The 243793-nt window shown below is 43.2% G+C and overlaps 1 protein-coding gene, 1 non-coding gene and 1 pseudogene across 4 annotated transcripts; 1 reads left to right on the top strand and 2 right to left on the bottom strand.

Moving 5' to 3' along the window:
* Positions 1-746: 746 nt before the first annotated feature.
* Positions 747-185030, bottom strand: TSPAN5 (tetraspanin 5). Of its 3 annotated transcripts, none has more exons than XR_003511474.1 (8): positions 61969-62219; positions 39360-39410; positions 19497-19643; positions 14466-14636; positions 12079-12140; positions 9523-9570; positions 9311-9427; positions 747-6826 (listed from the first exon to the last, which is right to left on the bottom strand). XR_003511474.1 is itself a non-coding variant. In XM_027544011.1 (8 exons), the coding sequence occupies exons 1-8, from the start codon at positions 184608-184610 to the stop codon at positions 6761-6763; spliced, it is 807 nt and encodes a 268-aa protein (XP_027399812.1). In that variant the 5' UTR covers positions 184611-185030; the 3' UTR covers positions 761-6760. The 3 variants fall into 3 exon arrangements, 2 of the variants coding, with proteins under 2 accessions (XP_027399812.1, XP_027399811.1); XM_027544011.1 differs by lacking the exon at positions 61969-62219 and adding an exon at positions 184530-185030 and having other exon boundaries at positions 761-6826; positions 12079-12204; XM_027544010.1 differs by having other exon boundaries at positions 761-6826; positions 12079-12204.
* On the bottom strand, positions 181619-181729 carry LOC113894857. Its single transcript, XR_003511695.1, has one exon. It is a non-coding gene; the product is annotated as a U6 spliceosomal RNA (small nuclear RNA).
* A 3622-nt stretch (positions 185031-188652) lies between the features above and the next one.
* Positions 188653-190048, top strand: LOC113894111 (annotated as a pseudogene).
* The last annotated feature ends 53745 nt before the right edge of the window (positions 190049-243793 follow it).

Here is a 243793-nt window from a genome sequence, read left to right as displayed (position 1 = left end):
CTTGCCAGTTTGCAAAGTTATGGTCACTTCTTTAGAAGGCCTGGGGTATTACCAAAAAACTCACTATTGCCTTCTACAAAATGCTTTGATAGACAAGTCTGAGTTTTTAAACAGATTTTTAAATTTTGAATCAGATGGCAGGGGGGTTGTAACTGCAGACACTGTCCAGCTTTACCCAAAATTCTACTTTGCATCAGTTACCTCCTCATTCAAACCCATCTCCACAATTACCTACCCAAGTCATTCAGCAAGTTTTTGAGTGCCCAGCATGGGCCAGAGACTGGCCACAATTCCTGGATTCTCCGTACCTGAACTTCTCGGGGCTTACCCACGCTTCTCCCTCTTCTCGAAGCGCCAGGACCTCCCCATATCCCTAGCAGCACTCACCTCCTCATTCCTGCCCTGGAGTCTCTTCCTTCGCTCTCCCTCAGGGGCCTGGGTCAGGCCTCTCTTCTTCCGCTGGGCCTGCTTGTGTTCCTCCCGTCTCAGCAGCACCACCTAGGGAAGCTCTTGGTGAAGTCTGCATTTTCCACAAGTGGGGTTTTATTCTTTCAGTTTACATTTCCTCAAAAATGCATGCAGAGTGCTCACAGCAAAGTGCCTGGAACACAGTAAACTCTCAGTGAAAGTCACCTTTTACTTCAAGGCTTGGAACAGCACACACACCTGGGAGCTGGCTTGCAGCGGGGGTTGGTGGATTAGTGGGCTGATTCGGTCACAAAGTAACAAGACTAAAGAAAGCACCATCGTGGACAACAGCTGTTTTATTTATAAGACTTTAATCCATCTCACAAGGTGCATTCAAGATGGTTTACTTCAAAGAAATACATACAGCAGTATGACCACTTTTAATCATCATGTAATAAAACATTGCTTATGTCTTAAATGTCCCACAAAACACATCAAAGCAATTTTCAAAGAGCTTAAAGCAGATACAGAGAGCAAGTCCCAAGTCAGGTATGTCCATTCAAATAATAAGAGCCACATACATATTCTATACATTTCCATCCTGAAAGCCAGCAATAGGTGTTTAGACTCTACTAGTTTCCTAGAAACTACGAAGCAAAATGCCACAAAGTAGATGGCTTAAACCATGGAGATTTATTGTCTCGTAACGCTGGAGGCTAAAAGTCCAAAGTTAAGGTGTTGGCATGACTGGTTCCTTCTGCAAGCTCTGGGGAAGAATCAATTCCACGCCTCTCTCCTGGTTTCTGGTGACTTGTCACCCGTCTTTGGCATTTCTTGCCTTATAGATGCATCGCCCAATCTCTGCCTTCATGTTCACATGGCATTCTCCTGTGTGCATCTGTGTCCACATTCCCCATTTATATAAAGATAATAACCTACCGGAGTAGGAACCCACCCAGTATGACCTTATCTTCATTACATCTCCCGCACGCTATTTCCAAATGAAGGCCACACTCTGAGGTCCTGAAGGTTTAGGGCTTCACATGAATTTTTGGAAGACATGGTTCAATCTGTAACAAACTCCTAAAACACAAGGTACAGTCGGGAACACTCCACCAGACTTCACAGCCCTTAAAAACAGGGTTGCAGAGTCTCAGATCAAAGTGAACTCCACGTGGTGATCCACAGGGGTGCCTTCAGAGGAAACAGTCATACAAGGAATGTCTAATCCTTGTTTCAGGAGTTTTGTTTGTTGTTTGTTTTGAAGAGGAACTGAGATGCAGATCAGGACCCTGGGGCCCACAGAACCCCCCTGAGTGCCAGTGGAGGGTAGGGGAAAGTATAAAGGTTCAGCACACCTCTCCTCCTTGGTGGGCATTTGGACAGAGGCAGTGCCTCCTGCCTGCAGATTAGCATTTTCAGACCATCGCCACCCCGTCTATAAACTCCAAGTCTAGGCAACAGGGCAGGGCCCAGCTTCAACCTGTACACATTGCTGCAGTGCACTGGAAAGTTTCAGCAGCAGTATCAGGACTTAGATGGTGAAGGGAGCTTAACACCTGCTCCCTGACTTTCCAAAATAAGCTCTGTCATTTTCACGAATGTCAAAGGAATAAAACACCTTCCCACTCTCAGCAAGCAACATATGGCTGTACACCCTCAAGTTCTTCCAAAGAGCTAGTGCCTCTGAGCTAGTGCGGTCACTCTTCCAACTTGTCAGGAGTGCTTTTACATGATCGCCACTAGAGGGCAGGCTATTAAAACGTTCCTTTCGAACTAGAGGTTCTGCAAAAGCAAAAGCTAGCATGAGCTGACGAGCTGCACATTTAAAAGGCAGCTTTCTAGCTGGCCCTCTTGCACATGAACTGCAGCTACAGTCAGTGAAGAGCAACAGCATGCAAACGGCTACCTTGTATGCTACAGTTTTCTTTTTGGAGTAGCTTCACAGAGCAAAGCCCAGGAACTAAGCTGCTCTTCCTTCAGCTTTTCTACTGTTGGGAGTTCCTGGAAGTGAAGGGGTAAATTGCATGGTCAGGACAGGTCCTGAGGAGTTTGGTTTGGGTTAAAGGAAATCAGGATGGACTCACTCGGGCATCCCTCCCCTTGGAGGCCAAACTTACACAAGAACTACTCAGCATGAAAATCCCCCAAACGAAGCTGTATTCAATTAACTATTCAATTAACTGTATAAGCTGTATCCCTTAACTAAGTCTTGAAAACTATAATGTTATAAACTCTTTTGTTGCAAACTCTTCCAAAAAGAAAGGCTCAAGTCTACAGATGGCTTTGGTCCCTAAGCAGTCTGGCTTCCCTTCTCTGAGCCCTACCCCTAACCAGATACACCTGCCTCATCTGTTGTCACGCCTAGACTTTATCATGTCACCACAATAAGGCCAAGATAGAGTATTTCCAAACACTGCATTTTCCTTCTCATTCAAAGCTTAGGCTTCCTCCTCCTGAGAAGGCATCACAAAGAAACAGCCCCCTGGCCTCCCTGGAGAGAGCTGGCCACCAACCCTGTTGGCCAGTGTTTATGGAGGGGTTCCCAGTCCTTCCTTGGAGGTCTCCGCAGGATCTCCCTAGAGGAGGAGGGCTTTGTGGAATAAATGACAAAAGAGCTGGGGAAGTCCCTGGGCCCGGGGTTCTCATTGTTTAGCCCACCAGCTTCCCAGGGCGACGGTCCAAGCCCGCCAGAAACAGGAAACTGTAGAATTAGTGCATCCCTGCCTGCTCTCCCCCTACCCCAACCCCCGCCAACCAACACGCACAGGGCCCAGAGGAGGAAGCGGGCTGCATAAGAAGAAAAAGCCAAGCAACACTTTTCAGCATCCCCTTGAGAAAAGGGTGGCAGGGACCTGGAGCAGGAAGAAAGCTGAAAGAGAAGGAGAGGTTTATTCTTTGTGAGGAAAAAAAAAAGGAGAAAGAACAAGGAAAGGCACTTTTTTTTCAAGTGCTTCATGACATGAAAGTCTACTTTTGAATTCCTGCATTCATTAAAAAAAACTGTATATTTGTAAATCACAGAAGGGAATGCTATTTGTGGGCAACTGGTTAAACGAGAGAGATAAAGACAAATCCAATAATCATCCTCCAACGTCTATCTGCCAAACTTGGAAGAAACTTCCTGTAAGTTCTAAGCTTTGTAGACAAAGCATCTTTTTTTACTTCTGAGCTGTGACATTTCTCCTTTGTTGGCCCAGAGTTTGTTCTGAACAAAGAGGTCCAATTACCTCACATGTACACATAATCTCTACAGCACAGCTAAGAAAACTCAACAAATGTGAATTGGTTATCTCCAGTTACCCCTGATAAATTTCCTTATAGCCATAATAACAAAATAACATTGTCTCAAATATCCAGACAAGTGAGCTACACTGTTTCTCAAACAAGTACGGGAACACAATGTCATGGTCTGAGAATACTGTATGAACCTTCAATTTTTATTGTCTTTGAAAAAAGTCTTTAGTAGTTTGCAAGACAGAAGCCTTCTGCAGAGATAGTTCACAATGAAAGGACATTTATCAATACACTGGTATTTTAATCTTAAAAACTCAGGTGGGTTTTTAAGAATCCTGCTCTAAGGGACTGCTAGAAATTATTTTCCCATAAAAAGCTTGTGAATGTTATTAAGATTTACCTAAGTCTATGGGTTCTAAATCTTATTGTGTGTTAAAATTGCATGGGAGTTTCTTAAAAAAAATATAAGCTCCGACTCCCACTCCAGGATTGCTAGGGGCAAAGCCTGATCTGTATTCTGCATGGTCCCCAGGTGATGGTGATCACAGACAGTGATTTCGGAGACAGATTTCCTACATCCTCAGTTCTGCCCCATCTCTCATTAGTCTGCGTCCAGCAGCACAAAGGACCTTTCCTTCCCCAGACACAAAATGTTCCCTCTCTCTCTTTTCCCTCTGAGAGAACCTGGTCAGAGGGGTGCCTTGACAAGTATCTTTCCCAGACACGGAGCAACAGTTCACCTGGAAACTTGTCAAAAATGCACATTCTCAAGCTCCACCCAAGACCCACTAAATGAGAAATTCTGGGGATGTGGCAAACCCACTAATCTGTGTGCTAACAAGCTTTCCAGGAGATTCCAATGCATGCTAACGTCTGATCACCACCGGATTAGAGAATTTCACAACCACAAGAAAGAATGAAGACAGATAGAACTTGATGTAAGGTAGAACCAAGTTTATTAATGACAGCCTTTATTACAACCACTCTCAAGTGTAAAAAAAAAAAAAAAAAAAAAAGGGAGTGATTAATTAAAATTTAGAACTCAGACTTGCTGTTTGGCCTTTTACTGGATGTGCCAAAGGGTGGGAAGCGTGCCTGATTCTGAATCAGCTGGTCAGGTGGAATTCACTGGAGAATGAATGAGGTAACAAACAAGAGTGCCAACCAGAGGGCTCAAGTCTTCTCCAGGTTGGAATGACAATCAATATGGAATGACAACAGTGGTGGGGACAGAAATGAAATAAAATCATCTCACAGCCAGAATACGGAATGAACATCTCTTAACTACACTGAGACACAAAAACACACATGCAGAGTCATACACACCTTAACTCTGGAGACTAGATTTTCAAAGAATTTTTGTCCTTTCTCTGAGCAGACGGACACGTTCATCAGCCACAGCAATGCAACGTGGAGCCACAAATGGAAAAGCTTGCTAAGTTTCCACATGCTATGCTAGCTGGCTGCCCAATTCTGTGTGGGCAAATGTGTCATCACTGTGAAACATGCCTGCGGTTTTCCCACAGACTAAGATCTGCTCCCCGGGGTAGGTGACATTCTGGTAGACACCAGTTAGGATTAAACTCTGGGGGCAAAACTTGTCTCCCCCATCCCCCGCCACCTGGAGTGGGGACAGGGCAAGAGGCAGTTTCTACAAGTGTTTCCCGCCTTATCGCAGAACTCTCGGCCAATCAGCACTCCCCCTTGATCGGCCAATCAGCACTCCCCCTTGATCGGCCAATCAGCACTCCCCCTTGAGACGTCTGTTTGTGCTTTGTTACCATCCTGTTGGTGAGTCGGTACTGAAGACAGAAGCAGCTCTGGTCTTGCACTCTGGTTTCGTTTTTGTTGTTTCATAAAAACAAACGAAAACCAGAAGGAAAAAACCATCAGAAGCTTTTGACTCTGTCAACACCATTTCAGAACTGGGTTTAATTCCATTCCAAGAGAAAGGGGAAGCCTGCAGAAGAGGCCATGACGATCGATCGACATGGTTCACAGACTGAGTCCACAGATGCCCCTGTGACGCCCACCTGGTCCCTTCCCAGACGGGGGTTGGCGTTGGGGGGGGAAGGGGGGACACACCACTTAAGGCTGCGGACCCACAAAATAAATGCTGACAGAAGAACGTTTATAAAGGCTTGTAGGAAAGCAGCATGAAAAGGAGCTGGTGGATTCAGATTCACAGGTCATGCAGAGAGATTATATAAAAAATTAATATTTGAGCTGAGTAAAAAAAAAAAATCTAAACTTTAAGAGAAACTGTATCATAGCTTTTGCTTCTGGAAGACGAAAAAAGAGGGGGGTGGCCCACCACAAAACAAAACCCTGAAGTATTCCAGAGTTTCCAAAAAACCCAAAAACTAATTTGGTGGACTGCAGTATTCACTACCTCTTCATTAACCTCATTTTCTCCTTGGATTTCATTGATAAATAAAGCTCAGGCCTACTTACAGAAAAGATTTGTCCTGCTAGAATTCAGCATCATGAAATGTTCCAAAGCCCCTGCTCAGCACGCAAGGAATACACAACTTCTATGAGGACACACTCCAGGAGAGACCAGATGAGGCCACCCAAGCTCCTTGTCGAATGCGGTCACAAAATGGGAACCCAAAGGCAAGCTGTTTTCTTCCTGGGATGATGGTTGTTAACAGTTCCTTGAAATGTAGGGATGCTAAAAACACACCCCTCCCAGGTAAGGGGCTGAGTTTCAGAAACGACACACTTCCTCAGGCTGTAGCCCAGAAGACAGCCTTCCCATCACTGAAGCAGGGACAAGACTCTTCCACAAACTTAGTACATCTGGCTCCCCCACCCTCCCTTCTTTTTTTTTTTTTTTTCATTTGGTAAGTATCCAACCTTCCAGAAATTCATGGCTACAGTAGAGATTCATGGCGCAAAGACTTTCATACTGGTTATTTTTTAATTCTGTCAGTGAGCAGCATTTCCCAGTTTTACCTCCCCCACCAAAACTAAGTTCTTGGCAGCTCCATCAGTTGGGATTGCGGGATGCCTCTGAGATCAGAGTCCGTGCAGCATGGGTATCAGGTGGGCGCACTGGAGGGTCAGGAAGGCTGGGTCTGTCCAGTGTCTGGAAGTGGCTGTGGCAGGCGCTCTACCAGCTAGCCCTGACAGCCTCTATATCACTCACCAGGTTCTGGGCCAGGCAGATCCCGAAGATCTGAGAAAGGGAGGAAAGGCATCAAGTGGAGGAAGGTTTAGGCTTTTTCTTTTGGCTACTGAATCCCACCTTTTAAAAAATCTTTGATTTTCAAAATTGAGATAGAATTCACATCCCATAGAATTCATCCTTTTAAAGTGTATAATGTAGTGATTCTCAGTACATTCATGAGAATGTGCGACCATCACCACACTATCTGAATGCAGAATATTTTCATTACCCCCAGAGAAATTCTGTACCCCAGGACAGTCACCCCACCATCCCCCTCATCCTGGCAGTCCTAGAAATCACTAAGCTATTTTCTGTCTCTGTGGATTTGCTTATTTTGGATATATAAATAGAATCATATAATATATGGCCTTTGTGTTGGTCTGCTCTCATGGAGTGAGATGTCTTCAAAATTCATCCACGTTGCAACAGTAGTTTGATTCTTTTCATGGCTGAATAATATTCCATTATATGGATAAACTTCGTTTTGTTTATGAATGATGGACATGTGGATGGTTTCCACTTTGGGGCTATTGCAAATAATGCTGATATGAACATCGATGTACAAGTTTTTGGGTAAACATGCTTTCAGTACTTTGGGGCACATACCTAGGAGCAGAATTGCTGAGTCATACGGTTACTCTAATTTTCTCATGAACTAGCAAATTGTTTTCCAAAGAGACGGTGTCCATTTCATTCCCTTTAGTGATGTTTGAGGGTTGCAATTTCTCTATATCCTAACCAGTTCTTATTAATGTCTGTCTGTAGAAGGCAATGGCACCCAACTCCAGTACTCTTGCCTGGAGAGTCCCATGGACGGAGGAGCCTGGTGGGCTGCAGTCCATGGGGTCGCAAAGAGTCGGACAGGACTGTGCAACTTCACTTTCACTTTTCACTTTCATGCATCGGAGAAGGAAATGGCAACCCACTCCAGTGTTCTTGCCTGGAGAATCCCAGGGATGGTGGAGCCTGGTGGGCTGCTGTCTATGGGGTCGCACAGAGTTGGACACGACTGAAGCGACTTAGCAGCGGCAGTATGTGTGAAGTGGTATCTCACTGTGGTTCTGAATTTCTCTAATAATTAATGATGTCATTACAAAGAGCTAATGTGTATCTTCTTCAGACTAATGTCTATTCAAACCCTTTGCCCACCTTTAAATTGGGTTTGTCTTTTTTTTATAGTTGAGTTGTTCTTTATATATTCTATACACAGGACCCTGATCAGATGTACTGATATGCAAATTTTTTCTCCCATTTTGTGGGCTTTCTTTTCACTTTCTTAATTGTGTCATTTTCAGCACAAAAGTTTTTAATTTTGATGAAGTCCAATTTATCCACTCTTTTTGGTTGCTTGTGCTTTTAGCATCATATCTAAGAAAATACTTGTCTAATTCAAGATCACAAAGATTTACACCTATACTTTCATCTAAAACTTTTATAGCTTTACCTTTTACATTTAGGTATTTGATCAGTTCTGAATTAATTTTTATATGTGATTAGGGATCCAAATGCAGTCTTTTGTATAAATAGTTAGCCCAGCACCATTTGCTGAAAAGACCATTCTTTCCCCATTTTGAATGGTCTTGGTTCCCTGGTCAAAAAAAGTCAGCTGACCATAGACTAGAGGTTTTTTTTGAACTTTCAGTTCCATTCCACTAAACTATATGTCCAACCATACACCAGTATACACTATCTTGATTACCGTAGCTCTGTTGTAACTTTTGAATTGGGAAGTATGAATTCTCCAATCTTGTGCTTTTTAAAGTGTGTTTTGTTATTCTGGGGCCCTTGAATTTCCATATGAATTGTAGGATCAGCTTGTCCCTTTCTGCAAATAGGTCAGTTGTCATTTTGGTAGGCTGCACTGAATCTTGTAGATCAATTTGGAGAGTATTGCCACCTTAACAATATTAAATATTCCAATCTGTGACAATGGATGACTCTCCATTTATTCAGGTCTTCTTTAATTTCTTTCGATCATTGTACCTTATTTGTGGCCCTCTCTGTTGAAAGTATCTTATCTCCACAAAAAGAAAAGCCCAGTTCTTGGGGCTTCCCAGGAGGAAAAGTGGGTGCTCCCTTCCCTTCCCAGCACTTTGGAAAGATGATCCAGAGAGAGAAAGGAGCACCGAGTGTCTGAGAAACTCCAAAAAGCCTTAGCCTGGCCACTTGGGCAAGGCTCTCCATCTGACCATTCCTGTCTGATCAGCTGTCACAATGCCACATCACTAACCCCATGGAAACGCTGGAAAGCCAGTAGGCAACTAGTGACCCCAGCAATGTTTCCATCTTGAAAAGGAAGAAAGGTTCCCTAAAGTCTTCCAGGATAGTAGCATCTAAAATCAGAGCCTTAACAAAATACAAACCAAATAGAGTTGAGGTCTGCTCCCCAGCCCTCCAAGGTGTCTTAACAACTGTGACGTGCAGGGACTAAGCAAAGCATCTGTCCTGGTGAGGGCTCTCCCAGGGCACCATCTCCCATGACAGCCATCTTACCTGTAGCAAGGCAATGCCTATGAAAATACCAGCCACAATGGTTAAGTTGTCCTGCAACCACTTCTCAAACTGGGGCACACAGCCTTTCGTGTAGATTACAATCTGCTGATCGACTTCCTTCACAGGGAAAAGGAGAGCACAGCGTCACTATGCAAATTCAAAAGCTCCTCCAACACCCTTCGTGCTAAGCGACAAGATGGGATTCCACTTACTGGTTTTTGCCTGGCATCATAGCCACACTGAGTGTTGATGACATCTTCCTGGTGGAGAAAAGAAACAGAAAACTGAAACTCACTCTTGTCAGACAGAAAGTCCATCCACGGTCAGCAGAAGATCCCTGCTAAATGTTGGTCATAAAATGTTTATTTGGGCACACAGATGTCCCAGGCACTGTGTAAACACTTTCACACAAAATTCCATAGAATTATTATAACAATCCTCAGGAGGTATTAAATATTCCTTCCTTTCCAAATGAGGAAAACTGAGACTCAGGAACTATCAGAGAGACTAGCAATTCCATTATGTGCGAGTCTCTGAATTCAAAGTTGATAACCTCAAGAAGCTAATGGGTTTAAGGAACTGGAGACAGACAAAAACCACAGTTAAGTTTCTTCTAATGACTTTCATAATGATTATCTCCATTTATGCTCTTCAGTGGGGAATTCTATCTTTGAATCTATATACTACTAAACTGGGCTTCTCTGGTGGCTCAGACAGTAAAGAATCTACCTGCAATGCAGAAGACCGAGGGTTGATCCATGGGTCAGGAAGATTCCCTGGAGAAGGGAATGTCAACTCACTCCATTTTTCCAGGCTATTCTTGCCTGGAAAATTCCATGGACAGCTTAGTGGCCTACAGTCCATGGGGTCACAAGTGTCGGACATGACCAAGTGTCTAAGATACAATACACAGTGTATTGTTTAAATGGTCTTTCCACAAGAACAAGTAATTTTGATAATTAAAAGCAACACCCTGACCACACGTGTGTGGATAGGCACCCTGACATCTCACAGGCCTGAGAAGAGACGTGGGTTCTGCTGTTTCAGGTTTGTTTATGTTTCTCGCCTGCAGGGCATGCGGTGGATTTTACTAGCTTAGCATTTATGGAATGAGACATCTCGTCCCAAAGGATCTGCAATTGAAAGGGGAGGGGGGCATCTTCCGAGAATCTTCAGAATCCTGCTGGAATATTCACTCAGGGCAGAGGCAGGAGACAGACAGAACACAGCTGTGTCTGCTGCCTGGGCGGGCGGGCACCCTGGGCTCTGTGCTGGGCGCTCTCTTGCCTCCCAGCCCACCCAGGGGAAAGGAGAAGTGAGCTGGTGAGGAAGGCTGGCTTTCCAGGGGAGGGTCCAGAGCACAGTCCTCACAGATTCTCAGTCTCCTTCAGACAAAGAGAACAGCCCAGGCTGAGCCTGGGTAAGTTCTCCTTTGCTACCTGAGACCATTGTCCCCTTCTCTCTTTTTTCATTTTTTAAATTGAAGGATAGTTTATTTTACAATATTATATTAGCTTCAGGGGCATAGCGTAATGATTCAGTGTTTTTACAGATGAACAATGGCCCCTTTTAAAGAGCCCTGCACCACCCACCTTGCAGGGGAGAAGCAGCCACTGAACTAACTCATCAGCACCCACATGGCCCTGTCCCTTGTAGGGAAGGGCGGGTCTGGGGGAAGACATGGGGTGGCTGACCAGTCAGAGAGAGGCTGAGGAGCAAGGAAAGGCCAAGGGCACCTTCCCTCTCACATGTACTGTTCTAACCCTCAATTCCAGCTTTTATATACAGATGGGGAGCTGCACTTGAAGCCATACTGTGTATCAGATTTCTCTGATGGCTCAGACAAAAGAATCTGCCTGCAATGAGGGAGGTCTGGGCTCGAGCCCTGGGTCAGGAAGATCTCCTGGAGAAGGGAATGGCAACCCACTCCAGTATTCTTGCCTGGAGAATTTCATGGACCGAGGAGCCTGGTGGGCTACAGTCCATGGGGTCGCAGAGTCTGACTAGACTGAGACACATTCAGTATACCAGACAAATAATTTGACTCAAAATACAATCAAACCCACAGTAAAGAGGGTGGCTTGTGGACAGGTTTTATAATTTTTCCTAACATACAAGCTGCAGTGACTGTCACCATTCTGGCCAAGAGTGTGGTCAGCCACAGTCTTCCTGCAGTGGTCTCATCCTAGCTTGTCTCAGACTCTTCTTCTATTCCTAGGACTGCTTCAGAGCTGAGTCAGCAAGAAAAGGGTTACTAACCCCAAGCAACACAGTGCTTCCATACAAGCCCGTCCTTCTCACGAGGAAGGAATACAGGCGATATGGGCAGCTGCCAGAGTTTAGGCTCAGCCCCATCACTCGCCAGCAGTGCGAGCCTGGGAAAGCTACTTAAACTCCATGGGCCTTGATTTCACCTGAAAAGGGAAGACAATGGTAGTATCTGCCAGCGGGAAGGTCCCAAAGTGAAATGAGCCAATATGCACACAGGCTTAGAACAGGAACCAGCATGAACCACTAAATTAATGTTGACTCGAATACAACTGAGCAACTAACATACATACATACATACATACATACATACATATATATATATATATATGATTACTCCTATTGAGATGATCTGAGCTCTAACCCCCCACCCCCTGCAAGAGGAGCTACAATTAGGAATAGGTGGGTAAGAAGAGGTTTCCAGAAAAAAAAAGAACCTGCTCATCCCACACACACTGTCAGTGTGATGCACAGCCAGCGGGTTTCTGGCAGTCACTTACCGCGGGGTCTTTAGTACAGCAGGAGAAGGGCACGCCGCATCGCTCTCGACTTGCATTGGAATCTGTGCAATTGAAGTAAATATTTAGGTTCCAATCATCAGCTCCAAAAGCCCCACAGCACTGCCACTAGAGCAAACAGGAGAGAATTAGAACATCTCAACTTGGAGGCGACCAGGTGCCCAGGCTCCACCTGCCAGAATGACCCACACCCAGCTTCTGCCAGCTCTAACCTTCTCTCTGGCCCAGAATTTTACTTTTAAACCAAGATGAACCTAAAGGGCCACTGTAAAAGCTTCTGAGTTAAGGCTGAAGGTGTGTAGTAAGCCTGTGCTGGTGATGGACAAAAAAGCCATAAGACCCGTGGTGGGAGGTGGAGGACGGGCAGGGGAGGATTGTACCAGCAGGGCCCAGTCAGAGCAAAGTCTGTTTGGTTCAAGTACATGAAGGAACACTTTAGAAGGACAGCAAGACAGCAAGCAGCAGCAGTGTCTGAAGGAGGCAACTGGGGTCATGGTAGGAGATCCATGGGTTTACTTCTTTTTTAAATTTCCATCTCTACACAGTTTTTATCTATTTTACTGAGATAGAATTGACATACAATAAAATGCACATATTTAAGGTGTATAACCTGGTACGTTTTCACATACTTATACATCATAAAAGCATCATTGCAAGCAAGATAGTGAACATATCTGTTACCACCCCCCAAGTTTGAAAGGCATACTTTTTATTCTGCATCTGTTTCTATTCTGAATTTTTAAAAACAAGAGCATGGATTTAGATTTTCAACCTAAAAACTGCAATCAGTTAAAATATAATAAAACAAGCTGTTAAATTCAGTGAGTCTTCAGGCTAGATTCCAGGGTGGCTTCATCATAAGTCCCTTTGACACTCCCCCATGCTGGCCCAGTCCAACTTCTCTGAGTTAAATAAACATCAAGCCTTGACCATTGTAAGGGTTTCAAGATCAATAGCTACTTCAAAGTATTAAAATCCAAGAGAGAAAAGTGAAATCACATGAAATAACAGAATTCCAATATAAAGCAGACAGCATCTCAAGAGAACGTGTATCCGCATGTTCTTCCAGCTCATCAGATCCTCCAAAGGCTTGGCTTGTACATCTCCAGTTGGCCTACAAAGCTCCATCAGATCTGTCATGCAAACTAGTCAGCAATAATACTTGGCAAGGTGTGAGCTTGCATCCATTATGACCCAACAAAACAGTCAAGTCTGCTGAGGAAATGAATCAGGGCTTAATTTCACACCTGAGGGACAGCAGGCTCCAGGACAGTCATTGCATCTTAGAACAAAACCAGCACAATTCAGCTCACTTCTGAGTGCCTATCAGGGCAGGGGGCCTCCCCTATGGCAAGCGCTGACGCAGCCCTCTCCTGCTCACTCTGGAAAACCAGCCAACCAAGAGAAAGCCACTGGTCCACTGAGTTTCTGTCTGGCCTCCAGTTCTGCCACATACATGACACATTCATGAATGTCATGGATTCAGCTGTTCAGTTCTGCTCCCCCTATCTATCTTCTCCGTGCATGCAGATAAAGGCTGTCAGTTTGTAGGGCCATAACACCTGAAGCCTAATATACACCCATGTACCTCTTATTAGTGTCAGAATGTCCCCATGAGTTAAATAGCAGCTACTATTATTTCCATTTTACTCTTAGGGAAACAGCCCAAGGGTGCTTTGCTGATGAGATTTTGGCACTTGCTGTGTGTCTTCTGGTCCCCAGTTGATACCATGTTGCATTTTGAGTGGAACAGGGCATCTGCTACCTCATTTGCATCGCAGAGGCCACTGTCTCACAGACATGTTGAGAAACTGGAATGGGAGGTAGCTCTACTCTATAGATTATTTACTTGTGAGAAGTCACCGAGGCTCAGAAGTTTCTCAGTTTTCAGTTTCAGGTATTCGGATAGGCATAATTTTAGGAACTTGGTGGATAAATATTCTATTGCTAAGTACATTATTATGAGCTATGAAGCATGGAGAATGACCAGGAAGGGGACCAAGAATAGAAAAAAATCCACATTTAACCTACCCCCTCCAGTGCAAAAAAAGAGGGTAAACCTATAGCAAAACAAGAGACTTCAAATGTTGACAGGAGTGAGCACCCTTGATGATAACCTCTTTGCCTAAGAATTTTCTTCTTTGTTCTTAGTAGAAACTGAGATAAGTGAAAAATCAGACATTTCCCATTAGAATACAAATCATGTAAGTTATACAACAAGTTAGAAAACAAGCGAACAAATGAAAAAAACATGCAGAAGAGTCAGAGGTAGGTTGCAACTGGCAGATGCAGAAGCCAGGAGGAACATTCATTGGGTTCATCCTTCCAAGAAGGCTTTCAACCTGAAAATAAGCCAAATTTAAACTTACATATTCCTGGGTGAAGTCTATGAGGTTCTGCAAATCTATGTCATCCCTGTATGCTCTGATGTTGTTGTTTATAAAGAAATACAGCTGGTCTTTGATCCAGTCTTTGAAAACAAATGCCAGAACCCCAGCAGTGAGCTCCAGGAAGAAAATAATTCCCAGGAACACAGAAAACTAAAACAAAAGACACACAGAAAACAGTTATAAGTGCTATTTTTGGTCATATATACTTAAATGGTTTCTTCTAAAAAGGTTTGTAATTATATTGGGTTATTACCCATGCCCAAAGCAGATAACCTTCAATTTCTTAAGATTCATTAATAGAGTATTACACTCCAAAAAAGAATTTTTAAAAATCATTTCATAATCACATTGTAGGGGCTCTGGTGTTCCATTTTGGTAATTAACCAACAAAGCCCATAAGCAAACATGGATAACAGGAACTTCTCATTAGACCCACATTAACGCCTAATGAGTTTCTCCAGATTAATGCACTTGTCAGACGCTTGAACAATGACCTGCCCCTACCTCTGGTAAGCTTTTGTATGTTGAAAGATAAATTATCCCAATTTTTTATGACTGTCTGTCATTTGCTACTGTGGCCTTGATTCTGGATGCAATCTATTCCTTTTCTGGATTCAGGACACCATGTTTTAATTCCCCTTTGCACCTGCCACACAGAGTAAGAGAGCAGATGTGTGCACCTTAGACAAAGAGGTCAAAGAGGAAGTTGGTGGGGAGCGGGGGGGTGGGGAGGAGGTAAGCTGTGACACGAACAAAATTTCCCATCATGAAAATAAAATGAAACCACTGGTTTGAGCACTGTCTTGGGAACGCGAGCCGTGCCAGCCTTCCCTGGTGAAGCACCAGGCTCGTGATATTTTAAACAACATCAACACGCAGCCGGAGGAAGACTTCCGGCTGACGTAGACAATGAGAGTTTAAGAGGAAGGCTGGAGACCACAGGATACACGGTCATTGCCCATAAATCTGGAGAAATTTCCCTTTCATCTAAAACGCCCAGAAGTGCCTCATCTTAGTCATATCTACATCCCGCTCACGCCCATGCTTCTTTCCGCCTCCTCCCACCCCCACATTCTCACCCTTTACGAACTATTTCATTCAAACGGATTATGAGAAATGAAGCTGTAAAGGACCAGAGGGTAAACTTCTGGTGACAAGGAAAGAGAGAGTGACACTGGGGCCACCCGTCCTGCTGGGCTCCTGCCACTGAGTGGCTGAGGGGCAAGGGCGCGAAAGCTGCTGCTGGGTCTACATTCAGCGAGCAGACAGCAAGGCGCTCAGGAGAGGAAAACACGCTGGCGAGGGGTGCAAAGGAAGTGTCGTAATTTGCTTACAAAAATTAAAAAAAAAAAAAAAGCTTTTTTTAATTCAACAAACATGTACTGAATGGCCCGGGAGAGCGCAGGCCCTGGCCTGGGTGGGCCTTGCAGAGTCAAGGGCAGGTAGGAGCACAGCCCTGCCCCCACAGAGCCCACAGTCTTCTGTGACTGGGGTTGGGGGTCGCAGAGGACCATGGGGCCAGGTCTTTCCACATTAGACAGTGTTTATCCAAAATGCTGGGAGGAGGGGAACGAGGGAGGGGAAGGAGGGGAAGGAGGGGAAGGAGGGGAGGGAGGGGAGGGAGGGGAGGGAAGGGAGGAAGGGAGGGAGGGGAGGGAGGGGAGGGAGGGGAGGGAGGGGAGGGAGGGGAGGGAAGGGTTGGAAGGAAGAAGGGCCTGCCAAAGTCCAGGACCCCATGGTTTAGGCCACAATTCTAGACCTTCTAGCTCAGCCCCTCAGGTTCCACAGAGCTCCTGGCTATCGGTCCTTGGTGAGTTCACCACAAAAGGAATCTAAACAGCTCTTAACAGTCACCAGTACTACCAAGAATTTCAAAGTAAGCTTTCCTCAATCTAGAAAAAAGAGAGGGAAAAAATCCTACCACTTTTTCACATACTGCCTACCCCACCACATAAAACGACTCCCTCCTTCATCAGGGAGCACTCTACACACGTCAGTATAACAGATAACACACTATAGGAGTGAGAAAAACCATAGCCGGTTCCCAGGTGTGTACACGCAAACCAGAGGCCGTGCAAAGGTATTAGTTAGATGTCCGTCCTTGCCTCCATCATAGAGGCAAGTTCACGTTCCAGTCACTCTGATATGTTTTCTCATAATGAATCATAACGTACATAATCAGAAATTGAGTCCAAATAAAATTCTTCTCAAGTATTTGGCAGAAATCTGCCTCCCTCGGATGCCGTGAGCTAATTTCCCCCATTTCCTATGGGACAGAGATTGACACACAGGCTTCACCTCAGGGCCTCAGTCAACCAGGAAGCTCATTCCCAGCCCCTGGGTTTCCCTCAGCAGCTCTCTTAGCCTTCTGGCATCCGACCTTTGAGGCTGTTTGGAGCCGTGTTGACATTTACTTCCTACTTCTGTCACAGCTCCTGCTCAAAGCATATTCTAGGCCAGTTTTGATTGTACTAAGTGGAGAGAGAGGGCATTTAAAATATTCTCCAAGTCTCAAAAAAAAAAAGAAACAACACTATTCTCTTCATTTTCAATGTGGGACTTCGTAAATTAAGATGCTAATCTAGAGAAATGTATGTATTTCTGTCTGTTCAGTTAACTCTGGTATCTTCAACTACAAAAATCATCAGATCTACTAAAGATACTACCCTTATAAACCAAACCACATGCCAGTAAATCACATTAAAGGGGAAAAGGAGACTAACACTGATAAAATAGTGGCCAGTAGTATGATCTGAGACCACTGAGGCTATAGAGAAGCTGAGTGAGGTGAGCTCAAACATTTAGAAATATCTCATGTCAAGAAGACTGCTGGGTTGGTAGGTCACAATCAGGGACAAAGCTCTCCTTAGGACTCCAGAGGTCAAGACTAGGTGAGGAATAAAGTGTGTGTGTGTGTAAAACTATTTACAACATGTGGTTGTGCTGTGATTAGTTGCTCAGTTCATGTCCGACTCTCTGTGACCCCATGGATTGTAGCCCGCCAGGTCCTTCTGTCCACAGGGATTCTCCAGGCAAGAATACTAGAGTGTGTTGCCATTTTCTTCTCCAGGGGATCTTCCCAACCCAGGGATTGAACCCAGCTCTCTCGCATTCCTGGAACAGTCTTTACTTGCAACACAGACGTACATATAAAGAAAAGGGAACCAAGCACTCATTAAATTGTACACAGGACCAAGCAATCCTTGGTTTTCCCTGTTAGCATGAGTTATATGAACTTTCAAGTTAAACAGCCTCCAGAACCTTGTCTGAGGCAGAGGTGCTCAAATTCAAAAAGAGTTAGTATCGGGTGGTGGTGGAGAAGACTCTTGAGAGTCCCTTGGACTGCAAGGAGATCCAACCAGTCCATTCTGAAGGAGATCAGCCCTGGGATTTCTTTGGAAGGAATGATGCTGAAGCTGAAACTCCAGTACTTTGGCCACCTCATGTGAAGAGTTGACTCATTGGAAAAGACTCTGATGCTGGGAGGGATTGGGGGCAGGAGGAGAAGGGGACAACAGAGGATGAGATGGCTGGATGGCATCACTGACTCGATGGACGTGAGTCTGAGTGAACTCCGGGAGTTGGTGATGGACAGGGAGGCCTGGCGTGCTGCGATTCATGGGGTCGCAACGAGTCGGACACGACTAAGTGACTGAACTGACTGACTGACTGACTGATGGATGGTGAAACTGAGTCTGCTTTTCTTAGGGAAATTCAAGAAAAGATGCCAGAGGAGACATGGTGAAAGTGCTAAGATGGGAATCCCATGCAGCATGGCTGTCGGGACCAGCTCTAGTCGATGCTCTTGTTTGAGGTGCACATGTCCCTAGACAACGCTGCATCAGCAGAGGGAGAGGAGCCGCCCAGGGACAGCGGCTGTAACACTAATGCAGATCTCTCCAAGTCACGGTCTTCCCTCACCATGGAAAGGTGGGTTTGTCTTTTTTCTTTAATTCATTTTTCTGTTCTTGGAGAGGGAAGTGGATGCTGTTGTGCCATAAGACAGACACCTACCAGAATGCCAAGCTCCGGACAGGCAGGCACACTCCTGACCACTGACTACACCTACCAAACTGACTTCAGAGACACACAGGGAAGCACATGCCGTTTTGATCTCCTGCGGAAGAAATCTCCAAAGGAAGAGGCTTTTCCTTTTCATTCTTGACTTTTAATACTTACCCACCCCTGAGTCAAACTCCTCCAAAAATATTCATGCTAACAGATCACACCAGATATCCTGCAAGCGATCTAAAAATTACGCTGGTCACACAAAGGTGACCTTTGCACCAGCAGAGAACATAGGAAATGCATGTTTACTGTTTCTCTATAGTCACCAGGGCCTTCTGTTTAACAGACTTAATCTGGACAAGTCACAGCCACTGTGCTTATGTCTGGCTTCTCTGAACCAACTACCTGAAAGCCAGTCAGCTTTCTACTGACTATGTACTTAAAAGAGGGGGCAAAAATCACCCAAAAGAAGAAAACTAGATACATATACAGACCTACTTTAGTTCTAAAGCTATTTTCAGGGCTGGACTGCAAACTTGTGATATCCATGTACAAAACCCCCATGGGTGGTGCTGATGTTATTGAGGAGGCATGGGTAGAGGGGCTTTCCAGGTGGGGCTAGTGATAAAGAACCCACCTGCCAATGCAAGAGACGTAAGAGACATGGGTTCAACCCCTGGGTCTAGAAAATCCCCTGCAGAAGGGCATGGCAACCCACTCACAGTATTCTTGCCTGGAGAATCCGATGGACAGAGGAGCCTGGTGGGCTACAGTCCATAGGGTTGCAAGGAGTCAGATATAGCTTAGTAACTTAGCACGCAGGCACATGGGTAGAGGAGGGTGGTGGTGGGCATCTAAAGTGCTCTCCTAAAAGAGAAACATTACTCAGGCCACAGTCTGGCCAGTGCCTTTGGTTGCGGCTCACTCCTGCCTCGAAAGGGTGTCCTCCTGATGTGAGATGAGGCTCTGGCTCTCGGTGTGTAAGTGGAGTATGGTACTTACAAACTTGAGAAGGAAAGTGTTTTCCCGCAGAGCTCCAATGCACCCAGCAAATCCCAGGATGAACATCACTCCTCCCACCACGAGGAAGAGCCAAACGGGGTCAAAGCCGCCGAGATCGGTGATGGAAGAGATGTTGGACAGAACTCCCTGTTGGACAGAGCAGACAACAGGGCATTGGGAGGCAGGGTCAGTTTTCCAGCATGAACAGATGATCACTGGGGTCTCTTCCTGCCCCACCCCAGGAAAACCTTCACAGGTGATCTGATCACGTCACATCACGTCAAGAAACACTATAAAATAGAGAAAAGAAAAGAAAAAGAGAAGAAAACCTACTTTCTTTCCAAGGGCTAGATGGGTTCATATTTTTAGTAAAACTATATAAAACGAAGACATGATCCCAAGAAACTGTCACTAGACCCTGTACGGAAAAGATATGGTTGTTACCTTGGCTTTCCGTATCTCCAAATACAAGTGGTCTTGAGTGAAAAACAGATGTGTAGGAAAAACACCTTTCAACACCCAAAAGGAGTCATCCTTACAGCCCCGGGGCATGCAGATGCCAGACCAGGGCCAGCTCCGAGCCCTTGGCATTTCTCAGGAAATAAGGGTAGAGCTGCAATCTTAAAGCCAACATGGCAGACAGCCCCAGCCCCAAGACCCTAAAAGTTTTCCAGAGAAAAACTCACCTCAGGCCTACCCTTGAACTGTCAGGAGACCCCATCAAGCTCATATCCCCAAAGCCCACTTGGGTGAATTGTACCGATGGGCTGCCCATGTTGAGTTACTAGGGTATTTTTTTACTCCCCTTTTTTTAAGGACTGGGATTTAAATGACTTACAAATCAGAGGTTATTCCCCGGCTTGCAACCTGTTTATTCTCCTGCCAAAAGAACCCAGAGTAATTTCATCTCTCCACAAATAATACCACTTCTTTACTGAAATCTTTTTTTAAGTGTGATAGCACATCAAATACCACCCAGAATCTATGTTAGAAATTATATGAGAATTTTTTCTCTATAATGGAAGGTATATATTTAATATTCATTCTTACACAGGCCAGCTACTGTTATTTTGAAACCGTGGAAATCTGTGAGTCTTAAATATCCAATATCATCAATATTTTTTTTTATCTTATTAAGTTTGTTTTGAGCTCTCAAAATACCCCCAGAGTACCATGGTATAGTTTGCTATAAAACCTTTAAAATTAAACAATTTGTTTTCAAAGCATTCCCAACAACCTGGAAGAATAGGAAGCAATCATCTCCTTTTATACTTGAGGAAAATGGAAACAGCGAGGTCTGGTGGCTTGCTGAAGGTCTCACAGCTATTGATTTTTTAGAACCAGAACAGAATACCTACTTCAATAATCCTTGTCTACCAAATGGAGGCTATGTATTTGCTTCCCAGCACTTCTCAGTCAGCACTAATCAACACTGGAGTTTAGGGTTTTTATGTTTTAACCCATTTTAAAGTTGCAGCAATGTTGAACAAGAGACTTTGTTTGTAAGGTTTTTGTTTCTTGTGGGGGGCGGGGGTAGGCAGGGATAACCTTAAGGACAATAATAGAATGTTAATAATAGTACACATGAGGCATAAAGGATCCTTACAATGTTCAATTAAACCTTATGAAAAAGGCCAGAGTTTAAATAAAGTCACAAATGAAGGGCTGAGAGAGTATTAAACACTTAGGAATGTAGGGTGTATTCACTAATGTCTGGGGTGACATCATACAAGGCAGCCACACCCTTCATGAAACTGCATAGACCAATGGCTGGATCCAATCTTGTGTTTCTTAGAGTTCCAAGTTCTGAACTATGAATACTGTACAGGGAAAAAGGAAAACACAGAAATACCATAACCAATTCTCCACCTACACAAACGATGCTGAGGGGGGAAAAAAAAAATTGCAAGAGGAGTCAGACAAAATCTAAGTGACAGTAAGTGGTGAGGGTCGCGCAATGGGGAGAAATCAACCTCTCCCCTCAGAATGCCTATGAACGTAAGTGTTAATACTTCAGGTCCTGATGTTTCAGACCCACTCAGCCAGGAGAGGAGAGGGCTTTTGGGCTATGTGATAACATTCTTATACTTTATAAAGTCAACTTTAATTATGGGAGACATCGATTCAATTTATCTGGCACCAAGGCTGGAACAGACAGGAAGAGATGTCAGTTCCAGCATAAAGTGACCTTTCTAATGCCAGCAGGTCTCTAGTGATGGGTTGGAGAAGGCTGCTTGAGAAACCAGGGCTTCCCTTCATGGGGCTGCTTCCCCTCACGTGGGAATCAAAGCTGTGAACCTCCATCAGCAGGGCTCCAGGAGGGATTCTCAAGTGAAGGGGAAATAGGGACTTACTGACCTTTAGGTTCCTTCCAACTTTAAGACCATTCTATGATTTCATCCATGTTTAATGGGCTTGTTGTTTGTGATTCACACCAGAGTCTGAGCAAAGATCAGATTGTTCCCAAACACTCTTCGGTGATCCATGGCTGTACACAAAGAGCTCCATGGATAACAAGGACAGTTATCTGGGGAATTCAGCAAAACAAGGAACCCAACACACACATATATACACACACACACCTGGGCCTGAAATACCAAGACATTCCCTCCCTTAAAGGCAAAAAAAAGTGCGATTCCAGCTGTCAGTGGATTCCTGGGGCACTGTCCTCTCTGGGTTTAACTTGGAATATGAGAATTTGGCTTCTCAGACAAACTCATTTTCATACTTTTAGATTCCCCAGCCTGCAGGGGCAGTTTTAATTGAGAGGCCTTCAACTGTTTCCATGGAAACAACAATCATTTGGGGCCCGAGCTGGACTGCAGATCCTACTCATTTAATCCTACATTGTGGCAAAAGACAGGGCTGGAGCCAGATACTGAGAGCTCGGAGGAAATAAAATTCTGCAAAGGACAGAAAAGACGACCAAGAACTTTATTTTTAATGAATTCCAGGTAGTTATCTGTTGGAAACCAACTCAAATCTTAAAACACAAAGTGTGGCAGTCAATGCCTGGTCTTCTTTTTCTTAGGATTAGGATGGCTTACCTGATTGGAGATAGAAAAAAAGACTTTTTCACCTGTGCAATGCCTCCAAATAGTCACTAAAGAGCAGTCTTACTGCTTCTAACTACACAGAGCAACCAAAGAGGAGCTGAACATAATCGAGGCAACAAGACTGTGGATTACAAAAATGATGGGCAGCTGACAGTTCAGCCTTCTGCTGTCTCAAAGATGGGGTCTTTCCCTGGACTTTTTGATTGTGTTAAGCTCAATTTGACAAATGAGTAAGAAGTGCTAGAACATGCCAGCTGAAGAGTAATTATAATTAAAGCTTGTATAGTTAACAAGATGCCGGAAGGAAAAAAAAAAAAAATCTAAGATTACAGTTAAGTCAGCCAAGGGATTTAAAATAGACACTCAGATTCGTGGTAAATCCTCAGGAATGTGCAAGCCCGCCGGCAGCAGACACCTAGGCTTCTAGGAACCTAGAAGAGGGCACCGCCCTGTTCTTCTGGGAACAGGGCCCCCTCCTCCTTGTAAAGGTCCACTCTCCCCAAACCCACTCCATGAGCTACTCAGAGTTCTCACATAACCCCACCCACCTGGGTGAGAGTCAGAAAGCCTGAAATTCCCCTTCCTCAACCCCAGGATTTAGAATAAATATCTGTCTCTAGAGTCTGAAGCTATAAAAGGTTCAACTCTGGAGCCCCATGCTGTGTGTTTCACTTTGTAGAGAAAGTCAGTCTGCAGCGAGCAGCGAGTAACGAGAGTAGGGAGAGAAATCCTGCTGATATTAGATCCTGGCCTGACCATGAGTTCTGCAAGTCACTCAGGAGCCTTAGACTCCATGACTGCGTAAACGGGTTCTATGTGGAGCCGATTTGCACCTGAAGAGTTCCACACAACAAAACAAAGCGCTGGATACACTGGGCTTTATCGCTGCACGTATGGGTACATACACAGACACACACACACACAAGCACAACCAAAACTAAAGCCCTCTGGAGACAGCAGCATGGAAACATATACACTAACACGTGTAAAATAGATAGCCAGTGGGAATTTGCTGTATGACGCAGGGAACTCAAACTGGGGCTTTGTGACCACCCAGAGGGGTGGCATGGGGTAGGAGGTGGGAGGTTCAAGAGGGAGGGGACATAGGTACACTTATGGCTGGCTAGTTCAAGTTGACATTTGGCAGAAACCAACACAGTATTGTAATTATCCTTCAATTTAAAAAAAAAAAAGGAAAAAAAGAAATAAAATGTATCCATTTGAGTTTTTATTTAAAACAACAAAAACTAAAGCTCCCAATTTACACTGGGAAAAAAGTGTTGGGGGTGGGCTGGGAAACAGACGGGAAGTGGGATGGGAAGGTGAAGAGACAAGTGTTAGATTTAACGATACCTTTCCTCAGCTAGTTGATATTTCCAGTCCACACAGCGACTGAGTCAGTGTAAATAGTCTCATTCATGTTGACTCACTATCAACTCAGCATCATTTATGAAACAAGCAGTTATGGAAGGAACTTTTAGGTTTTGTCTATGTCACTGACAATCCGGACATGATTTTAGCTCTAGTTCTCCATATTGACTTGAATGTTCCGTCCTTGGGTTTAAATTAACAACTTTTTAAAACTCAAACTTATTGAAAAAAATAAACATACAAAATGTCAACTGGCTGCCCTCCTTTGCACCCCAAACTACTGCTGATGTGAGAACACACACAGCCTGTATGTACCCCACTAGGAAGTCCTCCTCTTCCTCCTGCGTGTATCCTGCAGCAAAGCCCTGGGAGTCAAAGACGTCAAGGGCACTAGATTTTGCGTGTAAGCTCAGAAAATATCCTCTGAAGTAGAATCTAATTGGAATAAGGATAAATGGATGAGAAGCAGAGTAGTTGTCCGCATGTACTTATTCCTTTAGTCAATTGTGATGGTTGATGTGAAGGTGAAAATCTGAATAGCAACAGCAAAGACAGAAAAGGAAAGAGGCAGAATGAGAGAGAAAGCCAGAGACCAAGACTGCAAGTCACAAGAAGAATATATTCAAATACCACAGTCTCAAGACTATAGGCGGATCTCCTATACACATATTCTTTGTTAATACATTGCATGCATGCTAAGTCACTTCAGTCATGTCAGACTCTTTGCAAACCCATGGATTCTCTGTCCATGGGATTCTCCAGGCAAGAATACTGGAGTGTGGTGCAAACTCCTCCTCCAGGCAATCTTGCCAACCCAGGGATTGAACCCCTCTCTCTTACGCCTCCTGCATTGGTAGGTGGGTTCTATACCACTGGCACCACCTGGGAAACCTGTTCATATATTAAGATTATATTAAGAAAAATTAGTATAAATAAGCATTCATAAGAATTCTTCATATTCATAATATCTGCGTGAAAGTGAAAGTGAACATCACTCTGTTGTGTCTGACTCTTTGCAGCCCCGTGGACTATACAGTCCATGGAATTCTCCAGACCAGAATACTGGAGTGGGTAGCCTTTCCCTTCTCCAGGGGATCTTCCCAACCCAGGAATCAAACAAACCCAGGTCTCCCACATTGTAGGCGGATTCTTTACCAGCTGAGCCACAAGGGAAGCCCAAGAATACTGGAGTGGGTAGCCTATCCCTTCTCCAGCGGATCTTCCCTATCCAGGAATCGAACCAGGGTTTCCTGCATTGCTGGCAGATTCTTTACCAACTGAGCTATCAGGGAAGCCCGTACTATCTATACCTGTATCTGTATTCTTGTGACTCTCAGTCATCTCCAAGTCTATAGCTGTTGCTGCAGCGGGCAGCAGAAGCAAAAACAAATTGACCATAGCAAAGTGCTGCTATAAAGACAAAATGAACAGCAGTCAATTTAAAAAGTTGAAACAAATACTTTCAGCAAATTAGCCAGTCCACAAATTGGCTATAAGACAACTAGGTCTTGGCATATGAATCTGGAGTTTTTAAGTGATGATTCACCAGTGAAAATAGGAGATTTCCACTATCCCCGAAGTACTAGATGGTATCTCGCAGAACTAAGCAAGGAGACCAATAGGTGTCTAAGAAATAAGATACATTAATGGAACACAGCTGAGGCAATATCATTATAACAGAAGTTTAGAGAGTCAACAAACAAGAAAGGTACTGATGTGCATCTGTCACCATACAAGGGAGACTGAAATTCCAGCCACTCAGACAAACCTGCTCTAGGGTGTGGCAGAGAGCATTCCAGTCTCCTTCTGCACGAACCATCCTGTCCTCAAGCTCCCTGGCTCACCTGCAATTTCCCTTGGAATCCAGAAAAGGGGTAGTATATAGACAAGAGCTGGGTTCGATCCCTGGGTTGGGAAGATCCCCTGGAGAAGGAAATGGCAACCCACTCCAGAATTCTGGCCTGGAAAATTCCATGGACTGTATAGTCCATGGGATCACAGAGTCAGACACGACTGAGCTACTTTCACTTCAGACAAGAGCTACGACAAACCTAGACAGTGTGTTAAAAAGCAAAGACGTCACTTTGCCAACAAAGGTCTGTAGAGTCAAGGCTATGTCCTTTCCAGTAGTCATGTATGGATGTGAGAGTTCGACCATAAAGAAGGCTGAGCACCAAAGAATTGATGCTTTTGAACTGTGGTGCTGGAGAATACTCTTGAGAGTCCCTTGGACAACAAGGAGATCAAACCAGTCAATCCTAAAGGAAATCAGTCCTGCATATTCATTGGAAGGACCGATGCTGAAGCTAAAGCTCTAACACTTTGGCCACCTGATGTGAAGAACTGACTCCTTGGAAAAGACCCTGATGCTGGGAAAGACTGAAGAAGAAGAGGGCCTCAGAGGATGAGATGGCTGGATGGCATCACTGATGCAATGGACATGAACTTGGGCAAACTCCAGGAGATGGTGAGGGACAGGGAATCCTGACGTGCTGCAGCCCATGGGGTCACAAACAGTTGGACACGACTTGGCAACTGAACAACAGACAAGGGTTAACTGTAAGACAGACAGACAGAGAGGATGCTGCAGTATAGACTACGTTGTCTTGACTTTCAGTTGCACTACTTACACCAGAGTGATCTTGGTTAAGGTACCAAACCTGCCTAAACCTCAATTTCCACATCTGTGAAATGGTACCTTACATCATAAGGTTACTATGAGGATGTAGAAAATAATCCAAGTAAATTGAAATATTAGGCTACGTCTTTGGCAAATAACAAGAATTCAATCAAAGTTGATCAGCATCATCATTTCATCATTACTAGACCAAGAGGACGACAGCGGATGCTATAGAACAGAGTCCCTGGCTCACGGCCTGTTAGGAACCGGGGCCACACAGCAAGAAGCAAGCAAGCCAAGCCTGCTGTGCCACTCCCCCGTCACTGCACTACCGCCTAAACCATACCGTCCCCCCGGCCCCAGCCCATCCCGTGGAAAAACTGTCTTCCCCGAAACCGGTCCCTGGTGCCCAAAATGTCGGGGACCGCTGCTATAGCAGCACGCTGGAGGGGCCTCTAACCAACAGCTTTGGAGAGAAATCTATTTTGCTCTGGCACTTGGCCTGCGGGACCCTCTTCCAAGAAAGCCACGCCCACGTAGGATGATGTCTTACGGAGGTGGGAGGAACTGACCTGCCAATCAACCTTCTTTCTCCAGAAATGGGAAGTCACCTGAAAGGCACTCAGAGTAAAGGCAGAAGGGAGAGAGAGGTCAGGAGTAAGCAGAAGCCACGAGCGGGTGGGAGCCAAGAGTACAAAGAAGTGGTGAAGCAGAGGAGAGAGCAGAGAGAAGCAGCCAGGCGCAGGTCGGCCGCCACGTGGCCGAGATTACACACCTCAACCAGGCCAGGGGCCCGGCTGCTGCTTAGAAACCCGACCAGGCACTCTGGTCACCAGGGAGTCACGGGTCCTGGATTACTTTCCACTTACTAAACCACGTCCCGTTCTCGGTGAGGTCTCATCCTTCAGTGGTCTGAGAGGCCTGGTAAGTCTCAGTGTGCGTGTGCTCAGCCACTGCAGCACAGCTGTCTGACTCTGTGCAACTCCATGGACTGTAGCCCATCAGGCTCCTCCGTCCAGGGGATTCTTCAGGCAAGGATACTGGAGTGAGTTGCCGTGTCCTCCTCCAAGGGAACTTCCCTGCCCAGGGATCGAACTCCTCTCTCTCACATCTCCTGCCTTGGCAGGCGGGTTCTTTACCATTAGCACCACCTGAGAAGACCCTGGTATGTCTCAGTCAGGATGTGAAAAACCAGCCCATCTTCCCTCCAGCTTCCATCTACTCATCAGCACCTCCTGCATTCAATAATCTCTGGAATTTAAGTCATTTCTTTCCAGGGTTCTGCCATCAAGGACTATGTTCTGAGTTACTGTTTCTTCCTGTAAGAGGTTTCTACACACGTGCAGATATGAACATGCAAGCGAAGCTCCAGGAGGGTTTCAAACCCATAAACCTCAGGAGTATCTGTGGTTTTCCCCAGCAGCACAGAGCGACCTCTGTGTGCCACCTGGCAAGCTTCACTTTCTTTTCTCTCAACTCACATGGCAAAAAAAAAAAAAAGCAAAAATAGCATCAATAAGCCCCCAAGGTCTGGGACTCTTCTGCTTTGGCATATACGAGCACATTCCTTCCAGCGGCTGGATGAGAAACAGAGACAAGCCTATGGAATGTGCAGGCACAGCCAGGCCAGATGGGCCCCTTTGAGATTTATGATCCTGCGTCCCACCTCACCCACCCTCTCTACACTACACTGGGTGAAACGGGCACCAGTTTTCCTAGAGTAAGAGGGGGAGCAGCATTTCCCTACTTGAGAAAGAATGCCAAGACAGGACAGTTTCAAGAAAATGAGCTACTTGGAGGGGGTGGCCCTGGAAAGCTGGTGACAATGACCACAGGAAGTCCAAGCTGGGCCACAGGGCCACCTGCCCCCAACAAGTCATCAGAGATCCTCTACAGATGTTACAGGACAAAGTTGCTCTGCACACCCCAGAACCCCCATCTGTCTAAGGAACTGCTGCAGAATCCAGGGAGAGGATGTAGAGAGACAGGAGCTTGCTGGGACCTGAGCAGTTCAGAGAGATGTAAGGGCGCAGGGCAGCATAACTCACAGCCTGGCAAAGAGACACGAGGTTAAAGGAAGACCAGACGCTTTCAAGACATGTGGTTTCCCGTATTTTTCTTGTCAGAAAAGGTCATGGTGAGATTCAAGTAATCCTTTCTTGAAGATAAAAAATGGCCATGACCTGCTTTTGTGGTGAGGAAGAAGAAGAGAGACAGCTGTCTCTCAGGGCTCCAGAAAATCCTGCAACCGAGCCTCTGATGGGGAGGCCAGCCATGTGGTGCCCTCGCTGGTACCGCGCTCAGGCCAGGAAACCACCACCACCACCACCTGGGTGGAGCAACTGCCTCTTCGAACAAGGAAACACAGCCACCTGCGAAAGTGTCATTTTTCAAAAACCCAGCATGTTCCGAGCCACTCTCCGGGTATTTTGTGTCCATGTGCAGAAGATGAGAAACATATCCAGAATATTCCTAAGTAAAAAGTTTAAACTGAAATATGTAATAGAGACTCTGATCACAGTGTCCCTGCAACTAAAGCCAAAAAAAAAAAAAAAACCCAAACAAAGTCTAATGTAGTGGTAGGTGATCACTGTATCCTAGAGCTTCAGAGATGCACAACTCATTCAGTTCCTGAGCAAACAGTTTCCTGGGAATCACCTGAGAGGTGCCAGATACTGTGCAAGTCATGGATATTCAGAGTGAACGTATGGGGACACCCTCAGGAGCTAGTCTAGAGGGGGGACAGGTTAGTAGGAGGGTTCTGGGAAGAGGTATTAGTGTGTGTTACATGAGTGTACACAGGAGGGGCAGAAGGTCATGTCAGCAAGGGCAGAGACAAGGTGGACCTGGCCCACCGCGGGGTGCACATGTGACTGTCACAAGTGGTGAGAGGAGACAGAGGCTGGCGGAGCATGGCTGGGTTTGAAGGCATTCTGAGCAGAGGAGGCTCACGTGTGAATTCAGAAAGCTCACGCTATGGGCTAAGGAAGCTGTTGGGGGTCCTGTGGTGATGCTGAATTGTGGGATGAAGGCCATGTTAAGAGCTACACGACTGAGCACTGACTGCCAGGCTCAGAGCTACCTGGATAATTTCCCCCTCACAGTTAACTTTCCAGGTATGACTATTTTCCATGGCAGGACACAGACCCAGAGATGGAGTAACTTGCCAGGCAACCCAGGTGAGAAAGTGGCAGAGCGGGGGTTTGAGCCCAGAGCAGTGTTCCAACCACAATGCCCTACTGTCTAAAGAGAAAAAGCAGCAGTGGGCAAGACTGTTCTTGTTTCCAGTGTAACATCATATGTGCGTGCATGCGTGTTAAGTCATTCAGTCGCGTCCAACTCCTTGCAACACTATGGACTATACAGCCCATCAGGCTCCTCTGTCCATGGGTTCTCCGGGCATGAATACTGGAGTGGGTTGCCATGCCCTTCTCCAGGGGATCTTCCTGACCAGGGATCAAACCCAAGTCTCTTATGTCTCCTGCATTGGCAGGCAGGTTCTTTACCACTAGCACCACCTGGGAAACATATACCTGTCTCTAAAATGTTAAGAAAAATATGATAGTCTTACCTCAGACTTTACTGATCACAATCTGAAAACCCAAGTGAATAGGAGATGACCTCCTACTGTGTGCGCATGCACACATACACACACACACACACACCACGAAGCAAAGAACTTCCTTCTCTTGCACACCTCAGTGAAATCAAGGGGGTGAGGGGCTGGGTTATGGTATGAGACTTCTCAGCAGTTGCTGTGTTGTGTGACTCCACTTCCTAGATAAGGGAGCAGATTTCTTTTCATCCAAAAGAAAGGAACTACCTAGTAAGGAAGTTTCAAGAGGATCCCTGAGGAAGCTCGGAGACACCAGGTCTGGGCAGGGGTACTGGGTGGCCACCTAGAACAGGGATGCCCACCCAGAGGAAGGGAACTGCAAGGCAGAGGGACCTTGGGAAAACTTCAAAAGGGCCAAGGCACCATCCCCTTTACCACCTGCCAGGCTCAGAGAGCAAAGCTGCACCCACATTTCTGCCCTGGCAGGAAGTGGGAGAGAAACCTCTGGGGGATTGGGGAGGGGGGACAGGAGGAAGCAGGGGGCAAAGGCCCTTCCTCTCTCCAGGGGCCCAAGGTTGACTGTGCCAGGCAAGGCAAACATTTTAAAGCAAAGTGAGGTTTGGGGTTTCAATTTTTATCCAGCCCTGTCTAATAACTGGGCTTCCCTGGTGGCTCACATGGTAAAGAATCTGCCTATAGTGCAGAAGACCTGGGTTCAATCCCTGGGTCAGGAAGATTCCCTGGAGAAGGAAATGGCAACCCGCTCCAGTATTCTTACCTGGAGAATTCCATGAACAGAGGTGGGCACCAGTCCATGGGGTTGCAAAGAGTCAGACATGACTGACTACTATTTTCATTTCTAATAACTGGGCCTGGACTGGTGCCTAAAATGAGAATGCATGTATGCTAAGTCACTTCAGTTATGTCCAACTCTGTGCAACCCTGTGGACTGTAGTCACCAGGCTCCTCTGTCCATGGGATTTCTCCAGGCAAGAATATTGGAGTGGGATGTCATTTCTTCCTCCAGGGCATCTTCCTGGCCCAGGGTAGGACTGCGGTATCTGAGGGTGGACAACAAAGACACTCAATTTTTGATCCACCTGAATTTTCATTCCTGATAAATTTCTCTGCAAAAAAGTTTACCGGGACATACAAAAAGAGAAAAATTAAGTTTTTTTTCCCCTAACATACATCATGCCTTTGCTGAGCATACTGTTTACAACACCTCAGAGCATAGGCTGACTTTCTAGATACTCAACAAAAGCTGTTCAGTTTGCAGATTTTCAACTGCAACAGAGAACCTGTGGGGATCACATGGACAATTGAGAAAGAGATGCAAACTTACATTTCAGTCCACGAAATGAAGCCTTCAAAAGTATTCTCGGCATCTCAGAAATGTCTCCTTCAAGTACTTTTTCAGGGGAGGCAAGCATTTTTCTCTTTAAGTTACCTGGGTAACCGCATCCACCTACCACTTCCCTCTGGCTACCTTGACCACCACCGTTATGAATTGCTTGAATCACTGAATCTCCTTGTCTAGCTTTTCCTTCCTGGGAAAAATCGGGAAAGTTCTTCCAGGTTGAGCCTATTGTACAATCGTGACAGGCAGCAACCGGAGGGTTCTGAAGTGAAGACTGGCATTACAGACAGTGGTCAGGGGGAAGGCCTCCAGCAAAAAGACTCACCCTTATCCCCAGGACAGCCAGGGAGAAAAGTGATAAAGACTAGAGAGCTCCTCTCATGGCCATCCCACCTGCCAGGGCCAGCACTGTGCCCCAGCTCATGGGGTCTGCCACAATGTATACAGTTCTCCCGCACATTCTCATTCACGTGGTCACGAGCACCCGGATCCGACCATGCTAGACCTGAGCATAATAAACTGAAGAAGACAGGCTCCTGCCCTCAAAGAGCTTCCAGGTCAGACAAGCCAGGCCAGGTTTGCCCTCCACGAAGAGGGCTGGTGCTGTGTGAGCGGTGGCAGGAGGCACAGGAGAAACCAAGAGTTCACACTGAGGACCAGGGAAGCGCACTTTTCCCACTTGGAAAAGCCGAGTCTCCCCCTTGCCCCCAACAGTGTAGCCCCACTTACGACTGTCAGTGATCTATCACCCAGCCTCGTGCCCCTACCTAAGAATTAAGTCAAAAGCATTACCATGGGAATTCCCTGGCAGTCCAGTGGTTAGGACTCCTCGCTCCCATTGCCGAGGGCCCAGGGTTCAATCTAGGTTGGGGAACTCAAATTGCATAAAATCCCACACAAAGCAGGGAAAGGGTATAAACACTGGGCAAAACGGAAAAGGGAAGATATCCCCAATTCTTCCCTAAGTCAAGACAGACATACACAGATTACCGCTTATACACCAGAAATAATTTTTTTTCCCCCTGGATGTTAGAAATCTGCTGTTTCTACACTGAATGAACCCCTTACCATATCAGATACCAGAAACCACATATCACTTTACTTCCTTTTAGGCTATAAGAACTGATAATATGCTTACTAGAGGTCTGAATGATAGAGCCAGGGTTGAAAAGAACGCTTTCATCTTCCCTTTGCACATTCATTCTCCCACAAGCAATGTTTCTTGAATGGTATTACATGTCAGTTAATATTCTAAGCGCTAGAGTGTAGTAGTAAACAGAAGTCCCTGTTTAGGGGGAAAAAAAAAATCCGTTTGAGTGGTAAGTCCTTTGACAACACAGAATGAGGGGAAAGCACACGGAAGGGACTGGGACTAACGTGAGAAGTGGCTGCTTCAAACAGGCCAGGGAGGCCCACAGACGAAGGGGCCCTGGAGCAGAGACCAGAAAGCAGAGGAAAGCAGCTGTGTGGGACCTCTACAGAAGAACACACCTCTCAGGGGCCGAGTGGCACGAAGACCCTGGGGTGGTGGGTCCATCCGAGACGGCGGAGGAACTCAAGACGATGAGCTGGGGCTGGAGCGCATCAGGGGCGGGCGCAGCGTGGGAAAGAAGGACCAGAAAGTAACAGTACTGTACTCAGCTTTGAGTGAGACGGTAAATGCACTGGAGGGCTTGAAGTAGAGACGCGACAGGATTCTGCCTTATGCTTGAATCACTCTGGGCAGTCCAGTGGTTAGAAGTCCACGCTTTCACTGCTAGGGACCCAGGTTCAAACCCTGGTCAAGGAACTAAGATCTCGTAAGCTGTGAGTGCGGCCAAAAATAGAAAAAGTAATAATAAAAATAAATAAATAAATAAAAGAATCACTTTGGCTGCTGTTTGGAGACGGCCAGGGCTGGGAGTGGAGGCACGAGAGCAGAGGCTGGGGAACAGTGGAGACGTCTGCACTAACAGAGGCAAAAGGCTGCAGCTTAGACTAGTGTGTAGAAGTGGAGGTGGTTGGAAGAAATCATATTCTCAGTGCAGTTTCAAAACAGAGCTGACAGTGTTTGCCGACAGACTGAATGTGGTATGAGAAGAAAAGACAAGGGTGTCAAGAACACCCAAACAAGTGAAGAGGACCGAGCCGCTATCTCCTGCAACTGGGAAGAGAAGGTGTGAGGGGAGAAATCGGCAGTGTTTCTCTGGGCTATGAAGCTCCAGAAGCCTGATGGGCCTTTCAGCAGAGATGCTGGGCATGAGACTGGGGTTCAGAAGAGGGCAGGACCACAGATGTAAATTTGGAAGTCATCAGTGATCAATGATGCTTGAGGCCCTGAGCCTGAATGAGAATTCCCAGAGCCTGAGTGAAGAGAAACAAGGGGCTTCTCCAGAATTCAGAAGTTCAAGAGGCAGCTGGACTTTGCAAACAAGTATGAGAAGGCACTGCTAATGAGGTATGAAACTCAAGAATGTGATGGATCTTGGAAGCCAAGTAGCAAAGTGTTCCTAGAAGAGAAGAATGATTAAACATGCCTCAGTCCTCACTTGACTGATCAAGGTTTCTGGGTACCTGGGCAAGAAAATGATGTTCAATGAGAAAGTGCCAGCAAGGTTCATATGAGTCCTAGGCTAGTTATTCAGAGAAAAGACAAGATGCAGAAAGACAGTCTGATACAATGACAAGTAGATGGATTAGAGACTCCTTGACTAATGACACCCAAGGGCACACACAAGTCAATGATGTCAACCCCAAAGGAAATTTCCAGTGACATGTCACTGGGTTCTGTCCTCGGCCTGCTCAATATGTCACTACCTTCTATCAGTGATAGCTATACTTGACTGCAATCAGAATAATACAGGAAGCTTGTAAAACAGAGCCTCCTGGTGTCCACACCCCAGACCTACTGAATCCGAATTTGCCAGGTAGCACTGGAGCAAGGAGTTAAAGGAAGGTCTGAGTTAAAAGGAGGACTTGAGTGAGGACGTTGATCAAAAGTACGGCTAAAACCAAGCTGAGCGGAGTGGGGAATGTGCTGGTTGACAGAGCACTGAGCTTCCAGCTTCAGAGCAATCTCTGCAGGTAGGCAGGTAGAACAGACTTGGGGCAATCTGGACTCTTGCATCTGCCTCTGAAAATCAGCCAGATGTGAGATGGAGGGAGGAAACCCAGCTGGACCTGGACCAACCTGAGAGCACTCAGTGATACACTGTGTGACCTCAGTGGTACTGAGCAGACAGGAGAGAGGGGACGCGATCCAGCCCTACCCTCTACAGCCCCTAAAACATCCTCTCCCTGGAGAAGAGAACCCATAGGGACGGCAGAGGAGTGAGATCAAGATGGCAGAGGGATCCCCCACCTCCACCAGAGCCTGGAAATTCACAAGGAAACACACCAAGGACTAAATACGGAGAAGGGCTTACAATGGGCCCCAATGGGGCAGACCTACATTCCATGAATGAAAACCAGTAGGACATGATTCTAATTTGGCAGGAGGAAGGTCTTTCTAATAGTAAGAGGAACCCAGAGAAAAGTGGTGAGTGCTTTGCCCAAGGAATTGTTCAACTTCTGTACTCTCCAAATTAGCACAAATTGCAATGTATTACTTTATTTATAGATCCCGTGGAGGAGGAAATGGCAACTCACTCCAGTATTCTTGCCTGGAGAATCCCATGGACAGAGGAGCCTAGCAGGCCTCAGTTCGTGGGGTCGCAAGCATCAGACATGACTGAAGTGTAGTTTATGTATATAAGCACGCGCGTCCTAGAACAAACTAGCATTCAGAGTTTATGTATATAATCATGCCTGTCCTAGAACATGAATTTCCTGAGGAATTACATGCCCAGAATCCAGCGCAAGCCATGCCCCACGCTGTGTGCTCAATAATGTTCTTTGAATGGATGAGGTGATTACTGCCGGACGCTGCCAAGCTTGTAGTGGCGGTAATTCATGCAACGTGACTGTTAACGTTCCTTCTAAAACCACAGATCCTATGATTTCTGAAAAACTGCACATAAACCAGTTTCCCCTGGAGACACATTCATCCTTTGCATCTTGACGGTGATCTGGAAGCTAGATTAAATGTATTACTTAATTATTAAGTCTAATATTCCATTGTAATATTAGTCCTAAATCTCAGCCTGGTATTTTTAATGATTTTTGCCTCCAATGTTTCTGTGCTCCACATAAAAATGTGCAAAACCCCACCTATTAAAGAAATCTGATCCTTCCAGCCGTGACCCAGTTTGGGGATTTACCCTCTGGGCCTCTTTTCAAGTAAATGTCACCACATCTCCGTTGGGGGGATTTACTGACGCACAGGCTGGTGTGACCCGCCCTGCAGGTGCACGCGGCCGTCACCCTCGGCCGCCTGCGGTTCACCTCAGAACATCACCCCAGCAGTGGCCTGGTCTAGCTTAGAACTTATCCCCAAGGGCTTCAGCGGAGCAGCCTCTGCAGCTACCAAGTCAATCAATGAACATCACACCCTCCTTAAGAGACCCCAGAACACAGCCGATTCTCAGTCCACAGATCAGAGCCTGGAATGCTCCAAAAATCTGAGGCAGCTCCCAAAGCCCCCATTCTGTGCTGGTGCCCATGAAGGGCATCCAAGGAAGGGAACCATGTCCCAGAAAGCATGTACCTTACACCAGGCCCAGTGTGGGGAGCCACCCCACTTCATCCTCACAGCAACCCTACAGCTGACACGAGTGTCCTTTGCATAAACCAGGGAAGGGTACCCAGAGTCGCTAAACACTTGCCCAAAGTCACACTGACAGCAAAGGAAGGAGTCAGTACTGAATGCTGGTCTTTCAGCCCCAGAGCTGTGCTTTTTTTTTTCCCCTCATGGCAACCAGAGTGATCTTAAAAGCCAGATTAGGACACTCCCTTAATGGCCTGGTAACTTCCTCTCATTCAGCCTCTACCGGCCCCTGCCCCTCCTGGCTCTGCCTGCCTCTCTGGCCACCTGCCTTACATCTAGCTCCCCCTTTCTACTGGCCTCTTCCTGCTCCTCAGAATCGCTATGTGCCTGACTCAGGGCCACTGGACTTGCCATTCCCTCTGCCTAGAATGCTACTCCCCCAATGCTCTGCAGACCCCTCTTTACTTCATCCAGGTCTCTGCTCCAGCACCCTCTTGTCAGGGAGACCGTTCCCAAGTGCTCTATCTAAAAGAGATCCCTTTTGGGGCTTCCTTGGTGGCTCAACGGTAAAGAATCCACCTGCCAAAACAAGAGATACAGGTTTGATCCCTGGTCCAGGAAGATTCCACATGCCTCAGAGCAACTAAATCCACGCACCCCAACTACTGAGGCTGCGCTCTAAAGCCCAGGCGCCGTAACTACGAAGCCCACGAGCTGCAACTTCTGCAGCCCATGCACCCTAGAGCCTGTGCTCCACAAGAGAAGCCATGGCACTGCAACTGGAGAGTGGCCCCCGCTCACTACAGCTAGAGAAAAGCCCGCACAGCGACAAAGACGTAACACAGCCAAAAATAAATTAATAAAAAGTAAGAGAGACCTCTTCCCCACCACTCTTTAAGTAGCCCTTACTCTGTACCTTGCATTTCTCAGCACTCATCCACACCTGCACACATGTTCCTGGCTAGTTAACTGCTTACTGCTGGTGCCCCCACTAAAAACAAGCCCTACGGGACAGGGACTCAGCATCATTTGCTGCTGCATCCTCACCCCCAACTCAGGGCCCAAACATACGGCCAGTATGCACCATACTGAGCTGTTACATGTCCTTTGTCCTCCGCTACCTCCGCGTAGTCCCAGCTCACAGAGTTCTGCTACACAGTAGCTGGGCAACCCTGGCCAAGTAACTCCAGCTCTGCAGAGAAGCCTTCCCTTTGCTGATACCAGCCCTGAAAAAGGAGGGAACTGCTATTTCATCCCTCCCTAGAGACCACATCCGGAGAAGGCAATGGCACCCCACTCCAGTACTCTTGCCTGGAAAATCCCATGGACGGAGGAGCCTGGTAGGCTGCAGTCCATGGGGTCGCTGGGAGTCGGACACGACTGAGCAACTTCACTTTCACTTTTCACTTTCATGCATTGGAGAAGGAAATGGCAACCCACTCCAGCATTCTTGCCTGGAGAATCCCAGGGACAGGGGAGCCTGGTGGGCTGCTGTCCATGGGGTCGCACAGAGTCAGACACAACTAAAGCAACTTAGCAGCAGCAGCAGCAGAGACCACATCATCCCCTTGCTCTGATGTTTGTATGATACTGTCAGTTTTAGAATTTTGTGATTTAATCAAAGAAGAGACATTGGGGCGACTGATGAGACAAAAGGATAATTATATTTCACAAAGAGAAAAACCTTCAAAACAACATATTGTCTGTTTATTGCTAGAACAGATAATTAGTTCATATAATGCCCTCCAGCATCTTTTCAGAGCAGATAGAAATGGACTGATTAAAGGAGAGTTATACAAAGCTATATGATCTGGCCCTGAACCAAACAGAGGGCTTCTAAAAGTGGAATTTCTGAGATTCCACCAGTACAAACCTCCAGGCTTATAAAGGGATCGACACAGAAGCTGATCATAATCCAAAAGAAGGTCAGTTATTCAACAGAAAAGTTTCTGGAGATAAAATTCTGTTTTGGGAACTTAATTTGTTTCCCTTGATGTACAGTCACCACCCTTCCTCATAAGGTTGCTGGAAGGTGGTTCATTTTCCATAAACATTTCACAATCTGTACAAGTATTCTGAAAATAAACAGATGGCGGTTCAATTTCAAAACTCGGGATTTACTTTGAGTTTTACTGGATACAATCTATCTAAACATTGTTTTACTTGTGGAAATACCTTCTTACAGCTGAAGGGCTTTTGTTTGCTGGACTTCCTTAGTTCTTCTCTCCTTTCCTAATACACAGACCACTTCAAAGGAATGCCTGACTTCAGGCCTTGGTCAAGTTCAGAGGGTGAAATGTCAATGTGATAAGAGAATGGTCTTCTGGGAAAATTTCAGCTAAACGTCTTAGTTTACAACTTTTAACCAATCCATGCACGCCCTCACTCTCATAGGTGGGAGATGATAAAGCTTTACTGTGTAGCCAAATACCAGAACAGATAAAATGCTGCCAATGATCTCATGTCCAAAGAAGGAAGGAAAAAAGAGTATTTATTTTTGAATTCCACTGCTTGGCGTCAGAAGGAGAAGCTGCAGAAAAAAACTTCAAAGGTATGGATAGGAAGGGAAGTGGAGGAATGGACACAGGGCAGTGTTGTCGTGAGGGTGTTGTTTACATAATAAACCACCCAGAACATTGTGTCTTCATATAGCCTTCTCCATAGATCCAGATTTATTTCTTTACTGTGTGATATTTGATGACACAGTTTGGATATTCCTTAACATTTCCAATCAGCACACAAGTGTTCACACTCTTAGCAACACTGATAAGTTTATCTGATTTTCAAACATGAATTGTATCTAGTTTCTTCCATACGTACCACATGCTAACAGCTTAGCATATAATGTTCACACTCAAATATAATCTTCACGGCTTGAATAATCTTCCAAAGGGTTTTTTAAAAAATAAAAGAGAAAAAAAGGCTCCAGGTGCTTATTTAGTATTGTTAGTATTATTTATATGCATTACTGAAATTCTTGTGCCAGAGTGTTCCCATGTTCCATGGGAACATGTCTCTCCGGCTAACTGATAAAATTCCAATAACACATTCTGTGTTATACATGTGTGTTGTTACTTCTGTAATTATTTTTGTGCAATGATCAATTTAGGCTCCATTCTTCAATCTTTGAACTGTGACATTATTTTTCAGGGGTACTTTTTCATTAAAGAGCCATGTTTCCATACACTTGGCAGTCATCAAAGAGGAAAAAGAGACAACATATAACGTGCAGCTTCTTACAAACAAAATGTGTGATTTTAATGATGTTTTACTTACTTTTTCATTCCACGCCCAGAGTCCGATTCCAAGAAATGCTATTCCCAAAAACTGAAAGAAAGCGAGAAAGTGATGTAAGTATGAGAGTAAATGCCATATTTTCACTAGTACAAAGTTTCAATCACTTTTCTTTTGGTTACTTTATCTGCTGAGAAAGTTTTCTCTAAAATCTAACAGTCTTCAACAGGAAAAGAAATACCACCATCCCCTTGATAAAATTATTACCACATTAAGAACAGCACTTGCTTAGAAGTCATTCAGATTATAAAGAATAATAATTAGGTAAAATCTTGAATAAAATTAAAGTCATCAATAATGTCTGATGCTGCCTTTCTGGACTGGAGAGGAAGCAGTGAGTACGCCATAAACCTAAGCATGATGTTCACTAGAAAATGGATAACTAGGGGCATGAATTTAGCAGAGTTGGAGATTTTCTCCTTGCCATCATGCCATTAAGAATGGGCTGCAGCAGGGAGGGCCTGCAGAAACCCCCAGTATCCCTCAGTCAACTCTTTATCACCCCTTCTAAAGGGAACAGGACCCTTATCAAGTCCAGGATGACCCAAAGAAAACACCTGGAATCTTTGTCAGAAACTTATAATACTTACATTGTAGTTGAAAGGGCTTCCATGACTTGGCCTAAACTCAGTGCTATAACTTCAAGCATAACACAGAGCACACAAATAACATGCAAGGTTGAACTAAAAATACACAGACTCAGCCATCCATCAGCTGCATTGAGTATGGGGCTAGAGAGGGGAGCAACAGTAACCAGGAGGATAGTCCATTTGAATCAGTTCTCACAGCATTCCATCTCCTTTAAGAGACACGTTTTTTCCAGCACACTTTAACATCTCTGAAATTGGGATGTGTCTTAAAAATGATGGTATCTCAGTTTAATTGCTTTTTTTCCCGCCTTGACTGTACCTCAAATAATAGTGTGTCTTATAACCAGAGTTCCACAGGTTTGGAAACACGTGGCACACGGTTCAGAGCTCAGTGATCAGGACTGGCTGTAACTGGCCACAAGGAAAGACACATCTTAGTCCTCATCTTTATTATCCACAGCAACTCTGAGTTTCCTCTCCAAACAGTGAGGTGAAAAGAGGGTGGGCAGGTTGAGACTGAGGGCCGTGGCGCATGCTGTTTATTTTACTAACATCTTGATCAAGTTAAACGTCAGGGAAGCTGTCCACTGAGAGGGAGCCGTGGAGAAGATGAGAGTAAGGGTGGTTACTCTCTCCAGTTTCAGGGAAATCTGAGAAGGGTCCACCTGGCGAGGTCTTTGCCATTCGCAGCGGGGAGCTACAGACACTTTGTAGGCAATGACTAACAAATCCAAAAAGGGGCTGGGAAAACAGCAGGAGCAGAGGGAAAAGAGCGAACGGGAAATAATAGAGGAGTGACTGCTTGGAAAAGGTGGTGGTGTTTTTACAAGCAGAACTTCCCAAGCCCTGGACAATTATCTGACACTGCAGTGACACAGCACTTGATGCACTCTGAGTTCCTACACAGAAAAGCTCGGCACTGTGGCCTCGATGGAGCAAAACCGAAGGACCCCTTTCTTCCAAGCTACCCTTGGTCACGGAAGTCTGAGAACATTTAGAAAAATGTATTTTCAGCATGCCAACAAAAAACCAGTATGCTTAGCCTCTCTACTGCCCTGACCAGAATGTTATTTCACTTTACAGTTCCTATCGGAAGCCACAAATGCACCAGCCTCTCAAATGACTCAAAATGTTTCTGGGTCTCTACAGTACAAAAATAATGCCACTCAGCATGTCACTCTCATTTTCACAGGTCCCAGACCAGTGGGGTAACAGAGACGACTGCACACACGGGAGACCATTAGACCTACATCCTTATTGACATCAAACTCAGCCCAGGGAAGTCTGAGACTTTCTCATGTTAAAGCCCTTTGCGGACAAAGGCAGGTCACTCCCCTGATGCACTGAATCACAGTGTCACCCCGAGCAATGGTGGGATGCTGTGACAGAGGACACCATGGCCTGCTGTCCGTCTTGCTGAGGAGGGCAGACAGGTCATCGCTGAGGTCCCCTGCCTCACTGCTAACATTTCCTTCTCTTTATTACGTGTCAGGCACTGTGCTGGTGCCTTCTGTATGCCATGTCTCTCTTAAGCATCGCAACTATTTATTCTGAAGGAGGCATTATTATTAACTCCATTTTGAGAAAGATTAATGTGCTCAGAGGCACACAGCTTCTGAGTGGAGAAGCAGAGATTTGGACCAACATGAATGTAACAGCAACATTCGTGTTCTTACCAGTAGTGATAAGTCCCCATTTTCCTCTGTGGGACAGAAAGTTGATACATTCAGATTAGAAGTATATGGGATATGATGAGGATATCATATGTACCCGCCCAAGGAAGCAATGGGAAGTTGAGAGGGTAAAAAGAGATGAGAACTTTGCCTTCACATAAAGAACAGGCTATAGAACAGACATTCCCCAGGCTGGTGACAGCAACGGAGTAACATAGAAAACAAATTCCGTGGTGGGTCAACTTTCTCCTCTTTGAATAATCTTTTTCTTGGGAACACAGAGATTATTTGTCACTTTGAAAAATCTTTTTCTTTCCCAAATCATATAAACAGATTGGAAACAACATTTTTGACAAAGAAAAGAGAAAAAAAAATCAGGATCTGAAGAAGACTGAAAGACAATTTCCTTTACAATTTTGCTCCAATATTTCCTGCCTTAACTGTGACCTCCCAAACAAGGTTTGAGGATTTGGAGAAAGACATCGAATCTGAAATCCAGGAAAGCACTCAATTGCTAAGCGAGTGGTGCGGGGCCGGGACCTCAGCCCGTACATAGCTCTACGGCTCCATCATCAGCCAACATCCTCCCAATGACTCTCAGCCCATATGCTTTCTTTTAAAATCAAGTTGTTCCAGCTCCAACAATTAAACAGAGAAGAGCCAAAAAACAGACACAGGCACACAGCACTTGAAGCACACCGAGTTTCCCCCTTCCCACCTCCAGAAGAAAAGGCGACCATAAACCCCCAAATTGACCTTGTTCTGAAACCCAAAGGCCACTTTACAGGGAACAAATGAGAACATTAAAGTCAATTCTTTATTCCTTTGAAACAGAAACGAGACCAGATCTGAGGCATCCTCCCATGTGGCAATGTATGCAAACACACAGGCAAATGTTTGTCTATCCAACTTTGATGTTTTAAAATGAATATTAATTTTGCCAACATTTGCCAAATGCTAATTATGAACTAAGCACCATACTAAGTACTGTGTTTTATATGAATGAGTTAAAACAGCAGTGCCTAACACAGCAGGCTCCCAGCCACCGGGCACTTGAAACATGGTTAGTTCAAAGTGAGATGTGCTAGGAGGTGTAAAATATACTCTGGATTTAAAAGACTTAACATTCTGAAGAATGTAAAAGTTCTCATTAACAGCTGCGTATTTATTTTTAATTGGAGTATAGATGATTTACAGTGTTGTCTTAGTTTCAGGCATACAGTACTGTGATTCAGTAATACATATATATCAATATATCTATTCTTTTTCAGATTCTTTTCCATTATAAGTTATTTAAGATGTTGTAGTTCCCTGTGTTACATGATACATCCTTGTTATCTATTTTAAGTATGTAGTACGTATCTATTAATCTCAAATTCCTAATTTATTCACCCCCACCTTTCCTTTCTTGTAATCATAAGTTTGTTTTCTACTTCTGTGAGTCTCTGTTTTGTATGTGAGTTTATCTGTATCATTTCTTTAGATTCCACATAAAAGTGATATCACGTGACATTTGTCTGACTTACTTCACTCAGTACGACAGTCTCTAGGCCCATCCATGTTGCTGCAGATGGCATTATTTCATTCTTTTTTATGACTTTTTTTTACAGCTGTTTTATTTTTGATTACACATTGAAATGATAATACTTCAGCTATATTGGGTTAAATATTTTAAAAATTAATTTCACTTATTTTACTGTTTACTGAAGTAGTTGATTTATAAGATCATATGAGTTTCAGGTATACCACATAGTGATTCAATATTTTCATAGATTATACTCAGTTTAAAGTTACAAAATCATGGCTATATTTCCCTGTGCTGTATAATGTATCCATGAAGATTACTTAATAGATTTTTAAAAAAATACAGCTAGTGGAACATTTAATTTAAATTATATATGTGGCTTGCACTATATTACTATTGGACAATGCTGTTCTAAAGTATACCACGATAATACCATGCAGTAGAAATATTATCCCCATTTCATAGATAAGGAAATGGAGACTTAGACACATGGAGTACGTCTCCCAAGATTACACAGGGGCCTGAGCTGGGCTGCTCAGGCAACTTGACTCCTCGGTCCAAGCTCCAGACTATTATAGTACTATACTTTGCTGAGGTGCATAAAACGTCTGTTCAGCCAAAGGATGGAGAATTATACTGAAACTCATGTTTTAAGACTCAAAAGTACTTCTTTAATTTCTAGGTATTCAAAGCAAAGCATGTTTTCCTGACTAGGAATGAGAACAGCACGTGGGTAGAAACAGAGAGGAGCGTGTGGATGGAAGCCCACCAGGCTTTGCAGAACAACAGCCAGCAGAGCTGATCCTCAAGAAAAGCTGGAGAGGACAGTGGCCCTGTGATGTGACTAGGACGATGGGGCTTCTCTGCCAGGAAGGTCACACCTGCCCCCTTTCCTCTTCCTCCATCTGTTGTTTTTGTCCTTGCTGAGCTCCCAACATATCAGAAATGGACCAATGTTCCATTATGCTACTTGGTACAACAACGGATGCTTCGAGAAGCCATTCACTCATCTATCTACAACCTTCAACAAACATTTTTCAAGTTCCTGCTTTGTGCTAGGCACTGCTTTTATCTTGTGATAAATGTAGGTAAGAAAACAGACATAGTCCCTGTTTCCAGAGATCTTAAAGTCTAGATAGAAAGATACATCTTTACCAAATAATGTGTAAAAGACAAAATCACCCTTGACGGTGCTCTAAAGGAAAAGAACATAAGACCAATACAAATGATAAGAGGGACATGTGACCTAGAATAGTAGTCCAGAAAGTGCGTATATGCTCACTCGTGTCTGGCTCTTCATGATCCCAGATGGCAGCCCCCCAGGCTCCTCTGTCCATGGAATTTTCCAGGTAAGAATACTGGAGTGGGTTGCCATTTCCTCCTCCAGGGGATCTTCCCAACCCAGGGACTGAACCCACATCTCCTGCACTGGCAGGTGGATTCTTTACTGCTGAACCACCTGGGAAGCCAGTCCAGGAAGGCTTCCCTAAGTAAGCGACGTAGGAACTGAGGTCTGCAAGATGAGAAGACATTAACTGGGAAAGAAAAGAAGGCAGAGTGATTCAGGTAGAGGGAAGAGAATGTGCAAAGGCCCTGGGGTGAGAGAAGCACAGCAAGTAAAGGGTCTACAGGTGACTGGTATGACAGGTGCACAAACAATGGGGGAAGCAGGGAGGTATGGCAGGTGTGCAATGAGAGATGAGTAGGACCAGCCTACTCAGGGTCTCGTACGTCACCTTAAGGAATCCAGTCATCACCCTAAGAGTGACAGGAAGACATTCAGGGCTGTATGTACGTACTTGGCTGAGATGGGGTGAGAAAGCAGGTTTTTATCAGATTTGGTCTTTGGGAAAATGACCCAAGTTGCAGAAAAGATGAGTTGAGAGTTCAGAGTAGATGCACAGCAGCTAGGAGGAGCGAGCTTTGGTCATGCAGATAAGACCCAACTGCATCCTGGACTGAAATGTACTGAAGAAGCACATGGAATCGAGAGCATTTAGAAATAAAACTGATATCTTCAGAGATGCCTGGATATGGTCACAGGATGGCGTGGGGTTAAGGCTGAAGGAGAGGGAAGTATAATATTAAGGATAATGCCTGTGTTTCTGACATCTTTTAAATGGAGACTATGGGTCCTCTAAATCCATCTTATGTCCTCTCTGACAGAAATAACACTCAGGTGTCAATTTCATAACTAGCTTGAGATGTAGCAGCATTTCTGAAGGACAGTTTTCTTTCATGGATATTTTGGCTGCTCTCTGAATTCTCTTTGAAGCAAGTTTCAGCTTGCATACTTTTAAAAAATAAATTATTTAAAACCTGTATACATGTCCACCACCTCCTACAACTTTTACTCACAAAAGGAAGCAGTTATGCATATCTGTATGTTAAAGTTCACAGGCAATTCTTTTTTATCCCCCCACAGGCAGTTCTTAAATGGACATTTTTGATCCTCTTTGCTTAAAAAACAACAACAATGACATCTGTCTGGCACCCTATGAACAGACTCGAAATAACAATGCAGCAAGGTAAACACAGTAGGGGAAAATAAAAATCAGGTCAATTTTCTCACCTAACTGGAACCTGGAAAATATCATCCTAAATAACAATGGAAAGAACTTTTATTCCTTAATCATTCTGATGACGTTGTTTTTAAAAATCATAAGCTGTGCCTGAATAAACAGGAGAGATGCATTTTAAAACCTTTGGCACAGAAGAGAGGAAAGGGAAAGAAGAGGTGTATTTTCCTGAAGTACGTGTATGTTTTATGAAGATGTTTTTCTGACACCTAAGTCTGACCCAGACTCCAGGTCTGGCGGGGTGGATGAGCGGAGCAGTCCACACAAGTGTGTTAAATACTTCTGTTAACAAAATCTATATTGTCTCTATCAAACATGGGCTGATGCAGGAATAAAACGCCTCTGGGCAGAATTCTTGCCATGTCAGAAGAGTATAAACACGGGTTAGTGGAAAATTCAATACGCACAAAGGCAATCCCAATTTTGCCACTGGGTCCCCATGTCCCAGTTTGTACAAAGTGTCCAGAATCCTTATGATAAGATGGCATGGCAGATAAAGTACAGACTTGTAAACAGGATATTTCCCATCTGAGCCAGGGTCAACCTCTCACTTCACTTCGCCCTCGTGGCCTCCTCATGCAGCCCGAACACACGCAGCCGGAAGAAGCGCAGCTCTGGCTGGGCTTGTGGTTTCGTGACCTCGGAAAGGCTCCTTGTTTGTTCAGCACACATTTACTGAGCATCTGCTATGAGCCAGGTAGCCCTCTAGGGGCCCTGGATAATTATCACTGGGAAGCGAAACAGACAAATGTGCCTGCTCTTGCAGCTGACATTCTCATCAGGCCATGTGGGGAACGAAAGACACTAAAAAGAAGCATATGTGAGTTAGATCACGTACAGCTGTAGAAGACGAGAGACACTGCGGGAAAAGAGAGCAGCATGGGGGAGTGAGGTGTGGTCCAGGGAGGGGTGAGCTGCTGTGACGCTGAAATGGGGCGGACAGAGCAAGTCTCCACCAAGAGAGTCACGTAAGCAAAGACACGGGGGACGTGAAGGAGCTGGCTGGTAGGTGTCAGGGAACCGAGTTCCAGGCAAAGCAGCAGCCTGGCTAAGGGCCTAAGCTAAGGTGTCCAGGTTTAATGGAGGAACAGGGGCCACACTGGTTGGTTTCTGAAGGCCGTGGCGGTGACTGGTTTCTCCTGGAGACAGAAGGAACCACGGGAGGGTGTCCTGATTTCCCAGAGCCCCCTGGTCCTAATATGTCAAACAGAGATACTAAGGGCCCCTGAGGAAAGAGAGCAACTTCAGGGTCAATGTGACAGCGTAAGGACTGGGTGACTCAGAACTCGACTGACATGCCTGGAATAGTTGGCACTTCCTACGTGTCTGTTCCCTCCCCATCCTCAGTCCCTTCTCAGCTGCAGCAGCCTCTCCCCAGACCTCGGCCAGGTCAGGATGACTCCTGCTCCCTCTGGGTGCAGTCTTGCCTCCTCCAAGGATGAGGAAGCATCCTCGTTCAGGGACCAGCGGCCCCTCTCTTCTCAGCTGCTGCACCTCTCACACGTGGACCCTTACCTGACATTTACACACACAGGGCTGAAAAGTTGCCACATGGCCCGAGGTCAGACTCTGGGAGTGATGGGGGCTGTATTAACTGGACGGCATGTGCTATTTAAGGGGCAGGAACACCTGCCTCCAATGAATCATCTCCTTCCCCTGCGCAGGCGGGAGGCTCCTTCCAGGAACAGCGTCTACAAGTACCCCTGCGCGTTTACAAGAAACACACTCCAGTCAGGATACCGAGACCGAGTTTAACCTCGAGTCTTTCCTCTTTCTTGTCTCGTCAGTCTCGTTCTTGAATACTGAGAGTCACTGGCGTCAGAACTTCAAAACCTGCTAATTCTGAAACCCCACATTATAGTAAGTTTCTCCCCATCAGGGCTTCTCAGTGCATTGTCCTTCCCCCTAACCTTATCACTCTTCACTTTTACCTTATACCCTTCATGATTTGTTTTGGTTCCTTTATATCCATTCTTAAAAACGGAATCTTTGGGGAAGAATGTGGAATATAAATTATAACCAATATCGGGACTTTTCTGGCAGTCCAGAAGTTGGGACTTTGCCTTCCAATGCAGAGGGTATAGGTTCAAAAGCTGGTCAGGAGGTTAAGACCCTATATGTCCCATGGCCGAAAAACCAAAACATAAAACAGAAGTAACATCCAAAAAAAGACTTTCAAAAAGGTCTACATTAAAAAAAAAATCTAAAATAATTATAAGTAATATTGACTGGGGCAACATCTCCATCTACACCCCCGTTTTATGAAAACTGGCCACCCCCCTCAAGGGTGGGCCCCTGCAGTCATGTATGCAAAGGAGAGCCCAGCCCCTCTCCACCCTCTGTAGATTGAACAGCAGACTGCAGTAGGCCTGCATCTCAGAAAGAGCCATTTATTCAATACGAGACCAGAGTCTCTCTTGCCCAGAAATCGAGTGTTGGACATGGTGATTTTTATCAGCTTCAGTCTCCCTTAGGCTGGAAGAGACCGGGCTGCCTTGGAGAGAGCATGCAGATACAGAAACAGAAAAGGGGGACTTCTGTTCCTGCCCACTCTCCACTCCTCATCCCCAGCACCCCGGCCACACGTCCTGATCCTGAGTTCCACACGATGCCCCTGGGTCCCTACTGTACATCTCCTCCTCCCATCCTGACTCAAGTTACTTTGGGAGCTTCCTGTTACTTGCTACCAAGAGGGTCGTAAGACAGAAGTAAGAGACCAGTTTCCCTCGCACTTAGTCTTGTGACAAGCTTGCTATAAACAGTTAAGTGTGTGGGACAGGCATGAGCACGATGGGGCTCCAGAGACTAACAATGATGTGGTGGAGGGTGCTTTTCCCAATAGCTGAGGGCAGACTCTGGTGGCTCTGAACTACCGGGAAAGCTGTTGTGACCTAATGTGAGAAGCTACACGTGATTCAGCCATGTTCTCCCTCAGAGAAAGGGCTGCCTTCTGCTTGCTGATTGAATTTTGGAAGCAGAATGACACAGCCAGAACCCCAGAAACGTTTCCCAGGCAGAGACGTGGTTCCCAAGCATTATAGATCTGTGTTTTCTCCTCCTGTTTTCCCAGAGAGGAGGGCAGGGCTCTCTCTGCCTTTGAACTCCACCAGGAGACAGCCAGAGCACCTCTTGAAGAAATGTCTACAATCCAGGGACATTCTCATTCACAAATTCCTTTGTTAAGAGTTTGGAGCTTAACATTTTGGCAAAAACTAGTGCAATTTCAGTTTCTCAGTAATCCGAGATGGGAAGGGAGAGAAAGGCAGGGAGGGCCTGCAGGCCGTATAGCCCATATTCCTCTTGGAACTCTCTCAGGCAATGCACACACACAGAAAGGAACATAGGGGATCGTGCAGTTCTGGATGGAATCACGGAGGCTGCAAGTTTACAGACCACTGATCTTTGTATCAGTCAAAGCCAGGCTTATACTGCCTGGATACTCCATCTATACTTCTCTGATAAGATAAAAACCAAGGCTAAGAAGAGACCACACAGATGTTCTGAAAGCTGAGGAGGACTGAAGGACTCAAGAATTTCATATGACAAGTATGAGCAGTAAGCTATCTGCAGACAAACATCAGCCTTGTGGAAATAAGCTCCTGTTTGCATTAAACAGCCAAGCAGTGCAGCTCCAGCGAACGGCAGCTTCAAAAGTTTAAGACTCTCACATGTACACTGTTTTTATATTGAAACATCGTAAAGTTTTAAAGAAACATCTGAGGCAAGGCTTAATGGTAAATGCAGAGAAAAATTAAAATAGGATTACTCTTTTTTAAAAGCACAAGTAGGACTATGTATTTCAATTCCCTCAATAAATACATAGTTTCTATATACACCGGGCACTATGCTAGAGGCCAGGGACAGGAAGGTCACAAGCATAACAGTTGGTCTCTTAAAGAGCTAGCTGTCGAGGGGCGGAAAGTGGGAACAGGTAAATAAAACCAAGACTCAAGCACAGGGAATGGCGTGGCACCTGCCCGGAGATGCAGAGCCACAGAAACAGAGGGGAGGCCCTGGGCTCCCTGCGGGGTGGGGTGGGGGCAGGGGGTCAGAGGAAGCTTCCTAGGAAGTGACAGGAAAGGAGAAAGGAAGTGTCTCCTGCAGAGGAAGCAGTGCGTGCAAAAGGAACAAAGCCTGAAACAGCCTCTCAGGAAACCAGAAACGCTGCCTGGGCTGGAGCGGAGACATCAGGCCAGGCCCTGGGCCAGCAGCGACTCCCATTGTGGGTCCTGCTCCACAGACTAATGGAAAAATGCAGATTCTCAGGGGGTCCCAGGCCTACCTCCTCAGCAACTCTGGGGATGGGGCCCTACAAGCCCTGTCTTAACCAGCACTCCAGCTAACTGTGGTACCCGGTGAAGGCTGACATTGCTAAGTAGGCTGTGTGTGTCCTGGGGACCAAGGCACCACCAAGCTACTTGAAGCCAACCAAGGATTTTTGATGAGATGGTGACAAGATCAGACTGCATTTTGGAAAAATCATTCCAGTACAGTACAGAGAATAAAAAGAAGGGACGTGAGACTGCGGGTGAGATGAGTAAGGAGGTTCCTGCAGTAATTCTGCTGAAAGTGACACGAGCCTAGAAAGGCAGAGGCAGTGGCAGTAAGATGAAGACAGAAGATGAAGGAGGAGATTCTGCAGGACATGGTGACAGGAAGCATGGGGTATAAGGTCAAGATCACGGTTTTCTCAACAAGAACGCTTCGTTTCCACCCTAAATACGTGACAATATGGGCAAGTCACTCAATCTCTCTATTCCTCAGTTTCCAAATCCATAAAATGAGGATACTGATTTCCACGAAAACACTGCTCCATGGAAGCAGAGATTCTTCCAGCTCCTTCTGTACCCCCTAAACTTAGAACAATGTGTGATTCACAGTAGGTCTTAAATAAACATTTGTTGAATGAATGAGTGAATTAGTGGTGGGAGATGAGGAAGAAAGAGGAATCTATGAAAATTCCCAGGATTTTAGCTGAAGCAACTTAATAGCCTACTGTCCTTCTCAAAGTTAGGAATGTGAGTGAGGGAGAAGATTTTAGGAGAAACATACATTTGTGAAATCAGTTTCAGACACGTTACCACTCAGATGGACTCAGATATGCAAGTTAAGGTGTCCTGGCATAGTCACATGAGGGCCAGGAGGCCAGAGTGCACACTCAGGTGAGAAATCCAGCTCCATCACTTACAGTGTGACCTCGGACAAACAGCTGACCCTCTCAGTTCTCTATTTCTTCCTCTCCAAATGTGGAGACAGCAGTATCCGTCTCAAAGAGCCAATGAGGGAGACTGGAAGCAATAATGCACGTAATGTGCTTTGAAAAGGGCCTGGCACGCAGGACATGCTCAATGAGTAATTGTTCCTGTGGTTATTGTTAAGGCCACGTAAAGAGTCTGTAGAGAAGAGGGCCGCGGTATCATCCCAGAGGACAGTGAGATTCATGGTGAAGTGCACAGAGGGAATTGGAGGGGGGATCACAGAGGTAGACAGAGGGGTGGCAGGAGACCAAGAGAGACAGCTGCCCCCAAAAGCAAAGATAAAAAGTCTGCCACTTGTGATTAAATGTTGAAGTGAAGAGTCAGTCATGTCCAACTCTTGTGACCCCATGGACTGTAGCCCGCCAGGCTCCTCTGTCCATGGGATTCTCTGGGCAAGAGTACTGGAGTGGGTTGCCATTTCCTTCTCCAGGGGATCTTCCCAACCCAGGGATCAAACCCAGGTCTCCTGCATTGCAGGTGGATTCTTTTCCATCTGAGCCACTAGGAAGCAGAATAGGTCTGCTCTGCTAAGCAAAAGAGCTGACACAGTGGAGACTGCTTGTGTTCAACAAAACTGGAAATAAAGCGTAGAACAACAAGAAAACATTCAACACAATCACTTCCCTTATTTCAGACTCGTCCCTGGCCTTGGAGGCCCTGGGCACCACCACCAGACATTCCCAGCAGGATGCCTGAGCAAGACCCAAGATGAGCTGAGAGAGACAGCGGCCACCACAAAGGAACTTGGGACTGGCCTGGGCTCACCTCCGTAATGGCCTCTGCCTTTGTAAAATACAAAAGGGAAAGAGTTAGGCAATGGGTCTCAAAGACCAACAGACTGGGTGTCAGGAAACCCCAGGTTTCATACTAGCGTGTGAATTTGGGCAAGTCACTGGACAACCGTCTCCTCAAGTATAGATGGAGAATAACAACTCCTGCTCTAGATACACAGGACTGCAGTGACCAACACGAGGGAAGGGAAGACGTTTTGAAAAGGATACCGGATATAATTAAAATATCACATTTCACCCATCTGATAAAATTACAGTGAGACACATGCTGTTGCCACTGGCTGTGTCGTCGGAACATATGCAGCCCTTAAACGTCAGTGCACAGGAGCTGTTCATGGGATCTGTGCTTATTTGGGGTCTGTTTCCAGAATATTTTATGTTGGCAGATCATTTTCTTGAGTTTCTGCACTCCTTATGAATCGATTGGCATTACAAGTGAGTCATTTGTGACAGACTATCTTTTCAAGAGACGTGTATAGCAGACAGCCTTAGAAGACGGAGACAGTGTTCCCAGAAACGTTGCAAAGGCTGCAGCAGACTTGCAACCCATTATAAAAGTTTTGAGTTCCCTAAATTCAGGGCTCCCAGCCTATAACACAGCTCATTATGTGCACAGGTGTCAGCTAGCCTGCTCTGCATCACCCTGTGGAAACCAGGGCTCAGGGAAAGAGTGAAGAATGTTGATACACTGGCTACTAATATTGTGTCCTGTATCTCTGACCCAGGGGTCTGGCATCTCTGCCAGCATCTATGACACTGAGGTAGGTAACTTGCTAGCTGGCGGGTAGCATACAACCTCAGCTCCCTCACAGCTCTTGACATTTAGTAGTACTGTTTTACAGGAGGGCTGGTGTTCCCCTCACCCAACAGACTGTTCCCTGGTGCCCAAGGCTTGCCCTGGTCTGCCATGTTGGAAGTCAGCTCAGTCAGAGCTGAGGAGGCAGAGGAGCTATTAACTCAGAGTTATTTCTGGTATTCTTTTTTTAAAAAAAAAAGCTAATACAAATACTCCCTATGCCTGTGTATCTGTGTGTTTTAAATTTTTGTTATACCTTTTAAGGGCTTCCCAGGAGGCACAGAGGTAAAGAATCTACCTGCAGTGCAGAAAACACAAGAGATGCAGGTTTGATCCCTCAGTCGGGAAGATCCCCTGGAGAAGGAAATGGCAACGCACTCCAGTATTCTTGTCTGGAAAATTCCATGGACAGAGCAGCCTGGTGGGCTACAGTCCAGGGGATTGCAAAGAGTCAGACACAATTGAGCACACAAATAGCAGAGCATGCTTTTTAAAAAAAAAATGTTTGCTTATTCCATAAAATATCCTTTCTTTGGAATTTCCTGGCAGTCCAGTGGTTAGGACTCAGCACTTCCGCTGCCAGGGCCCTGGGTTCAATCCCTAGTCGAGGAACTAAGATACCAGAAGCCTTGAGGCACAGAAAAAAAAAAAACAAACAAACAATCAAATACACACATACATATATATCCTTTCTTTTCAGAGAAATATAGTGACATTTACACATTTTCTGGGGGGAAAAGTGACTCCCTTACTGAATGAATTTTTTTTGCTATAGTCAATGTATAATTCTTTCATTTAAAAATGTTCTCATTTAACTGTAAGTATTAAAAATTCTTCTAAAAAATAACTGCATATTTCAGGTGAATTTTAGTAATCATGTGTCTTAGTTAGAAATAATTATTAAAGAACACTAGGGGCATGTAACTCCAATTTTCCAGGCATTATAGATACAATGAGCAGAATGGTGGTACCTACGCTCTCCGCCTCCATCACCCACTCATCACCCACTTGCACAGCCTCCTCCCAGCTCACTTAGGCAAAACCACTACAGGAAACCATATTCAGAGTATACTGACCTCTTGTTAGAATTCAGGATGTATAAAATGCAATCTTATTGATAACATCAGTAACAAAGGCATCCATTAAGTCACCTTTGAGAACCACTAGTTCATATTAAACAGGACTCGAATTTTCTCCCAGTGGGCCTTTGAAATGCTAAGTTCTAAGAGAAACCTGCTACACCCTAGAATTGCCATGTAGCCTTAATAGCTATCACAGATGTTGTAATTTTGATCCAATTAAATATGCACAAAAAAGAGTAATAGTACGTACCTTCATTTCAAGCTCTTTTTACATTTCCACGTACATGTTTTAAATGCCCTTAATGTTTTTACTGGATTGACAGCATCTTTCTGATGCTTTATATTTGATCACAATCTAAGACATCTTGAGAGATGAATGTAGAATACATAGAGCACACCCAGGAGATACAAATCCATTGATTATCATGTGAAAGGAGGCCTGGAGGCAATTAGGCCTTTGCCGTGGATGACAAATAAGCCCCACATAAAATGTTCTATACACTGAGGCGTCTTTGATAGGTCCTACTGGCTCAATGACTCACAAAGGATGGGGAGAGAGAACATCTGAAAACAAAGGGCAGGCTGCCGGCACCATTTAGCTATTTATTCTGTATGTTCAGCTCAGTTTTTCCCCTTTCCAACTTTTCATGAAACCATAAAAAGAAATGGAATGGATTCTTTTCAACCAGGAACATCAGCACTGCATACTAAGGAGGAAAGTATTGGCTTAACACAGGGCCCATATAAACCACTAAATATCAACCCAGTCTCTCTAGTTAGGTATTTCTAATAGGGGAAGTGGGTTTTGACAAATCACTCTTTTATATGTTCTTTCATAGAAGAGTTTATCACACAGACTCTCGGAAATCAATTTACATACAGGACAAGCTGTAGCTGAACCATTCACAGCTTCAGGATGGAAGACTGCATTCTCAACAGGCACTGCCTTGGAAACTATCCGTGTATGTGCACTCTGGAATTTTCCTTTTCTGTTGGAATTGTCTGGAACCATTTCAAGATGAACAACAGCGTAAGTGATGTGTGAATAAGCTGTACCTATTTCCTCTCATTTAAAGATGCCCACAATTTTTTTGTTCTCTGAGCCAAAGCTGCAAGACATTAAAATGATTTGAAGACATAAAACAATGTGCTATAGATAACATGCTTCTAAAAGGATTTATTAATCCAGATGAATGCAAAAAATGAATATGGAAATAGGAATACTTTTTAAAGACTAAGACCACATTTTCCTCAAGTTAAAAGGGATAGTATAAAGGGACCAGATGAGCCATGAATAGTAACACAATCAAATGAGCATGGCCTTTGATGACAAACCATCGTTCAAATCTGGGCCCTGGCCAAGATAGATGTGACCCTGGACAAGTTGACAGCTCTCAGTTTTCTCACCCATAAATGGTGGTAGTAACAGCATCCTCACAGGACTGATGTGAGAAGATCAGAGTTAAGGGAAGTGTTCTGTGTATAGTATGCACCCAATGAACAAATTATTATTGCAATTAAAAATGTTATGGAAAAAGTCTCTTCCTTAAAGGTCATATAGGCTCACAACAAAAAGCAATGATCATGTCATCTGTGTGTTAGGTCAATCTAGCAGATTTTTTACTGGAACTGAAATGTATATATTGTGGGGGGAAAAAAAAGATTATGAAGAAGATTTTAAACCTTCCTTCCCCACCCCCACCCCCACCGTTTTTCAAGAAGCTTCTTCTCATTCTCAATACAAGATTTCATTTAAAGCTGGTTAACCAGAGAGGGTTGCCATGGGAAAGTAAACCGCTGACAGTACACATTAGGTTCACACTAATTTATAAAGGTAGCATAACGCTTATGAAAAATAAGCTGGCTGGACGCCCATGGTTTGCCCTTGAGTCTCAGCCAACAAGGAAGTTTCATGCAATGTGATTAGTGAATGAGGAGACCCTGGGTGATTAATTAGTGCTCGCATCAATCCCATCAGACAGGCTTTCAGCCAGTAATGTAAAATAAGCCACCCGATTCTAACTTTCTCATCTCCATACTGACTTCCGTGTGAACATGACTTTGTCAAGCACTATAAATATTGAAGGAAGATTTCCTCCAAATCTCTTTTAAGACAAATCCCGCTTCCTCTGACATATATCTTAGCTCTGATAAATGGCAGACTGGATGGGGAAGAATCAAAATAAGGAAGCTTCTGTGAAAATTCTCTGAGTGCTGAATTTAACTAAGCTCACTTCATAAGTCCCTACAAGTGCCTGGTGCTCAAACGAGAAAAACGTGCCTATGGATGAACAGATTTACTGTAAAAACCTAAGGGTCCGTCAGCCTCTTAAAAAACAAAGTTATTATAAAAACTGTGCGTCAGTAACTTCTACTAGATGCTTTTTATGCAGTTAGCAGTGTGTTACTTCCCTTTTCACTGCTTCGTTGGATGTTAAGTAATTTGTTTTTAATCTATAATTCCCTAGATATTTCTGCTGTGTCCATTTCACTGTGGAAAGATGTCACCATGTCTAGATCTGCTGGTTTATATTGCTGCACAAACAGTTCTCTGCTATCTATTATTATTTCAGACAAGCTTCTTAAATTAGATTTAAAAGAGAAAAATAACTTTCCTGAATTAAATCAGTCCCTTTAAATGAGGTCGACCTTTGGGTAGATAATCTGTGTAAACATAAAATGGGTCCTGCATGCCTCTAAATCTCATCATTAGTCAGGATCTCAAAACTGGGCTCCAAACATGAGATAATGGTGCATGGCTAAGATATAAATACTCTATTACGGTTTATATAATATTTTTTTATGGTAGATGAAAGGGTCTACATCAATAATACTACGTATGCTGCTGCTGCTAAGTAGCTTTAGTCGTGTCCGACTCTGCATGACCCCACAGACGGCAGCCCACCAGGCTCCCCCGTCCCTGGGATTCTCCAGGCAAGAACAATGGAGTGGGTTACCATTTCCTTCTCCAATGCATGAAAGTGAAAAGTGAAAGTGAAGTTGCTCAGTCGTGTCCGACTCTCAGCGACCCCACAGACTGCAGCCCACCAGGCTCCTCCGTCCCCTCAATATAGGATCTAGAGAACAGTGTATCTACACATGGAAACATCTAAAAATGTCTTATGTCATAAAATGCAGGTCTCATAGGCTAAAATCATTATCTGTTCCATGCTGCAAAGGCCTGAGGTTTAAAGATACCAGGCTGTGCTTAATCAGAGAGGAGGCTGTTACTGATCTTTGCTCACACACTGCTAGGGCTGAAAGGCACCTCAGATCTAGCAAAGTCATGTCAGGAAACAGGAAATTGAGAATCTCCATTTAGAAGCTGGAACCCTGATGCCAACCTGTATCATTCTTTTCCAGAGACACAGGAATCCAAGGCAGTAGTCATGGCAAGAAGCTTCTGCTGCTCCCGAGTCCACCCCAAATGGCTTTCGAATGTCACCAAAGCAGCCAAAAGACTGAAGCAGCCAAGACACCAGGCAATTTCTTAACAAACACCTTGGAGTCTGAACCTCAGAGCAACGGGCAGGACTCCTGCTACACACAGGCTGATAAATGACCACAGGGACCAAGCATTTGCCATCTAGTCACAGAGATAAGTCAATAATTAACCTAAAAACCACTTTGCAGTAAATTTCATAAATGAGATTGAGAAAAAAACGGTAAGTTCAGAGAAGGCCACCAGCTGCCAAGATGAGGGAAGATTACATGGTGGGGAGGGGGGAGATGGGTATCATGGGAGGGTGAGACTGTCAAGAAATGGAGATGAGTCTTCCTAATCTGAGAGTTTTCAACCAGCAAGTTTGAAAACCTGCTGATATCAGTTTAGCAGGTCAGACCAGCATGTTCTATAGGGAACAGAATGTATTTCATGTGGCAAGATGAAGTACTGCTTCATGAAACTTCTGTTTCATATGTAAAATGTACTTCTTATTGAGGGTCTTGGTCAAAATGTTTGAAAGTTTTATGGAAAATGAAGAGTGAAAGTGTCTGTCTGGCTGGAAAATAACTTGGTAATGAGGTCACTGTAGGCCAGACTATAGAGGGTCTAGAACATACTATCAAAGAATATAGATTTTATATTTTAAAGGCAAAGAGGTCATTATAGGTTTTTAGCTTTTCACTTTATTTTTAGGTTTTGCCAACATGTACTATGCTTAGTATCTCACATACACGATCTCACTTAATTTCAACAACCCTCCTTTGAAGTGGGTATTATCATCTCCATTTCAGAGGAAGAAAGTGAGAATCAGACAGATTATATAACCAGCCCATAAAATGAAGCCAGGTCTTTTGACTTCAAAGCTCATAATATTTAAAAAGAAACAAAACAAAACTATGAAATGATCAGAGCCTGGCTTTAGGCATATTAATCTTGTACCTTCAAACAGCTAAACTGAATAGACTTTAGACAATTATTATTAGTGGGGTTTCTTTTGATCGTTCAGTTTCAGAATTTAAGATCAATTTAAATACACTCCAAATCTTAGGGGGGGAAAAAATCACACCAAAATCAACAGTTAAAACTGCACTTTCTTAATAACCCTAAAAAGATTTGAGTGAAGGTTCTTATTTCTCAACTGCTACATCAGTATACCTTTTATTTCATCCTGCAGTAATTAAGTTGGTGAGTGTTATCACTTGACAAACTCTTTGAGGAAAATACAAAAATAGGTCCAAATGCAGAAGTCGGCCGAAAGCAGAAATACTGACATAAAATAAGTAACCCACTGCGTTCCTCAGACTCCCTCACTCTGGCCTCTATTCTTACACTCAGATGCTCTATCTGATCCTACCTCCGGGGACAACCGTGAGGACTCAGACTGTCATCTGTAAAGAGCGCAGAGCCCAGGGAAAGAAAGGCTGGAGAAAGTCTGGATATCGTCACGGGAGTGGGGGTGGACGCGTGTGTGCCGAGAACCTGCCAACGGTCAACTTCCTAACCCAAAAATGTGACAAAGAAGTAACAGTTGATAGAACAATGGTCTGTCTCATTTAACAGGGGGAGAAGAGAAATGGCTGTATCTGATGAGTATAATATGGAAGGCAGGAGTATATTGAGTGGCAAAAGAGAAAAAATATGCTTCCCTTTTTCTGCTAAAAACCACACACAAGAATTAAAACACACACACACACACACACACACAAGAATCGAAAAAGCCCTCCACACAGTCAGAATAACCCAGTCGCCCAATGCCCAGAGAAACCAGGACAGTAAAAGTACTGCCCTGGCCAGTGTGTGAGCTGGACAGAGAATGTGTACAGAGGGTCCAGGAGACCAGAAGAGCCAGCTGAGCACAGGACTCTGCCCTGCACACCCTGAATGAGCTAGCTAATGTTTCTTGACTGAAGTATGGACCTTCTTTAAAAGAAAAAATTTCTGACTCTCAGTATTGACTTAATTTACTTTTATTAAGATATTCCTTAAGCGTGCAGAATCAGAAAACTTGTATAAAGTCCCGAATACATTTGGAAATCAACTCCAAGCACTACCAAACTAACAGAACTCACACTAGCTACAATAATTAAATGTAACAGATGATGTTTTTCGCTGCCACTAAAACATTGATGCAGCATCCTGCCTGGTTCCAGCTTTAATCTGTTCTGGTGTTTTGACTTGCATAAATGTTTACCTAGACAACACTTGTTTATGAAAGAATGTTGAATAAAATAGCAAAAAACCCAGAGGGCAGATTGGGATAATCAGACCTCATATTTAACCCAAAGCCAGCCAATTACTATAATGAGGCATCATGATAACTCCGCAAAGCTCTCCTATTCACTTCAGAGGTAGCATGCGTGTGCATGTATGTGTCTGTGTGTGCATGTGCTAAGTCGCTTCAGTCGTGTCTGACTCTTTCTGACCTATGGACTGTAGCCTGCCAGGCTCCTCTGTTGGTGGGATTCTCCAGGCAAGAATACTGGAGTGGGTTGCCATGCCCTCCTCCAGAAGATCTTCCCGACCCAGGGTTTGAACCCAAGTCTCTTACGTCTCCTGTGTTGGCAGGCAGGTTCTTCACCACTAGCGCCAGCTGGGAAGTCCTTCAGAGGTAGCACTGCAACGGTATTGAGATTTGCATTTTTCCTGCTTTACTGAGATATAATTGTACACTTTAAACAGACTTTTTACTCAACAATGTGATATTCTGATACTTTGTGAAATGATTACAATCAAGCTCATTAACACAGCCATCACCTCAAAGGGTTACCTTTTTATGTATCTGTATGTTAACAACACTTAAGATCTACTCTCAGCAAATTTCATACATACTATAGAGTATCATTCAGAGAAGGCAATGGCACCCCACTCCAGTACTCTTGCTTGGAAAATCCCATGGATGGAGGAGCCTAGTAGGCTGCAGTTCATGGGGTCACTGAGAGTCGGATACGACTGAGCGACTTCCCTTTCACTTTTCACTTTCATGCATTGGAGAAGGAAATGGCAACCCACTCCAATGTTCTTGCCTGGAGAATCCCAGGGAAGAGGGAGCTTGGGGGACTGCCGTCTATGGGGTCACACAGAGTCGGACACGACTGAAGTGACTTAGCAGTAGCAGCATAGAGTATCATTAACTACAGTTGCATTACTGTACATTAGATCTGCAGGACTTAGTCACCCCGAATAACTGAAACTTTGTACCCTTTACCAACATTTCCTCTCCTCCACTCCCTTAAGCCCCCGGCGACCACCACCATTCTACTGTTTTTCAGTTTGACTTTTCAGATTCCACATATAAATGAGATTATGTATTAACTGGATATCTAATCCAATCACTTCTAGAGTGAGAAACAGGCATTTTTTTTTTTCCACTGTGTATTTACCAGCTATGCTCACTACCAATGAACTACAGTGCAAGGTGCACAAGCCAGGCTGGTCCTGCCCAGCCTCCCACAGGGCATGGGAGGATGGTGCTGACTGCTGCCAGTTCAGAGTGACCACAGTACAGACTGCTTCTCATTGATCTTATTGCATCTTTGCAATTATCCCAGGGCAAAATGTACTTTATCTACATTTAACAGGTGAGGAGACAGTTGAATTAAGTGACTCACCCACTGTCACCACGGTCAGATTGGCAGTGGTGAAGCCAGGATGTGAAACCAGGAAGCCTTCCTTGGACACCAGACCCCAAGCTCTAAACCGCAAAAGTTTCCTGACCACTGCAATCACCACGTGGCCCCCATTCACACACTGAGAATACACAGAGGCAGGTGCAGCCCTTGCCTCCAAGCATTATCTTATAATGTGGTTGAGCACATGATCCAGAAGATGCTAACATCTTTAACTGTCCACTAGATATCTTTATTTGGTGGTTCTGCATTCAACCAAGAGAGGTGTGCCCTCAAAGACCAGAGACTTGCCCTGCAAACTGGTAGGGTCTATATTAGGATTTGAAATGATTACTTCTGATGAGTAAGAAACTGCCAGATGTGGGAGTGAATGTAAAAATCATATGCCCGATATAAATAGAAACAAGAGCTAACAGTTACTTGAATCCCTGAAATGGCCCTGGTACAGGTGAGCACTTTCTCTGGACGATCCCACTGACATTTCACAACAACTTCTGAGGTGAACACCATTACCACCTTCACTGTGCAAGTGTAGAACCTGAAGACATATGTGGCCTGGCCTGGAGCAGGGAGCCAGGCATCCCACTCCAGAGGCTGAACCCCATCCACATTACCACTGGAGAAGAACTGGGACTTCTGCAACCAGCTTCCCCTGGAACCTGCCTGTCCTGTTTGGTCAAGAGAGATCATTCTGTCAGAAGAACACAGATTTATGATAAATCAGAACCTTCTGGCTTTGAGTCCAAACACTAGTAGGACCCTAAGGAGTGGTGCAATTAAAGATGAAGAGTCTGAGAATGTTCCAGCAAAGAGGTCCACACTGCCGTGGAAACACAAAGCTCAGCTTTGGTCAGAAAACTAGAGTGTGGTTGGTTCCTGCAGTCTCTCGCACTGACTGCCTGGTGGGAAAAGGACTGCTGGAGACTGCCGCCAGCCTCAGGCATGGGCTCGGGTTCACCCAGCCATCCCCTCACTCTTTAGGGTGTGTGCTGCCAGAGGCTGACGAGGCCAGAGACCGGGACAGAAGACAGGTCCAAGGCAGACAGGGCTCATAAGCACACCCCATGACACAGCCTCAGATGCCCGGGGACGGAAGTCCCTTTGACTATTAAGACACAGTGACAACAGCTTCCTCATGTTGGTCACCAGTGTGTGCCAGGAACTACAGACCATATAGTAAGAATTCTCACCGCCCCGTGAAGTAGACAGTGCTAGCCTCCACCCACCACACAGCCGAGGAGACTGAAGTTCAGAAAGCAGACAGCCTTAGGAAGCAGCTTAAGGCCAGGGCCCCCTAAGCTCACAGCTGTTCCCACCTTCCCAGCTCTGCTCCTCTCTACCTGTGTCCCACTACAGGAGTGGGGGCAAGGAGACTGGGTGGAGGTTGGGCCTAGGGAGAAGAAGAGGGGAGTCAAACTGAGAAAGAGATACTGAGAGCCAACCGAGTCCAGTCCTTTCATTTATAGTAAACTAAAGACGTTCTTTGAAGAAGGCGATGGTACCCCACTCCAGTACTCTCACCTGGAAAATCCCAGGGACGGGGGAGCCTGGTGGGCTGCTGTTTATGGGGTCACACAGAATCGGACACAACTGAAGCGACTTAGCACAGCACAAAGAGGTTATTAGATTCACACAGGATTACACGTTTATATTTTCAACCAGGATTACTAAACCCTCACTACGTACCAGCAATGACCCTAGTGCCTCCCAGCACATGACCTAATCCAATCCTCACCGTGATTCCCTTGGGCAGGTGCCCCATTTTACAGATAAGGACACTAAGGTGCAAATGAGGTTATATAACTGATTTTAGATCTTTCTGCTGCCAAACCCTGTGTTCCCCACAAAGTCCTTGTCAGCCACCCAGGGTTGGCCAATGAACGAGCCAACATTCGCGTCTGCAACACAGCCTCTCCCTGCCGGGAGTCTGTGAGGACCCCGCACGCGACAAGCCTAGCCGTGGCTCCCATCTGCAGCCACGTCCCCCGGCATCCTGTCATCAGGCCCTGGCTCCATCTTCCCTGTGACTCTGTTATTACACACAGCACTGCTCCCCAGGGAGAGGTGTCAGGGTCTGCCTTCTCACATGCTCCAGGCAGGGTTCTAGCTGAATGCAGGACAAGATGGGGTGTGTGGCCGCCTGCAAGGGGCTCAGCTCAACGCCCGACAGAGAATCTTCTAAAGCGTAAGCAGCAACAGGAGAAAACATGCCCATGGGAAGTCTCAGGTTCCTCAGACTCTCTGATGGGGACCACATCTGAATCTGTCATGGGACACACAGAGCTCAGGCCTGAAACGGAGGATGTGTAAAGGGCTCCAGAGCCAGGTCATGAAGTTGCTCCATTTTCAAAACAATGCCTCTGGGCACTTCAGCTCCCAGGGTCCAGCCCAGGAGCAGCGGTAGCTACTCTGTGGCTGTCCTGCCTGCTGTCCACCCAGGGCCACCAACAGGTCTGGCCTGAGAGGAAGAAACCCAGGAGTCGCCTCTGGCTGAGGCATGTAGGGTAGGGGGGTCACACCAGTTTGCTGTTTTAGCTCCTAGTCTGCCAAAGGGTCCCCAAATGGGCGGGGAGGGAGCCATGGACCACTGTGCTGACCAGAGGCCGGGTCTGGGTATCTCCTCACCTCCCAACCTCTAGGATTCACAGCTGTATGACTGGCGTAAGACGCAACCCAAAGCAGCAGACGAGCAGTCCTAGACACTAGGCTCGAGCCACCCTGGGGAAACTAACTCGGTTTCCCTGCTGTTACTTTGTCCGCACACACTACCATTCAGTGAAGTATTAGCTTCTCTTGAACACATAACCTAGGAATTCCTTCAAAATTCATATTTTGTTACACTTGTATCAGTTTATTTTGAAATTTTTATTAACATGTCCTGTGACTGCCTAAGCAGGTATTTATTCAAATGTATTCCATTGTGCTATTTTTTTTTGTGCCAATTTTTACTTGCAAATTTCCTTTGACTATAAAAGAATTCATTTAAATGTACTCGTATTACAGTTTGCTTTTGTAATACCACGATTCACCAAAACACTATACAGGTATGTGCGTTTCTTTTTAACACTCTGCATGTGTGATTTTAAAATGTCACATCTATAAGTGTGTACTACCTACTGCGTACCCGTGAGTTTCCTGTATTATCTGTGTGACTTAATAGCTGGGGGAAGGGGTTATAGAACATTATTGCCTATCCAGATGTTACAATTTCCTATTAAATCTCAGTACACTGTTTTTCATAAACAAAATTCTTTCCCCTAAAAAACTTTTAAGTCACTTTCTATACATTTATGACTGAAGTGCCTACATATTTCTCTCCAAATAATTATTTGTAAAAATTGGAATATCTCTTACAAATCTCTGCTTCTTATACTGTATCCAAAACAGGAGAGTGAATGGGGTCCAGGGGCCAAGACTCTCTCCACGTTTCAGCCTGGACAGAATCCTAAAGTCCTCATCCCATCTCCGAGGCAGCAGGACTCTTCAGTTTCCCAACACACGAACGACCTCAGGATCAAGGCTTGCCCAGATCCTTCCATTCATGCCGCTCCCATCACTCCCCTCTCCCCAGACTACACACAGCTCAGTGCTGCAGACTCAGAATAAAAGCAGCAAGTGTCTCAAGGATGGGAGTGCCCTCAACAGTTCATCGGTGCCTTCATCCCTCTACACTGTGTTCCCTTCGGATGTTCTTTTCCCCAGTAATCTTTTCTACTTTGTAATACTCTTTAGGGAAATAGAAAGACCAGTGAGTAAAAACATACGTAATTTATTCTAACAAAATTTTAATTGACAAACAGTTGTATGCAGCCTCGTTTGGTGTGCAGCCTCGTGGTGGCCTCTGGTGATCCCCACCGGCTGGTATTCACAGCCTCAGCTAGTCCATCCTACGACATCATACCTGGGCTGGTTATGTGACTGACAAAACTCAACACAGGTGATGGAAGGCCATTTCTAAGATAAGCTTATAAGCGATTCTGGCTTCTATCCTGGTCACTCCCCAGTGCAAGCTTCTTTCTCCCAGATCAACTTGGTGCAGAGAGGAGCCAACACCATGAGCAGCCCAAGGGAAAGGAGTGGCAAGAACTGAAGCTTCCTGCCAGCACACACCTGAGTGAGTCTGAAAACAGCCGCACCGGCCCCAGTCAAACCTCCAGATGACTGCACTCCACGAGAGAACTGAGCCACTGAGCCAGCTAAGCCACTCTCAGAATCCTGACTCTCCAATAATATGAAATAAGACTTAGTCACTCTAAGCTGCTAAGCTTTGGGTAATTTGTTATATAGCAAAAGATAACCAGTATGCATAGGTTTTCATATTCTTCCTTGAGCTTTCTTCAGTTCTCCAAGTTTCCATGTTAAACATGAACTATTTTTGTAAACATAAATCTAAAGTAATGCTTTAAAAAGCTTCATCCTGTAAAAGATTATATGTGAGCATGACTTCCTGGCCAAAGATGGAGTCGGCGAAGGTGGTGAGTTCCCTTTGTAATTCATCCCTTATTCCTGGACTGGAAGCTACCCAGCACAGGCCTGCTGGAGATGCTACAGAACAGGTGTGAGCACGAGCAGTGGCGACCTGAAGGAGACTCCCTCCACCTTAAGATTTGACTAGCGCCCAGACACTGCTAACTGGCCTTCCTTCCCCCTTCAAGCAGACTCAAAAATATCCAAGGTGCAATTTCACTCACAAAATATCATCAAGCCCATAATGAGGTATCACCTCACACCCATCAGAATGGCTACCAGCAAAAAGACAAGAAATAACAAGTATTGACAAGGATGTGGAGAAAAGGGAACGCTCATGCACTGTTGGTGGGAATGTACTTTGGTGCAGTCACTAGGAGAACAGCATGAAGCTTCCTCAAAAACTAAAGCTAGAACTACCATATGTCCCAGCAATTCCACTTTGGGGCATTTTTTCTGAAGAAAACAAAAACACTAATTCAAAAAGATATATATATATATACACACACACATCCCTGTGTTCACTGCAGCGTTATTTTCAACAGCCAAGACATGGAAGCAACCATCAGTAGATGTAGTTACAGAATATGTAGCGAGTGTGCGTTTGCTTGTGTATATATATAAAATTTAGTATTACACAGCTATAATAAAGAATGAAATCTTCCCATCTGTGACAACATAGATGGATCTCAAGGGTATTATGCTTAGTTAAATAAGGCAGACAGACAAATACCATATGATTTCACTTATATGTGGAATCTAAAAACAAAACAAATGAACAAACATAACAAAACAGAGTCATAGAAACAGAGGAAAAACAGGTGGTTGTCAGAAGGGTTGGGGTGGGGGAGATGAGTAGAATTGGTGAGGCAGATGAAGAAGAACAAATTTCAAGTTACAGAGTAAGTGAGTCACGGGGGTGAAGGTACAGCAAGGGGAATAAGTCAGCAGTGTTGTAAGAGCTTTGTATGATGACAGATGATAACGAGCCTTATCATGGTGATCATCGTGAAACATATAGAAATATCACATCACTGTGATATGCCCCAAGAACTAACAGCGTTAAAAGTTGATTATAGTTCAATTTTTGAAAGTTCAATAACAGAGAAAAAGCCTTAAAACCATTTTACAATGCATGTGTGTATCAACTCATCATACTGTACACCTTAAATGTATACAATTGTTCTTTATACAGGAATTAATTGTATATAAATTATATATAAATTGCTCTTTATATCCCAATTTAAAATATATATATAAAGATTATTACTCAAATACTATGACCAATTGCTTTCATTGTTACTGAGGACTGCAGAAGGATATACACACTGATCTTAGCCAAACAGCCGAGAAGCAATTCAGAAGGATATAGATTGAAATTAAAGAGACATTTAGGAGTAGCTTTTATAAGAAATTCTTGCCAAGAGAACCTGTTGTCACATAACTGCCCTGCCCCATGAGGGGCATCACAAAGACCCTGGGCCTCAGCTTTATCAGGAAGAGGTCCACACCCAGCTTCCACTCCCTTCTGGTGGTGTGATTCTGGATAACGAATTTACCTCTCTGAGGCTCAGCTCTCTCAAGGGGCGAGAGAATCATCTGCCTTGGCGATGCTCAGCTGGCCTCATTCTTTCCTTTTCTAGACAGGATGGATAAAACTGCATCACTAGACCCTTTCCAGCCCTAAGAGTCTCTGGTAAAAGCTCTGCACTGGCTTGAGACAGATGTGACTAAGGTGTCCCTATCTACCAACCTTCCTCCTCCCTTGGCAGGCTCTGACTCATTTCCTGAATGTTTCTCTCAGGAAGGCATGCATCCCTTTCTCCTGGGAGAAAATGTGGAGCAAGCCAGGAAGCTTAATTTCACAAAGAACCTGTCACTAACTAGTTGGATCCTTGTAAAGCAAGTCATCTCACCCTTTTGGGCCTTGGTTACCCAGTCGGGATATGCAGGCAACGGGATAAGTGATTATGTAGGTCATTTCTACCTCTAGAAGCCTAGATTCTAATTTTAGGACACTGTGGAGAATGTTTTGGAAGGCTTTGTGTGTTATGACGGGGTTTCTGTTTAAGGGACAAATATCTCTACACAGCTGCACTCTTGCTCACCTTCCCTGCACTTAATTGACCTCCATGTAAAATGTTCTCATTCCTTTTCCAAAACGAAATGACTAAGGCAGGTTGAAAGCTGGCAGTTAGAAGGCTACTCTTAGGCAAATCTCACAGCCTCTCTGTGCATCATTCTCCTCATCTGGAATAAAGAAACAACAGGGCCTTACCCAATGGGGTTCTGGGAAGAGTAAATGAGTCAGTCCACGTGAAGAGCTCAGAACACACGGCGACTCCCACACGAGTGTCAGTCACCGGTGGCCAGAGCGCCAACACACCTGCTCACATTTGCTCCCACCGACAGAGCTGTGTGCTCATGCCAGGTGAACTGGGCTTCCGTTCTGTGCCAATTGCATTTGCTTCGCATTTATACCCTCCAAGCACCATGTAAAAGCGGTTAACTATGAACGTCAAAAATGAGTCATTTCTCTAAAAACAAAATTAAATACCTTGTAAAGGCTCAGTGAAGGCAAATCATGAAAAATTCTGCTGGTGAATTAGATGTGCAAGAGAGAATTCTTAAAGACTGGAAAAAGTCTAGAAGAATCCTGAACGTAGATTACCTTTGCAAGGAATGCTAAACCCTAGGTCTGCCTTAAAGAAATATAAATGGGAGATGTAGGTAATAGATTATGGCTGAGTTTATATAACAGACACTACAGTCTGAGGATCCTTCTTCTAGGAAAAGGCCTTGAACCAACATCAGAAAATTTTTGGTACTCCAAATTTTATACCAAGTGACAGAGCACTGGGAAAATATTATCAGGGTCACCATGTGTAAATTAATAGCTAGGAAAAAAATCAAAATGCTAATCAACATGCTGCTTATAAATTTTCTCATTTAAAATAAAACATGTCAAATATGTGTCAGCTTTTCTGTATCCTCATCGTTTTAATCAACTCTCCAAGTTAACTAGTGACCGGTTCTTCTGAGTTTGACAACAGGGCAGCAACTGTGTGTGTGAATGTGTTTTCACACAAGTGGACGTGCCAGGAGTTACAAAGCTCCCAGTAGATAATACATCCAGGTCACATCTGTTACTTGTCTGATATTTAATATACTTATGTTTTACATACACTTATGTATAAACTTACACATAAAAACTTTGTGACTTTAAAAAGAGTTTTTAAATGTTTTTACGGAACTTCCTAATTTTGCCCCGAAAGTAACACTTTGGGAATAAGTAAATTCATGTATTTGTGTACATCTGTACTTCTCAACATTTGGCTTATCTATCCTACACAGTCATAAAATATTAGAGCACAATATTGAGCTTTAAAAATAAAGGAATGCAAATAATTGCAAAAGAATTTGAATAGACATCCCTCCAAAGAAGATGTACAAATGGCCAATAAGAGCATGGAAAGATGTTCCACATCACTAATCATTGGGGAAATGTAGATCAAAACTACAATGAGATACCATCTCACACCCAAAAGGGTGGCTATTATCAAAAAAACAGAAAATGACAAGTGCTGACAAGGATATGAAGCAATCTGAACCCTTTTGCACTGCTGGTGGGAATGCAAAATGGTACAGCTGCTGCAGAAAGCAGGATGGAGGTTCCTCAAAAAAAAAATAATGTGTTACCATACAACCCAACAATTCCATTTCTGGATATATACCCAAAAGGACTGAAAGCAGGGTCTCAAAGATATATTTGTACAGTAATATTGATTGATCGCAACATTATTCACAATAGCTAAAACATAGAAGCAACCCAAGTGTCTATCGATGGATAAATGGCTAAGCAAAACGTAGTATACGCATACAATGAGCACTAAGCAGCCTTAAAAAGGAAGGAAATTCTCTAATACGCTACATCATGGGTGAACCTTGAAAACATTATGCTAAGTGAAGCAAGCCAGTTGCAAAAAGATAAATACTGCATGATTCCAATTATAAGAGGTACTTAAAAAAGTCAAAATGATCGAGACACAAAGTTCAATGGTGGCTATCAGGGGCTAGAGGGAGGGGAGAATGGAAAGTTATCGTTTAACAGGCACACAGTTTTAGTTTTACAAGATGCAAAGCTTGAAGGGAATGGATGGTGGTGATGGCTCCATAACAGTCTAAATATATCACTGAACTGGGCACTTAAATGGTTAAGATGGTAAAGTTTACGTGTATTTTAACACAATAAAAAATAAACGAGTGCCTACCTTATTTCTAATTTAATTAGTGGGCTAAATGTATCTGCCCATGGCAGATGAAAGGCTCTGGGCTATGACCTCAACTTCACTGGCTCCAGACCCACAATTCTCTTACACAACCTGGCAGACACAGTTTACCATCTGGAGCCCCAGTGTCCACAGTGCCCAATGTCTCTGGCCCCATCTGTGTCTGTGTGTGCGTGTGTGTGTGTGTGTGTGTATGTATGTGTATGCATTCATGCATGCAGGTACAGACACTAAATCAGGGGCTGTCCAACAACTCAGAGGCCCAGCCTCACAGAGTCTGGCAAACAGTGATCCTCACTCACAGCCAGGGCTGAAAAGGGTATGGCAAACACAATCTGACCCTCAGACTGGCCAGATCACAAAATTAAAGGGGGCGACCACTGGGGAAAGGGGGTGTCACATATCTGTATTTGCTTGTTTACCATGAGAGCAACAAGTGCTAAAAGCTTGGGAAAGCATATGAGAGAGGGAGGCATAAAATAAGACAGACAGACATGATAACTTCTAAGCAGCAACAAAGAAGACTGGATGGCTGGGAAAGACTTTTTTTTTTAAGCAGTAATCAAAAAAGAAGGGATGGCTCATCTTCCTACATAGCTGTACTATAACAAGTGGAAATAAAAGGTAGTTTGGAATGAGAAGTAAGTGATAACACTACTCTCAGCTGGATTAGTCAAACACAATATCTTATGCAAAAAGTCCTACATTCCAAGAAGGAGTGGTAGAGGTGCAGAGTGCACACCTGTTGTGATTTCCCCACGCAGCAGCCCTGCCCTGTTATTCCTGTGTGGTTTGAGTGGGGCAGGCAGGTACTACTGCCCACCTTGACTCAGTGATTGAGGTGTCAGAAGTCAGAGGGGTGGCCAGAGTCCATCCTTTAATAGAGCAAGGCGAGTTTAGCATGCAGCCATTGCTGTGCATCATTACTTTGCACGGTTACTAGGCAACTAGGGTCCTGCTCAACCATTGGTCAGCATCACAATGGACCCCACCCACAAGCTACCAACTGTCTATGGGTGACCATTAGTGGTCCTGCTCAGCCAGTGGGCAGTGCCACAGTGGGCCCCACCCATAAACAACCAACTATCAATGAGAGGACCATTAGTGAGGCAATTCAGCCATTGGTCATCAGGGGAGGAGTGAGGTAAGAGGTGAATCCTGGCCTTCTGCCCAAGGCTCTCCAGCTCACCTGGCCTTAGGCCAGTGGGTAAACTTGGTGGGGGGGGAGGGCAGGGAACAGGATGGAGGACTGGGTCCCTTAGGGCCCCAAAGCTCTTGCCAAGGTCACCCACTGATTGGGCCTGGACCTTGAGGCGGCAGTGAACATCTCCCCCATCCCTGTCTCTGTAACTTTGCAGCAGCAGCCATCTGCCTAGATCACAGTCTGAGAGACCTGGTCCCCAATGTTTGGGAGACCTGAGGAGTTGAGTCCTGGGTGCCTGGTTCCCTGAGCGATGACAATTGGGCAGGGTCTGGGGATCTGAGGGACCTGCTGAGATCTGTCTCCTCTTAGTCCAGATAAGGACCTTGTAGGGTAAAGCTGTGTCTTGGGATCTTGCCCTTCCTTGTCAGAACAGACAGTAACATTCGTTTGGTAGAGAGTTACAAGAGCATTGTTACTTGATCATGACTCAACTTCAAGAACAATCAATCTGACACCAAAAAGTCTGCAACAACTCACCATGCTCCTCCCTCACTTTTCCTGTAAAAGGGCCTTGCTGAAAGCTTTCAGGGAGTTTGGGGTTCTTAAGGCATGAGCCACTCATCTTGCATGGCCCTGTAATAAACCTTTCTCTGTTCCAAACTCTGATGTTTTAGTATCGTTTGGCCTCACTGTGCTTCGGGCTCATGGACTTGCGTTTTCAAGTAACAATCCAAGTCAAGGCCCATCAGAGTAGCACTAAGTCAAAACCACAAAGGAGACTTTCTCTTTTTGCTACCGAGATATATAAAACCAGAGCAGCTGGTGGCTGTTTCTGCCACTGCTTGGGGCAAGCGTGCCTGAAAATGAAGCCAACAGGGAAAGGCAGAGCAAGAGAGGGAGAGAAAGACACTTCTGACATTGTCACAACAGCTGGATACGGCCAACACCGAAAGCAATACACCTAGACTTTTCCGTTATGTGAATCGATAATTTCCTGTTTTCGCTGAAGCCAGTTTGATTGGGGTTTCTGTTACTTGTAATTGAAAGCAGCCCTGACTCATTCAAGGTGTAAATGGTTGCAATATATTGTTTCCATTTAACTATGTGGCTTATAACCCACACTTTGGAACATAGGGTTTATCCCTACACCTAAGCCACACACTCTAAATGGGCTCAATATAAATTATTCCAAAGGGAAGAAGGAAAATGCATGCCAACTAAGAGTCCATGTAAATGCTGAACTAGAATATTGACAACATTCACAGCAAACATTTGTTAAACATTACTACGTGCTTATGCTAAATTTTTTCTTATTATCTCTCTTTTAAATATACAGAAACCAACTCAGGTTAAGAAACTTACCCAACAACAAAGACAAATGGTAATGTCATAAAGCCAAGAACGAACCGAACACTCTAACTGGAACATTCTCACTTAACTGTTATGCCTACTGCCTCTAAGAGATCACAAGTGCTACTGCCAATACACAAGTTGGTTCTGCTGTGCCACACAGAGACTCAACTGCTCGGTGGTGCCCTGAGATACACCATAGCACCTCCCTGGGAAAGGTAGCTTTCCAAGTACAGGTAGCAAACTATTATTAGTGAGTCATGAAATTGATTCAATGAGAGGAGATCAGCAGTATTTCCCTCCATGGCATAGAAAATAGTGTTAGAGCACAGTGTATAAGAGTAAATATTACTTTCTGAAACCTTTTTAGATATATCTACACACACATTTATCAACTCTGAATATTTATTGGAAGGACTGCTGCCAAAGCTCCAATACTTCAGCCACCTGATGTGAAGAGCCAACTCACTGGAAAAGACCCTGATGCTGGGAAACATTGAGGGCAAGAGGAGAAGGAGCCAGCAGAGGATGAGATGGTTAGATAGCATCACTGACTCAATGGACATGAAACGGAGTAAACTCTAAGAGATAGTGGAGGACAGGGGAGCTTGGCATGCTACAAGTCCATGGAGTAGCAAAGAGTCGGATCTGACTTAGTGACTGAACAACAACAATACTATGCACATTTATACAGGTACGTACTGGATCATGCTGTAAAATATACCTTGTTATATTATACTATAGGTCATTGTCAAAAGAGTTTTAAGCCATTAATTAGCAAAAGGCTCTGTGCATGCTGGCTGTAAAGTCACTGACACCAGGACTCACAGGGTCCGGGTGGGGACAGAGGGAGACATGAAAACCAAATGGCCTCAAGAGTTGAGGAAAACAAGCCAACCCACATGGCACTACATTGCCACAGGGAACTCCTTCACCCGAATCCACTGGACTGTCTGGGAGAACTTTCATTCCTTCACAAAATATGAGAGTCTGAATCCTTCCACCAGACTCTCAATATCTGATGTTTATGTAGTCATTCAAAACTGAAAAGACTGACGTCAGTGATGTGAACACAGAATGCCCTGTATGTGAGCTAGGAAGGCTCGCACCTGGCTCCAGGCAGCCCCACAAGACACAAGGCCGAAGCTGAGACTCACTGGGCCAGCTTGAGTCTGGAGGGAAAAACCAAAATGGACAAGTGTAACAGCAGCCCTGAGTGGGTGAAGTGAAACCTGAGGCTCACCCCTCCTTCTTTCTCACAAAGAAATGCCGAGGGGATTCGCCACTGATGTTAACTGCCACCCAGGCCTCCCTCCTCAACCCGCCAAAGGATGCTTCTCATGTTTTTATTAATCTCTTGTCATAAACAGCTTGTGAGAGCATGTGTGCTAAGTGCCTTCAGACGTGTCTGACTCTCTGTGACCCCCTGGACCATAGCTCACCAGGCTCCTCTGTCCATGGGATTCTCCAGGCAAGAATACTGGAGTGGGTTTCAATGCCCTCCTGCAAGGGATCTTCCCAATCCAGGGATGGAACCTGGGTCTCCCACAATGCAGGTGGATTCTTTACCATCTGAACCATCAGGGAAGCCCTATGAGAGCAAAGTAATGCATTTTATCACTTTCCCTTTACCTCCTAACGAGGAGAGGCGGCCTGTACCTGCTCCAGAGCCCTGAGCCAAAATCAGCTGGCAGCACATTCCCTGTCATGAACCATGGCACTGCAGCACTGAGGAGGCCCATTTTATTACAGGTTCATCCATAATATATTTCACTTGAACCTTGTACAGACTGAACTTATTAACACAAGTGAACAGTCCATCCTAAAGCCTGAAGTCCTTTAGAGTCTCCATTCCTTTAAGTTCTCCTCCACACAAGACATTGCTTAACCTCGGTAAAGTCAGCAACTATCAGTGTAAGATATTTTCAATCCTGGGTCCTGAACTTTCTGTGGGTTAGGGATCCCCCTTTAAGGATCTACTAAAAGCTATGCACGCTCTCTCAAGGAAGTTGCACACAGGTACAGATGTGTGCACACATAAAAACTTGCTAGATTTTAGAGGGTTCACAGACTCTGTGGGAGAGGGAGAGGGTGGGGAGATTTGGGAGAATGCATTGAAACATGTATAATATCATGTATGAAACGAGTCGCCAATCCAGGTTCGATACACAATACTGGATGCTTGGGGCTGGTGCACTGGGACGACCCAGAGGGAGGGTATGGGGAGGGAGGAGGGAGGAGGGTTCAGGATGGGGAACACAGGTATACCTGTGGCGGATTCATTTCGATATTTGGCAAAACTAATACAATATTGTATAGTTTAAAAATAAAATAAAATTTAAAAAAATAGAGGGTTCACAGACACCCAAAAAGTCCTCCATACCCTCTCAGAAATCATATGAACCTCAGGTTACTATTCTCAGTCCAAATCTGTTGCTTTTTACAGTATTAAATACATTTGTAGGGAAAATTCTTCTACATCCTTGTGGCAAAATAATAATAATAATAATCTGCCCACTTAGGGAGTTAAGTGATTTAAGTTTGATTTCTCTCAAACACCAAAAACCAAAACTAAACAATGATTTCAACATTTCCTACTGAATTCTACTTAAGTCTATTTCAGAGACTGATAATCAGTGAAGGATTTGGGGTCAGTTATTTAGGACCTGCTTAGTGCTGAAAGGAAATTTTAAAACAGTAGAAGTTTGTTTTTCATCTGAACAAAACCAGTGCAATGAAGCAATGGTGGAAAAAGAAGTCCACGTACGGTTATATGCTAAGTCACATGGCATCCAGCGAAAGGTTTGAGGGGAACTAGACTTTACTCTTTACTGCTATCAGACAGCCAGGGGTTTTTCTTCCTGCTTAGAGTCTGTTTCTTCTCTTCTAGTTACATCATCCTGATCTTCGTTGGGGCAACACACTGGGTGAGATGGGAGGGATGTGATCCAACACTGGTAATCACAGCATTCCACCTGCCTTACCACAATGATTGGTTTGAAAATAGCAAGCGATCAAAGCTAGTTCAGGGAGACTCAATACCGGGACTTCTACTCAAGCATTTGGCAAGAGAAACTCTCATTTGCTTGGGTTTTTAAACTAGTGGGAAAGATGCCAGGAGCTGCTGGTGGCCATCTTGAAACCATATGGGGGTAGCCTGATGGAGAATGGAATCAACCCAAGAGAAAATGAAGCCAAGAAATGGACGGATCCCTTATGACGTGGTCTGTTCATTGGATGCAGCTGTGGCTGAAGCACTTTTCAAGCATATGCGCTAATAAACTCCAAACTCATGAAGTACCCTGGAGAAGTAAATGGCAACCCACTCCAGTATTCTTGCCTGGAGAATCCCATGGACAGAGGAGCATGGCAGACTGCAGTCCATGGGGTCACAAAGAATTGGACACAACTGAGCAACTAACACTTTCACAGATCACCACAGTAAGCTGAGCTTCTAGACTTCTGCATCCTTCACTCCAGTGGCTCAGATGGTAAAGACTCTGCCCATAATGTAGAAGACCTGAGATCGATCCCTGGGTCAGAAAGATCCCCTGGAGAAGGAAATGGCAACCCACTCCAGTATTCTTGCCTGGAGAATCCCATGGACAGTGGAGCCTAGAGGGCTACAGTCCATGGGGTCACAAAGAGTCAGACATGACTGAGCAACTAACACTTTCATGGATCACCACAGTAAGTTCAGCTTCTAGACTTCTCCATCCCTTCCCTATAACTGGTTTACCTCTCAAGAACTACCCAGAATTTAAGTTTGTCATGTAAGATGGAAGATTTCAAACAATGAATGACTCGTTTATTGTTACTTGATGCCACTACAAGGATAGTCAACAGCACAATGGTCTTTATACAAGCATGTATTTTCAATATTTAATTTAATATGCATTTATATTTAAAACTTTTTTTAATGGGTTAACACTTTAAAACGTTTTAGTAAGCAAAACATATTGCTAGATAACACTGCCAGTATAAAATTATCTGATTTGTTGTCCAAAGTAATAAGAGTAAATTAAGTAAAGCTGAAACAATGTAATAGTATTTTAAGACCAACCAAAATCTCCAAGAGGAACAACAACAACAACAAACCCCAAGGCGAAAACACTCAAATTTATCTGGAAATGAAAACAATGCATTAAGTAGTAGATAGTTTGAAAACTGTTATCTCTAGGTGGTGGTATTACAGAAAAGGAAAATGAAAAGAATCTTGTCTCTCCCAAATTGGCCATCTAAATCACACTGCCTTGATATTGGGGCGGGGGGGTGCGGGGGAGGGAAGGTGGGGAGGGAATTGAGCTTTTAAAAATAAAAGACAGGATAATGATACAGAGTGAAAATAATAATATGCTTCTGCTTCAAAATGTCATAAGAATGGGTTCACTTCATTAAAAAAATTTATTTATATGCTTTTACTAAAAGAACCTTTAATGGTGAAATAGGCATTTGTACATTTTTAGGGATGTCTTCAGAAAGTTTCTTGGAATCACCAGATCAGGGGCTCAAAATAACTAACCACCAGTTTGGACAAGACCACACCAAACCAAATTTCACACATCAGCCAGTTTTTCTCCAAAAGTCTCCCAAAGAAAATGTTGAAAGCATTTTCAGTGATGTGTTAAATGCTAACAGGGTCTTACAATCAACAAGTTTTTCTCAAAGTGTAACTTCAATTCCATTTTATACTTGATCCCTTCAAAAGTAAAATTTTCTTTACATTATAAAAAGAAACATCTTATCCCAAATCCCTAACTTCTTAGCTGTGTTTTTAAAAATTTGAAACTCATCTTGATTTGAAACATGAGCCTATTGATTTCAAAAACCCTGCTATGATTTAGGGTTGTGTCTCATACTTTGTGTTTGTAGCACAAACCATTATAGGGAAAGCTTATTAAAAGTTCTCATCTCACATTACAAATCCATAATCTAACATACTAGTTATATTCATTTAGTGACTGAACGGATGTTCCGTAAGTACCATTGTACACAATAACCATTAAAATTCACTGTGGAATCATCACTTTAAAATCTTCATCTTGAACACATGACTATTTGAAATTACTGCATTATCGTTATTTCTAGCTTAAATTCAGTTAGATGCCCCTGCAGGCTTTTTACGTAAGATTATAAATATAATGAAGCAACAATCCCTCAAAATTCCATTACCACAGAAAATATAAACTCTGTTAACATACATAAATTCCCAATGAAAACAAACATTTCAGCTTGGACCCAAAGGGCAGATTCACAAATACTTTTGAGCAAGAATCCTCTGATAGAATAATGCTAGCTTTCTAAAAAGACTTGGAAAACATATAGCTAGCTACCAAATCATTCCATGTCCATGTTCATGGTGAAGGCAGGTGGGGGTGGGGTGTAAATGTGGCACTATGATGTGTTTCCCTGGTGGCTCAGATGGTAAAGAATCCGCCTGCAATGCAGGAGACCCGGGTTCAATCCCTGGGTGAGGAAGATACCCTGGAGATAGGAATTGCAACCCACTCCAGTACTCCTGCCTCGAGAATCCCATGGACAGAGGAGTCTGGCGGGCTACAGTCCACAGGGTCACAAAGAGTCAGACATGACTGAGCAACTAACACTTTCACTCTCATCATGAAATCCCACAGAAAAATACCCTGGGTGCTGCTAAAAGCATTTAGGCATTGGGTTGTTATAAAAGAAACAGCCTGAGAAAACTACAAGTTTAAATCAAACCAAAACCCTGACACTTAATTGGACGATACACACAAGTAACAACAGGGATGAACTATAGTCCCAAACGATGCTTCCCAATGGTCCCAGTGGAAATGGTTGGTTTTTCAATCTGCGTGCTGGTTACAGTTATATTCAATTTGTGAAAACTCATCACTACAATCACTTTTCTGTAGACACATCATACTTCATGATCCGTGAGGATCTCCACGTCCTCCTTCCTACCACCTCTCCAACTTCACTTCTCACCACTCACTCCAGTAAGAGGTCTGTTTTCAACTCCTTGACCACACCACAGAATTTCCCATTTCAACCCTTGTGCTAATTAACTCTCTTCCTTTTCCTTTACAGAGATGCGTTATTTCATGACCTAGGGGTTCATTTCAAATGACATCTCCTCAGAGAAGTCTTTTTTGGCCCACCGTTGCTAGTCTTGACTCCATTAGCTGTTTGCTTCCCCCTTCACCTCACCACATCCTGAAATTCTCTCTCTTGATTGTATTTGTAGCTGTTTTGTCAGCTGTTTCCCCTACTAGAATGTATGCTTCACAAGAACGGAGATCATACATGCCATTTCCTCTTGTGTTTCCCCCACAGAGCACCTCGCACATAGGTGTTCAAAAACAAGTTGGCTGAATGAATAAATGGGACCGCACATCAAAATTTTTCCAAGTATTATGCTAAAAGGTAGATTTAAAAATAAGTAGATAAAAATTAAGAATTAGCTTGAAATTAAATAGAATACAAACTATGTTTAAAGACTGCTTTCACATATCTTGCTTTACTCACCACCATCATCAGTATCAACACAATGCTGATGATCAAACAATAAGCTAACAGCTTCTCAGTAGTCTAACCCACCCTTTTTAAATTAAAAAAGATCTACCACACTGTTAGGATGTTACTAGGGGAAAGAAGCAACTCTATAAATTCATTTTTTTCCTTCCTGTAAAAAGATTGGAAAAACACTTCAGGCACTTGCACACACACACACACACACACACACACCCACCCAGTGGAGAATGGTTCTCCAGCACTGAACTGGTATTTCCACCTACAACTCAACCCACTGGGGACTTCATAATCCTTACACACAACCTTGGCCTGAGATACAGACATTTTATGCCAAAACTGTGGGTGGGAAAGCCAATTCTTTTCTTCCTGCAGAAGGATATACAGACAATTATTACACAACTTTAGGATGACCCATGCCTTCCTGTCTCAGGAAGCTCCCAGAGGTTCCCTAATTGCCTCTTATTCACCAGGGCAGTGGGTCTCCAACTTCTCCAATGATGGTGCACCTAACAGCCATGCGGCCCACTGAGGAACAACATGAAATACTGAAATACTTTGCTGCTGCTGATGAACCAGGAGCAATTTTTCTGGCAGAAGAGGCAGAATATGAATGCCATGTAAAACCACAGCCTAAACTCATGTGTTCAACAAAATTAATAGACAGTTATTGAAGTCATTGGCTGTCTGAGTTTTTCTGTTCATATTCTTTCACAACTTATTCATGTCTACCAATATTTAACAGGTATGTGGAGGCTGACGCCAAATGCTTAAGCTAACAAGATAAAAACTTGACACTGAAAAACTATTTCTATTAACCCATTTCTTCTTCTATGAATAGCAGTAGGGCATTTCTTTTTTAGAAATAAAATTGCTGGGTTGAAAGAGCATCTGTGAATCACTACCTTAAGAGAAATCATCTCTTAAAGTCCAAATATTATCATTGTTTCATTCTTTGCTAAAGAAAATATTATTCATCTTTATATGTATATGTATATATATGTATATATGTATGTATGTATATATAGGCTTCCTGGGTGGTGCTAGTGGTAAAGAACCCACCTGCCAATACAGCAGATGCAGGAGACGTGGGTTTAATCCCTGGGTCGGGAAGATAATATTAAACATTTTACAATTTTTTTTTTCATCTTTAATAGCTACATTAAGATAATGAAATATACTTATAAAATATACATATATATACACACACACACACTTCTATGTTAGAAAGAAATTTCCAATTCTCACCAAGTTCATACTTATCAAAAAGTGAAATGGCTATTCTAAAATAGTTAAAAATTACACCAATATTTTGAAAGAACTAAGAAGCAAAATGATCCCCACAATGACATCATATTAAAATGTGCATAAATGTCAAATATGAAGTAATATGAAAGTTGATTACACAGAAAAATCTCTAATTATATTCTCTTACTGGGGATAACTAAAGTCAAAGCAATTAATAGACACAAAAGGCCGTCTTTGATGGAAATGCCCTTAAAACACATAAAGATGTTGAAACAGTAAGTTTTGTCATCATGGCCTTCTTCTAAACAGTCCACACTTGACAGTAACATATGCACAAACATGTCTGTGGGTTCCAAACGTGACACCAACGCAACTGAAGCAGAAGAAAATGCACAAACAGGATTAAATCTTGACACAGAAAAGGAGAGAGGGCAGCATCTGGAACTTCTGGCATGCTACTGAGAACACACACTGGCAGTGACACAAATCCTCTGATCCAGGCTGGGTGGCTTCAATCTGGGAAACCTATCCTTCCCTCTTAGTTAGAATAAAGTGTTTATCAAAACAAGTTTGTAGGTACCTATGATGAGTTCAACAGTAACCATTCTACCACCCAAGTAGTTTTCAAAGCCACACACTTAGAAATACATTTAAGAACCCCAAATAATATGTGTGATAATATATGCATATTTAAGAATTCCAAATAACATATGTAGACTCCAAAGTAAAGTATGGTACAAACTCTCCCCACAATGGTACAACCCTATTCCTTAAGTACGGGTTTTATACAGTGACTTCTTTCCAATAAGAATAGAGGGGAATGCAGGGGGTGAAGAGTAACTTTACAGTGGAGAGACACGACAACCCTTTCACCAGCCAAGTGCCAAGGCCACATCCACAGTGGGAAGTCACGCTGATACCAGTAGGTACCACTGATACGACAACAGCACTTTACTTCTGTGATCTTCCCTCAAAAACTGTAACCCTAGTGGAATCGTAAGAAAAACATCAGATAAATCCTACAAAATACCCTAAGAGCTTTGAGAAGCAACTCAAGACCATCAAGGTCATCAAAATCAAAGTCTAAGAAACGTTCACAGACAAGAGGAGCCAAAGAAATCATGATGATTAATTGTAACGTGGTCTCCTGGGATGAGATCTTGGCAAAAAAAAAAAAGACATAAGGTAAAAACTAAGGAAATCTGAATAAAATGTGGACTTTAGTTAATAACAATGCATTGATATCCGTTCATTAACTGTAACCAATGTATGAGAGTAGCACTTAAGATGTTAATAATGAGAAGCTGGGTGTGGAACAAAGGGAACTAACTCTTTATAAAATACTACCTTTGCATTTTTTTTTTTCGTAAACCTAAAACTCTAAAAACTTAAGGTTCGTTTTTAAAACGGATTGAGCTTGATGTTTCAGTTTCCTTATACCCACAGACAAGACTGAAATATGCTGATGAAAGCTCTGCCGACCTGTTAAAGGTTGTTTTCATTGTTGTACAGAAGGCCGCTGTTCTAGGTTGAATAAGAACATGAGATTCTAACAAAATCATCCCAAGAAGGAAGACAAACATGAGCTCCTTGGACATTCCTGGGGGTCCAGTGGTTAAGACTCCACACTGTCAGTGCAGGGGGCACGGGTTCAGTCCCTGGCTGGGGAACTAGGATCCCATATGCCACACAACAGGGCCTTAAAAAAAAAAATAAGATGACCTTGTTATTATGTACTTCCCTCTCAGGAAGCAGTGGTATCTCTTATATTGTTAAATTTAGCAGGCATCTCCCAACTTCCTGCACAAAGTAGCTGCAGGGCTGCCAGCTCCACAAAGCTATTATGGAGAAGAATCAAATGTGGGTGTGTGTTGCAGATGTTCTGTGCCAAAATCTCTTGGCAAGCTTAGTAACGTCAAGGTAAAATAGGCTCCTTTGTGGGTGAACATCTTCGAGGCTCTAATCCAACGTGCAGTGAAAAGGATGGTATTTTTTGCATCATCTTCTAACCTTCTTCAACCAGAAAACTTTGAAGGGATGGAGGTGGGGAGGGGGCATCCCCTGAGAGTAGGTGTCATGGTCTAATTTTGGAAAACATAGCTCTGAAGGCAGTGTTACCAGAGCTCTTAATACAGTTCCTATAAAAGCCTCCTCTGGCAAGCTGTGCCTCCCACTATGGCACCCAGGACTTGCAGGATTCTTAGCTTCCTGACACTGTCCATCTACCCATCCCATAGAGTTAACAACTAGGTATTATTTTTATTTATTTAGGCAGATAGACTTCTATCTTGTGTTTAGTCTGGTCCGACTCTTTGCAGCCCCATGGACTGTAGCCTGCTAGGCTTCTTTGCCCGTAGGATTTTCTAAGCAAGGATATTGGAGCCATTTCCTACTCCAGAGGATCTTCCCAACCCAGGGATCAAACTGGGGTCTCCTGCATTGGTAGGCTAATTCTTTACCACTAGTGCCACCTGGGAAGCCCAGATTTCTATCTAACTTTTTCACTTCTCTATCTAAGTTTATAGTTAAAAAGTTGGGGTGGGAGGGTTTAACATGTGCTTTTATCTGGGAGAAAGAAAAGCTTACAAAGAGTATATTTTCTCATTGCTATGCACCCCACATATATGATTACTGACTTTAATTTGGAAGGAAGAGTTATAGGACTTTGGGAATATTTCTTCATAAATTGTGGATCAGTCACTGCAGATAAGAACAGGAACTTTTTCAGTCAAGAATCAGGACACAGGGGTCCTTCTGAGCTGATCCTCTGAGGACTGAACAGCCAAACAGCTGGGATCATCAGTACATGGTGAAAAACCTAACATTTTTTTTTTCGCTCAAATTTATTCATTCTTCTTTAATTTCACTAAACAGAATTTTTTTTAAATTTTAATTGGAAGCTAATTACTTTACAATATTGTGGCAGTTTTTGCCATACATTCACATAAATCAGCCATGGGTGTACATGTGTTCCCCATCCTGAACCCCCCTCCAACCTCTCTCCCCATCCTATCCCTCAGGGTCATCCCAGTGTACCGGCCCTGAGCACCCTGCTTCATACATTGAACCTGGACTGGCGATCTGTTTCACATATGATAATATACATGTTTCAATGCTATTCTCACCTTCTGCCACAGAGTCCAAAAGTAGAATTAAAAAAAAAAACCCAAATACGTATGTAGATGGAAGGTTTGGCATGGCACTCCAAAATATTAATTAGATTTGATTTAATGAATACTGAAAGAAATCATCTCCCTTCCTAGCCATTCTAACCATGGTTATAATGTAGCAGTTATACAGTATTATGTCTGTCCTTGAATGTGGCTGAGGAAGGGTTTTATTTACCCAAACTTTGTAGCCAGTTAAGTCCATGAATAGAACACAGGAATCAGCCTTAGAATCCCCTTTAGGATTGAGGCTATTTTATTGATCACTCAAGTATCAGTTTTAGAAACACAGCAGTTTGGAAAAAAAAAAAAGACTAATAAAAATAAAAAGTATGTTTTTCTCAGAGAACTGAGCATAATCAACTTAAAAGAAAAATAAGCTTCTCTAAAATATTTTTCTACTAGAATACTATTCTATAACTATGTAATATTAAAAAGCCACTGAAACATTAAAAGCATGTCAAATTCTACTGGAGTATAAGACTAAAAAACTAAAAAGCTCAAAAAAAGTCTTCAAAAAGTTATTTTTAATGAAAACTAGCAATTAAAATTTATGTTTTGCATTGCCCCAGGATCTCAATCTCCTGGCTGACAAAGTCAGCCCACACTGAACACAGAACTGAGCTTATTAAGCAGAAAGTTTTTTAAAAAGTTGCAGAAAGAGTACCAGTGCACTGCTGCCAGCGCACAGGCCCGGCGGGGGCTTTTAAAGTGGGTCAACTTGAGAGGTCTCTACCAACTCAGCTTTGAGGCTGCTGATTAACATATGCAGGCTATTCCAAAATGGCTTTCAAACTGCCACCCGCCCCGCCCCGCCACCAATCATGTGAACTCTCCAGAAGGCAGTCTTTGAATTCTGATGTTTAGTTTCAGCTTTTTCTAGCTTCTGCCTTAGCCTTCTGTGTTTAGGATCACCCGTCCACGTGTATCCAGCTTCATGGGCAAGCTGATCTGATGCAATAGACCAGAGTCTTGAGAGAATGCAAGATTTGTCAGACCATCATTTATTTAGACAACAAATAGAAAACTTTCATTCCTTTTCTTTAGCCACAGGACAGAAGCAAGACCCAGAGTTCCTGCTTACCCTTTGCTAGGTCTCTGTATTCTGAAAGAGAAGGGAATATCAGACCACCTGACCTGCCTCTTGAGAAACCTGTATGCGAGTCAGGAAGCAACAGTTAGAACTGGACATGGAACAACAGACTGGTTCCAAATAGGAAAAGGAGTACATCAAGGCTGTATATTGTCACCCTGTTTATTTAACTTATATGCAGAGTACATCATGAGAAATGCTGGGCTGGAAGAAGCACAGCTGGAATCAAGATTGCCGGGAGAAATATCAATAACCTCAGATATGCAGATGACACCACCCTTATGGCAGAAAGTGAAGAGGAACTAAAAAGCCTCTTGATGAAAGTGAAAGAGGAGAGTGAAAAAGTTGGCTTAAAGCTCAACATTCAGAAAACTAAGATCATGGCATCTGGTCCCATCACTTCATGGCAAATAGATGGGGAAACAGTGGAAACAGTGTCAGACTTCACTTTTTTGGGCTCCAAAATCACTGCAGATGGTGATTGCAGCCATGAAATTAAAAGACACTTACTCCTTGGAAGGAAAGTTATGACCAACCTAGATAGCATATTCAAAAGCAGAGACATTACTTTGCCAACAAAGGTCCGTCTAGTCAAGGCTATGGTTTTTCCTGTGGTCATGTATGGATGTGAGAGTTGGACTGTGAAGAAAGCTGACCACCGAAGAATTGATGCTTTTGAACTGTGGTGTTGGAGAAGACTCTTGAGAGGCCCTTGGACTGCAAGGAGATCCAACCAGTCCATTCTGAAGGAGATCAGTCCTGGGATTTCTTTGGAAGGAATGATGCTGAAGCTGAAACTCCAGTACTTTGGCCACCTCATGCGAAGAGTTGACTCATTGGAAAAGACTCTGATGCTGGGAGGGATTGGGGGCAGGAGGAGAAGGGGACGGCAGAGCATGAGATGGCTGGATGGCATCACCGACTCGATGGACATGAGTTTGGGTAAACTCCGGGTGTTGGTGATGGACAGGGAGGCCTGGCGTGCTGCGATTCATCGGGTCGCAAAGAGTCGGACACGAATGAGCGACTGAACTGAACCGAACTGTATGTTTTCTTATTCAGTCTCCCAGGACCCCAAGGAGTAGGTCCTGGAAATATCCCCACTTAACTAACAATGACACAGAATCAGCAGGGGGAAGTAACTTCCTCTAAGAATGTCAGAGCAGAATTCTAACCCATGTCTCTTTGCCCCAAACCTCTATTCTTTCTGGCTGGGGTGTCCCCTTCCCCTAGTACCAAGCAGCAGCCCACAGATGGAAACAGCTCTTCAAGAATTCAGACAGCATCAGTAAAAACAGTAAGACCGTGTGTCTTCTACACTCTCTACAACAAAAGGGCATCACTGTTTTGGTAAAATGTCTAACAGCCTAGAATCTCCCAAGTGTCTCAAATTTGAGAATTGTATAGGATAAGTTTAAATACAACGCAAATGGCTAAACATGAGCAGATATTCAAAATGTGTGGCTGGTATTAATGGTCTAATGAGGCAATGTTATACTGAAAGGGGGCAGAATTTATATCTATCCTTATTTATTCCTGTCCTTATCCAAAAAGGAAAGAGAATTTATAAATATAAATTAAAATAGGGTAATATATAAATTGCTGAATAGGAGTTCACAAGAGCCTTTAAGACTTTATACATGCTAAATTATATACACACTATTTTCTTGAACACTTTTAAAGCAGTTTTTCACTATCCTTAGATACTGATTTTGCTTGAATTACTTTCATAACAACTAGTTGGAAATACTTCAAAACGTTGTAACTAGCTCCAAAAACTTTTCTGCATTTGCTGAAACTTTAACCACACACAAGCCACAGCTATATTCCTTAGCCTTAGTATCTTGGTACAGAATTGGAACATTCAGGCACTCTTCAAATTGAGCCCGAATTTTCACAATTGGTAGGAAGTAAAAATTTGAGTCAACCAACTGTTACAGCTTACAGAAAACCAACCAGCACTTTCAGTTATTTTTTTCTTCAAAGTAAAATGAATTGACTATATTGAGCTGTTTCTGTGCTTCCCTCTCTTGAGATGTGACTTCCCTGAAGAATTTCCACCAACATACAACCATCCTTTCAAAGCCATTCCCTTAAAAATTAATGTTAATCTTTTTATAATTCAAAACATTTGAGGTGGAAAAAAGCAATTTTTCTAAATAGAAGCATACTTCTGCTTGTCCCCAAGTCGATTCTAAATTCTAATCAGATTCAGTCCAAATGCCACTTAATGACTATGTGTTCCACCCAGATAACAAGACATGCTGCTAACTTACCATTTGGTGACAAATGCCTCTTTATTCAAGTGTCCTCCAACTGGTGGTATTATTAGCAATGAAGAGACTGACTTAGAGGCAGACTTTTTCAAAGGCTAGAGCAGAGCACAGATTTTCATCCAAGTTTTTTTCTCATGATCTGCACAGTATTTCACTTCAATTGCCATGAGTTTCTAAAATTAAATAATATATTTACCACAGGGAGATTTTTTTCCTAAGCATGCTGTTAATGATTTTTTTTCACTCCACAAATATAAATACTTGTAAATGCTTAGCACAAGGTGAAAGAGATACTGAGTAAACGATATGCTCTAGGAGGACAGGGGCTTCAATACTTTGTTCAGTATGTGTCATCAAGGCATGTCCAGCAAAAGGCAGTATCACTATATAATTCTGAAATGCGAATGTCTTCAAGGAGTTCATAATCCTTGAAGTGTCAGGCACTATTCTAGGTTCTGCAGATACAGCTGTGAGCCAACACACTTTGTGCCCTCAAGGCCCTTATACTTTTAGGGGGTGACATGGGGAAGACAAATATTAAAACTACATGTAATATGTATTATATATAACAATAACAAATTGTATATAAATGTAAACGATAAATTATATGTATGGTATGCTCAGATGCTCAGTCCTGTGTGACTCTTTGCAACCCCATGGACTGCAGCCCATTCAGGCTTTTCTGTCCAATGGATTCTCCTGGCAATAATACTGGAGTGGGTTGCCGTGCCCTCCTCCAGGGGATCTTCCCAACTCAGGGATGGAACCTGAATCTCTTATGTCCCTTGCATTGGCAGGCGGATTCTTTACCATTAGCACCACCTGGGAAGCCCATATGTGGGTTTCCCAGGTGATGTTAATGGTAAGGAATATTTTATACAACACACACACACATATATACAATGTATACATATACACATACTACATATATATATAATGTATACATATACACATACCACATATATATAATGTATACATATACACAAACTATATATATATATTTATACATATGTGTGTATGTATAAATCTAGTGTGCTTGACAGAGGCTCTACAGGGAAGAAAAAAAACAGTGAAGAAGCCGGGGAGCCTCTCTAGACCAGATGGCCTTACACTTGGAAGATCTTTCAGATGAGAATTAGATTTAAAAGAAATGAGGGGGCAAGTCTCGCAAATATTGGGGGTTAAAACATGTTCTAGACAGAGAGAAGAAACTCATGCAGGCAACTAATGATAACCCAGTTTGTGACCAGCATAGTGAGAGGTGTGGCTGGGATTGCCAGATGTCTACCAAAACCCCATCTCTTCTTCCAGGGCACCCAGTGAGACCACAAGTCTCAGCTGTTCTTGCTTCAGCTGAGAACTTGTGACCTGTCTTTGTCAAGGGGGTGTGAGAGTAATGGTACGTGTCACTCCGGGGCAAGGCTGTCAGAGCAGGCCTGGCTACGCCATGCCTGCTTTTCCCTTCTGCGAGTTACAGTACGGTGACACCAGCACAGCCACGTGGAAGGGGCTGGCCTCCTGCATCGGGACAGCCATCTGCTGAGCAAGCACGAACAAAATGCCGTCTCCTCTTACGCTGCGTGTTCCTTGAAGACTGGGACCAGTCTTTCTCATCCTCATAGCCCTAAAACCCAGCATGACTTCTAGTGAATGGCAGGTTCCCAGCACTAACTGGACAAACACTACTGAAATAGTGGGGGGGAGGGGGGGAAGTTCTGTGAAAAGGTAACTAAGGAGAAGAATCTGAAAGGGTTCACAATAAGGACATTTTAAAGGACAGAGTGGGTGACTTACAAGGGGTGGGTGGGGTGTAGGGGTAGATATTCTGAGCAGAGGAAAGAGCCTGAGCAAAGAGAGGAAGAAAATATAGGATACATTTGAAGGACATGACCCAAAAGGTGCCCACACTTGTATACCTTTCATTCAATAAGCAATTGTTAAGCAACTATTGTGTGCTGGGCACTATCGAAGATGCTAGAAGCACAAAGCCTGGTGAGGCTAGGCTCTGCTTGAGAGGAATCTTGAAGGACAGGATGCAAAGATGTCATAAAAAGGAATGGGGACTCTACTGGAGATGGTGAGGCCGTGGCAGATCGTGAAGCTGCAGCAGGACTCTCTGGGCAGACTGGCCACAGTGGGCACCCCAGAGAAGGGGAGGAGCAGAGGTTTCCCTGGCACAGAGTGTTCACAGAACTGCAAACAGCTCAGCCCTCTAGAAAGTAAGTTCCAGGAGAACGCGCCCTGTATTCTTCACTGCGGAATGTCCAGTGCCTGGAACACAGCCTGCCCTGAGCAGATCAGGAGATTTGGGGGAAAAGGGTTAAGTTTACAAACAAGGCTGGAGGGGGAGGGGACTGGATAAGAGAAGGAATCAGAAAACCCTGAGGGTGACAAGATCAGATCTAACTGTCTGGTTGAAAGGTGCAGGAAGGGGTGTGCCACCAGAAGAGACCCTTAGGAGATGACTCCAAGGGCCTGGGCTCCAGATGAGAGGAGATGGAAATCGAAATAAGGGGTGTGTTTGTGCGGGGGGTGGGCAGAATGAAGATCACAGGATTCAGGAATTATATGGGGAGGACTCAAGGCTTGTGATGGTTTTATACACACACACACACACACACACACACAGAGTCTAAGATGACTCCTATATTTAAGGAAAAGCAAGCTGGGAGAAAACAACAGTAATCTGATTTTGCATATATTACATTTGAGATGCTCCAGGGTTTTTTTGAAAGGAAATGTCCAAAAGGCAGCTGGGCATGCAGGTGTCATGTTCCAGGAAAAAATTTGGTCTGGGTTCAGAAACGGAAGAACCAGCAGCATCCAGGTCACGGGAGTGAAAGAAATTGCTCAAACGTGGCCACCGTGTACTGCTGCACCAGTTATGCACTGCACAACTCCCGAAGCATCAGCTGCCCCAGGTCACTGCAGTTTTGTACAGATAACACAGCACTTTTTTGGTAGATAACTACCATGCATTATCTGGAGAGAAGAGCATCATTTTCTATCTCATCAGTTATTGTGTAGATGAGCAACAGGTTTTCCAAGCAAAAGAGCTGCTCCTAAACAAGCAGAGGCAAGAGGAAGAAAAAGGGAGAAGGCAGGTGGGGGAGAAATGGGACAAAGCAACTCCACTTCAAAACTGATCTATAAAAATCTCCTATATCCTCTACACTGAAGACTGCAACAATTGTATTAACCCTTAAAGCTTCCATGGTCTCACCGGGTTCTGTTACCACAGGCAATAACAGGAGCTTACTGAAAGCAATCCTCGCCCTGCTTGCTCACTCCTGAGATCTCAGTTTGGGTCTTCCTTCAGCTCACAGGTTCCAGGGCTGCATTTTCTTTGTAAAATGGTAGTAACAATGATAAAGAAAACACTGCTACACCTATACACTTCCCTACACATGATTAACAATTCTTCCCTGGCCTAGAATTTTTAAAAAATCACTTCGAGGCATTTGAAAATGATGGCTCAGAGGTTAAAGCGTCTGCCTGCAATGCGGGAGACCCGAGTTCGATCCCTGGGTCGGGAAGATCCCCGGGAGAAGGAAATGGTAACCCACTCCAGTATTCTTGCCTGGAGAATCCCATGGACGGAGAAGCCTGGTAGGCTACAGTCCACGGGGTCACAAAGAGTCGGACATGACTGAGCAATTTCACCTTCACCTTCCTTTCCAAAACTAGGAATTAACATAAGTAACTGAAAATCTGGAATGGCACAGGATGCTGCTGAGTTTCTACAGCAAGATGCACTGAGTCAAACCAGCGGTTCTGAAGTGGGGTGATCTGGTTTCTGCCCCATGGGCTTCCCTGGTGGCTCAGACAGTAAAGAATCCACCTGCAATGCAGGAGACCTAGGTTAGATCCCTGGGTTGAGGAGATCCCCTGGAGTAGGGAATGGCTATCCACTTCAGCATTCTTGCCTGGAAAATTCCATGGACTTAGGAGCCTGGCAGACTACAATCCATGGGGTCACAAAGAGACAGACATGACCGAGCGACTAACACACACACAGTTACGTGAGACGTTTAACCGTATCAAGACATTTTTGGTTGTCATGACAGGAAAATGGAGTGGGGTTAGTTCTACTGGCTGCTGGTGCGTCAAGGCCAGGGATGCTGCTAAACACCTCACAATGCACAGGCCAGCTCCCGTCACAAAGAATTAGCTGACTCAAAATATCAGTAGAGTCAAGGTTGGAAAAGACTCTGTTAAACTATAAGCTTCTTGAGGCCTAGGTACCTGTGATGTCCAATAAGTACCCGTGATGCCCAAAAGTGTTTGATAAGACAAAGTAAAATGGAAGACAGTTGTTGCACTATATTGAAGAAATAGGCAACAATTTCACCTATTTTTTTTCTCCTGCTATTATTGCCTTCCATTTAGGCTCCCAATTCAGATTACAAAAAAGCTGACAAAAAGTGTTAGAAACCTAAATGATATACACAAGTGCTTTCTGATAAAGCAAATTCTATAAATTTCTGTCAAATTCTTATAAATAATGGTCCATTATAAAATACAAACACCTCTTCACCATTGTTTTCCACACTGAGAAATGCAATTCTGACAGTTAATTTAGATTAATTAAAAAACCAGAGAGTAAAATAAAAGTAGAAGCTAAATATGTGATCCAAGTTAATGTCACTCAGAGTCGTTTTATCCCATTACTAATCACTGCTTCCCACGCCTAACCTCAATAGCCATTCATTTGTTTTCCCCAAATTTAAATGGAAGTGAACCACAGTCACAGATTGTCCAATGAGACATCTGATTTATGTTCCACTATTTGCTTGGGTCTTGACATTGAAATTGACTGTGTTCCTAATTTTTAAGGTTCTATTTTAATTTCCATTGTAACTAAATGAGAAAGAACAAAAGCTTTTTCTTTAAAAAAAAAAAAAAAAAGAAAGAAAGAAACTTAGATAATCATGCTCCTGCCTTACTGGAAAGGGAGAAAGGATATCACTACCCAAACCAGCACCCTTTAGTAACTGAAGCCTTTTTGTCCCTCCAAGGTCCAGACAATGGCTCCCTTAAGCATCAGATGCCCGGGGAGTGCTACAACTGCTGAATGGATTTTCATGGAACATAAATCACTCTCCCACTACCTGCCACTTACAAACCTGCTTCTCATGAACCTTGGACCCTGTGCAACATGGCTCACCGTGTCCTCTGTGACAGCTAGGAATAAGGCAACTGTTTGCCTGAGCAGATAAAGGGCACTTCCCCCTTTTGACTCTTAGGGGGTGTTTCCTCTCCTTGTGCAGTGACATTTTTTAAATTAAAATCACAGGAACATCCAATTTCCCCATGCCAATTAAATCTTAAAATATCTAAATATTTGCATGGTTTATATAACTGTTGAGCATTTTAATAGGATTTTAGCAACATATTTATCTGATTATTTCCTAATATATCTCCATGTGGATCAGATCTGCTCTTGTAATTCTGCATGAGAACTTTCAAGCAATTTTTCTTTCCATTTGGCTGGGGGTTTGAGGGGGCTGGGGAGGGGTGGTTCTTACAGGACTGCAGAGAATACAGACACATAGCAGACCTCACATTTAGTGGTCGAGAAATTTTTCCCCATATGGATTTCCAGATTTACTTAATCCTCTTGAAACAGAGTTGCTGAGAATCATGATGAAATATTCTGTTGTTGGTGTGACATCATTCATATACATCTAATTCCATTGCTCTGCATTAAATTCAGCCTGCTTTAAAGTAGGCAAGTTATATACTTCCCAGAGGGGTTGAAGTTGCCTGCTTTTTCGTGGCCCTTATCACAAACAGCTGAGGACTCCAGGGGGCTGTTTGAAAGTCACCTAAGCAACATCTCCACTGAGTAAAACATAGCTGCCAATGGCCAGCTTGCTGTGTTCGTTCCTTTTCCACTGGCCCAGAGCACAAGCCTCTCACCCGCATGCCCGACTCAGACATAAGCAGATGCCACTGCAGTGAAGTGGTCCAAACACACACACACACACACACACACACACACACACACACACCTTCTCTGAGCCAGGTTATGCCAAAGGCTCTGCAGGCATGAAATCATGAAGCAATTTAATACAAGCTTGGATAAAAAGCCAAGTGAGCAATTTAGAAGTCGAAAGGAAACACAGGGGAAAGTTCTTTGGCTTTTTTTGAGAAGTGGAGGAAAGAGGCAGAGAGCATCTTGGATCCATTTGGATGGGAAACGAGAGGAGAGGTGGGGCAGCAGCTGTCTGCTCAGCCTGTTTGGGGAAAATGGTGCAGAACAGTTTTCCCTACTCTGGCTCCTGAGATTACAAGCGCTTAGCATCCCAAACCTGTAATTCTAAACTCTTTCTAGGGTCAGAAGCATGTGACATTTAATGGAACTAAAGAAGAACAAGAGTTACGTGTGCTGGTTGTGCTGAAAACAAAGCAAAAAGCCTTAACACTTTTCTGAAGGTGGTTGGAAATCAGGCTTTGACTTGGCATGGAAAATCCTCGGGGGGTTGGGGTTTGTTGAAGCATCAGCCCAGACAAGTCTCAAAGGGAAAAACGTCTATTAATGCAAAGACCTTTACATCAGAGAAAGGTGGCGGTAGGGAGGTATGCTGACAACATTGAGAACAATACCGACGGCTGGAGCCAAGACATGTGATCCCAATGTCAGGCCTCAGCCCAGCTGGAGCAGCCATGGGAAAGAAAGATGCCATACAGAGGAGAAGCCGGGGGCCAGCGCTGAGTGAAGTGGGTGACAAATTGGTGCTAAGGCACCACAAGCGGCAGGCTTGTTTTCTCCGGCTCTGAGGATGTAAGCTGTGAGAGGCTTTCACCCTGGAAGCCTGGATGCTGGGGAGGGCCGGCAGGCGACAAGAGACACAGTCAGGCTTCGCTGAGGCTGCGGGAGGCCGTCCCCGCCAGCACAGCAAGGAAGACATGGTGCACACATCGAGGCCAGCCTGCAAGACAGGTGGGTGCAGGGCCCTGGGCAGAGGCAGAGCCCCCAGGGCAGGAGATCCAAAATCCGACACAGCACATCCGTCCGGGCCAGCAAACACGCCTCGGCCGGGAGAGGAGGAATCGAACACTGCAGTCGATTGTCGCCGAAACAGCTGTGCACAGCCTGGGCAGCCAAATGCGGGGCCGTCAGCATCATGTCCTCAAGAGGGTGCAGGTTCCTGAGCAGGGCAGACACAAAGTGCCCCCGGGTCCTGCTGGCCACGTCTTGCCAAGGGGCACTCGATACATGATCATCCAATTGGCTCAAGTCTCCTCCTCCGGCCCTATCAGATGAAAAACCCATCCATCAGGCCTGGCCAAGGTGCTCCTAACCTGTCAGCCTGTGACAGGGCAGACCGGGGAAATACTCCCTCTGCCCTCAAAGGGCTTATTGTCGTCTGGGCCAGACGGTTTTTTCCCAAACCGTGGGTGGCCTCCCACAGCGGGTAGTCAAAATCAATTATATGGGTCAAAATCAGCCTTGTTTTTCACCCACCCACATACAAGAATAAAAGAGAACATCCTTGTGGAACTTTTGATTCAAAAGTGTGTATTCACTACCACCATGTCATGGTGTTAAAATATACCCCTTACTGCAGGCCAAAGAAAAAAAAATGTTTGAAAGTAGCTGATCATTCACACGATCATCATTCAAATGTTTGAAAGTAGCTGATCATTTGAAATGATCAAACATTTCAAAGAGTGTTTGAAAGTAGTAGAAGACAGGAACATGGAGCCCTTTACAAAGAACTTCCACACATACTCATTTATGAAATCATCCAGGAACCCCATAAGGAAGCTGCCCGTTTTTTTCAGTGACTCAAGAGATATTAATCAACTTGTTCAAGGCAGCACAGCGGAGCCTGGATGTAATCCCAGATGGCTCTGACTCCAGTACATCCTTGAGTACCAGAGGAGTTCAGGAATAATGGTGAGCAAAGAGGGCTGGAGAAGAAAGGAAAGGAGTGAGAGAGACTTGGAAGGGTGAGGAGATCTTGGCTGGGAAGGAAGGGCAGATATGTAGAAATAGGCTGGGTTGGATTGAAGGTGAGTGGAAGATTCAGCCTGATGTAGCAGAGGACACTGGGAAGTTCAGAGTGAATGGAGCTGGACAGATTCTGGCAGCCCCTATCAGTGCTGAGACATTTGAGCTTTCCCTTCCTCATCTATACAATGAGGACAATAATAGTACCTACTAAGTGAGGCACTATGTCTTAATAAAATGCTTGTGCTAAACATATGGTAGCTTTAAAAAAAAAAAAAAGAAAGGCACCTCACCCATGCACCGATAAATCAATGATCACACATCATGTGACCCTACAACAATCCTATGACATAGACAAAGTTTTAGAGCTTAAGAAACTACAGCAGAGACACACAGCAACTTGCACTGGAAGCCCTGGGTGGCTTATCCAACAAGGAAAACAGTAAATAATGGTGCCACAAAGGCAAACAGAACATCAAAGGCAAAGCAGAGAAATCCAGACATCCACCACCAAGAGGCAAGGACTTTACAAGGTTTCTGAGGAAAAGACCTATGAGGTGGGGGGTGTTAGGTGGTATTAAGGCTCTGAAATTCGGGAAAGAGTGCTGTCCTCAGAGCTATACTTTGAAAGCCAAGATCCACAAAGACAAACACAAAGAGAAACAGCTCCAAAGCCTACTAACATGATAGTATTAAACCCAGGGGCAAGAATGACCGCCAGATGGGACCTGGTCAGATCTGAAAGTGGAGAAAAGTGAAGATCTAAAGAGAGCCACAGTGACCTTGCCACTCTAAGCAACAGACACAGAGAGCCATAGGCCACATTCTTGGGCCTCGGAGAGTGCAGGACCCACTGGCAAAGTCTGCCCCATCGCCAAGCAGGACGCAGGCAGCTGTAGCCAACTCCCTCTGGGTATTCCTGCTGGCAAGCCTGCTGACCGTGAAATGGACGCCTCAGACTTAACCTGATGCCATCTGACACTTAACTTCTCTTTGTTTTCACTCCGTACTGGCCAACTGAGCATCTGATTATGATTTGACTTCCCACACAGGCCACAGGAAGAGAATGTGTACCGGTTGTTCCCACACTGGAATTGCAGCCCATGAAATGCAAGTATCAACAGCTTGCTTCTCATTTTAAGTCAGTAAAGCTGGCAATCCGGCTTTCTGCAGCCACTTTCTAAACCAGGTTAACACGATACAGAGATGAACTCTTATTATGCTCCTTAAATCCGTTTCTGAGACTTTAGAGCTTTGGGTCATCATAAGGACGCCTACTGGAATAGGCCGCTTGGCAAAATGTCCTGAGAAAACCCACTTTGACCATCTCCAGGGGTGACCTCATGGAGGGATATTGGGAGAAGTCAGTCTCCCTGGGGTGGGGCCAGCAAGGGAGATAAGTGTCAGCAAAGCCAGCTTGCAAGACAGAACCATGGCTCTGTCCAATCCAATGACTGGCTGGGACCATAAAGGCATTTATTATGTTGTCGGTCACTCTTCTTATTCCACAAAGGTTTACTGAGTTCCTACAACATTCCAGATGTTACTCCACCATCCGCAGGAATCCCTGCCTTCCAAGAGCTTAAAGTCTAGTGGTGTTAACAGGTTAATTTACTATTTTAGTAAATATAGGTGCTATGATGAGGGTATGCATAGAGTACATGCTCTGAAATAATGAACAATAAGGGTTCAATCCCTGGGTTGGGAAGATCCCCTGGAGGAGGGCATGGCAACCCCACTCTAATATTCTTACCTGGAGAATCCCATGGAGAGAGGAACCTGGGGGGCTACAGTCCTTAGGGTTGCAAAGGGCTGGACACGACTGAAGCAATTCAGCATGCACGCACATAGGGGAGGAACACCAAAGTTTTTCAGCCAAAAGAGAGCATCATTTTTCAAAGAGAAGAATCAATGCCCTTTTTCACCTTCTTGAATTTCTGAATCCAACGAAATGTTGAATTTTAAATCAGACATCAAATCATATCTAACTTTACTTCCATTCATCCTATAAGTGGTGCAAAAGAAATAGCAAGAGGATTGAAAAATATGATCTTAGCTGAGACATGTGGCACAACATGTGTAGAAAACTCCCAATAATAAAATAAAGGTAAATGCCAGATCTATGACAGCCCAGGAAAATGCAGGCTTCCAATATTCAGGCCAAAAACCCAACTCGTAAGACACTGCCTATGTAAAGACCACACACTCATCCAGTTTCATCATCCGGTACAAAATTCCCCCATTCAATTCATACTAACAATTTAATGTTCCAGTCACTGAGAATTTAAGAGATCATAAAATCTCAGGGTTGATAAGAAAGACAAAATTAGAAAGCAAGACAAATCCAGGATATTATCATCATGCAACCCAACGGACTTCTCCAAAAAAGTAATGATGTCCAGAGTATAAATCAAAGAAAATATTCTAGGGCCATGAAAAATTGGAAATGCTGGAAAGACACAGGATCTTCCTCAATCACCATGATAGCATTGACAGAGGTACATAGAAAAATACATAACTAAGAGCACTGAATAACAAACATTTAAAAAAAAAAAAAGCAGAGATAGAGGTCAAAAAGCAGAAATAAAGACAGTGTTGGTTAGAGTTCATACCTCCTGCCTACATTTTTCCCTCATCCCACACTCCACCAGTCTTAGTATAAAGTACTAACATACTGTGTTATAATACACTGTTTGCAGAAGGTTAAACACCTGTAACATCTGGCAGCAAATGCTTCCATCATCCATTCTATAGAATACACCTTCAAAACCGCTTTGTCCCTGGTGGACTGCTCTTACCGAGGTGGCTTTTTTTGGTTGTCCCAGTGGCCAACTCGGGCTTCTCTGGTGGCTCAGCAGTAAAGAATCTGCCTGCAATGCAGGAGACATAGATTGAAAGAAATGGCAAGCCACTCCAGTATTCTTGCCTAGGAAATCCCATGGACAGAAGAATCTGGTAGGCGACAGTCCACGGGGTCACAAAGAGCCGGACACAACCTAGTGACCTCAAACAACACAACATCAGTGGCCAATACTGGGGAATATTACAGGAAAAATTCCTAACTGTGCTTACTGCAGGGATTCTGCTACAGCTGTTTTCCACTTCATAAGAGTATCCAGGCTACCAGGCCCGTGACTTCTCTAAGCAGTATCAAGTATTTTGTAACATGAGTCTGACATGCTTCCCTTTTTGCACTGGCTATCAGGAAGCTCAGAAAACATTAGCAGCATACTTTCAGCAAGTTCAACCACCTGCCAGTGTAAAGCTATTACTTTTATATCTGATCTTCCCTTCACATATTCTCCTAGTTAAAAACAATAAAAAGAAAAATATATATATAATCTTCAATAGCAAATATTGAGTGCTTACTACTAGACACTCCAATATCATAGCCTATCCATACATCTCTTATGTCATGACTCCTTAAACCAAATAAGTATTTTTAATATATATTAAATTTTATATATTTAAGTACTCCCCTGTAGTACAAAGGCTACAATCCACGACAATGTCTTATGTGTACCCCTCATTTGCCTTGTTTTATAGGGTATATATCAGAGAAGGCAATGGCACCCCACTCTAGTACTCTTGCCTGGAAAATCCCATGGACGGAGGAGCCTGGTGGGCTGCATGCACTCCATGGGGTCACTGAGGGTTGGACACGACTGAGCAACTTCACTTTCACTTTTCACTTTCATGCATTGGAGAAGGAAATGGCAACCCACTCCAGTGTTCTTGCCTGGAGAATCCCAGGGACGGGGAAGCCTGGTGGGCTGCCACCTATGGGGTCACACAGAGTTGGACACGACTGAAGCGACTTAGCAGCAGCAGCATAGGGTATATATAAATCCTGACTGCAAATTTCAGCCTTCTACGGGGGTGGGGGAGTGGAGGGGGCGGGAAGCGTGTATCTGATGAGCCACAAGATAGAATCTGAAACACTCACGGTGATGGCAGCTTAGACAGAGGGACAGGGGTTGAGGCAGCGTTGAGAAAGCTGACTCGCCCCTTGAGTCCTCACCTCTGCCCAGGGCCATGCTCTTTCATCTTGAACCTCGTTTTGCCCTCTTTGCTTTTCCCAGCCAAAGTCCACAGCCCACATCCTGCATAATTGTTAGTGTGCAGAAAGTGTTCAGGCAACACCAGGCAGCAGGGACCCTGAAAGGGCCCAAGATTTGGGCCTCCCAGGGCCAAAGCCCAGCTTGACATAACAAACACCAATTTCTTTCAGCTCACTCAGCCCACCTGTCCATTTTCCTCATTCTAACAAGTTCCAGCAGGCTTGATGACCTGTCTTTCAAACCAGAGTCCTATGACAGAGCAGTAGATTAGAAGTGACGAGAAGGGTTGGCCATGAGCTGTACTGGCAGTCAAGGGGCATCACAGGCTGAAAGGCGGTACAGAGACTAAGCTAGTCCAGCAGTCTGTGGCCCTCATGGCGGGGAGCATGCCCAGGGTGCAGAAGTGGCTGCAGGACACCCAGGGCTGCCAGCGGGACACGGGGTTACTGTAAGAAGCTGGCCAGCTCCAGGGAGCACCAAGCATCGTCACAGGAGAGAAGCTTCCCATGGAGTATGCAGGCTACTTTCCAAATTACGTTAGTATCATTAATAAAACTACTAAATTAAAGCACTACTAATCTTACAGCATTTCTATTATAGAATTTTTCAATCAGACAAGTAAAAAATGCATCTATTTTCATGATGGACGCATGTCATTATACATATGCATATAAGTCACCAGTCGTGTCTGACTCTTTGTGACCCCATAGACTGTAGCCCGCCAGGCTCCTCTGTCCATGGGAATTCTCCAGGCAAGAATACTGGAGTGGGTTGCCATGCCCTCCTCTAGGGGATCTTCCCAACCCAGGGATTGAACCCACATCTCTTTAGTCTCCTGCACTGGCAGGCAGGTTCTTTACCACTAGCGCCACCTGAGAAGCCCCCACATGTCATTATATGTTTGTCCAAACCCACAGAATGTACAACGCTACAAGTGAAACTGAAAAAGTGAAAATGAAAGTCGATCAGTCGTGTCTGACTCTTCGTGACCCCATGGACTACACAGCCCATGGAATTCTCCAGGCCAGAATACTGGAGTAGGTAGCCTTTCCCTTCTCCATGAGACCTTCCCATCCCAGGGATCAAACCCAGGTCTCCCACATTGCAGGTCGATTCTTTACCAGCTGAGCCACAAGAGAAACCCAAGCTGAAGGTAAACCATGGACTTTGGGTGATACGGCAGCATAAGGTCAGCCTTGGTTAAAAAAATGTATCCCTCTGGTGAGTGATACTGACAATGGAAGAGGTTATCAAAAGGCACACAGGGCAGGGTGGGGAGGTGGGATTCCCTGGTGGTCCAGTGGTTAAGAATATGCCTTCCAATGCAGGAGGGCATGGGTTTGATCCCTAGCCAGGGAACAAGGTCCCACAGGCTGCAATGAAGATCCCCCATGTCATAATGAGACCCAAAGCAGTCAAATAAACAGGAAAAAATGTTTTGAAAAGGCACACTAGAGAGCAAGGGGTATATGGGAAATCTTGGTCTCATCCTCTCAATTTTATTATAAAACTAAGATTGCTCTACAAAAGTAAAATATTTTAAAACAATAATAAATAACAATAAAAAACAAAGTACATCTGCCATCATGTGTGAGGTCTGGGAAATCTGACAATGAAAACGAAATCCTTTTGCTTGAAAAGGCTGAGAATTACCAACATCTTCAAAGATGGGCTCTGAAATCAGACAAATCTGGATTCAAATCATGGCTGCTTCTCTCAGTTGATCATCTGTGAATGGGCATGAAATCACCTACATCATAGGATTTTGTGAAGGAAAGAGCCCAAGGCAGTGACCATTTCCCTTGATGCATCAGTTTACATATACAGTGAATAAACAAGCAGTAAGTATCACCAGGCATCATGAATACAATGATGAACCTCTACAATTCCACTGTCGAGGATGAGATAGTCCAAGAGCGAGACACACCAGAATAGGCATCAACGAGGCAGTGAGTGAATATGACACCCGTAAGCACAGAAGCAGTCATGCCTGAGAGGGTCAGCGGGCCAGCACACAGACAAAAGAACAAGGTACTGTGTAGCACGGTGGTGAAGAGTAAAGGACTTCTAACCAGTCAATTAGTTTTATCAGTAAATATTTAAAAGCTGCTATGTGCCAGGGCTTTAGGTCACAGCACAGAACAGTCCAAGACCCCTGCCCTCATGAAGCCTACATTTGGAGAAAGAACTGTAAAATGAACACACGTATAAGTAAAAAAAATATATATATATATACACACATATACATGTGTGTGTCAGATGACTGAAAAGTGTGGTGAAAGAAACTAAAGTCAGGGAGAGTCTGGGAGGGGGTGCAATCTTTGAGCCAGGAGGGACGCAAGTGAACCGTGAACCTCAGGGGGCAGCATTCGCTCCAGGAGGCAGGGGTGCCCATCTCAGAACTTAATTCTGCTTCCAGTGCTTTCAGAGCACAACAAAGTCTTCAACAAGGTTACACTCGAAACAATGAAAACACAAATGTTGATGTTTAAAACCCTTAGCTCTCCAGAAAGTTGTGGACTAGGAAATAGCACCCCGCACCAGTATTCTTGCCTGGAGAATTCCATGGCCAGAGGAGCCTGGTGGGCTACAGTCAATGGGGTTGCAAAGAATCGGATAGGACTGAGCATGCACGCTCCAGAAAGTTAGCTGTCACAGTAGTACAAGCTGAGGTTTATTTTAACTGGCTCTCTCAACCTCTTTTCTTCCTTTTTTCCCTTTTGCCATGAAAATGAGTAAGAAGATGAAAAGGAGTTGCAAATATACTTCCCTCTTGTAGCACCTTTTCGCCATTCACCTAGAACGTGCTTACCTAGTGTGACAATAAACAGCCCAGATTGTCTAACTCCTGAGAAGGCGTTCTGCCACAGTCACGGTGGTTTGTTTGAACAGTCTTGCCCACTGCATAATTAGCCGCAGGTCACCATCTGTCTCTCAGTCCTCACAAAACCAACCATACGTTGTTCTCATCAACGGCTGAGCTGGGGTGGCATTCACCGCGCTTCAAGGAAAACGTTATGAACCCTCTGGTGCAGGGGCTCTTGGGGGGCACACTTACTCCTCCTTTATTGTGCTTTTTTAATTTAAAAAATCGTTAATTTGTTCTGTTTATGTCTTGTCCATGGCTACCAACCCTAACACTTTCTAGAAATGTCTCTAAAGTCTCTTCCAGGAAACACATGGCGAACAGGCTTAGAGCCCCCAAATTTTGGTTCTCTTCTATGGTGTGATCTGGTCATGTGAAGAGGAACACACACAGGCAAATGCATGTTACAAGCAATCCTTCTTATCTAATGTCTAGTGCACTTTAGAACTCCAAGTCACGAAATATCAACTTTTCCATCAGAATAACTTCACTCTAAAGTGGGTAACAACTACAAGTCTTTTTTTTTTTTTGCTTTTCTTTTTAATTAATTTAATTGGAGGCTAATTACAATATTGTAGTGGTTTTTGCCATACATTGACATGAATATAAGTGATTTTAAACCATCATTTGAAGCAGTACAAAAATCTGTCACCAAATGCTCATTTGATTTACGAGCGAATTTTCAAAGTGCTGAATACTCTTCATATCCCCCACCAATGACTAAACAATCTTAATAAGAAACAGCTGTACAAAATGTTCTAGAGTTTGGTTTAATTTTTTAAGTGAAATATGAATAAAATGTATCCCAAAAATTGTGCCTATGACTTAAAATTATATGACAGGGAACACTAAAGTATTTAGATAACGAAGAACATTAGAATCTCACGGTAGAAATGAGTCATTAACACTGTGGGTAAGATGTAAAGAAACCGGTTCTCCATTAACTAGCTTCCCCTAGGTCATCACAAAATTCATCTGACTCAAGCTCTACAGAGTCAAGCATAAATTATTATTTACAAAACTGACCACAATTTCATCATTTTTTAAAAAGGCCAAGACCCTCCTACAAGGCTAATGATTTCATTTGGCCTAAGAAAGTATTTGTTGAACTGAATTGAATGGTGCAAAGAAGAGAAATTTTAACTTTGCAGCTTTTTTGACTCATTAATCCTCAAGTTAACCCTCGTCACCAAAACAATAAACCTATTAAATCTTTAAATTTTAGTACATCATATTTCATCATCTGACTGGAGATGCGTTCCTTTATTTTCTTTAAATATACCAACTGTTAATGATGGGTAGGGTTCCTCCTCAGAGATCAGAGATTTTGCTAAAGATTATTTTCCCTTCAGCACCACAGTCATTTACCTTATACACATTTAGCATAAAACTAAGTTTTAGATTTTTCACATGTACCTCAGTGTTCCTATCAGCACTATTTAAAACAGCCAGGACATGAAGCAATCTAAATGTCCATCAGCAGATGAATGGGTAAAGATGATGTGGTACATACATATAATGAATATCACTCAGCCATAAAAAGGAGCGAAACTGGGTCATTTGTAGTGATGTGGATGGATCTAGAGTCTGTCATACAGAGTGAAGTAAGTCAGAAGGAGAAAAACAAATATTGTATATTAATGCATGTATATGGAATCTAGAAAAATGATAAACATTTTTGCAGGACAAGAATAGAGACACAGATGTAGAGAACAAACGTGTGGACGACGTAGGGGGAAGCAGGAAGCGGAGGGCGAGGGGAATTGGGACAGTAGCCCTGGCATATATACACCATCGTGTGTGAAACAGCTCGCTGGTCGGAGGCTGCTGAACAGCACAGGGAACTCAGCTCGCTGCTCTGTGATGACCGGGAGGGGTGGGATGGGCAGGGGGCTGGACGGTGGGGAGGAGGCTCAAGAGGGACAGGATGTATCATTATTCTTGTTCAGTCATGACTGACTCTTTTGAGACCCCATTGACTATAGCCTGCCAGGCTCCTGTCTGTGGGATTCTCCAGGCAAGAATGCTGGCGTGGGTTGCCATTTCCTCCTCCAGGAGGTCTTCCTGACCAGGGAGTGAACCCACATCTCCTGCACTGAAGTTGCCTTCTTTACCACCTGAGCAGCTGCGGAAGCCGATACATGTATACATACAGCTGATTCACTTTGCCGTACAGCAGAAACTGTTTTAGAAAACACTGTAAAACAATTATACTCCAATTAAAAAAAAAAGACTAATCCTTAGATTTTTAAGTTATTTCTTAGAGATCTTCAACATTCTCCCAGAGACCTCCTTAACTTAAGGTAGTTCAGGATGAGGTCTTTTAATGAATACTATTTCCAGTCCAACAGGGCCTTGCTAATACCTAACGGTTACCATGGCTGTGGTGGTTCATCAAGTGCCCTACCAAGATTTCTCCCCCTCTGCTCCTGGCAATGTCCTAGAGAGTCACAAATAAAAGAAATAAGAGGATCCAAGGGCGGAGAGACAGAAGTGGCTTTCAGTCCTGGCTCCGCCTCATACCTTACTTTCAGCCCTGGTTTTATCTTTTCTAAAGGAAGAACAGCCCTTCCCAGCCAGAGTAACTATGAAGGCAATGTGAAGGCATGAAGAGCGTTTAGCAAGGGGCTGATCCTCACAAGGGACACACAATAAATGATGATGTTATTGAAGAGGTTAGAGACTGTTCTGCCCAAAGAAGCCTACTTTCCGTAATCCAGTGAAAATGGTCTTTGCATACTTTTCAAAGCATTGAAACCCATCCAACTTTAAAAAAAAAAAAAAAAAAGAGTACCATGTAGATTAAAAGCACAGAGAATGCAGGAGCTGAGCGCACAGCAGGTGCTGGAACACTGAGTCCGAGTAGGGATGGACAAGTTGGAGCTCACAGCCTACAAATCCCCTCTTCAGAGAGCATCTAATGACATGGGGGCATTATGTACTGCTACAGTGAAAAAAAAAAATAAACCACAAACAAAAGAAAAGAAGGTGTGGATACATATATACAAATATTTGGAAAACACAGAAATATGGAAAATTGTTTAAAAACATAGATCAACCGGGACAACCAATACACCTACACACACACTCTCTCTCCTTCCCCACCCACCGCTTCCCTCCCACCTCCTTTCTCTCGTTCTGTCTCTCATATTCATATACAAGTGTTGGGGAATGATTTGAACACAATATATCTACAATGGGGGTTGAGAGTATTTGTTTTGAAAGAAGAAAGAGCCCATACTGTCATTCCCCTTCCCAATGAGACAAGAGAGATGCTCATCTTTCAGATCTAAACCCTTCAGTACACGGATGACCTGAAAGTCTGTGAGCCCCCAGCACATCTTGTTTCCCAGCTCTTTCTTCTTCTCTGCCTGCTTACAGCCTATCTGTGATCACTTACTGAGTGATTTCACCAGCAAGAGCCATGGGGGTTTATCCCTGGGCGTCTTCATATTGAAAAGGCGGGTCAGTTAGAGTATCTGAACTCTTGTACATACCCTAACTAATGAAAAACATCTGAGGGTTTAAATTTTTTCCCTAAATAATCAGCACTTAAAACAATATTTACACAATATTCTGAGAATTTTTTTCTTTCATTCAAAACTATAATAACCTGAATATTGTATCAAATGCCATCCCCTTGTAAGAAAGAAAATCATCTTGTTTCCAAAGACCTAGTGTATCTTCTCATTTTCTGGATATTCATATTATTTATAAGAGGTTTTTTTTAAAAAAAACCAAATAGTATTAATTTTTGCATTTTCCCTAAATTTATGTGCTCACATCCACTTTCCCAATGTTACTGCAACTTCAAAATATTCAATTAACTCAAAATCAACTTGTAATGCTAAAAAAGTTATTTAAAGTTATATTACCAAGTCGACAGTCTAGTCAAGGCTATGGTTTTTCCAGTGGTCATGTACGGATGTGAGAGTTGGACTATAAAGAAAGCTGAGAGCCGAAGAATTGATGCTTTTGAACTGTGGTGGTGGAGAAGACTCTTGAGAGGCCCTTGGACTGCAAGGAGATCCAACCAGTCCATTCTGAAGGAGATCAGCCCTGGGATTTCTTTGGAAGGAATGACGCTGAGGCTGAAACTCCAGTACTTTGGCCACCTCATGCGAAAAGCTGACTCATTTGAAAAGACCCTGATGCTGGGAAAGACTGAGGGCAGGAAGAGAAGGGGATGACAGAGGATGAGATGGTTGGATGGCATCACCAACTCAATGGACATGGGTTTGGGTGGACTCCGGGAGTTGGTGATGGACAGGGAGGCCTGGCGTGCTGCAGTTCATGGGGTTGCAAAGAGTCGGACACGACTGAGTGACTGAACTGAACCAAGTCAACAACATGCACCGAATTTGCTTTTTTAAAAAGAAGAAAAATAAGTCATACATCAAATTAGATTATCTGAATACATTGATTATCTTTGATTTTCTAGATACTTTGATTCAAATAAATGTCATGACTGATGATTCTTTTTTCTAGCATAAACTTATTTATTGCTTTTTATTAAGTCTTCTGGGGGAAGCCCCAGGGGACTTATGAAAGAATCTGCCTGCCAAGAAAGAATCTGCCTGTCAATGCAGGAGACACTGGTTTGATCCCTGGGTCAGAAAGATCCCTGGGAGCAGGAAATGGCAATGCGCTCCAGTATTCATGCCTGGAGAATCCCATGGACAGAGGAGCTTGGCGGACTACAGTCCACAGAGTTGCAAAGAATCAGACACGACCGAGAGACTGATCACATTAAGTCTCCTATCCTAGTAATTCAATTATTTCATATTCTGCTTTCAGTTCAGTTACTCAGTCGTGTCTGACTCTTTGCGACCCCTGAATCGCAGCACGCCAGGCCTCCCTGTCCATCACCAACTCCCGGAGTTTACCCAAACTCATGTCCATCGAGTCAGTGATGCCATCCAGCCATCTCATCCTCTGTCATCCCCTTCTCCTCCTGCCCCCAATCCCTCCCAGCATCAGAGTCTTTTCCAATGAGTCAACTCTTCGCATCAGGTGGCCAAAGTACTGGAGTTTCAGCTTTAGCATCTATTCCTTCCAAAGAAATCCCAGGGCTGATCTCCTTCAGAATGGACTGGTTGGATCTCCTTGCAGTCCAAGGGACTCTCAAGAGTCTGCTCCAACACCACAGTTCAAAAGCATCAATTCTTTGGCGTTCAGCCTTCTTTACAGTCCAACTCTCACATCCATACATGACCACAGGAAAAACCATAGCATTGACTAGATGGACGTTTGTTGGCAAAGTAATGTCTCTGCTTTTGAATATGCTATCTAGGTTGGTCATAACTTTCCTTCCAAGGAGTAAGCATCTTTTAATTTCATGGCTGCAGTCACCATCTGCAGTGATTTTGGAGCCCAAAAAAGTGAAGTCTGACACTGTTTCCACTGTTTCCCATCTATTTCCCATGAAGTGATGGGACCGGATGCCATGATCTTCGTTTTCTGAATGTTGAGCTTTAAGCCAATTTTTCACTCTCCTCTTTCACTTTCATCAACAGGCTTTTTAGTTCCTCTTCGCTTTCTGCCATAAGGGTGGCGGTCATCTGCATATCTGAGGTTATTGATATTTCTCCTGGCAATCTTGATTCCAGCTTGTGCTTCTTCCAGTCCAGCGTTTCTCATGATGAACCCTGCATATAAGTTAAATAAGCAGGGTGACAATATACAGCCTTGGCATACTCCTCTTCCTATTTGGAACCAATCTGTTGTTCCATGTCCAATTCTAACTGTTGCTTCCTGACCTGCATATATTCTGCTTTACTAAAATCTAATTTTAAAAAAATTATCTTCAGTGATTTTCCTATTTCTGTTAACACAGAAGAAAGAATCAGTGTCATCTCCATTTATCATCCACAATGCTCACACATTATATTTAAGTGTGGTGAAGTACCTGGAACAACCTCATCCAGAAATTACTGATGTACTGAAAGTAAAATGTTTACTACTCTTAAATGTTCCAAGAGACTAGACGACCAGAATCCTTCTTTTCCTCCTTGAAACCCCCAGTCCCCTCATCAGGGGGCTTCTCCCAGCTCACAGGTCTCTGCTGGTATAAATTACATACCTTTTCCTCATTGTACTGCTCCAAAACTCACCTCTAAGGCACTACTGTGATCATGGCCTATCTTTACACAGCGATGAGATCTACCAAAATCTTTCTTAACCTGTGTTATGGTCTCAGGGTCTGTTTATTCGAGACCTGTGCCATACCCACTCAAATGCTATTTATTACATCTGACGAGAGCATTAGGATGACAGACAGAAGCTGTGAGGAAGCATTAAGGAAAACAGCAATGTCCAAGAGAAAGCTGTGTTGCCTGGACTTTAGGAGCACTGGCTGTGTCAACTTGGAGTGGCTTCATCACTCTGAGAATCTGCTCCCACAGCTAGCAATGGAGATACTCATGGTGCTAATTCTTGGCATTCGTGATGGTTTCAAAAACAGAGAATCAAAGGGAGTGATCAGGACAAGACCGCAGAACAATGCCTGGCCCATGCTAAACAACAAACACTAGCTTTTTCAGAGGCCTGTCTACCAACTCGGGAACAAAGAATGCCCTGAGACCCAACAGCATTAACTATACCTTTTCGAGGAGCTCAGTGTGTTACATTAGATCACAAGACTCAACACACATCTTGGTTTTTGGCATTTATTAACTCCAGAGAGTTCATCAGAAAACGAAATTTATTTTAGGAAAGAAATGCAAACAGCTACACAGAGTTAATCAATTATGCAAAGCTGTATGGTCAGGAGGCAGCCCTCAGTCTCACTGAACCTCCCGAGACATGAACTTGGAACTAGAGCTGAAAACCCCACCCCCTGCACCCCTGCGGAGCCAACCCACCTGCGAAGGAAGCTCATCAGAGTCCTTCCAAATGCTTAGAGAGAAAATAATCCTCAAATTATATGCAGTTTATCTACTCAAAAATGAGTTCCCCTCTGAGGTCTTCCCCAAATAATAACCCCTAGACTTTTTCCCTTCTTTCCACCAATATTTATTAGCACTTATTACATGCCAAACCCTGTGCTGGGCTCTGGGAATAGGATACAAGCAGAAGAGCCACAGTCCCTTCCCTTATTTGAAAATTCATACCACCTAGATTTAAGTTTTCAAAAATCTACCTCAGAGTAAGGTGAAGGTATGTGGAACAGACAGGGCTGCCAGGCCATTGGGTGGAACAAACACTGACAAAAGGGTCCTCAGGGCATACGAAACTGTGTGCCCAAAGCACACACCCACGCACACCGGAACACTCTCCCCGAATCTCCCCTGTGCCTAAGGGACTCCCTTGTTAAGCACCTACTTGGTGGCGGAAGATTCTTGTTTCTGGCGCCACGTCCTCAGGCGGCCGGTGCTACCTCTTGCCTTCCAGATCTGGTGCAAGCTCTCGCCTCCTCTCCAGCCACCCCGTCCTCCACAGAAATCCTTTCCTCTCATCTGAATACAGCACTTCCTTAAGGCACATCTCCCCCAGCACACATCAGCTGAGAGCTCTGAAGGGGTAAGGATGGTCTATTTTTCACCTGTCTACGTCCCACAACATGGACCATGTTGTCCTATGTTCTTGCATGAAAGAAAAGTAAAAGTCGCTCAGTCGTGTCCGGCTCTTTGCGACCGCATGGACTGTAGCCCGCTAGGCTTCTCTGTCCATGGGATTCTCAAGGCCAGAATACTGGAGTGGGTAGCTGTTCCCTTCTCCAAGGGATCTTCCTGACCCAGGGATCAAACCTGCGTCTCCTGTATTGCAGGCAGATTCTTTACCGTCTGAGCCACCAGGGAAGCTACATCCCAGATATGGTATAAATGCCAAGGAAAAAAGGAGATGTGTTGGGAGAGAGGCAGGGGAAAGGGCAGCTTTTCTCCACATAGAGTGGCAGAAGCAGAACAACTGCTTCCCCAGGTCCCAGAAAGGGCACCAGCAGCTGCTGCAGGACATCTACAATGGTACTGCTTTTCCAGGGAGCCAAAGCTGGCTCTGGTCCCTCCACACTCCTGGCTCCATCTTGGCACTCTCCAGCATCCTCTTCCCAGGTCAGAACCACCATAAACCCAACTGGAAAGGGGGAAAGATAGGGGATGGAATAAATCGGGAGATTGCAATGGACACATACACACTACTATATATGAAGTAAACAACTAATATAGAGACCTACCGTATAGCACAGGGAACTCTTCTCAAACTCTGTAAGACCTACACGGGAAAATAATCTAAAAGGGAGAGGATAAATGTGTAACAGATTCCCTTTGCTGTGCGCCTGAAACCACAACAGCATTGTAAATAGGCCAAACTCCGATAAAAACTGGAAGAAGAAAATAAATTTGACTTATTGCATTCATTCAATAAATTGAATAAAACTGGAGGAAAAAAATAATCAACCCCACAAACCTATCCCAAGTGCAGCATTTCACACATGAACCAGGAGCAAGTTAAACCTCTGCAGCCCCAAACCAACAAGCAACCTGAGAAAGAGTTAACACCAATCTATGCAACTGTGCGAAAAGAAAAAAAAAAAAAAAATTCACAGAGCAAAGTAAATGAATGTTTAACCAAAGGCCAGAGCTCCATTTTCTATTAAATTTGATTATTTTTAAACCACGTCTTTGAATAACATTGTTATTGGTTTTCCCACTAAAACAGTAAGATAACAAGGAGGACGAGAAAATTGCTTTACAAGAACATACTTCAACATTAGGCTTTCACACACAGCTATCCTTCCCCATTACCAATCTTGCTTTTCAAGAGTTCTTCTAATCCTAGCTATTTTATGCAGCATCAGAATGGCATTTGGGCTTACCTGTAGAAAGCAAAATCTCCCAAGGTTGTATTTATTCAAGTCAAATCTTCATAAACAATGTGAAAGACATTTTCAAAAAAAACAAATAATTTGGTTGCAATTATTATGTGAAGTTCTATGTGAGGATTTATGTAAAATTGTTCATACATTTGCATTTAGCTGCCAGGAAAACATTTTTTAAAACAATAAATCCAAAAGGATGTTTAAATTATCCTTTAAAAGAATTTATATGTACATATGATAACTAGCTAGGATATCTGCTTTGTGACATTTTAACAGTACAGAACAGTATTTTTTCCATTAGCAATTTCCTCTATGTTTTTGTCTAGGAAAAAAAAAAATTCATACCTATTTGCCCTAGAAAATAGAAATAGTAGTGGAAACAAATTTCCATTACCCTTTTTAAGAATAGTAAGCTCTTGCCATGGAGAAGGAAATGGCAACCCACTCCAATGTTCTTGCACAGAGAATCCCATGGATAGAGGAGCCTGGTGGACTACACTCCATGAGGTCACAGAGTCAGACATGACTTAGCCACTAAACCACCACCAGCTAAAGTGGGATTCCCTGGTGGCTCAGACTGCAAAGAATCTACCTGCTAATGCAAGAGACCCAGGTTCTATCCTTGAGTCAGAAAGATCTCCTGGAGAAGGGAATGGCAACCCACTCCAGTATTCCTGCCTGGAAAATGCCATGGACAGAGGAGCCTGGCGGGCTACAAGCCCACAGAGTCATAAAGAGTTCGACACGACTGAGTGACTAACACTTCCACTTTCAAGGTCCTGCCCATCACAATTGTAAATATACATGTTTAGATGTAGGTCTTACTTGCAGAAGTCTCTGAAAGATAGTATAGGTAGTGACCACCCACTAGGACCAGGCTAGTACCGATGGGGGCTGAGGACATTGGCTACAGAGACAAGTCCTCCTGACGCAACAAAACAGTCCATGCAAACACCACCTGGCTCGGATGCTCGGGTCCAGTGAGGCTGAGCTGTCCAGCTGACCTCCCTGACTCTCATGTCAACTGTGGAAAAGATATTGAGGGTAAAGTTACTCTGGCTTCAGTCTTCCAAGGTAGGCAGGACGTCCTACCTGTACCTGCTCACAGAGCAGCGGCAGACATTGCAACAACCAACCTGGAGAAGGTTGCCTGCTGCAGAGCTGAGGACAGAAGGAGAGCAGGCATCTGAACTGCTTTTTGGACATGGAAGACCATGTCCAAAAAGGCCAAGATGAACTGGAGGGCAAATAACTAAAAGAAAACTAAAACTAACATCTAATTCATCTGTGAACAAATTATTTGATTTTAAAGCCAAACCACAGACTTTTAAATAATTTAACATGAAAGCCTATTTTGTAATTCAAAAATGAGTCACCTGCCACTTAAGAATATTTACCATGTCAGCCTGGTTGGACACAGGAATGGGAAGAAAGTACTCTCTCTGCTGCCTGGGCAGGGGCTGTGAGGAAGGGCAAGACTTACCTAATCCGATTCCTAGAGTTTTTTCCAAATGCAATTATTTCTGTGGAAAACAAGAAATTCTAGCTAGATTGGAGAAGGCACTGGCACCCCACTCCAGTACTCTTGCCTGGAAAGTCCCATGGATGGAGGAGCCTGGTAGGCTGCGGTCCATGGGGTCGCTAGAGTCAGACACGACTAAGCGACTTCACTTTCACTTTTCACTTTCATGCATTGGAGAAGGAAATGGCAACCCACTCCAGTGTTCTTGCCTGGAGAATCCCAGGGACGGGGGAGCCTGGTGGGCTGCCGTCTATGGGATCACACAGAGTTGGACATGACTGAAGCGACTTAGCAGCAGCAGCAGCTAGCTAGATCTCTCCCCTTTCTCTATTCTACTGCCTCCTCTTCTTCTCAAGTCCGTTTCACTTGGCTCCAAGCTAATGATTTCAATCTGAAGCACAAGCTTACTGCTGGAAACTCTAAAGCCAATAAAAGGGGCAAGAAAAATTAACTGGAACAATTTGTTGGCCCTGAGAGGCCCACCATGCTTGACAGAAAACCAAGCACTCATTTAGGGGAACCCCTCCTCCTGGTTTTCTAAGACTATATAGATGAAACAATGACCCAAAAGATATTTTAATAATAAATTAACAACATGTAAATTAGAGAGATGAGAAAGTCTTTGAGAACATAGCAAAGCCCCAGTAGAGGGCCAGTGACCTGGTTGCAACGTCATTCTTGCTGATCCATCATCTCAGAACTCTATCATTTCTAATACATTTTACCTGTCTCACCCAGCTGATTATCTGATGTGAACATGTATAATTAGAGTCAGGAAAGCTAAAAATCACCCTCAAGGCAATTCCATGCCTCAGCACTTTCTAAACTCTCATGTCTTCTGGACAACTCAGTCCTTTTATTCTTCTTGCACTTTTATCTCAATCTTTATCGCTAATCCCTCTGTGGGACATTAATTACCCTGTCACAATTACATTACTCCACAAACAAGGACAACACAATAAAGTCCAAAATGGATTAACTTTGTATTTATTGTATTAACTTAATATACTGTAATTGTATCATTAGTGCATATTTTGCTGGACATTAAAAAGAAAAATATAATTATTTCCCTTTGCCTTCAGCCCTACTGGCCTTCTGAATTTTTTTAAAGCACTGAGCTATCAGGGAAGCCCTTCTGCTTTTTTAAAGCACTAAATATATTTTGGAGTAACCTGCACAGCCAGTAAATTTGCCTATAGATGTGATTTTTGTCTAGAAGATATGCTGCATGGAACCAAATTATACTATTTTTCACAAGACTGGCTAGAAGTTGAGGTCACTTAGGGTCCCAGTGGGGAAAAACTCAAATGCTGATCAGAAAGACTCAGATGCCTTCAGTGATTACCACTAAAATCTGGTTCAAATTGTGGTACTACCTAGGACCAAATTCATCAAGCCAGAAAAGAAAATACATGCACACTGCTGCTGTTGTTGTTTACTTGCTAAGTCATGTCCAACTCTTTGTGACTCCATGGCCTGTAGCCTGCCAGGCTCCTCTGTCCATGGGATTCCCCAGAAAAGAACACTAGAGTGGGTTGCCATGTCCTTCTCCAGGGATCTTCCCAACCAGGGATCAAACCTGTGTCTCACATCTCCTGCACTGGTAGGCGGGTTCTTTATCACACTACACACGCACTAACAAAGGAAATAAGACGGAAAAGGGTACAGAGGAGACTTGCTTGCAGGTTTTGGATGTGGACCATTTTTTAAAGTCTTTATTGAATTTGTTACAATATTGCTCTGATCTGAGCTCCCCAACCAGGGATCGAACTTGTACCCTGCTGCATCGGTAGGTGAAGTCCTAACCACTGGACTGCCAAGGAAGGTCCCTTGCAGTTTTGATAGTAAATAAAGGAAGGCACCCACCACAGAGATCTGATCAGAAGACTCACTGACAAATCTCACATGATCTCACATGATCAACACTGAATCACAACTGAAAATTACAAGTCTTATAACAAACAATTCTGCAGAACAATTTTTTTAGGAGTTCCTCAAGCTTCTTATAAAATGAAGTCCAAAATATCTTTCCACTAGCTTGTTTTCCACATCACTGAAGTTTAAATATGAATTCACACTATGTTTCTTGGTGCTTCCCCAGCACTAATCCCACTATATTGTAACCAGCCATGCCCTGCAAACTCTCTGAAGGCAGGGAAATTATGTTGGTTTTATTGTATGAAAGCATGAGTCCCCAAGAAGGAAGAAAAGTGTGCATGGTAACCCTAATAACTACCATTAATTATGAGCTCCTCATGTGAGACGAAAGCAAGACACACTCCTTACTTAGTACCATACAAAAAGCAAAAAGAGGGGACAGACCTACTTCCACCTAGAACTTGGAAAGCTGTATCTATCCAGAACTCACCAGCCCCTCCTCTCACTATGCCCGTTACCCTAAGCCAAAGGCAGCTTGTCGACTGAAATAATCTAATGGAGGCAAAGTGGGATGGAAGCTACGGATGTGATGCCTTTCATTTCTACTTCATTTTACCCCTTTGGTCCTGGATGCTTGCTTTTTTCTGGACACAGCAGTATAATTTTCCTCCAGTTTGTAGGTCCACAGAGATCCCATTTTAATGAGGAAAAGGAGGGAAAAAATTAGCTCTGTGGTCCCGACAAATTTCCAATTCATTACAAGAGGAAGGAGCGTTGTGTGAGACAAGAGCCGGTGGGCTCGGACAGCAGAGAGCGCTGGATTAAACACCAGCTCCCTTACTCAGCCACAGGACCCGGTCTATGTTGATCCTCACAGCATCAGTGTCCTAATTAGCAATAAGGAAATACACAACAAGACCACCCTCACAGAGTTGTTAAGACAAATAAGTGAAACAATATATATGAAGCCCCCAGCATGAAGCCTGGATCACAGTGGGTATTACAGTAAATTGTACCAAATATTGCCTTTATTCACTGCTTCCCCACTCCCTTTTCCCTCCACTGTTCTGAACTCCACTGTTCAGTCAATAAGTCTTTGTGGTATTTACACACATACATTCTCGCAAACTCTGCTATACTTGGCCCTGGTCCTTCCCCACCCCACCCTCCAAACTCAAGTAACGCCCTCAGCCAAAGGCCATAGGACCTCGCATACCCTCTGGCACCAGAGCTTGTTTGAGGAAAATAATAGGTGAGCCCTTACAAAGAAAGACCTTCTTAATTATTCTCAATATAATAAGAATGCTTGAACTACCACCATCTTTTAAAAAGTTACTCAATGCTTCACATTAAATGTAAGCAGTCAAAATGCTCATATATTTTTAATTCCAGTTCCTGAACAAGTATATGCCTCAGTATTACTGAAGCCAGAGATTATGTATAACACTCAACTCTGCTTCCCTAACATCTTCAATGGAATGTGGAATGTAGCCCTCAATACAAGCCAGTACCTGTTGAATGAATGAATAACCAGCAGGTAAGAAAACACACTAGGGCTTCCCTGGTAGCTCAGTTGGTAAAGAATCTGTCTGCAGTGCAGGAGACCCAGGTTCGATCCCTGGGTCAGTAAGATCCCCTAGAGAAGGAAATGGCAATCCACTTCAGTATTCTTGCCTGCAAAATCCCATGGACAAAGGAGCCTGGTGGGCTACAGTCCATGGGGTCGCAAGAGTCGGACACAACTTAGTGACTAAACCAAGAAAACATAAATGAGAAATGAATACACAAAAGATACTATATGTGGCTCCTATGTGACCTGCAGACTTTCCCGTTCAAAGTCAAGAATCCTGTGTCCTACTGAAAAAATCATGTCCTAGCTAGAAGTTTCCTTTTAAAAGATTCTGTGTTTGCCTCAGGCTAACTTGTCCATATTCAAGTTTTCAAGAGGAAAAGCCTAAGGGACATCTTGTCTCCTCAAACCACGGGGTCCATGGCCATAGCAAAGCATGGTCAAGGGGACTTCAGAAAAGACAGAGTTACGAAGAGAACCAAATGTGCCTTGAATGGCAAGGTACCCTTTTGACAGTTCATCCTCAGAGCACCCCCAGTTCCAGACTCACTCTAATTCCTTCCATTAACAACAAACACCGACAGAAAGAGATTTAAAATTTGAGGACACGGGGCCTCCTTCCTTTCCAAGGTGACTGGTTGTATGCCTTTACTCAAGAGAAGATCATTCGTCTCATGCTTGCTTCATACAACTTTACCTCAAACAGAACTCAGAGCAAGTGATTTAACAGGTCAGGACTGAGGTCCAAAGAGCCCTCCACCTGGAGACAAGGACTCTGATGTGAAGTTCAGACTCTGCCCCCAAGCAGAGGTGTGCCATGGGTGATCTAGTCCCCTGGGCGCAGAGACTGCAGGAGACCATGAAGGTTTCCTGCTGTACACACAGCCTACATATTCAGCTGCGAAGATGGGCCAGTTTTGCTCTCTGGCTGCTGACTGAATACTATTTTTAAATTTTGCCTCTCAGTCTCCTGAAAAAGTTGGCCTGAGAAGATAGGATGCCACAAAACAATCTGGAAGAATAGTGCTATTAAGCAGTGAGAGGCAAGACTCCCTGACGGTAGGTTGGGAATCCAGCGTTGATTGGGAACCGATCTCCCTATGTGCTTCCAGCACTGCCAAAGGCACTGGAAAGTTCTCTCAAAGCAGTCTCACGTGATCAGAGGCCAGAGTCTTATTTTCTTTTGAAATGCAGGTAAAACTGCTTCCGAGTACTTTAAAAGTATTAATATTATACTGGAAATATTACCAGAAGAATAAACCCCTCTCACTGTTCTCCTTCTCTCTTCTCTATTAACCACTGAAGACCCTTTGAAAACATCCAATCTTTACCCCCTTAACTGCCTTCTGAGTGTGCAGAAGCCATCCTGAAGGCCTGCAGCATGCCTCACACAATTCCTGAGCCAGGGCATAGTTGCCAAGGTAACAAGTAAAGAAAAAAAGCAGAGATGGGTCTAGCACATTTAATATGCAGATGAACTAGGTCACTCAGTAGTATTTCACTAATAGGCAAGAAGACACATTAAAGCCCTCTGTTCTGTCTTCTCCTTTCTATCATACTAGGAGGAATTAATTTGAGGCATTTACAACAGACACAGTGATCCTTCTTTGGCAACAAATACAAAAATCCAAAGAGAGTTTGTTACAGTTAATCAAGCGAAAAGTAGCTCCTGTTGAGAAAGTCTACATGGAGAAAGGAACAGGGGTCCAGAGCAATGGATCTAATTCTAGACGCTTGTTTCTGTGGTTTGCTTACAGATAACAGACAACAAACAGCCCAGCACAGGACAGGCATCCTGGCCAACTCAGCACACAACAGCCGGCCAGAGTCCCCATCCTGACCTTCGCAACAAGCCAACAGCCTTCACAAGAAGCTCACAGTTCCCGAGCTGGAGGAGTGACTCTGGCTTCCAAATAGGAAACAGGCAGGGAGTTGAATGCGCTGGCAGTGGGGAGGCAGAGAGGGCCAAAAACCAGGGGTAAGGGCCCAAGGCGGGTGCGGCTTTTCCTTTGACAATTACCCTCCGATGGCCAGCCTGCAGCGCTGCCTTCACACATACCAACGACTGCTTCGTGTCCTCTTTCAAGAAGAACGGAAGAAGCCAAAGAAAGGAAGGGCGGTGGGCACGATGGGTCAGTTCAGAATACTGCAGTAACAAAACCAAAGAGATGCTGGGGAGGGACATGGGCAGAGACGATGAGAAACATTTGTGTGCACCAGTGGTCCAATTAGAGGACCCCGCGTGGCCCAGACGGGGCCAGGCTCCCCACAGTGACAGGACTCCCCCCAAAGCGCTGGGACACAGTGATTTCTAGTGTCCCGAGTGGCTAACAAAGATCCATTGTGTTTCCCCGGGCATCCGTGCTGCCAATTTGTCTCATACCTTCCAAAGAGGCCTAATTATTAGTCTCTTCCTCGGCTGCCTGCCTTTTTCTCAGCTCCATGAACGGTAAACATATTTCACTACTCTAAAGGCAGTGGGCAGGGGTGGGAGAGACAGACGAGTCAGGAAGACAAACTCCTCTGTCCAGACAGCAGGGAAGCAAGGCGCTCACGCCATCTCCACAAAGACCAGGGCACTTGGACCCAGGTCTCCAAGGCCTGGCCATTTCCAGCTTTTCTAATAATAATCAGTCCCTTTGGTATTTCCCTGAAGGCATTCCTTACACTTCCCACCCTGTTCTATTACTTAAAGTTCCTAAATAAAACCCATCCTCCAGCGGAGCACAGACCTGTACTGTCTATTCTGCAAACTGGATATTCTGTGTCCCACTTTTGAGAGCCCTTTCATTTCCCTGTTTTGTAAAAGTGGCTGAAAGTTGAAAAGACATTAGCTTCACGTCCTACAGGACAAAAAAAATAAAATAGAGTCATTAGGCTTCCAAGACATCATGGAGTCTTCTAAATGAGCCAACTGTGGCAATGTCACCTGAATGCGGTGAGCGGTACCAGAGACTGCAGAGGATCACAAAGTCTGTTCCGACCATATGTTCACTAAGTAAAGAAAGGGCAGTCTGGGTTTCAATTTCTTTCTTTTTTTTTTTTTTTGAGTCAACTCTATTCCCAAGTCTGTCGCTTCTGAAAAAATAAAATTTTAAATTACCATTTTTCATTTTTAAAGAATCTCTTTTCTCTTTCCAGAGATCTTGCAACTTATTTTACACTATTTGTAAAAATTTTCCAGTTTTCTCCATTATTCCCAATGACTGAAAATAAAGGACAAAGATAATAGGATTAAACAATGGAAAAAGAAAGCCAAAGAAAAGTCCAGTTATGATACTCATAGGGAGGACTTTGCCCTGTGGCATACTGATCCATCCTAAAAGGGCCTCACCTAGAGGAAATTTAAGCTTTACAATCATCTGTGTGCTCTTAGAAGACTTCAAATGTTGTTCCTCCAATGTGAGCGCTGAAATACTGTCACTGAATTTACATTTAATAACACTTACATTTGTAGAGTGCTCTGATTTTTAAGGTGTCTTCATTTACAATGCATCATTATAAATGTCACAGTTATTTTTTTATAAAAACCCTAGACGGCTGGCAAGAAAATAAGCTATTACTATATCTTCTACAGATGAGGAAAGTGAGGCCCAGAACAGGTAAGAGGCCATGAAAATGACACACGGCTGAAAGGTGACCTGGCTCCACATCCCTGACCCCTAATCCAGCGCTGGTTCTGCAGCTCCCCCACCTCCACCCCAGTGCTCTCCAGGTGGGCAGGAATCACCATGCACTGGTCCATGATGGTCCATGATGTCCATCTTGCTGGAAACAGGATGTATATTACCCTTAATACTGACAACTGTAGGTCACCACAGTGAATTTCTGCACATTTAACACTGATCAGAAAACTGGAGTGGGCACATATTTGCACCATAATATTTCTTAAGGGTCAACTAATCCCCCAGAACTAAAACCAATCCTGGCCTGGAAGCACCACTGACGATCCCCATCCCCACCCCCACCCAAGTGGGTTTTAATAGCAGAATCACTGGCCTGACTTAGAGAAGAGGCTGGAAATACTCCCCAGGTTTTCAGTGAGGCCTCTGATGATGATGCTAACAGACAAAGGAAGAGAACAAGCAATTATCAAAGAATTTAATTCCCTATAAACACCAATTTGGAGTAATTGATGAGAGGGTGAGGGGTGCCTTTCTTTCCTCCATAGCAGGATTTCTTTATATCAGTTGGATAATTGCTTCTGTTCTCCAATTGCCTAGACCCACAACTGGGGACTGGCACGCCATCCACACACAGACTACCAGAATTAGAACAAAAGCCCTCATATTGTACTTAATAATTAAGTTTTTTACAAATACTTTACCCTGGCACAAAAGCTTTCATCACCTTGTGTTAAAAGTGTGTTTTCTCTGACCAAAGTGTACAGTGTTGGAGCAAAATACACTGACTCTCTGTCTGGCACTGCAGTATCAGTAGAAACGTATCAAGAAAATTGCCTTGGAAAGTGGGGTGATTTTTTTCTTCTCTTTTAAAGAATTTGCTGAGTTATTTCAATAGCACATCAAGCTCCATTTACACAGTCACATCTCCCCTCTCTGGCATTGCAATCATAGGTAAATGAGTCGCCAATGCTCAGATTTATTCTCAGCATCCCAGCCTGCTGTCTGCAATTCCAGTCACATCGCTGTACATTGTGAAGGTAAGGTTCACAACACAGGCCAAGAAATGAAGGTGCCCAGCTCCAGTTCCAAACGCGCTATGTACTAACAAACACTGAGCACAGTCGCACACTCTCCTCGCCTCATTCTTATCATTCAAGCATTTTATGAAATGAACACAATGCAATCGTAGGTATATAACATGGATGAGAGTCAGGAAGCTACCCAACAAAGAAAGGAAACAAACTCAGGCTCACCACCTGCCCGTTGTGTGCCAGGCACGATGCCAAGCACTGTCCCCTCTTTTATCTCGTTTTCCAGAAAACTCTGTGAAGTTGACATCCCCATTTTACAGATAAAGAAACTAAGGCTCAAAAGACAAATTAATTTGCCCAAAGTTACGGTGCTGGCCAGTGCCATGGTTTGAACATGGATCAAACTCCAAGTCTAGTGCAATTTCTACTCATAACCTAAACCAGGATGAAGTGGTTTAACCTAGTGACCAGCATTAAAAAAAGACTAGTATTGATCTTGAAGCTCAGAATTGCCTGTGATCTAATCTGCCTCTGTGAGGATAACTCTAGGCCATAAATAGTCTGGCAATACAAGAGGGGTTGGTCATAGACTCCAGCATATTATCTAAGTGAGCAGACCTCACTCCCTTGAAAACTCAACAATGCAGCTTAAACCACTTCAACTTATGTTTTCCATGCCCAGCATTCAAGATACTGATTTCTTCAGACATTTCCCTTTAATTTGCAGGTCATCAAATCTAGGTTTACTTGGACAACATAATAGCTAAGAGATTTTGAGATCCTAAAGTAAGAGTTCTTCAAATAACTGACTCTCCAAATAACCAGCCATCAATGCAGGAAGCAGAGATGGCAAGAAGGAACATACATTTTGGGTAATTCAGCAAACCTCAAGTATCTGTGTGTCCATCAGGTAGGAAATCAACTCTCCTTGCTTTTTGCCATCTGTGATAACTCATTAGAAACCAGCATCTTCGTCCTGCCAGGTTTTCCTGTCTTTTGTGGTTTAATCTGAAGTATATGAGACATGGTCTATTTTCCTAAGTTCAAATGCAGGAGCTACAGGAACTGAAGAGTTACCTAACATGAAAGAATCAGGACAAGAGGAAAATGCACCAGAAAAGAATTCTGTCCTGTTGTTATTTATACTCCTCAAACAATAAAAGTGTAAAGTGTGCCAAGGATCTACAGGAAAATCCTGTTAAAACACACACTTTAAAAAGGCTTCAAAAGCTTTCTGAAAATAGCACATAATCCGAACACTGTTCAAAAAGAATTAAAACAGACCAATCATATAAAGTACAGATAATCCTCAATTTCATACAGATTATAATCTAAAGTCACTTTTTAAATTGGTTTTTTAAACTTGGAAAGTAATGTGTCTATAGAAGCAAGGTAATAAGAAGTAGCAATATTTACAGAAACAAAACACCAGAAATGTCTTTACTTTTTAACCGAAACTTTCAAAAAAGGCAATTCTGAGGTATAATTTATTTAAAATACAGTCATTCAGAAAGGACAATGAAGGGTGTTTTGACAATTATATATACCATGTGGTCATTCCACATCAAGATATAGAACATTTCCACTACCCCAAAAAATTCCATTGTTAATCTCACGCCCAGCCCCAGATAGCCACTGATCTGTTTTCTATCAGTGCAGACTGCTTTTGCCTGTTCCAGAACTTCATATAAATGGATTCACGTAGTATGTATTCCTTTGTGTCTCACTGCTTTGACTGGGCACAACATTTCTGAGACTCAGGCATGTTGCTGTCTATACCCATAGTCTAGTCTTTTTTTTTTTCATCACCAAACATTTACTGAGCACCTTCCATGTACCCACTGATAACTGCCTGGGAAGAGGGCATGCATAGCTTCTTCTTTTGCTGCCTAGGACTCTGTTGCATGGATATACCACAGTTTGTTTCACTGGATGATGACACGTGGGTTGTGTCCAGTTTTGACCTATTACAAATAATGCTGCTATGAATATTCACACACAAGACTTTTGTGACCACATTTTAATTACTCTAGAAACTCTAAATGGATTTCCAGCGTAACTGTACCATTTTACATTGTAATTAATAGTATAGTTTAAAAGCTGACCCACAAATGTCTTTTCAATCTGCTGTCTGTCTGTCTGAAACTATCACCACTGAGCTGGTTTTTTTTTTTTTTTTAAAAAAAAAAAAAAGCCCTGCAGTATAAGAGGATTGTTGAGAAGAAAGTCCCGTTTTTCTACTGGCAAAACTAGAAGCATTTTGCCCATTCCAAAATTTTTTTGGACAAAGTCCCATTTATGCAGTTCTCCCCCAACCCTCCACTTCCATGGATGCCTCAGTGCTCCCAGCCTTCACATTAATCTTATTCTAAATCCCTGATGAAGCTACAGAATTGGCCCATCTCTCTTCCAAACTGTTCCATTTTCTAAAGCTACCTCCTTCCCCTTGCCTTCCTCCCCCACTGCAAACCAAAACTTCGGCCCCTCTGTTTACCTCTTCATGTTTAGGGATGAGGGAGGCAATCTGAATACATGGACATTAGCACAAAGGACGGGTTAACGCAAGTGTTCAAACAAAGGTTAGAGAGATGGCTGTCTATAATTCTACAGTATTACTCTTATTCCAAATGAGGCCCCAGCATGCAAGACATATAGCAGTGCAATAGAGTGAGATAATGAAAGGTGGGTGTACAAGGTAAGGCAGGAGAAGATACATTTTATCATGTTAGGGTACGAAGTTCACTGCATTTATAGACTAGACCTGCCTAGTGATATTCAGTCCCACAGGGTTCTTTCTGTTCTTCACCATTTCTTTCCTTCTCCTGTACCTCTGAACTCAGATTCTTTTTATGTTAGAACCCATAGTAACAGAAGGCATGGTAAGGGCAGATGTCATTTATAAGCTGGATGTTGCCATCTATACTAGAATAAGATCCTGGACGATCATTTTAGCCACTAGTTCCTTTAGCCTTCACCCTACCGGGCATTTTGCTACGTGACCTTCTGGATCTTAGCAACAAATACACATGCACCTTGCTGAAGAAGAATCCCCAGCCATACCATTAACATCACACACGTTCCTGACGTTGTAAAAGGACATTTGCCATCGGCCTATTGTAAAGGAGGATCAGAGTTCAGAAACTCAAGCCTACAAGCCATTTCACTATCGAAATAAGTCTGCTGTCAATAGACTACAAGTCTAAAACCATTCTTAGGTAGCCAGCTCACCCTAGGGCATGGAAGAGAAACAAACCCCGTTGCCTGTGATTCATCCATGCCAATGTGGGTTCTGTCTTCTCCTATCTCAAACTCTCATGAATAAACTTCCCCACAGAGCTCAGCAGCAGCCAGGAAACAGATAAACCACTTTTGGCTTACGCAACCATCTTAGAGTTCTAGTGTAACAAACACTTTCAAGTGGACAACAGCTCTCTCAATTAAGTAATGGAAAGTGAATGTACCACACGAGGGTCCAATTTAATGTGGTGGGCTAATCCTGTGGCAGGTCACAGACAGCTCTCCACGACGGCAAAGCGAACCGGTGCCACGCTGACTCCTCAGCATCTCTCATCTCCCTCCCCTACTACTTACGCTGGAGTCTGAAGCCAGCTCCAGCCACCAGAGAATAGAAAAGCCACAAAGCCCCTCTAATCACTTCCGAGTTGTGCTGACTCTCAGGCTGCCCAATCCTAATAGGCACTTGAAAAACAATTACCTTTCTTGAATTTCGGGAATTATTTGGCCATTTTGAACTACCACTCAGTTCGCCTGCCATTTCCTCTCCTGACACTTACTCAGCCTTTGCAGCTGTGTGAAAATAGCGTGAGCCAGGATGAAAAGAGAGGGTATTAGCACTCTCCATCACGCAGCATCGCGTGATGCACCAGGTCAGCTCGTTACCATCCCTCTAGGAAACAAGGCCAAAACCGTTCGCATAATCACTCTCCCCATCACCAATCACCCAAACTTCAAAAATGTTCTCGTCTTCATACTAAATCAAAAGAGTCATTTCAGTCCATTTCCGGGCTTTGTGAAGATTTCTTTCCACAAAAATGAATGTTTTGTAATGCTCAAGCAGATTCTCACACTGAAAATCATTCTAACATGTCCTCATCAAAATGACAGTCACTGCAGCTTTGACACCATGCCATCCTGGAACCGAAAAGCTGAGATGAATGAATCAGCAATGAATCGACTTATAATACAGCTAACATGACCTGAGACTATTCATAGGAAGAAGGCATGTAAGGAATGGGAAGTTACTGCCCTAGCATCATCGAGGCAGTGGTTGGATTCATCTCGCAACACCATTTGTCATCTGAGCTTCCAAATGTCATCCGAGATTCCAACTTTCAAGATTTGTGAATGAACCAGGATGAGCCCAGGAGGCTTACAGAAAGCTGTGTTCCCTAAATGTGTCAAAAGTTTTACAATGATCCTCAAAATCCAATAAGAAGGGAAACGGAAAAGAAAATATTTCCTGAATATATTCTATGTTCTTAGTACTCTTTATAAGACTGTTTCATCTCTCATATGACCCTTAAAAGGGAGTTTTCATGCCCTTTGTGGAAACCAAGGCTCAAAGATATGAGGCAGCTTTGCCCAGAGATACCAGCTAGGACTCCTCACCCATCTCTCCCACTCAGATTCACTCTTACAATATCCAACTGCTCCGGGCACTGCAAAGGCAGCAGATCCAAAACTGAATTCACGTTCCATTTACTCCACATTTTAAATAGTATATATATTAAATATTTTAAATAAATTTTTCCATGAGAGAAGATAGCTCACGATCATTGAACAATCAATAACAGCATGTTACCGCTTACTGGGTCTTCATGTTCCCTCCCTTTCGGTTCTGTGTGTGTGTTTGTGGAGGGGGGTGGTTGTTGTTGTTAAAACAAAGAACTATTCATAAAGTCTAGTGCTCTGCTGACATCATCATAAACCTTAAGGTTTGAAAGAGTCAAACATTTTAACCCAACCTTAAAGCAATAATTGGACTATCAGCATGTCAGGGAAAAAATATGCCAATTATCAAGCAACAACTTGGCTAAAGTTCAATTGTGGGGGCACTAACTAATTCACCAAAAAACGCTGCATCACCCTTCCAAAGCTAGTGCCAGGACGGACCTGTGGACAAGACTCTTGACCTACAACTACAGAGGTGAGATGAGCAAAGGTCCCTTTGCCCGTCCACCTCTTCCCATGGCAGCTGCCCTCACCATGCCCTCCTGCATGACTCTCTTGAGCCTTTAAAACAAGGAATGCCCAGAAGACAAGCATACAATTTTCAGCAAACTACTCTACAGGATGAAGTGAAGTGAAGTCACTCAGTCGTGTCCAACTCTTTGCGATACTCTACAGGATACTGCAGTTCATTTATAAGGCTAATTTAAAATGCCTCCTGTTGACAAAGCTTTTAACAAGTTCAGGCCAAAACGGTCAATCCCTCTGAATACAGCTGACCCTTGAGCAAGGTGGGGGCTAGGGGCACTGACCCTCTGCAAGTTGAAAAAACCCACATGACTTCTAGTTGGTCCTCTGTATCCATGGATTCAATCAACCATGGATCATGTAGCACTGTAGTACTCTACTCCATCCCTGTGAATAACTGTAGGAGGAACCAATTTTCAAGACTTCTAAACAGTCTTAAAATGGAAACACACATGTGGCTACTTAAAATTCACCCATTTTCAGTTAATGTGCATTGTGTATTTTTTTGTTGTCACATTGGGTTGCTTGTTTCTGATATCTTAGCGCCTTGTCCAGGGTTGCTCAGGAAAATCAAGCATCGCTATGAAAGGCACACCTTCCCAGCTCCTCTCTCTGCTGTGCGGACTTCATGGGAGTTGCCCTCCGAAGCAGCAGCTGCACTGCTCCCCTGCCCCTGGAATACAGAGTGCACCCTGGCTACTGATGTGGGCTCACAGTGAAACCACTATTGGTCGTCTCTGCGGCATTTTTATGCCTTTGGCGCATTTCTCCCAGAGGGCAGGTAAACATGTGTCTCTTTGTACAGCGCTCTCAGCTGATCTGGGCAACCAGGACCATCTAAGATTATGCACATCACGAGAGTCTCCTTGCATTTTACATCAGAACACCCTAAAGGTACTCTCCAAATCAAGGGAAATCCACTGAACCATTTTCATGTGACAGAGCAAAAAAACAGACCCAAAGAAGTTTGATTTTATTTCTGCAGATCACCTGCACCCTCGAAACAGTCTTTACTACATAAAGCTAATGTGTCACGTACAGTCCTAGCTTCACCCTCATTTTGAAAGGGTCACGCTCAGATCTGTACTTCTCAAAAGACAACAGGACAAACACAAAACACTCAGAGAACAAAACTTCCCAAAGCAATATCAGGTTATCCTCACAAGCTACCACAGGAAGACAAGGAAACCCCTGTCTGCACCACATATTATTTCAAGGCAAAATCATCATGGAAACAGATCCCTCTTAAAAACTATGCATTTAAATATTTCCCACCCCCTACCTCATTCTCTACCCCTCACTCCAGATCAAAGACTATTATCAAGGAAATATAACTTGAAATACTTATGTATTAGAAAACCTGGTGTTTTTAGTTCTCTGAAACAACCCAAAAGCTATTGTTAGTAACGCCTTAAGTGCAAAAGCTTACACAATTATTGAACACACACGGAAGAAAATGAGGAACTGAATAAAAAGTCTTTTCTATTCCTGAATTTTTATGACTTTTTTAAGGATGAATAGGAGCAGGAAAAGAAAGCCTTGAAGTTCAGAAAAGAAACATAATTTGATTCTAAAGAGGCTTTATTATGATTCACATTCCAAATTTAAAAAATACATTTTCAACCTTGAGGCATGTATGAACAGTCATGAAGTGAACGTCCTTTCCAAGAAGGTGAGAGAAACAGTTCTTCGTAACGGGCAAGCAGCAGACTGGCCATAACAAGGCACCATCCCCATAGCTCAGCTCCTGGATATTTTGGTCAAGATCCTGAATTCCTATAGCAGAAAGTCACCACTGATGTTGCTAGGTCCTGAAGGAAAGCACACTATCCCTCGTTAGCCGTACTCCTGCAGTTCCAGAGTCCAATCTTGCATTGTCAGCTACTACAATTGCTGGCAGCAAAGAAAACTAAGTTCTCAGGAAGACGAGAGAGAAAACTCAGAGTCACATGCTGGGATCCCAAGAGCTAAGTATTCCACACAAAGACTTTCCCTATAAAACAACTGTACAAGTGACGGGGGGCCACAGGGGGGGACATTTCCCTATGTTTGGGAAAAGTATAGACGATGACACATACATGGAGATATGCTATAAAATCTAAGAAATTAACCACAGACAGTATCCCACCTACCAAAATAATTTGCTTTCTTTAAGAAAGAATTATAATACCCAGCATATTTCTCTTTTTACCTTGGTTTCCAGGAAGCTCCAACTTAAATGTAACACTCATTTGCAGCAACTTCATCAGCCTAAGTTATTCGGTACATTCATTTGTATTTTATCAGTCCTGTTGCCTATAGTTACATTGTTACAATCGTCCTTAAATATATTTTGCCTACAATTAGAATACAGCTTGATAAATTTTTGTAATGCCTGCAGTAAAAGTTATATACACTGTAACTATTAATAAAATGGCATTTTATTTTTTGAGAAATCGTCAGAGTTTAACTTTGGAACCATATGCATTATAGAGTCATATGCTAGACATAAGCTGCTAGACTGTGACTGGAAAAAAACCCTGTTTCAATTCACGGAATTCTCTACTACATTACATAGACATCCTCTTCCCCGATTGTGGACAAACGTACCTATGACAGGAATCCTTCGTTTCCTTTCATAGTCCTTGAACTCCTTTAGGATTCTGATTTTTAAAAGCCATGGGATTTCTCCTCCAGAAAAACACACACCCTCAAATATACACCTTCTAACGTAATTTAAGGTGTTCACAGACCCTGCACCCCATCTGGGTCCCTTCTTGCTAGAGACATGGCAAGGAAGACGGTTGGTTTCTTCTGCAGGAAGCCACATGGAGTCCTTCCTGCACTAACACGCCCAGCAGTGCAGCTCACACAGAGCTAAAGGGGCCCAGCACCGCCTCTCCCCGTCCCTGCCCCCTGAATCACCACGAGGACCAGCCATCTGTGAGAGAACAGCTCCCAACACTAGCGGCTGACAGGGGCAGAATGAAGCTTGGGTCTCCTGACCCCACCCGGAACGCCAATGATTTTCACTGTCTATATTAAGTGACATAGATTTTTCTTTTCCTGAAGAGAAGCATTCTAACACGTTACCGCTGTTACAGAGGAAACAGATTGTATAAATGCAGTGTCTTATTTTTACCCACTGAAAAATTCACACAGTGCTGCCTTCAGTCTCTCCCCTGAGTATTTCTCCCTGATTTGAATAGTTTATTTTCCCGTTTTGAGAAATAATGGACCTACATCACTGTATAAGACCTACTTTATGGTGGTTTGATCTATAGATGTCAATGATTACTACAGTAGGTTCAACTAACATCCAACCTCTCGTACACAGATACAATAAAAAGAGAAGAAAAAAAGGGGGAAAATTTCTCTTTGTGATAACAACTCCTAGTATTCACGCTCTCAACAACTTTCTTATATATGATTCAGCTGTGTCAGCTCTGGTCATTCTGTTGTATGTTACATCCCCTACTGCTTGTTTTATAATGGGAAATCTATGCCTTTTGATCACTTTTCTCCAACTCCCTTCCCCCCACCTCTGCTTCTGGTACCCATAAGCCTGACCCTTTTTCTCTAATTTGGGTTTGTTTTTTTTTTTAAGATTCCACGTACAATGAGATCATACAGTATCTGTCTTTCTCTGTATGATTTATTTCTCTTAGCATAATGCTTTCAAGGTCCATCCACGTGGAAAATGGAAGGGTTTCCTCATTTTTCATGGCTGAGTAACATTTCATTGTACACATTCCTAAAAATATACTGGCCTGTAGTTTTCTTTCCTGGTAGTGTCCATTTGTGGTTCTGGTATCATGGGGCCTCATAAAATGAGTTTGAGACTTGGTGGAAGAGTTTAAGAAGGATTGTGGTTAATTCCTCATTAAATGTTTATTAAAATTCACCAGTGATTTGAATTTACTGAGAACTTTTCCCACTAAGTCCAAAAACCTTAGTTCTTGCCCTCAAAGACAGATGCTTGTTTCTTCTTTTCCCCCACCATGGCCTTAAAATCCTTCCTATTGTTCCCTCAGATAAATCTGCAGTCATCAATACATTGTATTCACTCTTTTTATTCAACAAGATATCTCATCGTAAATCACGCCTTGTATCACTCCCTTGTGTAAGACATATTTAACGAGTTTTATATAGCATGTCAGTGTAGACTAGAAAATCACGGTGATCTTGAGGGTAGTAAAACAATGGATGGCAAAAAAAAGAAAGAAAGAAAAACAAATCCCACCAACACTGCGTAGTCCACCTAGACCAGAATTTTCAATCCCAATCATAACATTAAATTCAACTAAAAATGACTTAAAAAAAAAAAAGAAATACTGCTGCCCAAGCCTTATCCATAACTGATTAACTCAGAATTGCTGGAGGTGGGAGTTGGACACTGGACATTTTACAGCTCCCATGTTGCTCCCCTTCAGGGCCAACGAAGAGAAACACCCAAACCAGCCCTTCTGCTGAGGGAAGTGGCAGGCAGGAGAGAGCATCAGGGAAAAAGCGGAAGTGGTGCCTAGAATGCTAGACGGAAAAATCAGGCTGTCCCTGCGTGTCCCTCTCACAGGTCCTCCCAGTAAAAATCACCAAGTTGGTGCAAAGTCAGGTGTCTGCAGGGCATGTGTTCTCTGACTAACAGTGGAGATGGACAGCAGCCCATGCAGCGCGGGGGACAAGAACATGGCCCCCAGCCCAGTCCCCAACCTCTTGGGTGAAGATATCCCTCTGACTCATGGGTGTGTACACACTTTTAGCACTGTGTACCATCACTACCACTTCTCAGTTCAGAGCACCCCTGATGCCCTCAACTCCTTCCTCTTCCCTGAGGGTCAAAGCAGAATTGGTTCCCTATCTTACTTAATGAGGTAGGAAGTTGCCTGCCCCCCAAAAATCACAGGCCTAGGCAGACAGAGCTGAGCCAAAGTGAGCATGACAATCTGCTGCAGCAGAGGGTTCTGAGCAGAAGGACAGCACACATAAGTCAGAAGAGGCTGCCTACCTGATCTCTGTGGCTTTGAGAGCACCTTGCCTTCTTGGAACAAGCGGGAGGGCCCCTCATTCAATACAAACAGACTAACAGAATTTGCAGCGTCATTAGCTCTGCCGCTGTACAGGAAACGCCTGGGGCCCACACAGCCCTCCCTCCTTGAGCTCTGCTCAGTAGCAAAAATCTTTCTTGAAAACTTGATGACAGGTAAGCCAATCTCCTGCTTGTCTAGGGTGCAAAATTAGCCACCAAAGCAAGACTTTCATCATGAGTTATGAACAGAGTTGGCCCAGGCTAGCTTACAGGTACCATCCACCACAGGACTGCTCAGGCAGTCAGTACTCACTATGTATTTGCTGAGGGAATGAACTGGACTCCGAGAAAAACATGAAAGTCTATGTATAAAAAGCAGTCTGGTAAATTGACGGCTACAGGAGAACCATCATAAAGTGTTCTGAAGTCACTCTTTATGTATCTTTATTAGCTAACCACTCATAGAGTGTCCTTCCCTCACTCTAGTATTAAGAAGGATGAAGACGTGAAGAGACATTTTTTCCAAAGAAGACATACAGGTGAATAACTCACACGTGAAAAGATGCTCAACATTGCCAATTATTACAGAAATGCAACTTCCATCAGGTATCCCCTCCCATCTGTCAGAATGACCACCATTAAAAAGTCTATAAGCAACAAATGTTGGAAAGCGTGTGTGGAGGAAAAGGAATCCTCCTACACACTGTTGGTGGCATGTGAAGTGGTGCAGCCACTGGGGAAAACAATATGGAGGTTACTCAAAAACTAAAAATAGAACTACCATATGATCTAGCAATTCTACTCCTGGATATATCCAGGAAAAAAAAATGAAAACACACACATACGTACATATACATAAGCACATGGTGGAATATTACTCAGCCATAAAAAAGACTGAGATAATGTGATTTGCAGCAATATAGATGGACCCAGAGAGATTATTATGCTTAGTGAAATAAGTCAAAGAAAGGAAAATACTACATAATTATCACTCATATGCTGTAGTCCATGAGGTCGCAAAGAGTTGGACACAACTTAAGTGTCCACAACCTAAGGGACTGAACAACATGTGTGGAATCTGAAAAACAATACAAATGAATGTATATGCAAAACAGAAACAACCTCACAGATACAGAACACAAATTCGTGAATACCAAAGGAGAGAGGGAAAGGGGGAGACAAATTAGGGGTATGGGATTGACAGATACAAACTACTATATATAAAATAGATAAGCAGCACGGGTACGCTGCTTAGCACAGGGACCTATATGCATCTTGTAATAACCTCTAATGGAATATAATCTGCAAAAAATCACTATTTTGTACATCTGAAACACAATATTATCAATCAGCTACACCTCAATTTTTAGAAAAGGAATGAGGAATAATTTGGGAGACAGACCACAGCATCCTCTCTTGCTCCTTTTGGTAATAAGCCCCCCTAGGTGGTGCAGTGGTAGAGAATCCTCATGCCAATGCAGGAGCCCTGAAGACTCAGGATCAATCTCTGGGTCAGGAAGATCCCCTGGAGTAGGAAATGAATACTCCAGTATTCTTGCCTGGGAAGATCCTATGGACAGAGGAGCCTGGTGGGCTACAGTTCATGGGGTTGCAGAGAGTTGCATACGACTGAGCACGCATGCACGTTAGCTTCAGGCGTATAGCAAAGTGAACCTGTTATACATATATTCTTTTTAGATTCTTTTCCCTATAGGCCATTACAGAGTGTTGAGTAGAATTCCCTGTACTATATAATAGTCTTTGTTAGTTACCTACTTTACATATAGTAGTGTGTATGCATCAATCCCAATCTCCCAGTTTATCCCTCCCCCTTTCCCGTTTATTTCCTACATCTGTAACTCTATTTCTACTCTGTAGATAAGCTCATCTGTAGGCTTTTTTAAGATTCCACCTATGAGCAATATCGTTTGATACTTATTTTTGACTACAGGGTCTCTTTCTTAAAGACACAGCCACCTGAACCACCAGCTGAAACATGTGGGCAAGCAGAGCTACGTGGGTCGGGGTGAAGAAGGCAGAGCCACCCCTCCAGTCCTTACTGCTCCCCTCTGGACTATGATCTGAGGACCACTGCACTTGGAGGTACATGCATGACAAAAAGAGACTAATCCACCTCATGACTACGTCCAGAAGGAAGCAGGGAACTCCTCTTTCAGCCCTAATTCCAAGCTTTAATCTGCTTGGGGATTCCCAAGTGGCGCTAGTGGTAAAGAACCCGCCGGCCAATGCAAAAGACATAAGAGACCTCGGTTCAATCCCTGGGTCATGAAGATCCCCTGGAGGAAGGCATGGCAACCCACTCCAGTATTCTTGCCTGGAGAATCCTGTGGACAGAGGAGCCTGGCAGGCTGCCGTCCACAGGGTCACAAAGAGTCGGGCACAAATGAAGACATTTACCACGCATGCAGCACAGGCCCCTTAACATCTCCCAATCCACCGTTTCCTCCTTTATAAACTGAGGATAAAAGTACCTGCTCAATCTTATCAATAAGAAGAATCAAATGCAATAGTAATGTACAAATGCTTTGGAAAGTTAAAAAGCAGTGTCTGAATGAATTATAACTATAATGAATTGTAAGTAATTCAGGTCCCACACACTTGTGGAAAGTACTGCCCCAGAAAGAAATTAGGTTTGAGTTATGCCACACTATTATTATTCTGGACAAGCTAAAATGAGAATTCAGCATGGTGATGAAAATATTTTAAAATACACTGCATACTTACAAATGTGATTTGTATGCACTAACTGCACAATTATGTCCATTAAAACCGGCTGACACACCAAAAGAGAAAAGTGAGGCAACCCAGTGTGGTGTAATGAGGACTAAACATGGTTTAGCCACCAGGTCAGGGCAGCGCATCCCTAGGCGGGAAGGCAGAGTCCTGATGTTTCTCCCAGGCAGGGTCACTGCCAGCCCTTATGGCTGGAACATTTTAGAAATAGGCTTGGCTTGCTCAGTTGCTTTCATGACAAATTTGCAAAACAACAACCCTTTCCTCCAGGCTGATCCAACGCCACAGCCTTGGTGGTGGGGAGTGGGCTACATTTCAGGGGATTCAGCCCTCGGCCACGTGGCTCTTGTGCCAAAAAAACACCCTGCAACTGTACACAGGCCGCTGTCCCAAATTTTAAGTGCATATGGCATCACTGGGCTTCGCAGGTGGCTCAGTGGTAAAGAACTGCCTGCCAATGCAGGAGTCACAGGAGATAAGGGTTCAATCCCTGGGTCAGGAAGATTCCCTGGAAGAGGAAATCGAAACCTACTCCAGCCAGTACTCTTGCCTGGAGAATCCCATGGACAGAGGAGCCTGGTGGGCTGCAGTCCACAGGGTCGCAAAGAGTCAGACACAACTGAGCATGCACACATGCACAGCATTATTATCAACAATGTACTTGTACCTAATGTTTCCTGGGGATCCCAATCCTGTCCAAAGAACCCACTACCTGTCACTAAATCCACCAGAATTCCTTCACTGGAAATGGAGGTATATTTCATTTCAAAGAAGAGCAGCTAAGTGAACTCTTTTTCCCATCTCCCTTCCATGTGCTAGGGGGAAAAAAAAAGAAAGCTGCAAACATTACAAAAAGACAGGTTGGAGGTGAAGGCTTAGAGCCCAGTACTCCAAGCAGAGTGAACCCTGAATGAAAAGGCTAGGAGACAACAGCCAAGTATCAGAGGATTTGCAAGAACAATGATGCGTTCTTCAATTACATTCTTTTGCTTAATCTTTCAGTTCTTGTAATGTTCTCAAGTGAAATTCATTTACAACTCCCCAAACAAAGCCAACAGACACCTGGGATTTGTTTTAGCCGACCTAAACAGTGACACCGCTATCACTGGCAAGGACCCCTCTGCCTTTAAAGGGACGTTCAAGCAAGTCATCTTGAAATCCCAAGGCCAAGGGAATGCAGAATAGACACAGAGCAGCCATATCCTCTAGAAACACACTCCCCCTTTCCGCCCCTCCTCTCCCTCCCAGGCCTCCAGCTCAGCCCTTCCGACTCCCTGAGCCTCCTCCCACTTCAGGGCGTTTCAGCACCTCCCACCCCAGGGTTACTCCTCTTCTTCCATCCCTGGGTCAGCTGCAGTATCACTTCCTCAGTCTTTCCCTCCCATCTACACTGTCCTTCCTGTCCTTTTCTTTCATTGCCCCCCTGGGTTTTGTTGCTCTGTCCACAGAAATGGAGAAATTCGTTTCCTGCACTATTTATTTATTTATTCCCTACTCCCTTGCAGACATAAACACCAAGAAGTTAAGAATCACTTTGGTTTTGTTTGCCATTTTATACCCATCTCAGAGACAGTCAACAGCTCAATATGTATTTACAGAAGGAATGGAGGCCGGAAGAAACATCAGAATGAAAAGGACAGTGGTGGGCCCAGGACTAGAGACTGAGTCAAACAGCTCAGGGCTGAGCCCCTTTTTAAATTCCACAGGTGACTGAGATGCACAATGCCCTATTGAGAGGAGTACTAACCTGACATTTTCCTGGCAAAATAATACACTGAAATACCACGCCAATTGCTCTATATGAAAGAAGTGTGAAGAAAAACTTACAGTAATGTAACAATTCTGATAAGCACAATCTGCCCAGAAAGCAGCAGGCTTACAGACATAGCAGTAGTCTATGCTCTACTCTCTCATACTATTTCCAGATACGCTGACTGCACCACAAATGATTGTAATAAAACCTATCCAGGATATTACAATTTCCACAAGCATACAGAAAAGTTATTTTTGTGAATGAACAAGAATCCACATATACTGGCTAGTTAAGTAGTTACAACCATTTTGCCCCTAAATAATCCTGTGCTCCCTAGTCATGCAAAGGTGCATGCAAGGTCCAAAATCCCTTCTCTCATAATGTAACAAGGTCCCAGGCTGCTTACCTGAATGTCTATGAACATGCCAATCTTTCGCCATAAAGTTTTCTAGTTCTAGTCCCTACTGCAGACATCAAACCTTTGGTGTAACAACAGCATAAACGGTGACTGAGTTGGACTATAAAGAACGCTGAGCATCAAAGAATTGATGCTTTTGAACTGTGGTGTTGGAGAAGACTCTTGAGAGTCCTTTGCACTGCAAGGAGATCCAACCAGTCCATCCTAAAGGAAATCAGTCCTGAATATTCATTGGAAGGACTGAAGCTGAAGCTCCAATACTTTGGCCACCTAATGCAAAGAACTGACTCACTGGAAAAGACCCTGATGCTAGAAAGACTGAAGGCAGGAGAAGGGGCCAACAGAGGATGAGATGGTTGGATGGCATCACCAACTTGATGGACATGAATTTGAGTAAGCTCTGGGAATTGGTGATGGGCCGGGAAGCCTGGCGTGCTGCAGTCCATGGGGTCACAAAGAGTCAGACATGACTGTGTGCCTGAACTGAACTGATGCAATCCAGCACTTCCTAAGGTATTTCTTGGTGATGGTTACAACATAAATCATTACAGTTTGATACAGAGAAATGGGGGTAGGGATAGGGAGGCTGATTCATGAATTCAAAATGCATGGTCACTATTACTACTGAATACCAGTTTTTCATTTCAGAGTTCCCACCAACAATGACTCAAGCTGCATTTTTTTACATCACATTCCAATTTTATCCCTCCCTAAGCACAACCAATTATCACTTCCAGCCTTCATCTAGCCGACTAAATGGCCCCTTGCATCTCTTTATCCCCTTTTTATTTCTGGAACTGTTTTTCCCATAGATCTCTGAAATTTTACCAAAACAACTGCCAACTGCCTGAACAATTACTTCATTTTTAATGAAGTATTTTAGCACTGGCTTGATATCTCAAAGCAAAAATGAGTTCTACAGTCTTCAGTTTTCAAAAAGTCATTTGGTGTCATTCATCTGTAGTTTATAAAAGGAGATGCAGAGAAATGAACTGAGCTGCCTAAAACTTTAGGAATCTCAAGCCCAAACCAGAGTTCTGCTGAGGGCTTTATTCTTCAATCTTGTAAGTCAGACTGCCAGGTTCCTCATCTTCAGCTCAGTCATGAGCCTGTCACACCCACAGCACTTTTTGAGGTAAAAGGTCCCAGACTGGTACCCAGGAGGCAAAGTTCTCTATATCAGGTGACAGCCCCGCTCCCAGCTGATTGGACCAGAAGCGAGAGTGAGACTCTGGACAACCAATGGGGAAGACAGTTCAGCAGGGCCTCTCAGAGTCAAGAGAATGGAGCCACTCTCAACCCTTCACGCTCCCAGTTATGTTAAAAATAAAGAGATGGCAAGACATTTTAATGCCTACATTGAATAAATTAACATTTCTAACACCCAAACACTTCTGACTAATTATGCTCTTCATAAGACAGTTATAAGATTTATAAAACATATTAATTCATAGGGCGCTACAGGCAGAATGTCTGTTAATGAGAAACAAATCTAAATTTGGATGATGAATGCTATCTTCTTTCAATCTTGCCAGTTTTTCTCTGCAACTGAATGTATAAGTTCCAGTTGAAGGAACATTAAAGGGATAAATTTGAGGCCCTTTATGAAGGCAAGGCCTGAATTAAACGGCCTTGCAGCTAACCACCTCCACCATCCTCCCTAACCACACACACACAGAGGCCTTGCTGACCAGCAATAGAGAACAAAGTACCGAAGTTAAAGTTCTACTGACATGGAGATGCTGGTGATTAGCTAGACCCACGATAAGTCATCTTAGCAGGTTTCAAGGAGGAAGTGGGATCATGAACTCCTGACAATCCCAATGCTGCCGTGGATCTAAAACAAATCTGTCAGCCCAGTACCTGTGAGGCCTGGGACACCATCTGTATCCTCAGACAGGCCCAAGAATCCCATCTCCTTTGTCACACATAACCCATGGCCTTGGGACCAAGAGAGCCAAAGCCATAATTCTCTGAAAACCCTTGAGACAATGTCCCTGGACAAAATGTACACAAGCCAGAGAACACAGTGCTCTTCCACCTCACTTAATCATCCCCGCCTTCATGGTTTTCTTGCCCTTTCCTTCTAATCATTTTGCTCCGTCCCCCAGCTTCTCTCTTCACTAAGAAAGCCCAAGTGCTTAACTCTCGCTGTTTCTGGATTCTCAGAGATTTCCTAACAGTGCTTTTAGGGAAAATAAAAACACCACATTAAATATACACATTGATTCTTGGACTCCCTGGAATTTCAGACATGTTTTTTAAAGTTAATACCTTAGAATATGGAGAAGGAAATGGCAACCCACTCTAGTATTCTTGCCTGGAAAATCTCATGAACTGCAGAGCCTGGGGTCCTCTGGGGTTGCAAAGAGTCGGACACGACTGAGCAACTAAACCGCCACCACATGGGTACCTCAAACCTACTATTACGGAGGGCTTAACCCACACGCATCCACTGGAAGAGTTAAAACACATCTCAAGAGAAGGAGCTCCTCTCAAGTACCTGAGAAAGAATTTCAAGAGTTATTTGAACAACAACAAGTTAATGTCTTAGAAGGAAGAAAATAATGTAAGTTTGGGAGCCACTAGCAGCAGCAGCAGCATGCAGCTGGTGTTTAAAGTCCAGGAGTGTCTGGGATGATCTGGGGTGGAGGGTGGGGTATGCAGAGAAGACAGCCAAGACTTAGTGCTAAATCTTTTAGATACTGAATCAAGAAGGCCAAAAGAGGATTAAAGTCAATGGAGACTGAAGGGAGATAATGGGAGGAGACTGGAAGATCCTCAAGGAAACCAGAGGAGCTTAGAGACATGATTCCAGAGAGTGAGTGCCATCGGAAAGCAGAAGCCATCTCTTGTTTTATCTTTCTTCCCAAAGTTATTTCTCAGCTATCACATGATGGCTCAAAGTTAATTTCTTGACATAATTTAAAACTTAGCCACATTTAGACTATAGATTATAAATTGAGAGAACATACTCAAGTAATTAATCTGCTATTGTGTAGCATAATTACAAACGCTTTATCAACCTTTTTTTTTTCTATTACTGTTTACTGAAATTTATACTTGGAAGAAATGTTATACTTAGAACTACCTGCATCCTTGAAAAAAGGTAACTGTGTCCACTTCAATTAGGAAGAAGTGGTGGAATTAAAGCAGAAATGGCCAAATCTGGCTGGCAGGAGAGTCCTAGGAGATGGCATACAGAGCACTGGATGCCTGCAGCAAGGAAAGTAAAAACAATGACAGTCAAGAGGAAGCAAGACAAAGACCCTGAAACTCACTTTAGACAATGTGTATGCAGTCTCAATGGCACCCCACTCTAGCACTCTTGCCTGGAAAATCCCATGGATAGAGGAGCCTGGTGGGCTGCAGTCTATGGGGTCACGAAGAGTCAGACACAACTGAGCGACTTCACTTTCACTTTTCACTTTCATGCATTGGAGAAGGAACTGGCAACCCACTCCAGTGTTCTTGCCTGGAGAATCCCAGGGACGGGGGAGCCTGCTGGGCTGCCGTCCATGGGGTCGCACAGAGTCAGACATGACTGAAGCGACTTAGCAGCAGCAGCAGCAGCAGCATGCCATCTCTAGAGAATGTTTCCAATTTCCCAGAGCTTCACACAAGAACTAGATCCACACACTAGGTAGATTTGCAAGGCTTTTCTGGCTGCATTTTTCCTTCACAATGGTTTCTTAGTTCCTTATTAACCCAACCCACTTAGCTCTTGCTTCTCTTGCATATTCCACAGAATCTGCATCACTCCTCGGAACTGTACCTCTGCACCCCTCATACAAATTAAAACCCCAGAGAAAAAAGTGATAGCAGAGGAGGAAGGGGAAAGAAGTGATCTCTCATGAAGAGTATTTCCAGGGCTTGAGCCCAACTCCTGAGAATCAGCCCATGTTTACCTAGACCACGCAGAAGAAGAAACCCAAGGCTCCTGGCACTGGCTCTAAAAACAGTACTTTGGAACATGTGTGACTTGACATTTTAGAACCTAATGAATCAGGTGAGAATTTATTTGAATCATCTTTACCTAAGGGCATTCTGACAAGCACTGATAGAGAAATCATCTGGATGTGATGCCCAAGAGGCGCTGGAGATGTCAAGGTGAACCAAGTACAGCCTTGGTCCTTGTGGGCTCCACAGGCACCGTCTCAAGTAGTAAAACCTTTCTGGGTCTCAGACTCTCTCAACATGACAGAGTTGACCAGACAGCCTCTACTGCCATTGCAAAAATACACCTCTAAAATTTTACACCATATACTAGATATGGGGAAGTACCACCTGAGTCTTTAGGGAAGAATTAAAATGCAAAGAAAGAGTGCATGTCTCACTTTGTACCAAAGCAAATTTGTGAAGCCCAGTAGTCAAAGAAGCAAATACCAAGATATATGAATATATACATAAAATGGTTTAATCAGAGTTGAACATTGAAGGTCATCTCATACCTAGCCCAGCTTCTTCATTATATAGATAAAGTTAGACACAGAGAGATAAAGTAATTTGTCCAAGGACACCCAGCCAGTGAGTGGCAGGCCAAACACTAGGACCCAGCCAAGAATGATCTAATCATTCCAAAAAGGTATCAAAGGATGCTAGAAGAGTCTGGGATAAGCTCCTAGTCTCTGGAGACTAATGTCAAAGAGGACAGCCAAGCCCTCCCACAAAGCAGCGCTTACTGTTCCACAGAAGCCGGGACACCAGGCAGATGGATGCAGGACACATGTATCTTCGGCTCCCACGCTCACACATCTGCATCCGCACCAAAGGCGGCACAAGAACCACGGGGCACAGTAGCTGACACTCCTTCCAAAACAGGCCAACAGCTCCCAAGTGGTTACGACCGTCTCGGATTCCAGGCTGGGTTTCCCACCTCATGGCTTGCTACTGCACCACACACAACGGCCTCACCAAACCTCGGGAAGCCAGTGCTGCAGGGCCAGCCGACTAGCTGAGTGGCAGCAGCTGCCCCGAACACACCACCCTAGGCCCTCACTTCCTGTTCTGGCAGTCAGGACTACATGCACATGTTCGGGGTCCAGCCCATCGTTCTCAAAGCTTAGAGCTGGACAGGCCCCAGATATCAAGAAACCATCTGTTACAAAGCCCTCCCTCCTCCAACTTCACTTCAAAACACACCGTGGCATCTGCCACTGTCCCTGGTTACACAAGTGGGGATTAGCCACAGCCTTCTGAGCCAAGGATGAAGCCTTCTCACGGGTGACCTTGCCCAGAAGCGAGGGGGCCACCGGTTTTACATCAGACATCCTGAACCAAACCCTTCCATGTATTCTGTCCGGCAGCATTAACCACAGTAGATGCCAGAAAAACACATTCTGTTTGTTAAAAGTCCTAGAATTTTAAACCATTTCTCCGTTTCAGTTTATATTTAACAGTCACTTCTCAAAGCAAAAGTTGTTTAAGTATTAAAGACAAGGTAGAAACAATCACACGAATAACACACAAATATCTCAGACCTAAAAACTGCATAAACTGACTTTCCAATTAAGAGCAAAACCAGAAGATGGAACATTCTTTGAAAGCCATTCCAACACCATTACATTTAAATTCCAAGTAAACCCCAAGCAGCTCCATTTGTATAATAATAGTCATAAACTAACTAACACTGGTTGAGCATTCACTGTGTGCCAGACTGCCCTAGGATTGTAAGTACAGTCTCACTGGATTCTTCTAAACAGCTCTGTTATTATCTCCTCAGTTTTAAAGTCGCAGAAGGCAATGGCACCCCACTCCAGTACTTTTGCCTAGAAAATCCCATAGACGGAGGAGCCTGGTAGGCTGCAGTCCATGGGGTCCCTAAGAGTCGGACACGACTGAGCGGCTTCACTTTCCCTTTTCACTTTCATGCATTAGAGAAGGAAATGGCAACCCACTCCAGTGTTCTTGCCTGGAGAGTCCCAGGGACAGGGGAGCCTGGTGGGCTGCCGTCTATGGGGTCTCAGAGTGGGACACGACTGAAGTGACTCAGCAGCAGTTTTAAAGTGAAGGATGCATCTGGAGGGCAACTATCTTGCCTAAAGTCACATCAATAAAAAGCATCAGGGTCAAGGGTCAAAGCTGGGTCCATGTAACTCCAAAGCCAGTGTTCTTAATATTACCCCACTCAGGCTTGGGAGCTTAGGTGTGTGGGAGCAAAAAGTAAAACTGCACTTTAATTTATCAAACTGTATCCCTCTGCATTTTATGGGCTTCTGTGTAAATGACTTCCCTGAATCTTTGTTTCACAGGCAAGGAAGGGAAACTGGCACTCATCTACCGAGTCTGTAGCACAGATGTCAAGCAGCTGTGCAGAAGCTGGGGGACAAGGGAACCGTGTGCCTGGCAAAGTTACGTGTGCATCTGTCTCGGGCTTGACATTTTTAAAAGAAATGAGGAGCCAAGGAGATGAGAGGGAGCCTCTCATTCTAAATTCTGCAGAGAATGTTAAATAAACATGATCAGTACCACACAGCTCTGATAGGCAGTGGGTTTAAAAAAGAAAAAAACTGTATCCCTTATTAACCTCCCCTTCTTCACCTAACAAGCACAGAAATCTGTGAACACACACCAAAAACCCTATTAATATTAGCCTATTTAAACCTTAAATTTTTAATGCTGTTTATTCTCTTTGGGGGGATTCATTCAGCAAACGTTTGGCTTCACTTACACTACTGTTGCCCTGTTTTACTGCAGACATCAGTATGACTTTCTCCTGGGTAGCAACTCTCAGGCACCTCACGCAATATCGACAGTCACAAGGCAGCCACAGATTTACTGCTCCACAGCTAAGATCAAAAGGATGGAACATAAAGCTACAGGCCACAGGGCACCCTTACTTAGGTGACCGTGCTCGGATCAGCCACGAATGCCTGTGATGTTTATGATCTAAGCAAATGTCTTCTCCTGCTACCTTTTTCAATTTTTCACAGTCAACTTTTATTTCAGAGTCTTACCAAGCACCTATGATGTGCCATCTGTTGTGTTCGATGTTGGGAATATTAGGGTGAGCAAAATAAGCTGATTGCCTAGTTGGAAAGGCAGAAATGAATCAAATAAGGACACAAAGGAGTGATTTGCAAAGCAGCACTGTGAAGGAACACAGATCGGTGCGCACCGTGGCAGGCTTTACACACGGCTGCAGATTCTGACCCTCCTCCCATTGAGAGGTGAGGTCTGTGTCCGCTTGTTGTGAATCTGGGTAGGCTCCGACAGCTTCCATTACTACAGTTGGGTGGAAACGATGCTAGGTAACTTGCAAAGCGAGGTCACAAAAGTCATGTTGCTTCCTGCTCCTTTTTATTTACTAGAATAGTCAGTCTTGGAGCCCTAAAGTGCTGTGTAAGAAGTCTGACTACCCCCAAGGACTCCCTGCATGAGGAGGTCTAAGCCACGTGAAGAAAGCCTGGAGAGGAGCTCTGGTCAACAGTCCCAGCCAAGCCTGGTCTTTGAGTCATGCCAGTCAAGGGCCCAGACACAAGAGGGGAGATGCGCTCAGATAAGTCTAGGGCCCGAGGCTCAAATCTCCTAGCTGAGGCTCCAGACACCACAGAGGACAGACAAGCCGTCTTCAGTGTGTCTGAGGTTCCGGCCCACAGGATCAAAGAGCATAACAAAATGGTTGTTCAACACTAGGAAGTTTTGGAGCGCTTTGTTACCCAGTGATAAGAGGTAGTGTCTGTAGTAAAACAGCCTGCCTTATACCAGCGAGTCCTACACACACAAGGAACATCAGAGCTGAGATCTGAAGGGTGAAAAGGCTTCCAACAAACACAAAGCAAGGGGATGGCCCAAAAGGAATAAAAGTAGGTTGCAGCACAGGCCCTGCGGTCAGAGGGAGCATGCCTGGCACAGCGGGGAAAGCCAGCTGGCCGGAGCACAGAGGGAAAAAGGAGCAAAGGGCTGACGAGGAAGGCAACGGCAGACCACGTTCAGGGCTGTGGTCTCTTACTTGTCAGCAGTGAGAAGTTCCTGGAGGGTTGTTTTTAGGGTTTTTATTTTTTTATAATTGAGGCAAAAATTCACATAAAACTCACTTTTATGGTTGAATTCTGGTCTTCCCAAAATTCATATGAAGTCAAAACCAGGACCAGAAAATGTGACCTTATTTCCAAAGAAGGTCACAGTAGATATAATCAGTTAAGTAAGTAACTGTTAGAGGGTCAGTAGCGTCTGACTCTTTGCAACCCCATGGACTGTGGCCAACCAGGCTCCTCCGTCCCTGGGATTCTCCAGGCAAGAACACTGGAGTGGGTTGCCATTTCCTTCTCCTTCTCTCCCTATTAAAGGCAACCATTAATCCTTTCCTTTCTGTCGCTATGGATTTGCGTCTTCTGGACGTTTCACATAAATGGTATCATACATTAAGTGGCCTTGTGTGTCTTGCTTCTTTCACGCTACATAACGTTTTCAAGGTTCATCCATGCTGTAGCCTACACTCCTCTATACAGCAGAATAATATTCCATTGTGTGTATTCTATTTATCCATTCATTAGCTGATGGTATTTCAATTGTTTCCATTTTTGGGGTATTACGTGTAGCAGTGCCGGTGAACATTCCCAGTCATATCTCATATGAACACCAGTGTTTGATTCTCTAGTGAATATACCTAGGAGTGGATCTTCGGAGTCCTGCGGCAATTCGTTGTTTAACTCTTTGAGGAACCAAGTGTCTTCCACAGTGGCTACCCCATTTCCATTCCCACCAATGATGTCTTGGGGTTGCCTGGAAAGTTTTAAGCAAATGGGGTAAACATCAGACGTGTGCTTTGAAACAAATAGCAATCAACTTTTGTGAAAGAGTCTGAGTTCGTTTGGGACTCCTGGCTCTGACCTGCCTTTTCAAACATTCAAGTGGAAACGTCAGCTAGGAGCGTCTTAGACAAGAGGCCAGTCAGCTTGGACTTAAAATTCTGAGACTCAGCAGCCTGAAGCATGGAGGAGATTCTCAAGAGAAAATACAGAATGCAGGAAAAGACAGGCTAGGTCCTATCTTTTAGGAGCTCCAAATGAATGGTGGGAGAAAGGAAAACCGAGTCTGTGAAAAGGAGCATGATAAACCGGATCTAACAAAACTGTAAAACTCATAGATTAAAAACAGAAAGGAGACAAACAATTAAAGAAACAAAAAAAGACAACAGAAAGAGAGAGAGAAAACTGTAATAAGAAACAGAAGATCTGAAAAGAGTCTAAGTTCTTCTACTTTAAGAATCAGATAAGCACCATTTTAGTTCTTCCTACATTTTTCCTTTTTCCTCTACCGCCCCCCCTCCTTTTTCAGCGGGGAGGGGAGGTGGCGTGTAATAGAGAGGCACTGCTTTAGTTCCCTCAGTCTTAATGTTGTGAGAGGTTAAACTGCTCGACCTTTTATCAGAACTGGTGAATAAATGCTTTTCAGTCTGGATATCAAACCTAATTTAAAATAGACCTCCCATCAGGGAGCCGCATGGAAAGAATCTGGTTATGTACTTAACAAGTTCCTATTGTCTCATCAAAGCGTCTGAAAGCCAGGGAGGACAGCTGCGCACGACTTCAAAGTAAGAAATCCTCAGCGATTCAAGCGGAAGAAAAATTCTTGCTCTACCCACCCTCCCAGCCAAGAAGTAGGTATTTAATTACAGAGGCAAATCAAAAGATGAGAATCCTAAGAATAAACCTGTAATAACATCTGTCCCATTTTAAAATTACAGTTTAGAATACTTTGTTCCTCAAAAGCCATAGTAGTAGTGTTAGTTGCTCAGTCGTGTCCGACTCTTTGCGACCCCATGGACTGTAGCCCGTCAGTCTCCTCTGTCCAGGGGGTTCTCCAGGCAAGAATGCTGGAGTGGATTGCCATTTCCTTCTCCAGAGGATCTTCCCAACCCAGGGATCGGACCCTGGTCTCCTGCATTGCAGGCAAACTCTGTACCACTTGAGCTACAGGGAAGACCGCAAAAGTCATATCAGAGATTATAAAGCTTTACGTATCACTCGAGGGTGTAGCCAAACCTTTCAGGCCTACATTACAAGGAACTGAATTTTAACTCTAACTAGGTGAACAAAGATCTCTTGGGGTTAAACGATGTCTCAAGTGGAGAGAGAGGAACCGAGTCTGCGACCCTCTTGGGATACATCTGGGTACAGACCTGTGCTTGGATAGCCTAGTCCTCTGGTGACCTGCCACACTGATACAAAATCGGGGAATGTAAAATCACACTACACTGAATTACTTTATCTGAACAAAACACACAATTCCCTTATTCACTCTATATTCATATCCCTTTCAGATTCAATATTACCAATTGATACGAAGAGGTGTCCTTCCAGAGTAAACCTGGAAATTAGCTATTTATAAGTCCATGGCTGGCAGAAATCCAATGGACATTAGAACCTAAAACATATCTTCTGCTTTACAAGAAAACTAGGAAACTGGTTCCAGTTACATTAGACAACTGAATCACACTGGGAAAAGTAATAAAATCACTATGAATATTAGCCAGTTAGCCACATGCACTGGTGTTTGTGCCTGGTATTTGACATATGTTATTCCAAAGGTATTATTATCCCTGTTTTACAGACAAAGGTCTGGAAGTGTAGAAACTCCAAATCTTGCCTCTGGTGACACAGAAATTGAAATTCAAACCTTTTTTTTTTTAATTTTAAACCAGAATACTACAACTGCCTCTACCATACTAGGCCTTCAAAAACCTATTGTGGAACTTCTCAGAATGTTACTGCTAAGTACAGACGTAACCACAGCACAATGACGACAAAAAATAAAGTCAAAATTGAAAGGCAGTGATCTTCCAGAAGACAAACACTTAATACTTATTTACCAAGTAACATTTTATTACTAAAAGTTCTACGAGAAGTGGTTACATGATTTTGTTGTTGTTGTTGGGGAGGTAGAAAAATTTTAGATACAGGAAGTGATTTTCATTCTGTTTTAGATGTGGAAGTAATAAAACAGCCAGTGTGTTCTAAAGTACCATCTCCCACAGTACATAAGAAGAGTCCTCGCAATGCCCCTGGTTCAGAGAATCAGCTTGATGGTGGCACTTAGATTATAAAAGAGCAGTAAGTAATGTTAATTAGCACTTAACGGAGTAGAGCCACAAACATGAGCTCAGGCGTTAATTCTCCCCACACGTCCCGGAAGCAGGTATGTGTGCTCTCTCATGGCGGGGGGAAAGCAATGTTACAAGAGTGACGGTAACCTACTTCCAGAAAAGTGTTGGTCATAAATACAAAGGACAAACACTGCACAGAAGCCTTTAAATTCCTCGTATACACAGAGGCATGCAAGAACGTACTTTTGGCCACAATAACCACACTCATCCTAAAACAACAACTGAAAATCTGTAGTATGCTAGAAGGCAAAATATGATTTGAAAGCACTGAAATACAATATTAGTAATACCAGTAATAGAGGCTGGAAGAGAAACGTTAGTTATCATTGAAGAGTACAATATGCCCAACCTTGTTCTCCATACCTTACGAGGATTGACAGTAATGCCCACAGTGAGCTTGTGAGGAGACTAGGGCCTCCCAGGCGGCTCAGAGATAAAGACCTGCCCGCCGATGCAGAAGACACAGGGGTTCGCTCCCTGGTCCAGGAAGCTCCCCAAGAGAAGGGAATGGCAGCCCACTCCAGTCTTCTTGCCTGGGAAATCCCATGGACAGAGGAGCCTGGCGGGCTACAGTCCCAGCGGTTGTAAAGAAATAGAGGGACATGCCTTAGTCACTGAACAACAAATGAGGAAACTGAGGTCTGGGAGTTGCCCGGAGTCACAGAGAGAGTTCAGAGGATTCAAAGCTAGTTTGGCTCCAAAGTCTGTGCTCTTGACCACAACACTAGACAGTTAAACAAGGCACAACTTGTTTTCACGGTGAACCTGGGATTACCCACGCAAGACTGAACATACTTCACCAAGGAGAAGAAACAGAAATCCCTTAATGCTTTACACTCAACTCTGTTTCCAGGGCTCTTTCTGACACATGTCCTGTGAACCTCCAGTACAGTAAAATGCCAAGCCAGATCTGGTTCTCTCCAGCTCTAAAATACTCATTCATATCTTTAATGGCTTCATCCAACCTACTACTCCCTGAATCCAATTTCCTCGTGAATACATTTAATACTTTTTTTGTGAATGAATCCTATTAGCACAATTTATTCATTCCTTCTGAAACCCTGTATTTGGAGGCAGGAAAATAGCATGTCAGAATTGTACATTTATTTCATAAAACACACATCTCATCTTTAAAAAAAAAAATAGCTTTGCCTAGTTAGATCCTTACCTACTAGATAAGTTTCAAGAGGAAATTCATACTACCACGAATAATTTTTTGTGTAATGTTTATAAGAAATGAGTCAATAAGAGTGGAAACACTTCATATCCAAGTGTCTCTAAAGGATATTCCATAAACCAATTATTCACTCATTCCAAAATCACTTGTTACTCTATTTATCAACCTGTGGTTCAAGGACCATCCACATGAAAAGCACCAGAGGCAACTGCTGACACAGGCGAAGGCTAACGAATTTCACTCCTGGTGAAGAACTCCGCATCACTCAAACAGTGCATGCAAGTCTTAGGTATCCTGAAGTTAGACAGGATTCAGACAACCATGCAAAGAGCTTATCGCAGCCCCTTAATTGGCCTCCCTGGTTCTACCCTTCTCCTCATCCCTACACACCTGCTCTTCTCTGTGTAAATGTGTGTGCCTGCATGCTCAGTCGCTTCGGTCGTGCCCAACTCTTTGTGACGTTAAGGATGGACTGTAGCCTGCCAGGTTCCTCTGCCCATGGGATTCTCCAGGCAAGAGTACTGGAATGGGCTGCCATTCCCTTCTGCAGGGGAATTACCCAACCCAGGGATCGAACCCACATCTCTTATGTCTCCTGCATTGGCAGGTGGGTTCTTCCCAGGGGGGCCACCTGGGAAGCCCCTCCATGCAACAGAGGGTTCCTTTTTAAAGCATAAGTCAGATCACGTCACTTCTGCTCCAGTATCACCCAGCCACCCTATCAAGAAGCACGCCACCTACCCACTCCCCCCACGCACACTATTTCCTAATTTTACTCTCTTAGCACTTATCAGTATCTGAAATACTTACTAGTTTGCTTATTTAATATTCATTTATTTATTTAGCTGTTTCGGTCTTAGCTGCAACATGTGGGATCTTCAGTTGAGGCATGAGAACTCTTGGCTGTATGTGGGATCTAGTTCCCCAGCCAGGGGTTGAACCCATGCCCACTTCATTGGGAGTGCAGAGTCTTAGCCACCAGACCACTAGGGAAGTCTCCTTATCAATTTACTTATTGTATCTTTCTTAGTGTCTGAAAATGTAAGCTTCAGAGCAGGCATTTTTCTTTTTTTCCAATCTCTTTTGATCCTAAATGCATCCCACTTGGCACACAGAAGTTAAAAGTACTCACTGGATAGATGAATGAATGAATGAGTATCATAAATGCTCAAATAAAGATATTAACGGAGTGCTGTAGGAAACCAGAGGAGAGACAACCAGTTCCTCATGGGAACAGCCCAGCTCCTCTCAGAGAAAGTAACGCAAGCTGGATTTTGAAGTAAGAACAGAGAACACCCTCTAAGAAAAGGAAGGACACTCTCTGGCAACTGGCCTTCAATCTTCAAAAACAGTGTCACGAAAAACATGGAAAGAATTAAAAACTATTCCAGATTGATGCAGACTAGAAAGACGTAGTAGCTGCATGTTGTAGGCTATTCTGAACTGGATCTTTTTGCTCTAAGGACATTATTGGGAAAACTAAAGAAACCTGGAGTCCATCAGCAAAGGTATATATATATATAGCAGTTCTTTTTTAGTATTCTTGCAACTTCCCTTAAGTTCTAAATTGTTTCAAAAGGAGAAAGAAGGTGTGGGGGGTGGGGGGAGGCAAAGAAAACACAAGTGAATGAGTGAATGTAATGCATTAAATAATCTGTGGATTAAATGCCTAATGAATAAAATAGGAGGAAAAAGGGCAATTTCTTCCAAATATTTCTATCCCCCTTGCTCCCCCATTCCTCCAAGAAAAACTTTGGGCCCATAGCATCTTGGCTTAGAGTCAGGCCAAATATGGTCCTTTTTCTTTAAGTGTAACACAAATAAACCGCGTGGATCACAGTGGAAACCCAGCATGCGGCAGGACATTCATCTGTATAAACTCTGTAGTAAATGACATCTCTCTTCTCCCTACAGAGTAGAGGCTTGATCTCCATGAATTGCTGTAACTCAAAACATACTTCTCACATAAAAATAATGATGGGGATGGAAAGAGCAAAAGTCAATCTTTGGACTGGATTGTTGTGAGCCAAAGAGAATGATTAAATATAAAACAAGAGTGGGGCGGGGGGGGGGGGAGTGGAAATGCACTAGGGTATCAAGAAACAGATTGACATAGTCTTTTTTTTGAAACTGGAAGTTACAGGCAACATGAGTAGAATTTAGAAACCAGTATTAAGGACTGAACTCTCTTCCAAACATCTACAGCTCCACTGACAGGTCAAATAGTATTAGGACGAACACCACAGCCATAAGACCCTCTGAGTGACCCAAAGGGTGCCTAACTAATGACCTCATCTCAAGCACTATGTGAAAACTACCAGTGTTCTCCAGTTAAAACAAAACATTAGTACAAACATACAAAAGAAATATATCACACAAAAAAACTCACCAGAAGTTCCCTGATCTTCCATAATAAGGGAAAAGGCTATTTTAAAATACAGGAAAGAAATGAAATTAGCTTACATACAACTTCTCAGGGATGCAGCTATGTACAGTACAAACATCAACAGGCAAGAGAAAGCAGAAGTTCAATGCCACAGTAGGGGTCTAAGGAGAGGTGGAGAGCACCTTCCAATTTCCTGCCATCCTCTGGATGTGGGATCCAGCTTGCTCTCTGAGATCAGATGGTTTTAAGTTTTATTCCAAAGCAGTGAAGTTGAGAAACTGCTCATTTTAAAAACGTGAAATTCTAACTGTTCCTGGGAACTGGTTAGATCTGGCAACCCAGGCTCATGTTCTCTGGGCAACCATCAGCTGCGGGCAAGCAGCCCCACCACCGCCCCCCACCACAGACACTGGGCAGAAGGGTGGCTGACCCTTCACCACACTCCACCTCTGACCCTCAGTGGCTTGCCCTTTGCCTGGTCCCTCAAAGTGGAAGAACATGCAACCCCAGAGCTTTGAAAAACTCCAGAACACTGACGACAAAACACCCAACTTGCAAGGATACCAAAACTGAACCATGTCTTATGTAATAAATTCTGCACTAATTAGACTTCAGAGAGAACGCACACGTTAATAACATTATGCAGAATAAACTACATTCACATTCTTCCAAAGACATTGTCACAAGCCTCGCTGTCAGAGGCAAAGTTTATCATTTGAAACCATTTTGCTGTGGGAACAGGAATCCTTTGAAAGTCTCTCAGCTCATCAAAATGCGAAGCTGTTTGTTTTAGAAGCCCTCTACATGAGTTCGAAAACTAACCACCACAATTATATCTTAGTACACTTTAGAAAATAAAAAGGAAAAAAAATCATACATACATACTGTAATGGAAACAATTTAACAAACGTCAACTGCCCTAAATTGTCAAAAGAATGAATATTTTAACTTCTTTCCAAATATTTCCCAATTTTCCAGTTGTATTCTATACGTGATCAGAATATCTTTAGTCCCAGAGTAATTGTCCATGGGCACACGACCATGCCTACAGGCAAGTCACACACTTTCTGTCCCCAGTGTTCTCACCAGTACAATGTAAAGAACTCAAAGACACCTCATGGGGTCACTAGGAAGATTAAGTAAGTTAATATACAAGGAACACTTGGGAACAGTGCTTACCACATCATAAACATCATATAAAAATTAAAAAGAAACAATCACTACGGCCCGGCGTTACATTACTTGATACAATAACCTAAATTATTGATAAGTTATATTCTCTTATCAGAAACTCATCTCTGCCCTGGTTTGCACAGTGAAACACTGTTTTATGTAGTTTTCTACTCAAAGGACATTCCATTATTACCAACTTAAGTTAAATCTCAAAAGTCATTAATAAAAGCAGTGATTTCTCAAATGGTTTATGGTCAACCACTCTAAAAAGTACTTGGTAGAAAAGAATTCGCTCTAAGTCAGTATCCAAGAGATAGAGATTTATCAAAACAATTATCAAATTTGAAGAATAAAACCCCCAGCACAGTAAAAACACAGCATTAAAAAGATAAAATAAAAACCCTCAATGCAGGAAAAGACAAGTATTATACAAAGGTAGAGCCTTGTAAGTGAATGAACAAATTAAACAGATGACCACAAATGAACAAACTGGAGATATGCGGCCGATCAAAAATTTGTAATTTCTTTAAAAAAAAATCTAATATGCTTATATTTAAGAGTCAGTGCCAAACTGCCTTGTCATACTTACAGAGCCAGGTAATAATGACATACGAAAATACTCAATTAGCATTGCCTCAACAATCTGTGTATGCATTGATGTATTTGTGCTCATGTTGACAAGGTGGTCTCTGCCCTGAATCTAAAATCTAGTTGGGGGAACAAAACTAACAGAGATAAACCTCTGAGTGGGCTTCTCTGATGGTTCATTGGTAAAGAATCTGCCTGCAGGATTGAACAGGAGACCCAGGTTCAATCCCTGGGTCAGGAAGATACTCTGGAGAAGGAAACAGCAACCCACTCTAGTCTTCTTGCCTGGGAAATCCATAGACAGAGGAGTCTGGCAGGCTACAGTCCATGGGGTCACAAGAGAGTCAGACACGACTTAACAACTAAACAACAACCTCTAAGCATAATCTCCAAGTATCTACTGTAAGGCTTCACAGAGAGGGGCACCCAGGGGACACTGCAAGTGTCCTCAAAGTGAACAAGAACAGGATCCAGAGCAAGGAGGAGGTCTTCAGGGCATCATCACTGCAGCCATGTCTGTCTACCATGCGGCACACACCCAAGTGTAACATGCATTATACATGCTGCATCCTAGCAAGCTGGGGCGGGTGGTGAGGGCTGTTTGTTGTTTTGGGGAAAAAAAAAAAAAACTGAAAGTATTCTCCTCAGTTCAGTGGCTCAGTCATGTCTGACTCTTTGCAACCCCATGGACTGCAGCACGTCAGGCCTCCCTGTCCATCACCAGCTCCTGGAACTTACTCAAACTCATGTCCGTCGAGTCGGTGATGCCATCCAACCATCTAATCCTCTGCTGTCCCCGTCTCCCCTGCCTTCAATCTTTCCCAACATTAGGGTCTTTTCCATTGAGTCAGTTCTTCGCATCAGGTGGCCAAAGTATTGGAGCTTCAGCATCAGTCCTTCCAATGAATATTCAAGACTGATTTCCTTTAGGACTGACCAAGTTGATCTACTCGCTGTCCAAAGGACTCTCAAGAGTCTTCTCTAACACCACAGTTCAAAAGCATCAATTCTTCGGTGCTCAGCTTTCTTTATAGACCAACTCTCACATCCATACATGACCACTGGAAAAACCATAGCTTTGACTAGACAGACCTTTGTCAGCAAAGTAATGTCTCTGCTTTTTAATATGCTGTCTAGGTTTGTCATAGCTTTTCTTCCAAGAAGCAAATTTTAATTTCATGGCTGCAGTCACAATATTCAGTGATTTTGGAGCCCAAGAAAATAAAGTCTGTCACTGTTTCCATTGTTTTCCATCTATTTGCCATGACAGCACATATACTACAATTGTTCTGCTCAGCAAATCCCTGCTGCTGCTGCTAAATCACTTCAGTTGTGTCCGACTCTGTGCGACCCCATAGACGGCAGCCCACCAGGCTCCCTCGTCCTAGGGATTTTCCAGGCAAGAACACTGGAGTGGGTTGCCATTTCCTTCTCCAATGCATGAAGGTGAAAAGTGAAAGTGAAGTCTCTCAGTCATGTCTGACTCTTCGCGACCCCATGGACTGCAGCCCACCAGGCTCCCCCTTCCCTGGGATTCTCCAGGCAAGAGTACTGGAGTGGGGTGCCACTGCCTTCTCAGCAAATCCCTAATCCTCCTCAAAACGCACAGTGACACAGCCTCCTGAGAAGCACTGCCTGACCACCACGCCTTCCTCGGGCTTACACACCGCTTCCCGTGATGTGTATTTATGTCTTTCCTCCACTAGGCCGAGAACTCCAGTCCATCTTGTACTACAGCCGTAGGCCTGCAGGCTCAGTGAACACCCCTGGAGTGAGAGAGTAAGGGGAGGATGCCTCAGCCAGGGGCAGGACCCCACAAACAGTGAGGCACTAAGGTGGAGCCCACGGATTCCAACGCCATGCTCCCTGGCACACGGGTGCTCCCCAGAGAAGGGAGGGCCTCTGTCCTCAAGGAACTCAGTCTACCCAGATCCCAGAAAGCTGTCTGAGAAAGCACCTTAAGCTCTCTAATGACACACTCCTTTTAGCCGGAATGTGAACCCGCCTGTTAAAATGAGGGGTGGTGGTTTTTAAAGGCCCTGAAGGCCTGAGCACTTTGGGATGCTCATACAGAGAGCGAGCAAGAGTTCACTGGGTCATGCGAGGAAGGGCATTAACTTACTCATAAATCTCCAACACACCACTCCCTCTTTCGCTCCCTGGCTGAGCAACTGCCATCTGGAAGGCTTAGCACATGAAAGGCATTATCACGGTTCTGCTGGAATATTTCTGGTAGGCAGAGAACACAAGATGCCAGGACTTAAAAAAAAAAAAATTACAGAATTCCGATTACCTCATTTCACCTTTCTTTTCAGCCAATCCAAACTCCGCCTGTTGTAGATGGCTAACTAACAGAGAAACCTTGTAAGGGCTTTGCTGAATCACTCAAGTGGCAAAGTCTCCGCGAGGCCCCGCATCTACCTGCTGATACTGAGGCCTGAGCTGACCTGAAGCAAACAGAGACCCCTGCTCTGCACACAACCTTCCGACTGAAAGACAGCAGAAGAGCAAGGTAGGCTGCATTCAGCTTCGTGGAACCCATCAGGACTCGAGGTCCACCTGCACATCCCAGAAGCTTGGGGCCTTAACACGCACTTCCTGCCCCAGCTTCCAGCCGGTCGAGTGGACATCCTCGAGATGACCCCACCTATGCTCTCATCAGGGCTTCCAAGGTGGTTCAGTGATAATACCTATGGCTGATTCATGTTCAAGTTTGACAGAAAACAACAATTTCTGTAAAGCAATTAATCTTTCAATTAAAAAATAAAGAAAGAACCCACCTGCCAATGGAGGAGACATAAGAGACGTGGGTCCGATCCCTGGGTCGGGAAGATCCCCTGCAGGAGGGCATGGCAACCCACTCCAGTGTCCTTGCTTGGAGAATCCCATGGACAGAGGAGCCTGGTGGGCTATGGTCCATGGGATCACAAAGAGTCGGATATAACTGAGCATGCACCCACACTGTCTCATCTGTGGTTCTGCTGTCTGTCTGCTTCTCTGGCACCTCTGCCTGCCTGGGCCCGAGGGTCTTCTGGGGGCTCCCCGGCCCTGCGGGGACAGCACGAAGGAAACCACCTCTCCAACGTCTGGCTGGGCTGCTGTGCAGAGAAGCCAGGTCTAAGAGGGGCTCCTGCCACTGTCACTGTTGTGAGACCTCAGGCGATGGGATCTGATAAAAACTATCTTCAGGCTAGTGCCACAAAAGCCCATGTCCCCTAATGGGACCCAGCAATTGGAAAGTGTCTCGCGGAGCATGTTCCTGCTCTAATCTTCAGAGTCTTCCCTGAGGCGGGCACACGGCAGCTCTAAGTCAGACACAAAGAAACTGCGTCTCCAGGGGCCTGGGCCATAGCAGACCTCACTAACCCGGGCCTTCCTCATGCTGCCTCTCAGGTTTTTGTATTTTTTTAATTCAACAAGATCGCCTGGCACTGTCCGCATCACCTTGTCTGAGTCTACAGATGGGTGGGGAAGTTGGAGCACGGATGAGCTCTGTGCTTCCCACCAGGCACTCCCAGACACACTGCCCACTGGAGACCAGCTTGCCCGAGTCTGAGGATGGCAAGGACCTTGCTGGCTGGCCCCAAAAGATGCCGTTAGCATCCTCAACCCTTTCTGATCAAAAGCTTGTCAGCCTCTGATGCAGGAAGCACCTACCTGCTGCTACCCTGTGTTTATTTTCCATTTCCTTTTTTTTTTTTAAACAGCCTCAACGCCTCCACTGTCACACTCTAAAACCCCAGGTGCAGAGGGAATGTTCTCAACTCTTCCAAATGTTAAAAACATGCACATCTGTATATGCTGCCAGGGTTTCAAGAGTGTAAATTACCTTGGGACGGAATCAGAACCCAATGACAGCCTCTCCCTCCCCCACCCTGTGTGAGGGTCCCCTGCTCTAGACGCCCGACAGGGGAACCCTTGACCAGAGTGATTAACATCCTGGGGCTTTCGGTAGGATCACTATGTAGCCTGTCATCCAAAATGAATAATTTTCCAAGTCAAAGGGGACACTATTAATCATTACATGGGGACTACAGGTATAAACAAAAGCGCTGCAGAAAACCAAGACCCGTTGAGCACATGCAACCCTGGTATGTTGAGATTACCATCGGAGTCACATTTATTGGGTAACCCCCACCCTCTCGAAGCTGACTGACCAGTGCAGAGCACAACCACATCATCACCCCAATAAATAATCATGATCTCACTTGATTATAATGGGTGCTTAGAAGGAAAAGTCCTGGGTGTTGTGACAGAATATTCCAAGGTTAACAGATTTGGGCTTCCCTGGTGGCTCAGATGGTAAAGAATCCACCTGCAGTGCAGGGACCTGCGTTTGATCTCTGGGCCTGGAAGATCCCCTGGAGAAGCAAATGGCTACACACTCCAGTATTCTTGCCTGGAGAATCCCATGGACGGAGGAGCCTGATGGGCTACAGTCCATGGGGTCGCAAAGAGTTGGACACGACTGAGGGACTAACACTTTTGCAGCCTAGTTTCCGTGCGCTCTCTGTGCAAAGGCTCTAAAGTACGAAGGAGTTTCAGAGGGAAAAGAAAGGCCAGAGGGCTGGAGTGGGAGAGGAGGAAGGAGGGGATAAAGTCACAAACTGGGTGGGGCAGGGGGTCGGGGGGGGTGTGGGGAGTCAAACATGAGAAGGAGGATCTCAGGTGAGACCAAGGGCAGCGGGAAGCCAAGGAGATCACTCAAAGCATAAGAGTGTCATGATCAGACCTGGGACTGGACCACCATGGCTCAGGGCCAAGAGTGGACCACAGGGAGGAAAGAGCAGGAGGCCAGCAAAGCCTGGAAGATGAAGGCTCAGACCAGGGCAACGGCTGGTCAGAGGACTAGAGAGGGCCCATTTAAAAATACTTAATGTCGGATTATGCTAGTGATCGGGGAAAAGGCTGCCACGATGGCTAAGCCAGAAAATAACGGGGGCCCTGCACAGAAGACAGCAAAATCAGTTCCTTACACAGAACAACCCTAAAATGCCGAGGTTTGTCTTTTAACCTTGCTCACACAGCCTCTAAAACCCTGACAAACATAATGTTAAAATGAAATACAAATGCTAAAACTACCCTACCACAATTATCCCTCTTTCAGAAACCAACGAATCCTTCACCACATCTAAAGACAGATTCACTTCAACAATCCAATATTCTCAGTGTCTGTCGTGACCCCTTTAGTTATATTACCCAATAACACAATTGAAAATGAAGTTATTAAGAGGTCTGAGTGATACAGGAAGTTTGCCTTTTATCTTTAGAGATAGTATTCAAATCGCAAATCCTAGGATTTGAAATCTAGGATTGAAAATCTATAAAATCACATCTGGTCCCCATTTATTTCATCACTTTGATGAACGGAACTAAAAATGATTAGTGGTCACCCTTTGAGAGGATATGATAAATAAATGGAAAGGAATCATTTTGGTTACAGTGGTTATATCATCCCATATCATGACCCCTAAAGGTTAGCTTTTCATGAAATATATCACAAATAGAAAATAAAACAGTGTCCAGCCTCTCTTGTATGTCAGAATTTCCATGCACATAACTAACAATGATCACAGTAAAAATTACTTACAACTTACATTCATATCATACCCTCTAGTTTGCAAAGCTCTGATTTTTTTCCCCAGTGATCTTGAAAGCACAAACAGGCAAATACACACAACTATCAAGATTTGTCACAAGGGCCCTACCTAAGCTAACAAAGGAAGACTGTCTGGGACCAAAGTCTGGGTGACAGTATGTAAAGTTTCCCTATCTGAGAGTGCTGTGTTCCAGATTTCAAATATTCAAATATTGTCAACTGACACACACATATGTGTACTTTTTTTCCCCTTTTTCAGTAAATGTGTTCTTTGCAATAAAACCGGTTCATTCAATGCAGTTTAATTTGTATGTGATTACAAAGTGAAAGTGTTAGTCGCTCAGTCACATCCAACTCTTTGCAACCCTATGGACTGTAGCCCACCAGGCTCCTCTGTCCATGAGATTCTCCAGACAAGAATACTGGAATGGGTTGCCATTCCCTTCTCCAGGGGATCTTCCAGAGATCGAATCTGGGTCTCCTGCATTGCAGGCAGATTCTTTACTGTCTGAGACACCAGGGAAGCTGATTACAAAGTGTTTGCTATAAAAGCAGTCCACAAACAGGAAAATCTGTTTTGGATGCTTTGCCCCAGTAGGATTTTTTAAAATATACAGTCACCTCTCTCTTATCTTACCAGACATATTCCAACTCACTCAAAAACAGAAAGGTCCTAAAACACAAAGGAGGAATCTGTGGGTCTGAGAGGAAATACAGTCTCCTGGACATGCAAAATTGTAGCAGAGAGAAGTCTCTACGGTTGGAGAAGGGCTTATAGGGGAAGGGAATCAAGGAATTAAAGAGGTTATCAACCCAACTGGAGGGTGTGGGAGAAGCGACAAAAGACACCCAATCTTTGGAAAGCCCTCTAGGTTTGAGCTGAAATCAGGGTGACAGTACTCAGGGCTTCCTCCATAGTCACGCTTGCTGAGCTTCCAGGGAGGGGTCAAGCAGGATGGGAGCCCAGCAGAGAAAAAGCCAAGAAAAACAGGCATTTCCCATCGCCCCGAGTCTCCACTGTCAGCCCCTGCTCCCGCACCAGCACAGCTTTCCACATCAGCGAAGTGGGAACAAATTAGTCTGAGTTGGGCTAACAGTTAACCAGACCCTCTCACATTCTCTTATTTAGGCATTCATGCATGCAGAACAATTTCTGGAATGCCTTCTAGGAGCCAGGCCCTGTCAAGACCTGGAATGAAACCTCATTCAGGTCCTGTCCCACAAAGACCTCAAAGACCAGTGGAAAAGGATCCCCTCACTGAATCAGCACCAGAGACGACCACTGCAACAAGGGCCCCACGGAGGTGTAATTTCACCGACAGAATCCCTACAGGAGGGAGGGATTTACTGCCTCAGGTCTTCATCTTTTCACCATTGTTTAAAATGGTTCCAGGGACGGACCTAGCTAGATAGAACACAATCCATATGATCTGACAGCTTGTAAAACTCACAATAGCCAGCTTGTATTTTAACTGTTTAAACCCACCTTTGATGTATCCTTTTAAAAACAAACAATTTGCTGTGAATCAAAGACTGTGAGGTGAAAAACTGGGTGTTAAAAGGAAGAAGAGAGACTACGAAACAAAACAGATTGCCCAGAACCACTCAAACTGAGAAAGGCAGAGTGCCAGGCATGCTGTAGCTGAGAGCATCCCACAGTCACCCTCTATACATGCCATCCAACCGGCCAGAAGCAAAACATATAAGCTCCTTCTTTTCAGTACTGTAGTGGATGTTGGTGTATTTTTCATGGTTTTCAAAACATTTCTGAAATATATGCAGAAGGACAAAATGGCTAAATGAAGTATAGCTAAATGATGGGGTGGGATAACCTAGCGGAAGTTTAGCAAAGCATTCCCAAGGTTGTAGTTCTAGAAACAGCTCTTCTAAGAACAATTACAGGAGCTCCAGCAGCAGCCCCCCAGGCCCTGAGATAAGTGCTTTGCACTCACAGCCTCTTTGGTCTTTACAACTTTTTATGGTAGATACCACACCTTTGATAGAACACAGACAGAAATGGCAGACAAATCACTGAAAGCAGAGCTAAGTGCAAAGTTATAGTCAGCAAACATAAATAAGTTCACAGTTACAAAGGGCCAGTTACCAAGCCCCTATTCCCACAGGATGGTGCAGAGAGAACGTGGTGACAGCTGCAAAAACAGCAGACTGCATCACAGCAGAGTACTCTCAGGGAACCTAGAATAAACCTAGGGAACCCAAATAGTTTATAATGGACATCATATGTGCCTATCTCTTTGCTCCATACAAGTATGGCTGGGGAACAGGATGCCGATGAGAGGTGCGAAATAAACGAAGTCCCTACAATGGAGTTTGACTTTAATCCCGTCCAAACTAAGTCATTTAAGTACTTAAGGGCTTCCCAGGTGGCACTAGTGGTAAAGAACCCACTTGGCAATGCAGGAGACGGAAGAGACGCAGATTCCATCTCTGGGTTGGGAAGACCCCCTGGAGGAGGAAATGGCAACCCACTCCAGTGTTATTGCTTGGAAAAGCCCATGCACAGAGGGGCTACAGGCCATGAGGCTGCAAAGAGTCAGACACGACTGAGCAGACACACGCTAGTAAGTACTTAAAGCAGGTGATGTGAAAGCAGGATCAGATTTACCACTAGAGAAGGCTCTGGGAGATGGAGTGTGGGGGAAGGAAGAGAGAATTACAACCCTGCAAATGAAGATGCTGATGGTCTGAATCACAGCAAGGAAGGTGGTGGAGAAGAGGATGAGAGAACACGCTGAAAGAGTTAAGACTGAGCAGGTATCACTGCTGATAGTACTGTGTAGGTTCTGGGGTTTCAGTTTCAGATGCCAGCAGGATCCGTGCCATCCCTGGGTCAGAGACAAAGGCCAGTTCACCACTCACAGCAATACAGTAGCCACAGCACCTGCCCCAGTCCCCCGGGCAACAATTTCCACAGGACCATGCAGAGAGGGATCACATCATGAACTGCACTACAAGACAGGACCCTTAAGTTAGGGAGCCCAAATATTTTTTTCATATGCATCTATCTTCCAAGGCTTTTCACTCTACAAACATCCTTGAAAAGATGATCCAGAACAAAGGTGGTCAGTACCTCAGCTTGCAGTATCCTGCAAGAAACATGAGATTTATGGAGAATTGTTTTCCAACATCCTCACGTTACCTATGAGGAAACTAAGAGTCAAAAAGCTTAAAATGAGTCAGGGTAACATAGCTAGAAGGTAACAGAAGTGAGATTCAAACCCAGACCTTAGGACGCCAAGTCCCATTGCCCTCCCCACTATTCAAAATCCTATTATGTAAAACATAGGGACTTCTGCTAGTGGAAGGAGTATAGAGACAATAAATGGGTCCTTCAGGCTCTCCAGGAAGTTGTCAGCTCACCTGGAAGGGAACAGGGACATACTAGAGGCCCAGCTCCAAAGATGAAGGTTCTCCTTGGCTCATGTATCTCAAAACTTGAATGACAGAGCAGAACTAGGCTGCTATAGAAGTCAACGGTGGTGCCTCTCCATGTGGTGGGGAGATCTACGCCCAAGTCCTTGGTTAGCCCCTTCCTAAATCCAGCCTGCAAAATTACAGGTTTTATGGGAGAATGCTATCAGAATGGAAAAGAAAGTTTATATGTTCATATTAGGTCTTTATTCCCTAAAACTTCTTGCAGAAGTATGAAACAGAATAACTTTCCATATAAAGATGATCTCTCCTCATCCGTGCATTTAAATCAGCTAACACTTCACATACATAATTAAAAGAAAGTAAATATATACGCTTCCCAGGTGGCTCAGCAGCCTGGTGAGCTACAGTCCATGGAGTGGCAAAAGAGTCAGACATGACTCAGCCACCAAACAATAGCAGCAAAAGTAACTGGATTAAGAAACTGAAAAGAACTTGGTTAGCAGACCCTTCATTTTGATAACAAACATACTGGATTCAAGGATTAAAGGTAACTGCAGAGTTACTTCATAAATGGGATTCATTATTTTGAACATGAATGATCAAGCTTATTCATTTATTAACATAAAAGTGAAAAAATGACTTGCTTAGCTTCAAGGGGACAATAAAGATGTTTGGCATATGCAGGACTTTGGGTCTTCCTGGTGTCAATGATGACCAGCTGGACAGCAGACTCTCTTCTGAGATTTCTTAACTCAGTCTGCAAGGTCCTGAGACACCTGAGCAGTCCTTGTCAGCCTGGGGAACCCTCTCCCTCAGCAGAAAGTTCCCACTCCCCATGAGAAGCCCCCACCATCACCACCAGGTTCCTCTTCAAGGGGTGAAAGGCACAGGTGGTGCTTATCACACTAACAGAAATGTCTGAATCCACTCAACTTAAAAGGATCACCCACTTTATAGGCCACTTATTTAAACCTTTGGATGGCTGCCCAATGCATGCAAGCTGCCACAGTGCACAATCCAGGGAGCAAGCACCATGCAATCCCAGGGGGTGGTGCACTTCACAACCTGTGCAGCCATGAGTGCTGGCAGCCCTCAGGGATAGGGGGTCACTCCCAAGATATTTCCCCATCAAAGTTCACTTCCTCATCCATGGATTTTTTTTAACCTAATCTATAAATCCCCCAGATTCTAGCAGTCATCATGGATTTCAACCAATGACTGAAGGAAGTTAATCATTTTTACATATCATTAAGTGAATGACAAATATTATTTAGAATTGGTTCTGACTAGCTGCTGATAAAATTCACACTGGAAACAACAGGAGTAGGAAACATAACAACTTATTTCATATATTTGAGTCCTGAGAGTCCTCTCTCCATCTAGAATCTGTATGGCAGGCCTCCTTGGACAGCAAGCAGATCAAACCAGTCAATCCTAAAGGAAATCAACCGAGATTATTAATTGGAAGGACTATGCTGAAGCTCCAATACTTTGGCCACCTGATGCAAAGAGCCGACTCACTGGAAAAGACCCTGGTGCTGGGAAAGATTGAGGGCAGGAAAGGGGTGACAGAGAATGAAATGGCTGGAAGGCAACACCGAATCAATGGACATGAGTTTGAACAAATTCCAGGAGACGGTAAAGGACAGGGAAGCCTGGTGTGCTGCAGTCCATGGGGTCTCAAAGAGTCGGACATGACTTAGCAACTGAACAACAAGTACCACACATATTATTCTTTTGATGGATGAAGAAGTAAATACCTACTGCAGATAACCAGTAAGTAGGCTTTTACAGTTCTATTTGAAAAAACACACACCCAAGTTATTCTTCTGAACAAATGTTCTTACTTGGCTTTCTTAGGTACACCACTGTTAATTAAAAGAAAGTGAAGTCGCTCGGTCGTGTCCAACTCTTTGCAACCCCAAGGACGGTAGCCTACCTGGCTCCTCCATCCATGGGATTTTCCAGGCAAGAATATTGGAGTGGGTTGCCATTTCAAATGCTTCTCTAAATTACCGATACTGGCTTGGAGGTGATCTAAGTGTCATTCTCCACGAGGCCGGTTCACTAATTGCTTGAAAATAATTCATTCCACAAGTATCAAAAAACAAACAGAAAGTCTCTTCCCCAATCCAAGTCAGCAGAGCCAGCCTGCTTCTGAGATGAGCGCTTCCTGATCCTGCTCAGCTCTGGTCCTAGGCTTGGCCCGGGCTTTCCCATCTCTTGTCTCTCAGGGCCAGACACCGGACAGTCTCTGCAACTTGCCCTGTCTGTGCCCTCTGGGGCTGCCGAGGCTCCCAGTCCTCTGGGGCCTCCTCCACTGCCACCAATAATCCTGGATCCTGTTGCCTGGCACTGTTAACATCAGCCATTCCTGTGCGTCAGCTCTCCGACTTCTCTAACTCAGGATGCTACCCTTCTTGGTAAAAGGGTGCCTTGGTCTCCTTTGGTTCCCTGGAGTCACACTGGCCAGGGGTACAGCTATGAAGCATCTGAGAAGCCCTGAGATTTCTAAACTTGGCTTTCCTAACCACATTCTTGGTAGGTGAGGCCCAGGCGATTATGTCCCAAATAGGACACATCTGAACACATTTAACTGGCTATATATTCAACTTATACACAGCACACCTGTGTCTGGTCCTCATTTGCTTTTACCCTACTTCCAAGGTAATAAATCAGCCTCAGGACCGTTTCATGGAAGCTGGCAGAAGACATAAAACTCCTGGGTCAGAGACAAAGGACTGCATTATCCACAGCACAGCAGGCAACTGGGGCGCCATGTCTGCCAGTCCTCCTCACCCCAAAGTCCGACGGCGGTGACACCGCAGCGCCCAGAAGGAAGCCACAGAAGTGCTGCTTTACGTCCGAGTCACAGCTGTGGAACCTCTGCTTTACAACAAGCAGAAGGTGAGACTTCTCTTTGTCCCAGAGAGACATGATCTCATCTTCCAAAGTTGCTCGCCACAAACACAACCCTAAGTAATGGCCCAAGAGCATTTCTAGACCACCCAGCAAGACAGGGAGGACACAAGAGACATGTGGAGGAGCATCTCCAAGCAACCTGTGCGTTCGCCTCATTTGAATGACTGTCCCTATGGGCTTCATGGTCCCAACAACTCCTACCCGGGAGGCCCCTGTACTCTTCATGCCATGGGTTGAAAAGCAGCTGCATTATGCCCTTCATTGGTAAGGTGCTGTGAAACACCCCATAATTTAATTGTTGAACAGCACAGTCTGAGATCTCTCAAGTATATCCCTCCCTCAATACAGTAGCCAAAACCACCTCTGCATCTCCACTCCCTTCCTGTTTCACCTCCCCTACTTTTGGAAACTTATCCATAGTTAGAAATGCACAATAAATTAAAAAAATAAAGTGTATATGTGTATATGTGGCTTCCCTGGTGCCTCAGAGGTAAAGAATCCATCTGCCAATGCAGGAGACGCAGGTTTGACTCCTGGGTTGGGAAGATCCCTTGGAGAAAGAAATGGTAACCCACTCCAGTATTCCTGCCTGGGAAATCCCATGGCAGAGGTGCCTGCAATCCATGGGGTCACAAAAAGTCGAACACAGCGACTGAACAACAACAACTATATATTAATAGTGAATAGGACAGAAGCTAGTCTCAATCTGGGCAAAATTTTAGTTCCAGAAATCTTCACCTATATAGCTGAAGGAAGAGAAATCACTTATGATAACTTGGGAAACGAAAGACAAGACAAAAGTCCGCTTGACAGATGCTCACACTCTGAAAGGCACTAACTTCAGGGAGGGAAACTGCTTGCTTTTACTATAATGTCAGTGATTTTTCAGACATATTTTTTACTTCCTATACAGTGGAAAACAATTTAAAATGCCAGATTCCTTAAAGTTCAACAGCTCATAAAACACCATTTGTAACAAAAACTTGTAACTATCTAAATAAAAATTAAATTAGAAAATCTGTAATTATAATCAAAATAAGGTATATATTAATAAATCAAACTTCATACACATACCTACTTGTGCATAACAAATTTTTTAGAGGGGCCCAGGTGGATGCTAATCTTTTTCTGAAGCTAAGAAAGTAATACATTTGGCCAACAGGTACATGAAAAGATGCTCATTATTGCTAATTATTAGAGAAATGCAAATCAAAACTACAATGAGATATCACCTCACACCAGTCAAAATGGCCAACATTAAGAAGTCAACGAACAATAAATGCTGGAGAGTATACCAAAAAAAAAACAGAACCCTCCTCTAACTTCCGGCAGGAATGTAAACTGGTGCAGCCATTATGGAGAACAGTATGGAGGTTCCTTAAAAAACTAAAAATAGAACTATCATATGATCCTATAATCTTACTCCTGGGCATATATCCAGAAAAAAAAACATAATTCAAAAAGACACATGTACCCTAAATGTTCACTGCAGCACTATTTACAACAGCCAAGACATGGAACCTAAGTGTCTATCAAGAGATGAGTGGATAAAGAAGATGTGGTTATTTATATACAATGGACAGTCAGCCACCAAAGAGAATTAAATAATGCCATTTGCAGCAACATGTATGGACATAGAGATTATCATACTAAGTGCAGTAAGTCAGACAGAGAAAGAAAAATATATATGATATCCACATATAATGTGGAATCTTAAAGAAAAGAACTTATTTACAAAACAGAACTTATTTACAAAACAGAAATAGATTCACAGATTGAAAACAAACTTATGGCTACCAAAGGGGATGAGGGGACGGGGAAGGACAAAGTAGGATTTGGGGATTAACGGTTATAGACTACTGTGGATCAAATAGATAAACAAGGACCTACTGTAGAGCACAGGGAATTATATTCAATATCTTACAATAACCTAGAATGGAAAAAGCCTGAAAAAGCATATGTACATGTATAACTGAATCATTTTTCTGTATACCTGACACCAACACAACATTGTAAATTAGTTACACATCAAGTGAAAAATGGTTATTGAGAAAGAAAATTACTATAGATTAAATTAACTTATTTCAGTTAACAATTACTGGATACCTGCTATATTTTAGGCATTTTTCCAGACATATTTCTATTATTAGAATTATTATTTTATTGGAACTGTAATGTTCTACATATACTACCATTAAAAAAAAAAACAAAAACAAAAAAACAGGTAGGTCCGTGGCCTCAAAATGACCCTCTAAGGCAAGCCATGAGAAATGCTGGTATTTGTGATTAAAGAAATGGAGGGGTGATCGGGTCATGCCAACAATGGATAAGATGAACAGCTGCAGCTAAACGTGAGGGGAGAGGAATTCAGGGTCCAGCAGGCAAGGAACGGAGCAGCTACTTGGCTCGAAACCTAAACTCTCAGACAGATCTGAGAGGAAGGAAAGGAAGTTGCCAAAGGAAGCCTGGAGATACAATCTCTTCCAGTAGGTGAAACACCAAAGGAAACAAAGTTCTGCCAGAAAAGTCCTGTCATACAGACAGCGCTTCCCTAGCAGAGCAAGTTGAGGCTCCTGGACTCTGACAACACCTTTCCCAGGTGATAATGAATCAAAAGCCTACACCTGTCCCAAGCAGTCACCCGTTCACACCTGATTCCAAGGTCAGCGGTCACAGAGCACGTGCGCCCTCAGGCTGTGCCTGTGCGTCTCACTGAATCTTTATAATTATCCTAGGGATAGGCATTACTGTTAGCCACTTTTTGCCCATAAGAAACAGACCAGCATGATGACACAGCTGTTCACAGTCACAAAGCTTGGCCGTGCCAAGGCCAATGTCTGAACCCTTAACCCCTATTTTAAACATCTCAATGTTCTCCGCATTGTTTGCGGGGCAGAGGGTAGGGGGAGTGGGAAGCTGGGGTGAGGAAGAAATAAAGAGTAAATGTATCATTTTTTAAAAAATCATCTTGTAATTTTATCTGGAGCACATCAGTGCAAAACAAATAACAAATCCCATGGGCATATTCATTCAGTAATAAAAAACCCAAATAGGACACATGTGAATTCATAGGTTTAGTTCATCACCACAGAATCACCCAACACCTAATAGCTTGTTTAAATGAAGTATGAACAATATTAGAGATGACAAAGAATTTCAGATAATACCTATGCCATCAAGCTTAATCTATTCAATGTGCAACTTTATGTGCAATTTAATTGGAAGCTTTTTTGTCTCTGCTGACTTAAAAGCCACATATGGAATCCATACGAAGAAGGAGTTTTTGAGTCTGCTCATTCCAAAGCACAAGAATAATGCATAATAAATAACCTGAATACTTAACATAAGCCAGGTTGATGTTAATCAAAGTGACCGCCCTAAACTGTTTAGTAGAACCAAAGGCGGTCAGAGCACCGGGACTCAGTGAACTTGGGCAGTTCAGCCAGCACCCAGCCTCCAGGTCAAAGGCCAACTTCATCCTCATTCAAGGAATAAATGGTACACAGATACCTTCTCCATCGTCCTCAACACATCAAATCCGCCAGGACGCCCGCCGCCGTCCCCTCCTCGCGCTCTCCCCACACAGCGAGGCCGGAACCGCGGAGCCCACGGAGACGCTCTGCGCCCAGAACACCAGCTGTCCCTGCTTTGTAAATTGGGAGCTTTGAAGCAAAGGTTGATGGGAAAAAAGAAAGGATTCTATTAAGAGGGGAAAAAAGGTGGGGAAGGGGGCCAATATCTAGAGGTGGAACCAATTTTTCAGGTCCATTTCAATATGTAAGTCTTGAGATTATATAATCAAGAATTATACCTGAGTGCCCATACCTGAGCACTGAAAAGACTCGACAAAGAATACTCAAATATTTGAACAGCCATTCCTCTTCAAAATAATTCCAACCTTCCATGTTTTTATCAGCAGGCTACCCTTTTTAAAGTATGAGAAAGAGATTTGGGAGATTTTACCCCCAAAACAAAAAGTCCTATCTTCTCAGTTCTGGAATTAAATTCACAGAAAAGGGGGCAGGGGGAGGAGGGGGATTCAATAGAAACGATGCTTGAAATGAAAAAAATGCATTCTGAAAGGTTCCTAGCAATAATTAATGATTTGTTGGTGCCTCCAGCTAGGCTGTAGTAATTTCATACTTCAAAAGAGTTTATTTTCTAGTCTTCATCCAAGAACCAAAACAGCAAGAACAGTGTTTTTTCCTGCTTAAGTATTAGGTACTAAGACTGATGATCTCTTGAGTTTTATTTTTAACTTAAAAAAAAGTTTCATTTAGTTTGCATCTTTATACTGTTAGTGGTAGTCGCTCAGTCTTGTCCAACTCTTTTCTATCCCCACACTGGACTGTATGTAGCCCGCCAGACTCCTCTGTCCGTGGAATTTTCCAGGCAAGAATACTGGAGTGGATAGCCATTCCCTTCTCCAGGGGTTATTCCCAAGCCCAGGAATCAAACTCACATCTCCTGCATTAGCAGGCAGGTTCTCTACCATCTGAGCCACCAGGGAAGCCCTTGCATCTTTATAGGAAATTATAATAAGGAAATTTTAATCTTTCATCACAAATTAGGGCTTCCCACGTAGCTCAAACAGTAAAGAATCTGCCTGCAATGCAGGAGACCTGGGTTCAATCCCTGAGTCAGGAAGATCCCCTGGAAAAGTACATGGCAACCCACTCCAGTATTCTTGCCAATTAAATTATTTGGAGGTCATATAGTCATTTAAGTAGTGTCTCTTTCTTTATCCAAAGAAAGCATATATCTACTTATTAAAAAAAAAAGCCAAAGACATAAATCAACATTTACTATGCAAAAATTCCAAGGGTATATATCAATTTTAAATGGAATATATGTATTTCAAAAATATAAAAGATATTTCAGTCCTCTTTTTAGTGAAACTAATCCTTTTATTTCTATAAAAGGATGAATAAGACATTATTTTCTAACTTTTATCCAGTTGTTTCAGGCCCTCACTGGAAAGCAACTGTAAAATTCTCAGAGAATACAGTAAGAATACTAGGGACTATTAAATATTACAGACAGGAAAAAAATTAAAATGCCACATATAATGATCTTATCGAGTCACCTCTTCACTCAAATTATTCTTTAAAAAACTAACAGACAAAGCTAAAAAGTACTAAAAAGAAAAAAAACAACAACACTATTTCCCCAGGATTGCAGTTATGAGATTAGAAAAAAAAAAAAAAATACCAAGCAGCTTTACTCACACGAGTTGTCATGTGGGCAGTTGCTGTCCATCCTTGAATAAGCAGATACCTTCAACAAAACATTCAATGGGAACAATGTAGTTCCTAACTACATTTTTCTGCCCAAGTAAAGGTCATGCTGAAAAACATCTAAAGCTAAGAGCTCATGTTTGAAAGGTTTTGTTTTTCAGTTACTGAATGCTCTAACTCCTTCCTTTAAAAGTACAGGGGCTTTCAAAGGCCTAAAGCAGATTTATTGATTTTTTGTTGTCAGTGTTGTTGTGTGAAATTGATGTTTATTCACAGGGTATTTGTTCTGTATGTTGAAATACTTATTCTAAATGTTGTCCTGAGGGGGGAAATACTGGTAAAGTCAGAAGAAATGCTTAAAAGCTAGTGATGGAAAAGCACATTTTTACTTCACAAAGTTAAGTAACTATGGTTTGCTAAATTCAAGTTCTCGTAGATGCCTGCCACTCAAACTCTAAAATGGGCTTTTTGTTTATTTTGGGGTGTTTGTTCACTGCTCTCAGAGGATTTGACTAAGACTCTCTACTTTTAATAAAATTAAACTGAAAGTTATTATTGGGAATGCAGTACAATTTCTTTTTCTTAAAAAAGCATATTAATGTTGATGTATTGTTTTTACAATAGAAAGGAGTAAGTAAAGTACCCTGTTCTAACTGAGCTGAAGCTGAAGCTCCAATACTTTGGCCACCTGATGTGAAAAAACGACTAATTGGAAAAGACCCTGATTCTGGGGAAGACTGAGGACAGAGGATGAGATGGTTGGATGACATCATCAACTCAATGGACATGAGTTTAACCAAATTCCAAGAGATGGTGAAGGACAGGGAAGCCTCCTAGCATGCTGTAGTCCATGGGGTCACAAACAGTTGGACACAACTTAATGACTGAACAACAAAAACAAATTCTAAAAAATGCAGCAAATAAATGAATTCATTCTAAATTGAACATAATCAATAGTAAATTGAAGGAAGAGGAGACAGAGGAGTAGAGGAAGAAGCCCACTGAGATAGGTTTCCAACTATTTCAGGTTGACTTTCTGTTTGTCTAAAATCCAATTTCCCAAAGCATTTTCCCTTTTATACCTAAGATGTAATTATTCACTGGGGCTGGGGTTAGCAACTCTTCAGAAATTGGGAGTACCCCTCTTTTTCCCCAATAGTAAATAGAACCTAGAGTAGGCAGAAATTTGAACACATCCCCCCAGTCATTTTCCCTCTAGAGAGTCGTGAATCTTACTAATAGGTCTCAGCTTATAAATGCATGTCTTCCTGCAAATTACTTAAAAGCAGTGTTCCCCAAAGTGAGATTCCCTGGTGACCTCTGGTGACAGAGGAGACAGTTTTAGAATACAGCATTAAACAACCTAGAAGAAGAAAGTCATTTCCTTTTCAACTCTCTCCTAATCCTCTGGTCTAGTCAAGGAGAAAGTCTCCATTTGATGCCAGGATGTTGAGCACTTGGTATACTTGTTAACCTCCACTGTCACAAAGGAAAGTAAGTTGTAACTCAGGCCTGCCAGCAGGCACCGAGAGCTACCTAGACATTAACAAGCCATATAGTTGTCATTGTATGCATCTGAATATTGATATTTTTCAAGTTTCCTTTTTAAATAAATGTATTTAAGGTTTAAAAATGGAGTCAATTTAAAGGAAAAATAGTTTGAAATGGTCTAGATCCTTGCAACTGAAAATGAGATCAGTGAACCAACAGCATCAGCCTCACCTGGGAGCATGTTAATGAACCAGATCTTAGGCCCTTCTCAAGCCCACCGAACCAAAAAATGCATTTTAATCAAGATCCCCATGTGACTTAAAATTTGAGAAACGCTAGGGGTAGCACAAACGTCAGTCTGAAACCATGCAGGCCATTCGTTTGGGATCTGCTACTTTGGCTCATCAGCCATCCTTCAGACACTCAGCCAGCAGAGGGCAGGGGGACCAAGACGAAACTCCAGTGCCTTCCCTGGCAAGTCGCAAATCATCAACGGATGGTGAGGTCAGTGAGCGAATCTAAAGCAGCACTTTGGGGGTGCTATGGGTAACCTAAAATGACTTTAAATATGGGTAACCTAAAATGACTTTAAATATGCTCTTATGAATGGACTTGTGGACACAGCGGCAGAAGGAGAGGGTGGGATGAATTGAGAGAGTACCTCTGACATATCTACACTATCACGTGTAAAACAGTTAGCTAGTGGGAAGCTTCTGTAGAAGGCAGGGAGCTCAGCTTAATGCTCTGTGATGACCTAGAGGGATGGGATGGGGATGGGGTGGAAGGAGGCTCAAGAGGGAGGGGATACATGTATACATATAGCTGAGTCATAGTTGTACAGCAGATACCAACACAACATTGTAAAGCAATTACCCACCAATTTAAAAAAAAATTTAAGTGCTCTTATAATATCCGATCGTGCCACACAGATCATCTTTTTTACTAATGAATAATATAATGAAAATTCTACCTAACCTTCCCTTCATCCCTTCTCTCTTCCTTCAATGGCTGGGGCTTTCTGAAAAATTTCAGCATGGGAATGAGGGCCTACGCTCCTTGCACCTACTGAATTAGCATCCCCTGGCCTTTTCTCCTAGAGTTAAGCCCAGTTAGAGAATTATGCTTGGAAAAAGAAGCTTAGGTCTTTTGCATCAGGTGACACTGCTGCTGCTGCTAAGTCGCTTCAGTCGTGTCCAACTCTGTGCGACCCCATAGATGGCAGCCCACCAGGCTCCCCCGTCCCTGGGATTCTCCAGGCAAGAACACTGGAGTGGGTTGCCATTTCCTTCTCCAGTGCATGAAAGTGAAAAGTGAAAGTGAAGTCGCTTAGTCGTGTCTGACTCTTTGCGACCCCATGGACTGCAGCCCACCAGGCTCCTCCGTCCATGGGATTCTCCAGGCAAGAACACTGGGAGTTCTGACCAAAATCCTACTTCTTCATCAGCAGGAAAGACATCCAGGGGAAATTCTGAATTACCTGTATCGCCAACTCAGTGTTCACCTTCACAACCTGAAAGAATGTGTTGGAAATACAGAGTAAAACAATGACTAAAATATACAGGACTTATGATACTACAAAAGCTAAATACATATGTTTACAGCCATCTAGGTATTTTCAAAACATCCAGATTTAACAGATTTTAGTAAAATGTTTCTATTTCTCCCAGGTGCTAGGCCTAACACCAAGATCCAACAACAGAAACTCAACTTCCCAGTACAAAACACCAACATGAGACAGTCTGGTTTTGCTGAGAAAATGAAGAGTGAATCCAATTGGGTAAAGAAAGATGGGAACATTAATAACAAACAATCAACAGGAATTCATGGTCTGGTATCCATGATAAGACTTACATGCCATTCATTACAATGAAAAGAACACTGTGAACATTTGTTAGATCCTTTTTCCCTTTAGTTATTTTGGGAATGTACTTCTGTAGGCAGAACATTACAGAGAACAAAAAAATATATGTTACAGTGTAAGATTACTGTAACAGTTCTGAAAGAAGTCAAGAAACTCCCACCAAAATGAAATTATAGGCATAGAGGAAAATAAGAGTAATAATTGCTAATACCTATCGATCATTCCAAGCAGTTTATATATACTAACTCCTCTAAATCCTCACAACTATGAGATAGATGCTGGGTCTTAATATTACTACTAAAGATGCCATTTTGCAGATGAGGAGACATAACTGTAAGGTGAGTAAGTAGCCTAAGATCACAAGTCTGGGAATAAAACTGGGTAAAAATTCAGACACATTCAGAATCCAAACTCCTTACCACCAGACTGCTGCCTACCACCAGACCACCAGAATGCCCAACTCAGGGTAAACATTTTATCACTCTCTAATACTGGACCCTAAAAGAATTCTTCTAAAAGGTCAATGACTGTGGAATCTTCACAAGTGAAGGGGCTGGGCTATATTGATAGGACTGTACCTTAAAACAGGAAAACTGAGTTTTGGCATTAAATGCTTCAGAAGTGATTAGAACTACTCACTTGGCAGAATTAAGTTTTAAGGCTGCTTCAGGGAAATATTAACAGTTGGGGGAAATTTTTGTTGGAAGCAAAACATTATACTTTGAGAAATGCTTAAGTCAAGTATTCCTCTTTTATTAGGACGACTTAATTAAATACAAAGCATTAAAATAGCTGGCCTGAATATTTATTAGAGCACCAGCTGTTCCCTCCAGATTTTTAGAAATTCAAGATGAAGTGCCAAGTATAATTTAGAAAAAAAACAAATTCAACAAGTAGAAAGAGCCCTATGTCTTGCAATACTTATCCAAATAGTAAATAGTAGTTGGAAGAGCTATAGAACATTACTATGCCTTTTCAATGAGAAGAGCCAAAATGTTTGGCCAACCACTTCCTAACGCTATTTTGTTACTGAGGTTGGTGATTACATTACTTAAATATTATACCTTATATTTCATAATTAATGATTCTTTATGTACAGACAGATAATACCATAGTGCTAACCACAGAATGTGTATACCACTCTGGGTGTGTTTATGAGTGCTGATAACTATGCTCCAGTTGAACATCTCAGAGAAATCATTCAGATTTTAATTCAAAATTTTATTTCTTTCAGAGACTTACGGACTTAGGGAACGAACTTATGGTTGCTGGGGCTGGGGGCAGGGGGAGAATGAGAGGAAGGGATAGTTAGGGAGTCGGGGATGGGCATGTACACCCAGCTATGTTTAAAATGGATAACCAACAAGGACCTACTGTACAGCATATGGAACTCTGCTCAATGTTTATGGCAGCCTGGATGGGAGGGGAGTTTGGGAGAGAATGGATACATGTATATTACGGCTCAGTCCCTTCTCTGCTCACCCGAAACTTTCACAACATTGTTAACTGGCTATACCCCAACATAAAATAAAAGTTTTTTTTTTTAATTTTATTTCTCTCAAAAGATTTCCACTTTAGGTGCCCAGCCATAATTGAACACCTAATTCTTATTTTTTTGTTTCAAAAGGGAGTAGATAAAAAGGAGTAAGTCAGAAAAAAATGAAAAAACGTGTTATGCACATTGCAACTTTTCTTTCTAAGGAAAACTGGAAGATATCTCCTGTTTGCTTTACTGTCAGCTCTTCATGACAGTGCTGCACACTTAGATACGAGAGAAGAAATGTCCCTGCTTGGCATGTCGGCAGAGGGAAGTCAACAAAACTGCCAAGGAAGAGCACCTTGGACAGGGAGGCAGGTTTGTGGAGAAGAGCAGCGTCTGCTGTCCTGCGTCTGTGGTTAGACCCAGTCCACTGCACTGAAGTCTGCGGGACCACGAAGGCGAAAGAAGAAAACGTCTGCTTCTTCGCTGTTCCTGTCCAACGAATAACTAGCTTCTACCCCTATACGATGCTAATTTTTAGCATAGTAATTGCAGCACAAGAGGTTCTCTCTAGCGGAGATGTTCTCCTTTTGTTTTTAGGGTTTTCAGGTTTAAAAATAAACTGGCATTTTTGGATTAATAAAAAAATTCCGTGAGGGATAAAATAGGCCACATAATTTTTTTTCTCATAAGCGAAGAACACTAGCTGTGTGTGCTGGTGAAGTCAGTCACCCTCTGGTCAGAGCCCTATACCACCTACTCCCAGCTCCCCCAGCAACCCTTCAGAGAGTAATAGCAAGAGATGACACGTCTTGCCAAGAAAAACAAGCTAGAGCTTCTCCACTTCAGCTGGACATCAAAATCACCTGCAGGGATTTTTAAAAATCCCCACTAATACCAGGGCCCCATCCTGGACCTACAGAATCAGATGCCCAGGTGGGAAGACTGAAATTTCCTAACAATTCACTGATTATGGTGCTGTGTCCATAAAGGGGTGAAATATCAACCAACCCTATAGAAAGTGAAAAGTGAAATGTGAGTCACTCAGTCGTGTTCCACTGTGAGACCCCAAGAATTGTAGCCCACCAGGTTCCTCTGTCCAAGGGATTCTCTAAGCAAGAATACTGGAGTGGGTAGCCATTCCTTTCCCTAGGTGATCTTCCTGACCCAGGGATCAAACCTGGATTTCTTACATTGCAGGCAGATTCTTTACCATCTGAGACATCAGAGAAACCCCTAATCAGGGAGAGGGACTTCCAATGCATGAAAATCCGTAAGAGAAAAACCTGTATGAGGAATAACTTTTTCTAAACATGCCTTGACCTTCAAGATTGAAATTTATCTGAAGGCTAGAATGCTGGTTTTCAATTGTGTGTTTAAGCAGTAGACCCCTTTTTCAAGCAAAACTCTTCATGGTATCTCAAAATACCAAACCTACTATCTGAGCTGCTCCAGGAGCAACAAAGGGCAGAAACCCTCCCACTCAGGCCCCATACACCTTAAGGAAGCCTACAGCTGCTAGAAGGAAGTGAAAACCACTGGGCCAGAATAAGACATTTAAATAGGATAAATATATAGTACTAAATCTAAATGCAAATAATTAACTGGAGGGTTAGGGCTTTTGATTAGCACTTAGCCTAGGGAGATGGGTTTAAAAGAAGTTCACTTGAAAAAGAGATGAAGGTTTCATTCCACTAGAAATTCAACTTGAGCCAACAATGTTCTCTGGCTGCCTGGAAAAGCATGTGCAGTTTAGCCTGCGTTAATAACTACTGTTTGTACCGAGAGAATGACCTTTTAGAAAGCACTTTCACGTGTATGGAGAAGGAAATGGCAACCCACTGCAGTATTCTTGCCTAGAGAATCCCATGGACAGAGGAGCCTGGCGGGCTACAGGCTATGGGGTCGCAAAGAGTCGGACACGACTAAGCAGCTAACACTTTGATGTGTATGATCTCATTTAATACTGGATAACAACTCTGTAAGCTATTGGAATTATTTTTGCTGTATTTTAGATGAGCAATGTGGAAGGCCAGGGTTTGATCCCTGGGTCAGGAAGATACTCTGGAGAAGGAAATGGCAACCCACTCCAGTATTCTTGCCTGGAGAATCCCATGGACAGAGGAGCCTGGTGGGCTACAGTCCATGGGGTCACAAAAGTCAAGACACGACTGAGCAACTGACACACTACTTACTTTAGATGAGCAACTGAGGCAATAATGTGTAAAAGTAGCTTACTCAAAGATGAATCCAGGCTCTACCTCCTAACCTAGAACTTAAGGGGGACTTCGAGAATAACAATCCACCATTCTCTGAATGGTAGGAACAGCGTCTGAAAAATATGTGTTCCATTCTGGTTGCTGCATTAATAGGACCACAGGCAGAGAACAATAATCAGAGCAAAGAGCAATCTGGAAATAGTATACGAAGAACACATGAAAAACCTAAGAGCCTCTAAAGATGGAAAGCAGAGGGTTTCGAAATTTGTAAATAATGAAGGTCTATGCAGAGGCAGATAAGTCTTATATCACACAAGAGTAACCCAGGCCCTTCCCCTTCTCCTTCCTGAAAAATTCAGTCTTAAAGCCATGAGAAGGGACAAAGGAAGATAGATAGGCCTTTGTGCAGGAACGGGTATGGAGAGAGATGTGAAAGACCAGAGCCAGGTCTCAGAGAAAGGTGTTCACAGTGGGATGCAGGTTGGAGCACCAACAGGTAAGGAGAGTAACCAGGTAAGGGTCATGGGCAGCAGTGGAAGACTGGCTACAGAAGGGGAGATTTAATCAAATGAGTAAATTGTTAAGAACGATGGGAGCCAGGATTCTCACTGTCAAAGAGGTAGTTACAAATATGGAAAAGAAAAAAACTAAAGTAAGCCCTGTGGTGTCAGACAGGGATTTGAGATACCAGCGTGAACTCATGGTTTTGAAAATATATAGCTGGATATAGAAACACAGATGTAAACCTGTGTTACGTGTGCATATGTGTATACACACATATTCCACAGTCCTGTCCATTAAAAGGGCCCAGAGGTGGTGATAGCCTCCAAGCAATGAGCATACTTAGCCACCAGATATTGGTTTCTACATATCATTCTCTAGGCAAAGGAACTAGGGCTCCTTGGAGAAATAACTGATACAAAACATGACACTAGTAAATTACAAAATGAGCTTGGAAGATCTTTTTCTGAAAGAAAGCAAAGATGCGTTCAAAGAATGATGGGAGTTAAAGGGCATAAAGACACTGCCACTGACCGCCAAGCCTGGGACCAATGGGAACATTAAAGTAAGTAATGAGAGTAACAGTTTAATTAAAACATACTGGAGACAAAGAGACCAAAAGTTCTCACTGATGTTAATTAATTAATTGAAATTTTGATGAGGAATGGGCTATTTACATAATTTCACAATAACTTGCCACCAAAAGGGAAAAAAGTCACTTTATGATGGAGAAAGAGCAGGCAACACTTCAGTCAAGTGACCATCATCAGTAATGGAACAAACAGAAACAGAAATCAGTGCCCCTTGATGGATGCAATGAGAGGAACTCAGTAATTATCCTGCCAGAGATGGACAGCCTGAATCTAACAATGAGAAAATGGCAGGCCAACCCCAATTAAGGGACATTGTACAAAATAGCTAATTTAAAATCTTCGAAAGTGTCAAAAATCTGACCAGTGAAAGATTGAAAAAGACTAAAAGACCCAACTATATACAATGTGTCTTCTGAACTGAATTCTTCTGCTTTAGAAGACAAGATTGAAATAACTGAGAAACTTGAATGAGGTTTAAGATTTAGATGGTGGTAATGTATCAGTGGTAAATTCCTGGCTTTGATGACTGCACTGTGATTATCTTGGAGAACATCCTAGTTTCAGGAAATATACACTGAAGTATTGGTGTGTTTGATAGCCATTTGCCGGCAACTTTTTCTCAAATGATTCAGGATAAAAACAGATAGTACCACTTGCAATTTCTCTGCAGGTGTGAGACTGTTTCAAAATAAAAATTTAACAACAGTAAATTAGGAAAATGGACACTCCAGGGGGAATGATTCCATCTAGTTTGCAGGAAAGATGAAACTCTCAAATGATTAAAGTGGTCCCAAAGAAATCCATCCTAAGGAGGGTTGGCCAGATGTTACAGGGAAAATGCCTCCCTGAATAGTAAGTGAGAGGAGAGGAAGTCTATGTACTCTCCAATGATTTCGTAATTCATTCACTCAACAAACATTTATTAAACACCTACTGTGTTTCAGACAATATGCTAGACACTGAACTTATGAAAATAACTGAGAGTCCCTGCAATTGAAGCCTTTATAGTCTAATGAAGGATGATGATTTGGAAGTCTGAAGGTACCATTTTAAGATAGTCATCAGCATTACATATGGAAAGAAGCATGTGACTCAGGAACACTGTCTTTAATATTCCATTTTTCATTTATGAATTATCAACAGACTATACAATAGTTTATTATTCTATCATACTCTTTAACAACATTTTCATCCTAACTTTTCTGTGCTTGTGGGTGGTGTTAATTGAGGCATATGCAAAAACCTTATCACTTTTCAATTATGAACAGATGTAAATGATTTACTTGATGTTTTATTTTAGAGTAACAACCATCTTCTAAAATAAGTTTAAAGTAAGAAGCTAGGGCTATAGTTATTGCTAGAGACTTAACACTTTAAAAGTGGACCCTGATGTGGTCACCACCTCAAAAGTCACTCCACGTCTCTGTTCTTCAATTTCTACATCTGTCACAAACATGTCATAATGTGCTTGTACGATGCTTTGAAATGTTTAGAAGAAAGACACCATAATTATAAAGCTCTGTTAAAATACAGGTTGCTTTCACGTTTGGCCAGAGACTAACTACTACTGTGGATGTATTAAGACAGAGTGATCTATCTAAATGAGCTCACCTTGGCAATTTTATGTTGGGTGAGACATTAGTTGGTTTTCCAACTCTTCCCCTTGGCTTCATTTCAACCTTCCAGGCATATCATCAAGCGAGAATGCTTTGCTGCCTTCTCACTGACCCAAGAGTGAGAGGCCAGACCAAGCAAGTCAGTAGTCAATTACTTCCCCCCCTGAAGTCTGCACACCCTTCTTACACTTTTCCCATTTGACACTTTCATAACCATATTTAGCTTTCTTCCTACCATCTCCCTGTAATTCAAAAGGCAATTTAGACTCCCATATGGTTGCCATCGAAGCTAACAGATGTCTAGCAAATTAAAACAAAAATTATGACTTATAAACTGCTGATGTATCATCATTCCAGAACATCTTACAATTTACAGTGAATCATAAGATAAGGCTTCCAACTTGATGCCCCCCACAAGGTTCTCTAAATCTCTCTTCTCTGGGAATTGAAGCCCTGTGGAAACAAATTAGATGCGACATTCTGCCATCAAACCTGGGTAAACCTACACTTAAAGATACAATGTAATATTTGCAAGCACATCAAGGAGAAATTTGGCCTCAAGGATCCATGGCTTTCTAATCTTTGTACAGCAAAGAGAAGAAAAATGACTTGGCTCTCCTAAGTCATTTAAGGCTTCCACTGATCCACAGTGCTCTTTTCAAATAAGTGATGAATAAATCTGTTGAATCTATTCACCTCATCTCCTTGGTAGATATCAAGAGGAGCATCATTACCTGGTAGTAATGACAAACTTCCAGGCTAAGGTATTCTAGAAGTTCTATAGCCAGGATGGAAACAGTATGAAATCTGGAGACAATGACACAGGCCATATCTACCATTTGTTAAATATTGAGACAGTGTGCTCGGTAATATCTTATCCGATTGCATCCTCAAATCTACAACTCTACTGGATAATGTTGTGCTTAGTCACTCAGTCATGACCGATTCTTTGCGACCCCATGGACTGTAGTCTGCCAGGCTCCTCTGTCCATGGGGATTCTCCTGACAAGAATACTGGAGTGGGTTGCCATGCCCTCCAACAGGGATCTTCCCAACCCAGGGATCGAACTCAGGTCTCCTGCATCGCAGGCAGATTCTTTACCATCTGAGCCACCAGTGAAGCCCATTGCGTAATGTTACCTTTCCTTTAGAAACAAAAATGGCTCAGTGGTAAAGAATTCGCCAGCTAATGAGGGACATGCAAGCTCGATCCCTGGGCCAGGAAGACTCCCTAGAGAAGGAAATGGCAAACCACTCCACTATTCTTGCCTGGGAAATCCCATGGACAGAGGACCCTGACAGACTACAGTCCATGGGGTCACAAAACAGTCAGACACAGCTCAGCGACTAAACAAGGCTCAAGATTGTATTTCCCAAAGATGGCCACAACCCACACAACCTTGACACTCGTCCGACAAAAGAGGAATTTGTCTCTTCACCTGCTCGAAACTGAGCAGGCTGCATGCATGCTTTAATCAGAGGAACAGATGAAAGTGACACTGGACCAGTTCAAGGAGTAGTCCACTGGCTGGACGCTGCTTCTTCCAGTCTTAGAGAAAGGAAGAAAACACGTTGAGGTGCTCTAGCCAACAACACTGGCTGAGCTCTCAGCTGCATCAACTGAGATGATGAGAGCCCAGTCATGGGGGGGTGTTCCATCTTGGGTATCCCACCCCAGCGAGCCTTCAGTTAACTCCAGCCAGCTCCATCTCACTGCAACTGAAATGGACGGTTCCAAGTGCAAACTGCCCAGCAGAGCCTGGTCAAATCCCAGAACTGTCAGATATAATCAAGTTCTATCTTAAGCCACTAAGTTTTGAGGTTGTGTGTTAGATAGCAATAGATAACCAGAATACTGATATCAATTTGCTTGCCTAGTAACAGTTTTTAAGTATTAGAGTCAGAACCTAAAAAGGTCCAGAACAAAATATCTATTCATGCTGGGTGATGGGGTGTGGAGGTTCATTACCCAAAAGCTTTCTCTTCCCTCCCCTACCCCAGAGCAGTCCCAGGTTTTCCAAGAAATGCCCTAGTATGGCGACACCCTCCATAACACCAATTCCCTTCTGGCTTGAGTTCTTCCAATATAAAATAGGGTGAATAAGATTCCCCCACCACCTTGTGATAACTAATGAGAAAGGAATCTGTGCAAGATGTTGACTTTGTTACTCAGAATGCCATTATAAGCATTCTATAAAAGGATCCAGATTTTACACACGAAACTCTAACTCCAATAGTAAAAAATATATTTAATGACTCACAAGACTATATTTGAGATTCACAGTGGGGACACAAAAGTATGCATATGACACCAATAAGTGAATAAGCCAAGAAGAAATTAGGGAAAGATTTTTTCAAATGAAAGAATCCTTGAGGGGAAAATAAATAAATTAATAAAAGTTGATTTCAGACAAATCTCAGTGAGAGAAAGTCTATAATTTAATATGTCCCAATATATGCTATTTTCATTATATTTTTCCCCAGCATATTAGAGCTCAAAAGACCCATTCTTTTTTTCAGAACTAGAAAGAAACTTACAACTTGACTAACTCATCGTTTTTTGTTTTATAAATTGGAGTATAGTTACTTTACAATCAGCTATATCTATATATATATATATATATCCCCTTTTTGGGGGGATTTTCTTCCCATTCAGGTCACCACAGAGCAATGAATAGAGTGCTCTGTGCAATACAGTAGGTTCTTATTGGTTATTATTTTATACATAGCAGTGCAGATGTCAATCCCAATCTCCCAATCTATCCCTCCTTGGTATCCGTATGTTCTCTCTCTATATCTGTGTCTCTATTTCTGCTTTGCAAATAAGTTCATCTATACCATCTTTCTCAGAGAAGGCAATGGCACCCCACTCCAGTTCTCTTGCCTGGCAAATCCCATGGACGGAGGAGCCTGGTGGGCTGCAGTCCATGGGGTCACTAAGAGTCGGACACGACTGAGAAACTTCACTTTCACTTTTCACTTTCATGCATTGGAGAAGGAAATGGCAACCCACTCCAGTGTTCTTGCCTGGAGAATCCCAGGGACGGGGGAGCCTGGTGGGCTGCCGTCTCTGGGGTCGCACAGAGTCGGACACAACTGAAGCGACTTAGCAGCAGTAGCAGCATACCATCTTTCTAGATTCCACATATATGCATTAATATACAATATCTGTTTTTGTCTTTCTGAATTATTCACTCTCTCTGACCGTCTCTGTGTCGATCCACATCTCTGCAAATGGTACAATTTCATTCCTTTTTATGGCTGAGTAATAATACTCCATTGCATATGTGTACCACATCTTCTTTAGCCATTCCTCTGTTGATGGACATTTAGGTTGCTTCCATGTCCTGACTATTGGATATAATGCTGCAAGAGACATGGAGCAAATATATCTTTTCAAATTATGGTTTTCTCAAGGTATATGCCCAGGAGTGGGATTGCTGGGTCATACGGTTGTTCTATTTTAGTTTGTTAAGTAACCTCCATACTGTTCTCCATAGTGGCTGTAAATATATGGAGCGCCTCATGAATTTGCATGTCATCCTTGTGCAGGAGCCGTTCTCTGTAACCTTCTCTGTACTGTTCCAATTTTATTATATGTGCTGTCGGAGTGAGCACTAACTCTTCATTTTAACAGTTAAGAAGCTGAGGCCAGGGCAGTTAACTGAGTAGTGAAAAGTCAAACTGCTCATTACTAAGAGAACTAAACGCTTAGTGCTAGGGCTACCAAATTCTCAGTTTTTATTTTACCAGAACTTTATCTCAAAATGTCTACAATGTTTTAATTTTTTTTTCTAGAGTTTTGGTGTGGAAAATTAGGAAACCATGTTCTCTGTAATCAATGTCTTCATCATAACTGTGTAAGAGCCGCCCCAGTCTGCTGAATCCAGCAGTCACGATTAGGACGGCAACTGTAGAGAGCAGAGGTGTGAAACTTTACAGAATCAGGCCACCAGTCCCAACTCTTCAGTCACTAACATCTTAGTCTAAATTACTGTCATCAAATATCATGGCTACCTCATCACTCTAGAGACCGGGGTAATGCAAACTCAGAGATTCCATAATTCCCAAATAATTCCCCAAATTATGAGGTAACCTTGAAGCAGACAGCAGGATAGCAAAAGTATGAGGGGGTATATGAGTGGAAGGCTTTAGGTGCAGTGAGGAGGGACAAGGTGTGTAGACAAACAGCAGAGTCAGAGAAGGGTCCTTGTAACAGAGGTATCTACATAACAGTTCTGCCTGGGACAGATGCTTTAGTTCCACAGCGCTGTGTCTCTTTTCAGGCTTCCCATAAAACTCCTCCCAAGAGATGAAGACCTTCAAAATCAGACACAATGTGACTTTCTTTTGGAACTCTCCATGCAAGCACTCTGCAATTCTTTGCAGCTCTCTACAATTCCAGAGGTTTTGCTACAACCTAAGCCACAGAAAACACTAAATGTGCCTCTGTACACACTACAAAATTGCACCAAACTGTCAGGGAAACAGGCCCAGATCCCTTTATTTCTTTTCCACCTCCTGCTATGAAACCGCAGAGAAAGCCCCTGGGTGCTTTTTGTTGCCTGGTAGCTGAAATGTTCAGATTTTGGAAGTGTTCAAGTAAAATCAAGAGGCTTGAACTCACCACCCCAAGAAGATCCAGTCCCAATTCGGTAGTCCCTGACTCTCAAAGTCATGAAAGTTTCAAGTTCAGATAAAATCAAAACGCCTCACCCAGGAATGTGACTTTTAAATATGTCCAACAAGGGTTGAAAAAAAGGAAGCAAGGAAAGAAAATAATTTCTTCTTCCCACATTTGTAGCAGTGTTTGACTATGTGGAGGGAGGGGGGTGACTGCTAACAGGAATCATGTTCAACCTCTGGCAAAAAGTGGCTTGCGAATGACTGGATCTGATATTTATTCATGTGTCGCCACCCCATTATCAGTCCTGAGGCCAGATGACATGCTGACACAGAGAGTGGTCTCCAATCACTCTCATTCCCTTTTGCAAAACATGCAAGAGCAATGCAAGACACTCCTGGAGAAAACAGAGAATAAAAATAAAATAGCCTAGTAAATGCGTGGTGGGAAGAAAACAATATAAAGAGCTGTATTGACAACTCTTCTCATCAATGTATATGTTCAAACAAATGGCCAAAACTAAAGGGGAATCAATATAAATACACCCCATGTTCAGACTGCTGTGGATTATCATTGATCCCACCACCACCACTGGATTATTGCTGACCTCACACTGAATCCACACTAAACAGCAACTTGAAGAACACCCCCCCCCTCCACCCCAACCAGCCACCATCTTTACTTTCCATGGGGGGAATAGTGGGGGCCAAGGGAGTGCCCGATAAGGAAGAGGATGGAATGGGATGGGATGGAGAAGAAAAAGAACAAGGTCTTTGAAGCAACGTTTCCCCTTGTCCTAGTGAACTCTTTGTCTGGTTGCTGAACATGTTTGTGAAATCAAAGATGAGAATCCAAATAAAACAAAAGAGTAGGCATCCCAGCCTAATTACAATAGGTGCCCAGCATATTGTGGTGCCAGCGGAGCATGGATGAACCTTTCATTCAAGCATTTGCTCTCCCGGTATCCCCACAAAACATGTCTCGTACGCCTTCTCCTCTGCATCTCTCCAAGGTTTCCCCCAAAACGGCCCGCTCTATGTGTCACTCCTCAGAAAAGCAGGTCGTGAGGTGCGAACACACTGAAACATATGTTGATGGTGACTTGTTATTATCCTGACAATAATACAGACAGAGAAATAAACACCTCCGCCCCGCACACCCACTGGTCAGTCCATTATGCAAAAGGAGCGCTTTCCCGATGAAGACGAAGAGAAGAGCGTGCAGGAAGCGATATTTACGTGCACATTACAGAACCATATACTGCCGCATCTGCATCCTACACAAAGCCCGAGATGGTGCAAGAAGATACACGCTGAGCATGGCACAGACTGGCCGCGGCAACACGGAGCCAAGCCCTCGTCCAATCAGATCCCCGTCAGAGGTGGACCTCAGGGTCGACTCTGCCCGATTAGCCTTCCCTATTATGACACCACGCTCTGCCCAACATCCATACTCCACCGGGAGCAAATCTCATTCGAGTGGTTGCTCATTTCTCCAACTGCCGAACCCTTTCTTTCATCTGCATCTACGTTATTCGTCCCTTAAAAAGCAATCTCAAGGCCTGGGTGCCCTCTTTCCGGCTCCGTTTTTCTTTTTTACCTTTTCGCGTTCCTAGAAAGGATTAAATGTTTATTTCTCCAACGCGCAGGCTGAAAGGGCGGAAGGCAAACGCCTCTGCGAGCTCCGACAAGCGCCCGAGGGGCTGCGAAAAGTAAAGGCTGAGAGCAACGTGCGCGAAATCATCGCGAATCGATCAGCCACAATAGTTGAAATCCCAGAAGCGCTCCAACTTACCCAAAATATGACATTGAAGCCAAATATGAAATACTTGATGCAACAACTGACTTCAGGACCCTTGTAATGCTTCCCGGACATCCTCTGGGTTCATGAAGACACTTGCCCCGGCAGCCCGAGTTTGGAGCCCCGGAGCACCGTTGCTCGGAGCAGCCGGCGGGAAGCTGGGGATCGGGGACGCCGCTCGGAGCCGCGGCGCGGCGGCCAACCAGGGCTGAGCAGCGCAGGGACCGAGCAGCGGAGAGTGGCTCCCGCACCTCCAGCCCTTGGCGCGCGCCGAGGCCGCCGGAGCCGGGGTGGCCGCGAGCGGGCAGGGAAGCACGCTGCAAGCCCCGAGCTTCGCTGAGGCTGGCCCCCAGCACAAGGCGAGCTCCCAAGCCCGTCCGCCGGACGTTGGTCAGCCTCCGGGTTTCGGGCAAACGCGACCGCCGCGGATGCTGGTGGAGACGCTACTCGCCCGCCTGCCCGCCTGCCCGCTCGCGCGCTCCCTCCCACCCCCTCGCTCCGCCCGCCGATCGCTCCGCCCGCCCGGCAGGCTGCTCCTTCGCCCGCGCCGCCCTCAGCTCCGCCCGCCTCCGGCCGCCCGAGCCTCCGTGAGGTGCGCGCGCGCACGGGCTCGGGTGCTCCCGGGCGGCGGGAGGCACAACGTAGCCGCGCCGCCCCCTTCTTCCAGCGCTCTCCGCTCCTCCCGCTCGCTTCATCCCCGCCCCTTCTCAGGCCATCCAGGAGCGCCGCGGACCCCCGAGCACTGCGGGTAGGTAGGGAGGATGGCAGGCCGAAGGGAGGTGTAAGGATGCCCGGAGAGCGCGCCTATTGGGAGCAGCCTTGGAGGAGTGACTGGGGTTGATGGTCCCCCTCTGCCACCGGCCCAGCAGACAGCTTCTGGAGGGACCAGGGGGAAAGGATCGCTTCGGGGTGAGAGGGCTGGTTGAGTTGGGATCCTCAGGACGAATCATTCCCCCTGCGCCCCACTGCAGGACGAGCATCCTGGGTGTAGCCTCACTCACACCCCCTGCTCCACCACCTGGTTTTGTAGCAAGAAAAGACGCGGGGCTACTGAGGCGGAGAGGAAAGAGGTCATAGACTTTGCTGGGAGCAAAGGGGAAGGATAAGGTGTTAGGGAAGGCGGGGAAGAGACGGGAAATGGGAGCGAATCCGGAGGATTGCATAGGAAAGTCCCCTGAATTCCCCTGAATGTGGCTCCAACTCAGCCTCCCCACCTGCGAGAGAGAGAGGCTTATCCTGGAGACGGGGACGAGGTAGGACAGATGGCCCAAAGGAATCCGACGCACGACAGGATCCTTGCCCTAGGGCCTGTCGCCGACAGAAATCCGGACTGCAGATGCCCCCACAAGACAGAATAGTGCCGAAGGAACCTGACCGGTCCTCACTCTAAGCAGGAATCCTGGAGTTCTAGGACGGTCTTCTGGGGAGTCTGATTGGGTTTACAGATCATGAACTATTAAGCTTTTGACCTCTGAGGAAGGAGAGAACGAAGCTGGAAATTATTTTGGAGCCCTGCCTAAGCATGTGTAACTGCCTTCCTCCTGGGACACTGTCATAGGTGCTGGCAAGCAGGTATCAGTATTTCACGAAAAAAGAATGAAGAACTGCTCAGAACTGTGTGTAAACATCTGTGGGTGTTTTTTTAAGGCTTGAAAAAGCTGCAAAGAGATGAGATCAGGGAAACTTTCCAGCCCCATGCCAGTGAAACCCGGTACTGGGCACAGAAATCTGCATGCTTCCTAAGCTCCCAAGTGATCCTTCAATAGGCTTGATAACATTTGGCATAGGATTTCCCTAGTTAACCACCCCCTCACTTTTCTCAAAACCTAGCTAGCTAGTTGACAGCCTACATGGAGGAGCAGGAAGTTACTTTTTCTTGCAATAAACCACACTTAAACAGGCTTAGCCTTGAGAGGGATTGGGGCTATACTGAGGTCACAGGTAGGAGCCAGGGTCCCCACAAAGGTGGAAGAACCTGAAGATCGTAGAATTATGACACTGGTAACAGTGACTTCAGCCCTTTGGATGAAATAACCCTCTCTACCTCAAAAGTGTCCTTTACCCACCCAAAGCACACAGCAGACTACCACCAATCTGGTGGGCTTCAAAGGTAAAGTCTGCTCTTAGTAGCCAATTCCCCACTAACAGGAAGGTGCTGCCACACTTTACATAAGCTGTTGGTGCTATATTGTATTTCTTTGTATATGTAAGTAAAGCAGTTACTGCAGATTCCTGGGTAAGTCAGAGGAAATGTCTATCTTAAGGTGATATGACACAACTCAGAAAAGTACTAGAAATTAGATCCAGCTGATGACTGAGTTGATCCTAAGCAGGAATTGTCTTTGAAATAAAACCCAGCAGAGAAGCAGAAGTTCAGATAACTCTGGTAATTTGGGGCAGGGGGACTAGCTGAATTCTCATTTCACATGTCAAAGCCAAGTTCAAGGAGGATTTATGAGTTAAATATATTTTGTAAAGCAAACCAAAAAATAGAATTGTTGTTCAGTCACTAAGGCATGTCCAACTCTTTGTGATCCCAGGGACTGCAGCATGCCAGGCTTCCCTGTGCTTCATTATCTCCCAGAATTTGCTCAGATTCATATTCATTGAGTCTGTGATGCTACCTAACCATTCATCCTCTGCCACCTCTTCTCCTTTTGCCTTCAATCTTTCCCAGCATCAGTGTGTTTTCCCATGAAAATAGAATACTATTTGTTAAACCTCTGGCCAGAAGTATTTCTCAACTTAGAAGCAATAAAAGGAAATAATCAATGGAGATGACTGGGTAATAGTTTAAAACTTCTATGTGTCAAACATTGTCTTAAACAAGAACATAGAGGACTTCTCTGGTGGTCCAGTGGCTAAGAATTTGCCTTGCAATGCAAGGGAGGCTGGTTCGATCCCTGATCAGGCAACTAAGATCCTGCATGCGACAGGGCAACCCAAGTGCAATAATTACTGAGCCTAGATCCCACATGATACTACAAAGATGTTGCATGCCACGACTAAGACCCAACACAGTCAAATAGATCAATATTACATAGAAACCTAAACTGAAAAATGGTGACAGCAAATATAAAGAAAAAAGTATGAATATCTTAGCAGGGCTCATACAGTAAAATAAAATACAAAATCTCAGTGATTGAATAAAAGCAGAAAACAGATCACATACAAAGACATCAAATAGTAATAAATATGGTGAAAATTAACTTTACAGTAATTAAAGAAATAGATGTTAACTCAGTGGTAAAGATATAGAGATAACAAGCAATGGTTTGCTCATACATTGCTGGTGTCATTCTAAACTGATTCCATCCATTTGGAAAGCATTTTGGTTATATGTCGTAGGTCAGGATGCTCCTACATTTTGATTCAGCAGTCCCATTTCTGGGAATCTAGACAACAAAATACTCCAAAATATGAGAAAATTTCTGTGCCACAAGTTGTACATCACAGCAGTGTTGAAAACTTGGTGACAACTTAAAGATGCTGGAATAGGGGCTATACCCAGCTCCCTGTGCTCGGGACCATGGCGTTGCTTCGTGTTTCTCTTCTTTGCACACATCCTTCCTGATCTCTCCCTAAGCATGCTCCTTGCCCTGTGTCTGTGAGCTGAGCCCTCTTCCTTATCCTCAACACTTTCAATCAGCATTTTCCAGGCTCCCTCTTTCATCTCAGCACCTCCTACATTCTCCCAATTTGGCACTTGGAGACTACCTGTAATTACTTGTTTACCTGCCTGTCTCCTGTACTCTGCTGTGCCCTCCTTCAAGGGTGTGGTCCATCTCCTTTTAATCTGAGAATTACTAGCGCCCTGCCAGTGTTTCAGGTGCTTGATAAATATTTATTTTAAAAACGGGTGAGTCATTTACTCAAATCTTTTACAGACATTAAGGATGATGATTATAGAGTATATGGTAACATGTGACTGTATTATAATGTTCAATTTTATTTTTGTGGAAATATCTCAAAGTAATAGGAAAGTTAAATGAAACAAGCAAGATGCACAATGGTATACAGTGTAGGTTGCCATTTTTTAAAAATAATAGCTTTTTTAGCGCCATCTGCTCGAAGCCCCACCTCCTGCTTCTCCCGCCGCTGCCCTGAGTCACTGCCTGCGCAGCTGGGGCCGCTGGGCTCCCCGCGCTCGCCACCGATATTTGGCATTTGTACAACATGGCAGACATCGACAACAAAGAACAGTCTGAACTTGATCAAGATTTGGATGATGTTGAAGAAGTAGAAGAAGAAGAAACTGGTGAAGAAACAAAAATCAAAGCGCGTCAGCTGACTGTTCAGATGATGCAAAATCCTCAGATTCTTGCAGCCCTTCAAGAAAGACTTGATGGTCTGGTAGAAACACCAACAGGATACATTGAAAGCTTGCTTAGGGTAGTTAAAAGACGAGTGAATGCTCTCAAAAACCTTCAAGTTAAATGTGCACAGATAGAAGCCAAATTCTATGAGGAAGTTCATGATCTTGGAAGAAAGTATGCTGTTCTTTATCAGCCTCTGTTTGATAAGCGATTTGAGATCGTTAATGCCATTTATGAACCTACAGAAGAAGAGTGTGAATGGAAACCAGATGAGGAAGATGAAATTTCAGAGGAGCTAAAAGAAAAGGCCAAGATTGAAGATGAGAAAAAGGATGAAGAAAAAGAAGATCCCAAGGGACTTCCTGAGTTTTGGTTGACCATTTTTAAGAATGTTGACTTGCTCAGTGATATGGTTCAGGAACATGTGAGCCTATTCTGAAGCACTTGAAAGATATTAAAGTGAAGTTCTCAGATGCTGGTCAACCTATGAGTTTTGTCTTAGAATTTCACTTTGAACCCAATGAATATTTCACAAATGAAGTGTTGACAAAGACATATAGGATGAGGTCAGAACCAGATGATTCTGATCCCTTTTCTTTTGATGGACCAGAAATTATGGGTTGTACAGGGTGCCAGATAGATTGGAAAAAAGGGAAGAATGTCACTTTGAAAACGATTAAGAAGAAGCAGAAACACAAGGGACGTGGGACAGTTCGTACTGTGACCAAAACAGTTTCTAATGACTCTTTCTTTAATTTTTTTGCCCCTCCTGAAGTTCCTGAGAGTGGAGATCTGGATGATGATTCTGAAGCTATCCTCGCTGCAGACTTTGAAATTGGTCACTTTTTATGTGAGCGTATAATCCCAAGATCAGTGTTATACTTTACTGGAGAAGCTATTGAAGATGATGACGATGATTATGATGAAGAAGGTGAAGAAGCAGATGGGGAAGGGGAAGAAGAAGGAGATGAGGAAAATGATCCAGACTATGACCCAAAGAAGGATCAAAACCCAGCAGAGTGCAAGCAACAGTGAAGCAGGATGTATGAGGCCTGAGGATAACCTGCACTAATCTACCTTCTGCTTCCATGGAAAGGATGAATTTACATCATTTGACAAGCCTATTTCAAGTTTTTTGTTGTTTGTTTGTTTGCTCATTTTTGTTTTTGCATCCTAAAATAAAAATGTCATATAATTAAAAAAATAATAATAATAATAATAAATTGTGTTGACAAAGAAGAATGGAAAATTTATATATGCACACTTTCCTTTGTTAATGAGTAGGCTATGTGTGAAAAAAATTTAGGTGTTAATTCTTTCGAAATGATAATAGTTGTTAGACTATGGGATTGTGGGTGACTGTGTTTTCGTGTTTCTGGTTTCTATTTAATATGGTTATATCGCTTTTACAATGACAAAGATAAAATTATAAGTAAAGACAAACAAATAAATTAGTAATCATTATATTTATTTCAGCACTACCTTTCATGACTTAATAAATTCCAGCCTATTTTAAGGGGAAAAACAATGAGAGTAATTTTCTCCCCTGAGACTCCCCTACAGCCATCTCCTTTATAATTCTGAGGTTGAAAAAAAATGGTTAATAAGTTTAATTACTGAAAAGATAATTAATCTTTCAATGGCAGTACGAATAGGTAAAGCATGTTTTTCTAATAGTCGCCTAACTAAGCAGCAAGATATGACAATAGCTTTTTAACCTAAGACACCAGATTTAATGAGCTTGTCTATCTGTCTATTTCGCTCTCCCCACCACCTTTCTGCCTCCCTCCTTTCTGTCTTTCACTGTCTGTTTCTCTGCTCCTCTAGTCCTATATTTTTCTTTTCCTTCTCTGTGGCCAGCACCAAGGTCCCCCGCTCTTTTCATGTCTGTATGCTTGGGGAAATGAGCCCCGGCCCAGCTCCACTGGGTGAACCTTGACCTTCTGAGCCACACCTGGCTCTGACCAGTGTTTGGTTCAGAAATGGGCATGAGACACACTTCTGGTCAATGAGGAGAATCTGCTGGGTGTTTCCTCACATCTAAGAGAAGTTTTCTTTTTGGCCTTGGATGTAATTGCATTTGACAATAATAAAGACCATACCAAGCTGGGCAGAATAAGAAAGTGAAAAGAACTTGGGCTTCTTGCCGCTGTTGCCTCGCTGACTTAACCTGTCAGGACTTCCTGTCACAGGAGAGAACTTGCTGGGGAAGGCACTGTAAGAAAGGTTTTCAGTTTCATGCAGCTCAGAGAATTCTGTTTTATTAAGCGCTCTCCTCTGGTATTTCCTCCCGACCCCTTTGATTTTCTCTTCTTGAATAGCCATCAGTTTTCCACGGTTCTCTCAGTACCACTGTTCCCCTCTCCTCTCTTCTATTCCCCAACCATTCCTGTCTCTCTTCAGCAGTTACAGGGGGAACCTTTAGCACAGTCTGCCCAACTCACACCCACCCCTTTCTCTCACTTTCTCAACCGCAAAGTGCTTCCCCACCTCTGCCTCATTTGTACCTTAGGGCTGACAGGCCTGGGTTGATCCAGGCTGGGCCAGCCCCTGAGTGTGTCCCTCTTATGTTGGGATTCATTAACAAAGGAATCCCTGCATAGTTGAAAGGGAGGTGAGGCTTTTTTAGGAGAGCTGGAGGGGCTTGTGTGTCCAGGAGGAAGCCAAGACTCTCACTCTCTGCAGAAAGAGGAAGGAAGCACAGACATCAAGAGAAACAGGGGCAGAGACTCTTAACAACAGGGGCCGCGAACACAGTGGTGTGTTTTGTGCTCTGAAAAGCTTCCGGCTCTGCTTAAAGGCTTTCTATTTCTGGGTTTCTTCAGGAGAACTCGATCCTTGAGGTTTCAGAAGTTTTTAGACAGAATTCTTCCATTGCACTCCACTGTGGCTTTAGCTGCTTCAAAGTGGGCATCTTGTATTTGCAAATCAAAAAACCTTGATTAGGGCTTCCCAGCTGGTCTAGCGGCTGGGAATCAATCCCTGCTCCAGGAAGATTCTACGTGCCACAGGGCAGCTGGGCCTATATGCCACAAGTACTGAGCCCAACCACCCTAGAAACAGAGGAAGCCACTTCAGTGAGAAGCTCGGGTACCACAACAAAGAGTGACCCCCTGCTCGCTGCAATTAGAGAGACCACGTGCAGCAACGAAGAACCAGCACAGCCAAAAAAAAAAGTACGTAAGTATTTAAAAAAAAAAAAACTTTGATTAAAACAAGTCATCTCATCTCAAATCCAATGAGGTCAACTTAAAGCATTTTTAATTGGCCATAATATAAATGTGTTGTATTTAATGAATCAAATATTTTGCCTACAGTTCTTTAGTTGAAAAGTGAGTGAATTAAAATATTAAAATATTTCTCTAAAAAAACAATGGATCCCCCAGGATCAGTATCACCTCCATACCCCTCTCATTCTGTGCCCGCACATACCCATTAAAGAGGCCTAGTTTTCAGGGCCCCAGGAAGAACATGAAGAAAGCATATCTGTCTCAGAAATATGATTAAACAAGCATACGTAGAACACAGTTGTTTCACTTTTAAAAATCAATTATAACTGCTTGTGTAATCAAATGAATTCTCTCTTTTACAAAATATAACAGAGCAGGCATTGATTTTTTTTATTCCACCTTCTTTTGGAAATATCACCTCAATTTCTTCCTGCTTTGGAGACAGCCAGCAAGGCCTCTAAATGAAGGTGCCAGGCCTGACCAGGGGCAAGCACGTGACACGCGTTTGGCCATTCAGAAGCTCCCTACTTGATACCGTGCAGAGGGAGGCAAAGACCAAAAGCAACCTGGAGTTCATTGATTGCGGTGCTTGGACATCCCACCTGAGGCTGCCCTTCAGGATCCTCCCTGGTTCTTCTGGTCTCCCTCCAGTCCTGTAAACTACCTTATTTTCTTCTAGTGGATTTCCTTCCAGATTAAATCAGTCATTGCCTGTTTCTATGACTTAGACCAAAAAAATTCCTAAGCAACAGCATGTGAACTTTTGAAACTGCACTTTTCAGAAAAAGATGAAAATGTTATCTTTTCTGATTTCCAAAGTAGGATATCCTTATTATACAATAGTTAGACAATACGCAAAAGGTTTTCAAAGACTCACCATGACAACAGTTCCAAAGGAAACTGCTGTCAACATTTTGATATATTTTCTTCATTAATAAATATTTTTATATGATTGATCTCATTCTGCAGAGGAAAAAAACCTTAAACCTATTATATTTCCCATTTGCCAGTGCCCCCAAATAGTGCAGAGAAGCCCTCCATCAGAACAGAAGCAAGACTATCTCAATTTCCAGACTGTGGTTACCAGTCAGGATTCTAGTCTCATTGCTCCATATCGCTAACACTTGAGTGTTTTCCTTTTCCACCACGTATCAATCTGTTTCCTTTCTTACATGGCAAACATTCTTGCATGCTCCCTTACATTCCAAACTCACTCCTACCTCCAAACAATCTCAAAGTTCCATTCCCACCCCAAAACTCCACCCTTCCTTTCATCCATCACCAGTTCAAATTATTTTGCAGCTAAGTATTTCAGCTCCTCAAAAATCTGCCCCCATTTAACACTAGACATGCTAATCCTATCTAGTAATTTCCTCTTTCACCATTGGGTTTCTTTTGCCTTCTAAAAACTTTGCTTTTGTGATGTATCTGTATTGGTGGAGCACTGAACTTAATGTCCAGAAACAGGGACTATGTATTAGCAGATTCATCAGATGTTCATTTAAGTTTTATTATGCAGAGTCCATTAACTCAACAACAATTATTTATTGAGCACAATTCCCCTTAAGGCACCTTTCGTCATGGTTTCTGCCTTAAAAGTGAAATGGAAGAAATAAATAGAGGTAAGGACACAGGTCAGAATAGACTGCTACAATTTCTACCAAGTACAATGTGATGTAGAATCATGAAAAAAAACTCTGGCAGTTCTACTTTTCTTTTCTTTTTTTCTTTTCTATAATAGTAGCCTTAAGGTGCAACCAGTAGGAACAAAAACCTGTTCCATTTATGAAGACGGAATATCTTCTGTGTATCTGAGTATCTGAGTTGTTTATTTGAATGAGATCAGGAGTCTGAAAGAATAAGTTTTAATATTTATACTTAAGCACACTGGTCTAGCCATTGTGGAAAACAGTTTAGTGGTTCCTCAAAAAGTATTAATATATGATTCAGAAATTCTACTTCGAGGTATATACCCAAAAGAAATGAAAGCAAGGATGCAAAGAGATATTTGTATACCAATGCTCACAGCAGCACAAGAGCCAAAAAGTGGAAACAGCCCAGTGTCCGTCAAGAGATGAATGGATAAACAAAATATAGTAGATATACGATAGGATATTACTAGCCTTACAAAGGAAGGGTATTTTCATATATGCTACATGGCTGAATCTTGAAAACATTATGTTTTGTGAAGGAAGACAGACATATACAGCCATGTATTGTATGATTCTACTTATATGAAGTATTTAAAGAAGGCAAATTCATGGAGACAGAAAGTAGAATGGAGAGTAACAGGTTGAGGAGAAAGAATTATTGTTTAATAGGTACAGGGTTTCTGTTTGAGATGATGAAAAATTATGGAAATAGATATTGGTGATGGTTGTAGAACATTGCAAATATTTAATGCCACTATACACTTGGAAATGGTTAAAATGGTAAACTTTATGCTCTTTATATTTTAGCACAATAGAAAAATGTCTGCTACTATTGCTAAGTCGGTTCAGTCATGTCTGACTCTGTGCGACCCCATAAATGGCCTCCTACCATGCTCCCCCGTCCCTGGGATTCTCCAGGCAAGAACACTGGAGTGGGCTGCCATTTCCTTCTCCAATGCATGAAAGTGAAAAGGGAAAGGGAAGTCGCTCAGTTGTGTCCGACTCTTAGTGACCCAGTGGACCGCAGCCTACCAGGCTCCTCCGACCATGGGATTTTTCAGGCAAGAGTACTGGAGTGGGATGCCATTGCCTTCTCCACTTACAACAAATAACAAACTGAAGAATGGTTTGAAATACAAAAATAAGTTGCTCACTGAAGTCTATGATCAAAATTAAACAAACAGTATATGCATCTAAGGCTATAAGTTGTGTGTGTCCCCACTTGAGGAAATCTAATAGAAGCATAAAAATAAATGGATCTATTTTATAGAGGGATTTATCGAAGTATTCCTTTAAAAAGGAGCTTCCCCGATAAACTTTATTGTTTGCTAATTGATCACGAGCAACCCAAAAAAAGGAAATGGCAACCCACTCCAGTGTTCTTGCCTGGAGAATCCCAGGGACGGGGGAGCCTGGTGGGCTGCCGTCTCTGGGGTCGAAGAGAGTCGGACATGACTGAAGCAACTTAGCAGCAGTAGCAGCAACCCAAGAAAGTCTGTTGAGAGCAGAAACACTCTGTGGAAAGAGGAATCAGGAAGCTGAGTCCCTCTCTAGCACTCAGTCTCTCACACAGGAGACCAACCACATGTGTTTCTCTCTCCCCAGAGGAGCTCTGGCCCCTTTCAAGGCTTCTAGGAGTATCCAACATAGCTGAAGTGAGTTGGGGTTACGATGGTGAGAATAGGAACAAGTAAAAGAGTTAGTTTCTCAGTTATATCTGGTTCTATGTGACCCAAAGGACAGTAGCCTGCCAGACTCCTCTGTCCTTGGGATTTCCCAGGCAAGAATACTGGAGTGGGTTGCCATGCCCTCCTCCAAGGGATCTTCCTTAACCAGTGATCAAACCTAGGTCTCTTTTATTGCAGGAGGATACTTCAGCGCCTGAACCACCAGGAGAGCTCCTAGTGAGAGCATTAGCTACCTTCCAAGTAGATGACCTGAGCTTTCATTTCAATCACTCAGCAACCTTTTCAGTTGGACCACAAACTCCTTGAGGGCAGGGATCAGATTTCTCTGTAGTCTGTTACCTTGCGAGTATGCCACAGGCACTGGATGCGTATTATTACTTACTGAATGAATTAGTGAATAACTTTAGTACAAAATGTCAATGAAAGATCAAACAAAAATAGTCATGAAGCAGCTCTGAAATGATAATATATAAGAAATCCATTGAGTCATAAAAGTTCAAATGACACAGGTAATGTTAGAGAACCTCTCCTCGAAGCCTAAAGTGAGCAAAATCTGTGTCCATGCTTATCCTATCTTCTCCTACAAAGGGGACCCCTATTTTCCACTGCATTTGTAACTCTGTCTTGTACCCAAATGTACCACATTCACTGGGTTCACAATAAATACTGCTGACAGAGTGAATGACAAGGCAAAAAATAGCTTGCAGTACTTTTCATTTTTTACAAGTGTGGAAAGCATACTAAACCATCTGCTGATTAAAAATATGCGTGTTTTGACTTGCATATGACTCAAATTAACATACATAAATCCAGCATCTCCACATCACTAGATTCACAGCCACAGCCAATAAATGTCCATGTTTCTTCAGATTCATCAATCCCAGAGAGACATGGTTATCAGGCACAAAATACACAGTAATGGTTTATAACTAAAAGCTAACTCATGCTTTATTTCAATTCAATGATCATTTATCCTCTAAAAATAAAATAGGCCTAAGATCATTGGGACTCTAAAACTTTATGTTCAGCTTTGCTCTATAAATACCTCACGTCACCATGGGAAACTAAAATTTGAGATACAGAACAGAAACCATCATCCATCAACATAATGAATTAGGATTAGCCAAAGCTGTTGCTGGGGCTTCCCTTGTAGCTCAGTTGGTAAAGAATCTGCCTGCAATGCAGGAGACCTGGGTTCAGTTCCTGGGTTGGGAAGATACCCTGGAGAAAGAAATGGCAACCCACTCCAGTATTCCTGCCTGGAGAATCCCATGGACAGAGGAGACTGGCAGGCTACAGTCCATGGGGTCACAAGAGTCAGACACAAGTTAGCGAGTCAACCAACACCAAAGCTGTTGTTGTTTAGTCGCTAACTCATGTCTGACTATTTGCGACCTCATGGACTGTACCATGCCAGGCTTCTCTGTCTGTGGTATTCCCCAGGCAAGAATACTGGAGTGGGTTATTACTTACTTCTCCAGAGCATCTTCCTGACACAGGGATCAAATCTGCATCTCCTGCATTGCAGGTAGATTCTTTTTACCCTGAACCACTAGAGAAGCCCATTAACCAAAGTATTACATGTTGAATCCTAGCACCTTGCTGCCTTAACCCCAGAAATGTATATGGTCTCAAGTTGCAGCTTCTAGAACTTAGCTTCTACCTGCCAGTCTGCTCCCACTGGTCCATCACCACCACATTCCCTCCAAGACTGCCTGGAGCAGAGAACATTCTCTGAGAAGCAGAGAAAGAGCTCTGTATTATAATACTGATATACTACTAATCCTATACACTGTACTACTAATAGACTTGTCAACCCTCGTGGAAGGAAAACACATCCAAACTGCAAACCTAGGTCAGATGCAACATCAGTTCAATTCAGTTCAGTTACTCAGTCATGTCCGACTCTTTGCGACCCCATGGACTGCAGCACGCCAGTCCATAATCAACTCCCGGAGCTTACTCAAACTCATGTCCGTTGAGTCAGTGATGTCATCCAACCATCTCATCCTCTGTCGTCCCCTTCTCCTCCCACCTTCAATCTTTCTCAGCATCAGGGTCTTTTCAAATGAGTCAGATCTTTGCATCAGGTGGCCAAAGAATTGGCCACTACACTCCAGGCAGTATTGGAGTTTCAGCTTCAGCATCAGTCCTTCCAATGAATATTCAGGACTGATTTCCTTTAGGATTGACTGGGTTGACCTTCTTGCTGTCCAAGTGACTCTCAAGAGTCTTCTCTAACACCACAGTTCAAAAGCATCAATTCTTTGGTGCTCAGCTTTCTTCACAGTCCAACTCTTACATCCATACATGACTACTGGAAAAACCACAGCTTTGACTAGACGGACCTTTGTTGGCAAAGTAATGTCTCTGATTTTTAACATGCTGTCTAGGTTGGTCATAACTTTTCTTCCAAGGAGCAAGCGTCTTTTAATTTCATAGCTGCAGTCACCATCTGCAGTGATTTTGGAGCCCCCCAAAATAAAGTCTGTCACTGTTTCCATTGTTTCCCCTTTGATTTGCCATGAAGTGATGGGAGCAGATGCCATGATCTTAGTTTTCTGAATGTTGAGTTTTAAGCTATCAGGCCTGGACAAATTAAGAGAGGGTTAAGGGAATTCCCTGGTGATACAGTGGTTGGAACGTCACGCTTCCACTGCCAGGGGCCAGGTTCAATCCCTGGCAGGGGAATATGATCCCACAAGCTGCACGTTGCGGCCAGAAAGAGATGCGATCAGTCACTGTTACTGAGATACCTAGCCCTTTCCTCTTAACTCCTCAGTCTTTCGTGATTCACCTCCATCTAGAGTACCTGTCTACAGCCAAAGATGGAGCCTGGGCTCTCTGGCATCAAACCTCCTTTAAACCCTGCTTTTTAACAAACCACTGACAACATATAAATAAATGCCCAGCACTTTGGTCATTGGGTCCTCCCAGGAGTGCTGGCACTGAGCCACTGAAGATGATGGAACTCTTTCCAGAGCAGTATTTCCTAGCCTTGTCTGGTGATGAGAATCATTTAGGGCTGTGACATAAACGCAGATTCCCAGGACCTTCCCTGAGATGTTCGTTATTAGTAGGTCTGTTTGGGGTCCAGGAATCTGAATATTTAACAAGGCCTCAGATAATGCTCTTCACCAGGGAATTTGGGGAGATTCAGTATATTCTTCCAAGTGTGCCTTGAGTCACCCGAGGGAGGGAGTTGCCATGTGTGGATTCAAGCCTTGTCATCTCTGGGGATAATGAAGGTGAGTGTGCTTTGTTCACTGGGACATCTCTGTGAATCCAAGGCGTGTTATCATTATTACATATATTATATATGATACTTGAACCGTCGCCACTGGGTCAGTGTGCAGCGCTGGGGTGAATGTCTCCTCAGTGTACGAGCTAAGGGACCAGTCCCAATCTCTGCAGATGTGCTGTGCTTAGTTGCGTTCATTTGCGACCGCATGGATTGCTGCCCACCAGGCTCCTCTGTCCGTGGGGATTCTCCAGGCAAGAATACTGGAGTGGGTTGCCATGCCCTCCTCCAGGGGATCTTCCCAACCCAGGGATCGAACCCAGGTATCCCACATTGCAGGCAGATTCTTCACTGCCCGAGCCACCAGTGAAGAGGAGTGGCCCAAGGCAGAGGCGAAAGGGGGGAGGAGGAGCCCAGGCTGGAATCTGGAAATGAATACATATGTATTTCAATCCATAGCTGCTCTGGTTGCTGATATAAATTAAAGGAAGAAGGAGAGAGAGTCAGGAGAAAATATAAACAGTGTGAATTTTCCAGATATTAAAGACAGAATGAGTTTGCTGAATTATTCATTTATGGAACTTTGAATTTTATTTTTTAGTACTACTACGTGTATAAATGTAAGCTGGCCTCTGAGATGGAACTCAGTGCTAAGATAAGCAGCTGTATGGGGGGTTGCTCTGCACGGTGGGGTGCCTGTGAGGTTTAGGCATCTACATGGGGCCGCCGCAGCTGGGAAAAGTCTCTATGCTGGCTGTTTTGCTGCTGACTTCACCAGAAATTAAACATGGATCTGTAGTTAGAGCACTGTCTCCCCCATGGACACAAAGACCAGGTCCTTCCTTACAACACTGATGAGGAAAATTTGCAATGATGCCAGAAATGAAAGATTCTTACAGGGTGTTGGGAAATCATTTAGAAATAACAACCACTTTTTTTTTTTTTTGAGATTTTTAACAAGAAGTTTTGAGTTAAATAGTAGATTCTAGAATCACCTGTCTAAAATCACTAAGAAAAGGAACATCATGCTCCAGGTCTCCTTAGAAAGATGAATCCTGTGATTGACAATGTTCCTGCATAGGAACAGAAATGGACAGCTTTTCATGATCTCAACTAAAGCCATGTTTTATACAACTAAATAATAGCGACTCAACTCAGCAATGGCACATTGTACACATAAATAGCATGAATGATTAGAGCAGTTACATCTCCTCAATGACGATTTTAAAGATATGAGAATTTAAAGGTATGCTCCTCAAAGTCAGAAATGTGTCTTAGCCTCTCATATAAAATCTGTATAAATAGTGATAAACTGAGTGAAATGTTGATAAGTGATAAATCTTGCTGAATGGTGTATAGTTCTTTGTACAATTTAAGTGACCCTCTGAATGTTTGAAATTAATTCAAAATAAAGGTAAAAGGAATACAGGAAAAAAAAAAAAAGTCTGTGTCTCCTGTTGTGACAAACATTCCCAAGGAGTTGAGTTGCAGTCAGGAGATAGCTTTGGGATAATTGGGAAGTATGCATGCATGCTAAGTCACTTCAGTTGTGTCCAACTCTTTGCGACCCTGTGGACTGTAGCCCGCCAGGCTCCTCTGTTCTTGGGATTCTCCAGGCAAGAATACTGGAGTGGGTTGCCATGCCTTCCTCCAGGTTAGATACCAAAAGTGTGTTAAATGCCAAATATACCTCAGAGTAGCCTCTTTTGACCATCACACAAAACACGCAAGAGACACTTAACTGTTTTCATTTTCAACTATTATTCTTTAGGTCTCATCACTTTTTTCCTCAGATAGGTATGAAACAGAGTTTTTCCATACTCATCCTGCTGACAAATTTTCAACCACTGAAATGCTCTCTTTAAGATTAACAAGGTTTTTATCTCCCAGAGTCGGGCAGATAATGATTTTGCTGGCCACTCAGAATTACCAGAGAGAGCAGAAACTGGAGCAGTGCAGACAGATGCTATCCCCGCAGATAAAGCCCATCAGTCAGGGTAGTGAGAGCTCTGGCCTTCTCCCTCACTTAACCCTGCACCAAAGCGACTGTGGGTCATTTGATTCCCTGCTTACTTTTCTCTGTTGAAGCGGAATGTGAAATTTTAGGGCGATGTTAGAGGGGGTGGTAACACCCCATGAAGGAAGGAAAACTGTATAAGGACTTAGAGAATCCACCCTAACTAATTTACCACCTTAGATCAGTTACATCACTGCTCAATAACCTGTTTCTCATGTCTGCATTTCCATTGCTGCCCTGCAAATACATTCATCAATGCCATCTTGCTAGATTCCATATATATGCATTAATATGTGATATTTGTTTTTTTTCTTTCTGATTTATTTCAGTCTGTATAATAGGTTCTACCTACATGAACCTCATTAGGACTGACTCAAATTGTTTTTTATAGCTGAGTAATATTCCACTACATATATGTACCATAGTTTCTGTCGACGGACATCTATGTTGCTTCCATATCCTACACAGAGAACAGACTTGTTGACAGAGTTGGGGAAGGAGAGGGTGGGATGAATTGAGAGAATAGCATGAAAACATACATTACTATATGTAAAATAGATAGCCAGTGGGAATTTGGTGTGTGATACAGGGAGCTTAGCCCAGTGCTCTGTGACAACCTAAAGGGGTGGGATGGAGAGAGTGAGAGGAGGGGGTTCAGGAAGGGGACATATGTATACCTGTGGCTGATTTATGTTGATGTATGGCAGAAACCAACACAATATTGTAAAGCAGTTGTCCTCCAATTAAAAAAAATATTTAAAAACAATTTGTTCCCTTGACTAAAAGGGGGCAGGTTAGATCTAACCTGTGATCTTGATCTGGAAGAACTCTCCCTGCTCAGGACAAGTGGGAAGAACAAGTGGGTTCTAGGCTGTGGTTTTCTCAGAATGGTTCTACCTTTTATCCGTTACCATGTTAGTGTTTCATATAAGATTTCATTTTCTGAAAAGTATCCCATGCTAGAGAAAGTTGGCAAACCCCTGGACTGGAACCACTGTTTCCTTTCAGCTCTCACACACTCTGATTCTTCAACATCCAGTGACAAGAAGGGTGAATGCCCGCTAAAGCAGCCAAAAGCTCCCAATTATAATATGTAGATGTGGATAGAATCCACAAAGTGAAAAGACGCTTGAAGGATGTAAAAGAGGAAACTTAGAGAAATCCAGATGGCACATCTTTCTTCGGGTTAGAAAGAGACCTGTATGTATCATTCTTTCTTCCTTCACTTCTTACAGCAAATATCTGCCCCTTACTCATGGTTCTTGACTCTGTAGAACAGATTCTCCTGTGGACCTATTAAATTATGCAGGAGTCTGGATTCTGAGATTCTGAATTTACAGATGTAGAGATGGAACTTTTTCAGCTACCTCATTCTATTGGTTTTAAGATCCACAGGTCATTTTGATGTGTATCTAGGGTTATGCAGAGAATCTCTGCTTGGCTTCAGCTCACCAACCTTCACTAAGATCATGGCCTTAAAAGACATTAATGACCTCCCACAATGTCAATTGTTATTTTTAGGTAGATAGCTCCAATCTGAGCTCTCAGGAGGCATCCACTCTCCATCTGGGTGTTTCAGAAGCTCTTCACCCACCAAACAGCCTTGTCTCCAATGTCATTCTATCTGTTAGTGGCCAAGCCCTTCTTTCAGTGTTTAACACTTCCAGTGACCTGAAGGCATCCTTGATTCTGCCACTTCTGTGCTCCCAGCATCCTATCTACACAAACCTAACAAACCCACCCCTGTATCTGACCCTAAATTAGATCCCAGCCTCCTGTTCCTACTGCCCCTCTTCAACCATGCTCCCTTTATGTCTTGTCTATATGGGCTATAGCCACTTTACAGGGCCCCCATTCTCCCATCTTCACCCTCTTTGATCCATATTGACCTGCTTTGTTAGCCCCTTGTTTATATAACTACAATGATTCCCTGTGGCCTACCTTTTAAAACATAAACGCCTTCATCTATCTTTTAGGTGCCACAGTAGGAACCCAATCTAAGTTTCCAGTCTCATTTTTAGTTACACAGCAGCATGATCCACACAATCCACCAACCAAAGAGCATTTGCTCTCTTTCTCAAACATGTCCTAGGCTTTCCTGACTACTTGCCTTCACTCTCAATGCTCTCTCAGCCCAGAAGACCCTCCTCCCTTCTGTGCCACTCCCTCCCTGAAGGCTCCCACAGCCTCCAAATGAATCTGAAGCACAATGAAGAAACATTATGCGTGACCCTCTTTCGTGGCAGTCATTGTATCCTGCCTTGCAGTGTGGTTATCTATGGCGGTGTCTTCTCCCCTTTACTGAGCTGTTGCTGAGCTCTTCAGAGCACTCTTCTGTGAGCCTGTAGTTGTATAGAAAGAGGAGCCAGAAAGCCCTGTGTTGAAACTACAGCTCAGCCACCCGACGGCTGTTTGAGCTGGTTCACATTACTTAATCCTCCAGTTTTACTTTCCCCGTCTGTAAACTGGGGAGATGCTGTTTCTAGGAGTAGTGTGAAGTTTGCATGATATAATACGTATAAGGCACCGGACACAGAAAAGGCTCTCATCAAATGGTGGTTCTCATTAGCAATGTCAAACAGAGGCTGGACAGGCTTTTGTCTACCGTCCAAGGTGATATTCTGCTCACCCAGACTGATGGAAACCTTCCTCTATAGATACTCACCACTCAGTTCTCTTTACTCATTGAGGTGATGACAGGGCTATTTCAAATTTTGAGACAAGATTCTGAAGCAGAGTATTGCCTTCTTCCCTATTACCTGTTGGCCAATAACAATTTAAGGGTTGGCAGTAATACTTAGTGAAATGGCAGGTGGAAAGAAAAGGGAAGAAAGAGCAGCCAGAAAAGTCTGGATTAAAATACCCAGCAGCACATATTGAGAGACATAAAATGTCTACAACTTTGCCAAACAAATACTATCAAGTTACACTATGCAGTACATAAAGGAATAATTCACCATAGTCAGGGAGGTAGAAATCGTTAGATAATAGGAGAGTTATTAATATAATACATCAAATAATTACATAAAATAGAAAAAATGCCTCTACAGATGCTTAAAATGTATTTGATAAGATTCAACACCAATCCCTAATAATATTATTTTAAGAGTAGAAATAAAAAAATATTTCTTTAATATAAGAAAACAGTGTAAGATTAAAACAGTATTATATTTATTTAATAGTAAAACATTATATTTAATAGTAAAACATTTGTGATATCACCATTAAAAATATGTAGAAAAGAAGGAATATTACTTAATATTGTTCTGAAAGTTATAGCCAATGCAATATGACATAATACAAAATGAAAAGTATATATTATTAATGAGATAAAATGATGTTTATTTTGGGGTGAAATCACTATATTTGTCCAAATAAATAATTTTAAAAGTTGATTAAACACAAGAGTATGAATGTAAGATGAGCAGACAGAAATAAAAAGTACTCCAACATAACTGAAATTATTAGCTAGATGCTTGTAAATTATGGGGCTTCCCTAGTGGCTCAGTGGTAAAGAATCCACCTGCAATGCAGGAGATGTGGGAAATGCGGGAGATGCAGTTTGATTCCTTGATTGGGATGATCCCCTGGAGGAGGAAATGGTAACCCACTCCAGTATTCTTCCCTAGAGAATCCCATGGACAAAGGAGTTTGGTGGGCTACAGTGTATGGGATCACAAAGAATCAGATATGACTGAGCATGCACACACTTTTAAAATATATATTTATATGTAGTACTAAAAAAGATTTGAGATGGTTATGAGAAAAAATTAATACAGAGAGCCCATACACAGTAACAATAAAAAATAAGACATCCTAGAAGTGGCCTTAATACATAATGTCTTTCACCTATTCAAAGAAAAGAGCAAAATTTTGAGATATATGTATGAAAGCTTGAGAAAATGGAAAAACACACTGTGTTCCTGCGCAGGAAGACATTGTTATAAACATTTTCAAAATATTACAGGTTTAATCAAGATCCTCAACAAGTATTTACTGAGCACCTACTATATGCCTAACACAATTTTAGGTATTGAGGATAGCCAGGCGAGCAGGGAAAACCACAAACACTGTGCCCGCATGGTGTTTAGACACTTACGGAGTTGACACACCAAATAAGCAAAGAATTCCTTTACTAAAATGTCTAGTAATGATACAGTCATTGAATAAAAGCAAAATAGGTTTTAAGAGAGAATGAAAGGAAGGAGGTACTGTTTAGAATAGAAGGGTCAGAAAAGGCCTCTAAAGAAGTAACATTTGAAAAGATATTTGAAGTGCAGCAGAAAGCCATGTGGCTGTCTGTAGGAACAGTGTTTCTTGCAGAGGGAACAGCACAAGCAAAGACCCAGACACAGAACCATGTCTTCCAGGAATAATGAGTAAGCCATTGTCGCTGAAGCAGAAAAAATGAGATGGGCATCAACAGGAGACAGAGAGACAGGTAATGAGGGACAGAGCATATGTGGGCCTGTAGACCACACAGGTATTTTGGGTTTTGTCCTAAGTTTGATGGTAGCCATTAGAAGATTTCAATCAGGTGAGAATGTGATCTAGTTACATTTAAAAGAAGATTTGTCTGGTCACCCTGCTGAGAATAGAAAAGGTCAAAGTGAGAGGGAATAGTGAGATCAATTAGGAGACTATTTCAATAACTCAGGCTAGAAAAAAAAGGTTCATATTGAATAGTGGGGTAGATAAATCAAAAGTGGAATCCAGATAGAGGTTGGAGATAGACGTGAGTCAAAATTCTCCAAGCCAGGCTTCAATAGTACGTGAACTGTGAACTTTCCAGATGTTCAAGCTGGTTTTAGAAAAGGCAGGGGAACCAGATATCAAATTGCCAACATCCGGTGGATCATTGAAAAAGCAAGAGCATTTCAGGAAAACATCTACTTCTGTTTTATTGACTATGCCAAAGCCTTTGACTGTGTGGATCACAACAAACTGTGGAAAATTCTGAAAGAGATGGAAATACCAGACCACCTGACCTGCCTCTTGAGAAACCTATATGCAGGTCAGGAAGCAACTGGACATGGAAAAACAGACTGGTTCCAAATAGGGAAAGAAGTACGTCAAGGCTGTATATTGTCACCCTGCTTAGTTAACTTCTATGCAGAGTACATCATGAGAAACACTGGGCTGGAAGAAGCACAAGCTGGAGTCAAGATTGCCAGGAGAAATATCAATAACCTCAGATATCCAGATGACACCACCCTTATGGCAGAAAGTGAAGAGGAACTAAAAAGCCTCTTGATGAAAGTGAAAGAGGAGAGTGAAAAATTTGGTTTAAAATTCAACATTCAGAAAATGAAGATCATGGCATCTGGTCCCATCACTTCAAGGCAAATAGATGGGGAAACAGTGACAGACTTTATTTTCTTGGGCTCTAAAATCACTGCAGATGGTGACTGCAGCCATGAAATTAAAAGACGCTTGCTTCTTGGAAGAAAAGTTATGACCAACCTAGATAGCATATTCAAAAGCAGAGACATTACTTTGCCAACAAAGGTCCATCTAGTCAAGGCTACGGTTTTTCTAGTAGTCATGTATGGATGAGAGAGTCGGACTATAAAGAATGCTGAGCACCGAAGAATTGATGCTTTTGAACTGCGGTGTTGGAGAAGACTCTTGAGAGTCCCTTGGACTGCCAGGAGATCCAACCAGTCCATCCTAAAAGAAATCAGTCCTGAATATTCACTGGAAGGTTGATGCTGAAGCTGAAACTCCAATACTTTGGTCACCTGATGCGAAGAACTGACTCATTTGAAAAGACCCTGATGCTGGGTAAGATTGAAGGCGGGAGGAGAAGGGGATGACAGAGTATGAGATGGTTGTATAGTATCACTGACTCAATGGACATGAGTTTGGGTAAACTCCTGGAGTTGATGATGGACAAGGGAGGCCTGGCGTGCTGCAGTCCATGGGGTCACAAAGAGTTGGACACGACTGAGCAACTGAACTGAACTGAACTGAATAAGATAGGTAAGAGAAAGAGAGGAATCAAAGTTGGCTGCTTGGTTTTTGTGTGAAGCAAGTGGCTAGATGCTAGAGTTATTTAATGAGGTGAGGAAGACTGGAAAAGTAACAGGAGTTTTGGGTTTAAAACAAGAGCTGTATTTTGAACATTCCAAATTTGAAACTTCTATCAGACTTCTAGTGGATATACTGAGCAGACAGTTTCCATGCATTTGAAACTCAGGGGAACTTCTTAGGCCATCAGCAGGTGACTGGAACATAAAGGCAGAGGACTGGATGAGGTTATCAATGCAGAGAATGCACAGAGAGATGCCCCGGGCCTGTCAACATTAAGAGCTTGAGACAACAAAGAAAATCCTGCAGAGAAAACTGAAGGGAAGCAACTAATAAAATAGTAAAGAACCTGAGAGAGTTCGGAGTCTTAGAAGCCAAACAAGTAGTTTAATATAACTCCCATAAAAAATATTAATGATTTATTTTTATTAACTGACAACATCATTCTAAAACCTAACAGCAAACTTAATGTCCATCTGGGAAAATGGACCATCTCACCCCGTATTTCTCTTGTAACAGCTGATATGGACATGACGTTTTTTATGACCTTGTGAAATGAATTGGAAATCTCTTACTTAAAAATAAGCTATTTGCTTATGTAAGTATTCTGTCTCCCACTACACAACCCCTTCATTTTGTCCTGGCACATTTATTTCAGTCACCTTGCTCGTGTCCCTGGAGCAAGTTAACAAAATGCATCAGCTGTTTGGGAAAAATCTGTCAAAGAAATTTTGCTTTTGATACTTGTAAATGGACCCTATTTTATAAGCATATTAAACCTAATTAAGCATTAAAGTATTCAATAAGTTATGTTGGGACAAGTGTCAAGAAATATGAATCAATTTATTGATTTCTCACTTCATTCTACACACCAAAGTAAATTCTAGGTTGATTAGAAAGTTAAATATTTAAAATTCTAACAGTAGAATTATTTGCAGAAAATACAAAATAACAATAAAGACCTAACGTGATATTGTCAATCAACTATACTTCAATTAAAACATCAGTTTCAAAAACAGAAACATTTTTAGAAAGAAAATACAGCATCTATTTATAAAAGGGGGAAGATTTCCTAAGCTTAGGAATAACAGAAGATTATAAAACAAAAGACCAGAAGATTTGAATCTATAAAAATAAAAATGCTGTGCATAAAAAACCATGTGGTAATGTTAAAATAGGAAAATATATTCAATAAAATGTCAAAGTTGATATATTTTCTACATAAAGAGTTTAAAAAACTGATAAGAAAAGCAATAGGACCCCAGTGATAAATGGTCAATAGAATATTCACAAAAGAGAAAATCCAGTTAGTCAAGCATATGTAAGCATGTTGATTCTTGATAATTATCAAGGAAATAAGACAATAAATTGTATTTTTCATCAATACTACTACTAAAGATTAGTTTTTTCAATCATAATATACAGTCTTAAGAAGAGTTCAGTAAAGAGGAACTTTACTGATTTTTTAAAAAATTTTTTCTTTACTATCTTTTTTATTGAGGTATTGTTGACTTATATAAGTTTCTGGTGTACAACCTAGGAATTCTCAATTTTTAAAAGTTATATTCCATTTACAGTTACTGCAAAATATTGGCTATATTCCCTGTGCTATACAGTATATTCTTGTCATTTATTTATTTTATACATAGTAGTCTGTACTTCTTAATTTCCTCCCTCTGTTTTGCCCCTCCTCCCCCAACCTATAACCACTGGTTTGCTCTCTATATCTCTGAGTTGGTTCTTTTTTTGTATATTCACTAGTTTCTCTTATTTTTTAGATTCCACTTACCAGTGATTTCAGACAGTATGTCTTTAAGAAGTCCTTCTTTTGTTCTGATGATATACATTTAGACAAACAACTTGAATTTGTATCAAGATCCTTAAAAAAAGGTCCATGCTTAATCGATGGCCCCATAACTCCACTTACAATCTTAAAAAATTAATTTTTATATGGAGAGAACTTTTTCCACTCCCCCCAAAATCAAAGTATGATTATTTATAACAGCTTCAAAATGGAAACAGTAGAAAAGTTTCACAGATAGAGTGGACGGAATGGTTAAATTAGGAATTAGTCTTCCCTGTTACAGTCAGAAATATTATTAATAATAATTCTTAATGTTACAAAGGAAGGTTCACTGTGTGGATATTTCTTCCCAGTGGGGAATCTCTTCGTAGCTCTGACCCTAATCAGTAAGTTACTTCATCCACCAAAAGAAGAATTTAGCTTTCATCCACACAATGCAGGCAGAGCATAGAGGCTACTGACCAGGAACAGAGAATCCAGATTAAAGGACTAGAAAGCTTCAGGGCCTTGCAATAGAATGGGAAGTTCCTCTGATAACAAACAGCAGCAGGCATTTTTCAGAGCTTACCGAAGGAAAACAAAGTTTCCTTAGAGATAAGATTCATAAAGGCTATTATTTTGAGCAAACTCAAGGCAAAGAGATTTTCTGAAGAGAAATAGGGACTACAATGAAAGAAAATGACATTCTTGCAAAACCAGCATAGGAAAGATGATGAAGATCAGCAACAGAACTCAGCTGAAATTCAAAGCAGAGGAATCTAGACTAGACTAGAGATGGCTCACTTAGCCTCACTTCTGTGCCTATTCCCTTATTCAGTCTTTCATGAATTTATTAGTTGATTCATCAGTTATTTATTGAGCAGCAAATATTTAACAGGCAATAAGCAAGTACTGGAGGTTACCTTAGTGAAAAAGACAAAGAATGTCTTTCATAGGATACATGATAGCAGCAAAGCTAAGATTGAAACAAAAATAACAGAAATTATCACTGAAGTTCGTTTCAATCTCACAAACAAATTGTGAACTTTGTGAGAATAAGTACCAGGAGAACCTAATCAAACACAGAGGATCAAAGAATCCTTCTTTGAGTTTCTATGAGATTTGGAATTTTAAGTGGAATTTGAAAGCTGAAAAAGATTGACCTAAGGATTTTTACCAGTTCCTTAGTGGAGAAGGAATTGGGAATCTTATTTGTGGTTTAAGGAAGACATATTGCACATATATTTCCATACAGTGAAATTAAGTATAAGCATAGCTTTTGTGTGAATTCCATCATATTCAACAAAATCTGTTATATTTATAAAGACCAAAAGTATTCAGTATTCATCTGGATAGATTTTCAGGCTGTGTGACTCTTTCCATCTATTCAAGATTCTGGTATTTAGCAACACTTCTGTCTGGGTTTCCAAGCATTAGTAAACCTTAACAATTTAGTGTAGGCATAATTCTTTTGTTTAAAACAAGTGTGTGTCGATCACCTATTGTGTGCTAAGCTCTATCTTTTGCAGCTGATGTTAGAGTGAAGGGGAAGATAGATAAGGCCCCTGACTTTATGGAGTTCACATTGTAGTATGAACTTAAATTCTATTCTTCTAATGTTCTAATTCACATTCCCAAAAGCAATACAGAGGGATGACCACTTTATTGGATTGGACTTTTATTGTTCTTGCTTTTAAAATGAAGAAAGGTACAAAAAAGTAAGGCATTGTTATGGGTGGAATTATGTACATGAAAAATACAAGTCCTTACCCCCATTACCTCAGAATGTGACCTTACTTGGAAGTAGGTCTTTTTAACAGATGTAATTAGTTACGATGAAGCCATTAGGGTGGGCTTTTATATAGGATGACTTTTGGACACAGAGACATACACACAGGGAAAATGCCGAGTGAAGATGAAGACAGAGATCCGGGCTGTGCACCTACAAGCAAGGAATGCCGATGACCGCAGAAAACACCAGAAGCTAGGAGCGGGGAACGGAGCAGGCTCTCCCCTGCAGCACTCAGAAGGAACCGACCCATCAATCTCGGGTGTCTATTCTCCAGAACCGAGAGACAGCACCTTAAACACCAGGTTGAAGCTGCCCAGTCTGTGCTACTTCATTATGGCAGCCTGAGCAAACAAATCCGGGCATATTTACTTTGAGTTCCCCTAAAAGCAAAGACTGAGAAAAGGACTGGGGTGTGTTAATGTTTGTTTGACAATTGTGCACAGGATGTAAAGCTTGCTCTCAGAAGTATAGCAATGTTTAGTTTGTTTTCTCTTATTTTCCCAGTGGGGTTTAGACCTAAAAGATAACCAAACCAAAGGCATTCAGTGAACAATAAAGGTCTCCACCACAAATTGCCAAACTTGGGTAGTACTCAACAATTAGAGGACTTCCCAGGTGGTGCTAGCAGTAAAGAATCCACCTGAAGACGCAGGAGACATACGAGGCACGGGTTCAAGCCCTGGGTCAGGAAGATCCCCTGGAGGAGGTCATGGCAACCCACTCCAGTATTCTTGCCTGGACAATCCCATGGACAGAGGAGCCTGGTGGGCTGCAGTCCATAAGGTCTCTTCAGACATGACTGAAGCGATTTAGCATGCACGCACACAACAAATAGAAAGGAATGCAGGAGTGGATCTAGATTTGGTGAGGCTTGAAGTTAATCTCGGAGAAGGCAATGGCACCCCACTCCAATACTTTTGCCTGGCAAATCCCATGGATGGAGCCTGGTACTCTAAAAGTATCAAATTATAGATAAAAACTTAGGTACAAAAGTCAATATTTATTTAGAATAAAAAGGAATTAAAACAACTCACAAATATTAGAAAGATGATATACTACAAATATCCTAAATCTAGAAAAAGGCAACATTCTTACTTTTCAATTACATCACATCCTTTCATAATGCTTTTTTCCTACATATTTTGGCTGCATGCTTTTTGATCAGCTCTTCATGTGGCACCAAGTCTATAATATGGTTTTCAATAGAGAGAAAAGTGTCTTCCTCTAGCATGGCTGGTCAAAATTTGTGTTTCATTATTGATAGATGCAATGCATAAAACATGCAACTTCACACACAGATGTACTCACTGCTACAGGATGGTGAGCCAGAAAGACAGGAATTCTAATAAAATCTATTTTAGATGATTTCTAGAAAAATGTATTTGGAGTTTATATATAATGTATAATCAAGTCTACTCCTGACAAGAGAGAATTTCTGCTTTGATGTGGCATTGATGATAACTGAATCTTCTGCTTATAATTTCACACATCTGACACTTGGAGGAATTTTCCACACAATTGCTTCTGGCTCTAATCATTGCAAACCTCGTTTCTTTCTATTCCCCACATTCTTCCAACGCTAGGTGCTGCAGGACACATTCTTATCCTGACATGACCTCTGACCCAGGTCCTTCAAGCCACAAAGCCTGGTAAGTTGACTCAAGGGCAGGAAGGGTGTCCAAAAGTCATTCTATACCAGGTCAGCCAGGAATAGCTTAACTGTAAGAGTGACTGGGACCTCATAAATATATATACCCTGAGCCAAAACTCACTGTGCCCCCAACTCAACTTTCCTGTAACCAGATCCCCAAAATGCTTGTGTCCTTAGTAACACCACTTGACTGCACTGTGACACATGAAAGTATTTTAATTTTTTGCAAAGTGCACAAAATTCTATAACTATGTGAATGTGTCAGGATCCCTCCCAGGACCTTTGAAGGAGCCCACATGTGCAAGGATACCTCTATGAGAGGAATTGGGAAGCTTAAATTTCACTTGCCTCATGGTAAGCCTAGCTTTCACGATGCTAAATGAATGATCAAAAGCTTCCTCACACCCATGTTCTTAGTATAGTTAATTTTTGATCATTTGCACTTTGGCAGCAGGGAATAAAGTTTAGACAACCCTTCTGGGTTTGACTAATGTCAAATGTTTGACTGTGAATAATGGAAAGAGAGTGAGTAAATGAGAGAGGAATTATTAGAAGAATTGGAAAGTGGTTATGTGGATGGAAATTATGAGCCATGAGGGAAAAATATAAGCATTTCCTCTGTCCTTTGTATCTAACATAAAGGATAGAAGATGATCCTCAAAGACAAGATGTCCACCTGATTTGTTTAACCAAGGGAGTCAGACGACTTGGTTTTGTTCAATCCAGAAAGGTCTGCAACTAAAGAACCTATCTACTAAAAGTTAATTTGAGCTGTTCCTTGGTATCTTATTTTCATGTGGGCCTCAGACCAAATGATTTTCCTAACCATGTCTATAAATGGAAAGCACACAAGGTTTGTTTTTAGGCTTGGTGATAGTAAATTAGAAAATGCCAAAGTCTGTATCTGTTAAAGTGGCAGTAATGATAATGTTAGTTCGTAGGCCACTAAATTCTGTTTGGTTTTGTATTCCTTGGTTTAACTGAAGCCATCGGTGTTAAGTAAGAAGAGACCTTAGCTATTGGGTAGATTTCTTTATAATAACAGGAGCACTCTTCTGGTTAGTAATTAAATTACACTATTAACTCCGGGAGTTGGTGATGGACATGGAGGCCTGGCATGCTGCGATTCATGGGGTCGCAAAGAGTCAGACACAACTGAGCGACTGATCTGATCTGATTAGGTCTTCAGATTCTTCAAGCTAGGCTTCAATAATAGGTGAACCGAGAACTTCCAGATGTCAAAAATGGATTTAGAAAAGGCAGAGGAATCAGAGGTCAATTGCCAACATCTGCTGGATCATAGAATGAGCAAAAGAATTCCAGAAAAACATCTACTTCTGCTTCACTGACTATGCTAAAGCCTTTGACTGTGTGGATCACAACAAACTGTGGAAAATTCTTTGAGAGATGGGAATTCCAGAGCACCTTACCTGCCTCCTGAAAAATCTGTATGCAGGTCAAGAAGCAACAATTAGAAATAGACATGGAACAATGGACTGGTTAAAAACTGGGAAAGGCGTACATCAAAGCTGTATATTGTTACCCTGCTTATTTAACTTAAATGCAGAGTAAATTGTGCAAAATGCTGGGCTGGATGAAGCACAAGCTGGAATCAAGATTGCTGGGAGAAATATCAATAACCTCAGATATGCAGATGACACCACCCTTATGACAGAAAGTGAAGAGGAGCTAAAGAGCCTTTTGAGGAAAGTGAAAGAGGAGAGTGAAAAAGCTGGCTTAAAACTCAACATTCAAAAAACGAAGATCACGGCATCTGGTCCCATCACTTCATGGCAAATAGATGCAGAAACAATGGAAACAGTGTCAGACTTTATTTTCTTGGGCTCCAAAATCACTGCAGATGGTTACTGCAGCTATGAAATTAAAAGACCTTGCTCTTTGGAAGAAAAGCTATGACCAAATTAGACAGCATATTGAAAAGCAGAGACATCACTTTGCCAACAAAGATCTGTATAGTCAAAGCTATGTTTTTTCCAGTAGTCATGTATGGATATGAGAGTTGGACTATAAAGAAGGCTAAACACCAAAAGACTGATGCTCTAAAACTGTGGTGTTGGAGAAGATTCTTGAGAGTCCCTTGGACTGCAAGATCAAACCAGTCCATCTTGAAGGAGATCAACCCTGAATATTCACTGGAAGGACTGATGCTGAAGCTGAATCTCCAATATTTGGCCATCTGATGGGAAGAACTGACTCATTGGAAAAGACCCTGATGCTGGGAAAGACTGAAGGAAGGAGGAGAAGGGGATGACAGGACGATATGGTTGGATGGCATCACCGACTCAATGGACATGAGTTTGAGCAAGCTCCAGGAGATGGTGAAGGACAGGGAAGCCTGGAGTGCTGCAGTCCATGGGGTCGCAAAGAGTTGGACACAGCTGAGCAACTGAACAACAAATTAGATCTTCAGATAGGGGAAAGGCAAATAAATAAATTTCAAAGGCATTAACATGCAATCTATTTTTAGTTAGTATGAAAACAAAGAATAGATCAATAAAAGTAACAAGGACTTTAACACGTTTTGACTTCAGTCCTGGATGTCTTCCCCACCAAGCTGCTGGTACTGCTAGGCAGAGAAATATGTTGATAAAGGGGTCAGAACCTCCAACTGCCTTGATTTGTTCTGTCCTGTATTTATTTTCTCCTGCTTTGGGAACACATTACCACAAATGTACTAGCTCACTCAGTCACTCAGTTGTGTCCCACTCTTTGCGACCTCCTGGACTATAGCCAGCCGGGCTCCTCTGTCCATAGGATTTCCCAGGCAAGAATACTGCATGCAGTTGTCATTCCCTTCTTCAAGGGATCTTCCTGACCCAGGGACTGAACCTGGGTCTCCTGCGTCTCTCCTTAATCACATCTGCAAAGCCCTTTGCCATGTAAGATAACTTATTCACAAGTTCCGGGGATTAAAATATGGACATCTTTGGTGGGGGAGGTGGGGAGTTCTTTATTCTTCCCTCCATATTTCTCTAGCCTAGAATGTGGAATTGGGTGTGGGATCAGCAGCCTTCCCACTCTTCTGCAAGAAACATCTCATGGAATATCTGCATTCTTAATCTACTGAAGGGAAAGGTTTTCTACAGCAGTGGTGTAAGAGTAAGATAGATGTGAACAGCTTTTCTCTTTTAAAATTAATAATGATGATGATAACAGTAATGCTGGAGTACCTGAGAGATATTGAGGGTTCAGTTACAGACCACCACAGCAAAGCAAATACTAATTAAGCAAATCACACAAATTTTTTGGTTTCCCAGCACACATAAAATTATGTTTATGCTATACTGTAGTTTTTAAGTACCTAATGGCACTAGGCCTAAAAAAAAGGTTTGCACATACCTTATTTTAAAAACATTTTGTTGCTAAAAATGTTATCATCTGAGTCTTCAGTAAATCACAGTAGGAACATCAAAGATCACCAGTCACAGATCATCATAACAAATAATAATAATGATGATAAAAAGTTTGAAATATTGTAAGAATTACCAAAATGTGACAGTCACACAGTGAGCAAATGCTGTTGGAAAAATTATACCAGTAGACTTATTTCACCCAGGGTTGCCACAAACTTTCAATCCATAAAAAACACAATATCTGCGAAGCATGTGCGTGCGTGCTCAGTCGCTTCAGTCGTGTGCGACTCTTTGTGACCCCATGGACTGTAGCTCACCAGGCTCCTCCAACCAGGGGATTCTCCAGGCAAGAATACTGGAGTGGGTTGCCATTCCATTCTCTATCTGTGAAGCACAGTAAAGTGAATTGCAATAAAATGAGGTATGCCTGTAATGATAATAACAATAATAAAAAGTAATTGGTGGGATCTCTCCTCTTCAGAAGAATTCTGAGGGCTGTATTTTTTATGAGTGGAGTTCCTATCTAGCCTGCACATAAGCCCTGGAGATAAAATATTACTTCTTTGGTTATTATTTGTCTTGGCTGACTATACAATAAAACCAAAGGGCATCAAAGTCCATTTCCAGACTCCTGGGCGGTCCATTTCCCTTCATTGCTACTGTGTCATTTTGTGGTTTCCTGATTAAGCCCAAATATTTGCTATTTGGGTGGAGCCACAGCTTACCAGTCAACCCAGAACTCTTTTTACCTGTATGCTATTATTCAACTTGTAAGTAAACTCCAGTATAACAAAGTTCCTTTGAACTTTACATATCAAAGAAAAGTCACTGTTTTAGACTAACATCTAAAGCAGCTCAGCACACATGGAGAGAGAGATGTCACAGCTGCAACTTAGAGACCCAGCTGGGATGTTCTGGCAGACTGTCATCTATTGACTAGAGATCTTTGATTCTAGAAAATGATTGCTTCTTATATAGACATTGGGCTCTGCTAAGTAATCCTTTCCTTTTATGCTTTGCCATTTAAACTGTTGACAATCAAGATGTTAACCTCTTATTTATTCTTCCTTTGAATGGTTTTGTTAATTGTTACCTACAGATACTATCCCACAATCAAGGCAGGTCTTCGTACACTACAATCATGACGGAACAGATGAATGGATGGACAAAGGAGACAATGTTGTGCAGTAGATAAACCCAGGTATGTCAAGTCTTGGCTCCACCCATAACATTTCTATGACCTTGGGCAGGTTAGCTTCTGTGGGCCTCAGTTTCCCCATCTAGAAAATGTGTATGATCATAACCACCTCATACATTTATTGTAAGAATGTGAGATAATATATGTAAAATCCTTGAAATACAGAAACTGAAAGAAAATCTCTCAACAGGAATCATTATCCAGTGTTGTACTATTCAGGGATTACACAGCTAACCCTCAATAATCTACATGTGGGTTATTCTCTTTGCAAATTAGCTCCAGCAAAATTTTGAAAGTAAATAGATTTTCCCATGAACTCATTTTCTCTTGGCTGACTTCCCACCACCAATCTCATGTGTGTTTATAAAATGCACACAATTTAATAATAAGATATGTATTGCAAGGAGAGAAAGGTAAATCTGTGGTCACAAATGGGATACATTATAAAAGCAACATTTATGACATTTGGATTCTGTAACTTGCAGTTACTTGCCAAGACTGCTGAACAAGCCAGATGTAAAAATTTAAATTTCATTGTATTAAATGGTGGGATAGAGTGGCCAAATATTGTGTGGCTTTGTAAATTTTTTATTTTTTTTACTTAAAACTCTAAGATTATGTCTATGTATAAACACCAATATTAATTCTCACCAATTATCTTTTGTGACATCTAAAATGTTTGTTGTCACTGGCTCCATTGGGATCATCAGATCAGTCATGTCTGACCTCAGTCCCTTCTCCAGGCCCCTGGTGTGAGGGACTGATCACTGTAGTTGGCTGATGAGTTATCAGCCATTCCATGGAGTTGCATCCCATAGGCAAATGAAGAAGGAGCAAGGTTCAAGCCATGAGGAAAATGCTGAAATGTAAAAGCCATGAGGCTAGCTAATAGCAATGATGAAATTTGAAAATGAGGGTCTTAGGTTATAATACAAAAGGGAAGGCAACAGAATCCAAACCAAATTAAATACATTGCACTTAAAATACATTACCAAAGGCTGATGGATAAAGATTTTTAAAAAGAACATTTAAAAAAAATGACACAATTGTCATTCCTGGTGTTTATGGGGGAAGAACAAAAGGAAATAGTAATCTTCAACTTTTTAAAAAAATGTATTTGATTGAGGGACTTCCCAGGTGGCTGACAGTGAAGCCTGCATTGCAGGAGGCCCAGATTCAATTCCTGGGTTAGGAAGATCCCCTGGAGAAGGGAAGGAATACCCACTCCAGTATTCTTGCCTGGAGAATTCCATGGACAGAGAAGCCTGGCAGGCTACAGTCCATGGCGTCACAAAGAGTTGGACATGAACTGAGTAACTAACACTTATTTACCCACTTTACTTATAGTTGATTTGCAATGTTGTGTTAATTTCTACTGTACAGCAGAATGATTCAGTTACACATATGCATACATTCTTTTTTCATGTTCTTTTCCATCATGGTCTATCATAGGATATGAAATAGAGTTCCCTGTTCTACACAGTAGGACCTTGTCTTTTCATTTTCTACTTTATGGCTGTACTACAACTATGAGCTGTCTTTTTTTTCAACCTGTGCTATAATTATTTGGATAGTGAAAAGGAAACCCAAAGTTGGGTTGGAACTGGGTAAAAGATAACTCCTAATTACCGTTTACATGGTTAACAACCCAGAGTCTGCTCTCACCCCACCACCTTGAACTGGTGACCTGAAACCAGTTTTTGGTCCTCTGGGAGTCTTCCCAAGTCACCAGGGGGCGAAGCTCCCTTTGGGCCTCTTCTTCCTCCATGTGCAACACAGTATATTTTCCTTATTAGATTACTGTCTGCTTTGTCCTCCAGTCTGTAGCGCAGTGGGGCCAAGTGGCCTCGGTTGTCTTTCCTCCAACACCCGCCTCGTCCAGCACCTGTATGTACCCCGTAGGTATTTGTTGAATGACAGCAAGGGGGGCTTTACACTAAAGTTGTCCTGCCTATAAATGTTTTCTGTGAGTGTGTATAAGTTAAGCTTTATCAAACTGTTTGCTGTGTTTAAATATAAAAAACCCAAGCTGCATCTTAGCTTTTTGACATCCTCCAAGAGCAGGCTTATTTTACCAGCAAATTGCTCCCTGAGTCAGCTAATGCTAAGGTATGTTCAATACTTGTCTAAAAACTATCCTAATCTTCCCTAACAGAGGCCAGAGTGTAGCTGAAACAGCTCTTCTGACATTTGGGAAGCTCCGATTCTGTCAGTCATTTTCTGTTCTTTATTATGTCTTTTTTTTTCTCTCTTCAAAGGAAAAAGCTGTTTTCCTGTGTGTGAGAACGTCCTCTCCTATCTAATAGCACTCAATTGTCTTTCTGTTCCATTAGCGTGGAGGAAACCACCTGTCCAATTGAGCGCAGAGCCGAGGATGTCAAAGTGTCTCATTTTATATAGATGTGCAGCTGTCAGATCAGGGATCAAAGGCTTGCTTTTAGTGAAAACTAGTCACTTTTACCAATATGACTGGAGAATTTATATAAATACAGTTATCTTGATCAAATGATTGGCATTTGTACTTCTCAAGCTCCCACCATTTTAACAATGACTTGGCTTTCCAAATAAAAGGACAAAGGAAACCTCTGTCCCCTCCCTTCCAATCCGCTCTTTCTACTGTGGTCTCTGTAATGGTGGTTTCATAACAGCATTGCACAGGCCGTGTTTGAGAGATCTGCTTTATTCAATAGTATTTTTTTTTAATTTTTTAATTAAAGGCTAGTATTTTAAAATGGGAAGATTTCATATAAAATTTTGACTTTTCAACTTTTCTTAAAAAATCAAGCACTAACAATACTGGGTAGTGTTCCCACAAGGCAAATAACACAGGGTACCCTCTGACGGTCCCCAGTGATCCCACTTGCCCGGTATGCTCCCAAGAATTCACCTGTAATGGGGGAGACCTGGGTTCGACCCCTGGGTTGGGAAGACTCCCTGGAGGAGAGCATGGCAACCTCCAGTATTCTTGCCTGGAGAACCTCCATGGACAGAGGAGCTTGGAGGCCTGCAGTCCATGGGGTCACAAAGGGGCGCAACTGAGCAACTGAGCACAGCACAGCATATCGAGAAAGTAGATTGTTTGTTTTAAGAGAGTAAGCTTGGGGGTAATTTGTTACACAGTAATAGATAACTAATTCAGTGAGCACAGCTATGCCCTTTGGAAGGTGTCCATTCTCTCTGGTCTGTGCTGGGCCAGCCTTCCCCAGGGTGACTGAGACCCTGCCCTGCACTATGGAATGAGCCACCATTCACTGAGTCACCCCATCAGGAGGCATCCCACAGTCACCCAGTCACCAAGCCTGTAGGATCAACCTCTGGTTTTCATTCTCCCATCGTCACTCTGCCCTCTCTGCCCAGAGTTCAGTCCCTCACTATGTCTTGCTTGGGCAATGGCAACAGTCTCCTGATTCTTCTCTCTGCTTTCTGTCTCCCTCACCATCATCAGTTCATCTCCCCACACCTCTGCCAGAGTGCTCTTTCTAAACTCTCTCCAGGATAAAATCCAGACATCTGGGCTTGGCTTCCAAGTCCCTCTCTAACCAAGCCTGCCCCACACTCCACCTGCACATTTCCTACCCCCTTCCTGCTCCAGTCACCTGAAACTGCTCACTAATCCTTAAATGTGCCACCTAAGTCATAGGTCGGGCTTCCCTTGCAGCTCAGACAGTAGAGAATCCACCTGCAATGTGGGAGACCTGGGTTCGATCCCTGGGTTGGGAAGGTCCCCTGGAAAAGGGAAAGGCTACCAACTCCAGTATTCTGGCCTGGAGAATTCCATGGACTATATAGTCTATGGGGTCGCAAAGAGTCGGACATGACTGAGCAACTTTCACTTTTCAAGTCATAGGTCTGTGCCCTCAGCTCAAACTGAAGCATCTCTTCCCCATTTGGCAACCTCCATCACTGTCACCTCCTCTTTGAAGCTATTATTAAATCAGACCCCAAGTGAGTAACTGCTTCTTCCTTGTTGTCCTTACAGCCTTCAGTTATGCACTTGCTTCCTTATCTTTCATCTTCTCTCCCTGAGTAGTGAGCTTCTTTATAGATGAGGACACTGATACTCGGACAGCCATCCCTCCAACACGGTGTCCCACACCAGGAGGGTACTCATCTCACAACACTGTTTCTACAAAACGACAACAGCCAAAATGATTCTGCTGAGTGCCCTTAATGCCACCCCTTGGACAGTCCTATATTCTGGAGCAGGCGCCACCCAACTGTCCCTCTTCTACTCATTCTTGAATGACTTGCTTGAGTGGCTCCCCCTCAGAGAACACACGCTAATCCTTAGACCACACTGACATCCCTCTCAGTAAGACTCAACACTGTCATAATTACTAACACGGTGTTTACGCATTCCAGGCACTGTTCTAAGTGATTTGTGTATATTTTCATTCATTTAATCCTCACAACAATTAATCAGGGCCATCCTGATTGCAATGGAGGCATTTGAACCCAAGCAGTCTGACTTGGGGTCTGTGTGCCTAACAGCTTCTTTAATGCCTGTTTATCAGTGCCCGCCTCTCAGCCTCAAACCCCACCACACATGAAAACAAGCCATTAGGCGGTAGGCTCTAAGAGGTCAGGCCTTCCTTGTTTGTGCTTCCCCAACACCAAGCCGACTCTGGATCCTGAGAACAGATGGCCCAGGACTTTGTGGTGGGGCCCATGACTGGCTGGGCTTTGCACCTGACCCCCTCGGTCAAAGGATGCACCTCTCAGTGACCCACCTCAGAGAACCAGCTGGAACTGGCCACGTTTCATGATGAGGCCAGGTTTTTAAAGGTTGATAACACAGAGGGTCAGGGTAGGCTGCAGCCTCCAGGAGGCAGGGGACACCCAGGCGCCACATCTGATCTGGGCAAGGATGCCTGGAGCCTGCTATGACACGGACCATCATGTGATAGCCAGGAACAGCTGTTGTATCAACAGCTCATAGTAAAAGAGCTGATGTCTAGTTAACCCTCCTGTAGTGTTCAGGAACCTCCCCTCTCTAAGCTCAAATCCTCATAGTTTCTCCAGGAAGCTTTCCTGTCAGAGCTTGAGATCACAAGGGCACACTTTCTGAGGGCGATGCTATACCCTGGCTCCAGGAACAATGCAGAGTGAAAAACGAAAAGTGTAAGTCGCTCAGTGACATCTGACTCTTTGTGACCCCATGAACTATAGCCCACCAGGCTCCTCTGTCCATGGGATTTGCCAGGCAAGAACACTGCAGTGGGTTGCCATGTGCTTCTCTAGGGCATCTTCCCAAGCCAGGGACTGAGCCCGGGTCTCCTGAAATGCAGGCACGTTTACCATCTGAGCCACCAATATGTGCTAGATAAATAATGCCTGGTGAACTTCATAGACGAGGACGCTGAGGCTCAGCCAGTTCCAGCGACAAACCCATCGCCATGCACAACCGGCAAGTCGTGCAGTCACGATTTCAAAGTAAGACTCTTGGGAACTAAACTGCGCTTGGCCCACGATTCCACACTGAATGTCCCATCGCTGATCATTTCCCGTTCCCAAGAAACTTCTCAGTATTGATTGTTAGGGGCTTGAGGGTTCACAGGTAAGAGCCATGATACTCCGGGACCATAATATGACTCTTAAAATTTGTATGTAATTTTATTATTGGCTGCACCATATGGCATGCAGAATCTTAGTTCTTAGACCAGGGATCAAACCTGTGTCCCCTGCAGTGGAAGCATGGAGTCCTAACCACTGGACTGCCGGGGAAGTTGTCTTTAAGGCTGTACTTACGTGGCTTGGGCTGGCTGTGGACATCACAACACCCCAGAAGTTCTGTCTTAAAGCCAACTGGGGCCAGCGAAGTGTGGAAACTACACTGGGAAAAGCTGAGGACTTCCTTTGCTCTTTGTCTCTCAGGATGGTCTTTTCCCTTCATTGTCACTGTTGGTAAAAAATTTTTTTTAAAGTCAGAAAGCCTCTTCTCGCAGTCTCTCCTTTTCCTGAACATTCATGTCAGCAGGTCTCTCCCTTTCCTGAACGTTCGTGAGCCACTGATGTCCCCTGTTAAATACATTGCTTTCAGGGCTGACTTTCAGGCTGGATTAAAAGATATACAGTCCTGTACAAGCGTTAACTCATGGCCGTGCACTGCATTTTCAAAGGCCCAGGGAGCTGCTGCAGTATGAAACAACATACCTTTTACAAATGACTGACCTCATTTCACTTCATAGAAATGCTGGGCTCATTATTTACATGGAGAACCTATCTCTTCATTATAAATCTTAGAAAGAAATTTCCATCTTCACTCTTTAATGTCACATTTTTTTGAGATTCTATTTCCGTTTCTTGTAAAAAAACGAAAAATAGCAACAGCAGAAAGTGTTATGGATACCTCAGGAAAAAATGAGCTTTTCTAACTAGTTATGGAACTAGTGCTGTCAGACAGGAGTTGATCATTCCCCTCACCTAGTTTGTCCTTATTTGATGTGTGTGTGTGTGTGTGTGTGTGTCTGTCTATCTCTTTGTGAGGCTAGTAATGGATACAAAACCCCTGCTAACATTTGAGCTGGTTAACTGTAGCTCTCAATTCATAAATCTAAAAACTGGTGGCTGCTAAGTTCAAAGTGCTTTGGACAGCAAGGATATCAGACTAGTCAATCCTAAAGAAAATCAGCCCTGAATATTCATTGGAAGGACTGTTGGTGAAGTGAAGCTCCAATACTTTGGCCACCTGATATGAAGAGTCGATTCATTGGAAAAGACCCTGATGCTGGGAAAGACTGAAGGCAGGAAGAGAAGGGGGTGACAGAGGATGAGATGATTGGATGGCATCATTGACTCAATGGATGTGAGTTTGAGCAAACTCTGGGAGATGGTGAACAGGGAAGCCTGGCATGCTGCAGTCCATGGGGTCACAAAGAATTGGGCACGACTTAGTGAATGAACAACAAGTTCAGAAAATAAGTGCCTCTGTAAGAAACAGATCTAGCCAGATTTGTGTACCAGTGGGTGAGGCAGTGTGTCGCTATATGGCCCAACTTGCGGTTCATGTTGAAAACCAACTACCCGAGTTTTAACACTGTTAGGGTCAGATTGGCAGATTGGATCTCTGGGTTGGAAAGATCCCCTGGAGTAGGAAACGGCCACCCACTTTATTCTTGCCTGGAAAATCCCATGGACAGGGGAGCCTGGCTTGCTATAGTCCGTGGCATTGCAAAGTCATACACAACTTAGCCACTGAGCGTGCACACACACTTATTCTCAGTATGCTTGAGAGATCATGGGTTTGCAGGTCAGATGATGGGTAGCAAATGAATCAAGATACTGCAAAGCAGAAGCGTGGAGAGGGAGAGTGAAATGCCATTTGTGCTGGTTTTGCTAACCCTCATACAATGCACACGTTGTATCTTAAGGCAGCCTACAACCTGCTGCGGGGTTTTGGGAGCCTTGACTCTTTACCTCCTCGGCACCCTGTAACGAGCTCTCAACAAACAGCCACAGCCTCAACGCCCCAAGCACGGGTGTACAGGCGTGTGGAATCACATGGGATGGAATGGCACAGCAGTTAAGTGCTCCAGAGCCAGACTGCCCACTCGTGAATCCTGCCCCGCACTGGCCAGCTGTGGAACCACAGGCCTTTCCAAACACCTGTCTCAGCTGTCTTACATGTGAACTGGGAATATGACTAATATTTCTTTGTTAAGTCATTAGTGTTATCTTTGTTATGGGCTGTTGGTGTGCCTCCAAAATTCAAATGTTGAAATCCTAACACTGAATGTGGTGGTCTTAGGAAGTGGGGCATTTGGGAGGTGACTACATCATAAGAGCAGAACCCTCATAAACGGGTTGAGTAGCCTAATAAAAGAGACCCCAGAGAGCTCTCCCACTCATCCAAGCACACGAGGACACAGTGAGAAGACAGCTGTCTATGAACCAGGAAACAGGTCCTCACCAAACACCAGGTAATTTGCTAACACCTTAGTCTTGGACTTCCAGCCTCAAGAATGGTAAGAAATATACTTTTGTTGTTTAAGTCACTCAGTCTACGGTATTTTTTTCTTATAGCAGCCCCAAAGGACTAAGCCAACATTAATATCAGCATTGGTGTTATTTTACCTTCTAGGTCTTGGGATATGAACTTGGTTAGATCAGAGTCTATTGGTTACAAAGAACAGAATAAGTCCCTCAAACAAGATAAGGTAAAAAGAATCATGCAAAAATATGATAAGATCTCAAGGAAGTGTAGTCAGACCTCATGGTAACTGTCTTTCTCTCCTTGCACATCCACACACACAGAGGGTTTTCATCATAGCTTCTCTTTGCATTTGCCCATTCTTCACACAGCAGCTCAGCATCCTCTCACTCTCATGGCTTCTTCCCTTCACAGAACTTCAACTTGTATGTGGCATTCCGTGGGCCATCTCCCATCCTGATGCTTTGCTGTTGTTCAGTTGTTCAGTCATGTCTGACTCTTTGTGACCCTATGGACTGCCGCATGCCAGGCTTCCCTTTGCGAGCCCATGGACCGCAGCATTCTAGGCTTCCCTGCCCTTCACCGTCTCCCAGAACTTGCTCAAACTATGTCCATTGAGTTGGTGATATCATCCAGCCATCTTATCCTCTGTCATCCCCTTCTCCACCTGCCTTCAATCTTTCCCAGCATCAGGGTCTTTTCCAGTGAGTCGGCTCTTTGCATCAGGTATTGGAACTTCAGTTTCAGCATCAGTGCTTCCAATGAATATTCAGGGTTGATTTCCTTTAGGATTGACTGGTTTGATCTCCTTGCAGTCCAAGGGATTCTCAAGAGTCTTCTCCAACACCACAGTTCCAAAAGCATCAATTCTTCAGGACTCAGCCTTCTTTATGGTCCAGCTCACACATCCATACATGACTTCTGGAAAAACTGGGCCTCAAATGTCTAATTTCCATGACTCTGTCACTACAGGCACTGTACTTGCCAGTCAAATTCTAGAGAGAAGATGACTGGATTTTGGCTAGATTATGGATTATGGCTCTTTGAGGGTTAGATATGGTAACCCCTGGTCTAATTAGGTGTGTTTGGCAAATATGGGTCACATAATACTAGAATCACTCTGCCCAAGGAGTGTAGGTAGGAGTCATTAAGCTAGAAGGAGTCCATCTCTTTCAGAATTTTCCACAGTGTATTGTGATCCACACAGTCAAAGGCTTTGGCATAGTCAATAAGGCAGAAATAGATGTTTTTCTGGAACTCTCTTGCTTTTTTGATGATCCAGCAGATGTAGGCAATTGCTCTGGTTCCTCTGCCTTTTCAAAAACCAGCTTGAACATCTGGAAGTTCATGGTTCATGTATTGCTGAAACCTGGTTTGGAGAGTTTTGAGCATTACTTTACTAGCGTGTGAGATGAGTGCAATTGTGCAGTAGTTTGAGCATTCTTTGGCATTGCCTTTCTTTGGGATTGGAATGAAGACTGACCTTTTCCAGTCCTGTGGCCACTGCTGAGTTTTCCAAATTTGCTGGCATATTGAGTGCAGCACTTTCACAGCATCATCTTTCAGGATTTGAAATAGCTCAACTGGAATTCCATCACCTCCACTAGCTTTGTTCGTAGTGATGCTTTCTAAGGCCCACTTGACTTCACATTCTAGGATGTCTGGCTCTACATGAGTGATCACACCATTGTGATTATCTGGGTCATGAAGATCTTTTTGGTACAGTTCTTCTGTGTATTCTTGCCACCTCTTCTTAATATCTTCTGCTTCTCCTAGGTCCATACTATTTCTGTCCTTTATTGAGTCCATCTTTGCCTGAAATGTTCCCTTGGTATCTCTAATTTTCTTGACGAGATCTCTAGTCTCTCCCATTCTGTTGTTTTCCTCTATTTCTTTGCTCTGATCACTGAGGAAGGCTTTCTTATCTCTCCTTGCTATTCTTTGGAACTCTGCATTCAGATGTTTATATCTTTCCTTTTCTCCTTTGTTTTTTGCTTCTCTTCTTTTCACAGCTATTTGTAAGGCCTCCTCAGACAGCCATTTTGCTTTTTTGCATTTCTTTTCCATGGGGATGGTCTTGATCCCTGTCTCCTGTACAATGTCACGAACCTCGGTCCATAGTTCATCAGACACTCTATCAGATCTAGTCCCTTAAATCTATTTCTCACTTCCCCTGTATGATCATAAGGGATTTGATTTAGGTCATGTCTGAATGGTCTAGCGGTTTCCCTACTTTCTTCACTTTAAGTCTGAATTTGGCAATAAGGAGTTCATATTTAAAAAATCTGCCTCATCTTCTCCATCCTTATGTTCATTGACCTTATTCACATTCACACTGTCTCTTTCTTTGTTGGTTTACTGAATTGCCTCCTACTTGTTTTCCTTTCTTTCATTCTGTTCCCAATTACATCCATCTTCCATACATGCCAAAAATGAATTATCTAAAACGCAAATCTGGACAGAGCATTAAACTGCTAGAAATCCTCTAATGGTTCACTATTGCCTACAGGATCAGCTCCAAGTTCTATTATGCAAGAATTTCTTTGATCTGGCCCCCATCTGGGTCTCCTGAGCCTCCTATCCCAACACTTAACATCCTGGCAGCCCCTAAACTGCAGCATGCTCCCCTCTTGCACTCTATGCTGCTGCTTGTCTCTCTGCTTTCACTCATGTGGTCCTCTCTGTCCAGATGCCCTTCACTCCCCTCAATTCACCCTCTAAGACATGGCTCAGTTATCACTTGTTCTGGGCAACTCCTCTGTCCACCCATCTCCAGTCTCGGTTGAACGCACTTTCTCTGTGCATTTATAATATCCTACCCATACATCTCCCATTGCATTTAGCATTCTGTGTTATAATTAGATGTGCCGCTGCTTCTAAAAACCAGGACAATGGTCTCACCTTTTTACCCCTCTCACCTAGCTCAGAGCCAGGGACAAAATGGGCTCTCAATAAAAACTTGTTAAATGAATGACTATAATGGCTAATGTGTATTAAAGTTTAATGTATGCTGGGCATTGTGTTAAGGGTTTCACATATATTTTCTCATTTATTTTTAAAAATTTGATGAAGAAACTACCATTTACCTGAGGCTCTGAGGACGTAAGTAAAGTTTTTAAAGTCACACTGTGAGTAGGTTGGTAGAACTGGAATTTGAATCCAACTATCTCTGACTCCAGGGCATGAGTCCTTAACCTTGCATAACGCAGCTTCCAGCAGCCAGTGACCCACAGCCCCAAAGCTGGAAGGGCTCCTGGGAAGACACCTGGTGAGCAGAAGCTTAGGTCGGTGTTTAGTCCAAAGTTCAGAGCATGCAATTCTCCCATGGAAAACTTCAATGGCCTCATACTGAACACTGAGCAAAATCTCAGATATAAAACGTGGCTTTATAAGGACCTGAACAACAAGCCCCTTACTGTGTCCTCTCCGTGTCTGTGCCCGGCCCAGCTCCCCCCATCCCCACCACACTGCTGCTCCCTCTACAACTCTAAGCTCTTTCCAGCCCTTTGCACATTCATATCACCTGCTTGGTCTGCTCTTTTCTATATTCTTTCTTTCCTCTTCCATATCTCTGTTTAAATGTTACTTCTTCAGAGAAGGTTTTTTCCCCCTATAAGTAAGTTTCCATCATTTTCTATCTCATCTCTATGTTTCCTTTACAGTGTTTCACAAGATTTGTAATTATTTTATTTCACTTTTTTGTTTTTGTCTGCTCCTTCCTCTAGAATTATAAGGTCCATTAGAGCAGAGTCTGTTTGTGATATTCCCAGTACCTAACCCAGTGAATGGATGAATAGGTACTAAACAAATATTGGTTCAGAGTTGTATACCTATAGGATGATTATTTAAAAAAAAAAAAAAAAAAAACCAGAAAATAGCAAGTGATTTGTAAGGATGCAGAGTAAATCAGAACTCTTGTGCCCTGTTGATGGGTGCAGCCATTATGGAAAACAAGATGTTGGTTCCTTAAAAAATTAAAAGCAGAATTACCATATGATCCAGCACTTGCACTTCTGGGTATATATCCAAAAGTATTGGAAACAGGGACTTGAAGATGATATTTGGGTATTGGATACCCACATGTTCATGGCATTTGGGTATCCAATGTTGGGTATCCATAATACCTATATTCATGGCATCATTATTTGCAGTAGCCAAAAAGTAGAAGAGTACCCCAAGTGTGTATAGATGGATGAATGGATTAAAACAAAGTGGCATATACACAAAATGGAATATTATTCAGCCTTTAAAAGGAAAGGAATTCTGAAACATGCTCAGCATGGATGAACTCAGAACATTATACCAAGTGAAATAGATTAGTCACAAAAAAAGACACTGTATGATTTCACTTATATGAGGTACCTAGATTCACCAAGTTCAAAGAGACAGAAAATAGAACAGTTGTTCCCAGGAGCTGGGGGCAGGAAAAATATTAATTGTTTAAAGACCTCAGAGCTTCAGTTTTGCAAGATGAAGAGTTCTGTGAACAGATGGTAGTGGTGGTAGCATAACAATGTGAATGTACTTAATGTCACTGTCAATTTAAAATAGTTAAGATGGTAATTTTTATGTTATGTGTATTTTACCAGTTTTTTTAAAAAGAGGAAGATGGTTGTATCCTGTTCAGTAGCATGCTGATCCTCTGACTCCCAGTCCAATATCCTCTTATTTACATATGCTAGCTCCTATTAGAACACATTCTGTCAATTAAGCATTACAATCATCTCCTTTCTCAAAAGAAAAGGTCTTTCTAGAACCTATTGAAAAGGGATACTACTTAGAAGAAACTTTAGGGTTTACCTAAACCTGTATCTTTTGTATCAGGGTGCAGATAGGGTTAACATGGACCAGAAGCCATTGCTGATCTGGGAGAGGAAGGGTAAAGGGAGGGCGTGGTCCCTGGAACTTAAAAGCTGTGGTTGTAGGAGAGGCAATGACCTTTGAGAGACGAATGTGGCAATTGCCACACACTGCTAGCAAGAAGGGAGCCAGTTAAATAAATATGCCTTCCTCTGATCTTCTACTGGCTTCCCTGGTGATTTAGATGGTAAAGAATCTGCCTGCAATGCAGGTGACCTGGTTCAATCCCTGGGTTGGGAAGACCCTGGCCTCCCATTGGTTGAACCCAACAGGAAGTCAGTAGGCAAGGGAACCATTGGGATGGTCCATAAAGACCCCAGGACACAGGGTAGAGGGGGAAAGGTGGATGGTCCAGAGGTGTCTTCACTATACCAGCCTTTGTTCTAAAAGAATTCAGTGACTTACTCAAGGTCTCCCAGTGATAGATATGGGACTGTCGTGGTTTTTTGACTCAATAAAGCTTCTACCCACACATCAGTAAGGAATGAGAACATTACTCTAAATTTGGAAAATCTGCCACAAATAGAACAAACATCTAAAGGAAGTTTTGTTTCATAAAAGAGAGTGGTATGCACTGCTTCCACAGAATTAGCATTATTAAGAACTTTTGTGCTGTGGACTTTACAAGTCTGACTCATCGCCTTTTATAAAGAAAACAATTTTAAGATCCTGAGTTTTCTTCCTGTTTTTGTCCTAACATTCATTACAGTGTATGGAACATTTAGAAGAAGCTGAAGCAGAGTATTAAATTATAGATGTTGAATTGAATAAAAAGATCACTAAGTCAAAGAAAATCTTTGAAAAGATTCGTGGAATTACATCCCCAAACAAGGATTTTTTTCATAATCAAAGGACTTTGAGGCAACTTTTCAGACTCCTAGAAGTCCACAAGACCTTACTTAAAAAAACTGATGTGACAAGATCTTTGAACACAAAATAACTGAAACTTCAAGGGAATAAGACAAGAATGGTACCCTTTATTCTCCCTAGAGGAAGCAACTCAGCGGAGCATAATAATTAAGAGTCTAAGTTGAAAAATCAAAATTATTGGGTTCAGATCTGGGTCCATCACTTACTAGCTGGGCAAGTGCAACTTTGGTAAGTGACTTCATTTTTCTTTCTAAACCACAGTTTTCCCATATGTGATATAGGAATAACTGTAGCTAGTCAGTTGGGTGGTGTGAGGCCTGGATATATATAGATACTTAGCACATTGCCTCTCTGGCACTTGGATCTCAAAACATCCTAGTAGGTAATACTAGTAGTATTATGGCACAATTTATTCTTTTTTGCCACCAGAAGTGGTAATATGACTGAATTAAATGACTAATTCATCACAGTTGCTTTGACTGCCATTGATCTAGTGAGGTGTTAAGACCACTCTAAAGTCCAATTGGACAATGGCGGTCTACAATTATGAAGATGCATCTTAAGTGAAAAACAGTGGATGATAATGCTGAATTTGATGAGTGAGCAAGAAAAGGAGGGAAAGGAGGAAGAAAAAGAAGAGTAGAGATGGAAGGAGAAGAGCCCAAAAGATAGATGTTTTGAGGGGTGAGGAAGGGAAGGAAGGATGTCCATCTGCTACCATGGTGGTCCCGGGATCCACAGCTAGTTACATACTGGAACAAGGCAGAAATGTCAGTGGAAGACAGTCTAAATGTTTAATGCACACAGGATGTTATCATACCTAGGATGTCAACATTCACAAAAGGATTTCCTTGAAGGATTCATTACCACCTTCTCTCCACAATTCGCTTGAGAGGTGTACAGTGAGGGAGGGCCCTTCCTCTGACTCCACATCTAAATTTGTCTCCTTCAGTTGGTGGGAACAGCTCTCTGTGGTCCTTGGGATGAGGTCAGTCTCAGGCCTCTAGGAACCCTTCCCTAATTTTCTTTTGAAAGCCAGGTTCTGTGGACCCTTCCCCCATATCCACAAGCTAGAAACCAAAGGATGTACAAACGAGAGCACCAGAATGGTCCTCCTCCTCAAGCAACTTGCAGCCTCAAGCTGCACATTGAATCGCTTACACATTACATGTTCAGCAGATTTCTCCTTGGTCAAGTGTATAAACACAAACAGAAGAGTTAAAAAAACAAACCACAGTCACTCCTGTTATTCTTCCCAAAGAAGAGAATGTACTATTTACATCATTTACGGCAATAACAGAAAAGCAGGATAAAGATAACCAAGCATTTGATGTGTTTGCTCTGGAATTAAACTTAAGTTGTCCTAGCTCAATGTGCCCATCTTTAGCTACATCTGAAAGAGCTCAGATTTTGATGGCAGGAAAACTGGCTCTGTTTCAGTTTCTTATTTATAAATCTGGGTGACAGCCTTTCTAGGCCCCTTCTATCTCCCTTTGGGGAGGTGGAAGGAATTTTCCCACTGTTTATGGTTTCCTTTACTTTTATTTGAGAAATAAACAAAGGCAAATCTTGTTTGGACCATTAAGTTTCCAGTTTCCTAATTCTTTTGACTGAGGTTTGAACCAATTCTCTAAGTTCTGTTTCCTTCCTTGCTCCCCCTTCCTATACCACCAACATTGCTTGTTCCAGTGCTTTGTTATAATTATGGAAGTTTTGCAATGTTTCTGGTGGGTCTCTTGCAGTTCTTGTATGGGAAGCATTCTGCATGTGAGCATAACTTATTTATGTGCTACATTCCTAATGTGAAACAGCTTAATAATCTCCCTTTGAAGGATATCACATAAAAGTCTCAGTTCTAATGTTTCTGGATAGGTGATCTAAGTATGGAATCTGTAAACCATCAGGGCAATGTGTTATTACTTGGTGGGTTTTTAATAATCTACAAGTTTCTTCAAATTGGAGAATTTGATCATTAGTTCATTTAAAAGAACATTACATGAAACGAGCAGGTAATATTAGTTCCTATACTGCTTTAAGTTATATGCTATGGGCTGTGTAGCCCCTAGTAAAACAAAAGGCAATAGCTTTAAGTTCATCATTATTCTGTAAATAAAGTTAAAAATATATCCTGAAAAATCAAAAGGTTAAGTCTAGTCATGTTAGTAATTGACAGGAGATAATGGTAAGATAATAGAGAAGTGTTGTCATAATAAAGAGAGGTGACCAGGTGCTTCCCTTGTGGTCCAGTGGTTGGGAATCTGCCTGCCAATGCAGGGGATATGGGTTGGATCCCTGGTCGGGGAAGAGTCCATATTCAACAAGGCAACTGAGCCCATGAGCCACAACTCTGAAGCCCACACACGCTAGAACTTGTGCTCTCCAGCAAGCGAAACCTCGGCAATAAGCCTGAGCACTGCAACTAGAGAGCAGCTTCCACTGACAGCAACTAGAGAAAGCCTGCAAGCAGCAACAAAGACCCAGAGCAGCCAAAAATAAATATAAATAAATATTAATTAATTTAAAAATAATAATACAAAGTACTTTACCAAAAAAAAAAGAGAGATGACCATGACCAGAACCATATGTTTTACAAGGGGAGAAGATAAGGATTGTATTCACTAAATGCTTGCTATGTGACTGGACACTGCTGTGTGCTTTACATATGTCGCTTTATTCAATATTTTCAAAATGCTATGAGGTTTCCATTACCACGGCCTGTTTCAGTCAGTTCAGTCGCTCAGTCATGTCCAACTCTTTGTGACCCCATGAATTGCAGCACACCAGGCCTCCCTGTCCATCACCAACTCCCTGAGTCCACACAAACCCATGTCCATTGAGTCGGTGATGCCATCCAGCCATCTCATCCTCTGTTGTCCCCTTCTCCTCCTGCCCTCAATCTTTTCAGCATCAGGGTCTTTTCAACTGAGTCAGCTCTTCGCATCAGGTGGCCAAAGTATTGAAGTTTCAGTTTCAATATCAGTCCTTCCAATGAACACCCAGGACTAATCTCCTTTAGGATGGACTGGTTGGATCTCCCTGCAGTCCAAGGGACTCTCAAGTCTTCTCCAACACCACAGTTCAAAAGCGTCAATTCTTCAGTGCTCAGCTTTCTTTATAGTCCAACTCTCACATCCATACGTGACCACTGGAAAAACTATAGCCTTGACTACATGGACCTTTGTTGGCAAAGCAATGTCTCTGCTTTTTAAAATGCTGTCTAGGTTGGCCATAACTTTTCTTCCAAGGAGTAAGCGTCTTTTAATTTCATGGCTGCAATCACCATCTGCAGTGATTTTGGAGCCCAGAAAAATAAAGTCAGCCACTGTTTCCACTGTTTCCCCATCTATTTGCCATGAAGTGATGGGACCAGATGCGATGATCTTAGTTTTCTGAATGTTGAGCTTTAGCCAACTTTTTCACTCCTCTTTCACTTAGGAAATGGAGATATTAAGTAGTTTCTGTTCAGTTCAGTCACTCAGTCATGTCCGACTCTTTGCGACCCCATGAATTGCAGCACGCCAGGCCTCCCTGTCCATCACCAACTCCCGGAGTTCACTGAGACTCACGTCCATCGAATCAGCGATGCCATCCAGCCATCTCATCCTCTGTCGTCCCCTTCTCCTCCTGCCCCCAATCCCTCCCAGCATCAGAGTCTTTTCCAATGAGTCACCTCTTCGCATGAGGTGGCCAAAGTACTGGAGTTTCAGCTTTAGCATCATTCCTTCCAAGGAAATCCCAGGGCTGATCTCCTTCAGAATGGACTGGTTGGATCTCCTTGCAGTCCAAGGGACTCTCAAGAGTCTTCTCCAACACCACAGTTCAAAAGCATCAATTCTTCGGTGCTCAGCTTTCTTCATAGTCCAACTCTCGCATGCATACATGACCACTGGAAAAACCATAGCCTTGACTAGACAGACCTTTGTTGGCAAAGTAATGTCTCTGCTTTTGAATATGCTATCTAGGTTGGTCATAACTTTTCTTCCAAGGAGTAAGCGTCTTTTAGTTTCATGGCTGCAGTTACCATCTGCAGTGATTTTGGAGTCCAAAAAAATAAAGTCTGACATTGTTTCCACTGTTTCCCCATCTATTTCCCATGAAGTGATGGAACCAGATGCCAAGATCTTCGTTTTCTGAATGTTGAGTTTTAAGCCAAGTTTTTCACTCTCCTCTTTCACCTTCATCAAGAGGCTTCCAAGGCCACATGGCTAGGAAGTAATGGGGCTGGGATCCTCATTAGTCAGATTCCTAGGTTTATCTTTTTGCCACTAAACCATTGGAAATAAATAGATACATAAACATATAGATACAGATAAAATTTTGTACACCTTTTAGAATGATCAAACCCTAACAACAGCAAATGTTGGTAATTATGTGGAGCAACAGGAATTTTTAATGGACGCTTCACTATATAGGTATGAATGATCAAATCATCTGCCATTGAACCAGTGATTAAATCATTGGTGACTGAACTCAATTTCCAGCTCCTCTCCCCTCCCTGGAGGTCAGGGGTGGCACTAAAAGCTCCGACTCTCTAAGCCCATGGTTGGTTCTCTTGCCAATCAGTCTTAGATGCAGTCCACAGGTCATCTCACTGACGTAACAAAAGACCCCTTTGTCGCTCTTCTGACTTAGCGAATTCCAAGTGTTTTAGGAGCCCAGTGATAGAAACTCAATGAAGACCAAATATATATTACTTATTACGAATCACATTATCACAGCTACATACTATATCATTCCAACCATATGGTATTCTGGAAAAAGTACAATTATTGAAACAGTAACAAGACCTTTGATTGCCAAGAACTGCGACTGGGGAGGTATGAATAGGTGAAGCACAAAGGACTTTTAGGGCAGGAAAAATATTCTATATGATACCATAGTGATGGATATGTGTCATTATGCACTTATTCAAACCGATAGAGTGGACGAAAACCAAGAGTAAAGCCTAATGTTTACTATGAACTTTGAGTGATAATGTAAGCAGATATGATAGGGGGTTCCCAGAGCAAGAGAACTAGGCATATGGCTTTCTTGACGTAAGAGAAGTCATTTTGGGCCTAAGTCATTTTGTGAGCTAAGCCTCAATGCTTGCCCTTGAATAGGTCTCGGTAATTAATAACCTTAAGGGAATGAAAGAATGCAATCAGGCAAGAGGAGTAACAGCAGCAAAGATAATAAATCAATTGTAAAGATTCACAGTTCTATTCCAATGGTAAAGGTTAGCTTGAAGCCTCAACCACCAGATCTTCCTGAACCTAAGGGATGACAATCTTGACCTTTTCTGATCCTTGTGACTTCAATCAACTCAACCTCAGACTCTGTGGACCTCCCAAGCTGCTTCATGTATATGGATGTACCTCAGCTTAAAACTTCCCCAATACTGCTGTTCAGGAAGACACTGCTTTGAGAAAGAGCCTCAGTGTTCTTACTTGCTGCAAGTCTTTTTCCTGATCTTTGGCTTGGTTGCGTCTTTTGGCTCAAAACTCACCAAGAGGAAAACCCAGTTTTCAGGTAACAATAGTGATGTAGGTTCATCAGTTATAACAAACGTATCATTCTGGTGGGGTACAGAAGTTATGCACATATAGGAACAGGGTATAATCTCTGTTTGTTACCCTTAATTTTTCTGTGAATCTAAAACTACTTTTAAAAAACTGTCTTAATTGGAAAAAAAAAAAAAACCTTTTGCTTTAAATTGGATAACGAGCAGCTCAATGTCAAAATGGATAGATTTTATTACCTTGATGGAATACAGAACTCAATTTAGGATTATATTAGTGTCCATACAAGTAGAAGAGAAAGCATGTAGTATTAGAAAGCATGTAGTATATATTCATGTAGTATATATTCTTCTCTGAAGAATCCTAGCCCCATGCTTTCTATGTAAATGAATGAAATCTAAACATTCTCTGTTTAGATTATTATCCTTTGATTTAGGTGCAAATATATTAAAAGAAATACTAAAATATTTGTGGTTGTCCTTATTTATGAAATGTATTGGTCAACTAGATTAGAAAAATCCTATTGTTACTCATATTGACCCTTTCTTTTAGAACAAAGCCATATCAAAGATGTGCTTTTGGGAGATGCTTCATGCTCCCAACAAGGCCCATGGAAGCTGTGTGACTTCAGGACAGTCATTTAACATCTCTTAGCCTCATTTCCTTCCCTGGTGGTTCAGACAGTTAAAGCGTCTGTCTACAATGCGTGAGACCTGGGTTCCATCCCTGGGTCAGGAAGATCCCCTGGAGAAGGAAATGGCAATCCACTCCATTACTATTGCCTGGAAAATCCCATGGACAGACGAGCCTGGTAGGCTACAGTCCATGGGGTCGCAAAGAGTCGGACACGAATGAGCGACTTCACTTTAGCCTCGTTGCCTGGATTAGTCAAATAGAGACAATTCCTTATTAGCCTAAAGACAGGGAGGCTGGGTAGATGGGGTTTTTTAACAGGGTTTTTCATTGTCAACATTTGTTTGATATACTTCTTCATAAAGAAGTCAGCAGAGGTTCTACCCTGCCACATCTGTGAAGTAAGATCGCTGGGCCATCTAAGTGGTGAACATCTGCACAATGAACCATTTCTTATCCCAGTCAGAGCACACACCTTCCAGGTTCTATTTATTGACTGCTTCCACATCCAAATGACCAAACTGTCCTTTACCACCAATGTAGGCTCACAACGGTTGGTTCAGGCATCCCCGGATCTGCACGCCTCTTACATCCCAAGTTAGACCGGCTGTCCTTGAAGAGCTGTGGCATCCATGGCTCCTCCTCTGCTCAGCTTCATCATGGCAACAGCCGGAGTGGTGCAGTGGGCAATGGATGGTTTCTGACACCCCTGCCGTAGGATCCTTATTGTGAAAGTCCCAACTCCTAACACGTGATATGGTCCCACCCTCCTGACTGATCTGATCTCTTATACTCCCCTTCCTGCAGTCTGTGGACTCCAGCCAGAACACAGCTGTGTTCTCTGACCCCGACATGTGCCCAGCATCCTTACTCCAGGTCTTTCTCCCACGAGAACCCCCTTCCCTCCACATCCACCAGCAACCCTCGCTCTGAGCACTGCAAGTCTATTCAGGAAGGGGCTGTGCCTTGTGCTCCGGTGTCCCCACATCCAGCACACAGCCTGGTATAGAATATGGGCTCAACAAATACTTGTTTTGTTCTGAATAAAGCAAAATAGACAAAAAGAGAAACCTAGTGAATGGAGAGGATAACTGTATCACCAGATGATGCCAGAATATCAGTGTTGCTTTTCTACCAGATGACACCAGCCCCTTCCACACACAGGTTACATGCTGTCCTTAAATGTCATTGTATCACTTTCTCCCCCCTTTCAAAGCCACCCTTTCATGATTTCAGAAGCCAGACCACGAATACATTTCCTCCTCACCCTGGAGTCCTTTAGAAACAGCCTCTTAGCTTACTTAAGAAAAAAGAAAATAGCATGCAATATATGAGACAAATGGCAGGAAAAGTTAATTATTGATGTGGGACACAATTTAAGAAGAACTAGGGTAAAATAACATCTTTGGGGACAGTTATTAAACCAAAGAAGTGTCTTGAACTGTTCAGAACTCACGTCCAAGGAAATTCTTAAGAATGTGTTTGCAAAACTATCTGTTGAAGCGGAGCTGCCCCAAGAATTCAGCTGTGAGTCACCAAACCTGAGGGTGTAGAATGTGCATTTAATTCCAAGCATGGATTTACTGAATAGTTACTGTGTGGGGGACATTATCCTAAGCTCAGAGCTTCAAGCTGCTGTGTATTGAACTTACCATGGTGCCAGGGAAATAATAAATACCATCTTCTTTTGCCTGTCCAGCAACCCCAGAGAAGCAGGTATCTCCATCTCACTCTATAAATAAGCAAAGTCTCATGGAAGGTAATCATTGCATAAAATCCCACAAGTTTAAGAGGCAGAACAGGATCTGAACCTAGGTTTTCATATAACCAATTCATCTCTTATGTATCTCATCTCACAGGGGACACTGCAATACAATTGGGGAAACCGGTCTCATAAAACAGTCACAGGGCGGGATAATGCACGACAAAGTACTCATTTTAAGCACTGATAAAACGTGTTGATTTCTGGCATCCCTCTAAAGCAGAAATTATGATCAATGCCTGCATACCAGAGAACAAATTAATGAGTCAATATTTATTGTGTGCACTTTTGGCCAAGTCCTATGCAAGCTGCCTTTAGGTACATTAGGCAAAATTTCCTGACGGTGATCTGTGAAATAGGTGTTATTGCTAGTGCTCTCAATTCACAGAAAAAGAAACTGGCATTCAGGTTAATCATTTATTTGGGGCTGTATTGTTCAAAATGTGGCTAGAACTTTATGGTGGGGTCTCTTCCTACCAGGTTGCTAGGAAAGTAAATGTTAGTTGGAGCCATGGTGTCCCTCATCGCCCTACTTGGTGAGAATCTATGTGAGAATAAAACCAGGGTGGGGAAAAGCATGAAGGGAAGGTGGACAGAAACTGGCTTCAGATGATTTTGGAAACTCTGAGTCCTGGAGCTGGGCCTGCTGTTGTGTTTCGCTTGATTTGCTCAATTTGGTATGAATTAGCTTCCTGTCACTTTCCAATGAAAAGGGAACTAATGTAGCTATCACATATCAGAGGCTTGCTCTGTGCCAGGTCCTTCAAGTATATTAGAACATAAACCACGTTATGGGAGGGACTTGTCTATTTTTATCCACAGCTCTTACCACCATCTACTCCACTCCATAATTTACTTATTTCATTGGCTTGCATGCATCCCTCAATAGAAGGTATGTCCCATGTCTGTTTCATTTACTCCTCCATGTCTGGTTCTTGGTACAAAGTCTCAAATTAGAGGAGCATGACCAGTGACATGACCTGATTTACTGTTTCAACAAGGTTACTCTGTATTGAGAAGAGATCAAAGAAGATAAAGTCAAGAAGAAAGGAAATCAACTTGGAGGCTATGGCAATACCCGGGCAGGAGATGATGGTGACTTGGACTAGGGTGGAAGCCAAGGAGACAGTGAGAAGTCTTCTGATACTGGACATAGTTAGAGGAAGAATCATCCGGATTTAGTATCGAATTAAATGTGGAGATGAGAAAAATGGAGAAATTGAAGATAAATTTAGGAAGTTTAATTGTGCAGGTGATTCTTTTGACTCTGTAAATTGATTTAAGGGTCATCACATCTTCCTTGCCAGTTATTGATATAAAAAAAGACATGTGACCCTCACGAGGGCCAGCAGGGTACAGCAGGACATCTGTAGGGATCGTCTCCATAAAGGAAATACAGGAAGAGAATCACCTTCTTTCTCCTCTGGATGAGTTGTGCCTGGGTGTGCTACCTGGAACTTTGGGCCCATCTTCAGCCTGAGGATGAAGCCAACCTGGAGATGAGCAGAGAGGTGGACAGAACCAGTGTCCCGGTGACATCAGTAGGCCCCTGAGTCAACCAAGTCTAGCTCTGAACTTCCTCACTTTGAGATGTCATAATTGCGTATTATTTAAGACAGCTTAAGGCAGGATTTCTATTACTTACAACCTAAAGCATTCTGATCCAGGATCCTCATTTGTAGGTTTTACAGTTGTATAGGTTTTCTTTTTAGAATGAAGTACCAAATGATTTAGACATGTTTCCAGTGTGTCCAAAACAATATGTCCTATATTATTATACACTTGGCTGGAAGAAAAAGATTTGATAGGAGGAAAAAGCCTGGATAGGAAACCAATTCCACAGTTATAGCAGGCAACAAATTATATGTACATTGATTTATGACATGAAAGGAAACAGTCAGTTGAGGAATTGTGAGTGCAAAGCTCTGGTGCCCCAGAGCAGTGTTTTTCCAGCAGCAGTTTGTGACCTGCTCGTCATCGGTCATACGAACAATTTAGTGAGTCCAGACAAGCATTTAAAAAATGAAACAGGACAGAATAGGATAGACTAGAAAAGGATAGTATAGAAAATATCAGAGAACATAGGAAGGATTATTACCTTATGGAACTTTGGTTTCAATTTTATACTTACATATATATGTGTCTACCAAATCACCATGTAAAATGTATGCCTTATCATAAAGTGAAGTGGCTCAGTCGTGTCCAACTCTTTGCGACCCCATGGACTGTAGCCTACCAGGCTCCTCTGTCCATGGGATTTTCCAGGCAATAGTACTGGAGTGGATTGCCATTTCCTTCTCCAGGGGATCTTCCAGACCCAGGGATGGAACCCAGGTCTCCTGCATTGTAGACAGATGCTTTACCGTCTGAGCCACCAGGGAAGTCATGCCTTATCATAGGTCATGGCCAAAAAGGTTTGATAAATACTGTCTAAGAATAAAGAGAGGCTCTGTCCATCCCTCTTTACACACAGCTCTACAAACCATCCACATTGACTGGCGGATGTGCTTTAATTATACAAATAAATCTAACGTCATTTCTAACTGAAAATATTCTCATCGTGTGACTGTAATGAACTAGGATCCAGGACACCTCGTGAGCCCCTGCGAGCTCCTTGGGTCTCAGGCTGAGTCCCTTCATGGAACTCATTCTTGCATTCTCTCCCAGAAGTCTCTCTGAACATCGTTGGTTTCTACATGATTCTTATTTCTTATGCTGACACAAGGGGAGGAGGATAAATGTGGAGCGCCACACCAGGGCCACAGGTGCAAGGTCTTGCACCAAGACCGCTGCAGCAGAGTGCAGAAACAAGGTCATCTCCAGAACTGAGTGAGGCCCTTTGTAATTGTTGCCAAAGCCCCGCAGATCATTACCAGCAAGCTTCCTGACCCCAAATTAGGCAAAAATGCCCACCCAGTAGTTACCCTATAGCACCCTAAACAATCACTTAATGCCACCCTTTTAGCAGGAATTTTCTTTGTCTTGAGGCTATAAAAATTGCCTACTAACCCATGATGGCACAGCCAATGCAGGAGATGCAAGAGACACAGATTCGATCTGGGTCAGGATGATCACTTGGAGAAGGGAATGGCAACCCACTCCAGTATTCTTGCCCGGAGAATCTCATAGACAGAGCATCCTCGGGGGCTACAGTCCACAGGGTTCTGAAGAGTCAGACACGACTGAAGGACTGAACATTCAACCCATGAAAAGCTCTGGCTCTCCCTTGAGCCAGTCAGCTGTTTTAACAGCTCTCCCTGACCTACTGCATTTGTAGCAACTTCATTATCTCCGCTCCTTGCTCTTAATGAATTCACTCCTTTCTGAAATGCTGTGTCTGGAAATTCTTCTCCAATCTGCAATCTGACTGCCATGTCACTAAAGAGGTTTATTTCTGGTGTCATTGCTGGTAAAAGTATCCTCATCTTGGTGTAGACTCATACTAAGCTGATTTTATTTTTAATTCCACAGAGATTAGAAGCCACTTCCCAAATTTCAACTCCCAGCGCAATTAATTGTTCATTAGGCCCCAGTGGCTCAGTGGTAAAAGAATCCGCCTGGAGAAGATGCAGGAGACGCAGGTTTGATCCCTGGGTCGGGAAGACCCCGAAGAAGGAAATGGCAACCCACTCCAGTGTTCTTGCCTAGGGAATCCCATGGAAGAGGAGGCTGGCTGGCTATAATACGTCCACAGGGTCACAAAGAGGTGGACATGACCCAGCACGCACATGCACAAACGGTTCGTCATGAGCACATAGTCCTATCATGTGACCCCACTTTTTCTGAGGGCTCTTGTAAGTCCTACCTGTTCATAATACGGAAGGTTTGTTGTGGTAAGAGGCCTGGGCTCTGGGTTGCATTCCCTCGCCCCATCTCTAATTTCAGTACAGGAACAATGGACAGTGCCGTGCAGGCTTGGACCCCCTCAGAGCCCATCCCAATACCTGTCATAGGACACCTCCCTGTGTACCTGCCAGGCCAGAATGGGAACTTAACACGCCTGGAAATAACCCTCAAAGAAGGGATGGGTGCTGACAGACACATACTCCAGCCTCCTGTCCTTCAGGGGACAATTGCAGGAGGAATTTCTTATGTTCTCAACCATCCTTGAATCTCAGAAATTGAATCTCCACTGCCTGCAGCTGGAACTTGATAATACATCCTTACACTGACTTTCCTTTCTCCCTTGTCCCACACTCTCTTTGCTCTCCTTCTCGTTCCTTGGGATAACCTCCCAACAAAACACCTGTACCCAAGTCCTTAGGTGGGTCTCTGCTTTTAGGGGAACTAAAAGAGAATCTAAACTAAGCAGAATCTAATTGACTTAACAAAAAACACACCTAAATAAATTACTTCATGAACCCAAACAAAACCTTCACAAAATGATATGCGTATATACAACGTCTTTAAAAGGCTAGGGAGGGGTACGTCCCTGGTGGTCCAGAGGCCAAGACTCTCTGCTCTCAATGCAGGTGCCCAGAATCAACCCCTAGTCAGGGAGCTAGATCCCACATGCCACAACAAAGACTCAGCATCGCCAAATAAGTAGATATTTTTAAAAATATTTTAAAAAATAAAAGGATAGGAAGGGACTTGATAACAAACACTTGGTGGAGTCATCCTTGGAAGAACAAAAGAAACTGAGGTAGAAATGTAGAAATCAATAGTGAAATTTAGTAATCTTACAGAAGAGACGTTAGTTGTTTCTGAATACAGTACTTATCCATCTGGGAGCTGAAAAAGTAAAAAAGTGGGTGGGTGGCACCAGAGAACAGTGGGAAGACACACCAGGGATACCCTTAAAACCCAACTATCTCTCCAGAGAGATGCCAACAAAGGCAGTTACTTTTTACATGAGATCATATCTCTAGATAAAAGTAGGCAGCTGTAATGTAAAAATCTATTCTGAGGGACAACCTTCGGCAAATAAAGATCTAAAATAAGAGGGGGAAATTTTTTTTTAATAAGTGATTGTTAAAAATGTATAAATATGACTGTATTTTTGATTTAGAAAAAGCACTAATTTTAAGAAATTTGGAATTCAATTGAATCAGTAAAAACTCTAAGTTACAAATATATATTTGAGTGTCAAAATGCAATATTATCTTCAAATATTCACAGAAATAAAATCTGGTTTACTAAACCAATGTTTTAAAGAGTTCCTAGACAAACGGCAACCCACTCCAGTATTTTAGCCTGGGAAATCCTATGGACAGAAGGAGCCTGGTGAGCAATAGTCCCTGGGATCAAAAAAGAGTCGGACATGACGCAGTGACTAAATAACAACAAAGAATTAAAAATGACTTATGATGTGTGATATTGGTTATTTTTCAGCTAATGAATGCTTCAAATAGTATTTTGTCATAAGCATTTAAAATATCTTCCTATGCATCCCTTTATATTTTCTGTGAATAAAAAGGTGTTTTTAAAGTGCAAAGTCTTTATTCAACCTTATTTTAGAATATCACAAATGATGCTTCAGTGATGTGTACATTGATGAGTTTTCCTGGCCCTGACGTGTACTGATGGGGTATGACACACAAAACCTGAGAACCTATTTTTTTTTCCTGTATTTGATATTGGTCAGGCCCCTATTAGCTTTGAGCCGTTCTGTTTCTCAATTTCTAGAGAGCTGTAAAGAACTTGGAAAAGATCCAAGGAGAAACAACAAAAAATCATTAAAAAGGATGGAGGAAAAGACCTCTGAGGAAAGGTTGAAGACACTGAACT

The sequence above is a fragment of the Bos indicus x Bos taurus genome, chromosome 6 (assembly GCF_003369695.1).
Source record: "Bos indicus x Bos taurus breed Angus x Brahman F1 hybrid chromosome 6, Bos_hybrid_MaternalHap_v2.0, whole genome shotgun sequence".
In the NCBI taxonomy this organism is placed as follows: Eukaryota; Metazoa; Chordata; class Mammalia; order Artiodactyla; family Bovidae; genus Bos; species Bos indicus x Bos taurus.
Note: the sequence above shows the minus strand (reverse complement) of the source record. Positions and strands in the feature narration are given on the sequence as shown.

Coding starts and splice junctions, on each gene's coding strand:
- TSPAN5 (XM_027544010.1), bottom strand. CDS start 62,202: ATGAAAGGACTGGACTCGGTTGGCTCTCAGTATCTCTTTCTCAGTTTG. Junction 39,411..61,968: donor TCAGTCTCCTCGGCTGTGTG/GTGGGTGGAGGC, acceptor GCTTTCTTTCAG/TTTTTGGGAATAGCATTTCT. Junction 9,428..9,522: donor ATGATGCCAGGCAAAAACCA/GTAAGTGGAATC, acceptor TTCCCTGTGAAG/GAAGTCGATCAGCAGATTGT.